This window comes from Pseudorasbora parva, chromosome 18, assembly GCF_024679245.1.
Source record: "Pseudorasbora parva isolate DD20220531a chromosome 18, ASM2467924v1, whole genome shotgun sequence".
NCBI lineage: Eukaryota > Metazoa > Chordata > Actinopteri > Cypriniformes > Gobionidae > Pseudorasbora > Pseudorasbora parva.
The window spans coordinates 22,780,373-23,005,964 of NC_090189.1; the positions used below are offsets into that span (position 1 = coordinate 22,780,373).

The 225,592-nt window shown below is 37.8% G+C and overlaps 20 protein-coding genes across 34 annotated transcripts; 8 read left to right on the top strand and 12 right to left on the bottom strand.

Annotated features, from left to right (window-relative positions):
• The first annotated feature begins 1,988 nt into the window (after positions 1-1,988).
• LOC137046676 (syncollin-like) lies at positions 1,989-2,570 on the top strand. Its single transcript, XM_067424000.1, has one exon. The coding sequence runs from the start codon at positions 1,990-1,992 to the stop codon at positions 2,383-2,385; it is 396 nt and encodes a 131-aa protein (XP_067280101.1). The 5' UTR covers position 1,989; the 3' UTR covers positions 2,386-2,570.
• A 3,383-nt stretch (positions 2,571-5,953) lies between these two features.
• Positions 5,954-7,334, top strand: gng8 (guanine nucleotide binding protein (G protein), gamma 8). Its single transcript, XM_067423463.1, has 3 exons — positions 5,954-5,969; positions 6,641-6,753; positions 6,933-7,334. Exons 2-3 carry the CDS (start codon positions 6,670-6,672, stop codon positions 7,059-7,061), a joined length of 213 nt encoding a protein of 70 aa, XP_067279564.1. The 5' UTR covers positions 5,954-5,969; positions 6,641-6,669; the 3' UTR covers positions 7,062-7,334.
• A 308-nt stretch (positions 7,335-7,642) lies between these two features.
• Positions 7,643-13,923, top strand: tmem45b (transmembrane protein 45B). Its single transcript, XM_067423283.1, has 6 exons — positions 7,643-7,854; positions 11,425-11,627; positions 12,464-12,667; positions 12,762-12,946; positions 13,037-13,179; positions 13,257-13,923. The coding sequence occupies exons 2-6, from the start codon at positions 11,426-11,428 to the stop codon at positions 13,372-13,374; spliced, it is 852 nt and encodes a 283-aa protein (XP_067279384.1). The 5' UTR covers positions 7,643-7,854; position 11,425; the 3' UTR covers positions 13,375-13,923.
• Positions 13,256-27,438, bottom strand: nfrkb (nuclear factor related to kappaB binding protein). Of its 3 annotated transcripts, none has more exons than XM_067423282.1 (26): positions 27,341-27,438; positions 26,625-26,785; positions 26,304-26,505; positions 26,087-26,214; positions 25,165-25,336; positions 24,971-25,075; positions 24,826-24,899; positions 24,472-24,556; positions 24,206-24,380; positions 24,004-24,115; positions 22,946-23,072; positions 22,739-22,816; positions 21,807-21,886; positions 21,684-21,727; positions 21,518-21,578; positions 21,223-21,397; positions 20,799-20,905; positions 20,596-20,719; positions 18,978-19,057; positions 18,657-18,871; positions 17,574-17,850; positions 17,244-17,453; positions 15,772-16,539; positions 14,841-14,947; positions 14,573-14,708; positions 13,256-14,490 (listed from the first exon to the last, which is right to left on the bottom strand). In XM_067423282.1, the coding sequence occupies exons 2-26, from the start codon at positions 26,748-26,750 to the stop codon at positions 14,365-14,367; spliced, it is 3,894 nt and encodes a 1,297-aa protein (XP_067279383.1). In that variant the 5' UTR covers positions 26,751-26,785; positions 27,341-27,438; the 3' UTR covers positions 13,256-14,364. The 3 variants fall into 3 exon arrangements, with proteins under 3 accessions (XP_067279383.1, XP_067279380.1, XP_067279381.1); XM_067423279.1 differs by having other exon boundaries at positions 21,684-21,730; XM_067423280.1 differs by having other exon boundaries at positions 21,684-21,730; positions 26,625-26,762; positions 27,341-27,425.
• Positions 27,439-30,901: 3,463 nt separating this feature from the next.
• Positions 30,902-43,579, bottom strand: st14b (ST14 transmembrane serine protease matriptase b). The gene is made up of 19 exons (XM_067423026.1): positions 43,247-43,579; positions 42,013-42,172; positions 41,777-41,907; positions 41,543-41,613; positions 40,375-40,559; positions 40,187-40,222; positions 39,868-40,102; positions 39,594-39,736; positions 38,416-38,513; positions 38,201-38,304; positions 37,474-37,607; positions 37,276-37,380; positions 37,047-37,154; positions 36,846-36,962; positions 36,061-36,183; positions 35,402-35,585; positions 35,050-35,321; positions 32,111-32,247; positions 30,902-31,998 (listed from the first exon to the last, which is right to left on the bottom strand). Exons 1-19 carry the CDS (start codon positions 43,340-43,342, stop codon positions 31,837-31,839), a joined length of 2,601 nt encoding a protein of 866 aa, XP_067279127.1. The 5' UTR covers positions 43,343-43,579; the 3' UTR covers positions 30,902-31,836.
• An 11,148-nt stretch (positions 43,580-54,727) lies between these two features.
• On the top strand, positions 54,728-55,948 carry LOC137046905 (odorant receptor 131-2-like). The gene is made up of 2 exons (XM_067424364.1): positions 54,728-54,824; positions 54,971-55,948. The coding sequence occupies exon 2, from the start codon at positions 54,974-54,976 to the stop codon at positions 55,946-55,948; it is 975 nt and encodes a 324-aa protein (XP_067280465.1). The 5' UTR covers positions 54,728-54,824; positions 54,971-54,973.
• Positions 55,949-62,819: 6,871 nt separating this feature from the next.
• LOC137046743 (odorant receptor 131-2-like) lies at positions 62,820-64,153 on the top strand. The gene has a single exon (XM_067424120.1). The coding sequence runs from the start codon at positions 63,182-63,184 to the stop codon at positions 64,151-64,153; it is 972 nt and encodes a 323-aa protein (XP_067280221.1). The 5' UTR covers positions 62,820-63,181.
• Positions 64,154-69,523: 5,370 nt separating this feature from the next.
• On the top strand, positions 69,524-70,710 carry LOC137046892 (odorant receptor 131-2-like). The gene has a single exon (XM_067424344.1). It carries the CDS (start codon positions 69,524-69,526, stop codon positions 70,490-70,492), a length of 969 nt encoding a protein of 322 aa, XP_067280445.1. The 3' UTR covers positions 70,493-70,710.
• Positions 70,711-71,233: 523 nt separating this feature from the next.
• Positions 71,234-80,818, bottom strand: ppme1 (protein phosphatase methylesterase 1). The gene is made up of 14 exons (XM_067423845.1): positions 80,548-80,818; positions 79,303-79,397; positions 79,094-79,185; positions 78,564-78,621; positions 78,336-78,387; positions 77,500-77,654; positions 77,168-77,258; positions 75,747-75,812; positions 75,508-75,634; positions 73,345-73,474; positions 72,042-72,086; positions 71,893-71,957; positions 71,724-71,791; positions 71,234-71,630 (listed from the first exon to the last, which is right to left on the bottom strand). Coding segments are annotated over exons 1-14 (1,128 nt in total). The 5' UTR covers positions 80,631-80,818; the 3' UTR covers positions 71,234-71,629.
• A 749-nt stretch (positions 80,819-81,567) lies between these two features.
• sms (spermine synthase) lies at positions 81,568-93,560 on the bottom strand. The gene is made up of 11 exons (XM_067423794.1): positions 93,327-93,560; positions 91,811-91,931; positions 91,130-91,217; positions 90,191-90,255; positions 89,879-90,054; positions 89,617-89,773; positions 89,435-89,522; positions 86,007-86,121; positions 85,811-85,890; positions 85,607-85,722; positions 81,568-82,499 (listed from the first exon to the last, which is right to left on the bottom strand). The coding sequence occupies exons 1-11, from the start codon at positions 93,370-93,372 to the stop codon at positions 82,469-82,471; spliced, it is 1,083 nt and encodes a 360-aa protein (XP_067279895.1). The 5' UTR covers positions 93,373-93,560; the 3' UTR covers positions 81,568-82,468.
• Positions 93,561-102,520: 8,960 nt separating this feature from the next.
• cnksr2b (connector enhancer of kinase suppressor of Ras 2b) lies at positions 102,521-147,452 on the bottom strand. Of its 4 annotated transcripts, none has more exons than XM_067423357.1 (22): positions 146,858-147,452; positions 134,942-135,105; positions 131,762-131,964; positions 127,237-127,324; positions 125,367-125,408; positions 124,650-124,769; positions 123,924-123,983; positions 121,799-121,867; positions 120,617-120,763; positions 116,969-117,102; positions 116,297-116,487; positions 115,877-115,966; positions 114,959-115,164; positions 114,817-114,868; positions 114,032-114,207; positions 113,871-113,944; positions 112,149-112,220; positions 111,840-111,907; positions 108,281-108,384; positions 106,078-106,597; positions 104,335-104,534; positions 102,521-103,457 (listed from the first exon to the last, which is right to left on the bottom strand). In XM_067423357.1, exons 1-22 carry the CDS (start codon positions 146,919-146,921, stop codon positions 103,407-103,409), a joined length of 2,895 nt encoding a protein of 964 aa, XP_067279458.1. In that variant the 5' UTR covers positions 146,922-147,452; the 3' UTR covers positions 102,521-103,406. The 4 variants fall into 4 exon arrangements, with proteins under 4 accessions (XP_067279458.1, XP_067279457.1, XP_067279460.1 ...); XM_067423356.1 differs by having other exon boundaries at positions 127,237-127,342; XM_067423359.1 differs by lacking the exon at positions 115,877-115,966.
• A 2,622-nt stretch (positions 147,453-150,074) lies between these two features.
• On the top strand, positions 150,075-155,445 carry nlrc3l1 (NLR family, CARD domain containing 3-like 1). 3 transcript variants are annotated; one of them, XM_067423911.1, is made up of 7 exons: positions 150,075-150,310; positions 150,932-151,145; positions 151,408-151,509; positions 151,827-151,922; positions 152,874-153,003; positions 153,107-153,347; positions 153,434-155,445. In XM_067423911.1, the coding sequence occupies exons 2-7, from the start codon at positions 150,994-150,996 to the stop codon at positions 155,008-155,010; spliced, it is 2,298 nt and encodes a 765-aa protein (XP_067280012.1). In that variant the 5' UTR covers positions 150,075-150,310; positions 150,932-150,993; the 3' UTR covers positions 155,011-155,445. The 3 variants fall into 3 exon arrangements, with proteins under 3 accessions (XP_067280012.1, XP_067280014.1, XP_067280013.1); XM_067423913.1 differs by having other exon boundaries at positions 150,971-151,145; XM_067423912.1 differs by having other exon boundaries at positions 150,974-151,145.
• A 170-nt stretch (positions 155,446-155,615) lies between these two features.
• si:dkey-17e16.9 (hydroperoxide isomerase ALOXE3) lies at positions 155,616-163,373 on the bottom strand. 5 transcript variants are annotated; one of them, XM_067423293.1, is made up of 15 exons: positions 163,309-163,373; positions 162,661-162,814; positions 162,329-162,533; positions 162,039-162,120; positions 161,824-161,946; positions 160,348-160,451; positions 160,063-160,235; positions 159,834-159,977; positions 159,045-159,245; positions 158,344-158,412; positions 158,090-158,259; positions 157,862-157,983; positions 157,685-157,785; positions 156,635-156,805; positions 155,616-156,519 (listed from the first exon to the last, which is right to left on the bottom strand). In XM_067423293.1, the coding sequence occupies exons 2-15, from the start codon at positions 162,808-162,810 to the stop codon at positions 156,340-156,342; spliced, it is 1,995 nt and encodes a 664-aa protein (XP_067279394.1). In that variant the 5' UTR covers positions 162,811-162,814; positions 163,309-163,373; the 3' UTR covers positions 155,616-156,339. The 5 variants fall into 5 exon arrangements, with proteins under 5 accessions (XP_067279394.1, XP_067279393.1, XP_067279392.1 ...); XM_067423292.1 differs by having other exon boundaries at positions 158,326-158,412; XM_067423291.1 differs by having other exon boundaries at positions 158,090-158,412.
• Positions 163,374-164,859: 1,486 nt separating this feature from the next.
• Positions 164,860-165,732, bottom strand: mrps12 (mitochondrial ribosomal protein S12). 2 transcript variants are annotated; one of them, XM_067423374.1, is made up of 3 exons: positions 165,553-165,732; positions 165,387-165,446; positions 164,860-165,300 (listed from the first exon to the last, which is right to left on the bottom strand). In XM_067423374.1, exons 2-3 carry the CDS (start codon positions 165,433-165,435, stop codon positions 164,918-164,920), a joined length of 432 nt encoding a protein of 143 aa, XP_067279475.1. In that variant the 5' UTR covers positions 165,436-165,446; positions 165,553-165,732; the 3' UTR covers positions 164,860-164,917. The 2 variants fall into 2 exon arrangements, with proteins under 2 accessions (XP_067279475.1, XP_067279476.1); XM_067423375.1 differs by having other exon boundaries at positions 165,387-165,467.
• Positions 165,733-168,485: 2,753 nt separating this feature from the next.
• Positions 168,486-172,998, bottom strand: npas4b (neuronal PAS domain protein 4b). 2 transcript variants are annotated; one of them, XM_067423202.1, is made up of 8 exons: positions 172,605-172,998; positions 172,143-172,288; positions 171,961-172,063; positions 171,537-171,828; positions 171,332-171,441; positions 171,094-171,229; positions 169,369-170,789; positions 168,486-169,270 (listed from the first exon to the last, which is right to left on the bottom strand). In XM_067423202.1, the coding sequence occupies exons 1-8, from the start codon at positions 172,777-172,779 to the stop codon at positions 169,245-169,247; spliced, it is 2,409 nt and encodes an 802-aa protein (XP_067279303.1). In that variant the 5' UTR covers positions 172,780-172,998; the 3' UTR covers positions 168,486-169,244. The 2 variants fall into 2 exon arrangements, with proteins under 2 accessions (XP_067279303.1, XP_067279302.1); XM_067423201.1 differs by having other exon boundaries at positions 172,143-172,291.
• A 4,963-nt stretch (positions 172,999-177,961) lies between these two features.
• On the bottom strand, positions 177,962-188,435 carry LOC137047112 (EGF-containing fibulin-like extracellular matrix protein 2). 2 transcript variants are annotated; one of them, XM_067424672.1, is made up of 11 exons: positions 188,239-188,435; positions 186,013-186,142; positions 185,740-185,788; positions 183,219-183,431; positions 182,950-183,072; positions 182,632-182,748; positions 181,785-181,904; positions 181,581-181,700; positions 179,771-179,897; positions 179,458-179,653; positions 177,962-178,805 (listed from the first exon to the last, which is right to left on the bottom strand). In XM_067424672.1, exons 2-11 carry the CDS (start codon positions 186,100-186,102, stop codon positions 178,644-178,646), a joined length of 1,317 nt encoding a protein of 438 aa, XP_067280773.1. In that variant the 5' UTR covers positions 186,103-186,142; positions 188,239-188,435; the 3' UTR covers positions 177,962-178,643. The 2 variants fall into 2 exon arrangements, with proteins under 2 accessions (XP_067280773.1, XP_067280774.1); XM_067424673.1 differs by lacking the exons at positions 186,013-186,142; positions 188,239-188,435 and having other exon boundaries at positions 183,219-185,645; positions 185,740-185,756.
• Positions 188,436-189,225: 790 nt separating this feature from the next.
• LOC137047113 (acidic fibroblast growth factor intracellular-binding protein B) lies at positions 189,226-194,351 on the bottom strand. The gene is made up of 11 exons (XM_067424674.1): positions 193,827-194,351; positions 193,431-193,518; positions 193,134-193,332; positions 192,881-193,007; positions 191,765-191,865; positions 190,746-190,879; positions 190,189-190,297; positions 190,035-190,098; positions 189,650-189,736; positions 189,448-189,545; positions 189,226-189,362 (listed from the first exon to the last, which is right to left on the bottom strand). The coding sequence occupies exons 2-11, from the start codon at positions 193,513-193,515 to the stop codon at positions 189,293-189,295; spliced, it is 1,074 nt and encodes a 357-aa protein (XP_067280775.1). The 5' UTR covers positions 193,516-193,518; positions 193,827-194,351; the 3' UTR covers positions 189,226-189,292.
• A 695-nt stretch (positions 194,352-195,046) lies between these two features.
• Positions 195,047-198,221, bottom strand: fosl1b (FOS like 1, AP-1 transcription factor subunit b). Its single transcript, XM_067423158.1, has 5 exons — positions 196,666-198,221; positions 196,309-196,497; positions 195,901-196,128; positions 195,434-195,541; positions 195,047-195,355 (listed from the first exon to the last, which is right to left on the bottom strand). The coding sequence occupies exons 2-5, from the start codon at positions 196,411-196,413 to the stop codon at positions 195,218-195,220; spliced, it is 579 nt and encodes a 192-aa protein (XP_067279259.1). The 5' UTR covers positions 196,414-196,497; positions 196,666-198,221; the 3' UTR covers positions 195,047-195,217.
• A 144-nt stretch (positions 198,222-198,365) lies between these two features.
• Positions 198,366-209,849, bottom strand: tmem223 (transmembrane protein 223). Its single transcript, XM_067423082.1, has 3 exons — positions 209,791-209,849; positions 198,908-199,368; positions 198,366-198,830 (listed from the first exon to the last, which is right to left on the bottom strand). Exons 1-3 carry the CDS (start codon positions 209,847-209,849, stop codon positions 198,532-198,534), a joined length of 819 nt encoding a protein of 272 aa, XP_067279183.1. The 3' UTR covers positions 198,366-198,531.
• A 3,611-nt stretch (positions 209,850-213,460) lies between these two features.
• LOC137047139 (uncharacterized) lies at positions 213,461-216,710 on the top strand. Its single transcript, XM_067424717.1, has 10 exons — positions 213,461-213,665; positions 213,801-213,881; positions 214,010-214,090; positions 215,055-215,135; positions 215,491-215,619; positions 215,832-215,966; positions 216,051-216,119; positions 216,193-216,284; positions 216,414-216,541; positions 216,676-216,710. The coding sequence occupies exons 1-10, from the start codon at positions 213,645-213,647 to the stop codon at positions 216,681-216,683; spliced, it is 825 nt and encodes a 274-aa protein (XP_067280818.1). The 5' UTR covers positions 213,461-213,644; the 3' UTR covers positions 216,684-216,710.
• Positions 216,711-225,592: the final 8,882 nt, after the last annotated feature.

A 225,592-nucleotide genomic window follows, 5' to 3' on the forward strand; every position in this document is an offset into this window, starting at 1 on the left:
ACGACCCAAAAACAAGTAGATATCGATCGCAACAAGATCTGTCTGCATTTAGCCTACAAATGAAAGCTACAGAGCTGTGGAGGCCAGTGCAGCCCAAAAATGACACAGCCAGGGGTGCTTTTTGCCATGTTGTACAAGTGAATTTCCCCCCATAAAATATACAACCAGAAAAGAAAATATAAAGTTCTGATAAGAGGAATTAAATAAAATTGTTTATCGTTCTCTTTAAAAAAAAGCATTTTTCTAAAATAAAGAAATGTCAAGAACCCATAACAATATTCTGACATTAATAACACCTTACACCAAAATGTTACAAAATGCACACATTAAACAACATTCACATACTGATGACTGCATCTTACAAAGATTGTTAGATGCATAATCCAAGCTATAAAGTAGTTTTGCATCACTGAATATTAAATTCTGTGAATTATGGTGTTAGTTGTCACACTAAACAAATTGTAGACTAGTAAAAATGTAACATATGAAAGATGCTTGAAAGCTGATTTTATGGGTATATTACTGTATGTCCATATATGACCCTTCAATGTTTCAATAATTTGAATGCAAATTAAACTTATTAAACAACTTATTAAGCAAAACACTATTAGGACTTAGGCAATAATAACAGACTAGCCTGTTCTCATCTAAAACTGCTTAACTCAAAGTTATGAGGCTCAAAAGCTGTCGGAATTCCCAACCTTCAGAGCATCTGTCAGTAAACCAAAGGTTTCTCATTTAAGTTTGTTTTAGCTTGTCAGAGTTTACTCAATGTGCTGTGGTCTTTGCTTTCTGCTCGCCGCTCAGGGCTTTAAGAGTCTGGTATAGGAGCAACATAAACATATAAATAAAAAATCATAAATATGTAATGTTAGAGACAAGAGAACAGTTTTCAGAATCTCTGTAGACACATGCCTCTGCATAGACATTCAGAAACGAGTTTCTTAATTTTCTCTTTTTTGATTATATTTACTGTACATAAAATAAGCAAGAATTGCTTAAATACTGTAGATAAAGTAATTTAGCATGGAATAGCCGTTTCCTTTGTTTTATATAAATGTTTTAGCCGTGTGGGTAAACCTGCAGACAGTTTACAGGAAGAAGAGTCAGTGTTGTTCCACTCAGTGTTAAAACAAACAGTTCATGAGTAGTTGAAAAATGCCTCCCAGTTTGTTTGAGTTTAATGTGAGACCAAATATTCACCATAAGGTTCAAATATGGATCAAATCAAGTGTTGGCCTGGTGGACTTGTACAAATATAATATTCCCCTGTACTCCAAATCATTACATGACTTTCACAGAGAAGCTCCACTATATACCAGCAGCTAAAAACTCTCCCCACACAATGACACAATTTCCTCCGTGCTTCACATGTGCTAGAGATGCATTTATTATTATATTTCTCAGCAGATCTTCGAAGACATTGCTCTGGAGCATCACTATGCAACTTGTGTTTCATTGTGATTCATCACTCCACACACATTATGTCATGATCTTGCTATAACTGAAATACTTTCTATTCATTATTTAAGATATATCGGTTAATTTTACAAACTATAAAACATTTTAAATGTTCTAAAACATGATAATTTCCACCACTACTATTCTAAGTTTTGATTTATTTATTGACTGGAAGGCTTGTTCCCACATTTTGTTACATAAGTGTCAGCACTTTTAAATATGGTGTTCACAAAACACCATGTGTTTTGTGAACATCAGTGATGTTTGTTTTTGTTTAAATTACATATATTTTCAGATTACGCAATCTACTATACACAGACTATAAAGAGAAACATATATATTTTAAAAATGCATATTTTAACCAACACTTTTCACAGAATTGCAAAGAACTTTTGTGGGAATGCTGCAAATGACCTTCACAGAGTCTGTTGGAAAACCTGCCGTTTCTCACACACGTCATTCATATGGAGAAGCTCCATTTATATAAGACAGGGCAAAATATCTCTTTCCACTCAACCTGCTGAAAACATGAAGGGGGTCATTGCACTTCTCCTGGCTGCTCTGTGCTTCGAGGGACTCAATGCAGAGTGTCCCGACCCAGCCACGCTGAAAGATGATTATGGAAGCAAACTCTGCGCCCAGATGTTTGAAGACAGCAGCTACTACTATGATGACAGCTGTACTGGCAGTTTCATTTATGTGTATCCTGATGAAGACACCCCCATCATGCCATGGGCTTGGACAAACCGTGTTTCCTCTCTTGTGGTGGGCAGAGGCTGCTCTCTGACAGTGTGGTCTAAATCCAAGAAGGAAGGATACAAAAAGAAGTTTTCTGCTGGTATCGTGTATCACCTGAAGGAAGTGAAGAAAGGCCTGCTTGGAAACTGGAATGATTCCATCTCTGGATACTACTGCACATGTTAGATCTGAAGCAAGGCCGAAGACAATACTAAAAGACATTAACATATAATTTTAAATGACAAAAAAACAGCTGTAACACTCTATGTTTTCAGACACAATTTTGCATTCTGCTAATTGTAAATCTGCTCAAAGTGAATTAAACACCATGTTGCTGCAGGGAATCTCTGCAAGAACATGATGCAGAAACATTCAAGACCTGGTGCATGATTATTTTCATTGTTTTAAATGTAATGAAGCCAGGGTTCAGTTTTATCCCTGGTTACACTTCAATAAACTCCTTTGTGACCATATTCAAAAAGGTACAATGGGAAGATAATCCATCGACACGTTCGTGAAAGACAGACTGCATGTTTTAACTTGTTGTGAGTATTTGCAACAAGTAAATTTTAATTCTATAAGAATCATTCTTAAAAGTATTCTAAGTATACTTGGCTTGTGTTTAATTTTTTGATTGAGTAGCCGATTAAACACTTTCTTCACATAGGCTAGTTTTACATACAGCCTTGCCTTATAAACTTACATTTTTTAAAATATTGATTTATAAAGAAAACAGATATGTTTATAATAATATTCTGAGTATCTGAATGTTTGTGTAGGCTAGTCCACTGTACATAGGAATTACTTCAGTCTTTCCCCCACCACTGACTGAATTTTCTGGCTATCAGTGTTTCCACTTTTACACACATTTTTTATGCATATTCTAGAATCTCTGGATCAAAACACCGGTGATCTTTTTTTGTTGTTGTTGAAACAATTAGAAAATTGCCTACCCAAATGAAAAACAATTGCGATCATCAAACATTAGAGTAAAGCCGCCGAGTACGCAAAATAAAACTGGAAACCGAGAGTAACGCAGATATGATGCAATTGACATCCTTGTTAAAAGTTCCTTGGTAAAAAAAAGCAATTTTCTCATGATCCCACAAATGTGGGATATTTTAAATACTCAACTGAACAAAATATATAACACTGGAATAGTGTTTTTAGATATTTTACAGAAAAAAATGCATTTACATAGTGCACCTTTAAAGAAAAAATACAAGTAGGCCTATACTCGCAGTATAAAAGTGTACTTTCATTAACAAAAAAAAAACTACAAGTAATAAAATAGTAAACTACTAGAATACAAATAAGTTCACTTGTAGTACAGATGCAACACAAATGAGAAATGTAGTTGTAAAGTTTACTACTGTTACACTTATAGTACACTTAAATGTATATACTTTTTATGTAAAAAGTGGGCCCATTTAGTCCCAAGCTGTAATAGTAAGTTTACTAGTACATTAATATTAGTAGGCTATACTTGAGCATATTTACACTTGAACCTTAATTCATAAAATTAACTTGAAATATATTTATTTTTCATAAAGGAATACAGCCTTGAGCCAAAGAGAACAAGGGAACGGGAAATATCTGTTTGGACACTGTAAAAGTGACATTTCTGCATATGACAAGCATGAAACAAGTAAGCATTTTTGTTTTCTTTTCTCTGAGTAAACCACCAATGCCATGATTAAATACCCCCCCCCCCAAAAAAAAATCCCCCCAAATTTCTGTATCTAATTCAAGACTGGATTTAACTACATTTCTCACATCTGCACTATACTTGTAGATCAATAAATCATGTCTGAAAACAGCTACTAATGAGCCAGTTGACATTAAAGCCCTGGAGAGGAGCTTTGAGCCACCTGCAGTGAGCTTGACAACCAATCCTTCCTTGGGTTTAATGATGAGAACTGAAACACTTAACCACAGCTTCAGTTTCTCTTAACAGTCCTCTTGGGTGGGATTTGTATCAGGAGGGATTGACACAATAGCTACAGATGTCTTCAACCTTGCTCCTGGGAGGACCCACTGTCCTGCAAAATGTATTTCCAACTTTCTTCGGCACACCTGCGTGTGTATTTTCAACATGTGACCCTTGAGATCTTGATTAGCTTCAGCTGTATTTGATTGGGGTTGGAGCTAAACTCTGCAGGACAGTGGGTCCCCAGGAGCAGGGTTGAAGACCTCTGCAATAGTGTAAATGCTGAAATGACAACGTCTTCAGAGTAAAGAAGGAGAGCAATAATCTCATGCACAATATTACAGTTCTTCTTGATTTCTAAAACACAGTTCCTAAACACAAAGCTTGTAGAAGCCTCAAACTTCCACTTCAAATTCAAATATTAAGTCAAAAACATTCTCTTTTGCCAGATGACACACAAAACCCACAAATACACAAACTACTGCACTGACCAGAGAACACCAGTGAGATCTGTTCAAAAACCTCCTTTTGACAGTCAGAAATCATTAATCAGCTTAATGTCTATTACAGTATACAACATAAATAGAGGCTGTGCAGAAACAGTGAAATTCAACAGTAAGCTTTAAGAAAAGTTGATTTTCATTACACTTCTGTAAAGAGATATTGCTGTAGATAAAAATTATTAGACAAGTTCAAATACCAAAAAATGTATTATGACCTTCATATGCGATACAATACAGTACAGTTAAATAAATAAATGCATCATCCTCGGCCAAGTTGCATTACAGTATTGGTGACAATACTTTCTCTCCCTTTCATAGACAGTCTGTCAGTTCTGCAAAATACCAAATATAAGAAGTACTTGGCTGCATATGTATAATTATGAGTTTGAGGGTGTATAACATGTGCTACAGTATATGTACATATAGTGGAAGTTCTCTCATCTAAAGTACTGTGTACAACTGTGTACCGTAATTAAATTGTATGTGTAAGTAGAAATCCCATAGATGAGTATATAGGCCAAGATGCATGTTCCATTATGGTCATTCATTCTGTACAAGAACATACAGCTTTGTATTTCATCAGGAACAAATGTCCTTTGACCCTGTCCCCTTCATTTTTCTTCCCCCCTTTCTGTCTCCCTTCACTACGATTTATTTTCCAAAGCAAATAATCACCCACGGCCCAAATTATATTATCCTGAGATTCTGATGGTATGTGCTAGTTGAGTTCACAGTGTGACACTTAGGGTGACACTTGTGTACTATTTTTTTCTGAATGGGAAAATGTTTAAACCCGTGAACTGAATGAATGGTTTGGGAAATTAAACTGAATCAGTTAAAGCGTGTTAACAATCCAAATTGTTTTATGTTTTCACAGATAGCAAACATTTGTTGGAGAAGTGCATGACAAACATCACTGTACCCCAGGCACTTACACTATAGTACAAATAATAAACATTTTCATATTTTATTGAAAACATCTTCCATTAATCATCTTCTTTAGATCAATAATTGATTATTGAATGATATGTCTGTTGAAATGGCACTTTTTCACAGAACATAAAAGCTCATTGTGCTGGCAGGTATCACTCATACACTGTTATGCATGACTGAGATATTCAGCTGAAGGTCACACCCCATGATGCCTGTGACTTGCCTCTTCAGCCCAATATGGGGGAGGAATAAAAGCTAATTATGAGAGGAGGCAGCATTTCCTATCCCTCCACTCCTTACCATCTCTTCATTCTGTTCTGCAGGTCGTAATGTGTACAACAAACAATCAACGATAACAAGACGGTTCCTCTGCCAGCATCACAGATAAATCTGGATCAGCTGTGGTAAGTTTAGATATAAGCAGCATGCTGTATTACATATATCATTTTTGTTCTGTATTATTTTAAAAATTGATTTATTAAATTATCTGCAAAGTGTACTTGAAATCTAGTATGCACTGAAACTGTAATGTAATATGACGAACTGTTACCACATTTATGTTCCGTTGTCATGCATCTATAAACAATGGCATAACTCAAATTTTGGTGGTGCGTAGATTTCCATATGAAAATATATGTTCCCAATAACAATGATTGACTATGATCTATGAAAAATTGTTGAATGCTCTCAAAACTTTTAAAGACTTTAATAGATCATCTGAAAACAACAGAAATGTATTCAGGTTTTTAAACTAAGAGGAATGATGGTAGTTTAAATGTCTATTACATGACTTTAAATTAATAAGTGAGTAAATGATTTGTGCTCTCTAGAGGATTTCTGCACTCTTCTGTTTCATCTCTCCCACTGAGCCTCATCCAAAACATGACCAGCTGAGACCCATACAGTAATTACTGCAACTCTGCAACAGAGATGTCTTTCATAGCCTCGAGGAGCCAATAGCATCATCTTTTAGGGAACTAAAACATCAGACATCTGTAGAACCGGAGTTGAGCTGTTATCTACCAGATGCATTTAGCTGGACTCACCTGGGGTTTGTTTTGCCATATTCCTGCAGGGTTAATTTGGTGTCTACAGGGGAGCAGAATGTCTAATAACATGGCCAAGATTGCAGATGCACGAAAAACAGTGGAACAATTAAAATTGGAGGTTAATATTGACAGAATGATGGTAAGACACTTTTTTTAATAACAGTTCGATTTATTCATTAACATAACAATAACAATGACACAATTATTATTTTTTTAATTTATTTAAAAGGATTTACATCTATTCCAGGGTAAACGAAAATAAGATTTATGGGATGTTATTACTGGATGTGTAGTGTTGGCTTGTATGTCTTGGCACAGGTATCTAAAGCAGCAGCTGAGCTGATGGCTTACTGTGAGACCCATGCAAAAGAGGACCCCCTGGTGACCCCTGTACCGTCCTCAGAAAACCCCTTCAGAGAGAAAAAGATTTTCTGTGCAATTTTGTAGTTTTTATTTTTAGGCCACAAGATGTATTATATTATTTTCTAGGATATTCCAAGACATGTTTTGCTAAATGTCACTTAAATGTTAATTAAGTGCAATCTCTCTCTCTCTCTCTCTCTCTCTCTCTCTCTCTCTCTCTCTCTCTCTCTCTCTCTCTCATTCTTCCTCATGGTGGCGCTACATTTATAAAATGTCTGTTGATCATCATTCACCCATGCAGCTGCTATGAGTGTTTGATAAGGTTGCTTAGCCTGCATAACAGCAATAAAACAAGAGAGAGAGCAAAGTTCGTTCTGCTTAAGCTTGGTTTGTTGTATGTCCCTGTGAACGGTTTATACATTAACTTACATTTAAAATACCTTCCCTGTGCAAATGCATCAATAGCCTACCTGTCTTGCAGGCTGCATACCTAAGAATTATTTTTATTTTTTTGTGTGAACTATCCCTTTAAGACTTACGTATTTTACAACGCGATAGGCCTAAATATCTTAATTAAAAGAGCTACCTATTAATGTGTAGGCTATATGAAAGTATATAAGCAAATAATTAAATGTCAATAATAAATCTTAAAGCGCCACAATATAAAAAAAAGTCCTAGGTGGCACGACCAGGAACAGGTGGGCGGGGTCATCTTTATCAGCGTTGCCCATTGCTGTCAATCAAGCGTATAAGGGGCGGGCTCATATTTTATAACGTAAGGCAGGTGAGCAGGTGCGCTTTTGCAGAGATATTCCCATCACAAGACCCGCACAGGAGCACTGGGCACCCCACCGTGACAACACAGGCCAGCGTTCAGGTAGAGTAAACAAACAAGCTTACACCTTCAACTCTGTTCAACTTTAGCAATAAAATTATGAAAATAAAAATTCGTACCAGATAATACTGGTTTATTTTATAGACTATGCCTACGTGAATACTAATACAACACAAGCTCGAGTAATAATTTAGTTTGTTTAGAGGTGATTTAAAAAATATAGGCTATATATATTTTTTATATTAAAATTGCAGCCTACATTAATTAGGCTATTTTTAGCATAGAAAGTTCCGCGCTCCGTGAGTTAGGCGGCTAGTTTCATTAGTTAACTGCCTTTAAAAAAAAAAAAAAAAAAAAAAAAATGTTTTTATTTTTTTTACATGAACTAAGAATTAACAATAAGCTACGTCTACAGCATGTATTAATCTTATATTTACTAGCTATTATATTATTAAAATCAAAAGTTTAACAAACAATAGGATAAGTGTTATCCTACTTTTTATAAATCAAAACTCTCCTTCAAATAAACAAGATATTTTCAAAAATCTTCTTTCACTCTTTAATAAAAGTTTTGCCTTTTAAACTTTATCAGAAAGTGTGATTAGCAAGGATAACTTTTCCCTTAGTGGTTTCCAGTGGTGTAAAGTATTTGAGTAAATTACTGTAGGCTAATGAAGTGTCTTTTTTTCTTTGTAGTTGTACTGAGTATCAAATATTAGCAACTTTTACTCTCTACTTTTTTATAAATGTACTTTTAAAGTAAATTTACTTTTTACTCCAATAGCCTAAATTTGTGTTGAGTAATGCAGTTTCACATAAAATTTTGCATGGCACCTAACTTTTTCTTCAGCGGTTTGTTTCTGCTATAAAGAAGCGTACAAACATGTCAACAAGGCTACTTTACGTAAGTGTGTATATTAGCAGGTAGTTGATGGAGGCTGAAACCAGCACATCCAGTGTAAGAAGGCTTTGACTATTTCATTTTACCTAACAGTATTTAATTTTTCCGCTATATATTAATTTTGAAGGAGATTTGTTTACTCATGGACTTTTTGTGCACTTTAGCTTAACTGAGACTTGAGAGTTTGAAGACGTTTAAGTGGCTGTTGTGTTGACCTTGATTTAAGAAAATAAACATGATTTCTCATCTACTCAAGATAAAAATAATTTACTCAAGTAAATTATAGTTTTCAAGTACTCTTTACAACTCTGGTGGTTTCTGTCAACTTGCTTTGTAAGACAATAAACTCTTCCACACCTGTGCAAGTAAATAAAAGCGCTATACTTACCTACCGAGAAAAACTTGATCTCCAACCATCTCACTGATAGTACACTCCTTTTTACTGGTCTTTTGATTGTCTTATATCCATTTTAATTACAAATCGCTGTCTAGGAAATTAGCAATGTGTGTGTAACCAAATATTATTCTCAAATCTACACTCTGATCAGGCCAAAACATTGAACCTGATGGACAAGGCACTTCTTGTTTGTCTGCAATTTGGGCAGGAGCATTGTCTTGTTGATAAATCATTCCTCTGATAACAACTTTTCAATTCTGCGATCATTCTCCTACTCCAAAACATAACATGACTTTCACAGTGTAGCTCAACTATACCATCAGCCAACCCCCATACCCCCATCACCATGCATCACCATGCAACTTGTTTCATTGCGATTCCTCACCACACACAACTTTATTTATTCTAACAAACACTTCATTCTGTCTTTGATGTTTTTCTGAGATATGTGCATTTGCTTCAGTTTTGCTATAATTCCTAACCAATAATTTGTGGTGAAGACAAGCTAAAGTTTAGTGTTTTGGGGCTTGGCTTATTTTTTTGTGCCCAGAAGTGTACAGTTGACCAAACTGCCAAGCCAAAGACAATAGTGGCAACTGGCAAGGTAAAAAGTCCCTGGAGCCCAAAAGTTAACCAGATGACCAGATGATAGGCCTAATATTTTCTATGATATGAGTATCATAACCATTCATTCTTATCAATAAAATTGTTCATATCTACATCTTTTTTTCTTTAGTTAATGATTATCAGGGAGGACCTAATTGCCTATAAGAAATAAAAGCTTGTCATAGTGAACTTTGGTTCACATGACACAATGACTCAAAGCCAGCATTAAACAACATTATCTGGATCGTGTTTTTGTATATATATATATATATATATATATATATATATATATATATATATATATATATATATATATATATATATATATATATATATATATATATATATATATAATATTATATTATGTAATTATGTATATGCATATATGTATTTATATACACACACTCACCTAAAGGATTATTAGGAACATCTGTTAAATTTCTCATTAATGCAATTATCTAATCAACCAATCACATGGCAGCTGCTTCAATGTATTTAGGGGTGTGGTCCTGGTCAAAACAATCCAAACTGAATGTCAGAATGGGAAAGAAAGATGATTTAAGCAATTTTGAGTGTTGCATGGTTGTTAGTGCCTGTCAGGGCCAGTCTGAGTATTACACAATCTGCTCAGTTACTGGGATTTTCACTCAACCATTTCTAGGGTTTACAAAGAAAGGTGTGAAAAGGGAAAAACATCCAGTATGCGGCAGTCCAATGGGGGGAAATGCCTTGTTGATGCTAGAGGTCAGAGGAGAATGGGCCGACTGATTCAAGCTGATAGAAGAGCAACTTTGACTGAAATAACCACTCGTTACATCTGAGGTATGGAGCAAAGCATTTGTGAAGCCACAACACACACAACCTTGAGGCGGATGGGCTACAACAGTAGAAGACCCCACCGGGTACCACTCATCTCCACTACAAATAGGAAAAAGAGGCTACAATTGGCACATGCTCACCAAAATTGGACAGTTGAAGACTGGAAAAATGTTGCCTGGTCTGATGAGTCTCGATTTCTGTTGAGACATTCAGATGGTAGAGTCAGAATTTGGCGTAAACAGAATGAGAACATGAATCCATCATGCCTTGTTACCACTGTGCAGGTTGGTGGTGGTGGTGTAATGGTGTGGGGAATTTTTTTCTTGGCACACTTTAGGCCCCTTAGTGCCAATTGGGCATTGTTTAAATGCCACGGCCTACCTGAACATTGTTTCTGACCATGTTCATCCCTTTATGACCACCATGTACCCATCCTCTGATTCCTACTTCCAGCAGGATAATGCACCATGTCACGAAGCTTGAATAATTTCAAATTGGTTTCTTGAACATGACAATGAGTTCACTGTACTAAAATGGCCCCCACAGTCACCAGATCTCAACCCAATAGAGCATCTTTGGGATGTGGTGGAATGGGAGCTTTATGCCCTGGATGTGCATCCCACAAATCTCCATCAACTGCAAGATGCTATCCTATATGCTATCCAAGAATGCTTTCAGCACCTTGTTGAATATATATATATATATATATATATATATATATATATATATATATATATATATATATATATATATATATATATATATATATATATATATATATATATATGCACACACACATATAATAGTTGACATTTTTATATTTATATTTTTGCCTTAATATTTTTTTTTCATAGTTGACAATTGTTTTTTGTTTTTTTTTTGTGGGCAGAATGGCCAACTTCAAGGGACATGCACTACCTGGTACATTCTTTCTGCTGTTTGGCCTGTGGTGGTCGATTAAGCATCCTTTCCAACAGATACGGAGGAAAAGAGAGAGGCAACATGGAAACAGAGATAGACAAGTGCACACTGCTCTCTTCAACCGCATAGACTTAATCGAAGGAGCTTTGAAGATCTTTTTTGCATTTGTTGGTAAGTTACAAGTGTAGTTACAGGTAACATGCTCTGTACATAAAAAAACCCTGTGAAATGTATGGTACAAATTTTTTTTTGCCATAAATTTACCGTAAAATAGGTTTTACAGATGTAACTTACATTTACTGTAAAAAAAAAACAAACAAACACTGCATTTCATGAACTTATGTTAATATACCAACCTATTGAAATACTAATATCTGTTTTGTACCTTTGTAATACACTGACAACCATCAAAAACAGAGGGTGATGAGTCACATGACGAATCAAAGCTCATCACAATAGCTTTTCCAAAAGCTAAGAAGGTAAACACTAATATAAAAGGTGCATTAGATGTAAAACATTAATGTACACATAACTCATGAGATGGGGGAACAAAGTTATTTAAATGAAAATACATTAAATGTTAAGTGACATGTAGGGAATTTTGTGAATGTCAATTTAAACTTTTTTTTCAATTTGAAAAATAAAAGCTGTAAATTTAACAGCATTTTACTGTAACATAACATTAAATGCAGGGTTAGATATATTACAGTTATTCACTGCATTAAGGAAACTTACTGTTAACCAATTAAGTTTTTTACTAAGTCAGGATCATGTTCACACTATATTCTTAAACATATACAGTATGCACATAATTGTCTTTACTTAAAGTAATAGTTTAAAAAAAGACTGATGTGTAACATCAAAGAAGTTTAGCAGAATGTCCAAGCTGCTCTCTTCCATAAAAAGTGGATGATGGAGACAAGCTCTGAAAAACTTTCTCTCTTTTTTTTAATTTTTTTTTTTTTAAACCATTTAGTTAAATTTGTTTTGCACTAAATTCTCTCCAGGGATCATGGCAGAGCAGTTTGTGCCTGATGGCCCTCATGGACATCTGTATCATGATGGCTGGGTGAAGCTGATGAATTGGCAGCACAGCACCATGTACTTGTTCTTCGGTATCTCTGGCATCACAGACGTTCTCAGTATGTCTTCTCGCCATGTGCCAGTTGGTCTTGACCGTCTCTCCCTTTCCTTAGCGCTCTTTGTGGAAGGTATCAAGCAAAATGACCCTTTAATTAAGTAAATATGCAATGATAGCCCACCATTGTGATTGCCAATTGAAATGTCATGTCTCGTCTCTTCCAGGGTTCCTTTTCTACTTCCATGTCCACAATCGCGCTACTCTGGACCAGCACGTTCACTCTCTGCTTCTGGTTGCGGTGTTTGGTGGATCTGCCAGCACATTGTTGGAGGTGTTTAAGCGAGATAACATGGTGCTAGAATTTTTTAGGTCCAGTTTAGCTGTCCTACAAGGGACGTGGTTCTATCAGGTGAAGACAACATCTCGAAGAGAATTAACCGCTTATTTGATTCTGGGAAAAATTTTAAAGTCATTTTTACATTATGAAAATATGTTTCAGATCGGATTTGTGCTGTATCCTCTGAGTGGACCACCATGGGATCTGGAAAAGCACGAAAACATCATGTTCATCACCATGTGCTTCTGCTGGCATTACGCTGTGGCTCTACTGATTGTGGGCATCTGCTACTGTGGAGTTTTTTGGTGAGTGGACACCCGATGGATGAACAAAAACGTTTCCAGTCTTTATTTAGCTTACATTGTGCCCATGATCTTTCCAGGTTATCAAAATGGTGTGATGGAAGGCAGATGGGCGACATGGAGATGGGCCACAGAAAGTGCACTGGCTCGGATTCTAGCTCCCAGAAGGCTTTGCTCCAGGAATCAGATGAAGAGTAGTTGGCGCATGTGATGACTGCCAAGATTGAATGCACTGAATGCAATATTTGTACCTTTTTCTCTGCTAGCAAGCTGTCTTCCAATAGGGTTTTATGAATTTATGTTTGCATTGTTTACGACAAAAGATTTTCATGTGCTCACGCCAAAAATATCACATCAAAATGCAGTTGTAAATAATGTGGTTGTCGCAGGTGTCAGAAGCACCTGGCAGAATTTGCCAAACTAGAAGGGGAAAAAAACAGATCATTATTATTTTTTTTTATATCAAATGCATGCGTGAATCACTTAATACCTATAATAGAAGTATAATAACGCAATAAAATGTTTTATAATGAAGTTCAAATAAGTAATGTACAATATACGAGCAAAATTGTTTGTCATTGACACTACATGGTCAGCTTAATTCATGTTACTTACCACAAATGGAAATGAAGTGGAAAAAAAACAGGCAAATTATTTATTTTACATATACAGGGTTCAGAGATAATCCTTAGATTGCAGAACACAGCGCTGTTTGATTGAATAAATGTAACAGCTGTTTTTATTTAATTTGTGTATAATTTATTTACACAAATATTTATCACAATACAGTAGCAACTGAATATTAACAGTACTTGTTAAATTACATTTCTTTAGGAGAACTCAAGATATAAAAAGCGCAAACAAACAAAGCTGCCTCTGTGTGCATGTCAACATCTAGAGAAAGGCCATTCAATATAACCAAGATCAGACTGATTCAATTACAAGCAATGCGCAATTATTCGCCTGACCTTGCTTCTGTTCACAACTTTCATTTTAAACTTTCAAATATCAAAACAAAATGACAGAAAAAGCTGTGTCAGGACAAGACCTGTGCTTAGAATCCGACATCGCTTTGCCCATATGCAACTTTCATGGGAAAGGTGAGCAAACCTTTGCGCACATGCTCTTTTTGATTTGAGTCTTTGAATCTTTACGACATTTTCTCTTAATCAGAAGCTGTAGTATGTCTCATTGAGGGTCAGGGTTCGTTTTTGGCGAGGGTGCAGTAGAGACCACCACCGTAGACACTGTGGATTTCGGGGAGCTGGCAGCTGTGCGCTGTAGCTGCTGAGCCGGTACTGTCTGGATTCGAACCTTGTGTAAAGAAACATACTCGGTTAGCACACATATGGTTTGGCCTGTAAGACCAGTTTTAATACGAGTCTGATGAGTCAACCTGTGTGGCCTGTCCTTGCTGCTGTAGTTGCTGCAGTTGTTGAGCAGTCACAAAGCTGACTGGCTTGTTCCCAGCAATCAACTTGGTGCCTGCTGGCATGGTAGTCAAGATAATGTTCCTTCCCAGATTGCTGATACTGAAAACAAGACATTTTTCCCAAAACAAGATTTCAAATGATTTGGAACTTAAAACTTGATAGGGAAATACTGATAACTCTTTATCAGTTTGTTTACTATAGAAATATCAGATGATGAAACGGAATGCTCACTTAGTGCTTATGTTCCCTTTAAGAATGGGAGTAGTGACCACACTCTTATTTTTCAAAGGTTGGCTGAGGACAGATAGAGGCACCGTGATCCTTGTGGGAAGCTTCCCCTGAAAAGAGCAAAGATTAGAGTTTCAAACGTCATCATAACAGGCAATTATGCATAACAGACAGTGGCTCGGCTCCAAAGCCCAGAGAGCTGTCTTCCTGTCTACTACATTGAAACCCAAGATTAGCAAAACTATTGATGTGCTACTCTTATTAGCTGTACATATTTGTAATCTTTATTAGATGTAACAGTTTTTCTATTAATACTTTATCAGGATCAAATTAAAACATCTTGGATTTTTGTCCACTAAGCTTGCATAATTATTATGCAAGCATTATGAGATTACATTTTATACAAAGGATACATGCATTTTGGACAAAAGAAGTCATAGAAATCAGCATAACCATGTATTTTTTTTGGGGGGGGGGAGAGAGAGAGAGAGAGAGAGAGAGAGAGAGAGAGAGAGAGAGAGAGAGAGAGAGAGAGAGAGAGAGAGAGAGAGAGAGAGAGAGAGAGAGAGAGAGAGAGAGAGAGAGAGAGAGAGAGAGAGAGAGAGAGAGAGAGAATAGCCTTTATGTCAAGAGTGCACAAATGATGCCGTAAGTAGGTTTTGGCTCAATATGCGCAGTACTGTTGAAAAGTTTGTGGTCTGGTGCAGTTACATGATTACGGCAGAAGTGGCCATTGAAAAATAAATTTTTCATTTAAGAAATTTGTTCAAAAACACAAATTCATCCAGAAATGAAACAAGTCTCTATGTGTGAATCACTGAATCATTCATTCGAAAATATTTAAAAAAGTGTTTACATGTTAAAGTGTGTACATATTATTGTGTTTAGTTGTCATTGCTTTTGAAAGGTGTTGATGAAATTAATCTAAACTTACAGCTTGTGTGGCTACTACAGTAGCACTAACCGGCACCTGTCTGACTGTGGCGGCCGCGGTGCCCAGAGAAAGCGTAGAGCCTGTTGCTGCAGGGCTCAGTGTCATGCCTTTGGCCCCTCCCACTCCACTGGTGGCTATGGCAACAGTGGCCGCCCCCGATGATACCGTGACAGGCTTGGTACTTGTGGAGGTTGTACTAATTGAGATGGTCTGACCTTGTTTCTGAGGAATCACACCAAGGTTTGGCACTATTCGAATAGTGGTTCCTGCTTTAGAGTCAGATGAGGTGACGGTTGAGAATGTGCGGGCCTTTGGGTCAGTCATCGTGACGGCCAGGGCCGGCATGAGGCGAATGGCCGTGTCACAGGTGCCCTTCAGCTCCGGGTGAACCTTTACTAGGGTGGCGGTGCCTGTGGCAGGCCCTTTAACAACTAGGCTCTCAGCTGTTGTGGATGCAGTGGTGTTCGAGGCAGGGGGTGAAGGCTGGGGTTGAGACACATGTAGCGTGGCAGAGATGCTCTTGCTGCCTGAGCTCGTGGCACTGCTCAGCATGTCTGGGGTGAGTTTGACAGTGGCCATTGGAGATTTAGTAAGTGTGGCCATCATGTCCGGAGTGATGCGAAGTACCGTCTGACCTTTGGCATCAGTCGTAATTGAGGAGGGGGGCAAGCGGAGCACATCCTTCCCCTGAATGCGTAGGTTAGTGGCGGTGAGAGGGATCCCTGCCCCACTCTGGGTCTTCACACCTAACTGACCAGTGATTGCAACCTTGGTTAAAACAAAAGTGAGTGAGATTTGACAGAGAAATAGAACAGACGATATCCTCTGTTTATTATACTGTATTTTAATTAGGGATACACTGATCAATTCTAGCCAATAATGATGTTGATTATTATTTTTATGTTATGGACAATAACTGATAAATGACTAATATATATTTTTCATTCATATTTTTTTCCCCATTATACAAGGAAAACGTACAATGACCAAGATATTTTTCTACAATAAAATAAGAACATTATTATTGATATGGTTACAAAATTGTTACCAGACATGTACAGTATTGCATACTAAATTTGCAGTTCCAGAAAATGTAATAACAAACATTTAAAAAAAATACCATTTTCATTTATTGCTTTTTATGTCCTGCATAAAAAGAGCTTTAGGTTTTGGATGTCCACACCTACTTTTTTTTTTTTAATTATTAATATAACAAGATATGCAAGCAATAATCCTGGAAAGTACATTCTTTCATTTTTCAAATGTTAAATATAAATGTCTGATATTTAAATACTATAGTATTTTTACTAAATAAATAAATACATATTTTAAATGCTACAAACATTATAATGTACAGTATAAAAAGTATATTTATTTTGCTATTTAAGTTCATAAAAATAGTGTTTTTAAAGATTAACTTTAAGTTTAAAGTGATCATGTATGAGTCTAATGCATTCTGATTCGGTTTGTACCTGTTTGATAATATTCTGGCTGCTGACACCCTGCAATACAGCAGGTGATGTTGGGTTGTGTGCCGGGCTGGCGGGGGAGCTCGTCTGAGGTTTGGTTACTGTGACAGCAGATGCAAGACCTGGAACTGTAAGACTGGCCTGACCCCGTGAAGCCTGCACCTGAATAGGACTTCCTGCAGACTGGTTTCTCAGTGGTAGAGTCACCACTGCCTGTTCAATGAAAGACAAACAAGGATGTGATTCATTTGACTGGATAGTGTTGGACACATTTTCGGTTTATAAGACTACACTGAACACACAGACATTATTGCTAGAGATGCTGTAGTGCACCTGCGTGATGTTTTTTCCATGCGCCACAGTGACCGGCACCCTGATGTGGTGAGGGCTCTGGTGCATTAATGTGGCCGTCTGGCTTGCAGAGGACGTCGGAAGACCGGGCTGGGCAGTGACCACTCGCACCTGAGGCAGAGAGCCAGTGGCAGCCGAGTGTGCCACTACCCGAGTTGCAGGCTGCGTTGAGGCCTGCTGGGAAACCTGTGGACCTGGCTGACTCGCAGACAGCAATGTTCCTAACTGAGGCATGGAAGGAGGAGACACCAGCAGGACACTGCGGGGGAAAAAAGAGAAATATTGTGATCATGAAAGCCAAATGATAAAGAATGGAGCATATGACTAATGATTCAGCCTTGCATTGGTATGGTGCAGTCACATCAGTAAAATTCTAGGCAAATTTCACAGGAAAAAGATTTTAAAAAAAGATCAATGGTGTAGGAATGCATGAATGCACAGCTCACACAGAAGTCATGTGATGAATACACATGACCAACTTGAACCTGCTGCAAATTCTGCGGGAAAAAATCTTTCGCTCTCACAAAATTCCAGCTCGTGTTGATTCCTATTGAAATGACTGGATTTTGCACATGAAAACTTGCAAAACAATGCAAAATGTGACCGCAACTTTAGTTAAAAATATAAAAATGACATTATTCTTTTCGCCTTTATTCGATGGTACAATTAGTACATTAAGTGATAGGATGAAAGAGATTGTGAGCCAGGACTCAAAACCGGTACACCCAAAGCACTGTTGAGCCCCATGTCGGAGTGCTGCCCACAATGGTATGGCTTTTGATCAATTAGAAAAGGTTTAACAAGGGGATTTTTTTTGTCCCTTTAAAATACAAAAGTTAAAAAGACAAAGATGATTTGTTTCATGTTGTTCCAAACCTGCTTGACTTTAACAGAAATGAAAAGATTCTAAGAATCTCAGAAGTATAAACATTCTTTGGAATTTCTCCTTCCACGGAAGGAAGTCAGTCAGTCATACAGGTTCCGTGAAGACATACAGTGAAGATGAGTAAAAGATGACATAACTATGAACTATACATAAAATAATTTTGTTTACAAACCACTGACCTGGGATTGGTTTTGATGGGTTCTGGGGCACCCAATTTGGTTGGAGTTGCTGCTGTGGGAGGGAGGGGCGATTTAGGGGTTCCAGGGGTGCTTGGTGTGGGAGTGGAGGGAGTTTGAGACAAGCTGGTGGATACAATGGCTACTCCTTCACTGCCACAACTCTGGCCAGCCTCTGCAGCACCATTCTTACTGCCTGGCTCCTTACCGCCTGCCTTCTACAGTACACACAATCATACACACAAAAACAAATGCAACAGCTCATGCAAATCAGCATGGACCAACAGTGACAACAATGATATGAGGGAGTGAGGAATAACCTACAGGTTTTGGTGCTGGTTTGGGCTTCTGCTGCAGAGCTTTCTTGGCTTTAGCAGCTGCGGCCTGGGCCTGGTGTATTCGCTCTGATTCAAAAAAGATGATCACATTTAGTATCTGGATCTGTTTAGTATTTTTTAACCATTAAAGCCAGCGTGCTATCTTTTCACTCGTAAGCTTCATTTGCATAGTTATTTGTGAATTAGGAAAAAGTCTGGAAGCATCTGGGGTCTCATTTCTAAAGCATGCGTACGCACAAAACAGGGCTGGAAACGTACATACGCCTATTCTATACGTACGTAGAACTGCACAACACAGTGTAAAAATGAAATATTTTCCTTAATGTAGGCTACATATATCATAAAATGTCAAAGTCTGCAAATACGCATGAAGCACAATCGCTACTCATCATCAGTCCTAACTATTACAAAACCGTCATGAAGAAGCATGTGTTCACTATAACATTTCCCCCCACAAATTAATTATTTGATTTTGTCAAGGTGTTAATGATCAGTCTATTTGTTAAAAACATAAATCCTCCGGTGACCTGGGTATGTAATGCTTTATGATGGCACTGCTGACTCTGTTGGAGGATTACGCCAATGGCAGAATAAGGAGAGAACAAGTTTTCATCTAATGTAATTATCAGCAAAACTGCATGAATTTGATTTGATTTGAAGTGTTTAAAATTAACAAAATAGTTTTAATTAGCCTAAAATAACACTTTATTTATTTATGTTTTATGGATATTTTGATATATTTATTCTACAACATAAAAATGATATTGAATGATATTCAGCAATGTAACATGTAAGCACAAATGGCATTTACAGTTCATATCTAATATTTTTCAATGTCTTTTACCTTTGACAGGTTTAAACATGGTGTCACGTAAATGTGAATATGCATTCAATGATATGCAAATTAGGTCATGCATAGTAAAACTAGGCGTTGTAAGCTCCATATATGGGGATTTCAGGGAGGAGACAGGGTGGAGAAGCACGTCCGCACAATCTGCTGCTGGCTGTGATTAATAAAGGGATCTTTGCGCAGGTTCTGGCACACGCATGGTTTTACAAATCTGAATTTTTTTGTGCGTATGCAAAATCTTGCTTTTGTAAGTACATACACTTTTAGGATGAAATCTACGCATAGTTTTATAAATGAGACCAGGGTCTCTCAGCTGGCGACTTTTGAGAAATGGTCATCTCCAATTTCTCCATGACAACATCCAACTGTTTGATGCAGTGCTCTTATTGTTAACTAATACAATAAAAAAAAACATTGGTAACTGAACAAAGCTGAAGTATAATAAAATATAAATATTAGATGAAAAACATACTTTCTTTTAGTTAGCTGCCAAGGTGACACGTAAAAATGTTTTCAGAAAACACAATAGTATTATTAATACTGACATTACACTGTTTTGATCTGACTTTACAAGTTCATATTTGTCAATAGCAAAATATGGAAACCTGATACGACCTGGTATTCACAAAGCACTAAACCTGTTCTACTTGTCTGGCATTCATTAGTTTACTGTTTTTTTGCCTGTGGCAATGAAACCTTTTGAATTTTTTTCATAATGCGCATGCATCACTACAAGGGTTACAGGGTTGCTTACCAAACTCCTCCTGGCTCCGGTCCCTGTGGAGGTAGATCCACAGCTTGCGACCGATGTCGTATTTCACACAAGGGTCTTTCTCGTAGTGCAGGCGGTCGAGGGCACCACTCACCACAGTGTTCACCTAAAAATGTATAAAATGTGTGGGTGTAACAATGATGCGTTATAATGATATATACGACAGCATGAAACACATGTCTGACCTGAGCACTGGTGACATCAGGGGCTAGGAACTGGGAGTCCTTCAGTAACTCACAAATCTCAGCTCTGGTACCTTCTCCATTAGGAAGCCTGGCGGCAGCATCTCTCACTGTGTTGATGAAGACAAGAAACGTATGCATTTTTTTTATTTGACCTCAACTGAAAACTGATATTGCTTTCTGAGAATAGTTAAGGGAAAAGGACCAGTCACCTTCATGTCATTCCAAACCCATTTGAGCTTCTATCTACTGATAGACTGAATGAAAGAAACTCAAATGACCAAAATTCTTTTTTAGGTAACCTGTCCCTCAATTCAATTATTTTGAGGAACTAACACCAAAAATGGTAAGGAAAACCAGGCTTTCATTTACTAAACTATGTGAAATCCCTAACAGAACTGAAAAAGAAAGAGCACCCAGTAATTACCAAGAGATAGTATGGTGACGTAGGCCGGTCTGTCGGAGCGTAGCAAAGAATGCTCTCGTGCTTTATTGAGCGACGTCTCCTTGTCAAAAACTCCCTTGACTGGTCCCACCACAGATTCAAAGCCATGCATTCGGTATGTAAAGGCTTTATGCGGCTGATCATAACGTTGCTGCTCCTAATACACAAATATAGAAAAGGAAAAAATAACAGACTACATTCCACAACTAGTGCAAAAATGTAAAAATGATATGTTGACAGGACGCCTCCTTAGGGTAGGTGAAACCCAGACACTAACCTGCTCTTGAAAAACATGCCTTTCCTCTCCTGTACTAGGCCTCACCACATAGTCAGTCCACCTAATAAAGAATAGAAAATCAGCATGAAATGACAGCGTGAGTGTATCAACTAAAAAGACAAAGAAATTATTGTTGGAATATGATGCTTATGTTAAGTAAACTAACACTCTGGGTGTTGGAGGAGTGAGTTCTGCGGTTTCCTCTCCCTCCTGCTGTAAAACAAACATAGAATCAAGAATCAGAGAGTGTGCCCTTTCATCATTGTGGAAAAGCTTGACAGCTGTTTACCTTGACAATCACATGATCCTTTGACTCCAGCCATAACTGGCACAGGGCACTCAGATCTTTGTCTCCATCCTGACTCGGACCTGCACAGATCAGCATGAAGAAATGCACACAACTGGTGGCTTTGACACAAATGAATGAATCAGTGCATGGATATATGAATTTGAAAGACACCTGCTGAAATGCTTAAAATTATTTTTGTAGACAAATATAAATTGTATGTAAGAATTACAAAAGTAATATTATAATTTTTCCCCCCAAAGAGATTTGCAGTATACACTATTTTTTAAATGTTTGGGGTGGTGGTGGGGTGGGGAGTGGGGGTAGGGGGGGCTCAGTACGTTTCTTTAAAGACATTGTTTTTTTGTGTTTTTTTATGAAAGTGAAAATGTTGTCATCAATTACTCACCCTCATGTTGTTCCAAACCTGTAAGAGTTTCACAAAATAATATATTTTGAAGCCGTTGACTTCCACAGTACTTTTTTCCTACTATGGAAGTCAATGGCTGGTCAACTGTCTCATAACCAACAAGGTTCGGGACAGCATGGGGGTGAGTAAATGATGACAATTTTAATTTAAAAATAAAACTATCTCTTTAAGCATCACGGATGCATTAATCAAAAGTGACAGGACATGTATAATGTTACAAAAATCTATTTTTAAAAAAGTGCTGTTTGTTAGAACTTTCCATTCATTAAAGAAAAAAAATTACATAAAAATATTAAGCAGCACAACATTTACAATAAGAAATATTTCTTGAGCACCGAATTAGCATTTACAATTATTTCTAAAGGAACATGTGACATTGAAGACTGGAGTTTTAGTTGTTTTACTTGTAACACAAAACATTTGGACAGTAGTGTACATAACCTTTACTGAAGAGCCTGTATTTCCATCTAAAAAAGAAACAAGTAGAGGAAAATGATCATCGTACATATCCATTTCCATTGCTGGGAGAGTTCCTTGAATTCCACAAAAGGTATAAAGCCAGTAGGCAGAACCATCACACCAGCTGAAACATGAAGCGTATATATATGAAGCATAAACCTAAATATCAACATGCATCATTCGATGTATAAATCATGAATTAAGAGCTGCGGGAATTTTTCATTGTCAAATCATAGATTCAGGGCAGGCATACCTTTGCTCTCTCCGGCGAGAAATTGTAGAGCAGGTACAACCAACTCTGACCAGCAGGGGGCCATAGAAAACCAGGGGTTGAGTGCACTGGCTGGAGATGAATGCCACTGTTGGACTTTCTCCTCCAACTGAGAGCAACAAAAAGAGGAACAATCACCACACTGATTTCATCTTGATAAGGATATGCAGTGAAGACAGTGAAATACTATTAACACCATTCTGCCATTTCTGCAAGCATATTCCAGCAAAGTTTGCAAAATCCTGACTGCATGTATATTTCTTATGATCACAAGACCTTTTGAGCTAAAGGATATGCAGACAAATGTAAATTATTCCTATGTGTTTATCTGTTTATAAACTAAATGGATGAGCTTGTCGAGGTAGTAAGAACAAGAGGCCAAATATTGTCCAACATACATGGAAAGGCCTGAGAGATTCCCAGGATGCACCTCATGAAGAAGATTGTGCAGAGGCAAAGCTTGGTGAGTGTAATATAGTTCAGATTGTTTAATGTTTCACAGCATAATTGTTTTAGTTGTTTTTGAATGCTGCATTCATTTGATTAAAAATGCAGTAAAAACTGTAATATTGTGAAATATTATAATTAAAAACTTTTACATGAATTTTCCATTACTCCAGTCTTCAGTGTCACATCATTCTTAATGGAATCATTCTAACACATGCCTATATAAATGTCTTTACTGTCATTTCTGATCAATTTAATGAATACTTGCTAAAAGTATTATTTTCTTACTAAATATCAAAATCATTAATAACGAAATCTCACTATATATGGTACCACAAATTACTAAATCTTACATGACATTTTTGAAAGGTTGTGTTTCCGTATAATTTTTGCATATTATAAAATATACAATACTATACAAAATACACATACAAAACTGCATATTTTCAATTGTACCATGTCTGTTACTATACGGTTTTTCATTACTTTAATAATTAAAAAATTGGGAAAATAATGAAACAATATAATGACAACTAATAAATGGTTCTAAACTTTCGACCAATACTGTATGTATTTATAGGTGCTGTAGGTACCGCAGAGGATGTTGCTAGACTTTCCAGTCTGAGGATGTCCTCAAGCAAATGAAAAAAGCTCATTGCTATCTCTTCCACTCTGTCAGGGCTTGCCTGGGACTCATCTATGGGCCTTTGGTACAAATAGAACAGATGAGTGTAAGGTATCTAAAATGCTGAGAGTTTTGGAAAAAACAGAATGATGTACAAAACAAAGACCTACTCTTCTTTAACGGTTTGTGGAGGAGCAGTGGGGACATCAGCAAGGCCTGAGTTCATGGAAGCTGCCGACATCTGAACATCACAGACCTCTTCCGATTCCATTTTAATAGGGCGCATCTTTTTCTTCTTCCTCTCCTCCTTTATCTTTTTCTTAGGTAGGGCCAGGTCAAAGACAGCTAAAGGCCAAAAATAGACATAGATTCCCACCTGCTCCAATGATTCATGCAGCTTATATCGAAGAGAATAAACTGAGTTTATTAATCTCACTTGAAATGGATCCTTTTCTGCCGATGTTAACTCGTGACATGATATCACCAAGATGGAGGTCAGAGATCATAAGGTCAGGGTGATCCTAAGAATGACATAAATAAATATAATCATAACTCATACTAATCTTGTCTTTTAGTGCAATGGTTTTCAATATTTTAGATGTCCCGGACCCATAATATATGATAATCCTCATGCAGGTCTGGACCCCCATTGTAAAATTTAAAAGGCTATATAGTTTAATATATAAAGGCCGAACATATAATGTGAAAAATGTATGATATAAATGTGTAAATTATTATTGGCAAATAATAATAAATTATTAATTATCAATGACCCCTTCAGGCAACTTACTGGCTGTCGTTTTCTTTTTTCTCTGTGTCTCTGCAGCATGGCTCTTAGTTCCTTCTCACCCAGCTCAGGCTTGTCTACATGGAAATCAACGTTAGTTTTTTTTATAACCTCATAAGTGGGAAGCTTTAAACCAGCTTTAACTGACCTCTGGTTTTCATGTCCTGAGTCGAAAGACTAGGTAGGACCCTGAGAGAGACGGTTGGAGTTGGGGAGGAGGGTGACGGAGGAACAGGCAACCAAGAGGCTGTATCTGTTTACGTGAACATAAAACCATTATATTATTCATCATTACATGAAGACATAATGGTGCTTAAAAAGTTCACACAGCATCACACCCACCGTCTTCATCAGATGACACATTACTGTCCCCACACTCTGTTTTCACATCCTTCAGTACGTGAGTCACTCGACGTCTCACCCTCTGCTCCAGCATCTCCTTATGAGAGGGGACAGGGTACCGGCGTTTTACCGCGAGCTCAGGTCCACTGCGGACCGCCAAATCCAACAACTCCTACATTACAGAAAAGAACAAATGAGCGTTCATCTTTCCAGAAACTGCAAGGATACTGTATTGTTTACACTGCTGTTCAGAAGTTTTAAAGTCTCTTATGCTAACTAAGGCTGCTTTTATTTGATAAAGAATACAGCAAAACAGCAATATTGGGTAACACTTTATTTTACTGTGTCCTTGTTACACGTTACAATAGTTAATGTAGTAATAACTATAATTTATGCATAATTGCATGCAACCACTATTCCTATTACTAACATTTTAGTAAGGGCATGTAGTCACGGACCCAGCATAACCCCAATAGTGTGCTATCATAACAATTTAAAATAATTTCTGTTTTATATTTTAAAATCTAATTTATTCCTGTCATATTCCTGACATCCATGTCACAAGCTGATTATTCAGCATCATTACTACACTCTTTAGGTGATCCTTCAGAAATTATGAATTATGCTGATTTGGTGCACATTCAATTTTCTGATTATTATCAATGTTGAAATCAGTTGTTCTGCTTAATATTACAGTGGAAAAGCGTTGAAACTAACAACATGTATTTGAAATAGAAATCTTTTGTAATATTATAAATGTCTTTGCAGTCACTTTTGATAAATTTAGTGCATCCTTGCTAAATAAAACCATTAAAAGAAATCGTAATGATTTCAAACTTTTGAATGGCAGCAGTGTATAATGGTAAGATTAACACTGATCATGTAACAGACACTAAATTAGCTCTTCTGTTATTCATTGTACCTTTCTGGAGACAAGGATCTGCTTGAGTAATTTGTGGTAGTACTGTTGAAGGGAGTAGATGTGTCTTTTCTTCTGCGATGTGGCACAAAGTTGTCTGTACTTGACGACCTCTGGGTTAAAGAAACCATCTAAGGAAAGACAATCAAACTTATATTTGTGAAGATTTATTTTATAAATGAAAATATTAGGATTAAAAATATAAGGGAAAAAGGTTAACCTCTGAAGAGCTTCTGGGCAATGTGCAAAGGATTTCCGAAGAAGAAATTCTGGTTATTGAAAAGGTCGCTGACGATGTTGTTCTGCTCTGAGGTGTTATTCTCAGAGAACTGAGGCAGGAGTTGACGAAGATGTGTCCGTTGAGCATCTGTGAGAACATCGGTCCATGTGCTCTCACTCAGCACTGAAAAGAAAATCTCCGGCTGCTCTCACACAGACAAACATAAACACAAGAAAAGAGATGGTTTATTTTTTACTCTCATAATTTCACATTTTCATGAAAATGATGGAACTATCACTCGAATGTTGGGTGATAACTCACATCCTCCAGCAAATCTTCAGGAACCCGAACTCTGCAGTTTCCCAACATACACTCTTCCATCACACGGCCATCCTGGTCCATTCCAGACTCCAGTGGGTCTGTTAACATGTGATCCAATACATCCATCTTTACCTAACCCTTCACAGCAGCAAAAGCAATATCTGCAGGTTTACAAATTAAACATTATGAACAAAGGAAACAGTCTAAATATCTGCAAACACTAAAGACATCTAAAATGCACTCACTTTTGTATTTAACCAACTCACCGTGTTATTTATGATAAATAAATTTCTACATTATTTATACTAATTACATTTCTATATTACATACATTTTATACAATTTGTGGAAATGAGATTAACGACAACACAAATCATATTGATCACCTGCACCTTTTTCAGGCACATTAGCATGTTATTTTGTCTATTAAGTTACATTTGAGGACAACAAAGCAAACGAATATAAAAACAGAAAAACTACGAAACTATAATTTCCCGTGATTTTATATTGACAACTTGTCAAATTGTACGTATGCATCTATGACAAAATAGACATTTTATCATTACACTATCTTGATGTTGCTAATTCTGCTACTAGCTAATGCAACAAGCTAACAATCCTCATCAGACGTTATATCTATTATGGTGTAATTAAGAAAATAAACCGTTTTCATTTATCTACTTTATGTATACAAGGGAAATGTTTAAGGCATCTTACCATGAGTGTTGGTGGAAATTAGGAATGTATATGTTAGCTTGCTCTTCACAAGGGCGGTAGGAATAATAACATGGGTGCACATTTCCGGTATACTCCTGCCGTCTAAACTTCCGTTCATCTACAATACAAATCCACATATCCCTGCATAAACATATAAACAACTAAATGTGGAAGGACATAAATAAACAAACAAATGCTTTCAATCAATTTGTGTGTGTAGTTTAGAGTAACTGTTATGGATTCTTATTTTTTACTGCACCTAGCGGCAAACATTTGTCTTCACATTTAAAATTCCTCATCATATTCCTTTTTTTAACAACATAAAAAATATTATTAAAAGTTTTAACAATTATAAAAAAAAATCTATAATATTTTGGGTAAACAAGTGGACAAAGATCAGCTCTAATTTATTTGCTGTCTGAAGAAAGTGTCATAAATGAAATGAAAAAGACTTAGATTATGCACTTGTTCATCCACATATTTGCATAGGATTCATACTCTATATGAAAATTCAAGTTTAATTATATATTGATTTTTATTTCTAAAAGGAGATAAAGCATTATAGGTCTATATAATTTTACAATATAATAATAAATAATAATAGATTTAATTTATAATGCACTTTTCATTCCGAAGAATCTCAAAGTACAACAATGGAAAAAGAGAAAAAAATATCAAAAATAAATAAAATGTAAAAATAAAGAATAATACAAACAATCAACACATAAACCCCTTTCTGAACCGAAATGTCTTCAGTTCAGCTTTGAACGGTCCAAGCTCTGTACTGCTCTCGAGGAGAGGTTCCAAAGCCGGGGTGCAGCTGAGAAGAAAGCTCGGTCTCCCATGGTACGAAGCCTTGTAATGGGGACTTGAAGAGGCAGGTGGCCTCTTCAGGTTCATCACTTTGAAATCCTCCACCTTCACCCTCAGATCTTCATCTAAGGGTGAAGGTGGAGGATTTCAAAGTGATGAGTTCCTGTAGATATGAAGGTGCATGTCTGATGATGCATTTATGTGTGAACAGGAGAATTTTGTAGTCAATCCGGGATTAAACAGGAAGCCAGTGCAATGACTGTAGGATGGGAGTTAAGTGATCATATTTACGGACTCTCATAAGGACCCTAGCAGTGCTGTTGTGTATGTAGCCTATTGAAGCATCTGGGTATTTCTGCCAGAAATCTCACAGAAGAGTATGTTGCAGTAGTCCAGCCTGGTGGAGACAAAGGCATGGACAAGTTTCTCGTCATCTGGAAATGGAGATATTTCGAAGGTGGTGGAAGGAAGTTTTACAAATGTGCTTAATACGGTCATTGAAGGTCAGCTGTGGGTCAAACTGAACCCCTAGATTTGTGACTGAGGAAAGAGAAAGTGATGACCTGGCCGTCAAAAAGATGAGCTGGGATAAGGGAGAGGAGTGGATCTGAGGAGGGGTGCAGTAGTGCCTCAGTTTTATTGTAGTTCAACAGGAGGAAGTTAGTTCCCATCAATGCCTTAATCTCCTCAAGACATGTGGTGACAGAGCTGTGGAGGGGCTCGGGGCAGTTTTGATATAAAGTTGCATGTCATCAACATAACAATGAAAAGATAGTCCATGTCTGCTAATGACAGGACCGAGGGGAAGCATGTAGAGGATGAATAAGATTGGGCCGAGAACTGACCCCTGCGGAACACCACATGTAACAGGAAGAAGTCTGGACTCACATTCTCCCCAAATAACACGCTCAGTCCTGTCAAAAACCACTGCACTGCTGCTCCAGATAGTCCAACTGTATTGTGGAGGCTGTCCAGGAGGATGGTATGGTCCACGGTGTCAAATGCCGCTGATAAGTCAAGGAGAATGAGCAGTGATGAAGATCCTGAATCAGCTGTCATAAGAAGGTAATTTGCCACCCTAAGCAGAGCAGTTTCAATGCTGTGGGCCGAGCGAAAGCCTGATTGAAATATCTCAAATAAGTGGTTGTTTTTTAGATGGTTGTGGAGCTGAGAGTCAGCTTCCTTCTCTAGAACCTTTGACAGGAAGGTGAGGTTGGAGATCGGTCTATTTTAGCAAAGACCTCCGGGTCTAGGGTTGGTTTCTTAAGTATAGGATGGATGACAGCAGCTTTAAGGCAAAGAGAGACGTGACCAGTTAATCTCCACTGATTAACAAACTGGGTGATGATTGGGCTGACAATGGGAATGAATGACTTGAGCACAACAGTTGAGATAGGATCCAAGGTACAGGTGGACGGCTTCATTTTTTTTGATGGTTTCCTTAACGTGGCTCTGCTGAACCTCAGTAAAGTGTGGAAGGGATGGCAATCTCCTGGGCGAGTGGTTGGAGGACAGTGGAGACAGGGAGGAAAAGCCAGGTATAGAAGAGCGATTGTTATTGACTTTAGATCTGAAAAAATCAATAAAGTTTTTGCATCGCTCCACTGTGGTTTCAGTGGATGAAGATGACTTCGGCTTCAGGAGATTGTGTACTGTGGCAAAAAGCTGCTATAGCGTTCCAGTATTTTTATTGATGAGGTTGGAATAGAATTGAGAGCGTGCACCCTTCAAGGACTTAATATAAGCTTTTTGATGGTCACGGAAGGCAAGCTTGTGAACAGTTAGACCAGACTGTTTACAGCGGCGTTCCAGGATACAGCCCTCAGCTTTCATTTGCCGCCGTTCCTGTGTGAACCAGGGAGCAGAAAGTTCAGAGCTGTGTCCTGATAGGAGCATGGAGGTCAAAAACACTGCTCAGTGATGTATTATAGTAATCCACCAGTCCGTCCAGTGTCCACTGTTGCAGAAACTGGGCAGTTGATGTTTTGTTGAAGGTCTACGGTGATGGGAGGTTGGGTCAATTTGTTTCCAGTTCCGGAAAGACATTTGGCACTTGGGTCTGATAATAGGCGTCGAAAATGTGATAGCCATAGAGACCAACTTGTGGTCAGACACACCCAGATCGTTTACCTCCAGGCTGTTCATGGGGGCCGCGTCGTTGATGATCTAGGGTGTGGCTCTTGATGTGCGTGGGAGCCTTCACATGTTGCTTGAGACCAAGACAGTTAATCAAACTCAGGAACTCAGTTGCAAGATGACAGGAGGGTTTGTCAATATGGATATTAAAATCACTAAGAATAACAAGACTGGTTGACATGGAACAGAGTGATGTGAGATCATCATGAATTTCAGGGAGAAATGAGGAGTTTGGTTTGGGGGGAGGGTGTATGAGAAGAACAGTCATGGAGTATGGGGGTTTACATTTGTAGGCTAAACATTCCATAGAGGTAAGATCAGGCAGTGGCAGGAAAGTTTCAGTTCATCCCGATAAATGACAGCCAAACCACCCCCACGACTGGAGCTATGGGCTTTTTCCATATAGCCATAGCCCTAATTTGTTTAATATGTAAACAAAAGATATTTTTTTTACTGATCATTATAATAACCTTTCTTCTGTCTTTATTTTTGTTAACATATTCATTAAATTTGCTATATTAAAAACATATTTACTTCTAATATTTTTCCATATCTTTCTAACACCAAGTCCTGAATTCAAAAAAGGAATAAAAAGCAGAATATCACCGAATATCAAAGAATATCACTTTAATATTTATTAAAGAACCCACTGACGTATCAAGGCACATTATGGGAACACCAATCTCCCAAGGAGGGGAATAACAAAAATATAAATTTTAACATTATAACAAAAGATTACAGAACCACATAACAGTAAAAAAAAAAGGTCCAACCAAATTGCAAAAAAGCAAAAATTGTTTAAACATAACAAAAGTGCTTTTATTTTCAGATTTTACGCAAGTTTTAAAATCTATTTTATCTAATTTTCATCACATTTCACACACACACACACACACACACACACACACACACACACACACACACACACACACACACACACACACACACACACACACACACACACAATACTTATCCGCATACATTTAAAAATGACATTCAAGATGGATATTAGCTGTCTTAGCATACATTAATACTCTAAAATTGTTTTCTATTATTTAGCCATAAAAGATATTTGTGCACAGATCTGATAATGAAGATTGTTTGGTATGAAAGATGATAAAGGTACAATGTAATACAAATAAAAACCATTGGCATGTTACGCCAACAGTTACATTACAACAATCCCTGAGAAGCACTCAAGTTGTAATGACTTAGCAAGGCAGCAAGAATACTTTTCCTCCACAGAAAGAGAAACACAGTTCATTTGAGCTCAAAAACAGCATAGCCCATAAAGACAAAACTCTTAAGAGCATAAACACATACAGAAACATAAAGATAGACGAAGAAACTATGAGAGCTCCTTATTATGTAAAAAAAAACTAAACAGAGAACTATCAACATCAAAGAAAACTTTCTTGTGGACATTTAAGAATTTTTATGGCTCCTGAAATATGACTTGACAAATATGAATGCCTTAATTACCCTCAATAACTCTCAACTCTCAACCCTTGTTAGGCTTTAGTCCATTTTTTGTCACCATTGTGACCCTAAACCCCTGTCATCTGCTTTATCCAGCTGCGGTATTCTGTGACTCGTGTGTAGATACCAGGCCTGTTCTTGCGACCGCAACCATCTCCCCAACTCACCACACCAGCAAGGAACATGCGCCCATTGCTCTCAGTGGAAGTCATTGGACCACCAGAGTCACCCTTGCAGGAGAAAGAGAAATATATGTACGATATTGTAAAACATTATATCATAGGTTATGTATGACATGTCTCTGACTATGAAAAACAACACAATCAAAAACTTTCATTTTACCTGACAGGCATCTACGCCTCCACTTAATACACCTGCACAGATCATGCGTGGTGTTATCCCATCATCCATCAGCCTGCTACACACAGTGCTGTTAATAATGCGCACCTCAGCCTTCTGCAACACTGGTGCAACTGCATCTAGAGCAGGGAGAAGACATTTTCTTAGCTTACTAACAATTTTAGGCTTTTATTACATCATAATTTTGTTCTCAATGACATTCAGTTTGTAAGTATGTTCTTTCATTATCTGTTTTGGACAAATATTGCAACACTACCAGTTTTTTTTTAGAGTTTAGACACACTTGACTAAACGTGTGTTTGTGCACTTCTAGGATTCAGCCATGATTCATTTATTTGCTCTGTGTAACATAAAACCATTTTACATAGGTTATCTTTTTTTTTTTTTTTTTTTTTTTTTAGACAACTTGCATGACCATATTTTTACATTTCCTAACAAGTGTTTAATTTTGTTTTGCCAAAATAAAAATTTAATTTTTAAATGCTTAAATGAATTATGTAGATAATTATAAATTGTGAATGTATGGTTGTTATAATCTGAATAATACAAAACACTTTTTGAATGGACTGTAACTGTATAGTAACATTTAAAAAGTAACCCAGTAGTAATATAGGGTATAAAAATACTGTGTACAATAAAAACACAGCAAGGGATCTAAAATAAGATGGCATTACTCTCATCTATTTGTTATTCCACAGTTTTAGTTTTAAAATGACATTCAAAAAGTTAATTTTTGAATTAAGCAAGGCATTAACTGTCCAGAATAAATGATTACTTTAAAAGAAATTCTGGTAACACTTTATAATAATGGACTATTATTAATATGACAAATAATGGAATAGTACTACATTAACTATATGGAATAAGGAAGTTTAACTAATTCGTAAGTAGTAGCAAAATTAGGACTGAGATAATTACTGAAGGAGTTTAGCCTCATAAGAACTATTAACTATGACTATGATTAAAGTGACAGTGATATAACTATGATCATAAAGAAATACCAATTACAACATTAATATGTTTAAGCAATTTTCTTTCTTTTTTTAAAACTCTGAACATGGTCCTAAAATGCATCAATAATTACTCAAGTGTTACCTAGTCTCCTAGCAGGGACTACTAGTGATCTGGACCATTATTAAACATGCTATCACTAGTAGTCCCTGCATAGTCTTTAAAGAGAAAGGTACAATGTTATACAAATATCTATTGGACTAACAGTTTTCCATATTTCTGATGCATTATTATTATTATTAAATTTGGCAAATACAGTCTAGCCGTTTGGTTATGTACACTACCATTTAAAAGTTTGGTGTCAGTAAGATTTTTTTTTTTCAATCAATTAATACTTTTAGACAAAAGAGAACTGGAGCGCTGCTGGAATTCCTTGCACCCTCTGGTGCTCTTGGAAGGGTAAATGTTGAAAAAGAATTTGGAAAAAATCCAAGTCCAGGCACTCAATAGAATGCAAAAGTAAAAAAGCCTTTATTGGTAGGGCTAAAACATTAAAACACCAACGTGTATCGGCCCATTGGCCTTCATCAGGGTGTTGGTAACAAACAGACATGATCAAGCACTACTTATAGTTGCATTGGTTTCAGGCGTGCCACTCTGGCACTTGCAACACAACTAGAGGCAATAGTTCAGATAATGGAATGAACTATTGCCTCTAGTGGCCAAAAGTTGTTTTCCAATTAATACTTTTATTGATCAAGGAAGCATTTAAAGGTGCACTATGCAACTTTCCGTCCACTGGAGGGCGCCTATTCAAAACAAATGCAGAGTTTGATGACGCAAAGTGTGAGCGCAGCATCTTGGATGATGTGGTCTTCTCATCACAGCCGGTGGAAAATAGGACTCGGGCAGAAATCACGTTCATGCATGCGGTTATTAACGTTACTGTAGTGTGAAGCAGAGCAGGACCGAGTGTTGTGATCCTGAGCACAGCTGCTGGAGCGATTGTTAAACAAATACCCGCCTCGCGAATACCGGGACTTTTATTCTGACTAAGAGTAAAGCGCTCCTGCCGAATAACAGCCGAAACCGAGGGTAGCGCAGATATGACGAGATTGACAGGCGACTCCCTCAAACGCAATGCTGAAACGTCCCTGTCCTTAGTTAAAATAGTAATTTTCTCACAATTTACAAATAGTTGGACAAATCTGGGATATTGTAGGTACTCAACTGAACAAAATATATAACACCGGCCTAGTGGTTTTTGGATATTTTACTGCAAAAATACTACATAGTGCACCTTTAACTAATCAAACGTGACAGTTAAGACATTTAAATGTTACAAAGGTTGCTATTCCAAATAAATACTGTTCTTTTTAAACTTTCTATTCATAAAAGAATCCTGAAAGTATTATCTCAATGGTAAATTGCACCTGTTTAAAAAACTGGAGAATATTTTAAAGTGTCTAAAGATCAAACGGTCATAAACAGAAACTGGATAAAAATGTAGGTACAATCATATGATGAAATGCTGTATGTAAATTATCCACATGTTCATAGATATGTTAATTACTTCCTGTGCTGTGTCTTTGTTTTGTTTTATATATGTTTTTGTTTGTAATTAAAATGCTTAATAAAAAGAAATACAAAAAAAAAAAAAAAAAAAGAATCCTGAAAAAACAATAAATATTACTGTCTTCAACAGTGATAATAATAATAAAAGTTTCTTGAGCAGGATCAAAGATCAAGATGTAATGATGCTGAAAATTCAGCTTGGAATATATTACATTTTGAAATAAATTCAAATAGAAAATAGCTACTTTACATTGTAATAATATTTAAGAGGATATTTTTATTGTAAAATCAAATGAATGCATCCTTGGTGAACATAAGAGACTTCTTTCAAAAACACCAAAAAATCATACTGACCCTAAACTTTTGACCATTTTATAGGTTGTAACACGACTTACCAATTTCCTCTCTCAGCCTGCCCCAGCCAGTGATCCATACAGATTTGCCTGCTGGGAAGTCATGTGTGGCTTCAGGTAAGCAGACAGGCCAGATGCTCTGGCTGAGAGTCACAGGGCTGTCCATCTCCATTACAGCGATGTCATTATCGTAGCTTATGGGATCGTACTGAGGGTGGGAAATGATGCGCTTCACACTTTTTTTGGTTGATTTATTAGTCTCCCCCTGGTTAAGTAGGCCTAGATAGACTTCCCACTGGTCAGGCTGGGAATATCTTGCAAAAGAAAAAAACAATCAGTCAGGATCAGAGCAGGAGAGGAGGAGAGCAGAGGGCCAAACAAGACAGGAACTCACTTGAACTTTTCATTGTCCTGCACGCAGTGAGCAGCAGTGACAAGCCAGTGGTTACTGATAACAGACGCCCCACACACATGACCTTGTGTCTTCATGTGGAGGCTGACCTGCCAGGGCCATTCTCCCTCATTCGAGTCCTTTCCACCCACAATACGACTAGACTTGTAAGGCTTTATCCCACATTCTAGTGAGTCAGCAAATTTAACAGATATAAATAAACATAATATTAATGTCATGTTTTAAAAAAAAAGGATTACAGGTACATATTTTTTGCCAGGTGACCTATTAATATTAAGAACTGTTAATATTGTTACTATTAATATTCAAAACTCTTATCTAACATTAAATGAACATTGCATGAAAAATAGATGTTTTTTTAAACATATCAAAAATACATAACAGAGGTCTTGACCTTCTTGACTCAATCCAACAATTAAAACTGTGGCAATTCTGACATACTGTAAACTTTTGAAATGATTTGAATACATTCTATAGAGAATACAGAAAATATTAAAGTAGAGGTAGAAAGTATTAATCTTTTGTAACATTATACAAGTCTTTTCTGTCACTTTTGTGTATTTTCTGCATCCTTGTTGAGTTGGTAGCTGAGGAACAAAAAATTCCTCACGATTTGAAAGAAAGAATAATTTTGAACTTACTACACTCTGCTTCATCCGAACCATCCGTACAGTCACTTTCTCCATCACACATTGGGTTCAGCTTACTAATGCATTGGTTATTCTTGCACTTATAAGTGAGATCAGAGCAGTGAACAGCTATGGCTGGATATAAAAGAGAAGTAAGTAAGCACATTAGTGTGACTGCTTATGTTGACAGCAGGCATACAAGTCAACCTCCAAGGTAAATTGTACTGCTGATAAGAAAATACCTGTAAAATCATATATAAACTTTAGAGGCATACATACATACATACATACATACATACATACATACATACATACATAATATCATGAATGTATGCACTTTTAATATAGGGATAAACTGAGGTAAATTGAGGACAAATACATAAAAGACCGTCAACATTGATGACAGGCACACACACAACCTGACGAGTGAAGGCAAGGCAGGGGAGTCAAACTCAGTTTCCTGGTGGGCCACAGCCCTTCAGAGTTTAGTTCCAACCTTGCTCCAACACATATGCCTGCTCAAATTAGCCTGATTAGCTGAGTTTGACATCCCTAAGTTAAAGCATTTTGATCGCCCCCTGGTGGCTAGTAGCAGATTGCACCCCACCCCCCACCCCTCAGGAAAGTTCCACCTCAGGATTACTACTGCGCAGACTAGGGCTCTAAATAATGTAATCAGCGCAAAATGTCAACGAGAATTTATTCTACTACAACGGCTTTGTTTTTCTACAAATTATTTTACAGACTGTGACAAGCAACAGGCCAAGACATTGTCATACATTAATGAAAGTTCTCACATTTCGCACACTGAGATTCATCTGAGCCATCGCCACAGTCGTTGTAGCCATTGCACCGCTTGTGTTCTGAGATGCAGCGGCCATTTCGACATTTGAACTCCTGCGCTTTACAATTCCCTGCAAAATTGAACAAATAACCTGAAATCATCTCCAGTACTCTTGTTCCATAGTTTATGACTTGAGTGCTGGTTTCATCCTTACCACAGTCTTCCTCATCAGTGTTATCTCCACAGTCATTCACTCCATCACATAGCCAGAATCTGGGCTTGCAGAAGCCATTCTTGCATTTGATTTGAGTCACATTACACACTGCATACATGGGTAAAGAAATTCATGTAAAATCCCAAATGACACATTATTATAGTATTTCAAGAGCTTCTCTCTGTGAAAAAAACTAAAGAAGGACTGAGTACAAGTGGAATAAACTTACTGCAGCCCCTCTCATCACTCATATCCCCACAGTCATTGTAGCCATCACACTGGAGGTTAGGAGACACACACAGGTCGTTGTCACACTGGAACCTCCCAGGACAGGCTGTGGAAATTGGAGAGAAATAGTTTCATCATGGTGGACAGGCTTAAAACACAGCACTTTAATATCAGCAGAAAGAAATATGATTCTACTCACGATTAGTGGGTTCAAAGGCCTCAAACACTGCAGAAAAGCCCTCACTCACATGGGACATGTCAGAGTGAAATTTGACTGTTGCTTGGTTTGATTTGATAGTGTACACTGTTGTAGGTGGCTTCTCTCCACATATTCTTTAAAAAATAAGAAAACCAACTGTTTTAATCTGTATTACAGTACATTTTTTATCATAAGATTTGGGTCAGTAATATTTGTTAATGTTTCTAAAAGAAGGCTCTTATGCTCACCAAGGCTGCATTTATTTGATCAAAAATGTTTTAAAAATTCTGTATCACGATCCTTCAGAAATCATTATATGCTGATTTGCTGCTCAAGAAACATTTCTTATTATTATCAATGTTGAAAACGGTTTGAGATGTTGCTTAATACTTTTTTATGAAAACCATGATAACTTTATTCAGAGTTCTTTGATGAATAGAAAGTTCAAAAGAACAGCATTTATGTGAAATAGAAATCTTCTGTAACTTTATCACTCTTAACTGTCACTTTTGATCAATTTAATGTATCCTTGCTAAATTAAAGTATTCATTTATTTAACAAAAAAAATTACTGAGCCCAAACTTTTGAGTAGTAGTGTAAAAATGATCAATTTCTCTATATTATATAGTTTGTAAGATTGAATCAAGTAAATGATGATTACTCTGAAATTTTAATGCAACATGTCTGTGTAAATAATGTCTTTAAAATGAAAATTATTTTGCCTGACCTGTAGTTTAACTCCAAGTAGTCTGTGGGACAGTTGATTAAGTCCTGTTCAGTATGTATAGAGAACTTGTCAAACTTCACCTTGATATGCTTTCCTGGCGGAACCTTAGAGACAGAAGAATATTTCAGAACTTACAGTATTTTGAGGAACTACTGTAAGAAATAGATCAATGATGCAGGAAACTGTACATAACATTAAGAACAAATCTATTTTACCTCAATGTTCCACACACACTCAGTCTTAGGTGGGTAATGGGAGGGATAGCCAGGTGATGTGAAGGTACCATGAAGCCCTGTTAGTCTCCCTCCGCAGTCTAAAGCATGTGACAAATCATTTATTTCACACAAATATTGGCCTTAGACTTACTTGATTTAACACACAAGTGCAGGATCCTGAATTAAAGGGATAGTTCATCCACAAATGAAAATTCTTTCATTTACATTTCAGCGTCATGTCATTCCAAACCTGTATGACTTTCTTTCTTCTGTTAAACATGAAACAAAAAATATATTTTTGAAGAACATTGCTTACCTAACGTTTCTATGGTTTTGGTTACTATTGACTTCCATCGTATAGATTAAAACATATTCTTTTATGCTTTTCACAGAAGAAAGAAAGTCATACAGGTTTGGAATGACATGGGGGTGAGTAAATGATGACTACATTTTCATTTTTGGGTAAACTATTCCTTTAACACTTTCCAAAACAACTAGCTTTGGTAGGCCACTTGCAAATATCCAGTAATTTTATAAAGACCTGCAATGCACCATGGTTTGAATCAACTGTTAAAATGTTTGTCTGACCCTCACAAATACACAAATAATTTTTTTAAACAACATTTACCTCAGTTTATTTAGTTGAAACCTTTCAACGATGGTGTATGGAATGTTCTTCACATTAAACCCCATTAATTATACACATTATACTATCAAAATTAATATATTAGGAACAAAATCAAAATGTCAGAGTTTTACTTTATGCTTGTTGTTATATGATGTTGCGGGTTACAATCATTTGTGCTGTTTGTCACTAATATGCAAGGAAAAACAGCTGAATTATACACTAAGGAATATATATATATATATATATATATATATATATATATATATATATATATATATATATATATATATAGATATATCTATATAGATAGATAGATAGATAGATAGATAGATAGATAGATAGATAGATAGATAGATAGATAGATAGATAGATAGATAGATAGATAGATAGATAGATAGATAGATAGATAGATAGATAGATAGATAGATTTAAATAATGCAGTTTCATGGCAGACAAGAAGTATTTATATCCAGTAAATTTGCCATTGGCAAATGTGTCAAAAAGTAAATTCTGGACATTACACAGGAGTTTATATATCATTAAACTCTACCTTGAATTTTGGCTGGAATCTGAGAGTAAATTGCCCTGAAACCTGGAAAGTTTTTCTCTTCGTTTGTAACCAATGTAACCAGCATGACATTGCCAGAGGAGATGAAAATTAGCTTTTCATTTGGTAAGAGATATCCACATTTCCTGCGTGAAAATGGTTGTTAGATTCCACATATCACAAAGACAATGAAAACAGACATGTGTAACGTGCCACTGAACACACACACGCGGTACTGTATCATGGAGAGTGCGAATGAGAGCATACAAACACTTACTCTGTTATGACCTGCTTCTCTGATGGTGCTAATGAGTCATACACTTTGATGAAGTCATTACGACAGTCTTTCTCCAGGTCTAGGACGTCAAACTGTAGTCTGATCCTGTGCTCTGGGTCGGCCCGAATCTGCCACTCACTGTAAAGGTTGGGGGCGTACGAGGAATCAGGAAAACCTGGAGACCTGATAATGTCTGTCTGGTTCTCATGGGCATGATACAAATTCTTTATGGGACCTGAAAGACAAAACAAGTTCAATATGAATCTGAGATATGAACATACATAAATAGATAAATGTAAAGAACATATCTTTTACTCACGCTTGAGGTTTCTGCCAACTAACCGAGCATCTACAGCTATAATGCACAAAAAAATATACATTAATTTTGAAAGAAAACAATCAAGCCCAAATAGTGCTAGACTAAAATGAGAGAAAGTTTCTGGTTAGATTACAAGTGACAGACTGAAACTATGCAGGTAATATGAAACACTCTTTCAGCAGATTTACCCCCTGATGTAATGCCATCAATGGTGAGGCTTCTGTCAGTCCTGGGACTAAAAATCCTCGAGGTTTTCTGTACATTTTCCACCTTATCCAAGGATGCAATGGCTTCGTCCACAGCAGATAGCTTGGAATCCCGCACATTAAACTCAGACAGGTAATATGCGATGACGCCATTATTACTGCTTTCACTATAGGGGGAACATTTTAAGACATTTACAATACAGATAAACATACATGAGATTCATAATATGAAATGAGTCCGTCATATTCTGTGATTTCCTAGTACATTGATTGTTTCAAAAGAGTTGGCTGACAAATAACTTGTTCTTTAACATGTCTACTAGCTTGACTTGACTTTGAATATAAGGGGTGATGTGATTGGTCACCACTCATTTTTAAAGAACAAATATTCCATGTAGTCTGTTGGTAAATTTGAGGTCATACAAGGTCAGCTGCATAAATAATAACTATAGAAAAAATATGAATTAAAGGTCCCGTTCTTTGCGATTCCATCTTTCAAATTTTAGTTAGTGTGTAATGTTGCTGTTAGAGCATAAATAATACCTGTAAAATTATAAAGCTCAAAGCTCAATGCCAAGCGAGATATTTTATTTAACAGAAGTTCCCTTTCAAAGCCTACAGCGAACGGCCGGTTTGGACTACAGCAGGAAGTGCAGGGATGTAATGACGTCACTAGAACCGTTTGTTGACTAACCCTCCCCCCACAAGAACACGCAAAATAGGGGCGTGGCCTTGTTGCTCTCCCACGTGGAAAAGAGCGCGCATTCAGCGCTTGCATCTCCCCGTTATGGTAAGAGGCGGGACCTTTCCGGGCAAAGTGCTAAGCTGCTGTCCAATCACAACACGGGAAGCGCTGGCCCAATCAGAACTCGTTACGTGTTTCTGAAGGAGGGACTTCACAGAACAAGGAAATCATCAGGCCGTTTTTAGGACAGAGGAAACAGCGCTGTACAGATAAGTAAATTGTGTGAAAAATACTGTTTTTTTACACCCGAAACGTGAACTCATGTTATATTGCACACTGTAAACATAATCAAAGCTTCGAAAACACGTGAAGAATGGGACCTTTAAGACAGTGAACTTTCTGACTGACCTTTTATGTCAGCTACCCATCATTTTCTTTAATAAAGAGGTAAAATTATTTAATTACCTGAAACCTTGTACACTGGATCCCACATGGTACTTGGACAGTAAGCGCACTTGACCATATATGGTTTTGAGCTGAAAGATGATATAGAATTATGCAAAGTTTTATATTATGTCAAAATTACTGTCTATTGAAATAGACAAAGATAAAAAATAAAATTAAAAATAAAATTATTTGTAATTATATATATATATATATTCATATATATACACATATATATGTGTGTGAATACCTCACCTGATTAGAGACCTTTTCAGCCAGTTCTTTATATTCAGTGCTGTTACAGTCTTCATAAGCATCTGAGAAGGCCTGACTGGAGATGGTCAAATAACCACTATACAACTTCTTCACCTTTCCCTTTGGCCTGACTATAACAATGAACACGTTGAAGTTATTGTTTTATTAAAATCCTTCAGATTTACTGTTTACTGGTTATAATAACAGTGTTTCAGTTTACAGGTTAAATAACTTACTATGGAAATGCCACACTAGCAGTCCAGTTACTAATGCAAAGATTACTAATGCTGTGGGTACACCTATCACCACAATCGTCCTGCGCGATACTCTCTTCTTCTGTAACTTCTTTGCATCCGATGCTGGAAGAAACTGCTCTGTCTGGTCCAAGTTATTGTCCTACAGAGAAATTTAAAATACAAGTAAAATATGCTAGTGCTTTTTGAGTTTGTTACATGTGACTGTTATGTATAGAATGAGTAACGCTTTATTTCAAGGTTCAGTTCTTGCTATTAACTACTTACTATTTAACTAGCTGTTTATTCATACTTATAAAGCACATATTAATGCCTTATTCTACATAGGCTACCTTAATCCTAGCCAATACCTACATTTAAATGCTACAAAAACTACCGTATTAACTATTAATAAGCAGTAAATTAGGAGTTTATTGGGGCAAAAGTCATAGTTAATAGTGAATATGTGTTCCCCAAACTAAGTGTTACCCAATGAGTTGCTCACTATAACTATCATGAGTACTTTACATGACTGTACAATTTTGAACCACCCATGAAAACAGGCTATTCCTCTTAAACTGTCCAATCTCACTAGTATGAGTACACAGAATAATGTGGTTGCAACACTTTTCTTAATCCTGAACCAACACCTTTCTCATCAGCGTCAACAATCCACCCCAGACAAGTATGCATTGGCACGAGTGTGTGAGGGTAACGTGACTGTAGTGGCCTGCTTTACTTAGTAGAGGAAAAACAGGTTCCTTTGATGGTAGTCTTTTGGTTGAATAATCTTTAGATACATATTTACAGTGGATAGTTATTACTATCTTACCTACTTATTTTAAAATACTAGTGGAGGATACTGAAGAATATTATTTTCCAAAAGTTGAAGCACAATGTAAACATGAGACTGAAACTGCAATGTCAATATAAAACATTGAAACAAATCAAATTAGACAGGCATAGGCTACACTGAATATATAATACAATTAATATAATGAAATATTAATGAAAATTTATTTTATATATATATCATAAACTATATAATCTTATAGGCCCTAGTTAAAATATATAAAATACCTATTATTAATAAAACAGCACAGCAATTATGTAAAAGACCAAACAGCACTGTACAGCACGTCCTATATACTTAATCTCGGGAAAAATATAATGAATACATAAAGAAAAATATATTAAAAAAAATAAATAATATAAAGATATACTGTTTAAAACATACCGGAATTTTCCCCCCAGATTTGATCGGGTCCATGTCATTCGACGTATTTGCCAAACTGGCCGATGCCAGTCCAATGTTTTGCCGTTCGTGTGTCATGCAGGCGGCCCTTTGTCCTCACCTACAGCGAAACCCGCTGACGCGCGCGCAGGTGTCTGCTAGATATACCACAAGAAACTAGCCCTCCATCCAGCCTTTTTTGCATGATATTTTAGCACTGGGACGGTATAGCGCTGTTGATTGTATTATTAATGTAAGTTCTGTATCTTAAAAACAAACATATTTATTGTAAATCGTAAGGTTTCACTTCCCACACAGTTTCGAGCTACAGGTGAGTCCCTCTCAAGCATCATGTGCATTACTTCCTGTACACACAAGAACACAGGTGTGACGTGTGAAAACCAGGATATCTAAAAATAAAGCAGTAAGCATGATAAACAATCGTGTCATATTTGCTATCAATCTACTAACACATGTATTATAAACTGTTAAAAAGTAAAAACGTTTTCCCCAACAGTCACTGAAGGTATTTAACCTTCAGAAAATGTTAGTAATAAAATATTATTATATTAACATTAATTTCAGGTCTCTGTTGGTCTCCCAAAGTATTTGTTTGATCATATTCATCTCACATTTTGGTAACACTTTACAATATGGGTGCACTAATATGCATTAATTCATGCTTAACTAATGCACAGATAATCATGAGTTAATGTATTACTAATGATGAACTAACCCTTTTATTAATGATTACTGCATCAGCAACTAATGAAGACATGATTAATATATTAAGTATCTTTAAATTATTATTAGTTAAATATGTCAATGTATTAATTCCTTAATAACATATTATATTAACTAATGATTTAAATTAATAATTAGCTAATGATTTACAAAGGTGTCATTATGTTATGACTTTACTTGTTGGGGCACATGACTTTTAACTAATTGATTAAGTATATGTTATTGTGGTTATGGGTTTTGAATTAATTTTAAATTAGTTAATAGTCATGTGCCCCAACAAGTAAAGTCATAACATAATGATATACCTTTATAAATCATTAGCTATCAAAGTGTTACCCATATTTTTTTTGGTAGGGTGAATTAAGGGTGATTGGGACAGTTTTTGAATTTCTGGCCTTGTGTAAGATTTCATGCCATTAATGAAGTTCATAAAGGATGTGTGACACACTTTTATATAAACTGAGCCGAAACCTGAGCCGAAATAACAAAAACTAATTTTTGTTAACATTTGGATGATTGAGACAGCATTTCAATGATTATCAAGGAATTAAGCTGGTAGTGTAAGCATATTCATTATACAATTATTAAGAATATTAACTTTATTTCTAAGGGTAAAGAAGACGGCTTGAACTCCAAGTCCTTCAAGTCCTTGAAAAGTGTTCAAGTAAAAAATTAAAAAAATTAAAAAAAAAATCCCAAATAAATTAATATTATAAATAAATAAATAAAATGGTATAAACTAAATCAACCAAACCCAAATTGTGTTTGGGTGGATGGGACAAAATAAAACCAACCTAATTCTGGAAACAGAAACACATTTACTGATTTTGTTGCAGTAGTACATCGTATTCATGTTTCCATCAAAAGTCTGTAATTTTCCCAACTTGCATGCATTTTAGGGTCAACTTAATGCCTGCCCTGCCACTTAGGCCTACATATCACACCAATGAGGGCATCCAATTTTGAGGTCTAGCGTCATATCTGGGACTCATCAAGAAAGTTTTCATTTTCACTCATTAGGCGAGAAAATAAACTGGTAATAGTGTCCTATCTGACCTTATGTCCCAATCACCCTTAATTCACCCTGCTAGGGCTGACAAATGCAGTCAACAATACAATTTGTTTAAAAATGAAAAAATGGAATGAGATTTTCCACTTGTCTTTCTTTCATGTTGTAAAACTAGTGTGTAATACAATTCCCTGAATTAACTTGAGTTCAATTTATTCAGTCAGAATTATGAAACTAATTGTTTTAGATGTGTAAACTAAGCTATGCTAAAATAATTAGTACAGTGACATGATTATGGTGATAATGATGGACAGACTATACTTTATAAACATTTAAGTAAAGAAACACAAGAGAGCAACAAGAACACCCCTAAGATTAACATTAAAAACCTTCTCATTAAAGCTCATTAATTATTCAAATCTTTTCAGACCTGAGGCATTTGTCATAATTAAGGGGAAAACAAGGCTTCTTCTTTCTGCCGTGGAATCCCTTGATAATCAGTGTTAGGTATGTTGCAGATAAACTTGACACTGAACAATGAACTGTTGTATTTTTTATTAACTAATCTGAACAAAGATTAATAAATACTGTCACAATATATTACTCATTGTTAATGTTGGTTAATGCATTAATTTTCATTAATGGGATCTACTGTACACTATCAGAACGTCTCATAAGTTACCTTTTTTATCACTGAAGGGTGCAAATTATTTTAAGGTACTACATATACTACAAAGGTGTACATATTAGTATCTAAATGGTACATTTTAGTCGCTTTTGAAAGGGTAGCATGCAGCCCTTTTTTCTGAGAGTGTAAAGTCTTACCAAATATATTAAGTAAAACTGAAATCATAAAGATTATAATATGGGTCTATATTTCAATAATGTTTTTAAAAAAATAAAAAAATATTCAATGTAAGAATCAGAGGAACCTGTTCCATTTTTTTATCCGTCCAGGGGGTTCTTGGCCTGAAAAAGGTTGAAGACCCCGGAGTTGCAGATTGTGTGTGTGTGTACAAACCGCGTATTGTGTATTGTTTATACAGGTTTAATCTTTATTTTGTCTGTCTTTGTTGTGATGTGTTCACACCCAGAGGGAAGATTGTTCTGAACAGAGGCTTATATCCCCAAGGAAGTCATGTTTTCACAAATACAACACATTTGATAGACAGGAGAATCATAAATTATTAATACAGCCTATAATGAGGAGATCAGGGAGCAGTTTTAAATTCAACTGTGCCCAGGTTGTTTTCTGTTCTTCTAGAATATCATCAAAAGTTCTCAATCATGCCATTAATTAATACAAAAACAATGTAGAATTTATATTTATTTATAAATCCACATATCAGTCTTCTGATATTAGTGCAGCAGCATTTATTATCTGCATTTTCCAGTGTGTTGGACAACCTTTTAAATTAAATATAAATATACTATTTTAAATATGTATTAAATATATAAATTATGAATAGGCCTGTATTTAACAAATGCTTTAAAGGTTCACTATGTAGGATTTATTTTACTAAAATATCCCAAAACTATCAAGCCAGTGTTATATATTTTGTTCAGTTGAGGTCTTAAAATATCCCAAATGTTTCCAACTATTTGTAAATTGTGAGGAACTTGCCCTTTTAACCAAGGAACCGGGACATCTGAAGGAGTCACCGGTCAATTGCGTCATATCTGCATTACCCTCGGTTTCCAGTTTTATTTGGCAGAAAAACTTTACTCTTAGCAGTGTTTAATAAGGTTCACTGCAGCTGCTGAGCAAACGCACAGAGTAACGTCATAAATGTATTGTGAAATGTATTGTAAAAATTAATGATGTTATCTAATATGATAAACAGAGCTGCGTTACCTCATACTCATGACAGGAAAAGCGGAAATGGCACTGGCGACTGTGTCCCGTCATTATAAAAGTCCCGCTGCTCGCAAACCGCATTTTGTGTAACAATCGCTCCAGCGGCCTTGCTCAGCTCCCTCAACACTTAGTCCTGCTCTGCTTCATACTACAGTAAGTTTAATAACTGCATTCATGAACATGATTTCTGCCCGAGTCCTATCCTGATTCTTTTTCACCAGCTGTGAGGTGAAGACCACATGTCCCCGATTCAGAGCTCAATCTTGGTGTCATCAAACTACACCTTTGTTTTGATTAGGCTCCCTCTAGTGGATGGAAAAGTTACATAATGTAGCTTTAAATTATTAATTTCTTTCCTTATTTTATTTACAAGCTATTTCTTATTTTATTCTTGTTATTTGCCATACAGCACGTCATGCTATCCAACTTATTTTTAACATAAAAACATAGCTATTTGTAAACTGAATCTGTCTGGCTTCCTGTGTCGGTTGCTTCCAGGTATTTTTAGCGGTATAAGACAGCTTGAGCCCCTCCTTAAAAAAAATGTTTCCCCTGCATTCTGTTTTGTTCTTGGATTGTATGTTTTGTTATGTTTTTGTTATCTCTTTCGTCTGGATTACCCTTTTTTGTCTCAAGGATAGCAGTTTGATTTTTCCCTGTAGCATTTTCACCTAAAGTGCTAATGAAGACTGTTACTATAAGCTGGTATGTTCCAAAACAATGACAAAATTTGCATTTAGGAGATAAAAGCATTCAAATTTTAAAGTCTCTCACCTCCACCTTGCAACTTACAGGAATTAAAGGATTTGCGGCTAACATCTTGGTGCCAGATACCACAGCACATTTTCAGGGGTCTAGTGGAGTCCATGCCTCTGCTCACAGGCCCAATGATAAACACCATTCCAAACCTTGGATGGACAGGTAAAGGGGCAGGATGTCCATGGGCAAACAACTGCACTTTAACGCCTTAACTGAAAGTATCTTGTTAAATACAATGTGCCAGAATGCATAATAAAGCACTGCTCACAGTGCACAAAGAAGAAAAAAAAAACATAAAGCGGGTTCCATTTTGTTTTGTTTTTTCAAATCTATCCCATGCCTAAAATTAAGTGATCAAAATTCAAATCCACCCTCAGGAGGGGCCATGAAGAATAATGTAGAGTCCATATATTGAGGACCTCTACATTCTATCAATCTATCTATAGAGTGCGAGAGATGTTTTCTCTATCTCTGCTAAATATTACTCATTCGGCCCTCACAGATACCTGCTGACAGAAGACCCGACTCTGTAAACTTCTCTTCGACCTATTCACCGGCAGACCGAAGTTGCCAGTATGTGAGATCAGAGCATCGAAGACAAAATGCCTCTACTCTACCCAGCTGAAACCCCATGATCAAAGCTGAACCGAAGGACCCTGAACCGCGAGGTGGAAACACTTGACTTTCATCCCACAAAAAAGTAATCACCGTGAGTGCATTCAGTCCCTTGAAATGTATGTAAATTCTTTAAAATGTACTCTAGGTGGGACCCTTTAAAAAGAAGGCAGTACCAGGGCCAGGGGAGAGATAAAGTGAGGAAAATAAGTATTTGAACACCCTGCTTTTTTGCAGTTTCTCCCACTTGGATATCATGGAGGGGTCTGAAATTATCATTGTAGGTTCATGTCCACTGCGAGACATATAATCCAAAAAAAAAAAAATCCAGAAATCACAATGTAAGATATATTTAACTATTTATTTGTATGATACAGTTGCAAATAAGTATTTGAACACCTGTCTATCAGCTAGAATTCTGACCCTCAAAGACCTAAGAAAGGTGAGAAATCAGTTCATAACTACAGGGGAGGAGCTGGTCAATGACCTGAAAAGAGCTGGGACCACCCTTTCCAAGGTTCCTGTTGGTAATACACTAAGACATCATGGTTTGAAATCATGCATGGCACAGAAGGTTCCCCTGCTTAAACCAGCAAATGTCCAGGCCTGTCTTTTTATCAAGTTTGCCAATGACCATTTGGATGATCCAGAGGAGTCATGGAAGAAAGTCATGTGGTCAGATGAGACAAAAATATAACTTTTTGGTCATAATTCAACTAAACGTGTATGGAGGAAGAAGAATGAAGAGTACATCCCAAGAACACCATCCCTACTGTGAAGTATGGGGGTGGTAGAATCATGCTATGGGGGTGTTTCTCTGCACATGGGACAGGGTGATTGCACTGTATTAAGGAGAGGATGACCGGGGCTATGTATTGCGAGATTTTGGGGAACAACCTCCTTCCCTCAGCTGGAGCATTGAAGATGGGTCGAGGCTGGGTCTTCCAACATGACAATGACCCAAAGCACACAGCCAGGATAACCAAGTAAGGCTCTGTAAGAAGCATATCAGGGTTCTGGCATGGCCTAGCCAGTCTCCAGACCTAAACCCAATAGAGAATCTTTGGAAGGAGCTCAAACTCTGTGTTTCTCAGCAACAGGCCAGAAACCTGACTGATCTAGAGAAGATCTGTGTGGAGGAGTGGGCCAAAATCCTTCCTGCAGTGTGTGCAAACCTGGTGAAAAACTACAGGAAATGTTTGACCTTTGTAATTGCAAACACAGGCTACTGTACCAAATATTAAAATAGATTTTTCTCAGGTGTTAAAATACTATTTGCAGCTGTATCATACAAATAAATAGTTAAAAAATATCATACATTGTAATTTCTGTATTTTATTTTTATTTTTAGATTATGTCTCCAACAGTGGACATGCACCTACAATGACAATTTCAGACCCATCCATGATTTCTAAGTGGGAGAACTTGCAAAATAACAGGGTGTTCAAATATTTATTTTCCTCACTGTAGCTCACAAGCAGTTCTTCATCCGGAGCATCCTAGTATATCACTGCTCACACAGTCCCTCCACATGTGAATGACAAGAGGATGCAACAAGCTACGATGGTCCGCCGAGGCCTTGCAAGCATTCAGTAACCTGAAGAATAGATTCACATCAGCACCCATCCTGCACCACCCAGACCCTCAACTACCTTTTGTGGTGGAGGTGGACGCCTCTAACACGGGAATTGGTGCCATTCTCTCACAACGGCAAGGTAACCCGCCTAAATTATTCCCCTGTGCTTTTTATTCCAGAAAACTGTCAACAACGGAGCAAAACTATGACATGGGCAATCGCAAACTTCTAGCCATGAAGGCAGCTTTTGAGGAGTGGCGTCATTGGCTTGAGGGAGCAAGACATCCATTCCTGGTGCTGACGGATTATCGCAACCTCGAGTACTTGCGCTCAGCCAAGAGACTAAACCCCAGGCAAGCTAGATGGGCACTCTTCTTTACCCGGTTTGACTTCTCTATCACCTACATTCCAGGTTCCAAGAACATCAAGGCAGATGCGTTGTCACGTCAGTTTGACAGCGCTCCACAGAATACCTTGCAAGACCCATTTATCCCACCCACCCTCATCGTCGCTCCACTTCAATGGGACATCATGTCAGAGATTGCACAAACACACGAGCAGAACCCGCCTCCCGCTGCATGTCCCAACGATCATACCTTTGTGCCGCCAGGGCTCAGGGAGAAGGTAATTCGATGGGTACACTCCTGTACAATCACCACGAGAACCAGGCTAATAAGGAACCGATTCTGGTGGGACTCGTTACAAGCAGATGTTGCAGACTTCGTCAATGCTTGCCACACATGCGCCGCAGCAAAGACCCCAAAACAACTCCCAGCAGGTCTATTACAACCACTACCCATCCCTCAGCGTCCATGGTCTCACATAGCTATCGACTTCGTTACTGATCTATCGCCATCTCAAGGTAACACCACCATACTAACTGTGATTGATTGGTTTTCCAAAGGATGTCGACTAATCCCTCTGCCTAAGTTATCCACAGCCTTCAAAACTGCTGAACACCTGCTCCAATACGTATTCAGATATTATGGTCTTCCAGAGGATATTGTCTCGGACCGAGGACCTCAATTTACGTCAAGGGTATGGTCAGCTTTCTTCAAATTGTTAAATGTTAATATAAGCCTCACCTCTGGTTACCACCCACAGTCTAATGGACAAACTGAACGCCTGAATCAGGAGATATCCAAATTCCTCAGAATGTACTGCCAGCAGAACCAAACAGACTGGAGTCGCTTCCTTCCCTGGGCGGAGTGGTGACTTTTAAATGGTGACTTTTAAATTGGGGTCCGCAGGTTATGAGACGACCTGCTCATCCCTATTTCAGGACTATCATGGTTGTCATGTCAACAAATTCACACGCGCATCCCCTAATGTAGGATGACAGAGTTTATGACAGTAGTAGAAGACAATATTTTTTCTCAACTGAAATGAAGAGGTTCTGTTGGCGAGGTCAGCCCCCCTTACTAGTGGGTGCCCACCCTGTGTGTTCAAAAAGACTTCACATTTCCCGGTGTCAACCAGTGTGTGCCCCCTCCAACACATGTTGGGAGACTTTCCTGCTCAAAAAGGAAAAATGTCACCACACAGCTTCCTACACATACATCTCACATCTTTAAAAAAAAGGCTTCGGCCCCAGTGTTCCCCAACACACACAAAAATAAAAACACAAAATATAATTAATCAAATTAATTTATTAATAAGAGTAAGGCATCTCTCTGCAGAGAGAGAACATATCTAAACCCTTGAATGTAGACCCTATTTTGTCCACTAGAAGGCACCATTGCATCCCAAATGAGCAAGCTGGGTGCACACAAAGCCATCAGTGCCTCCCCGGTTCTTGTGAGAACACTCGCAAGTTATTCGCTGTTAGCTTGGCAGGTTGGTTTGGCTCACCAGTGGGTGACGAATACAATAATGCAGGGCTACAGACAGCAGTTTGTAATAAAAACCCCATGATTCAACTGTGTTCTCTTTTCACACATGGAGGAGAGCGCTGTTCACATTCTGAAAAAAGAATTTGCTTCCTTACTGTAACAAAGTGCTCTGAAGCTGTTCTGACAGAAGGCTGAATTCAAATGCAGTATTTATTGAAGAGCAATCCAAAGTCATAGTCCATAAAACAGGCAAACTGGAGCCCTCTCTGGACTCGGAACACGGGCTGGAGCCCTCTCTGGACCCGGCACACGGGCCAGAGGTTCTGGAATGTCTGCTGAGATGACACGAGGCTCTGGAAGGTCTGCTGAGACGACATGAGACTCTGGAATATCTGCCGAGATGACAAGGCTCTGGAAGGTCTACTGAGATGACACAAGGCTCTGGAAGGTCTGCTGAGACGACACAAGGCTCTGGACTGCCGGTCATCTTGTCCAAAGACACAGGCTCGGCAGCCATCTTGTCCGAGGGCACAGGCTCGGCAGCCATCTTGTCCGAGGGCACAGGCTCGGCAGCCATCTTGCCCAAGGACACAGGCTCGACAGATGCAGTGGAAATGTCACGATCTTCCTCCATGACACCCACTGTGAAAGCAAAGCCCTCAGGGACCCTCGAGGACCATCACGGAAGAGTTTGCTTTGTAACTGTTTGTTGAGTCCATGGCAAAAAAAGTAAATCAACATAAAGTCTGGGAGGTTGGTAAAGTTTGCAATGTTCAGAAAGTCTATGATGTGGTCCTCGAGTGAGTGAGTTCCCTGGCATAGATGGACGAGACATACTGCTGAATCCATGCTGGCAAAGTCTTCTGTAATGAACTGCTCTGAGACAGAAGGTTGTATCCAAATGCAGTATTTATTGAAATGTTTTGGAGAACCAGGGTTTGCAACATTATTTATTAGTATTTTAAATTTTTTGCATGCCCAACTTCGGAAATTAGGCTACCCATTAGAATTCTACATAAAATTTTATACATTTTTTATAATATATGCAAACAGCCTGTATTATGCACTTGTACTCTTTCTACGGTGGAAGAAAGACTCTAAGTTTTTGTAACTATAAGCTAAATATATATAATTTTAAGCCTTTTTTTATACTTGACGTGTCCGCATGAGCGTGAGGGTGTGGGCGGCAAAAATGGCGTCAACGCGGAGTGGGTGGTCGTGCGTGTTAGGTGCGCAAGACCCTTATTTCGCCTGGTGGTGTGCAGCGCATTTTTTGTAACAGCATCCGATAAACGAGTTACGGATCCCTGCCAAGGTCTTCCCTCCGTCTGCGGTGGGCACATCCTGCCATTCCTTGCAGAGAGGTGGTACTGGGCTGGGTCCTGGATCAGGAGTGGGCATCCACGATGGTGAACGTTGAGTTGCAGGATGTCAGCACCCACTCCACATACAATAAAAAGCTCCCTCGAGGACCCACCCTGGAAAACTGTGCTCGTGTGGCGGCGTTGACACCCACAAACAGGGATGAGCAGTCCGGGAAGGTGGTCTGATGGGCGAGATCCAAATATTGTTGTAAATGTCTCTCAAGGGGGCTTTCTCCCTGCTCAAGGCAGCTGGATGGTCCATGGTGCACGCAGGGGGGAAACAAAACACTGAACACAAAAAAATAAACTCCTACAAACACTAAATGTCATATCCTTTTGTTTACTTTAGTTGGTGATCACAACTCACAAAGCCGAAGAAGAACTTGGAACAGGACTTTAATATATATATATATATATATATATATATATATATATATATATATATATATATATATATATATATATATATATATATATATATATAAAACACTTTAATAGAGTGTAAAGGGACATGTCTGGAGACGTCAACGGACAAAGACAGAGTGAAAACCAAGGCACTAAATACACACACTGATGATGAACATAACGAGGAGGACAGGTGAAATCACCCATAGGATTCCGAAGAGCAGTTCTGAAGCGTAGAGACGAGCTGGCCGTTGCAATTTTGCCAGTGTGTCACTCCCAGATAACAGAAAATGGGCAAAGAGGCGGGACATGGGCGAAGCTGAGGTGACACGATGACATGATGTTAACACGTACATGGTTATTTTGAAAAACAGAGACATTTCCCTTCGTTTGCGCCCTTCGTTCACACGCAAACTGAGAGTTCTGAAAACAAGTCGAAAAACTCTGACCAGAGTGAAGATTTTGAAACTCGTATGTATGCAAACTGAGACAAACAGGTGTTTAGGCAGCCAGGTCACAGTATGCACCAGAGCTTACACCTATGTCAAAAGTGTGATGTGATCATGAAAGCGTTCAAATTAGCAGTCGCATTTATGTTGGTGCAAACTCTTCTCGTGTGTTTGTATTTGCCAAGACAGCTGCATCATTATGTCAAGGAACATAGACGAATGAGTGCTTGGAGGTCAGCAATTTTGCAGAACTTCTCTCTCCAACACAAACAACTAGTCTGCGGTACAGCCAGCGCCACCTGATTGGCTTACATGGGCTTGAGCTTCTCGTTACACCGCCACCTACAGGTTTGGCATGCATTTGACGGCATATACATGGGTACGTGCACATTTTTTTTTTTTACCTGAGTGGTTGAAATGTCTGTTTATGAAAATAGCCGCACACATATAAACATAGTCTAACAGACAGCGGATAAATGGCTATCCACCTGTCAATCAAAGTGGCCACGCCCAAAATTTTGCAGAACTTTAAGGCTTTATATAATGTAAATAAATGATTTCTCAAAATTCAACCCCCTCACAGTGTCATGAAGGGCAAAATTAGCCGTATAGACTAAAACCACAATTTGTACCAGGCTTTAAACATGTTCTTTTTTTCTGCTGTAAAGTTGGGCATTTTAACATGGGGCTAAATGAGATTCTGCTCCCTTCTGGAGCCTGTCTCAAGTGGCCAATCGATGAATTGCAGTTTAAGTTACTTCCGTATTGGCTTCAACAGAAACGGTGGGAGGTTGCTGCTTGGTTTCCAACTGCCCACCCACCCACCCCTAACCCATGTGGTTCTGTCTGTTACTGTTTATCTATTTATGTTCAGGAGCAGTGTCTGTGTTTGTGGAATCTGTAGCTGGAGCAGATGGAAGTTTGATGTCTGACTTATTTACTGAAAAAAGGCAACACGTTTGTCTAACAGGTCTGTTGCGTCTTATGTAAACCTTTTAAAATATTACATTTTAAATCACAATTAACAGACAGAAAAAATCATTAAAACTGCATTGGGCATGATCATTAGTATACACTGTTCAAATAAGCTTTGTTTCACTGTTTCTTGTATTTCAGCTTATGGCGGGGTCCAATGGCACAGCTGAGGATGCATCTTTCACTTATCATCAGCAAATCTTTTATCAAAACATGGATGTTGGTCTCAATACTAAAAGTGCAGTGGCTGTGTTAACATCTCTTTTCTTTGTTTTTGTAAACTGTGTGATGCTCTTTGCTCTTGGAAGCAAACGCATATTCCAGGAGACGCCACGCTACATTCTTTTTGGCCACATGCTCATGAATGACTCTGTGCTTTTGCTGGTTTCAATCATAATGTACATATTGGCTCAGTTTTTCCTTCCTATACCAAAATCTCTATGCACTCTATTATCCTTTATCTGCTACTGCACTTTCCGTAATGCTCCTCTGACTCTAGCAGTGATGTCTCTGGAGCGGTACGTGGCGATCTGCTTCCCTCTGAGGCACTGCAGCATCGCCACAACAAAAAAAACTGGAATCGCCTTAGGAATCATCTGGTTCCTTAGTTCTGTACATATAATAGTAGACATTATTTTTGTTTTAACTGTTGACCCCAATTATTTAACTAGTATTATATTTTGCACATTTGAAAAATTGTTTCTATACAAATGGCAGCTTGATAAATATCAAGCGTTTGATGTTCTTTATTTTGTGTCAGTTGCAGTGATCATTATTTTCACGTACATTAGCATTATGATCACAGCCAGGTCTGCATCCTCTGATAAAGATTCAGCTAAAAAAGCCCTTAAAACGGTGCTGTTGCACTTGATTCAGCTGGGACTGTGTCTTACTTCTTTCCTGTATGCCACAATAGAAAGAACACTGTACATGATGACCGGAACCAACCCATCTCTCTTCGTTAATCTCAGATATTTAAGTGTTCTTATTATTCTCATTCTACCACGTTGCCTGAGTCCTCTGATCTATGGTATGAGAGATGAAGCCGTGTGGCCCTTGTTCAAATATTTTTTCTGTTATCGTTCAGGAAAAGTAAAGCCCTCTATTAATGTACATTAACTGTTTGGTTTTTTGACATGCATGGAAATATCAAATTTTTTAAACTTGTTCACCAAACTCTTTTAGATTGTTGACAGTACAAAGACAGTTGACAAAGACAGTTGACAGCTGACAATATGTGAGTGAGTGATATATCTGTATATGATATATCATAATTTAACATAATGTTTATTAAGTTATATCTATGTATTCGTTACATGTTTTTATGTTTTTAGTTATTTATTAATTTATATTCTAATATAGAAGCTATTATTGATGAGTTTCTACACGCCTGGGTGCTGAAATTACAGTCAATTTTATTCAAATTTTAACAATTTGGGGTAAAATATTAACTAAGGATAAAAGTACCATAAAAGGAAAATCTGTTAACACCTCATAAGAATAAAATTCTATATGATTATAATTATAAATGCAGACAGCCTGTATTATGCATTTGTACTCTTTTGGATTTATGTATAGTTCATCATGTGTAAATAAACCACCCTTATATGAGCTTGTGTAATAAATAGTGTATTCTTCAATTATTAACAAATATACAGTATTCATATTTATATAAACATCTCAGGATGTGTATGTAGCACTGTTCCCTGATAAGGTGTTGACCCATCCTGGTGTTGATGCTATGGGGAACACCATCTGGATGACCAATGTCTGGACTGGAGCATGTGTAAACACACCAGTGTATAAAACCTTACTCTGTCTCTGTGAGACAGGCCTCAGAGCCCAAGAGCAGAGCTGTAAGGGGGATACAAAACATAGATGCTTGCGTAGACTAATGCTTGTGGACCACTCACCATCATTTAATTTGTCCTGCATCAACCGATTAAGGAGGTACCTGTCTAGATGGAAGTGTTTAACCATACTTAAACTCCAGTTAATAATTAGAGAGTGTGGTAAATAAGAGCATGGGATGCAATGCGTTCTGCCCATGACAACTGTCATCTACCAAGCAAAGATCATTTCAGATGATCTGGGCGTGGTGACTGACCTAGGCAGCAAGAGAGATGTCAAGGCAATCTACCTCTGCTCAAAGACCCACTGATAAATGCCACTCCAAACCTTGGAGGGGTGAGTGAAGGGGCAGGATGTCCTTGAACATACAACCGCCCTCCAACGGCTTAGCTGAATACACAAATGCATCTTGCTAAAAACACAAGTGAGTCGACATGCATAATAAAGCACAGGCCATAGTAACAATCTGCCGCTGCGGATTGAAGAACACAGTGACACAAAGGCGAAAAGACGGGACGAAGCCGTAGCCGAAGCCTCGCGCCAGTTTCATATGTTTTAAAGGTTAATCACATATTTTTTCACATATTATTTAGGGGGGGGGGGGGGGGGGGTTGAGGCATAAGTTCTTAAAAAAGGACCTAGTGACAACCATGGTTATGAAGGTATTACTTGATAAAATTACACTAAACAGTTATCTCTGATGTAATGTTTTCTTTATTCAAATTAACTATGCTATAATGTTCTGCACATGAAATAAATGAGCATGGCGTGTGGTCCGTCCAGTACTAATATTCAATGTAATGTTTTGCTCAACGTTATGATAGAGCGACCAGCTTAGTAGAGAACAAGTAACCAATAAGTAGGCTAACATGTATATTTTGCTTTCTTTTTTATGTTTCCTCTGTTTTCTTTTTACGATACTGAGCCCCTGATGGCTTTGACCTTTTCATGATGATGAAACTAAAGCACGCCACGGATGACGACGTTCCCTGCTGCTCTCTACATGATCTCATTTCATTACAGCAGCGCCACTATCACCATGGCGTCTTCACTCCAATAATCGCAACTAATCATAATGCCTCGAAATAGCAAAAGTACGAAATATTAATAATAAAATATGAAATAACTAAAAAATCTTTTTGGGGCGGTGGCTCACTGGCGCCCCCTAGCTGTTGGCGCCCTAGACGACCGCCTAGTTTGCCTATGCCTAGAAACGGCACTGAGTGTCCGTATAGCAAGGCCCATTCTATCAATCTGCCTATAGAGCGAGACAGAATGTTTCCTTTATCTATGCTACATATTACTCTTTCAAACCTCACGGACACCCAAATATATATCCTGAAAGCAGCTAGCTGAGACCCAGACTCGGACCCTGTAAACTTCTTGATGACCGCTTCACCTTGTAGATCGAAGGTGCCAGAGTGTGAGATCAGAGCATCAAGAACAAATATCCCTCAACTCTATCCACCCCACAACCCTACAATCAAAGCTGAAGGGGACTGAACCATGAGGTACAAACCCTTGACTTTCATCCAACAAAAAAGAAAGGTCAAGCAAGAGGGGAGCATCGTCACTGTGATGCATTCAGTCCCTACCCTGACGTGGTCATACTCAATTCTAGTCAGAATATGAGTCTGAAACTGCTCCATTGGGCTGTGATTATGGGGCGTGTTTCATTCGAACCAGGAAAGACATCAATTGGATAGACCTACAACCAATCAGAGCAACGAAGTGACACATTAAGTTAGTTGTCAAATGTCAACAGAACTAAACTGCACAGTGTTGCCAAGTCCGCATTTTTTCCGCGACCCATGAATGCGAATTTTAGCAGGCAACCTTGTTGTTATGTTCCAGGCTGTGCAGGGATGTGAATACTTTTCATAGCCTTCCTACAGAACAGAACTCTCAACAGGTTCTTGAACGCAAGCCCTCTCTCGCATATAATCGTTGTATGATTTAATGTAATAATGTCACTGAAACGCTTTAAACTTTTTTTTTCCCTCACGCATTACTCTTTTAATACAGATAGCATCTCTTCCCATGCTGGCTATATGCCCTGCCTCTCCCGCTATTAATGCAGTACGTAAGAATGAACCATCTAATATGTTTTGAATACTAAAACTAAATGTGATCTGGTGATCTTTTCACTAAGGAGTGCCGCTTTAAATAATGTTTGCGCTCTCACTTTGAAGAGTGCCGTTTCAGCAGGACGTGCACTTCAGATGATCAATGCAATGCGTCACAGCTCTAATCACAAGAAAGCTCATCAAAATGGCCGCTCTCAAACTGTAACTGTTCTTGGCTCATCCAAGAATTTTAATTCTGCATTTACTTGCTCATGTTGTTTTTGTGTGTCACGCAATCATTTGAACCTCCGTGTTTACCAAGTATGTGCGTCTTGTTAAATATATATTCATCATATAAAGCCGTGTCTCTTCAGAAGACTTGAAGACATAAGAAGATTTGGATTAGACCACTCGTTTAGTAATTTTTAAGTTGCCTTTCTGACTTTTTTGCATTTTTTAAGTTTGAGAGGAATGGACTTTAAAAATGGAGGAACAGAAATCCCTCAGGTTTAATAAAGAATATCTTTATTTGTGTTTGTAAGTTAAATGAAAAACCACATGATGGTGAGTACATGTAGCCTAGAAATCTAGACACACCCTAGCGGCAGCAAATTTAATCTGCCCGCAAGTGTCGTCTAGGAACTCTTCATACCCTTCTGAGCTGTATTCGCCTCACTCTGGACAGGCCAATCACATCGTGTATAGATTCGGCGGGCAGGGCCATAATGACGACGGCCGAGTTACGTTTGCGTGCTTCTAGTAAACACAGAAACTGGCAAACGGCGGCGGTCTTTCGAATCAGCTTTGACTGCGATTCTGGAAGACTTGGAGTTAAGCTTTTCTCTGAGAAAAGAACAAAGAACGGCACTGAAGTCATTCTTAAAAAGGGAAGATGTGTTCGGAGTATAGCCAACCAGATACGATGAATGTTTAATCTATCAACAAGCTCTGTTTCACCTTCGTTGCTCTGCTGGTGGTAGCGCTATCCTATCGCGTGCAGAGGGAGTTTGAAAGACAGCCGTTTATCCCGCCCCTCGGATTGAGCCCTGTCTATGGTGTGTTTCCAGACCAAACATCTTGATGTGGGTCTGGCTTGTCAGGCTAGAGTACATGATGACAGAATTTTAACGATATATTGTTACACCCCTAAGCAGCCCTCAACATTATTATTCATGATCCTTCCAAATAAGGCAAAAACAGACAGATAGCAACTTCCTGAACCTAAATGTGAACCATTCCACACAGCTAGCAGGAGAAGTCCAAAAAAGAAAACTCACATCAGACTCCCCTCTACGTTCCCCACAAGAGAGAGTCAAGCATATGGATGGAGCTTCCCACAGCGAACACATCACAGTGAATGCATTCAGCTCCCTCAAGAGCCAAACTCACTTTGTGCAAACGCAATTCAAGCAAGAACAGAGCTTCCTACTGCTAATGCATCGCCATGAGTGCCTCAAGAGAGAATCAAAAAAGAACAGAGGTTTTTACTGAGAATGTATCACAATGAGTGCATCCAGCTCCCTCAAGAGTTGAATGCGAATACTTCTGAAGACAAAAAAAGCTGATGATGACAAGTAACACATATGCCAAAGTTCCATTTCGAAAGGGATCTACAGGTACAGTTAATAAAAATACTTTATGGACTTGAGGATGGAGTCGCCATTCCCCAGGCTTCAGTCCCTGCCTCAACAGGATGTCTGTGGTCAAGTTTTTAAGCAGGTCAACCTGGTACGCCTGCAAAACTGCCATGGTGTCTAGGGAAGCATACATGGAATGGGGAAGAATGGAAAATGGTGGCAGGGAGGCTGCACTCATGCAGATGTGAGGAAGCAGTAATCTAAATTTGCTGATCTCGCATCGGGCTAATCTATACTACATTTCCAAAAGTTTTGGGATGCCTGCTTTTACATGCACATGAACTTTAATGACATCCCATTCTTAATCCGTAGGGTTAAATATGGAATTGGCCCAACGTGACAAGCAGGATGAGCGAGAGCCGTGAGAGCGGCACGAAGCCGGTGAGTGTTTTGATGATGAGCACCAGCTGCGCGTCCCAACCAAGGGGGTAATCTAGCACTCGGAAAGCGTTCCACCCCTAGGGGCTGCCATTGCTAACCAAGCCATCACCTGCTGTTAGCATCCCATTGACTCCCATTCATTTTTGAGTCACTTTGACAGTGAATAACTTTACATCTGAGACGTTTAAAGACTCCATTTGTCCATTGTTTATTTCTAAAGAAACACGACAATGTATAAAAGGCTCCATTACCTTGTATCTTACACTATCGCCCCGCAGAAGCTGTTTTTGTAAAAATAGGCTAACGATTGCGTCATAACCAACGCGACCCTGTCGCACAGTTGAGAAATTACCGTATAGACCTGAGGAGACGCTCGCAGGCAATCTTTTACTGTCTATGAGACAGTCGGGGGGACGTGGAGACATGTCCTGGAGACTAGTCTGATAAAGTCAAGGGGGAAGAATGGAGAGAAGCCCATAGTGAGCCAAAAGCAACGGGAGAAAATATTTAAACAACGTGATTCAGCTTTCGCTTTCCACATCTACTAGAAGACTCACAGCTGTCAGACAGGTTCCTCACGTCACATCTACGTCGTCAAGCTCAGTCTGAGCCTGCGCAGTTCGCTCAGCCATCAGGAAGTGAGTGCCCCTAGGTTGACTTCATTCTTTCGCCGTTGACGTCAATGGGAACGCTCGGTCCATTTCTTTTACTGTCTATGGTCCCAACAGTCTCAAATCTCACAGAGGAGTGGGTTGAGGTGGGGGTGGCTGCCGTCTGAAAAGGAGCTGAGGAGTCGTCGTAGGCTCCTCCACCATGATGGGGAGGATCAGGGAGTACAGGACTCTCTGCCAGCTACCCTCAACAGGAGGAGCCACCACCGGCTGCCAGGAGGCGGAGGAGGATCAGGCCATCCACTGAGCATCCAGTACCATTGCATTACAAGAAAAAAGGCCTCTTGTCTGGCTGAGGACCGAGCGGCAGTGTGTCCGGGAACCTGACCAGATTTTTTTCTTTCTTTCCTCTCTCCACTCTCTTGTCTTTGTCACTTTGTCTTTGTCTTTGCTTCCACTTTGTTATAATACCACTAACAGTTGATGCGGAATATTTAGTAGTGAGGAAATATCACGAATGGACTTATTGGACAGGAGGTTACTCCATTGCTGTTCTATGTATAACGTTACACTAGCCTGACGTGCAAAAAGGTTTTGCTTGCTACTGCTAAGGTTTAGTTGCATACAATAGTCCATAAACCGAATCATGTCCTCATAAACTGCGAAAACACACACAAATGTTGACAGTCCACTAAATACAGTACATACCACAGAGACGGGCGTCCTGCTGTTGTTGCTTCTCCTGTTCAATTTATTTCAGCCTCCGGATCTGATTCTGGATCATATATGTATTAGTTGAATCTGATTGATAGCCATGGTTTATTTAGGGTAGCGTTTTCTTCTCCACGCTTGAGGACGTCACCGCTTTGTGCGCGCTCGTCATTCTTTAGCTCCGCCCACACGATACGTCTCCAGGCGCTCTGTTTTTTCCGGAAAGACTCGGTACAGCCTATATTTCTTTTAAAAATATAATAAAACTAAAGACTTTTCGGAGATATGAAGGATGCAATACTACTCTATAGGTACTCAAGATTGACATGAGATTGACTGAAACTGAGTGTCCCCCCCCCTCCCCCTCCCTTAAGTGCATCTGCATAGAACGTGAGAAATAGGGTATTATCTTATATCTTAAACTGCCAACTCACTCTTCGAACCCAATGATCGAAGTAGAGGTGCAGGGACTAAGTCAAGGTGCAGTCGACCAAGCAGGATGGGAGCTTGCATATTAAGTTATTCTTATGTACTTTATAAAAAAAGGTAAATTTATCACAGAAAAAAGTCACATGTACCACAACCTATTTAGAATTGTACTAAAAGGCCATTTACTTGCTAAAAAAAGCATAAATTAACAATCAAACACATAAGGCATGTAGTATATTGTGTAAAACAGGTTTTTCAGTTTTAATCATGTTGATAGCTTAGGTTGTTCTCTGGCAGCAAAAAAACAAAACAAAACAAAACATAAACCCAGATGCATGTGATCAGTGAAACCTGGGGTTTTCTATTTCCATTTCGATTAAACTTTCCACATATTTTTTTGTTGATAATACAATTTGTAATGGCACATTAAATAAATAAGGGCGGGCTCCTACTCACCCAATGACATACAACCCATGTGGTGCTGTCTGCCAGTGTTTAAAAGCTATACAAGTTCAGAGGTAAAATTGTTTGTGGAATCTGCAGCTGGAGCAGATGAAAGGTGTCTGATGTCAATTGCATCTTAACCAATGAAAAAGACTGCACTGGACATGATTGTTAGTATAACTTTGCTCTAATCAGCCTTGTTTCTCTGTTTTTTTCCAGCTTATGGAGGGGTCCAATGGCACAGCTGAGGATGCATCTTTCACTTATCAGCAAATATTTAATCAAAACATGGATGTTGGTCTCAGTACTAAAACGGCAGTGGCTGTGTTAACATCTCTGTTCTTTGTTTTTGTAAACTGTGTGATGCTCTTTGCTCTTGGAAGCAAGCACATATTCCAGGAGACGCCACGCTACATTCTTTTTGGCCACATGCTAATGAATGACTCTGTGCTTTTGCTGCTCACAACTGTCATGTATGCAGTGGCTCTATGTTTCCTTCCGATACCAAAATCTATATGCACTCTGTTAGTTTTTATTTCTCACTGCACTTTCCGTAATGCTCCTCTGACTCTAGCAGTGATGTCTCTGGAGCGGTACGTGGCGATCTGCTTCCCTCTGAGGCACTGCAGCATCGCCACACCAAAAAGAACTGGAATCGCCTTAGGAATCATCTGGTTCCTTAGTTCTGTAAATTTTATAACAGACATTGTTTTTGTTTTAATCGTCAATCCCAATTATTTAACTGGTATTATATTTTGCACTCTAGAAAAATTGTTTCTATACAAATGGCAGCTTGATAAATATCAAGCGTTTGATGTTCTCTATTTTGTGTCAGTTGCAGTGATCATTATTTTCACGTACATTAGCATTATGATCACAGCCAGGTCTGTTTCCTCTGATAAAGATTCAGCTAAAAAAGCCCTTAAAACGGTGCTGTTGCACTTGATTCAGCTGGGACTGTGTCTCACTTCTTTTTTGTATACTATAATAGAAAGAACACTGTACATGATGACCGGAAGCAACTCTTCTCTCTTCATAAATCTCAGATATCTAAATTATCTTATTGTTCTTATTCTGCCGCGTTGCCTGAGTCCTCTGATCTATGGTATGAGAGATGAAGCCGTGTGGCCCTTGTTCAAATATTTTTTTTGCTATCGTTCAGGAAAAGTAAAGCCCTCTATTAATGTACATTGACTGTATGTTGTTGTTGTTTTATTTGACATGCAAATGGTAATATCGAAAAAGATATTGTGGATTGCAAGTTGCAAAAACGTAAACATAATATAATAATTGCAATATTTAAACTAGTTCACCAAACTCTCGGATCAACTTATTGTTTGCCAAATATTTTTAAGATTGTTATCTGGGTGAGAGATACATCTATATAATTTAACATTATATTTATTAATTTATATATGTATTATTTTCATTTTTGTATGCTTTTATTCATTTATTTATATTCTAATATAGAAGATATTATTATTGATGAGTATCAACACGTCTCTATGCAGAAGTCTTGTATAAAAAAGCAATATCATTTTGGGGGAAAATAACCAAGGATAAACCATAAAAGAAAAGAAAAAACACCCCATAAGAATTCTATGTAAAATTGTATATGATTATAATTATAATTGCAGACAGTCTGTATTATGCATTTGTACACTTTTGGACTGTTAAATTAAGTCTTTTATAGGGTTTTGTATGTACAAGCAACATTTATGCATACATGTAAATAAACCACTCTTATATGGGCTTGTGTAATACATAGTTTATTAAATTAATAACTAGAAATATAGAGTAATCCTTGAACTAGTTCAGCAGTCTTTTATTAAATATTACATGTTTGTCTGTATGATTGAGCCTGCTCACAATATATGAACAAACAATACATTTCTTGCTCTTTTTAAAGTATTTTTTCTTCTATTAATCATATTTATTATCTTATAATCTCCATATGAGTAAGAGACAGGATTGCTCTTACCAGACCTATGATAAGAAGGGATGACATCATTACAGCTGCATAGAAGGTTTTACATTGCTTTTGCATGTGTTTGGTTGTAGTAGGGCCTGTTAACTAGGTACAGTGATGGACCCTGCATTTATCAATGTAAGCCAGGGGTCAGCAGTAAGTTTGGCATCGGCCCAAGGTTACTCTGTTAAATTTTTTTGATAAATTAATAAAAGCAGTAGTGACATGTAACCTAGCAAGTATCTTCATTCACCAACTTGCAACACAGAACGCCTTGCTAAAACACACAATATGTGGGATATGCAGATGCACTCATAAAAGAGGACTTGAATAAGCCCATTAATGGGATAGTTCACCCAAAATGAAAGTTTGATGTTTATCTGCTTACCCCCAGGGCATCAAAAATGTAGGTGTGTTTGATTCTTCAGTAGAATTTTTAGATTAGATTCCTCAGTAGATTCAACACTATGTACATTAGCCGTTCCCACACCATCACTGCCTGTAAGTGAGGTCAAATTACACGATATGGCGTAGAGATACGTGCAAGAGATGACTTCCGCCCCTTGTATCCCATTGAGATACGCCGTATCTTGTACATTTGACCTCACTTGCGGGAAGTGATGGCACGCCCACGGCTTTTGTACATAGTGTTGTATTTGAGGTAAAAAATTATATAAATACTGTTCGGTTTCTTACACAAACCGATCTTGTCATGTCTTAAGATGTCAATGTAACGCCATGAGCCACAGGGTTTAATGCGATTCATAAGTCTATGCATTTTTACTCTCATTGGTTCTCAAAGAAAAAAGCCCCATTGACATGCATTATGCAAGCAACAGTTGAGTTAAAGAGTTAAAAATCTTCATTTGTGTTCTACTGAAGAAACAAAGACACCTACATCTCGTATGCCCTGGGTGTAAATAAACATAACATTTTCATTTTTGGGTAAACTATCTCTTTAATGGCATGTTTGAGTCATGCCCGTTTTATTTCCTTTTTTAATTTGCTCATTACACAATGGAGCCTAACATATTGCAATAATTATTTGATGTAGCCTACTTTTACACTCAGAATAATTATTCCTTGGCATCCTCACGTACTAAACGTAATTTTTGTTTAATTGTTTTTGCTGGAGAGGTATGCTATTATGTTGCATGCAGAATGATATTAAAGGTCATGAATTGAGAAATCAACTTTCACTTGAGCTTTTGATATATAAAAGGTCATTGTAATATAAGAATATCCTGTAAGTTTCAGAGCTGAAAATGTCCTTGTTAGTGTATAGACAAAATTATATTAACATTTCTGTTATTATAATGCATTTCTGAATAAGAGACAAACCGTAGCCAATCGTGTCTTTATAAAGATTTAATCCTTGCAAGAATGAATCCACAGTCAACCAGGTAATGCCTGCGTCGAGTGTGAACTGGGGAAACAAAGAAAGGTCCAAGCTTTTATACCTGTGTCAGTGTTTTACAAAAACAAAAGGAAAGATGAAACAAATGTCTCCCCCCCCAACCCTTTTGTCATGGGACACAATGGTCCCTGTACCTACAGAGGGAAAGTAAGAAACACACACACATACATGCCCCCCCTTCTGTCTTAGAACTCATTTAAATGAAAAGCAACAAACAGTGGGCTTAGATCTAATTTAGATTTGCCGACACCTCTGATGAGGGAAAACTCTCAAACTAGGGTTCCCGTCCCTACCCCCTGGGTTTCAAAAGACACTGTCTTATGGTGTTTTATTATGGCAGAAACAGATGTTGACTTCTTGTGTGAACTCAAACATAAATTATAAAAATTTCTTCAACATTAGTCAAAGAAAAGCTTTTATAGACACCAGGCCCAGAAAACCATTATGTTCGCATCTTTACGTCATTGCGCCCGACTCATGGAGCTACGAAGAAGATGGCAAGATTTTGCGCTATTCCTGGTTGTGGAAGAAAACACTGCATAAACTTCCTTCGGATCCTAATATTAGGAATGTGTGGTTGAATTTTATTTTTAATGAAGTTTCAGCTCATGTGGGGAAGACATGTTAACTTAGTTTCACTGCGGAATCGTTTGTAAAAAAAAGATCTCAGGTCGATACTGGATTTGCAGACATATTGAGATTAAAACACAATGCTGTTTATTTGGATCCAAAAGGAATGGTGCAACACACGTATGTGAGCAAAACGTGTTTTTATATGTAATAGTATTGCATTGTTATAGATTTTTTTGCTTATATATACGTGTCTGACAGAACATACCTTTAGCACACTGGACTCAGACATGCAGGGCCGGCTCTAGCTCTTTGGTTGCCCTAGGTGAGATGGAGTTTTGATATTTAAATGACATCCATGTAGGTTATTGTAGATTATTGTCAGTGAAGTTATGTTTGCAATACGTAGTAATACGTAGAAAACTAGCAAGTGATAGCTTAGTGACAATATTAATAATTTTAATAAAATTAATATTAGTTGATATTAATATTGATAATACTAAGTACATTTATTTTGTTTGACAACTTATTTGCTGAGATAAGAAGACTAACCTCTATACTGGGCTTTCTTTTGATCTTCTTCCTTTTTTTCCTTTCTCTTTTTCCGTCCCTGTACACCCGCGGGTTTAGACGCCTCATTTTTGATGAACGCGGAAGATGAGCACTTGCCTGACCTAACACCTGAACCAATAATCAATAATCACCATCAATTCAATCTAATAATCAGGTTGATAAGTAATTAAACGTGTGGCTGAGGGGGCGCCCTATGATGATCATGTTTAATAAACATTATGTTGTATTTCGGCTTGTTCCAAATCTATGCTTCATGGGAAGTAATGGGCGGCAGTAGAGTGTGCTCGCGCCCCTAACACAATTTTCGCCCTAGGCAACCGCCTAGCTCGCCTATAGCAAACGCCGGCCCTGCAGACATATATGGGTCTCACAAAGCCCAACGTCCCGGAGCTATATGTTTTCCAGACAGGCTACCAAAATGTAAGCCCGTCGCCAGGCTGGTGAATCTCATAATATTCCTTTCTTGCTCTGCGGTTTCTCTCTCTCTTGACTTGACATTTGAAGGGCACACGTGTGTATGTGTGTGTGTGTTTGTGTGCATGTGAGGTTCGCGCTTATATCGACCAATCGTGCAGGCTATGCAATACAAAAATAATAGTCCAATCAATCGCGGGTGGATTAGAAATAAATCATTGTTATTGTTTGATAAAGAGCCCTAGCTGTGGTTGTGAGAATCGCTTTCAAAACAACTCCTCCCTCACGTGAACTGAACTGCAGAGGAGCTGAAGCTCATTAAATATGCAAATCTTATCCAATCCTAGCCGTGGGCATTTACTTCCAAGTCTCCAGTGCAGCCAATTAAAACCCAGCGTTTTGGAGAGAGCCTCAAAACCAGTGTAGAAAATAGCCTATTACTTATTAGTTATGATGTTTTTGAATGTAAAAACCACACAAACGTCATTAGGTAACCTCAGACAACAGTAAATAAAAAATAAAATAAAAACAATACATGCCACCTTTAACATTTAAGCTAGCAGGTAAGAGAAAACGGCACTATCAAAGAGTGTAAAGTTGACAGCGAAAATAGGGCATAGGCCTATAAAGAAGAATGGGAAGACAAATATGCGTTCGTCCTAGGCCTACCTGGATTTTGTGGATGCAAAGCTGGTGTCTTATCTGCAACGAAGCTAGAAACGTTTCAATGGTTCAATATTCATTTTTTTCATACGACACATTTAACGTGCGTGTCGAGAGATCCATTCCACTGACCATTTTGAATGCCTTTCAGAAAATGTCAAATTAAAAGCTCTCGATTCGACATGCGACTCCTGAAAAAAATAAGCTATGACGCGTATTTTAGCTGAAGATGTAAGAATTCTAGTTCATGAATCCAAAATTGTTTTATCATGTATTTAATTACGTGTGTGTGTGTGTGTGTGTGCTGGTAATCCCTATGTTATGGGGACAAAATGTTCCCACAAATATGGCAATATCCGAAATCCTTGTCCTTGTGGGGACATTTTTAGGTCCCCGTGAGAAAATATCTTATAAATCAAAGGCCTACAGGATGAGTTTTTTTAGAGAAAGTAAAAATGCAGAATGTTTCCTGTGATGGTAGGTTTGTGTGTGTGTGTTAAATATAAAACTACCATGTTAACTATACTTTTCACTTATATTCTTTTGATATTAAAGTAAATATTGTAAAATTAAAACGAGTTAGACACATTTTAACTAGTGGTCTCTGAATCTTGGGCCCCACACATCTTTCTATCTAGCTATTGGTCCCTCACTCTCACCCAATGGTATGTAGGCATACCCATGTGGATCTTCTGTCTGTCACTGTTTAACATCTATATAAGTTCAGGAGCAGTTTCTGTGTGTGTGGAATCTGTAGCTGGAGCAGATGAAAGGTGGATGCCTCACTGTAGAAAGGCTACACGTCTGTGTCTGAGGTATGTTGCAAACTTAAAAAATGTACATTTTTAAAGATGCCACTCAAAATACAATCATATCAGTATACTTGCAGAATTCAAACTGTACACTTGCTCTAAACAGCCTTGTTTTCCTGTTTTTTCCCCCCTTCTTCTTTCAGCGTATGGCAGGGTCCAATAGCACAGCTGAGGATGCATCTTTCATTTATCAGCAAATATTTAAGGTAGACATGGATGCTGGGACCAGTACCAAAATTTCAGTGATTATTTTATTATCGCTGTTCTTCTTTTTTATAAACTGTGTGATGCTCTTTGCTCTAGGAAGCAAGCGCATATTCCATGAGACGCCACGCTACATTCTTTTTGGCCACATGCTCATGAATGACTCTGTGCTTTTGCTGCTCACAACTACCATGTACACTATGGGAACGTATTACCTTCAAGTAACTAGAGCCGCTTGCACTCTGTTAGTTATTATATCCTACTGCACTTTCCGTAATGCTCCTCTGACTCTAGCAGTGATGTCTCTGGAGCGGTACGTGGCGATCTGCTTCCCTCTGAGGCACTGCAGCATCGCCACACCAAAAAGAACTGGAATCGCCTTAGGAATCATCTGGTTCCTTAGTTCTGTAAATATTATAACAGACATTATTTTTGTTTTAATTGTTAACCCCAGTTTATTTGTAGATGTTTTATTTTGCACACAAGAGAAATTATTTCTATACAAATGGCAGCTGGATAAAACTCAAGGGTTTGATGTTCTCTATTTTGTGTCAGTTGCAGTGATCATTATTTTCACGTACATTAGCATTATGATCACAGCCAGGTCTGTTTCCTCTGATAAAGATTCAGCTAAAAAAGCCCTTAAAACGGTGCTGTTGCACTTGATTCAGCTGGGACTGTGTCTCACTTCTTTCCTGTATGCCACAATAAACAAAGCACTATACATGGTGACTGACAGCTCCTCTCTCTTCATAAATCTCAGATATCTAAATTTCCTTATTGTTCTTATGCTGCCGCGTTGCCTGAGTCCTCTGATCTATGGTATGAGAGATGAAGCCGTGTGGCCCTTGTTCAAATATTATTTCTGCTATCATTCAGGCAAAGTAAGGCCCTCTATTAATGTACACTAACTGTGATGATTTGAAAAAAGTTAATGTCCAATAGTAATTTTAGCTAAAGTAAATGATGAATGCCATATTTAAAAATGATTGTGTGAGGATAAGAGAACCATATACTTTAAAATTAAATTACATGGTTCTGTTATTTAAAAAGAATGTAAATGTATTTTTATACTTAATTTTTTCCCCTATTCATATTGTTTTTAGTGTTTTGTACGTCTTTATCATATATGCAGCTTGTGTTATGCACATATACACTTTGAATGTTAAATATAAGTAAAATAAAATTTTTTATTAACAGTATGAAAAGTTAACATTTGTTCATCTTGCCGCAATATTTTAGTATAAGCTAAATGCAATATATTTTTCTTATAAGATTGTTCATGTATTTTATTATGTTTATATGTTGATTATATAAATAAATGTACATATGAATTTGATTATGACTCATTTGGGTATATTTCATTTAAACTGTCCATTTTGTTTTTATATGAGTGTTCTCTTTAATACTAATACTGCTAATACTGTAAATGATAATGGGCAGAATAATTGGTAACTTGTCTACACATAAGCTAAACTACTCATTTAAACAATTGTCTCATAACGGCCTTTTCTTTTTTCAGAGAATCAGGTATGGTTTTGATTCTCTACCGAGAATCATATTCAGTGACAATAGGCATAGAGTAAAATATTAATTCAGCACCCTGTGAAAATCAACACTTTTACCCAGAACTAAAATGAATGGGAACAAACTGCGGAAACCTCTCTTTTTATTGTTTCCCTTGAAATCGGCAAACAACCAACACTTTGAACACAACATGATGCAATTATCCTAATTACAACGACAAACAAGCAAGGCATCAGAGGAAATGCAAAAGAAATTAGTTAAAGGGGAAATAAAAATTTAAATATACATAACGATTTTAAATTATAAGTAGTATTGTATTATTGTTTCCTGCCAAAGTTGCCATGAGAATCATATTGACTACAGCAAACATACATGAAGTCATACAAAACTGAATATAATTTAAGAATGAAGTGCTAAGAATGCAGTTCGTCATCATGATTTTGGTTGTACTTTAATCCCTGGTGAAGAGCAGAGCGGGATGACAGCGCTGGATGAAGACTACGAGTGGAGGCTACACATCGTCTGTTGAACACACACAAAAGAGCAAATGGACAAGATTAGAAAACAAATAATAATACATGACTTATACAGTTCAAACAAAATTTGACTTCTTACCAGGGGAAACCCTCCTTGAATTCAGTGAACTTGTTACGGACCATGAAGGTGGCTAGAGCATCAGCTACCTGCAAAACAATAACATAATACTTCAGAAGAAGCCAATGCAGTAAAATACTAAACTACATGTTCAATGACTGTGTGACCCTGTAATACAAAACAGACATACTTTTTCTGGGGCATCTTCATGAACAGCATGGCCACATTGTGGCAGAACCTGCATCTGGAACTTTCCTGTAATAATAACCACAAAAGACATGAAGGACCTTCTGGCCATAGCTGTTATTTGCTGGAAGAGCAGGAATATCAATGACTTACCTTGCATTTGCCCAATGGTAAGATCTTTATCAAGCCTGTCAACACCTGTGGGAGAAACATTAATGTCACTATAAATTCAAGAATGACCGTTGAAACTTTTTTCAGTATTATTTAAAATAAAATTATTTATCCATGTACATCATTATTTTATTTAATTAATGTGCCCCTTTTTTAATCTTTAATCAAAAAAAAAAATTTTGTTCAAGAAGCCATTTCACAATAGGGAAAAATACCACAACTTGTTTCAAGCCGACTTCAAAGTGCCCCTATTAAGCTATTTTAAAGGTGTAATTTTTGATTTGGAGAATCAGAACAGGTTTACATGCATCAAAGTAAAAAAAAACTTTAATTTTCACATATGTAGACCATTTATGCGATCTCTGACCCAGTTTGTTTGCTGGTTTCAAAGGTTACTGCTGCGTTTTCTGCCAACTGGCAACCTGGGGTGTCGGAATACTATTGGGCAAACTGTGCGGTTTTGCACAGAACAAAACAAGAGCAGACATTCCGACACGGAACGCACATTTCAAGCTAGATTAACTGGCTGTAGCACTGATTTGCTGATTGCTGAGAAGCAAGTAGGTGAATTTAACGTGTTTCCTAAATATTTGCAAGCATATTATGGTATTTTTATAGTATATAATTATATAATGCAACTTTAATTTATTGAACAATTGTCATAGTCTTTAAACTGTGATCTTAAAGCTTTACCTATCCTGTGGCTCCCTCTGGTGGACAACATTAGTATTCATCTCTGAATCACATTATATAAATGGCTGATTTTTGTTGTTGAGTGATTACACATTTTTTTAATGATTATTTTATTGCTGATAATAAAACTCAAAGGCACTGATTTGTGGAACCTTATTTCAACTTCAGTTTTTGTGTCAATGCAGTAACGATGCATTATTATACCACTTGTTAAATAGTTATTAACAAGAGTCTTTTCGACATGTCCACAACACCAACCAGCTAGTGTCTGAGGGTGGGTCAAAGTAGACGTTGTTCACGGGGAGCCAAAAAAGACCATAGGCGGGCCTTATGCAAATGTGTTACTACATTACGTATGCAGGTCACAAAAGTGAGACTGGAATTCCTAACGACTCGTTTTAGGCGGTTCAGAGTCAGTTCTTTCTTTTGTGAGAATATAACTTAATTATTGTGCACTTTCGACTTTACAACTTTTCAGACTTTTTACATTCAGACAGCCGCATCACACACTGCATGAAAGAGAATATTTGAAAAACCATAATGGGGTACTTTAATAGTTGTTTTAAATGTAAAATTCACATCTAAGCCTTACCAGCCAGCAGGAGGAGTTTTGGCACGGAGCAGCTGAGAAACAGAGAGGACAATCCTTTAAACCAGCCCTCCCAGTACTTTTCTGTCTTTGAGAGTTCAATACGCCAGGTGTACAGACATTCTTTCTTTATCTGCCAAACGGAAAAATCATCAATCATTTGTAAATAAAACAACGTGTTTTTAAATTTTCATTGTGAAACATAATTAATAAAGTCAGGGATAACGTACACCACTGTTCAATAGTTTCTGAAAGAAGTCTCTTATGCTCACCAAGGCCACATTGATTTGAGAAAAAATACAGCAAAAACAATAATATTGTGAAATATTATTAAATTTTAAAATAACAGTTTTCTATTTAAATATATTTTAAATGTAATTAGCTGAATTTTCTGCAGCATTACACCGGTCTTCAGTGTCACACGATCCTTGAGAAATCATTTTAATATGCTGATATTGTGCTCAGGTAATATTTCTTATTATTATAATCAATATTAAAGGCACAATATGTAGTTTTCTCTGCTAGATGTTGCTTATTCAAAACAAAGGTGTGGCTTTGATTTTGTGGAATCATGGGAGATGTCTTTACCTCTACAGCCAGTAGAAAAGAATCTGACGGGACTCAGGCAGAAATCATATTCATGAAAGAGCTAATATTTTAAAGGGTTAGTTCACCCAAAAATGAAATTGATGTCATTAATGACTCACCCTAATGTCGTTCCACACCCGTAAGACCTCCGTTCATCTTCTGAACACAGTTTAAGATATTTTATATTTAGTCCTAGAGCGTATCCAAGTCTATGCACACTATACTGTCCATGTCCAAAAAGGGAATAAAAACATCATCAGAGTAGTCCATATGTGACATCAGTTAAATGTAAACTGTTTTCCGAAGATGAACGAAGGTCTTACGGGTGTGGAACGGCATTAGGGTAAGTCATTAATGACATCAATTTCATTTTTGGGTGAACTAACCCTTTAAAGATGTATTAACGTTATTGTAGTATAAAGCAGGGTGGGGCTGAAAGCTGTTGGAGCAGAACGAGGCAGCAACAATGTGTTGAGCTATACTGTATAACAATGATTATATTTCTGTCAATGAATGTATCCAAACAGTTCCTCTAATAAAACACATAATATGTTAAAGCGTCTTTGGGGTTTCCATGGTTTCTACAAATTCGTTCAACTAGCAATGGCCTCGTTCAGCCTCTAGATACAGTGATTGGTTGGCAGGAGACTTCGAATGCAGGCTATCTGGCAATACGGGAGATAGGATATCCCATAGTGAGACACCGAAACGTATGCTTGAAAGAGAACAATAGGTTACTTGCGTAACCCCGGTTCTCTGATAGCATTAAGTGAGGTGTCTCACCAGATCACCCTCATTGCTATGTGAAGCGAGGAAGAGGTGTGCTTGTTTTGAATGTCGTATTGACATTGTGTCGCCCCTTTTATACTGAGGGAGGGGAGATCACTCCCAGACACAACGTCACGTCTGCCAGTCAATTGGGGCCCACAGTGGATGCACAAGAGGTTCATATTTCATATTAATCACAGAATCACAAGAAATTGATATCACAGATAAACAAACAAAGATTTTTATAATAATATTTTTATTTTATAATATTTTTCTTACAATAACTCCTTAGGCTTAGACATTTCTAATGTTTTTTAGTCACAGGCTGTCTGCATATTAATAGGTAACCCAGCAGTTTTTTTTTTGTTGTTGTAAAAAATAATAATAATAATTAATAATAATAATTTATATTAGTATTATCATATTTTATATTTATTCTGACATACTCTATTTTTTAATTTGTAATTATGAAAATGTAATTGTAATGGTAATATTTCTTATTTGTAAAAATATTTTTTAGCAGTAATCATAATAAGTATTAGTCATATTAATATATAAAAACAAAATGTTATATACACACACACAGTTCATTAGTAAAAAATATATAATAATCGCATTTTAAATCGCAATCGCAATTTTACCCAGAATAATCGCAATTATATATTTTCCCCAAATCGTACAGCCCTAAAAAATATCTACTGACCCTAAACTTTTGTATGGTAGTATACGGTCAGCCAGTTATTGTTGCAAAATAAGGAACAGGGTGGCAGGGTGACAGGGTGGTCTGATAAGAATTGGAATATTTATTACCTCTTGGTCATCCTCTTTCTTCCGTTTATGGTTGGATTCCCCTCCTTCTTCATCCTCCTCCTCTTCTTCAATAATGCCTTCACTGATGCTCTTGGAAACCCCTGGACTGCTCAATGGCTCCTCACATCTAAACATCCAAACATATCTGATCAGTGCAATTTATACAATAATAGCTAAATATTTCTACACATTTACAAAAATTCCTGTAGCTAAGGGAATCCATACTAGGGGAGACTTACTTTTTCACCTGTCCAACCATGGACACTCGTGCAGACTCAATATTTCTGATCTGACCACTTTTCACACTGGTATGGGAAAAGCAGTAACACAGTTACCAGTTGGGATATATGAAGCATACTGATGTGGACCATGTTTAGCAAACTAAAATAGCTATAATAAATACACTTGATAAACAATCTTGGCTGCCTTTCTCAAAAGCACTATGAGCTAAGTTGATCATAGAGACTATAATCTACTTAGGTTAACAATGCTTTTGGGAAACGCAGCTCTGATAATTTACAGTTTAGGTCTGGCTTTAAAGCATGAAAATAAAATCCATTTAACAGAGGTTTCAATACCAGTGACCTTCAATCATAGTACTAACTAAAAAGATGCCTTCAAACAAATAATTAAAATATAATATATTCAAAACGCTATCTTTATGTTGTTTCCAAATTCATCATAAAAATGATTAACAATTACAGAAATAGATTAATAGCCCTAGGTTTTTTATATAATACAGCATCAATTTGTTCCAAAATGGACCAACTCTTTCCCCACCTGCATTAAAAAAAAAAAGAGTTTCCAGCCAGCGTTTTTGATCATTTTCATATTCTGGGGGCCATGATATTTTGTTGTATGAATATCTGAACATGCAATATATCAAAAGAAAGAACAGAGCTCTCATTGAGTTACATTAGGAAGTTTTGATTTATATGCGGTTTAGTGATCGCAATATTTTACATAGCATATGATTACATATGATATCACTAGCGCCCCCTAGAGTATAACAGTAAAAACACAGAAAGCCGGAAAATTCCATCAGTGACTGGGAAGCTTTTTCTTACAAATGATGGAAATTTCTAGCCTAGAAATCTAGACGCACCCTAGCGGCAGCAAATGTAATCTGCCCGCGAGTGTCGTCTAGCAACTCTCAATACACTTCTGAGCTGTAAACGCCAAACTCTGGGCGGGCCAATCACATTGAGTCTAGAGCTGGTGGGCGGGGCTTAACAAAATGACGTCCGAGTTGCGCTTGCGTGCTTCTAATAAACACAGAAGCTGGCGAACAGCGGTCTTTCGAATCCGCTTTGACTGCGACTCTGGAAGACTTGAAGTTAAGCTTTTCTCTGAGAAAAGAACGGCACTGAAGTCATTCTTAAGAAGGGAAGATGTGTTCTGAGTTTTCCCGACCGGATAAGGCTAAAGTTTAATCTTTCAACTAGCTCTGGTTGGTTGTAGTGCTATCCAATTGCATACACGCCGTGCAGAGGGAGTTTGAAAGACAGCCGTTTATCCCGCCCCCTTAATTGAGCCCTGTCAATGGTGAGTTTCCAGACCAAACATCTTGATGTGGGTCTGGCTTGTCATGCTAGGAAATTTTCATTAATAGTGGGGAAAGAGTTAAAAAGCTGTCACTAGATATTATTTAACTGCGTACCTCCATTCGATTGCGTTCTCAACAGATTTAAATGTTTTTGGCCGACCTCTCAGAAAGTTTTGCATGCTGTTCAAGGCATCCATTGCTGTACCTAAAGAATAAGCAGAAATGCATATAAAACACACAGTCACATATAATCAAACTGCAATGAAATCAATGACAAAACATACAGCGGTTTCCCAATGTTGTTTATATATCAAGAACTGCAATTCCACTGCTTGAAACTCCTAGATCGATTATTTTAAATGTATGCACTTTCTCTTGTCATTAACTGTTTGTGCTTGTGTGGAGTATGAAACAAAGGAAAATAGGGATGAGGGTTGAAAACATACCTTCCACTACATCAATAACACAAAGGCCAAGTAGGGATGGTACATGATTGGATGCAGCCGTGTGAACCGCTATTGCTCCACCCATGCTGTGACCAATAATCATGATCGGAGGTGGGTTTTCTCCATACAGGGCCTCCACGACTTTTCCAATATCCCTGAGAGAAAGTAACATTTCTAAATTAAGGGTATGTTTACCCGACAATGTGCTAAAAACTGCATTTTTCCCCCCCTTTGCGCTTTTCACATACAGACGACAACATTGTCAAAACGAGTTCAAATGGATCCATAAAAAAAATAAAAATAAAAAAAACGCTGTATAATGCATGCTACTGACTGAGCATGCAATACGCATGCGCATGACATCACCATTTCGCAAATTCACGATAAAAGAAACATTTTCCAAAACTAGCACCGGTTTGCCAAAGTTTGCTTTTCAGATTGACAAAACACTTTTGTTGTGTAAATGAACGGCCAAAACGCATAAGAAGTTTTCAGTTTTTAGTTGTGGGGCGGCAGTGGTTCATGTAGGTGGTCTACAAACCGGAAGGTTGGTGGTTCCATCCCCGGTTCCACCTGACCAAGTGTTGAGGTATCCATGAGCAAGACACCTAACCCCAGCTGCTCCCGACAAGCTGGATGGCGCCTTGCATGGTTGACACCGCCGTCGGTGTATGAATGGGTGAATGTGAGGCAATATGTAAAGCGCTTTGGTGGCCATGGGTCTGTTGAAAGCGCTATATAAATGCAGTCCATTTACCATTTAAAAGGCACCCCTAAATGTTGCAAAAACTTCCTTTGTACAGACATTGAAAGAAGAGAAATGAGAATGTACTCACTTGGCCATTGTTTCAGCAGAGAGGTCGTCAGGGTTCTTTACTTTAGTATCACCTGAATTTTATGAGAAAACGTGACATTTGAAAACAGGTCCATTAAATCGTTCATTTTGTGTTAATCACATGCATGTTCTTGACCTTGATTTTAAAATGTCAAAAGTCTATGGTTTGTTATCAGCTAATTAACTAGAAAGAATACATTTTCTGAAATAAGAGTTTGAAATCCCTTACCATGTCCTCTGAGGTCCATAGCTACAACCCTGCAGTTGATCCTACTGCATATAACAGACTGAAAATACAAACATCAGATAATAGAATTCATAATAATAGGGCTAATTATCTGAATTTCTGTGTAATGTGATTCACAGGATTCTATGATGAATAGAAAATTTAGAAATGTTGTTTTGTAGCAATATAAAAGTATTTACTATCACTTGTGATCAACTTCATGCAATCTTACTGAACAGGTGTGTGTGCGTGTGTATATGGGTCAAAACACAATACTGGTCTCGGCTTGTTGGTAACATGGACAATTAGGGCTCGGCTTGTTGCTACCAACAGGGCTAATTGTCCATGTATGTATATTTATTTATAAAGTAAATAATACATATCTATACACACACTACAATTACACATGCTGTGTATTAGTGCAAAGAACAGAGGGCCTTTTTATTACATCTGTCTCTTTATGATGCATCTTGAGAACACAACAATAAAAGTAATGTAGTGATGTACGGCTTTATGAGATGTAAGAAACTCACAGTGAACACTGCCCAGGACAGTGCAGAGTGGCCTCCTCCATGAAGAAGCAACAGGACAGGACCATCAGAGCCACTGCTGTAAATTCTGAATGTGTACAGAGGAGTTAAGGAGTGTTTTACAGAATAGAATGGATTATATTACACGAGGTAGATTAAGCTCAATGTTTTATCATTTTCCAAGAGTCTCCTCAAAAAATAACCAAAGGATATGTCTTTGCTGTTGTCATTTTCCACCTCCACATCCTCCATGGTTTCGAAGTACTGACTCCATGGCAGAGGAGTAAAATCTCGTTTTCTTCCTGGTCTGCATAAAGAGACAGGAGAACAAAATACAGTCAGTGGCATCCATGTGTTCTTGTGAATATTTTTTATATGCTTGTGAGGGTGAGTGGTCACAGTTTAAATGATTGACTACATTTTTATAGAAGTCAAGATTTAAAGATGAACAGGAATCAGAAGACACGCCAGCTAGTGAGGGTAATTCAGTCTTATTTAAGCAAATTGGTTCTTTTGAATGGTTTGTGTCAAAGAACCAATTCATCTAATACTTTGTGCCATAATTATAAGTTGCCATTTAAAGTCAGCATGAAAAAGTTCCGATAGCATTTTCTTCCCTACTGTTAAAAATCCAAGTGAAGCGGCATCTCGAACAAGAAACATTTTTTAGGATGGGATTTGATTTTGTCCATCAGGAATTGATTGGATCTCATGTGAGTGACAGGTTGCTCCACCCTCATGCCAGTAAACACGTCATCAGAGAAGAGGTAAGTGTTTGGCCTATAGTGAATATTTAATATCAAATTTGGCATTTTTCAGCTATTCATGAATTGTTTGAAGTCATTGCCATTAAGCGGAGCAACACTTTATTGATAATATTGGTTCGATTCTGGCTAATTTCCTGACTACTGATTGAAATGGTTACGACCATTTAACAGCCCAATAAGGATTTTGCCATTTTTTGGTTTGGCCCTTATTCTTTCTTTTTTTGCACAGAAGCATAATCAAGTAGTAAATACATTTCTAATCAATTTTATTTTGTAGCATCTGCAGCAACTTTCTTATCGCCTGCTTACTCGACTTGCCCACGGTTGTTGCGATGTTTTTGCCTCGAGAACCGCGCATTCAATCGATTTATTGAACGATTCAGTCACGGCTAACGAGTCGTGATAGCGGTGGCTAGATGAGACACAACGCAGGAGGGACCGCAGACAGTTGGTCAGAGGAGCCCAATCTAATCGTGGATGGATGTTACACTTGCTTTTTAATTCGGGCGACAAATATCGAGACAGTTCTACGCACATATAAAGCAATAGAACAGTTTTGAATAGTCACTTCATGAATCCAGACCGTGATAGCTATAAGCTATCAACGATAGTTTTGTTTTATAAAAATTTGTATGCAGTGATGTGCATATGATTATAATGACCGATATGATATGATGAAGTGTAACTCACCCCATTCTTATTTTAGATCCCGACTGCAAACCTGCCATTGGGGGTTTGGAGGTTAGCAAATTCAAATGCAACTGTTTCTCCATAGTGTGAGGAAAACAAAACTCTTTGAGCAGGTAAAGCGTCTAGCCCTCTTTGCACCATACGATCCTCTTCTATAAACAGTACCGTTGTACAATTTACACATTAACGATAAATCAGACTAGTTCAGCAGACAGGTACAGAAATCTATGTTCACACGAGTAGTCTCCGCCCACCAGTATTTTTGCCCACAGTGCATTATGGGAAATACAGTCATGTAATTGGTTCTCAACGTTAGTGCTGACGTCAAGGCGCATGGAAAGAACTACAACTAACAGAAAACACCAGTTTGAGTTCCATCGCACGTAAACCACCCTGAAAATATGACGTAATGCAATACAAAGGATGATGGATTGATCATCGTCAGTCCCGAACATTTGTTGATACATACATTTTGTGTATTGTTGTATACCATGTCATACCTGTATTTTTTTTTGCATTGTTAATAAAAAAAGTTTTAAAAAAAAGTTATGTATATATATATATATATAATTTATAACATATTTTATAAAATGGCTCAAATTTTTCTTTTTGCATTGTCGGTTCTTTTTTTAATCAAACGGTTAATGTATTATTATGCATAATGTCTTATTGTGACTTTGTGAATCCTAAACTTATAGCACTGAATTAATTGTACATTTATTCGTTTAATATTGCATACATTTTGTACAGGCTGTTTTGCAATTTACTACAAGAAAATGCACATTCACATGCAAATGCATTCTAAATTAAAAAAGTGATTTGGACCAAGCATTATGAAACCTAAACGATTTTTTTAAGGTTATTACATTTAAATTGTGCCTGCAAACCAGTTTCCAGCAGTGTAAACATGTACTGCTTTGCAGCTATTTTGACATTATTTATAGGGTTTGACAGTTTTTATGATTGTGAAGAGCTATTACAGCAGCAGTCGCAGTAATAATAATGACACAAAAAAAGAGATTTGACATTTTTCTCAAATGCTTTAATATATGATTATCACTCACATTAACAGAAGTTTCTTTTTGGAGCAGGATCACTAGAATATTGTGAAAATTAATTTAATATCAACGAAGCACCATAATATGGATATACAATAATTTAACTTGCCTACATTCAGTAAAAACTCTCTTATTATAAAACAATGGAAAAACATTAAGCAGGGAAACCTACTTTGGACCTAGTTGTGCTAATCATAAAACAAATTTAACATTCACAGTTCAGAAAAAAAAGGAAACAAATGAAAATTGCCACAGCAAGGACTTTTTTTCCCTTTTAAAGACATATTTAGGAGTTTCAATAAACTATTTGGTGAAATCCCATAATGTAACACTGCCAATAATCTTTCTGTGAACTTCAAAAAAAGTCAAATCCCACTCAAGCCACCAGTTACAAAAGGATTGAAAAAAAGTAAAGCGCAAAAGGTTAACAGAAAGAAAAATTGTGGAGCTACAGTACAACACAAAGAGCATTTGTAAAATCTGAATCACAAAAGTAAATGCTCAAAGGCAGGACTCATAAAATGTGTATGGATGCTTCGCCACTCTCCGGGCTTCATTTTTCTCAGCAGTGTCACTCACTCACACACCGCACCACAGCGCTCCCTGGAGGGCCCCACGCAAAAAACATCAAATCAACGCTGGCAAACAAACAAAACAACGGTCGTATTCAAATTTCAAACACAAAAATGCAAATAGCAATGTCAAAAAAAAGGGAAGGCTGTTAATTTTTGGACGTGAAGTGACAGTAGAAACAAAAACAGTGCTTGGAGAGATATGTGCACGTCTCTCCTCAGTGCATCAGAGGTGAGGGAGAAGTCTTCACATTCCGGCAGGACTTGGAGGAGAGAGTGGAGGAAGAGACATTACTTCTTCCAGATGGTGTAAAACACCCATCTGAGTCAGCATGTTAAGAAACAGTCCATTCATGTGAGGGGGGCTATGAGTGTTTCCCTGTCAATAAAGCCTAATTTCAGTGGACCAAAGCAAATAAATATATAAATTAAAATTAATTGAAGCTCAAAAGTGACAATGGTCAAAAAAGTACTTAAAGGAACACTCCACTTTATTTTGAAAATGGGCTCATTTTCCAACTCCCCTAGAGTTAAACAGTTAGGTTTTAAATTTTTGAATCCATTTAGCCGATCTGGCGGTAACACTTTTAGCATAGCTTAGCATGATTCATTGATTCTGATGACCGTTAGCATCTCACTCAAAAATGACTAAAAAATTTCCTATTTAAAACTTGACTCTTCTGTAGTTACATTGTGTACTAAGACCAACAGAAAATGAAAAGTTGTGATTTTCTAGGCCGATATGGCTAGGAACTATACTTTCATTCCTGCGTAATAATCCAGGAACTTTGCTGCCGTACAATGGGTGCAGCGGCGCAATAATATTACAGCTGAAAATAGGCTAACTTCCGTCAACATAACCAACGTGACAACCTGCTTGCACTTGCAGAGGGAGCCTTGTAACCATGGAGACTTCTGCTGCATAATATCATTGTGCCTGCTGCACCCATGGTACTGCAGCAAATTGTCCTATTATTGATAATAGTGATTATTATGCAGGAGTGAGAGTATAGTTCCTAGCCATATCGGTCTAGATATGGCAATTTTTCATTTTCCGTTGGTCTTAGTGCACAATGTAACTACAGAAGAATGAAGTTTAAAATAGAAAAAATATCTAAAGTCTTTGGTCATTTTTGAACTAGATGCTAACGGTCTAATCAAATTCAATAAATTATGCTAAACTATGCTAAAAAGGCTACCACCAGATCCAGACATTAGCTGAATGGATTAAATAGATAAATAAATGATAATAATAATGTTATAATACACACACACACAATTTAAAGTCCCCTTTATTTATAATCATATTTTTAAATAAATAACATTTTAAATAATTAATAGCTTATTCAGAGACACAATTCCAAGCCGTGTTTAATGTACTTCTGCCAGAAGGACTGACCAGGGCTGCATTTCCCGATAACGTTGTCTCTTAGCGCGACTCTAAAGCTATAACTTAACTGAAAGTATACCATTTATAGGTGTGTTCCCCGAACTATACCTTAGGAGGTCGCTTAAGGTAAACCTTCTAAAAGGGTTAGTTCACCCAAAAATGAAATTGATGTCATTAATGACTCACCCTAATGCCGTTCCTCACCCGTAAGACCTCTGTTCATCTTCTGAACACGGTTTAAGATATTTTAGATTTTAGTCCCAAAGCATAATCAGTTAATGCCCACTTCACTGTCCATGTCCAGAAAGCTAATAAAAACATCATCAAAGTAGTCCATATGTGACATCAGTGGGTTAATTAGTCTCTCGAAGCATCGAAAATACATTGAAGATACAAATCGATCAAAGATTCGGGTCGCCAATGTCACGTGATTTCAGCAGTTCGGATCGTGCCAAACTGCTGAAATCACGTGACATTTGCGACCCGAATCATTGATCGATTCACTGATTCATTAACCGTTTGATTCTTTTTGGAGGCACATGGAGGAGAAGACAATGCTGAATAAAATCGTAGTTTTTGATATTTTTAGACCAAAATGTATTTTCAATGCTTCAAGAGATTCTAATCAACCAACTGATGTCACATATGGACTACTTTGATTATGTTTTTATTAGCTTTCTGGACATGGACAGTGAAGTGTGCATTGACTGCATTATGCTCTGGGACTAAAATATAAAATATCTTAAACTGTGTTCCGATGATGAACGGAGGTCTTACGGGTGTGGAACGACATTAGAGTCATTAATGACATCATTTTCATTTTTGGGTGAACTAACCCTTTAAGTGCGACGTTAGCGGGTGCTGTTCGTGGTGGCGGTGCTGAATTGGCTTATATCGATGGCTCAAGAATCAATTATTTACTCTATTCAGGGGTTTCACTGCGTTATGCGAAAAAAAATATGTTCTTTGTAAAAGAAGCACTTCAGAAATAGTCGAACTTTCATTTATCATACAAAAATTGCACCTAAATTTTACATAATTCTGAAATGAGTGCACGAACCAGCAATCTCATGCTCAACCGCATCATGAGCATCACGCGTCATTTAAATTATTACAATATATTTTCCACAGTGTCTTGATTTACTCCACAACCAGGGATGATTGCCCATGCAGCAGCTGCATCACATTATTGTGTAAATAACTAATTCATATTATTAGATGGCCTAGTCAATAAAAACACAACACGCAAAACATATAATCAGCCACTACTATATGGCGGAGAAAAAAAGAAAGAAAGAGAAGAGCCGTTAGCAGCTGATTTTAGGGCTGAGGGGGTAGCTGTGTCTCGACAAAGTTGGTCCAACAAGATCTAAAAGCTGATTAATTTGCTTTCGTGGTAGGCAAAATTTCTTTTAATAGCAGCTTCTGACATGCTAGCCAGGGGACTAAAGTTTTCACGTATGAAATAGTGCACATACTAAATGGCTCCGCAGACGGCGCCGTCTTTGATTTAGCACAATTCTATTCACTGCCTCCCTGCCAAAGTTTGACTAAACTCTCTTCCACAGTCATTCCCTTTAAAAAGACTCCTAAGCCTTTCCTGTCTAATGGTTTGCCAGCTGATGTACCTTTGGATAATATCATTAAAAAGCTAACAACCATCAGAGTTTGTAATGAAATTTTTTATGATAATTTTAATCCTTGCATAAAAAATTTAAAATAAATAAAAAAACAAAACAAAACAAAAACAATTCAACTAGCTTTATTGAACACTGGGTGTATATTGCAACTTAGACTGACATATAAAGAAGCTTTTTGCACAGTGGTGGCCACTAGTGGAATGAACTGTTAATAGTGATAAGGTATAGCTAAGAGTGGTCCAGACAAACCTTACGAAAGTATGACTTAAAGAAGATATTCTTAACTAAGTTCGTTTCGGGAAACATATATTAACGTTAAGGGATACCTTAAGGTATAACTTAAGAATGACGTAGAGTTAAGAACGTTTCGGGAAAGCCCAGGCAATTCAAAAAGGATACAGCTCCATATATGAGGGAACACACACCACCTCTTTGGAAAAGTCCACTTTGCAGGAAAGTCTCCCCAAAAGCTTTTCATATTCACCGAGCGCATTAGTCAGATTCACACAATTACCCTGCAGGCAGCAAATGGCATAACAACATATTAAAGGAATGAAAAACAGCAAAATATTTACAGCAATTTAAACTACATGCCTTCCTCACCTGTGTGAAATACTTTCCACTAGGCCGCAAAACTCTAATAGAGAGGTCGAGGATGAGTCTCAGGAATTCCCATGTGGAATCTGTAGAACAAGACAGATCAAATCAATGGTTAATTGGAATTTAAACCATTAATTGGTTTAATATTTTTAAAACATGTAAGGCTCAGACTGAAATATGTATGCACACATAAACTAACCCTCCTCTGGTTCTGTGGAAATAGGGACAGCTGTCAAGTCATTAATGACGTAATCAAATGTCTTCCCTTGCTCTGCAAACTTTTTAAGTACGGGAACACAATCTTGAACCAAAATCTGAAACAAAAAAGAAGAAATTAGCAGGGGAAATGTCATTTTCATAGTTGGAAATATACATTCATTGTTAGCCATAAAAAAACTGGCAGTTGACCATAGTTTGGGTAATTTCCCTCAACTGACTACATTGCACTTGTTTCAAAAGCAGGAAAGGGGCCTCATTGTAACTTCAAGCAACTGACAAATGGTCCGGAGAGAGAGCCAAAACAGAACAAACAACCGCAAATGTCTTATACAGTCTAATATACACTACCATTCAAACGTTTAGGGTCAGTAAAAAGAAATTTATAGAGCAGGGACACATTCAATTTATCAAAAGTGACAGTACAGACATGTGTAATGTGACAACAAAAGATTTCAATTTTAAATGCTGTTATTTTAAACATTCTATTCAGAATTTCAGAACATCCAGAAAAAAAAGTATGACTTCCACAAAAATATTAGCAGCCCAACTTTTTTCAACATTAATATAAAAATATTTATTTATATACTAAAATTTCAGCTTTGGAATATATTGCATAAAAAATTATTCAAATAGGAAACAGTTATAATTGTATTTAAACTGTATTTTACTGTATTTTAAGGGGCGAATGTTTTGATCAAATGCACCAAATGCATTATATCATAAACACTTGGTGAGCGTAAGAGACTTCTTTTAAAAACAATCTTAAAGGGATACGTTACTTAAAAATTTAAATTTGCCCGTGATTTTCATACCCTCAAGCCATCCTAGGTGTACATGACTTTCATATTTCAGACAAATACAATCAGAGATATATTAAACAATGCCCTGGCTCTTTCAAGCTTTATCATTTTAGTGAATGGAGGATGATAATGGAGGATAATCCATACGGCTTCTTGCACAAACTTATGGCTTCACTTCAGAAGACCTTTATTGACCCCAATAAAGGTCTTCTGAAGTGAAGCCATAAGTTTGTGCAAGAAAAATATCCATATTTATAGCTTCCCAAACTAAAATAACTAGCTTCTGACAGACAGCCTAGCCTACACAAGTCGACTAACACTAAAAAGAGCAACCCCTGACGTGATACATGACGTGGGAATTAGAAGTAGCTTAAAGGGGGGTGAAATGCTGTTTCATGCATACTGAGCTTTTTACACTGTTAAAGACTTGGATTCCCATCCTAAACATAGACAAAGTTTCAAAAACTAATGTTGGACGTTTGATGGAGTATTTCTGTGACAAAAATACTCCTTCCGGTTTCTCACAAGTTTCGGAGAGTTTTTTTCGAGTATGGGTCTACTTGACGTTAATAGATCGGAAGGTCCTTGTATGGGCCGTACGGGCTCCTCCCCCCGGTAGGGTGCACGCACTAGCGCGAGAGAGGAAATGCACGCCCATAAACACTGCTCTCAGCTGCAGATCCAGTCGTCCGTGAACACTAATGTCGGTTATAGTCCGCGCCGCGCTCCACTTCATTCCTCCACTTTGAAATTAAGCGACTTCAACGCTTCAGCACAGCATTCCGGGAAGGCAGCGCTGCATTTGAACCGATTTGAACGCAGAAATGCTTCAGTCGCATCGCAAAGTGGATCTCCACACTCCAAGAAGTGTGTTTTTGACGGAGCCGCCCCAGCAATAAAGGTTCGGTCCTGCTTTGGAAGCAGCCGGTAAGTAAAACTGCTTCAAATGTCTGTGCTGTGCTTATCATCGCGTGAGTAAACATCAGTAAACGACACGATCGTGTGCTTCGTCATTCAAATGCACTAACGGACTTCATTGCTGTTCTATGTAACTTATAACGTTACACTAGTCTGACGTGCAAAACCGTTTTGCTTGCTACTAAGGTTTGGTCGCATACAATAGTCCATAAACCGAATCATGTCATGTTGACAGGCCTCTAAATACAGTACATACCACAGAGACGGACGTCCTGCTGTTGCTGTTTCTATTTCAGCCTCCGAATTAGATTCTGGATCATATCTATTAGCTGAGATAGCGATGGGCTTCTCCATGCTTGAGGACGTCACCGCTTTGCGCATATGTCATTCTTTAGCTCCGCCCACTCGATACGCCTCCAGGCTCTCGTTTTTTTCCGGAAAGACTCGGTACAGCTCATATTTCTTTTACAAATATAATAAAACGAAAGACTTTTCGGAGATATGAAAGATGCAATACTACTCTATAGGTACTCAAGATTGACATGAGATTGACTGAAACTAAGTGTTTCACCCCCCCTTTAAGCTTAAGCTTAAGCACCTCTCGGGGTTCAAATAGGGCTGGGCAACAAACTCAAGCTCCTCTTCACTTATACCGAAATCCTCCAAAGTTTCTCTTTTAAATCCTCGTTTTAGACTTCCAATTTGTGATTGATGGTTTGTTTGGCTCTATCCTCTACGCTTCTACGTTCGTCAAAACGTCATGCGTCAGGTCAGGGGTTACTCTTTCATAGAAAATCGATGTGTATGGCCATCTGTCTGAAGATAGTTATTTTAGTGTATAAAGTTATAAATATGGATTACTTTAATGATGGATGGATGCTGTGTTTTGGGCTTCAAAATCTGGTCCTTCGTTCACTGCCATCATTAAACTTGGAAAAGCCATGGCAATTTTTAATATATCTCTGATTGTATTTGTCTGAAAGAAGAAAGTCATATACACCTAGGATGGTTTGAGAGTGAGTACATCATGGGTATTTTAAATTTTTGGCTCAACTATCCCTTTAAGACACCCATACACTACAAGATAACTGACAATCTTAGGTAAGAATCTTGATGGTTCTACAAATGATCTTCTCAGACTTTCCTGTTGCATGATATGCATGTTAAGTGCGGGGGGGGGCTCTCTCTAATCATACTTATCCAACATGTTGAATATTTACAATCATAAATAAATGTTGTGTCAGGGAAACCCCGAAGACAAACGCGCACGCACCCTGTAGATTGTCCCGTGGAGCGAAACAATACCCAATCAGAAAGCAAGCTGACGGAAACACAACTTCAACCAAAACGTTTTCCTTTTTCATGCAAGTTATCTGTAACATGCAGTCCAAACACTTTTACCGCCATTTCTTCGTGCCCGGTGTCTGGCATGTTTGTTTACTCTAAAGTCATGTTTGACCACGAGGTCGAGGACATTTTTTGAATGGAATCTGTTAGTGTGTGGAGTGCTGTCTTAGTCACATCGTGGCACTCCACACACTATAGGAACAAAAGTACTGTTAAATATAGGATTTTTTTCTTCACGTTTATGGTCTCTCACTTGATCTCTGGCTTGACTGGTATGTTTAGCAACCATGACCGACATAAAGAAGAGCTTTAACTGATAAAATGTCACAAAGTCAATCCTTACCTCATAACAATCCCCCTTCAAGTTATCCAAAACATTCCCACACGTCTTCCTCATGTGTTTGCGACATCCATCAATCACCAGCTCGTCAATGTAAATACTTAATTAAGGAAAGTAAATATCTAAAACCGAATAGAGAGCTACAAAATACTGAGTTGTTTTCCTTTTTTTCCAGCATAAAGGATATCTCAACCATGGTGATCATCTTTGGTTTGAGCTTCACCGCCTCATGGAGAATTCCACCATCTCCTCCTCCCAGAATAAGTACCTCCTTTCCAGCAAAGTGCTCCTTGCCACTGCCCATAATGGCCTGAGTGTAGGGCAGATCACTTTCTGCCAGATCTGACATTTGACCACACTAAGTTACCACACACTCAGATGATACAATAACCACAAATGTTGTCATGTATTTGAAACAAGTAAATAAACAAGACCCTTTTAACTTACTGACATCCCCATTAAGAATAAGTATGTTGCCAAACTGGCGCGAATGCAAAATTTTGATGTTCTGGTAGGCGGAATCCTTCTCGTACACAACTTCATCAATGTCGTACTCCATCAGCCTGCCGTCAGCCGTGGGCCAGTATCGATCCACATCATTGCCTCGAATCAGCGCAGGGAGTCTGACAGGACAAAGATCACAAATGTTTCCACAGGAGTCAGGACACGTGTTTGGAACGACACAAGTGTTAGTAAACAACGAGAGAAGTTTCATTGTCTATGGCAATTGATTCAGGATGAAAATAATGCTAGTTTCACCTCTTGATCCTTTGGATATTTCCATCCAGGAGAGCCTTCAGTTTCTTCTCTAGTGCATTCAGTAGCTACAAAGAAAACATTGTCTTAATTATGACATTCTGAATTAGGGAAGTAAACACATTTTGGAATGGTTGAATCCAATATGACGTATTGTTCAGAAGTTTTTAAAGAAACTAATAATTAAGTTCAGCAGGAATGCATTAAATTGATCAAAAGTAACAGTTAAGTTTTTTTCTTTTCTTCAAATACATGCTGTTCTCTTGAAACTTCTGTTGGTCAAAGAATCTTGCAAAATGTATCAGTTTCCACAAATGTTCCTTGAGCACCAAATCCGAATGATTTCTAGAAAGAATATTTCACAATATTACCATAACCTCTAAATGGTAACTCATATGGTACTAGTTAGAGGTCGACCGATTTTACAGATAACAAGTGATGTATGATCACAGAAAACTCATACTCGGAATTTGTCCTCTGCGTTTGAATCCAATTTAGTGCACACTGAAAGCAACTTGCACTGGCACATCGTAAAATCAGTAAATGTCAGTGCCATTGTTTTGTCTCAAGAATCAAGATGCACACCAGTAATGTTTTTTTTCTCTAAGGCACATTTATAAAAGCTGAATTGACCTATTTGAACTAAGGCCTAATCCTGGCCTAATCCGTGGTCTGTGAAACCAGGCCATAGTGTAGTGTACTGTATACATACTGTTTAGTTGTCTATGTTTTAAATCTGCATCTGAAGTGTCCGGCTCTGTGCAGCCATGACAGTGGACCCTTCTCAGTCGCTCCAGCAATGGACACAACCCGCAAAACTTTCGTTATGGATTTATTGCCAATAACGATTATTCCAGCAATCGTGCCAAATAATCAGCAAAACCGCTCAATTGGTCGACCTCTGATACTAGTATCTCTATCATCTACATTCTGTTAACTCACATTGTTCACTTGCACTACATCATCCCCTTCAAGACACTGCAGGTCAAAGGTCACCAGACCATGGGAGTGCATTCGTAAGATGGCAAACCTGATACAAAGAAAATACAGAGGCACAATTAAAACCTCAAAAATGCAGTCAAAAACAGTCAAAAAAGTGATGCTGCGGCCAGGCCATATTCACCCCAGCTTAAGCCTAAACAAAGCCCCAACAGCTGTGTTTACAGCAAGCCACACACAAAACAGGAAGTAAGAGCCAAAGCCTTTAGATCAGATTCACAAAGCCACTAAAATGACCCTGCGCTCTACTAAATGCAGTCCTTTGTTGCACAGAGGATGCACTTAACTGACCAATCAATGGTCATCCTAAAGAGGATCTGAACACTGGAGCACACCTGGTGTTTTCAGCGGGGCATTTGTGTGGTCAGTCATCATTATTGTCAGTTAGGTTCAACATTATGCTTAGCTGTTACAGAGCAAAAATGAAAACACTGCATGGGATGGCCTGATGGCAAGGAAACTCGTCTCTTTTTCCCTCAATTACAGTAGAGTCATTGTGAAACAAACTTGCCATAATCAGAGGACAATTACAGCATCATTCATTCCTGATGAAGAGTTTTAAACATAATGTTGTGAAACACTGATGTTATACTAACTAAAGGCACTTGAGGCAAAGGTGCTCACCTGCCATTCTTGCCGACGAAGGTTGCCAGATATCCGTGTCCCTCAGAGTCGTGGACATTCTCTGTCATTTCCTGCTCTTGAAACATAGACTGCAGGCCACGCACAGTCGCAGAGACATCAGCTAAACAGAGAGAGGGAAAACCGACTGATTAATTTATCCTCCACCTCAAAAGATCCTACAGAAGATCTTCTTCTTTACATCCGATGAAAGGATGTTCTTTCTTTTTTCTTTTTTGAGCGAGCTATCCCTTTAAGGACTGATAACTTTAGTCACTATTCAGATGCATCAACTCTTTTCTCATACACTGCAATAAATGGTGACTTTAAATCTCAATAATGACATATACCGTAAATTGTAAAAGGATGTGGGTATCTCAAGCGGAAACCAATATTCTGTATTGGCTTCAAGAGAAACCGCGGGAGACTGCCCCTTGAGATAACCACATCTGGCAACTTATATGTAATTTAAAGTGACAGTTCACACAAAAACTATTTCTTACAGTATTTATTCCCCCTCATGCTGTTCAAAACTAATCTGACTTTCTTCAGACAAAACGAGATGTTTGGCAGAATGACAGGCACCATTTATTGCAGTGTATGAGAAAAGATGAGGTAGGGTTTCTGTTGTAGCAATTCAACTTTTGGCATGCCTATTTTACTCTGAACTGCAGCTATAGACCTGTCTCAGAGGGTCTGCGTCTGCCCATTAAATAGAACTTCTCTTGAATAACCTAGTTATGCAAAATATACAGAAAACAAGCCAATCCATATTGATTCCTATCCATTCTACAGTTTATAAAGTAGGTTGAATTCTAACATATCGATCTGTAGCAGCCGTACATTATCTAATCTGTAATAAAAATAATAATAATACACGATACTCTGCACCTGTCACACTGCTCAAAAAAGATACTGCATGTTTGTGTGTAATATCGAAGTATGCTCGCTGCGGTATGCAAACATAGAACCCATCGGCCTGTGTTATTATTAGCCAGTGAGATGGAGGAACTTCTGGCATATAGAAGGTAAAAGACGTTCAGAGCTTGTCAACATACAGTAAAACGTCAATCGTTCTGTCACATATCCCTATAGAGGGCTTACACGCTGCGCATACATAATAATAGGTCATATATATTTGGAAATATCCGTGTTAGAATGCGCTGCGGCTAGCTCGCCTGCTAGTGCATATATTTGTGCAAATTTGAGCTCCATTCAAATGCATGATACAGAGCTGACGCCAGCTTCGTCGGACAACCGACATTAGCCTCTGCTAACACCGCTATGCTACCTAGAAGGTCATTTATCAGAGCAAACGTCAGGAGAATATTATGCACAATAATCTAAGTTTTCGCTTGATTGCAATGACATGCATCCAGCAATCATCTCGGCAATGCAGCAGAGGCTGCAGCCTTGCTGCTATTATACAGACAATAAATCGCTTACAGGGCAGTTGCGAGGAGGCCCGTATGTCTGCAGTAAAACACTCACCCCATCCATACATTTCACTGAAATTTACCTGGCGCATGGAGCTTGAAGTCAAGGGTGTAATGTAGCACTGCCATGATGGGGTAAAGCCGTCTGCCATGCCTGGATGAGGCAGCCGGTAGTGAATCGGTGGAGAGTCTGTGATGACAGAAGGACAGAACGAGCACGCCGGAGGAGATAGGCAATAGTATCGAGCTGCAACCCCGCCCCGCTCCGCTCCGCTCCAGCAGTGAGGGCGGAGCGAGCCTTAAACATTCATAGTTGCGCTAACCCTTAATGTAATTTTCTTTTGTTAAATATAAGCTGTTTTCACATGGATTTTGATCGGATCGATGTCTACAATATTTAACATCAGTACTTAAAAAAAGTAACTTTTCTGTTCATATAATGCCTATACAGACGATTGGTCTGGAACGCCCCCGGGAACGCCCCTTCACGTGGTGTGAATTTAGCCCGTGGGGGAAAACATTTGCCTTGGCGCTCATTGAAATACACGGAACAAGTTTTGTAATTAAATACGTAAGGCCACACATAATATTGCAGTTAATTTTGCAATGTACCGTTGCCGGTCCGGAGGCGTCAATGACTCAATAAGACATTTTTGTCATTCAAATACACACGATGCTTGCTGTGTTCCCCCCCCCCACGCCCCCAACTATGACTAGATGCCGACTGTATATTTATCAATTCTTAATATCAATGAATACAAAGACTGGTGTATACTTCATGGAAACACTGAATACACAGTTTTTAATTTAAAATATGAATACACATAGTGTTTCCCATTTTACTAGATAGGCCTATATACACCTAAAGGATTATTAGAAACACCATACTAATACTGTTTGACCACCTTTCGCCTTCAGAACTGCCTTAATTCTAATTGGCATTGATTCAACAAGGTGCTGAAAGCATTCTTTAGAAATGTTGGCCCATATTGATAGGATAGCACCTTGCAGTTAATGGAGATTTGTGGGATGCACATCCAGGGCACAAAGCTTCCGTTCCACCCCATCCCAAAGATGCTCTATTGGGTTGAGATCTGGTGACTGTGGGGGCCATTTTAGTACAGTGAACTCATTGTCATGTTCAAGAAACCAATTTGAAATAATTCACGCTTCGTGACATGGTGCATTATCCTGCTGGAAGTAGGAATCAGATGATGGGTACATGGTGGTCATAAAGGGATGGACATATGGGACAAACAATGCTTAGGTAGGCCGTGGCATTTAAACAATGCCCAATTGGCACTAAGGGGCCTAAAGTGTGCCAAAAAAACATCCCCCACACCATTACACCACCACCACCAGTCTGCACAGTGGTAACAAGGCATCATGGATTCATGCTCTCACTCTGTTTATGCCAAATTCTGACTCTACCATCTGAATATCTCAACAGAAATCGAGACTCATCAGACCAGGCAACATTTTTTCCAGTCTTCATCTGTCCAATTTTGGTGAGCATGTGCCAATTGTAGCCTCTTTTTCCTATTTGTAGTGGAGATGAGTGGTACCCGGTGGGGTCTTCTACTGTTGTAGCCCATCCGCCTCAAGGTTGTGCGTGTTGTGGCTTCACAAATGCTTTGCTGCATACCTCGGTTGTAACGAGTGGTTATTTCAGTCAAAGTTGCTCTTCTATCAGCTTGAATCAGTCTGCCCATTCTCATCTGACCTCTAGCATCAACAAGTATGCTATGCATAATATAGCCTACCACTAACAAGATGTTGTTAACAAAATATATAGATACATTTTACTTAATGTAGTGATATTTTCCAAATTCGTTGACAAAATAATTTGTTCAGTGTGACATTCTTCAGATTATCTATCATTTTTCATTCATTTTGTCAAGGACATGACATCAATAACGGCTAATTTTTGTGTGTTTTTGCACTGTTTTGCATTCTATAGAGCCACAAATAATTTGAAAATACAAATGAAGCCTACAATTATTTATGTTATAATAATTGACGACGGAACAAACAGATGAGGAAGGGAACGCAAATGATTCATTTACTTAAAAGATTTGTTCAATAACATCGATTCGTGGAAAGAATGGCCCTGAAGCGCCCAGAGCCGGTTTCACACATGTAACTAGGGCGTGGACTCACTGCAGCAATCCAATAACCACACAAACACACACACATACACAGTCTGGTGCGCTATCTGGGGACTCGCTAGACGTAAGGGTTTTTATACTGTACAAACCATATATTCTATCCCCCTAAACTTCCCCTACCCCTAAACCTACCCATCACATGAAACTTTCTGCATTTTTACCTTTTCACAAGAACTCATTCTGTATGATTTATAAGCTTTTGTACCCATGGGGACCTCAATTTTGGTCCCCACAGTGAAACGAGTCCCCATGAGTCTGTGTACATTCAGGTTGAAGTCCCCACCAGGCTAGAAAAACAAACAAACAAACAAACAAACAAACAAACAAACACACACACACACACACACACACACACACACACACACACACACACACACACACACACACACCTCGTCTGATCACAAACAAGTAACACACACCCACACACACACACACCTCGTCTGACAAACAAATGAACAGAAATGCTTGCAGAATCAGTGCATTTAACTTTTTGGAAAAACTTCTTAGTACTATGTACCATTTGTTGCACATTATACCGTGGCAGTACAGTATCAGATGACGGCTACCACAGTGTGACTGAATTGTGACTGATTACAATATTAATGTACCAGGTATTTAAGGAAACTCAAAGTATTTCAGAGAAAATCATGGCAACACGTGTTTAAACATGAGGTTTTTAACTTTTGACTTCTCAAGTAACAAGTAACGCATTACTTATAAATTAAAAAGAAAAATATGTGACAAAATCAGCAAATTTCACTGAATCACTCAATTCACAATACTAAAAGAATAGGCAAAAAGTAACCAGACACTTTACCATCCTATGAATCTGTGAATGGCAGTGAAGTGATGTAACTAACGCTGGTACTAAGTCACATGATAATGACTGCGCAGTGGATAGTTGTCCGAATTACAACCATAATACACAAATTCATATTATATAGAATATAATTTTCAAAACAAAAACGTGAATCTGTGAAAACGATAAAGTCATTGTGTTAGTTACTTTTTAAATGAATAACGCAATCTTGTAACACATTTCATAACGTGAAACTGCAGTCAATAGTTTACTCTCACTACAAACATGTTTAGTTCTGTTTTTCTGTTTGCATCATCCAAAGGCAGGCAGACAGTATTTAGATTTCAATGAAAGCCTCTCTCGCCACACTTTCAATAAGGGTGCCCTAATTTAAAACCTCTCCATTACCCTCATAACACTGGCTTTATTCCAAACATTTAATTGCCAACTGAACTAAACTGGGTAGCACATTTGTGGGCATGTGTACTGAATGACTATCATAAGCAGCGCCTGAATATAGGTTATTGTAAGTACAGCCCAGCTGTCATCATCAGGATATCAGCCAAGGCCTTAGACATGTCTTAAACATTAAGGGGACCGTTTTTATTTTTTATAAAGCATAAAGAAACAGAACACTGAATGAAATTCTAGGTTTAATTCTAGTTGTATAATAATCATTTTGGGACAATTTGCAAATAATATTTGCATGAATTTGTGTCAAATGTATTGTTAGTACTTCTTGTTATCCACCATTAACATTTGGATTCCTAGTGGTCTGGTGGAGACTGGGTAAACTCAGCCCAATCTGTCAGCGATTTGATTTCACCCTGCAGCTCGGGCTGGAAACCTGTACAAATTTCTATCCTGCTTCTGTTACAAATTTGCAGGGACCAATCACAAACCGGCTTATCCACCTGGAGCGCTTTTGGAGAGTTTCACACAATGACGAATAGAGAAGTGACGGATCATTGGTCTGATTGGTTGAAGGATACATTTGAACTATGTCCGTTGATCACACCTCATGTTGCCTGATTGGTCAAATGACTATCCAATTGCGTAAAGTCATTTAAATTATGCCGTTGGACACACCTCTTGTGGTCTGATTGGTTGAAGGACTATCCAATTGTGTACAGAGACATTTAAACTATGCCCATAGACATATACGTAGACCCCGATCACACCGAACCATAGACTGTAAAAAAATATGGACGTAGTGTCCGTGACGTCACCCATAGGATTCTGATAAGCCGTTCTGAAGCTTAAAGTAGGGTCGAGCTGGGCATTGCCATCTTGTGAGTGAGTCAACGCGTGTCACTCCCGGATAACAGAAAATGGGCAAAAAGGCGGGATGTGCGCGGAGCTGAGGTGACGCAATGACTATAGACGGCGGATAAATGGCTATCCACTTGTAACCACACCCTTAATTATGCAGAACCTTAAGGCTTTATATAACGGAAACGAATGAGTTATAAAAAAATTCACCCCCCTCAGAGTTGTCATGAAGATCAAAATTAGCCTTATAAGCCAAAACCACAATTTGTACCAGGCTGTAAACATGTTTTTTTCTGCTTTAAAGTTGAGAATTTTAACATGGGGCTCAATGAGATTCTGCTCCCTTCTGGAGCCTGCCTCTAGTGGCCAGTTAAGGAATTACAGTTTACATTAATAATAATAATAATAATAGATTTTATTTATAATGCACTTTTCATTCCGAAGAATCTCAAAGTGCAACAAAGGGGGGGGGGGATAACAACAAAAAATGAATAACAAGTAAAAATATAGAATACTACAAACAATCAACCAACACAGAAAACAGAACAGAAACAGAGCTGATGGTGAACAGAAACAGAGCCAGGGGCGTAACTACAGACAGTGCAGGCAGTGCAGCCGCACTGGGGCCCGTGCAGCAGGGGGGCCCGCAGCGCACACGGGCCCATGCCCACATTGCAAATGGGCCCATGGCGACAAAGTGACTCCGCAGAATATTGTGACACTCACATTTCAAATGAAAATCACTGGTTTCAGATTTCACACGGCTGTCGCGCTCTACCGTCACGCTTAGGATAGGCTACTGAGCTGACCACCTTTTTCAGCATGTGAGCGGAGCACAGTTGCGTGACGCTCCGCTAGATATTCCGCTCTATGCCAGTGAGCTCCACAATAAAATGTGAATTATTTGATTTAAATCTAGCGATTTCAAGCTTTCTTTAGGCGTATGTTTCATGTTTATGTCATGTATTCACCGAGTTTCAGATTCTCGCTGATAGAAAGCGCACCTTTTTTATTTATTTTACTAAAGCACAAAGTTTTGTTGTTATGTGAGTGTACACAAATAAAAGTGGACAATTAGTATTTATAATTATGTCTCACATTTATCTGTATGGCCAAAAATTACGGAGTATTGCGAGTTATAGGCTATCCCCCGTCATGACTCGTGAGGGGGAAAAAACAGCCGGTACGTGCGTTCTTCAGCCAGAGGGTTAAAGAAACCGTAGCCTATTTAGTTTCATATTTATGTTTAAATAATAGCCCATAATATAATTTATTAATAATAATCAAATCGAATCGAATTTCTAATCGAATAATAATCAAATATTCGGGCGAAAATGGACCATGTGCATTCTCTCGGTGCCTTCTTGGCCGAAAGACTTTCATCACCGAAACAATACGTCCGAAATGTGGGCTTCGTCCCGTTTTTTAGCCTGTCTCTCCAATCCGTAGCGGCTCTGAGCAGAGCGCAGCGCACGTCAGAAGCAGAGGTGTGTGTGTGTGGGAATCTGAGCGTCATTGGTCTGTCACCGCTCGTCAATGTCAAAATATTTGATAAAACCAATCAAATCAGAGAAGGCGGGCTTTATGGTAACACAGAAACTGCTGAGGCTGAGCGCACTTTTTTTTTTAGGAGCGCAACTCGACGTCAAGTAAGATAAATGCAGCTTAACTAAACATTCATGTTTGACAGCTGCTGCTTTAAGTCAGAAATGTTAATCAAAAGAAAAAAATATTTAGGCGAATGAATAAACTTGTTGTGTCTAATTTTTAGACATTTTTAACTGGAAATATGCCTATGTGATTCATAATGTAGGCCTAATTAACGAACAAGAAATATTAACAAAGCCATTTTCATCAGATTAGGCATAAGATTAATAATAAATGTGTATATATTGTAAATTAATATAATTCTATTTTTAACATTCAGTAAATATATATATTTTTTTTAACTCAGCTTTTTCAGCCTGTATTGGGCATAAGATTAGTATTGAATGTGTTCATATTGTGATTTTAATAAACTTAAAACTTTGATAAATAGTAAATTAAGTAAGTAGATTATCTTAAAAGAACATCTTAAAATGCTCATATGTAGATCATAGAAATCAAAATTTTCTCGGGGGAGCATGCCCCCGTACCCCCTAACAAACTCACAAAAAAGTAGCCTATGTCAACATGTCCATCTTGATGAGTCTCTATTAATATTGTTATCTACTTTTTTTGGCCTTCAGAACATCTTAAAATGCACATATGTAGATCCTAGAAATCTAAATTTTCTCGGGGGAGCATGCCCCCGAACCCCCCTAAATAACTCACATTTGGAATCTTACTGATTATAAAAGAGTGTCTTTTTTATGATTAAGGGATGTAGGCCCTACGGTGACACAGAATAAGCCATTAATATTTGATTTGAAAATTATAATAAACAACCGATATCCTGATATAGAAATGAAACCTGACCCTAAAGTGTTACATATGCTTGGTTGGGAGGGGGGGGGGGGCCTGCACTGGGGCCCATCATTAGTAAGTTACGCCACTGAACAGAGCTGATGGTGAACAGAAACAGAGCTGATGGTGGACAGAAAACAGCTGATGGTGGAAGTCTCTGTTAGCTCCGCAGCACACTGTGGTCCACTCCATGTTTCAGATTTCTCCCAGCGGCAGTGTCCCGATGACATCGCCGAGGCACGACAGCTGAAGACCAGATGATGGGTCTTCTTCACGATGATTCAAACGATGGGGATCGCTGCAGCACCATGCAGGAGGCAGAACATTCCTCCGGGCACTTCTGTGGACACACCGGGGCCGGCGCAGATGTCCAAGCCGCTCCACGGTCGCAATGCAGGACGGAACAGCGGCGCAGCCGAGAAGCAGAACATCCCAACATCATGCCGGACGCCGACGACGAGAGCCCGGATGACGCTAGCCCGGTGCAAACTTCAGCCACCATGCAGCCCAAGCCCAAGGGAGACCACCAGTGAGCACCCGCGGCGAGAAACATCAAATGTCCTCCCAACCAGAAACCAACCGCAGCAATTCAAACGTAACTTAAACATTAGAGAAGCGGTGGAAAACGACGAAACGACGAACAACGTTCTCTCAACGACCTCTCAGTGGCTGCCAGCAATCAGCAACAGTCCCAATTGTAGCTCTGACTGTTAGACTAGTCACAAACATAAGGACATAAAATAAAATGTAAATCTAATAGTACATTAACATGATTTGTTGTGGGTGGAGAAGCGGCGAACAGACAACGCCAGCGTCCTCTCCCCCACGTTGCCTAGCAACATTACTTCCGTATTGGCTTCAAGAGAGATCGCGGGAGGTTGCCGCTTGCACCGAACCCGTTTTTCAGGTTCAAAAACGCGAGGCGCTTTAATGTTTCTAGGCAACCCCCTAATCACATGTAGCTGTCAGTCAAATATGGTCAACAAAGGTTGACCAAAAGGCCCGCCTCTTCATTCATTCGATTGGACAACAGAAAATAAACGCGACGACGTTGGGCGCTTTTCCGCTCAGAGTTGACTTTTTTTCAACTTCATGCGCTCGGAGCGCTCCTTCAAAAACGCGAGGGGCAACAAGCGGTTAAAACGCGAGGCGCCCAGGCGCATAATGGGCCTTTCACACCGAACGCGGAACGCGCTGCGCTTGCCGCGGGGTTCAGCGCAGCCCTTCAGATGCGCTTCACTGGCCACGCCAGCGCAAAGTAGGCGGAGTTTTCAAAACTTTTTCCGGGAGTCTAGTAAGAAGAAGAAGAAGAAGAAGAGAGAGAGAGCAGCAAGGAAGAAGAGGCTGTGGGTGCATGAAACCCTCAGGTCCAGGGAACAGTTGGGTGAATTTAGGCTAGCAAAAGAGCTCTGTTTCCACAGAGACCGTTTTCAGGTGTACTTTCGGCTCAGTAGGGAGCAGTTCGACAGTTTCCTGGGCAGAGTCGGACCTAGAATTTCAAGGATCCATACAAATTACAGAGAGGCAATTTCATCACTGCAAACTTGTATAATACAGTTCCGGAAATTCCGACACGCACAGTACAAGATGTTCATCCATTTTGATTTTGACTTCTTGCTTATGCTTGCACTCTGTAACTCCAGGGTAGTTAATTTTGCGATGTGTTGCAGCCTTACTTTGTGAAATAGGCCTACAGACACCACAGATGACACAAGCATGAAATGATAATGATGTATAAATTGTAAAATAACCTAAATTATTGTTCAATCTTACTTGTGAAATGTAATCCCATGCGATCTGGTATCAATATTGCGTTATTGCAAACGTAAGCTGCATAAAATACGGGCATAATTGCTCGCTCTTCATTGACTATGAATGCTAGCGTTGAGTGGAGAGACCCAACCAATATGGCGGCGACGCTGGATCACGCTCCAGCACATCATGGGGCGTCTACAGTACGTATATGTCTATGCATGCCTCTTGTGGTCTGATAGGTTGAAGGACTATCCAATTGCGTACAGTCATTTAAACTATGCCCGTAGATCACGCCTCTTGCGGTCTGATTGGTTCAAGAACTATCCAATTGCCAGAGACATTTGAACTATGCCCATTGATCACGCCTCTTGTGGTCTGATTATTTGAAGGACTACATTTAAACTATGCCTGCTGATCACGCCTCTTGTGCAGTAGAAAATAAAGAGCAGCCTCCTCACACCAATGTTCAGTCTTAAAAGATTGAGCTTGGTCTAGTGATAGCTAGAAAAGTCTGGTGGTAGGTTTATAGTAAATTTTCAAACGTTTCAGGTTCTAATCCGCTCTCATAGTTTTTTCCCCTCATTTAAATTTGGGCAATATGGCCAATTCTAATTATTGGGGGGACTTGCCCCCTCAATGTCTATGGTGGGAGTACGGCCCTTATATCAGCAGTGATTTAAGATATTACACAAATGCCAAACATCATAAAATCATAATATTTTAGAAATAAAATCCACTGAACTGTCCTGATGGCCCAACCCTTCCAATTTATAGCCATAAAAATAAATCAAAATGTTTATGGGATACCAAACAAGTTACGTTTGAACATAAACTAATGTCAAAACATCAAACAATTTATTGATAAAATTACTTTTTTGGAGATACTGGAACACTGGTGCTTTCACATGAAAGTTTCATTTGTTAAAGATATTTCAGGAACACATTAAAAGGGATTTATGCTTGCCGTTATCTTTAGATAACACATAGTTCAGCATACAAAACAATGTACAAACATCTCAATAAATATCATGCTTACAAAAATAGACAGTGTCAAACTAATTAATCGTTTTAGTTTAACATTATTGCAAGAACCTTGCTGCTAGGGTGCAAACGGTCAGAATGTTACAACATACATTATATACAACATACCTAGGCTTTAACCACCCACACACAGACACGCAATCATTATATCCTGTCAATTCTTCTCTTAAAGTCATAGTAAAATTTACCAAATACCAAAATGTTAGTTTCAGAGAAGCTGGAATTAACACTCTCAGTAAAGACAGATCACTGACAGAAAATCTATTAACCAGACAATGGCCATGCAAATCAGATTTAGAACAAAATAATTTCTATCTCAGTAGTTTCATTTTTTCCCTGTATTTTTTCTTTCAGTCATGAGAGACTACTTGGAAGTGCAGTTATTTGGCCCCAGATGGAGGCCAAAGTCATTATTTCAAACACAAATAATCAAAGAAAAACTGTACATACAAAATAATGCCATTATTATCATGTGCAATAACATAGAGCAAGTAAAGTGAGTGCAACTAGAGGAAATTCATGAGCGCTGTAATGGAGTAAAAGAATGAGAAATATTCCTTAAGAAAGCTGTAGATTTTTGATAAAAGCGACTAAGATGAACCCTCCAGGGAAAGAGAATGAATCTTTTTTTAGCAGATGAAATGACTGGTGCTGTGCCCTGCTGCGTTTTCTTATAACTCTGGCTACACATCTCGATGGATGATCTTAGTTTCTGCCTCTTGAAGAGGGATGTCCTGTCAAAACAAGACATGGCGATTAATGATGCCTTTTAAATTATGCAACACACATCTATGATCATGAGACATAAAACAAAAATATTATTTTTTTCAAAGCTGAAGTTGGTATGCAAATGTCCAAAAATATTTAAATATAAATACCTCTAGTAAAAATAAAAATAAATGTAGTGCATTTAAAGCTGCCAAGCGTCATGGCATCTTCCACAAAAAAGTATTTGATCAGTTTAATTGTGTTTCACCCACTGAAGATCATTTGCTTTAGGCAAAATATGTTATCATCTACCAATGCACATGCCACTCAAACATAGAGATGGTTTTTCAGTGGAATTATTTATTCACGTTTAGATTTTGATTGGTATATTTTATAAATGGGAGACTAAAACCTTTATTATAAAATGCCATGTAATGTTCATTGTTAGTTCCTGCCTAATGCATTAAAGCTTAAAAGCTGTTAAAATAATTTAATTTTAATGTAAAGTGTTATCAAAAATTATTTTTTATTTAAGTTTAGATTAATTACATCCAAAATAAAAGTTTGTGTTTACATAATATATTGGTGTACTGTGTATAATTATGTATATATAAATACACACACATACATGCACATACATGCATACATATATATATATATATATATATATATATATATATATATATATATATATATATATACAGTATATACATGCTAATATTTACTAAATATATACATGAATGTGTGTATTTATATATACATAATTAATTTAACAATCTTACTGACCAACTTTTGAATGGTATATGTTAGGATGGAATTTGATTTTGGGATTTAAAAATGGTATCTACACATCTTGCACATATGCTATGGTGTTCTGCAACCGGTGTCCCCAGAAAGTTGTACCTTGAACGAGTTTTGAAGGATCCGCAGGCGGTGCAGCTTCTCATTGAGTAAGGGATCATTGCAGCGACGGACGAATGATCGCTTGTACTCTAATCGAGAAGAGGACCTGTGCTCATTGACAGGTGATAGACTAGTCCTCTCCAGAGCCCTGTACAAATCCCCCAATGAGTCAGCCTGGTGCCTGCGCTCCCACTCTTGACCTACAGAGAGCAGTGAAGAGTTACTTGCAATATCACCACAAATGCAATGTATTCAAATTAAAATGTAATGCCCAAAGTAAATAGTTTTATACATCAGTAATGGTTATTATAATAATCATCATAAAGCAATGAAATACATGAATATGGTACTATTATGATAGGGATGTTATCAAGATAATAATCCAACGCTCAGTGTTACAAAATGGATTCTCAGCTCTGTATTTAATGTCTAAGGTCAAAAACCTTTGTTATATAGTAGTACAAAACAATCAAATTAGATGCAGTGTTTATTGTAATGATCATTTTAGCTGTTACACACTTTAGAGTGACTATCAGGAAGCTCAGGATGGAAAAAAGGAAGAGAGCAAATGGCCCTGAAGCCATATTCCGCTGCTTCCATCCTAAGAAGAAGACATTAACACGGACTGAAGGGACTTCTCCTTGTGTGCTTTGAGGCACAGTACAGTTCATAAGAGTGGTGAATGTGTTGAACAGAAAGGAGGGATGAAAAAAGGATAGACAGGGATGAGAGCTGTCACGTTGGATTAGTAGAACTGCACCTAATATGAAGCTATTGGAAGTCTTAAGGGAGATGTGTATTCAGCTGAGATTTGCAGCTACAGTGCATCTGAATCAAGCAGCAATATGTTTATCATTACAGTCTACAATACAAATAACTGGAGCGAAGCAAACTGCAGCATCCACTCAATGATATTTAGTAAAAAAATTAATTCAGTCGTGATACCTAATAAAACAACTATGTAACGGTGAATACAGTTACTGTCAGCTTGCGATAAAGCCATTCTCAAAACAACAGAAATGCGAGATTGGTGTTCTTATTGTGACCGTAATGCGTTCTACATTAAAAACAATATTATTATTATTTTTAAAAGATGAAAAGATGAAAGATACAAAGATGAAAATAATTGTACACACACACACACACACACACACACACACACACACACACACACACACACACACACACACACACACACACACACACACACACACACACACACACACACACACACACACACACACACACACACACACACCATAAATGTCAAAAATAGCAATCTGATATAAAGATAATAAAATATATTATTTATTATAATGATGATTATTCATAAAATATTTATAAAACTATTAAAATCAATTCTGCATATTTGTTAAACAAAAATAGTTATAAATTATAAATGATTTATAATCATTATAATATGGTTTTATGATATGGTATCATTATAATACATTTTTACATCATAATTATAATTATATCAACAATGTATATAATATGATTAATATAATAGTAATAATTATTATTATATTAATACAATTTATTTACAATACGTATTGGTTTCATACAAAGATATGCAAGTGAAATCAATAATCATGACAAACAGGCACACCCTAATATGGATATAATATGACACGGGCAAACATGCAGTAACTACTTGCCTCTGCCAACACATGCTAACTCACCCACTAAATTCCCCCTGCATATGTAAGCAAAGGCAAGTTAGGAGATTCTCTGTTTCCTGACCTGTGTCTCTGGCATGGGCCCGGCCCAGGTGGTAGCGCTGTGCATCTGCGTGTTCAGCTGCACTGCTGGCAGCCAGGATGGCATGGAGACCACTGTCACGGGGCAAAGTGAAACTGCGGTGCTTGCTTCCTACTCCGCCTCCTTCTACTCCTTCTCTTCCTAAAGCAGTGATGGGCTTTTGGCTGGGTTGGGTGGGTGTAAGGGGCAGGACGTAGTGTTCTGGTGGCAGCCCATGCTGGGCGGGGAGCGTCGACTGGCGGCGGAGCTCGACGGGCGCAATTCGGCTGGGATCGACGAACACGGAGTCATCTAATGGCAGAGTCTGCAGGAAATGGAGGCCGGAGCTGGTTAGGGGAGTCTCGATGAGGTCCTGCCATGAACGCCGCTGGCTGGCAGACTTTCGTCCCGGGGAGCTAGCGCTGCTCACGCTGCCCCCCTGTGTCTCGGAGAGGGGGGAGCGGGACTGGATGGTCTCCGTGGAGGGTGGGCGGATGTGTTGGGACTCCTGGAACGGACTCACCTGTAACAGTGGAATGGACAATATGCTAGGACCTTTTAGTTGGTATATTTTACAACTTAAAGGTTGGTGCAACAAGAAGCATAAATCCAAAACAAAGGACAACTATAACAAGAGGGTCATTTATATCCCTGTTTTTCATTTCCCCTGCTGTCATCTTTTACAAGCTCACCGCTGTCACCCTTAGTTATGCTCTGCCTGGATAGAACGGTCTCAGACAGCAACAAACACACAAGCACACAAGTGTGCACACACACACACACACACACACACACACACACACACACACACACACACACACACACACACACACACACACACACACACACACACACACACACACACACACACACACACACACACACACACACACGTACACACACACTTCTCCTGCTTAGGAATATGGGACTGATTTGCTGATTTGCATCGCCTTAAGATTACAGAAGGATGGAGCCAGAGGACCTCCTTAAAAAGTGTCCTTTGACTATGAATTTACAATGGCCACAATCATCCCTAGAGTCTAAATAATTAATGTGTCCTTTATCTCCCTTCTCCTCACCCCTTCACACCTCATTCTTCATCCTGCTCTCCCTCCCTCTCTGCCCTTCTCTTGTCCCATCAGGTCTTTCTGTATTGCTTCACCGCATTTGTTTTCTTTAGTTTAAGTATTGTTTATATGGAGTACACTACTTTTCAAAAATGTTGGCTCTGTACGGTTTGTTTTGGAAGAAATTAATGCTTTTATTCAACTTTCTATTAATCAAAGAATCCTGGAATTTTTTTAATCACAGATTATACAAAAGTATTATAAACAGGATAACTGTTTTTTTCAATACTGTTTTCAACGATAATAATAAGAAATGATTCTTGAGATCAAATCAGCATTATAGAATGATTTCAGGATCATGAGACATTGAAGACTGGAGTAATGATGCTGAAAATTCAGCTTTGCCATCACAAAAATAAAGTACATTTGTAGCTCTTATGAGAAAACCAGTCATTAGGTGTTTTTTTTTTTTATTGATATTTATAATCTGAATAAATAAGCTTTCAATTGATGTATGTTTTTTTATGATAGGACAAAATTGGAATTAAGGTGCAAAAAAAGGTGCCTTTAAAGTTGTCCAAATAAAGTCCTTAGCAATGTGTATTACTTTTAATAATACATTTTTTATATATTTATGGTAGGACATTTACAAAATATATTTTTGCCATAAAAGAAAAATAGATCATTTTGACCCATACGATGTATTTTTGGCTATTGCCAGAAATATACCAGTGCGACTTATGACTTATGTTTTTTGTGTTCCAGGGTCCCAATTTAAAAAACACTGCCCATGCAACAACAAAAAATATTGAACAAAAATGTATGCAGCTCTTGATGGAAATAAATATTGTGATGTTATTTCCATCAAGAGGGGCATCAATTTGCATTGTCAATTTTGTATTGATAATGCATGAGTCAAGCACTCCATAAAGTCTACCCCAGCACATCCCAAAAACTTTCAATAAATTTAAGGTCTGGACTCAAAGATGCCAATTCATGTGTGAAAATTATTCTTTATGCTCCCCTCCTAACCATTCTTTCACTAATTGACCCTGATGGATCTTGACATTGTCCTCACACGCATGTTAGACACAGTGTAAACACAGGAACCCAAGCAGAAAAAGAAAGACTTGACTTACTGAGGTAGGGTGAGGATAAGTATCATACGGAGGCGGAGGGCTGTCCTGTTTGGGCGTTGAGGGCATGTGATCAGCATCCTCATGGTCACTCTCACTCCAGTAGTCTGAGGAAAGGACAGCAAATAGCCATTAAATGCATGGGAAAACTGAAATTTGAAGGCTGCGGAATATACATACTAATACTATAAGGCAAACCATGTGCAAATTCTTCAGTCAATACCATTGCTGAGTATTTTCTCCTTAAAACTGCAGTGTACTAAAGAGAGTCTAAAAAATGCAGCTTGAAATTGCTGGTGTTGTCTACCATCCCAATCAAGTAAATAATCCTGTCAACTTAAAGGGCAGGGCATTTCCTTTCATTGCATGCTCTGTAGGCATTTTAACACAGTGAGCATAAAAACATTTAAGCATAAAAACATAAAAACAACCTTAAAAAGAGACAGGCAAAATTGGGAACAAATAGCAATTTAGCAAGTCAGTTATTAATATGATGTACATTATGATGTTATGATGAACTACATGCCTTTCTCCACTGACGTTCTAAGTTGTTCAAAGCATTGGATATTATTGATAGAAGGCAGCTGTTTGACTCTGAAATGGTGAATGAGAATATGGTTTGTGTAACATTAGCAACAAATTATTAGCTGTTTGATAAAGTGGTCAATCAAAAGGCTAATACTATCAATTACTATTATGTGTCCGATCTTGTAGAGAGATGAAAAGCATTACCATTCTGATTTGTTGATTTTTAGACAACCCTGTATTATTTGCTAGTTCAAACATATAGTTATTGGCTCAAACATATATGCCTGAATTAAACAATATTTCCACTTGCCCTTCTTGTGTACCATTACTACAGTTAAGCGAGTGGATCACGTAGTTGGAGCTTGTGTGAATGAGTGGAGGCGGGGACTAATTTGCTATTTATAAGGCATGAAGAAATTATTTTCACAGGAATTTTTACAAAATATGATGATGAGGAAAATTTCCTACTGGTTAATCAACGCGTGACAACACTGGCAACCCAACGTTTTGTTTTTTAATCGGTAATTCTAAACCGAAAGTAAAATGTACACAGCCACTTGGGCATTCATAACATAGCAGAGCAAAGCAAGGGTTTTCAGTTAATTCCTTTGGAAGATGAATTTCCAAAGGAATTAATTGAAACTGCGCCAGACACATCAAACACCTCACTGTCTCCCTGCATAAAGTATAAATTAAATATAGATTAATACTTGTTAAAGCTACAAGTGTTATTCAATTAAGAGCAATGAGTGATTTTTTTTTCTTTTCTGATTTTTTCTTCTCGTTTTTTGATTATCTTTAAAGGAACACTGTTTTTAGAAATAGGGCTTACTCAACATCTTTCCTACATTTAGAAATGTAGGCAAATGCATTTTTGTCTTGGTGCATGCATTGTTTTAGTTTGGCAGGGTCACCGCTAGCTTAGCATAATGAATGGAATCCTATGTTGCCAGCTAGCATGTCCAGAGTAAAAGTGATCAAAAAACGATATTAGTTATACTATATTAGGACTATATTATGGGGAAGCACTGCCAAAGCACTGCTACTTGGGCGCAGAGATATCATGGCTCTCATCCTTAGGTCCTCTGGCTGTTGCCTAGTCTTAAAGGGTCATGGAACCCTCAACTAAATTTTCTGAGATTTTAACATAAGTATGTGTGTTGAACATCATGGAAGACAATGTTACCATCTGTTAGTTTTAAATGTGGGAAACAACAAGTTAATTTTAAGCCTTTTTGCTCTATTTTTAACTTTCTGGTTTAAATTCATCATGTCAACGTCATAGGCTGTGATGCTTTCTTCTACTATAGTACGACGATGACTCATCTCTGTCTCATAATTATTCACAAATTATGAAATTGTGCATTGAATTATAGTTGTCACAGGATATATGTATTTAATGGTGAGCTTACAAATCCATGTGTATATTGTGTTGCGTGTAACGTGCGTGTAATGGCCATTTGCAGCGTGCATTTGTGGGAAGCTTTAATGCTTTTAATGAGAGTGAAATAAATCAATTTCTGAATCAGAAACCGTTGCTGTGCTGTCAGTCTCCCCTCACCCCCCTGCACGCCGCCGCTAAACCCAGCCCACCTTTATAGCATTTTTCAAAACTGTGATGAGAACTGACTGCAGCTAAAACAGGTGGATTCATGACCCTTTAAACTGCATCGCTATCTGTACTTGTTGGGAATACGCAGGCCACAAGAAGTATTTAGGTGGGGGTGTTTTTTGGGATCACTTTTACTTGGGACATGCTAGCTGGCAACATAGGATTCCATTCATTTTGCTAAGCTAACCAAGCGGCAACCCTGCCAAACTAAAACAATGCATGCACTGAGAAAAAAAATGCACTTGCTCACATATCTAAATGTAGGAAAGAAGTTGAATAAGCCCTATTTTAAGAAAAGCTGGAGTGTTCCTTTAAAGGTGCACTATACAACTTTTCCGTCCACTAGAAGGCGCCTATTCAAAAGAAAGGCGTAGTTTGATGACGCCAAGTTTGAGCGCAGCATTTTGGGACATGTGTTCTTCACTTCACAGCCGGTGGAAAAGAATCGTGATGGTACTCTGGCAGAAATCATGTTGATGGATGCGGTTATTAACGTTACTGTAGTATGAAGCAGAGCAGGACAGAGTATCGAGAGAGCTGAGCAAGGCCATTGGAGCGATTGTTAATGAGATGAACAACACACGCCTCACGAGCAGTGGGACATTTATTATGACGGGACACAATCGCAAGGCGCCGGTGCTATTTTCCGGTCATGCGTATGTGGTAACGTAGCTCTGTTGATCACATTGAATTGTGTTCAAAATTATGTTATGATGTGCGTTCGCTTTGCAGCTGCTGTGACACTTGTTGCACACTGCTAAGAGTAAAGTGTTTTAACCACAAAAAAAAACAGAAAACCGAGGGTAATGCAGATATGACGCAATTGACAGGCGACTCCCTAAGATGCTATGCTCAGATGTCCCGGTTCCTTGGTTAAAATAGCAATTTACAAATAGTTAAATTGGGATATTGAAAGTACTCAATTGATCAAAATATATAAAACTGGTTTAGTGGTTTTTGGATATTTTACAGCAAAAATACTCCAAAGTGCACCTTTAATGACATTTTTTTTTCTTTCTTAAGAAAATGGCTTTCTGTGTGCACAAATGTGCGTTTGTCACAGACAGGTGATTCAGAGACACGCGCCAGTACCGCACTGCGTTCTCTTATGTGTCTTATCACACTTGAATGGTTTAAAAGCATTTGTATTAATGAGGGTGTGATCATATATTGTTACGGATGCTGCGTTAATTGCGTTAAATATTTTTTAACTTGTTAAAACCAATCGCATGTGTTCACGCATTTTGCAGTTACTCTGCAAAAATGACTTCCTTCATTTTAACTTGAATCCCATATAAGTTCATCCAACATGTTGTACTTCATATGCATATATTTATAGGGCTTGCAGCCCAGACCACACAACGTCAGAGTGGGAGAATAATTGATCCGACAGCTTAGCGGAGCATGAAGGCATCTTCTCACCATGATCCTGTCGGATCCTTTTCTGCTCCGTGTGAGCTGTTGCCGCCATGTTCAGCCGACTGAGCCACCTGTGAGCAAACATAAAAAAAATTAAAGTTACCTAGGGAGCTCTTTGCACTGCTGAAATGCAGAGCTGAAAAGGTCTTTTGGGATGTTGCTAAAATTAGTAGCTTTGATCAGCTTAGGGAACATTAAATGAGATTCAAGAGCCTGTGCAAAAGAATTCATGAGGAATTGACAATGTTACGAATAAATTATGAGTATTTTTTGTTTCTTATAAACATGTTTGAATGTTTCTTCTTATCTTACCTGTTCATATCATCCATGTTGTCCGCAGCAAAGTAGAAGCTCTTGATTTTAGGATGGCAAGCCTTAAAAGCACTGAAAACGAGCAAGAGAAATAGACAATCAAAACATGCTGGCCTTTCCGATAGGAGTGTAACGATTCATGTTTCTTATGGTTTCGGTTTGGTTTGGTAAATACTTGATACACTGCTGTTAGGGGTGCACAGATTAGAAAATTTAAGGCAGATTCTAATAATATCAATTGTAACATGGTATCAAGCCAATAGCAAGTTGATATTCAATATTTTCAAGAGACCATATTACCACAATTTTACATTATTAAGTTATGTTCCATCAAAACAAACTACATTATAAAATGTACATTTTGCATACAATGTACATTTTATGAAATATAAAAATGTATTGGAATATATTGAATACAGACATACGGGTTTAGCATCACAATAAAGATACATTCAAAAGGAAAATATACTTTCATTTTATAATTATATATTTTTAATTTGTATAATGTCATATTTATAACTTTTATATAATACTGTATATAATTTTAACCCTAATAACTGTTTTAGTATGAAATCAGTAGTCTTAGAGTGATTTGTTTATCCTCTTTATGATTTTTTTAAGTAAAGTGCCCCTGTTATGCGTTTTTGAAAATTACCTTTCATGCAATGTGGAATAAAGCTGTCTGTAAATGTAAAGATCTTCAAAGTTGTGAAACCGAAAGTGCACAATAAAGTTAAATAAATAAACCGACTAAACAGGTTGTCACTAATTCGAATCCCACTTCCATTACGTCTACACATCACTCAGTAACTCATTTGCCTAATGCCCGCCTATGGTCTTCGTTGTGCACCCTTGAAAACTCGACCAGCCCTCCTGTAGCTGGTTCTGGTCGTGTACATGCCAAGAAGACACTGTTTTCTGCTCTGCAAAAAACTAATTATTTTTGTAAACACGTCCAAAGGATGAGAATGTGAAGAGCCAGTGGGTAAATTTACCACAGATACAACAGCAGTACGACCTTTGACGATTGTTCTCAAATCTCTGTAAGGTCTAAATGGGATTTACAAAATGCTAATCAATTAGATGGGACAGTACCCTCTTTAGTTGGACCAACTTGCTCCTCAGAATCACAACCTGTAAGTATTTAATTGATATATATTTTTTACTGGGTCTTCAAAACACATAGTTTTGTGCTTTGTATTGTGCACTTGTATGTTTCCGGTTAACCAGCTAACTCACGTTATTACTTTCTTACTGAAATACTTCCGCTAATCAAATGTGGGCCACTATTACCTAAAATTGTGTAAAATAAAATAATGCAGATTGACAGTTTTTTACTTCTTTGAGTAATGATAAAAGATGGAACCAGATTTGTTTTACAAACTTTAAAGGGTATGGTAATGGACGTTTTGTTTTTCTGACATGCGTTGTAAGGGGTCAATCAGAGCAGTGTAGCTTGCTGAAAGAAAGGATTTAGACGAGTCGTTTGAGTATTATTGAAAAATGTGGTGATGTTCAATGAATAGTTCAATTAAAGTTTTTTGACATTTGATGCATGTAAACCTGTTGTAGGAGACCCCAAAACAAAATAAGGAACCTTTAAAATAGCTTAAAACCTTGTAAACCTCATTTAGAAAAACACTGAATCTACGGTAGGATAAGCTGTCGTCGCATGCATACTGAAGTGTTGATTTTTCAGCTCTAGTTTATAATACCACTTACAACTTTTTGCGACATTCGTTGGCTTGATCAATGTTGAATTCAGGCAGACTGACAAAGCCCTCTGCCTTCTCATCCTGAAAAAAACAGAAATTATGTAAATAGTATGAGCCATTTTTTGCTATGGTATTTCATCATGCAGATGAATGGCCTCACACGCTCACCTCTTCATTGGTGTACCAGTATAGGCAGGCATCTTTCAGCACAACCCAGTACTTCTTCCATTTCTGAGAGAAGTAGCTCTTTGCATCCTTCTTTTTCCAGAGCCATCCCTCACAGTCACCCTGACCCAAGTCTCTGCAGGAGATTCGCCGCTTACTAATAGAGGGCAGGGATCCAGCTGAAAAGGACAAAGAGAGAGTGTGAGAGATCAGAGATGTCAACGCTGGCATTAAAAAGGAAATGAATGGCAGGAATAGTATCAAAACAGTGACATTTTTGATGTACTGCCAAGTCTGCCATATAATGGCAGAGAAACGTCTTGACATAACAATTATTCAGAGTGAGACTGTAATGAATGAAGAAAAAAATAATTAAAAATTCCTTCTCTCAATCAGTATTTTTTTTACATTTCCAGTAAAAGTATTCAAACATTTTTGAAACAAGAAGTAAAAATATATAAATTCTATATTTAATAATAAACATTAACAAAATTAACACATTAACTTAAATTATAAACATTTCATATATAATTTTGAATTGTGTTATTAATTTAAAAATATTGTAATAATTTGATAACAATTCTTTGAATTATTAAAAAAATAGGTCTTAAATTCTTTTCTCGAGATTCTCTGAAAGCTAAACCTACTGTAAACTAAAGGATGAAAGGCGTTTAAGTATTTTTCTGGTAAAACAAGACCATAATTTAAATTATTAAAATATTTGCAATGTGTCAGTAACCACTTGACAGGATATTAGAGCTAGTATAATTTAACATTTGACATCTCACCTCTTAACTTAACTTTCTTTGACCGGGAGAGCATGGACGATCGATCAAATGTCTGAAAGATAGTAAATAAAAAAAATATTAAATCATTTTAAGTTGAGTACCACAGTCTTACATGACATTAAGTTGTCTTCAGAACACTCACAAGATATACAGAAGAGGTTTCAGATGTGGGTGTGGCCAACGAGTCCTGTTGCAGCATGTCCATCTGGAGGGTGGGGACTAGGGTGTAGTGAGCGGGGCTTCCACCTTTCTCACTCTTTCTTCTACTACGCCGACTGCTACGTCGTCCTGTGTGGTACTCCTCTGACCCTGCCTTGTCCTCACTCACATACCGCAGCAGGGAGTTTTCTGTTAATAAATGTATGGGATTATGAAACTACAGTATACTGATTATGGAAATTAAATGGGACAAAGCACATTTTAATTTTATTTAATAAACCAGTTTTGATTCTGCCTTTTAAATAATGTAATGGTTAGAGTTGAAATCAAATTATTCAGAGGTCTCATGATCAAAGAATAGGGCTGAAAGATGCTGTTACACATGTACAAATTAATATAAATTCTACCAGCATGACTAAAGAAAGCATTCTCTCTGCTCCTACTCCTTCAGCAACAAATCCTCCTGGCCTCAACCAATGAAAAGCAAGCATCTTGGCAAGACTTCGATGTTGGAGTTACCATGGTAATGCAAAACCAAAAAAATCCCAAAATATCAAACAAAGAGCCAGCAAGATACTAGCAGACAGGTCCCAGAACAAATGAGGTATATATAGGGGAGACGGGGATCAGGACAATCTGAACGGAATGGCTGAAGATTTTAAAACGTGCAAATGGGGAGGTCAGGGCTAAAGTGAAGAAATCATCGGTTTAGTATAGCCTAAGTAAAAGAGATCAAAAAACATCCCCCTCATAGCTCACCCACACTCTCTCACACACACACACACACACACACACACACACACACACACACACACACACACACACACACACACACACACACACACACACACACACACACACACACACACACACACACACACACACACACACACACACACACCTCGTCTGATCTCTTTCTTCAGCTTGGCTGGATCTTCATAATCTCCAACCCAGTTATATTCTACAGGCATGGAAATAGGTCTCAGCCGTCCTAGTACACAAGCAAAGAGAAATCGAAATAAAAAAATCAAATAAAAAATACTGCACAATACACATATTGGGCCAGGAGAAAAAGATAAAGTATAACTCAATTGTTATGTTTACTCTAATGAGTTATGGGCATTAATGTAGTGTATTTCTGTATACATATACTGTGTTGCAGATTTAAAAGCATCCCTTCTGACTGACTGATCCCTCGTCACCCTGGCAAGACCACAAACTTGAATCGGACTTGAAAAGAGACCCGTATGAAAAGACAACCTCTCCTGACACTGAAGATAGCCTGTAAAGATCAAACGTGATCATGTAAGAAATCATGTACCATATGTGGGAGTGCTGTCCCTGCGTACGGGTGGAGGGCCCTGATTCTGATCATACTCGTAACAGTACAGGACCGCATCCTCATCCAACTGGGGGAATCGCCTCCGGCACTCCTGATCCAAGAAGGAATTGGGCGAATCGGAACCTTTAGCAGCCTGCTGGCAATTGCTGGTCAGATTCCCCATTTCATCTCTGCAATGGTAAGAAAAATCTTGTATAATTATCTTTTACACAGATCTTAAATGTGAACTAGATTTTGAATTTTCTTAAAGAAAAGTTATTTGTAATATTAATAATAAGTCACTGCCACAGTGTTGCTATGCAGTTGCTAGGGTGTTTCTGTTTGCTTATGGTTGAAGCCAAAAGAATCCACCTTCAAGCGCTCTAATTATATGATTATTGAAGCTAATAGTTCTATTAAGCAAGGGTAAATAACAGTGATCATACATGACGATAGATGATGATTTAAAATGTTAAAATGTTTTCTGCATAAGGGATGTATTTCGAAAACATTAAAACCTTACCATCCCCAATTTTTTGTAGTCTCCTCCAAAAGTGCATGTTTGAGGTGTTTCATGCATTTTTATGCATATTTGCAGTGTGCATCAGTTTACTAGTGTGTCCTTTTGTTTTAGAGATAGTCATTTTTTGTGTGTGCGCCTGTAAACTCTACCTGGGTGTGTATGGCTCGTCTGGGGGAGGGGGGATGTAGAGGTCCTGTAGAGCGCAGCTGTCCCGTCTGGATGGGGTGCTGAGGGTGCTGGATGGTGTGGCCACGCTGCTGCTGGGGCTGGGGGGGATGATGGGCTAAAAACAGTGGTACAGTTAGCTTTAGCATTTCCCTTAGGAAAGTTTACCTTCAAATGTACCTTTGCGTTTTGATATAGGTCATTGTCATCAGTGTTGGGTATGTTACTCTAAAAAAGTAATGAATTGCTAGTTACTAATTACATCTTCAAAGGTGTAATTAGATTACTGTACAAATTACTCTCTCCAAAAAGTATTTAATTACTTATTACTTTTCAAATCCTATATCAACATCGACTAGTTATGTGATTCAAGGATAGAAATGAAACGGCTCTTTTAATTCATTCAAATACAAAATATAAAACTAAATCAATTATTCGTATTAACTGACCAAAGTTTTAGACATGAGAAAGGTGGATAAAAACATGCATTTTAAAAGTTTTAATGTTGATTCCACTATTGTATAATTATTCTACAGTCTATACACTGTTAGTTTAATTACATGTGAAGTAACTGTAATTAAATTACACAAAACGAGTAACCCATTACTTTACTTTTTCAAGGGAAAAGTAATTAAATTACAGTAAATAATTACTTAGTAACTAGTTACACCCAACACTGATTGCCATATATTTACTTTTTACTTTTCGATAATGTTATTTCATTGCAGGTCTATGGTGGAGGAAGTACTGAATCTCAGTACTTTAGTAAAAGTACAAGTAACCAAAGCCATATTTACTTAAGTAAAAGTAGAAGTACTACAACGACAATCCTACTTAAGTAAAAGTAAAAAAGTACTTGATTTTAAATGTACTTTTAGTATTAAAAGTAAAAGTACTTGTATAACAATTTATTCTCTTAATGTCTATATTCTAATAATTAAAAAGAAGAAAGCAGTATGGGCTGTGGCGTTTTAATTAAGATAGTTTTGGGTTAATGTAGGCTAATTGTGCGTATCATCTGTTGCCCAGTTTACATTCTGACTCACAATATCAGGATGATCTGCAGAGTTAAATATCAATATTCAGAAGTAACATTTTCATCAGCTTTGATGTATTTACATCTTCATATTTATGAGGATTAATCTTAAATATAGGATATGCTTCAGCTAAATTTGATCAATAAATTAAATTAGAATAATGCTAGCCTATATGGTTGTTAAATTAAATAATTTGCACTGACAAATTACAACTGCATTAAATAATGTTATGAGATTGTTTTAACTAGGCCTATATATCTTTAATACATTAAGAAACGTTGGAAATAATCTTTAAACATGAAACTTTAAACATGAAACTGGCGGCAGGTCTTACTGAGTGAGTCATTGAGTCGGTTCGTTCAAACGGCTGATTCGTTCATGAATGAGGCAGTCGTTTACGAACAGGTTCATTCGAACGCTGAATCATTCATTACATTATTGCTGTAAGATGCGTTGTGGTTCTGATTTGGAAATATGATCTGATCTTGGAAATATTTTCGCTGCTGTAATAGAACAAAAGCAGTTTATATTGCATCTAAAATGTAAGTGCCTAATTTTAATTAATTGTTTATGGAACTGTCATGAAATCAGTGTCACATTTTCAGTCGTGATGGTATTCAGGAAAACAGCACTCTTGGTCGTGTCTTGTGATGTCTTTTAACTGTATTATACGTTATCAAATATAAAAACCTTCACATTTTGAATATTTACTGCAGTATGTTACTGGTATTCTCTTTACGAGCGGCGTTGGTTTGTTTTCATTTCTCCTCGAGAGGCTGCACGATTGTCAACAGCGCACTCGTCAGTTCATACATTAGCCCATTACCGGTATTATCCATTATTTTCCGAACAAACCTTAATCTCGAGCCCTGAAACTGATCAGAAAATGTAACGAAAATGTAACGAAATGCTGTAGAAATGTAGTGGAGTAGAAAGTTAATTATTTGCTGCAAAATGTAACAAAGTAAAAGTAAAAAGTATGCACTATTGATTCTACTTAAGTAAAGTACAGATACGTGAAAAATGTACTTAAGTAAATTAACGAAGTATTTGTACTTCGTTACATTCCACCACTGTTGCAGGTAAAGAAACACATCATAAATAAGTGTAAAAATGTCTTCTCCATTAACATGTTCCAAGGATGCACTTATTTGATCAAAAACAGCTATATTGTGAAATATTATTACAATTTAAAAAATGATTGTTTCCTATTGTAATACATTTAAAAAATGTAATATAATCAGTCACATGATCCTTCAGAAATCCTCTTTAAAGAAACATTTCTTACTATTATCAATGTTTAAAACAGCTCTGCAGCTTGAAATTTTTGTGGAAACTAAGATACACATTTTTTTCTTCTTTAATGAATAGAAAGTTTAAAAGAACAGAATGTATTTTAAATAGACCCTTTCAGTAACATTATAAATGTCTTTACTGTCATTTTTTATCAATTTAACGCATCCGGAAAAAAATGCATATTGTAAAAATGCATGTTTTTTTTTGTTTTTTTTAATCTTCCCGACCCCAAACTTTTAGCGTACGTCACCAAGATTTAGATGTAGGGTGAATTCAAGGTGAGTGGGAATTTTATTTTGCCATTGAGATGACTTGGAAAAAGAGTGTCAATCAACCTGAATTCACCATATTTACAATGATTTAAAATGTATTTCAATCCAATCCCTTTATCAGATTTTTATGTACAAATATGATGCCTAAAATAGAATGTACAGCTTTCCAGGTCATGCATTTTATTACAGCTGCATCTCTGCAACATATAAGTGTTTAAGTGTATAGTTATTAAATGACAAAAAGGTGATATTTTTATTTATATTGTCTCAAATTTCACAGATATTTTTAACACTGGAATATAATTAATTAACATAAAATAAATGACAACTACTACAGGAAATTAACTAAACATAAAAGTCAACAAAAAACATCAAACACTCATCGTAATGGCAGAATAACCTAACCTGTGTGTCTTTGTGGAAGAAGACATGTGAAAAAATAGCAATGGCCATCATTTGGTCATCATATAGTCATGCTGAGCCTGGTTCCTCCTGATTTTATGTATTTAAAACACAAAACACATTGTGCAACCTAATGCTGCTTTGGTTCTGTGTAAATTAAATGCCGTCTCAGTGTCTTCAACTGTTGTCATGACAATCAGCGTGTCTTGTTATCTGTCAGCTGTGCAATAGAAACGGCAAAGAAAAAATAAATGCGTGCAATTTACACACTGCGCACTCAAGCGTCTAAAATGACATTCCACATTTTCCTCTCAGGCCACAGTAAAGCTTCCTGATGCACAGGGGCTTCGGTGAAGCTGGAGAGGAGATTGGGGAAAGAGGGATAAGCAGCAGATTAGAGGTAAAAAGATGAAAGAGGGAAAAAAGGAAGGTTAGTGGTTGGGTGGGGGGAAGAGTGAAGTGAAGATTTGCCATGCAATCTAGTTGGTCAAAGCCCTGAGGGAGGGGAAGAGGGCTCTTAATGCTGCTAAAAAAAGAACATGCACAGATTGGGGGACTACGCCAGGGCATATCATCAATTCACACACGCCACTTAATCCTCATACCGCACACATCCCATCAGTACCTGCAGGGCGAGGGGCTTCCATCTCATGTTCTTGAGTAAGGCTGGGGCTGACGTGAGAGTGCTCTGAGGTCGTTTCTTCAGCGTGAGGGTCACACCCGCGGGATTGCTACGTAAAGAGTTTACCAGGTTCTTCAGCTGCCAGCCCACCTATGCAAGTCCAAAACACGTGTTGACCTCACCACAAGAGAATCAAAAAACATTCCAGAGCAGAGCACACAAGCATTTTGTAGTCTTTATAGCAGGTCATACTTCATGTCATATATGTCATACACGTCTTCACATATTGGTTAAAACATTAAACAATTTTGAAAGATGGAAAATTATACACTACTATTCAAAAGTTTAGGGTTTATGAAAGAAGTCTCTTATGCTCACCAATGCTGCATTTATTTGATAAAAAATACAGTAAAAACAGTAATATTGTGAAATATTACTACAATTTAAAATAACGGCTTCATAATTTAATATATTTTAAAATATAATTTATTCCTGTGATGCAAAGCTGAATTTTCAGCAATTCAGTGTCACATGATACTTCAGATATCATTCTAATATGCTGATGTAGTGCTCAAGTAACATTTTCCTATTATTATGAAAGCTGAATAAAATAGTTATTATTATGAAAGTTCTCTGATGAACAGACAGTTGAAAAGAACAGCATTTATTTGAAATTGTATTTTCTTAGCAACATAAATGGTCTTTACGATCACTTTTGGTCAATTTAATATGTCCTTGCTGAATAATAGTATATGTAGTATCTAGTATAAAATGTGTATATATATATAATAAACATACTGACGCTTACAGACCCTTGTGTACTTCTAACATGAAACATTCACATAACAATTTTTCTCAAAAGATTTTAAACAAAACCTGTTTTCTTTTAGATAATATATACATTTTAAATTTTTTATATTCAATTTTATATGAGAAATGACTAACCATATCTTTTATTCAGTCGCGTTCATTTTCATCGTATTGTGTAATAATAAGGCTACAGTTTAGATGCCTGATCTTGATAAGAGCATATTTTGGATATACTGAAGTATATCTTTTTATAGAAACTAAAATAAAAAAAAATTAATAAAAAGATTGCTTCATTAATGACCAGGAATGATCTAGCATGTCATGCTAGCAGTTTAGAGTTAGAGTCAAGATATTGTGTAGAAAAGAAACGCTCACCACTGTCTGATGATTGACCTGTATGACCTCATCACCAGCATGGATTTTCTTACAGCGGTCCGCTAGTGACTGGAAGAGGGAGAGGGAGAGAGAGAAAGCCATTGGATCACATGTGGCAAAACACACAACTGTTTTAAAGGAGTCATGACATGAGAGATCAAATTTTTCTTGATCTTTTGGCATATAAGAGGTCTTTGTATTATTAAAACATCCTGCAAGTCCTCGTCATAAAAAACAAAACAAAAACAAAAACAAAAACATTTATATAACATTTACATTGAATCATTTATATAATCAAGCTGTAAAAAGCAGTGTTGTAGTCGAGACCAGTTCATTCGATTCCCGAGTCAAGACCGAGACCAGAGTATGTCAAACTACATTAGAACTCAATTTGATTAACTTTTTGCTTACGGAAGGCGTGCACAAGAGTGACTGTCGAAAAAATTGCTTTTTAATGCAAAAGTGTGAATGTGCCTGAGGGAGAGAGGGCGTCTGTCAGACATTTTTGGGGGTAGATGCTAAGTGTTGAGACTGTCATCAGTATCTGTATCTGTATTAATTTTATTATTTAATTAAATGAGTTTTGGTTTTATCTGTGACACTTCTGTCCTACTTTGTAAATGTATTAAAGTAAATATATTAAAAAACACAGTTGAGACAAATAATGTAGCAATGTGACTTTCTATAAAACGGGATCCCTCCAGGTGGATAGCAGGTGGACACAGCGCAAAATTGAAGCGAGAGCGGCCGGGTTACGGGTGTGGGAGAGAATCTGGCAGGAGTCAGCGTTAGTCTCAAGTCATGCACAGTTGCTGTGTCAGTGGACGTGTCAATCAAATATCAATTTAAAGAAATATTAACATACAGTAATAATCATTAAATATTTTGAATGGGACTCGAGTGGACTCGGGAATAAGTCCAATTCCAAATATGTTCGAGTTTGAGTCAATACCAAGTCACAATTAAATTCACAGTTCAAGACCGAGTCCAAGTCTCGAGTACTACAACACTTGTAAAAAGGTTTGGATCCGAGGTGGATTGGCATGTGACGGCAAACGTCGATTGGCATTTGACGTCACAGGGGCACAATCATTCACATATGACTACCTCGAGCAAGACAACAACGCCTACTTTTACATCGTATAGTTGTTCACGCCGACTGAGGTTCATTCGATGACTCGATGAGCAACGAGTGGATCTAAAGAAGGCCTAGTTTATGAAAAGAATGTGATGCCACATAGACGTTCTGCTGTTCCTGGCTGTGCAAAAAACACAATCTTTGCATAAGCTGCTGAAGAATCCCAATGTCACAGAAAAATGGATTCAGTTTCATTTTAACAAACGTCCTAGTCACATCAGTGCTGACTGGCTTTGCCCAGAAACTTTTGCACAAAGATCAGGTTGTGCCAACTGTCCTGGAATCAGGACCCAGCAAATCGTAAGCAAAAATGGTAATAACAGTTAAATTCATAAGGAATAATTCTAGTATTTTGACTTCAAAGAATGCTCTCTTTATGATGGCTGAATCTGTCAATTACGCAGCATGAGTTTATCTGGACACTTGCCAAAACTGTTGTTATAGTGACTCTTTTACATTACACAATAAATCTATTTCTGTATTTACAACGTGTTTGCATTGTTAGTTGTGTTGAAAGTATTTTGTGAGAGTGAAATTGCTTTGCAATGACGATGCAATGTCATCACTGCAACCTTCCATGTGATGGAGAAATAGATCTAAATATAATGCAATAATCAACTCTTTTCACGATTTGTTAATTTCGACAGCTGTAATAATAAAATCGAGTATCCGAGAGGGTTCCAGATGTAATACTTATTTCATTTGCAAAGATGTCCAATCACAGCAATGGCGTTTACACTAAAGTCTCACAGCAGACACACTCCTTCAAACGGAGTGTTTAAGCAGAGGACTAAAATCAAGGTAGAAAATAGCCATTTAAAATAGAATATTTTTTAATGTAAAAATCACATTAACATTATAAATGCACCTCAGGAAACATTATAAAATCAGATTAAAAAAAAATCTAGTTCATGACCCCTTTAAAGATTATATGTACAACCAACTGAGATGAAATATTGCACTGAAATATTGAAAATGACCACTCACTCCCTCTGTAGTGCCTGTGATGACATGTAGGCCATCATAGGTTGATTTGATGTACATGCCCTAGGGCAAGGAGAAAGACACTTTAGAACCATTGCCTGAAAATATCGGACACACACTGAGAAAACATTGAAAGTAGCTTGCTGACACGACATGAGAGCACAAATCCCCTCTTACACACAGTCTCATAAAGGAGAGATATAGGGGAAGAGAGAGAGAGAATGTTTATTTTTATCTATGTCTATTCGGGCTTTATTGAGCGGATACTGACTGTGTCAAGTGTGTCTATATGTAACTGTCGAAATATTACTGCCTGCAGCTCACACAAACACAACTACCAGCATAACATCATTATTGCAGATGGGGTTAACATGGCTGTGGTATCTATCTATCTATCTATCTATCTATCTATCTATCTATCTACCTATCTATCTATCTATCTATCTATCTATCTATCTATCTATCTATCTATCTATCTATCTATCTATCTATCTATCTATCTATCTATCTATCTATCTATCTATCCATCCATCCATCCATCCATCCATCCATCCATCCATCCATCCATCCATCCATCCATCCATCCAGCTATCTATCCATCCATCCATCCATCCATCCATCCATCCATCCATCCATCCATCCATCCATCCATCCATCCATCCATCCATCCATCCATCCATCCATCCATCTAAGGTGAAATGATGAAAAACTAGGCACCCAGATACCCACCAGTCCCTCGGTGGACCTTATGTTGTCCAGCTGCACCACTTCCAGATGGGCGGCCTGGGACACCATGGGGTCCGAAGAGAGGGAAATGATGTGGTCACACACACCTGAAAGTGTTTTACACTGAGGACAGAGAGAAAAAGAGAAACATGAGAAAAGTATAACAAGTATAACAAGAGGCTCAGAAAAGAGCTACTAGGCTACATCATATGCTGATAATTTCATTGCATGTTCACGGCACCGCTTCGTAAACACCATCTGCGCTGAGACCGAGAGTCATCAGGATGTACTATATTATGAAGTAATCATGTGACCAGGATGATCTCATAAGCATAATTCTCCATGATTTTGCTGCCTTCTTTGAATCGATCCATCTAATCACGATTCTCCCTCAATCTGCTGCTGGTGACTAATCAGCGAAGGTGTTCCTGGTGTTGTAAACGCAAACTCTCTCTTTCTCTCACTGTCACTCTCAGATGAAATGTGGCCTGTCCTGGTATTTATAGCAGAGAGCCAGCTGTACCCTCACTGACACTGCAGCATGGGCTAGACTCCATGAATCAAATGTGAATTTATTTCTCTCTCACTCACCTCACACATACTCTCGCTCTCTTTTTTTTCTCACTTCGACACAGATATCTATTTTTGAACAGAGGAGCTAGATAAGGAGTTTTATGTAAATTAATCAAGAGGATGTGAGAGCATATAAATGTCACTTACCACATGCAGTATCTTATTTTCTGTCTCATATACTGTGCCGTCCTAAAACACAAGAAAAGAAAATGCAACTTTAACAAATTACATTCTAATCTCATCTCACATACAACCTCATTACTGAAATACTGCATGTTATTGAAACATAATACATTTAATTTATAACACAAAAATGTTATAATCAGTATTTTAGTTTTCCAGTAAAAAAAAATCATATATGTTCAATTATAACAAACAAATTTTGTCTTAAATATTTTATTTTTTCTTTACATTATTTAATATTAGTAATATATTATGGATTATGTTTTTTTTTCTTAGCCCACTACAAAAATGTATTGTTTCAAGAATAAATATCACAACATTTTGTTTAATATATGCTTAAAAATAAAATATACATATATACACATATTCTCTAAGTCTTCTGGTGCAAATCTGTTTCTTAAGTATATATTTTTCCTTTTTAGATATTTTTACTGGAAAACAAAGATAGTAATTGTTTTGTATAGTGTTATATAATGTTAAATGGTTATATAATGCTTTATAGTTAATGTGTACTCATGTCATGAAACTTTGATTAATATATATTCTATGTTGAATCATCAGAAGTATTATATAATAAGTTGTATTATATAATTATGACATATCAACAAAAGTTATAAAGTGCTTCCCATTTATAAGATACGAACACATTATATAATTTCTGCTCTAATGGGTAAACACAGTTTTGGGACGTCTCAGATGAGGAGATGAGCTTGTAGGACACAAGGAGAAGAAGATTTACTTGCTGGCATGTGGAGACTTGCACCTATGTGAAATAGCCAAAGGCGGCGTTCTCTGTCTTGAGCAGACAGTTGAGGAGGACATGAGTCATCCTCCCACACCGAACCTGGTGCAATACTTTTCCTCTTCCTCCTCTCATCTGCTCATTTTCTTCCACTCTCCATCACTCTGCTTAATGGTAGTCTGATTTCCAGCCCGTGGGTGAAAGAGCTTGGGGATCTCGACGGGCCAAACTCATGATTAATCTTAAACATATTGGGAATCTCCTTCAACACTCAACCTACACATCACAGTCTGATTCATAGGAGGAGAGTAAATAAAGCTTGAGCTAATACACACAAGTGTTTAATTAAGAGAAGACAACTTTATATAAAGTTTGAATGTGAAATGCCCTTTAGAGTGTGGCATTTTTCACACATACTATACAGACTCACTTCACAAGCAAGTTCTACAGGCCTTCATACATGTTCTGGGACACATCGCTTTGCTCCCACCTGGGACGGTCTGTCCTCGCCCTCAATGGCCCATGCCAGAGCAGCACTATTTCAATCCAGGACAGAAAATTGAGAAGGAGAAAAAAACGTCCATGGCCTCTTTCTATAGAACCTTCTGCCCTAGAAACTTTACCCTGCTTTCCATGCATCCTCAAAAAAAAGAGATGTAGTCCTAAAGTATGGCGTGACACTGGTGTGGGTGAAACTAGAGGTCAAAAGAGACTTCTTGACTTTGCATTCAATTTGATGGTTATGGGATTCAATGGGATAGTTCACTCAAAAAATAATATTATATGTTTACACGTTTACTTTGGCAGCCCTAAAAATACATTTTATTTGTTAATTATTATTTATTGTTAATTTTCTTTAGTTTACCACCTGTTACTTTTATGATGCTTTTGTGTTCTTTTTAGAGCTTTGACAGTAAAAATATCACCATCCACTTTTTATCTAATGAAGCTTTGCTGAAAGCAAAATGAGATATAGTACAGGTCTGGCATGACGTTGGAATTAATGTATAACGGAATTTTCATTTTGGAGTGAACTATCCCTGAAAAAAAGATGAAGGTGATATGTTATAATTTGAGTGTTTCAGTTCATACCTGCTGAACTATTGTGGTCAACTCCAGACACAGCTGAATCACATTATTCCTGGTCATGGAGTAGTCTGCTACGGCAGCAAACGGAGACCTGATGAAGAAGTAACATCTGCCATTAACCATTAGATCACTTCTAATCACAACCACTCTTTGTGTCAAACCGGCCTCACTGTCGCTGCACTGCCGAAGCCAAACTGTGTCTAATTCAAGCAATGCAGGACATTCAAGATGAGGAATGAGAGCTAAAAGGTGAACCAAGGAGCATGTGGAGAGGGAGGGAGATGAAGAGTAACAAAAACACAGAGAGAGACAGCTGAAAGAGAGAGGAGAGGGAGAGAGGATTTTTTGCTCCAATGCACTAATTCACAGAAGCTCAGGCAGCAGAAGGAAGCTGTGTTCACGTGCCCCATCATACAGACTGCAAAGATCACTGTTTTTTTTTTTTTTTTGTATATATCACTATTAGAGTCTTTCAGTAATACCATGCTGTTCCCTTACGTGGCAATAATACATGATAGAGCACTGCATTTTGATCTGAGTTGGTTAATATGCCAGAAGCATATAATTATAACAGCATGCAATATTGTTTTGCGAAATCTATATATGGTATATAGTATATGGTATATTTATACTATAGTAAATTTATAGTATATATATATATATATATATATATATATATATATATATATATATATATATATATATATATATATATATATATATATATATATATATATATATATATATATTACAGAATAGACAGGGCTCAACTGTAAGGAACAACAAGGCCTGCGGGCAAGAACTTACGATTTTTTACATGCCACGCCAACATTTTCATGGGCCCCAACACATTTTTTCTATTATTTCCTATTTTAGTAATATATTTTACAGACTTCTGTTCAAACGCTTGGATCAGTTATACTTTTCAATACTTTAATTCAGCAAAAACACAATAACATTTCTATTTCAAATAAATGCTGTTCTTTTGAACGTTCCATTCATTAAAGAATCCTGAAAAAATGTCCTACAAAAATAAACTAAACAGCAACTTTTTCCCACAACATTAATAATAATTGTACTTTGAGCATCAAATGAGTATATTAGAAGTGACTATGACTATGATTATGATTATGAGTATATCATAATTTTTGAAGGATTATGTGACACTGAAGTCTAATTATACTGAAAATACTTCAGATTTTAGTTTTTACTGATTAAATTAAATCTTATCAAACAGTAGTGTGCATGTCCCAAAATAATTTATGAAATGTTTGCTTTTCTTTTAAAAAAAACCTTTAAAACCACAAATAAATAAGTTTTACATTCATGATAAAAGGTGCATTTTTATACTTAGTGATGCATCACAAGTCATTATAGCAATTTTGATAAAATATACGTCATCTAAGCTATAGCTAGATGACTAGATTAATTTCAACAGAAATGACAACAAAATGTTCAAAATATAATAGAAAACCAAGTATTTTAACATAAAAAACACATATACATGATCATCTTTGTCAGTTTCAGTAATGTCCTGCTTACAGATTCAGTCAACAACTTTATTTGTTCCAGGGTGGTTCGAAAGAAACATGTGCGTGAACACTTCAAATGAACTCAAACCTATATCAGATACCCACAATGCATGCAGTGTGACTGACTCAAGTCACTGACTAGAAGAATCAATCAATTAGTCGACTAGATGGTGCAAACCATAATCCAGATATCCTCTATAGAAGAAAACACAAAGGGAATCATTTATCTTAATGAGTGCACTATGCGCACATATCTGACTCCAGGGTTCCACAAATGAAATGTGATCATCCAGGACAACACTCCTGCTGTCATCCTGTCTGGGGAGAATAAATGAGGGAGACCCGGAGGCCAGGAATAATCTAGGGAGATGCAGCAGCAGATTAATTGCACTCAGAAATTATGAGTGTGTGTGGTTAGGCAGAAGACGTGGCGTACTGCACTAACGAGGAGGCGTGGCCAACGAGAGCTTTAGCTGATGAAAGAATTAATGCAAACTCACAAAAACGTGACCTTGCGCACACACTTGAGAGACAAACAGAAGTGCTTAGCACACACGCTGGCCGTTTTCAGGGCCAGCTCCTCCGAAATAGAAGAGACTTACGTAAGCTCTTTACTCATCTTTTGTTTGTCAGCTGATTGCTCATGGGTGTTACATAAGGAAATCGGCATGATCGTGTCATCTATGGCCACTTGAATGACCTCACTGATGAGTTCGAAACAATGAAGCCTTTTAGCCGAGATGAGCGGTCATGTGACCACACGCATGGTAGATAAAGAAGTAGGATTACTGAGGCTGCTTTGATTGAACTTTGTGTTTGCTTGTAAATAAATACAGCAGCCCTAAAAGTACTTGGACAAATATGGACACTTTAAATGTATGAGTTGAATTCCCCTAAAAAAATATCCAATCATGAGGCATCTGCAAACCAATTTATCTCAACTAACTTAACTCTTCCCTGCCATTTACAGAACTTTCCGTCATTAATGAGACAACACTTCCTCACCATTGACAAAGTTTTTCGGCTTTCCGTGTTTTCACTTTTATACTGTAGGGGGTGCTATTACGCATCTTCAGAAAACAGTCGCCGGATCAAAACACAGATTAAAAAAAGGAGCAAACAAGCAATAAAGGCATTGCTAATGCACATTGAAGTCTTTAAAAAAGCTTTTTGTTCAAAGTGTTTCTTTTTTATGAAACTTACCCACATTCAAGTGCTGATAAAAAAGAGTTAGAACAAAAGAAGCTAGAACAAAACGTTTAAAGCAGAGACTGAAGTTCTGTCTTTTGATATAGTGCATGTTCAGATATCAATACAATAAAATATTCTGGAGGCTGTGAATGTTACTTTCAATATATCTATTGTTTTATCATCAACAAAGTGTTTTTATTTGCACAAAAAAATTGTTTGTGCCATCTTTAAATGCAATATATATATATATATATATATATATATATATATATATATATATATATATATATATATATATATATATATATATATATATTAGAGTAAATGGAAAATACCTTTATGTGGTATAACATAAACCTTTAAGTTTATGTTTGAATTTCAGTTATGTTATTCAGTTAATTGTCTGTTTGATTCTGGCACAAGTAGAAAGAAACTTGTGATTGCACTAGCATTAGCAAAGTTATTGCTCATTGAACAAAGCAACATCCTTCATAATAATAATCATAATACTTGCAGTTATTCACATCACAACCTAAGCATAAGCTCTACTCTTCTGCACAATGGTAACGGTCAAAACAATTCTTTCAAATGTAAATGAACATTATACATTAACATAAATGAACATTATACATTAACAGATGTTTCCCTTCACTCAAAAACACATTAAACAACACTTCATTTCAATATTAATCTCCATTTCCAGCCATATGCAAAGCATGCTGGGAACTAACAATGGTGTCTCTAAATAAAACTGCACAATTGAGCTAATTCTCTTAAAATAAACAAGTAATCTTATTTTCCTTAATTTTTCAGCTTAATCTGTTCCTCAATTCAAGTCTCCAAAATTGCTTACATTTCCTTTAAAAAATTAGGAAAGTGTATCTCTTGTTTTTATTTATATACAGCACTGAACCACACTATTTTTAATTATCACCTTAATTTTTTTTTGTGTGTGTGTGAAAATTACAAGACCCATGAATCATTTTTTACAGTGTCACTCCTCAACCGCCATACATTTTGTTCTAAAATACAGATAATGATCAATTTAAATAAATTACCCCCTCAATGTTATTTAATTAGTTTTATTCCAATGTTATTTTAATTTCAAAGTAATAAAATAACACAAAGTTATTTAAGTAAATGCAGTTATAATTAATTCCAATGCAAAACTCACTGAGCAAAACTGTTGCATCTAATTCTTAATCACTCCTCAAATGTTTTATCATCGAGTCTGCACCGTTCTGGTCTGAAGATCTTTCCTGCAACACTAAAGATTCTCTCAACAGGTGCAGATGAAGCTGCTATGGCAAGATGGACATGTAAATGAATATCTTAGAACTTTTCTTGAATTTCAATTCTGCTTCCTTTAATTCAAATTCGAATAGTAATTCTACATCCTGTTTTTGACATCAATTCAAATTCAATAATTGAATTGGTATTTAGAAGCCCTTCTCAATTCAATTCTGAATTGTGCACAAGCCTGTTGCAAACACATCTATTATTTTAGTATTATTTATATTAATTAATATTTTGAATGAGCTTTTATTTCTATATTTTCATCTATAGTTTTTTTAAAGTAATTTGTTAATGCCCTTTTTTATTTTTTACTGTTCTTTATTTTAAATATTTCTATTTAGCTTCAATTATTTTCTTTAAATTTAGTAATTTTAGGACTTCAACTTAAGCTTTCTTCTATTTCAATTAGTTGGCAATGCAAAATTTCTAATAAAAAAAGTATGTTTGTGTCTGTGTATGCATATCTGTGTTGGGTATGGGCTGTGTTTGCGCCTCTTTGCAAGACTAACCTATCCAACCAAGCTAGCAGGCTCTTGGCGGCAGCGATGAGGTCCACTACAGAGGTCAGAAAGTCATTAGGAAGTTTTCGGGTGGCTCTGCCATCATAGTGACCTCCCCTCCGTCGGCCCGTTATGAAGTTCTGCAGGTTCTTAGCTGATGCATTCAGCTTATGGGTCAGAGTTTTCAGGTTCTCCGTCTCTAGTCCATAGTTCTGAATAAGAAAAAGAAAGTAAGACCATCAAAACCTTCACGAAAGAGCTAAATAAACTTTTTTGTGAGCATGGCTGTGATGATAAAGGTATGTCCTATAAATAAAGGTTTTTTTAATCTCTCTTTTCAGAATTTTCACTTCTTCTCCAGCTTATGTAATACTGTAGCTTAGCCTTGAAACTCCGAAATGTGGTACTGCATATATTTTTGGCTCTTGTGTGACAAATTGCTTGTGATGTTCTACATTTGTAAGTTGCTTTGGATAGAAGCATCTGCTGAACGATTAAATATGGATGTAAATGTAAATGAAACGGGGGAAGGTAAAGGGAAGGTCAGAGGCACTCTGTGATGCAGTTCCAAGTTCACTGGGAAAAAAAAGTAGTTTGAGTGGTTTTAAATAATGGAGGAAAGAAAATGGAGAAGGAGAAAAGGCACACAACCCACACTATATTACCTTGAACTTAACATCGTAGTTCAAATGAAACTATATAAATACCTTGCTATAAAAATATACAAATACATAAATATTCATATGTTATCGTGCAAAAGTTCGGGGTTGGTATATGATAATTTAATGTTTTGAAAGAAGTCTCTTCTGATCACAAAACTACAGTAGAAACAGTAATATTGTGAAATATAGTTACAATTAAAAAAACTGTTCTCTCTTTTAATATATTTTAAAATGTGTTTTTGTGATGGCAAAGTGGCATTTTCATCATAATTACTCCAGTCTTCAGTGTAACATGATCCTTAATTCAAATATCATCCTAATATATGCTGATAGTGCTCAAAAACTACTCTTATTATTATCAGTAAACATAATGTGCTGCTTAATATTTTTGTGGAAACTGTGATGTGTTTTCATTTTTCTTTTTAAATAAATATAAAGTTCAAAAGAGCAGCATTTATTTGAAATAGAAATATTTTGTAACATTATACATTTCTTTACTGTCACTTTTAATGAATTTCTTTCAAAATTTTAGTAGAGTTTTTAATTTATTGAGTTTTTTTATTTAACTTGGTAGAGTTTATTCATCAATGTATTTCTCCATCTCTATTTGGAGTGCTGAATTTCTGAATCACTTACAGTTAAGTGCAAATATTATGAATATGTACTAGGCATATTTATATCAAAATGCTAATTTTCTCTAGCTATAACTAGTGGGGGAGGGGGAGCAGGCAAATCCCTCTACCCGATACCCCCTAACGGCCATATACTGTGACAACACACTGTACGGATCTCCTAGAATGCCTTGCTGCACACAAAAGCCAGTGGGGATCTGTCATGCAATAGAACCAGCATGAGGGACAGATGAGTAATCATATTTAATGCAGCAGGGCTCCATGTTGGACAAACTCAGAGAAGCATTACATAAGAGGCTTTCAGGCACTAGCTGGACTTAAGCACATGACATAATAAATAGTGGGAACAAAAAAGAGGAATACAGGGGGCCAAGTTTGCAAAAGCATTGGCTAATATACCCCCATTCACCCTCCTTTTTCTGCCCTCTTCCTTCATCCGCTCAGGACTGCTGTGTTCCTTCTCTCACACTTTTCTTCGCTCTCCCTCTGAGCCTTTCTCTCCTGTTTTAATTTGCTATCCTTCTCACCCGACTGCTGCCAGTTTTCTACCCACTCTGCCCACACAATCTTACAGACGCTCCGCCTCTCTTTCCCTCCTTCTGCATAAGCGTCCTTATTTCTCTTGTACCCCATCAGAACAGCCTGGAAACCGTGTGCAGAATGAGAGTGGGGAATGGAGGGATAATTCAAGGGATTTTGAAGGATTTAAAATGTTTGTTTTGGCTATTATTAATTGCACAGGATGCAATTACTATAAACATACAGGCAGCATGGGAAAAAAAACAGGGTCAGGTGCTTCAAGAATAAATATAATAGTGCTTGAGTACTATTAACACATAATTATAAGTATAGTATAAATTAATCTTAATGCATAATTTAGACATTAATTATGCTTATCCGCATTCTATTTTTATTCATTTTGACATAAAAAAAGTATATGCATTTGTTTAAATATTACATGGGAACTATTTAGAACAAGCATATTTACTTAATCGCCTCACAAGCATAATACTTTTATAAGTATAAACCTGGAGAAATAAACTATGGCTTGCTGCAAATAGAAAAAAAAGTAGTATAGAGTAAAATTCTGTATATTTATTCTTTTTGTGCTTTTTAATTTATTTTATGAAAATGAAAGCCTATCTTGAAGACAGGGTGGATGTAATAAATGTACATAATACAAATTAAATAAAACACTAAATTGTGAAATATAACACGACTGGAACACAGTATTCCACCAATCTGCATCCAGAATCAAAACTTTTGTAGTTGCTATTATGCCACTATTATGCCACTTGCAACTTGTTATTATAAAAACATTACACTGACATAAACCAAAACAGTTTCTCAACAAAATGCTGTAAAACTCACTTTCTCTGTAAAGATACAATGTGTCTTTGGTGAGAACACAATGCACCTGTGTGTGTGTGTGTGTGTGTGTGTGTGTGTGTGTGTGTGTGTGTGTGTGTGTGTGTGTGTGTGTGTGTGTGTGTGTGTGTGCGTGCGTGCGTGCGTGCGTGCGTGCGTGCGTGCGTGCGTGTGTGTGTGCGACCTGGTAATCCCTACGTTATGGGGACAAAATCCCCACAAAGATGGCAATATCCGAAATCCTTGTCCTTGTGGGGACATTTTTAGGTCCCCATGAGGAAAACATCTTATAAATCACACAGAAGGAGTTTTTTTGAGAAAGTAAAAGTGCAGAATGTTTCCTGTGATGGGTAGGTTTAGGGGCAGGGGCAGTGTAAGGGGATAGGATGTACAGTTTGTACAGTATGAAATCCATTACGCCTATGGAAAGTCCCCATTAAACATGAAAACACGACATGTGCGTGCGCGTGTGTGTGTGTGTGTGTGTGTGTGTGTGTGTGTGTGTGTGTGTGTGTGTGTTTGCTCACCAGTGCACAAAGCAGGTCCACAGCCTCCAGAATAAGTTCCTGGTGGCCAATTCGAGAAACGCCCAGATCCTCGAGCTCCTGATGTGTGATTCTCAACAGCTGTTCACCACCCACCTTCTCCTGCTCAAAGTTCTTAATGTACTGCTGCAGACAGTCATCCAAGCCTTGAAAATAGCAACAAACAGCCAAATTAAAGTTGCACTATGTAACATTTTTTAGTAAAATACCTTTAAAAAAAACCACTATACCAGTGTTATATTTTTTTTTTCAGTTGAGTACTTACAATATCCCAAATGTTTCCAACTATTTGCAAATCATGAGAATATTACCTTTTTAATCAAGGAACTGGGACATGTGAGGAAGTCTCTTGTCAATTGCGTCATCAATTTGTGTTAACCTCAGGTTTCCGGTTTTATTTGGCAGAAACGCTTTACTCTTACTGCAGTGTGCAACAAGTGTCATAGCAGCCGCCGAGCAAACACATAGAGTAACATCATAAAATAATATTTAACACACTCAAATGTATCCAACATGGTCAACTGAGCTGCGTTACCTCATACTAATGACAGGAAAAGCAGAAAGGGCGCCGGCGACTGTGGCATAATAAAAGTCCCGCTGCTCGCGAGGTGTGTTTTTCATTCAATCGCTCCAGCGGCCTTGCTCAGCTCCCGCAACACTCGATCCTTCTCTGATTCATACTACAGTAACGTTAATAATCACATCAATAAACTTGATTTCTACCCGAGTCCTATCCTGATTCTTTTTCACCGGCTGTGAGGTGAAGACCACATGTCCCAAGATTCAGAGCTCAAACTAGGCATCATCAAACCACAACTTTGTTTTAAATAGGCGACCTCTAGAGGACAGAAAAGTTACATAGTGCACCTTTAAAACATTCAAGCCGCTAGACTAGAGCATCACGGATCATGCGTGTTCAGTTACAGCATAATTTGTTTATTATACTATGAGTTATAATCTGATTAAATATGGCTAAAACAGAGATTATAAGCAACTACAGCCTCATATATACCCAGCATGAGAATGTTGGAGCCTATTGCGTGTTTACATGGTTACCCTCAATGTGTAGAGCACACATAAATATGCTCTCTTTGACAGTAGTGAGGGATTGTGAAAATTTTGGCACAGCTGTTTAAACAGACTTCATTTTGTGGACCGATCCAGACACACAACTTTGAAATGCTTTGCTGTCACGAACAGACGTCAGTGGACTTCAAGCACTATTGTCACTAATAAGGGAAGACCTGTTTGGCGAGCGCTAGCTGTTGTCTAGGAAACACATGCCTCCCCCGTGCCCCCTACCCTTCATCTATACTGATCCTTCACAATTGTTTTCTTCTCCCACAGATTCGCACAAAACATCATATATTTATAGAATAGAGACAGAAATTAATTCACACATTCAGCTGAACCAGAAGCATTATGTTGTTTTGAGATTATTTAAGTAGGTAGTCGTGCAATTATATAGTACAGTCTTTGTCTAACCATTCTGTGGGTTCCAGACTGCAAATAAAATGGTCTCAAATGTGATAAATTAATAATAAAAAATGATAATATCAACTCTTGTTAGGAAAACTTTGCAAACATTTGCAGTTTCTTTGCGTATCATCTTGTGAGGTGGTGTTTGTTATCAGCGTGCATCAACGTTTCAACAGCAACAAACCCAATGTCAGATTCACAAACAAAAGGCAATTTCTTTGATTCAGTTATTTGTCAGTCAAAAAGATTCATGAAAAATTGAAGCCTCAAATTTGCTCATGAGTCAGTACTCAGTAAGTTGTAATGGGTTCACAACTTACACACGGAACTGTTTTTTTTAAAGATATTGCATGTCGTATAATAAATTGTATCAATACATTATTTTACAAAACCATTCTAAGGGCACCGGTTGGGACTGTAAATAAAAAACGGTCTCAAATGCAAATACAAATGCAAAACAAAAAACAAAAACAGTTGTGAGAATCCACGCACAGTTTTTTCATGTATTATCTTCCATGTACACCAGCATTAAGGAAAAAAAAAACATAGTTTAAGCCTTGATGTCCGATTTTTTAAAAAGTATCTTATGAACTGGTTCTTTTCAATGAGTCAGTTAAAATATATTTACGAAAAAGACTTTAATTTCTTATTTTATTCTAACTGTGTAGTTTGTACTTTTTGTCACTCTTGTGTATGTGATTATTTATATAGAAAATCCTTTACAGGAGAGAAGTTTCATTTGCTTACACAGAACCTGGCCTCCAACAAGCAGCACCTTTGGACCCCTAGCATTTTCCATGTTCACTTCCTCCCAGCTCACTCTTTCTGTCCTCAGCACTATTCATTTCCTCTCCACCTCCCTTAAATTCCCACACATACTTGCATTTTCTCTTCCATGAGGTTTCATTATCTGTATGCTCATTCCACAACAAAAGACGAGGATGGAGAGCATGTAAAATGTCCCTTTCATCAAACCCCTGATATTCATCTCTCTGTTGCATTCATCTAATGGACCGTGAGGAGAAAGTTCAGATACCAACGGCACGATTCAAAACTGCTGAAAGCGAGCGTTTCACGGCTTTGCATGCAATTTTAGGGCTTAACAAATCCACTTCTTTACCAAGCTGATCTAAACCCGTTCCAAATGAAGGAATCATCATGTTTGTCGCTTTAAGTTGCTATAGAGACAGCATAGGGATGGAGCGTTTGTGTAGGACCTCATTACCAAGACAAAACTGGCAGTGAGATGAGAAACTTATATGCGAGACGTTTGAATTGACAAATAAATAAATAAACATCTAATACTTGCATCAATGGACTATTCAGAGATATAGCTTTTGTAACGTTTGCATTGTAATGCTAATGAAATATTATAGGAATATTATTATTAAGACTCTAAATGGATCTGCAGTACGAGTGCCGTACCATGATAAATACGTAACAGAAACAAGTGCTATTTTTTAGAATAACTTCCACAATGATAATAACTAGCATCATGAAACTGTCTTTTTAACAGTTTAACTAATCCCTATAGTGAGTGTTGCTTTTCCTGTGGCTGAGCAAGACAGGCCAGCTCACACAGCGCCAGTGTACACAAACAGTAAACTCATTGATTAGGAGGACATTAATCTGCTGTTAATTGTAGCCGCTGTGGCTAAGTTGTGTTAAACGCTACAAAGCAGAGTGCCACACGTTCATCTGGGACCATTAATCTCTGTCAAGCGAGGCGGATGGTCGGCCAATAGTTTGAACCGAGGAAGATGAAGCAAGAGGGTGAGAGTGTAAGTAGGTTAAGGAATGAGTAAGTAATGAGAGAAAGTTGTACTGAAGAAGAAAATCTGATTGTAGCTTTGCAGTATGTTGACTACAGTGGCTTAGAAGCCGGTCTTCCACTTTAACGGTGACCTGAAAACCTCTAAACTGTCCTGAATCCATGATTTGGCAAATGTTGTGGCCCAGTACCGAAAGAGGGATTGGGAGTTTCATAACTCAAGCATGGATGAATAGAGTTAAACAGATAAAAAAAAAAACACTTTCTAGATTTATCAAAAAAGTCATAATTTACTTGTTACAAACCAGTTTTCTTCTTCCTCTAAAAGAGGAAATCTAAATGGTTTCCCCATGACCTCCTTTCCATGCAATTACAGTGAATTGAGATTGGAGATTTCAAGATTCAAAAAGCTATAAACCCAAAATTACCAATCAATTCCAATACAATTCATATATTTGTTTACATGTACATTATATGTATTCCAAACAAAACATCAGCGCTTACACAGTGCCTAGTCACCACATTCAGCTCAGAGAAGCTGGAATCTAAACCTCTCTACTGAACTCGCAAATCCGTCATGTTTGTAGTTTTTTAACACTTTGTATCCGCGTTTGTAGTTCTAATCGAATCCTTGTCCAACTCGCAATGGGTTGTGGATAATATCAGCCGTTAGAGTGTGCGTCCATCTGCACTCCGAATTCTGACGGGAAATAGTAAACCATCCGGGTATCTTTCGAATGCTCATTTCAACATACCACTATTTGGGACATACTAATTCTATTTTCGAATACTATTTATAATGGATAGTATGCAAATTGCGTTGGGTGGAGGGATACACTATTTCCAAAAGTATTGGGACACTCCTCCAAATCATTGAATTTGAGTGTTCCAATTACTTCCATAGTCAAAGGTATATAAAAGCAAAACAAATTCACAAGCTCACACTTACATATAATTTATGGAGAGTATGATTTTTTAAAACTATTTATTTGTATGATACCGCTGCAAATAAGTATTTGAACACCTGAGTCAAAATCATTGTTAATATTGTGTACAGTAGCCTTTGTTTGCAATTACAGTGGTCAAAAGTTTCCTGTAGTTCTTCACCAGGTTTGCACACACTGCAGGAGGGATTTTGGCTCACTCCTCCACACAGATCTTCTCTAGATTAGTCAGGTTCCTGGCCTGTTGCTGAGAAACACAGAGTTTGAGCTCCTTCCAAAGATTCTCTATTGGGTTTAGGTCTGAAGACTAGCTAAGCCATGCCAGAATCCTGATATGCTTCTTACAGAGCCACTACTTGGTTATCCTGGCTGTGTGCTTTGGGTCATTGTCATGTTGGAAGACCCAGCCTCGACCCATCTTCAATGCTCTAACTGTAAGAAGGTTGTTCTTCAAAATCTCGCAATACATAGCCCCGGTCATTCTCTCCTTACTACAGTGCAATCACCCTGTCACATGTGCAGAGAAACACCCGCATAGCATGATGCTACCACCCCCATACTTCACAGTAGGGCTGGTGTTCTTGGGATGGTACTCATCATTCTTCTTCCTCCAAACACGTTTAGCGGAATTATGACCAAAAAGTTATATTTTGGTCTCATCTTTCTCCCATGACTCCTCTGAATCATCCAAATGGTCATTGGCAAAATCAAGACGGGCCTGGACATGTGCTGGTTAAAGCAGTGGAAACTTCTGTGCCATGCATGACTTCAAACCATGATGTCTTAGTGTATTACCAACAGTAACCTTGGAAACGGTGGTCCCAGCTCTTTTCAGGTCATTGACCAGCTCCTCCCATATAGTTCTGAGCTGATTTCTCACCTTTCTTAGGATCATTGAGACCCCACGAGGTGAGATCTTGCATGGAGCCCCAGTCCGAGGGAGATTGACAGTCATGTTTAGCTTCTTCCATTTTCTAATGATTGCTCCAACAGTGGACCTTTTTTCACCAACCTGTTTGTCAATTTCTCCGTAGCCCTTTTCCAGCCTTGTGGAGGTCTACAATTTTGTCTCTAGTGTCTTTGGAAAGCTCTTTAGTCCTTCCTAGAAGAGTTGAAGCTGTTATAGAAGCAAAGGTTTGCTGTTGCGGTATGTAATGAAAAGAGTAATTTATTGTGTCATATCCAATTGAGAAGGAAAACTGCATGAGGAGGCTGCGCACTGTGGCTTGCAAGTATAGTGATGTCAGTTTATGAATGATTTGTCACTCTTTCTGCATTAGCTCAAATTGTTGTAAAACGCTGGCTATAATGGTTGCTTACGCACTTGATTGTAGATAAAATAAGCTCTCTTCATACACATTGTGCTTTGTGTAACTTCACCAATATGCAGCATTGATAATATAGATTAATTCTACTGACTTGATGACTTAATTCCGTTCAGTCATTTCATTCCTTTAGAAATACTGGCAGTTAAAATATAATTTTTCAATGGCTAATTTCTCTGTCCACGTCCACATATGCAATATTTGATCATATTCCAAATTAGAAAGTCATTATAATGCAGCAAAAGAACCGTTCATGACCGACTATCACAGAGGTGTTTTACCAGATACCCGAGAAAATAAATTTAGAAGATACAGGTAAAAGAAAATATAGAATTTCAGTCATGTTCACATATAGCAAGAAATAATATTATTCTATCCAATTGTCCAATGTTGCTTATACAGTATTAGATGTTTGTTTTTAAACAATAAATTAAACAAACATGACCATATGCAAACTTTCCAAAGAGTTTGCTACAGCCACAAAATAACATGTTAAATAAATGGTTTAGTTTTGCTTTTATAAATTGAGAATGCATGATCATATTACAGATACATTCATTTTCCTAAGTTGATTAGTGTTAGGCCCCTCCGTAAGAGTATGCATCAGATTTTTTACATTTTTGTTATAAATTTATGTCATCCCTGCTCATTAAAACGATACAGAGATTGCACAGTGATACAGTATGTGGCCAAATAAAAATTACTTTCAATAATCTGGAAAATAGGTAACATTTTTAGTTCACCCAAAAAGAAAAGAAAAACACCTAAAAATGTAACACCCTCATGTTGTGTCAAAATCCTGTATTAGTTAGAATGTCGGTAAACTAACCAGTGCTTCTTCTATGTTCAACTTAAAGGGATAGTTCACTTTGAAATTAAATTTTGATATGTTTTAGCTTACCTCATGGGCATCCGAGATGTAGGAGTATTTGTTCCCCAGTAGTTTCAATTTTGATCATTTTAGGTCAAACCGTTCTTGTCTGTGCCTCACATAATGCAGGTCTATGGTCACCACCTCAAAGAGCATACACAGAGAAGTCCAAATTAAACAATCCCCCATCGTAAGTACACACTGATGGCCTAAGACACGAAACGAGCGGTTTGTGTGAGAAAACGAACAGTATTTAAATTGTTTTTACCTCTTGTACACCACTACGTCCGACTGATCCGAGGGCGCAGGTGCGTGTTTCCTGTGGTGTACAAGAGGTAAAAACGATATAAATACTGTTCGTTTTCTCACACAAACCGCTCGTTTCGTGTCTTAGGCCATCAGTGTGTACTTACGATGGGGGATTGTTTCATTTGGACTTCTCTGTGTATGCTCTTTGAGGTGGTGACCATAGACCTGATGCCCATGAGGTAAGCTAAAACATATCAAAATTTAATTTCAAAGTGAACTATCCCTTTAAGAAAGTCATATTGGATGATGGGGGTGAGTAGATAGTGACAGAATTTTCATTTTGAGATGAACCACCTATGGGATTTCATTAAAGTTCATGTGCATGTATAGGCGGATGTCCCCAAAACTTTTACCAATATAGTGTATATAAAAAGACAGCTGACATAGGCTACTGTATATCATGGCACTGAGCACGTGTGCAAGTTTTTTTTAAATCAGATTGAGAAAGTAGTCAATTTAAATGCTTCATTTTTTCACATTGATCAGATTATATCAGATCTGCACCATCCCTTTCAATCGGGTTCAAATTTAATTTGGATTGAGCTCAATCAGGTCAATTGAAGTGTAGAAGGATTTTCAGTTGGACTGAGCTATCATTTAGATTACTGACAGATTACTTGGCTCAAGTTGGCTGCATGTAATTGAATGAGTTGAATTCATGAACGAATTGTGAACTGAATCAGCCAATTCACTGGTAAAGAGCAAATCTCAAAAGAACAAATCGTTCACGTTAGACATCGCCGCTTATTTCGTGTTGAGGAGGAGCAACCATTACAATTGAAAAAAATGTCCAAAAGAAAGTACTACTGGTTTGGAAGTCAATGGGAATGCTGTGATGATAACAATAGAATTTTGGGGAAACTATCCCACTAATATTATTCCTCGGTGGTATTATGCAGAGATCTGCCTGTTATTTGGACACTGCAGCACACAGTTATTTTACAGTGTCTGTCAACAAACAGCGCAACAGTCTGTGTCTGGTCATTACGTGTGAAATCCTGTTGCATTGTTCGGTTAAATAGAAAAACATGCATTTAATCAAGGCTTTATTTGAGCTTCATTGTGTGCAGTTTTATTGGATTTACAGTTTTATTGCCATTATTCTGCTATGGGGGGGGGGGGGGGTCGAAGTGAGTCACAGCAAGCACTGAGGGGGGCAGGAAAAAAAAGAGCATTGAGGGAAGGTCACAGGGCTTCTGCTGACTGGCCCTCAGAGGCATCAACCTGGGGGCATCACCACTGAACTGTATGCTAATGATAGAGCTGCAACATGGTAATCGCAGCATGCTAGGAAACCTGTGAATATAGAATAGGAAACACAGCATACATCCATGAATTTACACAGAAAATGTACTATCTAGATCAAATCTTTCATTGGAGCCATGGTGCAGTGGTAGCGTACATTGCTCTTGACACATTAGTGACAATGCACTCACAAGGGTGAAGTGTGATTTGCATACAAACCAGAACATGACCGGATCCCATTAACCCCTTTCTTTCCCCAGTGATTTCTCCTTTACTGTACTATCCAAACGAAGTCCAAAAATGAAAGAAAAAGCACATACAGTGAAATATAGGTCGATTGATAGGTCGAGTCAGTACGTTTTTTTTATCTCTTATGCTCAACAAGGCTGCTTATGTGATCAAAAATACAGTAAGAACATTAATATTGTACACTATTATTACAATAAAAAAAACGTAATATATCGTAAAATGTCATTTATTCATGTGATGGCAAAGATGAGTTTTAGGGGCCTTTACTCCAGTCCTCAGTGCTGCTCAATATTTTTGTGAAAACATTTTTTTCTTGAACTGAATGAATTTAAAATAGAAATATTTTGTAACATTATAAATGTCTTTACTTCCACATTTGATGGACATTAATGCATCCTTGCTGGATAAAATGATCATTTTCAACAACAACGATGACAAATACTGACCCTAAACTTTCAGGGTGTGTTGATGCTTATTGCATTATTTTATTGTCATGGATGTTACTCTGACCAATGTACAAACAATCTACATGCATATTATAGCCGCTGTCCACAGAAAGTCCAGCAATGAACTCAACATGTTTACTTTGGGCTTAATCATAACAGTTGTTTTTAGTATATTTTTTAAGGTACCCATTTTGGGAAGTGCTTATAGATGTCAAATATGCAAGCCACAACGAAATAAACCCGACAAAAAGTTCCATATGTTAGAAGCTACGAGTACAAATACCCAATAGGAATAGCCTTTACAGTTTAAACATGAACATTTTATATACTGCGAGTAATGCAAGACCTAGACACCAGTCAAACACATAATCCAGAGATGAAAATACAGCATTTAAAGAGTGTTCTGGGGAGATGCATTTTCATATACAGCACAAAATCCTGAGACTTAAATAAGCAAAATGATTGCAGTCTACTTGACAAATCTGTGCTATTGTGTGTGGCTACGTGGGCAGCATATACCCATGCAGACTGATCATAGATGTTCTGCATGCTGCATAATGCTCTTTTAGCTTGATAAATGCTGCTGAAGCGATAGTTTTTATTTCATTTTGTCATCACCCTCATGTTGTTGCAAAAGTAATCCGTAGGACACAAACACAAAAAGAGAACATTAGTAGAACGTTAACGCTGCTCTTTTACATAATTAAAGCAAATGGTGTCCAAGTGCTGTCAAGCTCCAAAAAAATTATAAAAAGCAACTTGAAATTATTATAAAATATATATGTTTTATTTTTGAGTAAACTATCGCTTTCATTGTGGAAGGATTGTGAGTGAAACTTTGAACGAATTATTACATGTCGCTGATCAGAAGGCATCACACAGATATACACAGACACCATAATCTCATAGGGGTTTAACATAGCCGTACACTGGTACACATTCACATAAACACTTCATCTTCTGCTTCCTTTCGGCGTGTCTAAGCAGCTGATACAGCAGCATGCGGGTTTTGTCTGCACATAACAGACAGATGCCGATTAAATTCCCCAGCTTTTTAGAAGCAAACATCAAAAAATGTCTGAAGCTTCTTACATTTCTTTATATGACCCTAAAAGGTTAACTTAGAGAGCGACGATGTACTTGTGAGCATGCTTTTAGTGTGCAAACAGCATAAGAAACCCTCTCTGGCATTCCCTTAGGGAGGAACACCGCCTCGCTATAATTCTTTATGATTCCTACACTGCCTTTTCATCTTGCATCTCGCTTATCATTCCTTGACAGTTTAGATTTGCTCCAAATATAAGGATGTTTGCACATTTAACAGTTCCCAACCTCTAGGTATTTGCTTTCACCGCACATATAGACTGTGATCTAAATCACAAGGCATAATGTAGAGCAGCTATGTTCCGGCATAAGAGCAAAATTAAATGAATAACACGTAAAAAGCAGTTTATCATCATCCATTTGAGCCATTGCCTTATTTACCCACTCAAACACATCACACCATCTGACAAACTAAACTCAAGCCAAGACATCCTCACGTGCAGGCATACAAGTGCACATTGTTGTACGTTTAACAAAGCTGGTTATTGCTGAAAAGCACACCTGCAGTCATATTCTCACACAAGCGTGCACATTGAGTACCAAATTCCTATTTTGTGAATCCACACTGGAAGGAATGAGATGGAGACACTGATCTACCTTTTTCAAAAACATAATAACTTAAAGGCAAAACATTCAGCCAAGTGGAACACTTTCCTCATTTGAATTACAAATGACTGTCTTCCTCTTTTTTCTTAATTCCTGAGAAAATAAGCCAGCCCATTACACTCAAATTATCTTTCTATAAGGAGTTTCCCTTATCTAAAATGTATTTACAGCGTTGTAATAGGCCTATAGTGTACATGTTCCATAATGACACACTGTTTATCACATCACCTAAAACAAAATCACAGACAAACGATAGTAAAGGGATCATTTGACTGCCTTTGTATAACAGTAAACAGCACATTCAAGCAAAACAACTGTAAACGGTTTCTTGACATGTCAATCAAATGGTCTGCTATGAGGGTTTTTTTGCAGCAAAGGCTGCAATATGGACCAGGCCTTTTGTCATTTAATAAAACAAAAAGCTTCACTATATTTTTTTCACACAAAATAGCATAAATTCTGTATTCATTCTACAGTAAAACCCTTAAATGGATAGCTTTTTATATCAAAAAAACATATTGATGTGTAATTTGACCATAACATTTTGTGTATAAAAAAATGTTTACAGTGAAAATTAAAACAAAATTAACCTATCTGGTTATGTTTTTATTGAAATATTGTGTTCTTCTTTTTGTTCTAATGTGGTTGTTTATGTTACAATGCATCATGTTTTAATCATTTATATAGTGACGTGTTTTGTGTGTGAGAGAGTGTGTTGCCCTGGTATACCTTGTCCTACATTATGAGGACAAAATGTCCCCAGAAAAAAGGCAGTATCTGAAACCCTTGTCCTTGTGGGGACATTTTATGGTCCCCATGGGGAAAACAGCCTAAATCATACTAAGTGATGTTTTTTGAAAATGTGAAAAATGCATAGTTTTTTGTGATGGGTAGGTTTAGGGGTATAATAGAATATACAGTACAGTAAATCATTATGTCTATAGAAGGTCCCCATAAAACATGGATGCCGTGTGTGTGTGTGTGTGTGTGTGTGTGTGTGTGTGTGTGTGTGTGTGTGTGTGTGTGTGTGTGGTGTGTGTGTGTGTCGCTGCTCATGTAAAAACCCATTTTCATGAACTTCAGTGACCATGGAGGAGCCATTGAGCCTTTAACTGCCAGAGGGGTCCCAGCTGATCACTCAGCCTCCACGTGACCCGTCACTTTACATTCAATTTCATAAGATGACGTGACTACTCTTTATACAACTTAATTCATTAATTTCGTTTTTAAATACATTCTAATATCTTAATCCTTGTACGTGTGTTGGCAATATCAACATCTGTTATAACACCCATCGCTACAAGCTCAATATAAGATAAACTACATCTTAATTGCATGACAGCTAGTGCGCGCGCACTGTCGCGCCTTGATACAGCGACGTTTCTATAAAACGAGTTCAAGCAAATATTGTACGCAGACAAAAATATTGACAAATAGGTAACATTGGCATTTTTATAAACCACAAACAATATGCAAACACGAGCCGTATTGTGTGTACATAATTTCCTTTATTATTATAGCAAAATATATACGAATGTAAAATGCATACCTTTCATCCATTCGACCACCTGGCTTGTTGACCACCTGCTTACAGGTTCCATGACCAGAGCCATTGTGGAAGTTTTTGCAGACGGTGCCAAACAAAGGTGGGAAAGAAGCGCTTCAGCACACCCCAGATCCACTCATGCAGAATTCTGCCTGTTTTTCATCCGCTGCATGTTTAGCTACCCTGCAAATTCTGCCCTGTCTCTTGGAAAACGAAGCGTTGGTGGTCTTTCAAGTTCAAAGCATTGCTCTGCATTCCTTCGCACTAGTCTTTGTGGGAGAGCTGTCAGAATAGCGTTAGATTTCTCTTGGTCTCGCGCGAGGGTTTATCCTCGTTTCTATCATATTCTTTCACGTTGCGATGCCTTTACTCTTTCCATTCCTTATCCAGTATATTGAGACGTAGAAGAAAAACAACGGTGAATTCACGCAGCTGTTTGCCTCGTCTCAAGCTGTTACCAGTAAACAGTAGTCTGCACGCGCGCCCCTCGCGCACACTCGTATGACTCGCGCCTCGTCCATTCTTGCCAGTCGTTGGCTCTGGCAAATGAGCCGTCATGAGGGCCAAGCAGCGGAAACATCTCCATAATCGAGCTGTGTGTGCCAACCAGAGTATTAAATGAACGCTCACAAATAGGCTAGTATTAAAAGATTGGGGCTGTGGCTTAGCTATTTTATTGTTTGCAGATTAATATGAGTCATTTGCTTTGAAGCTATAGGCTATATGTAGTCTATATATATATATATATATATATATATATATATATATATATATATATATATATATATATATATATATATATATATATATATATATACACACACACACTTAGTAGATTAAGATTATTTGTTTTAAACGACCAGTCATAATTAATTTTATTCGTTATTTTATGAAGAAAAGATGCAATAAACAGAGATCATCATGACTGAGACCATCCCTATTCCGTCCCAACCACTCGTTTTGTGTGTAATAGTGGTGTTGGATAAATTGAGTAATTTTAATTTTTGGGTGAACTAACTCTTTAATACAACATGCATCTATTAGATGTGCACGCGCGCGCGCGCGCACACACACACACACACACACACACACACACACATACACACGCGCGCGCGCGTGTGTTTTGTGAATTGTGGGGACTTTCCAGGCGTAATGGATTTTACACAGTACAAACTGTACATTCTATCCCCCTACACTGCTTTTGCCCCTTAAACCTACCCTTCAAAGGAAACATTCTGCATTTTTACATTTTCAAAAAACATCATATGTTTATAAATCAATTTACATTGTGGGGATACTGGCTGCTCCACACAAACTAGGTAATCTCAGGTTCATATTACATTGTGGGGACATATACAAGTACACACACACACACACACACACACACACACACACACACACACACACACACACACACACACACACACACACACACACACACACACACACACACACACACACACACACACACACACACACAATCTAAAGGAACATTAATATCTGGTATCATTAAGACTAGGCCTGCATTCAATTGAATGTATGCCTAAAATAGCAATTTCCATTTATAAAAATGTATTTTTTAATAAGGTGTTTTAAATGCCTGCTGTCCTCAAAACTGAAATGACCTATAGTCAGGGCTTTGTGCATGATCATTCAAGGGGAAACATACAATGCCATCGGCTGACTTTCATGCGACTAGCCTGTCCCAATTAAGTCTCTTTCTTTAAAGAAACATTGTGCCAAACAAAGAAAAGAAAAAACAAGACGTGCAGACAAGCCAGTTTGGTTTGTTTGTTAATTATGAGATAGTGTTTCCAAAAAGAAATATTCTATTACAATTTACTTACGCTCTTGTTGTTCCAAAACTGTACTTTGTTCTGTGGGACATAAAAGAAGATATTCTGAGAAATGTCACAGTGTCACAGTCCACACACATGGACTCACAATGCATTTTTGTACATGAAAAGTCAATGGTCACCAAAATTATTTAAAATGCCTATTTTTAAGAAAAAAATCCTACATGCTTGGAACAACATGAGGTTGAGTTAATAATGACCGCATTTTCATTTGTGGGTTTTATCATAAAATTACAACTTCAGTATACTCCATATAAAGATCTGCATTGTGATTACTGAAAAAAAAAAAAAGATTTATGGATAGCAACAATTTACCTAAATAATTTACAAACAAATTTTGTGGATCACTCCCAGGCAAAAAAAAAAAAAAAAAAAACAACAACACTAAAAATACCTTTTAAAAAATACCTAAAAATAACAGAGATATATTTCAGTGCTTTATGTTTATTTCCCATCTCATGGGAAAATAAAGGGGAGTGCAGTGCACTGACAGATGTTGAGAACCATTGCTGCCTGCAGGGTTATTGAGGCTTTTAAGAAACGAGGGGAGGAGAAGAGATCAAGGTTCAAGAACTGCTCCATTAAGACTCAGACTCACCATCTGCAATTAGAGTTGGGGGCTTAAACCACTATAACAAATCTACAGCATGTGAGATCAGTGCCGTTCACAGGGGGGAATTCAGGCCTTTTAAATATAGAAACAACACAGGGATCAACACAGGATCCTTCACCACAATGGTATTATAAAGGGTATAAGTCAAGTGTCTTCAACCTTTTTACATAAAAGGCCTGTTTGGGAGTCGGGACTCCCTGTTAATTATAAAACATATAGTTTAAAATAAATTAATAAAATAAATAATATAAAATATTCTTAGAGCTAAACTTTTTTTTCACACAAAAAATATAAGAAAAATAACTGACAGACCCCTGTTGAAGACCTCTGGTATGAGTACGATTATGATGGATGGATGGATGCACTTTTTTGCGCTTCAAACTTTTGGACCCCGTTCACTGCCAGGATATTAATTAATTTAAGTACAATTGTGTTCATCAGAAAGAAGAAAGTCATATACGGTTTGAGGTTGAGTAAATAATGGAGTAATATTCATTTTAAAGTGAACTAATCCTTTAATGAAATAAGCCTATAGGCTACTGAATAAAGAACACAAATATAAACCTTATCATATGCAAACCATATGCGACAAAACACACAAACAGCTGAAAACATCTAAATAAAATTTTGATCCGTTCCTAGAGACACTAAGAAGCTGATAGATACCTGGTTAATACTAAGATCTACGTCACTAAATATTCGTACTGCTGTCTCTTTAAGAAAAATAAGGAAGTAGCTACATAACTTCAAACCGAAAGTGGTATGGTCAGATCATACTGTATAGGTGCGCTTTTGCTACATGTTTGTGCGCTGTAAATTTTAATATACACGGGCTTGCAGTGGCTTAGGGCCCAGAAATTAATCATAGATGCAAATGCTTTAGGATAAAAGATATAACTTAAAAGTTAACCAACCGGTTTATTCGTTTTGTCTTCTGGAACCAGACGTGGATCGATCGAGAGGATTGCCAGAAACACTGAAATAAAGGTAAAATCACAAAGGCCTAGATCAAATTCACATATAAGCTCCTATAATGAGAAGGTAACGTTACAAAACTTTCTTATAGGCCTGCGATGAAACGGGCTGACCAAATATTGACTTATTTCTACAACATAATGAACTTTTTACACACTGCACAATGGTAAACCAAGTGCTAACGTTATATGGTCAACAACATTGATTGGACCATTGCAACTTGTTTTAATAACTACTTACACCACGTAAAGATTTAGCTTTAGTTGTGTCGAGTCTCCTAAAACGTACAAAAGTAGGCTACGATAAAAGTAAAACTTAGTTTATGTGCGTGTACAGTAACATGATTATTTAATTGTAACTACAGAGGCGGTTATGATTGGCTGGCAGTTGCATAACAAATACTCGCTAGCACCATTGTTTCACACACACACACTGCCTATAGAAACGGAATAAAGAAGAACACAAATATTAACCGCGAATTAATGTAAAACGTTACTTAACAAGGGTTTAGAAAATGTAAAACTTTACAGTAACAAAAAGTGATTGCAACAATAACGCAATATTGGAGCCCTCCCACTGGAAGAGCATCCACATGAAAGGAGAATGAAGCAATATGCGTATCGTTTTTAACAGGGTAACAACCGGTAACAACACCAGTCTGCTTCTGACAAGCAGGGAAAAGGTTGCAGTTCGAGATGGACGACGAGGCAATAGACATGGCGTCAGACAACAGTATCCCATTAGGTGTTGGGGCTTCCGCCTTCGGGAGTGAACATGGGGATGAAGAGGGCGATTTCATTCCTCAGAGGACACTTCCGTTCACCCTCGGATACTCCGATCCTGTGGGGTAATATGTTTTTTGGTAATCTGATATTATTGATGTGATAAAGTCGGGTCAGCAAAGAATTTACATGCCATGTTGACGTCCTTTTACACCTACACATGCTTGTCTGTTGTGTAAGTGCGACACCTGCTGGTAAGGTCAGGAACACTCCATTCAAGACTGGACGTGTGTACAGTTCTGTGTTGTTACCTCGGTTAATTGCATCACTTGAATGTCTTCTTCATGTTTCCATTTATATATAATTTACCATGATCATTCTCACCAGACAATACGTGGAGAGAGCAGAGTCCCCTGCATCCAGTTACGCCTCCATGCAAAGTGAAAGCTGGTCTGAAACAAGAGAAGAGCATGAAGAAAGATGCACACAGTAAGCTTGCTTCACCTTTAGTGAGCCTGAAGATTTTTTTGTTTTGTTGTTGAGATGGCAGGACATAGGTTCAGATCTGGACCATATTTTATTTATATAATCTAATCTTGCTTGCAGGATTAATATATTCATCATAAAGTTGATGATAAGTGAATGTATTTTAAAGAAAGGATTTAGACTAGCTACAGTATGAGTGAAAATTATACCTAAAATGGGTTGTTTGAAAAGTCAGAGACTTTGCTCTCTGTGTGCTTGGGGCATAGGTTGTATTTCTTGTAATTCTGGCTGCCCTGGATAAGATTTTCAACTTTCCACAGGGTTCAGTTGTGCAGACGGGATTCGTCTGCTTCTAGCAGTGAATCCTTTGTCAGCGATGAGGATGAAATGAATCTAGATGGTGATTCTGAAGAAGCGTAAGTGAAAGTCACATTATGCATCTGAGCTTTGCCAATACCATGGTCATATAATGGTATACAATTCAGAGAATATTATATATATGGGGATAATATTATATATATATATTAATGTATTTACATAGTTCATTAAAATAGTAATTTTTGTTGTACAGATTCATACACTTATTGTTTATTTTAAAATACATTTTAATGTGGGAGGAAAAATTAAACATTTAGCTGAACCTTAGCAGAACCTTAACTTTCTCTTTGATTAAAGTTAACATAATGTATTTTTGTTTAGATAATATGTTCAAATTAAAATTATGTTTATATACATATTATTTATTTAAGTCGTCCATAAACACACTACCATTCAAAAGTTTGGGATCAGTAAAATTTGTTATTACTTTTATTCAGGAAATACATAAAATGTACAAATATTTACAATATTACAAAAGATTTAGATTTCAAAGCAATGTTATGTTCATCAAAGAAACCGGGCTATATATATATATATATATATATATATATATATATATATATATATATATATATATATATATATATATATATATAATGGTTTCCATAAAATATTTAATTATCAACATTGATATTAATAAGTAAATATAAATAAATTGTCGTTAAGCAAATCAGTGTATTAGAATGATTTCTGAAGGATAATGTGACACTATAGACTGGAAATTCAGTTTTGCCATCACAGGAATAAATTACATTTAAAATATAGTAAAATAGAAAACAGTTATTTTAGATTTGAAATAATAATTCAAAATGTAACTGTTTTTACTGTATTCTTGATCAAATAAATGTGTCCTTGGTGAGCATACGAGATTTCTTTCAAAATCATAAAAAAAAATCTTACAGACCCCAAACTTTACAACAGTAGTGTTAGTGTAGTTTTCATTGATTCTCACCTGAATATTCTAAATAATCCTTTCTTTTTGAAACAAGCTTACGGAAGAAGGCCAGGAAGGAAAGTTTCCTGAAACAGCAAAAAGCTCCTGTTCCTGTAAAGCCAGAGTTGGTGGTAGATCCAAATGAGAAAAGGCATCCAGCAATGACAGTGAAATTTGCTTTCGAGGTAAGGCCTAACAAATGGTCATCCATTTAAAGCAATCACAATATCACCATTAAGTGCCTTCTACAAAGAGCTGAGAAAACTATCATTATGTGCTTCATTCCAGGCCCTCACAACTTGCCTAAAGAAACTCACACAAGATGAATTAAAGCACTTCAAAAAACTAATGTGGGAACGATATCCCGAGCGCTTCCGTGATCCTCTGGACGACCTTGATATTGTGGGTTTGGTGGATAAGCTGCTGGAGCTCTGTGATATTGAGGTGTCTCTAAAGATCACTCTGGCACTCTTTAATGTCCTGAACTTTAAGAAACTGATTGACTATCTGAATGGACTATGTAAAAGAAGTAAGTTTTGTTATTTTGTCCTCACTAAAACATTGCAGTGCATTCCAATCTGTTGTCTTTAAATCTTTCATTATCATGTTCCACAGACGAAGTGCGCTACGCATTGAAATTGGCCCTGAAGAAGAAGTACGAGATGGTGTATGAGGGTTTTAGTCCACAAGGACAACCAGTTCCCTTTGAATCTGTCTATACAGACCTTTACATTACAGATGGCATTAATGCATCAGTGAACAGTGATCATGAGTACAGACCAAAGATAGAAGAGCTCCTAGAGACTGGCAAAGTGAACAGGACACCATTAACTGGAAATGACTTATTTCCCCCTGAGACTACGAGGGCAAGGCACATAAGGTCGGTGTTATCCAGAGGAGTCCCAGGATGTGGCAAATCATTTGCAGTGCAGCGCTTCATCCTCGACTGGGCGGATGGAAAAGTCCACCAAGGTGTTTTCTTTCTCCTTCCTCTGCAGTTCAAGGAACTGAACAAGATGCTGGAAGGAGAGTACAGCCTCCTCTCTCTAGTCTGCACCTTCTATCCAGAGATGAAGGAAATAGACACTCTCGATTTTGAGGGCTGCCCAGTAATGTTCATATTCGACGGCCTAGATGACACTCAAATCCCCTTTAATTTCCGGAGAACATCGTATTGGTGCGATGGGAACAGGTCCTCGAGTGTGCAAGTGTTGATTACCAACCTCATCAGGGGTAACCTGCTCTATAATGCCTTCGTGTGGACCACTTCTAGGGCAGGGGCTCTGGATGTGATCCCACCAGAACACGTCCATCAGCTTCTGGAGGTCCGTGGCTTCACTGATGAACAGAAAGAGGCCTATTTCAGGAAGACGATCGTTGACCAATCCCTCGCTGAGAGGGTGATCGCTCACCTCAAGTCTTCTAAGACGCTGTATATTATGTGCCACTTGCCGCTGTTCTGCTGGGTGGCATCTAAAGTGCTGCAGCGGCAGTTTCAGGCTCTTCCAACATCCGCACAGGTGCCCATAACTCTTACCAATCTGTACACCATTATGCTGCATCATCACACTAAGCTGTCTGTTCAGAAACTACAGAACGACCCCACCGAAGAGACCAAGGATCTTACTGCTGATCAGCTGCTCATTAAGCTGGCAAAGCTGTCCTACAACATGCTCGAGAAGAACGAGTTTCAGATCGAGAAAGAGCATTGGGACGAAGTTGGATTGCCGGAGTCATACCCAGCCATGGCCTGCACCGGTTTCTGCACAGAGTTTTACAGAGAGAAGTACATGATTTACACAGAGAAGGTGAGCTGCTTCGCTCATCCGACCTTTCAGGAATACCTCGCTGCTCTTCATGTTTTCTTCTGTTTCAAGAAACATGGGAAGAATATCCTTGAGCAGAGCAAGCTGAAGGTCTTGAAGGTTTCCTTGGCAGACTTACTCAAGAGTGCAGTTGACAAAGTATTAAGCTCCAAGAATAACAACTTCGATATCTTTCTCCGCTTTCTGCTGGGTTTGTCTGTGGAGGCCAATCAGGAGATGCTCAAGAACATCCTTCAGATCTCTACCAGTTCTAGCCAGAATGCACGGGAGGAGACAACACGCTACATTGCTAAGAAAATCAAAGAAGGCCACTTCCCAGAAAAAAATGAAAACCTTTTGCGGTGCATTGATGAACTTAACCCATGACTGTAGCACTGACGTGTTGGTTAAAAAGAGTCTCATGATGAACTTGTGAGTGATGCTATTGAAATGTCTCTTGCCAAAAGATTGAGGTGGTAGAAAAACAATCTGTTAAGAATGTCTTCCATCCAGGTCTGCGTGGAACGTCTTGTAGTGGCATTTGGATGCGCTTTTCCATCAGTAAAAGACAAATTGTGTGTCTATACACCACAATAATTGTTCAACCACTTTGTTGGACAGTTGTGTTATTGCATTTGGATATTGTTACTGCAGCTTTTTGTATTGAGTACAGTTCATGGGAATGGTGGTGTAAAAGTTAACACATTTAAAGTGTGGATAGTATTAAATGCTTTTATTTGGAATTATTCCATATCAAACATAAACATGCATGAAACATTTATGGCGCTTGAGTCCTTAAAATAAAGACTTGTTAAAACACTATCCAGAATGATAATAGCATATTTATTAGAATATTAAATCTTTAATGAATTAGACATTTTGGATGTTTTAACAGCATCTAAATCATATATATATAAGTATATATATATATATATATATATATATATATATATATATATATATATATATATATATATATATACACACACACACACATACACAGCACTTGAGGACACATTTGAATTTTTATACTAATTTGTCCAGATTCAAATTTGTTCTTACGCACTAAAGCACGTTCGCACATGCGCACTCTTCAAAAAAGGTGCTGTAAATCTCTTGACAAGCTTAAAAGACATAAATTACATTATGATGCATCAAAATAAAATATATAGACTGTATTAAATGTCAGCTGGCTTATTTTGCTCAAGATAAGAACTTATTAAGTCTGCATATCATGCAAACAAGAAACTATGCTTCTAACCACAGGTCAAGAGCTGTAGTTGCAACTTTATGATGCTGTTTGCGAATGTTAGTTGGAACGATGGTTTCGGGAAACACCGACTGGTTGAGCTATGTTGATAACGAAAGAACTTGCGACCATAGTTGGCTAAGGATGCTTTTGGGACACGCACCCCAGGTTTGGAACAACATTTTTGGTTGAACTATCCCTTTAAATGTTGAAATTTCAGATGTTTAAAACAGCAACTAAATCAAATCAATATTGACAACTGAGACTAAATCTGCAGTAAATCAAAAGAAATAATGAATGTATACATATAAAATGTATCTCTGAATATTATATAGCTAGTAAATATTCATCCTCATTTATGTTTAAAAAGGATTCCAATTTCATTCACATGTTAAAAGATAATAATAAAATGTGTAAAAATAATACTAAAACATCATGCTTTAGTAGTCCTGAGTCACACGGCTGTTTCAAATGCTGACACTGTTGCTGATCATATCAGGGCACATGTACGTGTAAGGCACTTGCAGTCCTGTGTTTCTGTCTTTGATGGACTCGCTTAAAAAGGACAGCTCTGCTTGATGATCTTTGATCATTTTCTGGGGAGCCGTCTGGAAAAAGTAGTCTTCAGGGTATTGCCCAAGTGAAACCTGCATAAAAGATTAGAAAGGATTTGTGGGATTTGTGGTTCTTTACAACAAATGGGATAATGGGATAATAATTTACAACAATAATGAGATAATTAGTTGAGTAGGAAACACTCACTAAATCGGATGAAGGTTTGCTCAAGAGCCAAAAGACGGATACTAGATATATAGAGGTGTTCATGTCAGGCAGAGTGTCCAGCAGTGTGTTTTTGTCTAAGCTTCCCTTAGATGTAGGAGGAAGTCTTTTTAGAGAGCCAGGGGCATTGGGAAACCAACTACCATAGTCAAACTAAGGAAAACAAAATAGAACATTACACACACACACACACACACACACACATATATACAGATCAAGCATAACATTATGACAATGAAGTGACTGACACTGATTATCTCTTCATCACGGCTTCTGTTAGTGGGTGGGATATATTAGGCAGCTAGTGAGCATTTTGTCCTCAAAGTTGATGGGTTAGAAGCAGGAAAAATGGGCAAGCATACAGATTAGAGCGACTGGTTAGACGACTGGGTCAGAGCATCTCCAAAACTGTAGCTCTTGTGGGGTGTTCCCGGTCTGCAGTGGTCTATTAAAAGCGGTCTGCAGTGGTCTATTGATCTATTAAAAGTGGTCCAAGGAAGAAACAGTGGTGAACCGGTGACAAGGTCATGGGCAGCCAAGGCTCATTGATGCACGTGGGGAGCAATGGCTGGTGTGGTCTGATCACACAGATGTGCTACTGTAGCGCAAATTACTCCACCGCTGGGCAATGTTCTGCTAGGAAACCTTGGGTCCTGCCATCCATGTGGATGTTACTTTGACATGTTCCACCTACCTAAGCATTGTTGCAGACCATGTACACCCTTTAGACACGGTATTGTCTGTCAATGACATGACAAGTCAGGCCTGTTTTGGCTGCAAAAGTGGGACCAACACAATATTAGGTCATAATGTTATGCCTAATCTATATATATATATATGGATGGATGGATGGATGGATGGATGGATGGATGGATGGATGGATGGATGGATGGATGGATGGATGGATGGATGGATGGACGGACAGATAGATAGATAGATAGATAGATAGATAGATAGATAGATAGATAGATAGATAGATAGATAGATAGATAGATAGATAGATAGATAAGTTTTAGTTCATTTTTAACTTACTAGTCCTGCTCTGAGGGCAGAATGTTGAGCTGAAACTGTGAAGATCATCATGGTTATAAATTTAATAACCTCCTCCACTGTACTAAAACACTGAGGTATTCCTAAATGAGAAGAAAAGGAAGATCAAAAAATAATAATAATAATGACATCACAGCTGTGTCATATCGTTTAAATAACCTGTGCAGCTCTGCTCAAGAAACCCATGAATGAAGATCTCCTTGATCCAGTCCTGCAGTTCAGTGTCCCGCTGCACATCACCGTCACTCTGGTAATAAAACTCCACCATGCTTCTTACAAAACTAGAGATAGATACCAAATTCATCACAAAGTCATCTGATTTCTATTCGGCATAATGAAGAATGGTTTCATGAAAGAAATGTAACAGTGAATGAATGCAAAAAGGACCCATTTATGTGGCCCCAGAGCTGTAATCCATCGTCTCTGTAGAAGAAGTTGGGAACAGATTCCAGACCACGGTCACTGATGTCTTCAAGCAGACAGAGAGAGCTGTAGGTCAGGTCTGAGAGCACCTTCTTCATGAGGTCAGTCATGCCTTCATCTCCAATACTAGTGTTCTGAAGTGATAATGATTTGCAAGTAATTGTGTAAACTAAAAAATAATGGGGGAAAAAATGTAATACCTGAGCAACAGCACCCACAGGACCGAGAAGTCTGTTCCGAATAAGGGTGTTTATCTGAAGGGTATAACGTGTGTGTGGAATCAGCAACTATGAGAGAATCACAAAAATGAAAAAGAGTCATGATGACTTTTTTTTACATGTTCAACTTTCTTTAGTGTGTAATTTTGCTGCACAAAAGGCAGTTATTCTCTAACAGTGCTTTCATGTTTCTGAACTGTTGCTGAAATGCTTTAATTGTAGTCGAGTTTTCTTCCGGGAATGTACGTGTCACAATATTCCTGGTGAGGTGAGGCCTGGTTAAGTTGCGGTTATGATAAGGGGTGTGAAATTTCCAAAACACTTTTTGAGTTGTTGATCAATCAGAACACACTGGTCCAGCTGACCAACCATAGCATTTTACGCTTTTCGGAAGGAGGGGCTTCGTAGACACAAGAACTAAACGGAGCCTAAAGAGAGGTGCATTGTATGTGATTTTTTTTTTTCCAAGCATAAAAACTTATTCTAGCAGACCCCAGAAACAAAATCAAGACTATGTAAAAGGGTATAATATGGGCTCTTTAATAAAACTCTGTGAAGGTTTTGCTCATCCTGATTATGGCAGAAGACCAGGTATTGTTCAGATGTTTAGTACTGGACTTATTTCTTTGGCACAATGTGTTTTCTTAGAGGTGTTAAAAAAGTAATGTAAACAAAGCTGTATCTGACAGTATCTTGAGTACCTTGTGTATTGGGTGTGCTGCTGGGAGGTTCCTTAGTAGTGACACTGTAAAGGTCTCAGCCAACAGATGGGTGCGCAGATAGAAAGATGCTTGATGCTCAAGACAGTCTGCATTCCTCACATAGAGTTTGGCAAGCTGCCAATCATACTCGCAGTCGCTAGGCAGGAAAACAGGATTGTCCTCTGATGCCTGTTGCTGCAACTGACACCGCAATGACAGACCGAATGGGAATCGAAATTAATCATTTGCTGTAAAAATAACAGTACATACTCAGCAGCAATGTTAAAGGGATAGTTCACTCAAAAAATTAAATTCTGTCCTCATTTACCCACCTTTAAGTTGTTCCAAACCTGCATGTGTTTATTTCTGTTGAACACAAAAGAAGAAAATTTGAAGAATGTTGGTAAACCAGACAATAAACAGTATTTTTCCTGCTGTGGAAGTCAATGGGGTCCATCAACTGACTGGTTACCAACATTCTTCAAATTGTCTTTTGTGTTCAACAGAAGAAATAAACTCATACACGTTTAGAACAACATGAAGTATACCATTTTATTTCTTTCATTTGTTTTCATCAGGGAATTCTTGTTATATGGACTGGACCAAATCTTAACATATGTAATGCTAATAATATATATATATATATATATATATATATATATATATATATATATATATATATATATATATATATATATATATAGGTGATATATTATTAGCATTACATATGTTAAGATTTGGTCCAGTCCATTCTGGTACTGTCTTAAGTCTGTAAAACACAGGAAATACCTGAATAGCAATAGGCAGAAGTTTGCCCATTTGGTTCTTGTACAGCAGACACAGCGGAGCCGTAACATACTGCTGCTTCCCATTGATGACTTGAGTTGGTAAATCTGCCAGTCTTTTATAGTCACATAAGAATATGTTTCCTTGCTGTTGGGTGAAATAATTGATAGTTTGTGTTGAGACATAACATTCACACCGAGAGAGCACGAGAGCAAATTTGATATTGTTTTACCTTCATCTCTAGGGTAAGAGAAGCTCCACTCCCTAAAAAAGGCTGCACCATATCATCATTAACAGCAAAGTTCAGAGGAAGCTCAGAGCACCGGCGGAGCATCATTGGATTAGGGCCATTTAGGAACTGGTATCCAAAAAATTCATCATCCATCCAGTGCAGCTGTACATATTCTATTACAAAATGATTCCAACAACAAAACAAATAGATTATTTTAGTTATACGGCACTCAGCAGCATCAAAAACTCAAAATCTTTTGATGTCAACGTATCTGTGCAATCATACCGGAGATAGTGGTTCTAGATGACCAAAAGGCACTCTTCATGTCTTCCATTTGAGCCCACTGATCAGGTCTTTTCACCAGATTCTTCATTTTGATCTCACCAAGCCTGGAAGATAAATGAATTACTGGTGTAAAGAAGTCACCAGATATGATATACAACTATCCATATAATACAACCACATTTCCAGAAAAGTTGGGGCATTTTGTAAAACGCAATAATGTAATTCTCTTTCAACTTTATTTATCTGACAAAAGTACAAATAAATGATTTTTAATGTTTTCAGTGACCAACGTAGTTGATTTTTTTTTTTTTGTAAATATAATCTAATTTTCATTTTGAAGGCCATAGAAAACTTCTAAAAAGTTGTGACAGAGGGAAAATAAACATGAAAAGATTATAGAATGCCCAAGTTTAACTATTTTGAAACAGTCAACAATGAGCAGGTGAGGGTCATGGCCAAAAATGGGTCATGGCTCATCAAAACACTCATCACAATACAAAAATCACATTCTCAGTGCCAAAGTATAGGTCTTTCACCATGTACCATACATGATATTGTGAAAAGAAACTCTGTTGAATGTGAGTGACCTTTGAGTCCTCATTGCACGAGAAACCTTCATGATACTGTGTTAAATATAATCACAGTATTTTGGGTGGAAAAAACTGTAATTTCTGCCAAATTTTCTGAGCCCGAGCTTATCTCAAAGGGTCCAAAAGACAGTGAAAATGTGTGGTGGTCAGATGAGTCCACGTTTTAGCTTGAGGCGAAAGGGACCATCCAGACTTTCACCAGCGACAGGCGGAGAAGCAAACATTTGTCATGGTATGGGGTGCAGCAGTGCAAATGGCATGGGTGACTTGCATATGTGTACAGTTGACTTGAAACCATGAATTAGAATTGTACGAAGACATATACTGCCATCTAGATGACACTGCCAGGCCCCATTCTGCACATGCCACAACAGAATGTTTTCTGGATGTTCAGAATCACTGGATGTGCATGACTGCCTGTCTGCAGTCTAGATATGTCGGTTACTGATAATGTTTGGCCCATTATGTAAAGGAGAATCAGACAATGGTAAATGGAAAGCGCATTTAAGTAGTGATTTCAACAGACCCATATGGCCATCCAAAGCGCTTTACATTTTTCCTCACATTCACCCATTCATACAATAACGGCGATGCCAACCATGTAAGGCACCTTCAGCTCGTCTGGAGCAGCTGTCTTTCTTGTATCGGGCGAAAGTGGGCAGTAATTCCACTAGCAAAAGTGTAATTATGATCCTCCATTCCCAATTGATTAAAAAGTGTAGTTAAAAGGAAAAGTGATGTGACACAAAATGCCTCTGTCCCAACTTTTTTCAGAGTGTGTTGCAGCCGTTAAAATAAAACTTTTTCTACGTTTACAAAATACAATTCAATTTGTTGGCATTTTACAAAATTCTGGAAAGGGGGTTGTAGGTTTGGAGGAACATACGCAGTGGAGCTGTTGAAAGCCGAATCCATGTCTTTAGTGAAAGAGAAGCGGACCACTGAGGGAAGAGACAGGGGCTCCTGAAAACACGTACACTGTGGGAGACCTGTTTTAAACTCAGTCCACCTCGAAGAAAAGAAAATGTTCACAAACACATTTGTAACAATGAAGAGGGCAAAAAATTATTGGAAAGACCAACCTTGCTTATGCAAACTTACTGGTAATCTTGTTTGTTAAGCTTCAGCTCATTTTTTCTGTGCTCTTTCAGTTGTAAATATTTTTCATCATAGATTTTTGTAGCTGTCAGACATTATAAAAGTAACATAAAGTTACTAAAGTCGAGTTGGACAGAAAATCGCAGTTAGAATAGACATGCATTACAATTCAAAGTTGTTGTTTTAATCTTACTGACCTCAAACATTTGAATTATATGAAGGCATAATAAAATAAAAAAAAATAGGAATGCTTACAACAATGATATTTGTAAAGCAATAACTGATATTCAAACCTTTGGCCTCTCGCAGCTCAATCCTTTCCCCCTCTGCCATCCAGCGATAGCATGGGAAATGGATCACATCCTTCTCGGGGGTTCTTACTTTTACCAGAGAGCAGAACCAGTCATTCTCTGGCAAGAACATGAAATGATCTTTCTCAAGTCTGATCAGCAGCAGGTTACCGAGGGTGAACCTGGTTGTCACTTTGTACTTTACTTTCTAGGTAAAATAAACAAAGAAAAACAATACAAGTCAAATAAGCTGATGGCTGATTTCAGTCCTGCACACATTTTATTTTTATTTATTTTATTTAAAAATGTACAAAATAATAATTAAAAAATCTCACCATCCCAGTCTTAAAATCTCTTCCATAGCTGTCAAGCTTGGTTCTCTCACTCTCTCCATGAATACCAATTAGAGTAATGAATATATTGTCAAAAGTGCCAGCGTGGGTCATGGAGCCTGTGGTCACCTCTACTTCATATAAGGCCTCCATGGCTCTGAAAAGCAATACATGAGAATTCGTACTTGCTCTTCAATTTTTTCTTAGATATATATATATATATTTTCCAAGTAAAAAAGTCTTAGTCTAAAATTTTCACCATGTTTATTCATTGTAGATTTATTAAAGGTATAGTTCGCACAAAAAATGTTTTGTCCACAATATAAGTATTGCTATAAGTCAATAAATAACAAAACATTTTTTGTTGATTGAACTAACCCTTCAACAACAAAAAACAAAACAAAAAATCATTTAAAGCAAAATTGCTTTTGAAGAATGCATTTTCTTTGCATTCACTCTGATTACACCGGACGCGAGAGGAACTCAATCATCTTATCAATACACTTTCTACACTGACTGGAGGCATGCGTCGACCGCAGACGATGTGCCCGGTGTAGTTTCTAAGCATAAACCTCACTAAATGTAGTTTGGTGCAAAATTAAAGTATATAAAGTACATATATTTTAGCATACATTTTTAAAGAACACATACCTGAGATAGCTAAATGTTCGAGCAGAGCCTGAGAGAGAAGGAGACAGAGAGACTGCAGCAGTAGCAGGAACGTGCCAAACTGGATTCTGGTTCTCCGATAGTGAAAAGCTCAAGCCAGTATTACGCAAATCGAGATGCAGGTGAAAGTAAAATAATTCTGGTTGTAGCCTACCATAAAAGGACATACAATGTTTATTTCCCAGTCACCGACTTATGCCCAATAAAAATAAATAAATAAAAAAAAACATTACATGTGGGTGTTTTAGGTGTGTCTGCACTGTGAAAAAAATATTTTCATTATTTGTTATGCCTTTTTATCTTTTGATAAATCAATGTTGTTCAGATAACATATTTTGAGTTTCGGTTGATTAAATCAATCTCCTTCATTGTATTAACTCAAATGTTTAATTTCAATAAACTCAAAAATTTTAAGGCAGCCATGTAACTTACTTTGTTAAGTTAAACCACCAATATTTTTTTACAGTGTGGTTTAAATGTTTTACAGATTATTTACTGCAGTAACTGTTTTAAAAAAAATAATTATTCATCTTAGTTTCTTGTGAACACTATTTCTTGGAATTCAATCTTCATTTTTGTCATTGTTTGTACAGCATACCAAACATACAGACTCGTTTGAGATAGATGAGATGTGATTACTTTCCAAAATTTTCTAAAACGGTTAATCCTTTTCAAACATTTAACGTCTAAAAACAGATATTTATATTTCTAGTTATAATTCTAGATCATTAGTAAAACTTTGTTTTTCTTTGTACTTATATAAAAACACACACACACAAAAATCAGCATACACCACTATATGATACCAGAAAAGGCCTAATATTGATTTCTCACTTGCAGAAGCAAGAATAGATTATGGTTTCATACTCACTGGCAACCCAAACAGACCCAACAGCGTAACTGTACAACATGCATGGTATGTTTTTTTTTAAAGTTATTTTCCACCTGTTTAGACATGACCCATCTTTGTGTATCTCCATTCTTTTGCAAGTCAAAACACTAATAACTAAGAGAGGTTAACATTCATCATAGGAGATGCTTCCTCAGGTTTGACAATGAAACCCTCAACATTGTAACATACATGTTAATAGTTGTCAAATATATTTTGCACTGATCTGTTATATTTACGCCCCTCTCTGATTTCTGGATTAACTTATTTTTTAAATTTCCAGCACTGGAACACATTTTTAGCATTTGCCATGGTTGCAATTCTTAGACAGGTTGTGACCTAAAGCTTTCAGCAGCAAATTCAATCAAGAGACCGAATCAAAAGCATAATAGCATTGCTTTACCAAATGGCCTTTAAATGGCAGGAGGCATCATGCACATCAAAAAAATCAGGCAAAGCAACCAATTTCAACATAGTCTAGCTTTTTACATAACATATTCAGATGTAAGCCCCTTTGTAATTGTTGCATTTTCCTAAGTACCTAGTTTAATTACGTTTTCTCAGTAACTGTAATAGAGTAGTTGCATTTATTTTGTAATTAAATTACATAACTCTGTTACATCTTCATCCCCAACACTGCATGATTGACATTTCAAACCAAGTTTATTTGTTATTACAGATATATCCAGTTGTACACAGTAATTACTGTTTCTTCTTTACAACATGTGCACAGTCATATTTGCCCCTGACCACCTTGAGTTTGACCCCTGGTAAGTCCTGCGTCCTCCCTCCTTTTACCAGCACCACATTGTGCTCCTGGAGGTTGTGTCCTTCCCCTGGGATGTACACAACGGCTTCTTGACCATTGGAAAGACGTACTCGTGCACACTTGCGGTTAGCTGAGTTGGGCTTCTTGGGTTTCCTGATCATGGTCTTCAGAACTACAGCTTTTAGCTGTGGATGCCCAAAAGTGGCGCTGATCTTTGGACGAGGTGGGGGAGGTTTGCCCCTGCGGTGCATCTGATTGAGAGTGGCCATGGTCCTGGTGAAGATGGGTCCAGACCATAAAGGTACAGAATGCGACGCTGACAAAGTAATATAGGACAAAGAGGCATAATTAATTTTAATTATTTTTTTTAATAGTATTTAATATAATGTTGCTAGGACTCACCCTGCAAAACAGACGAGAGCATTGGTCTCAGACTTCCAAGAAAAGACATTCTTAATTCATCTGTAGGAACAAATGCCAAATCTAATCATAAAATGTGTATCATGTCAGTTTCAACTGTAGATGTGACAGTGTAAAATGATTAATTTCGTGTTTAATTTAGGCCTACCTGTATGAACGTTAAAACAAAGTAGCGGACGTTTCTTAAGTGCTGACTTTAGTTTCAGTCAAAGGAGGAAAGAGGACGAAATCTTCCTCCTTCACAGTTATGTTAAAGACATGCAGGTCGCCATGTTGAAAATACATCGACACGGAGGAATCTTCCTCGATCCCAGTCCAGTGACGAGCTCTATACTCAACTGCCTAATATTGCCATCTAGTGGATGGGTTTTCACGTTTACATGACATTTACATGTCTTAAATAATTCCCAAATTATAAGGCTATATGTCAGTAGCGATTTTTATTTATTTATTTATTTATTATTTACAAATAGGCTACGTTAAGAAATACTATGATTATAAAACTACTTCATTACAATGCACCTTTTCTAAGATTAACATTCCGCATTCTGACGATTAATTTCTGAATTAGGCTTGGCATAGCCTATATGTAATTTGGATATTATTTGTGATAAAATATCTGTGCTGTAGGCCCTAACTAACGGATATAGCCACTGCCCAAGTCGACATGCAGAGACAAGAACCTGAAAGTCTTATCCCTAGGCTGAAATTCTTGAAAAATAAAAAAGTAAATGCTGTAGTTTAACATTATCTTTTATTTTAATGTAATTTATTTTTATATTATAAGCAGTATTTTGTTTATATGTAATTAAAATCTAAAATAAAATCATTAAACATTTATTTAACATCTCGAACATTTCAAATTATGTGTAAATTAACCAACACATAATTTTGTTGACATTAAGAAAACCATAAAATAGAAATTACATTTTATTTCCTCACATTTTGTTCAGTTCAAATGAACTAACACCTTGTTGGCAGGTCACTTATTCAGAATGCACAATTTTGTGAAATATCACAGTCACATTTTAAAATTGTCTATATTTTATTAGGTCTTGTATGAGTTAAAAGAATGTGAACTTGTGGGTACATTGTGGGCACTTGTGGGTACATGCATCCTTGCAGATAAATAAATTGCTGAAATTAAAGGCCACATTATAGGCTATAAAGAGAGCACATTTTCATGTTTGTATTGTATGTTAACTTAAGTGCAAAATTTTAAGATTCAATGGTGAACATTACATTCATTTCGCACTTAAATATAGAAATTTAAAGTATATTATTTCCGTTATAAGTAGGGTACTCTTTTTATGCTAATGTGTCTCACGCACAAAACATAATAAAAATTGTATAACGTAAGATTATGTTTAATATAAACATATTTGTTTCATTCATCAACATACATTTGAATTTTCAGATACTACTAATTATAAGAGAAAGTTTTAGAAAATAATTTGGTTATTTGTCTGTGTATTAATGAGAGGTGAACAGGTGCATAATTTAAGCAATTAAGCATTAATTTCCAATAATCACCACTGAACGTCAGCATTGAGCAGTCTTTACAGCAGATACAGCTGACAAATAAAAAAGGAGGCCATGATGATGGACAGAGGTCAATGGGCAAAATCTGGCAGGATGCCAGGGTTATGCCCCTACTCGTTTTTGAAATACGTCCTGGGATTTTTATTGACCACAGAGTCAGGACCTCGGTTTAACTTCTCATCTGAATGACTGTGCTTTTTTTTTTTTTTTTTACAGTATAGTATACTCCCCATCAGGTGTGGTTTAGTAGGACCCACACAGATCACAGGGTGAGCACCCCTTGCTGTCCTCACGAACACCTCTTCTAGGAGGGCAACCAGTCTTGCTATGCCTGCTGGTTATAAGCATAGTCCCAGGTCTGGGGATGAAGAAGCCCCTAAAGCTGCGATAAATAATTCCAAATCATTCTTATTTTAAAGCTTTTGTTTTGTTTATTTTGCCAATATCATTTATCAGTGGAGATTTTTTTTTATACTGCACCATGGCATTAGAGCTTATGTTTTGTTCATCTTTAAATAGTACACACAGTGTAGGTGGTTGTTTTCATCATACTTTTCAGAAAACAAGATGAGAGCATCTTAATTTTTGCATTTCTATTATAATTTAAGTGGGCACGGGCTGTTTGTGTTGACATATCTGGAGGACATTGAAGAGCGAGAGAGCAGAGAGAGACGATTTAAAGAGGTAAGGGTGAGTCATAAGGAGAGAGGGTCCTAATGAATGGGACGATATGAATGAGAAAGCACAGATGTGTGAAAGAGGGAGGATGAAAAGAAATCCAGCTGACTGATTGGAGGAGTGGGAGGAAAGCAGGATGAATAAGCACCTAGAAGTCCTTGTGCACCTTCCAAGCGCTCCCCATTCCCTCTTTTTCCTCCTCTTTTCAGTCCGGTCTATTTTTATTCCTCTTCATTGCTGAAAGCACATCATTCTCACAAGGACAGGAAGACAAGACATGAGAGAATTTTATTCAGATGAAGGTATTTCTGGACACGGGGGCGGTTCAGTTGGCCCATGGTCCCGTGTAGGAGGGTCAGCGCTGCACCGGGCGTCGGACTCAATGAAAAGGTGCATAACTGGATAATTGACAAGCAAACAATGGTTTAGGGCCACCGGAGGTGGAGATTGCGAAAGGAAGAAATCGCTTCCCCTGGCAACAACAGGAAAAAATGGAAGCAGATATTGAGAGGCAGGAAAGGCCATATAGGGTGTTATCGTGAGCTTCCAGGTATAATGGGAAAGTGTAGGCTGACTATTCACTGTACAGCATGTGTTCAGTAGACATATACGTGTGTGTGTGTGTGTGTGTGTGTGTGTGTGTGTGTGTGTGTGTGTGTGTGTGTGTGTGTGGTGGGTGGGAGGCTGATTGTCTCTACTGTGCCTCTGAGTCAAGAGCATACGTCAGGAAAAACAGATAGCACCTCATCATCTGCGTCAGTCTGTCCTAGGAAACCATGGCGACACAATAAAAAGGCAGTGAATGAAAGGGTGAGAGAGGAGGGAACAATGGAGGGGGCAGCAACAATGAACACACACCGATGAACCTCGCTTTGATGCATTTAATTGACTCTCATATACATATTTGGAAAACAAGAGTGCATCAAATTCAAGGATAGTCTCTGTGGAAATATGATACACCAAACACATTCTTAAAAGTAAAGCTTCCAAAAGGGGAGTTTCACAGCAATTCTGTAAAATAACCATTTTGGGTTCACCTTTCAGTGAACCTTTTCTTTTCCACTCTAAAGAACTCTTTGTGTTTAAGGTTCTGCACTGACCCACCGATGCAAGAACCTTTATATTTAGGAGTGTAAGCAAATCATACTTAACTTCTGAAAACCCAAACAACTCCAAAAGGACGAAACATAAAGGAATATAGTTTATTATGAAGCATTTCTATGGTTTTCATGCACTGACATAACTGACATAATGAAAAGCAATTAGAAAGAGAGTACTGTAGGAATCAATCCTCTACTTGACCGTAGAACTCTACGATGGCTTAAAAGATATAGTTGCGATTCATAAACAGATTCTTTCAGTAAAACACAGTCTTCACTATAAGTGAATACAAAGTGGCACTTGGTAAAATTGCCTTTGTTACTTTAAGTACTTTTTCCCAAAGTGAAAGTCCAATATGAATAGGATGCATGTTCATGGGACTTCATGATATTGAAATATAAACATAAATAAATCTTTTTTTAACACATTTCGATTTAACTCTACCACATTATCCCAGAAAAATAGCTTTGTAAAAGATGACAATATGCCATACTTCATCGATTAAGTCACAGACTTATGTTAAAACATGTGATCACTGGTTCCATCTGTAAGAAAAGACAGAGAAAGAGGGCACAGTTTAGAAACGGAAATTTGAGGGACTTCGAATGTCAAAAAAATCACAAAAAACGTCATTGTTTCTCACCTTGGTAGAAGATCTGTTCGCCTTGATGAGGGAGTTGATACAACTCATCTTGTTGCCTCTCGGCAGGAGTCATCGGGGCGGCTGCCCCAAACACAGGTTCCATGGTGACCAGCTCCTCTAGGAGGGACTGGGCACACTGCAGAGCAGGGGTGAGGGCAGGAAGGGCTGGATCAGTCGTGGACCCGGAGGAGGACATCGTCTTCACGTCCTCTTCGGGTCTCTCTGCTTCCTGCGGCCTACACCCGGCAATGCAATTATGGTGCGTCGACTGGACGCTACGGAGGTGGTGTACACCGTTCAAAGTCGCAGCCTCCTCCTGCGCGTGGACAGGGGAGCTGCGGCTCGTAGGGGAGTGCTGAGCGTAGGACGGCGCTGATGAGTAAGGTGAGGGAGGTACGGGGGAGGTGGATGGCAGATTTGGAAGAGGGATGCCATCTATTGCTTTCTCCTCAAACATAAAGACATCAATGTGAGCCAGTGAGGAGTTTGGGCCCTCAAACGATGCGTGATGAGGGGGAGCCGATGCGCTTTGTGGGTGGCTGTGACAAAAACCTTCAGCTAAAGTGCTAATATACTGAGCCAATAGTGAGATCTCCATTCTCTCTCTTTCTGTATCCTCTTCCCGAGGGAAGAAGCTCAAACAGGGCTTTTTGGTGGGCGAGGCCTCTGGGGTTAAAAGGCCTTCGGGGGGAGCATGGAACGGGAAATGGGGGACGTCTACGTACAGAGGTCCCCTGATCTCTGGCAGCGCCATGAGAACGCATTCATCACTGCCTGGGCTGTCTGGAGTAGGAGGCAGCGTTTCATAAAGGCGTTTGCGGCAGGGTTGAGCGGGACCAACGCTGGCGGAGAGGGGCGCTGAGGTTATAGGCTGCCTCATTTTACCTGCTTTGTTATGCTCTGATTTAAAGGTCTCATCACCAAACATGAAAGCTCCCCCTCCAAGTCTTGGGGTGTAAGGGGGCGTGCAAATATACTCCTCTGAGCTTTGGTGCTTAGGAGGAGCTTTGAATGGAGGAAGGGGTGAAGGGGCGACATGGGATTGGGGGACTGTAGAAAGACATGGGATGTTGATGTTGCTGAGGTGTTCAGGGGATACAGAGACAGTCGTGGCTGATCTCCACATCTGGTGACCGCCATGCGGTTGTAGGTGGCTCTCTTCCTCTTGAGAAAAGCCCTGAAGGGGGTCGAGTGCCATGCTGGATGGGGCAGAGGTACTTGGGAGCTCTTCTGAGGAGCTCCTTCCAGAAGTGGTGAAGCTGAAGTCGAAGGACTGGGAGGACAGGCCGCTGCTGCTGGGCGTGAAGACCTGGTCTGGGCTGGACAGAGGGTCAGAGCTCTGCCGAGCCTCCTGGTACAGGAGAGCCAGCTGGTTCTGCTCTGAGTACAACTGCTGACGCACTGACCAGGCTTCAGACTCACTGAGGGAAGAGTAGAGAAAATGACAGATTGTTATGATTATTCATAGTATGCTATTATTTAATGAATTTGGCTTATCGTACATTTTCATATAAATGTTTAATATTAAATATTTAGTAGAATTACCATTACAACATTAAATAGTTTTAATATATGTAACATATCATAATTAGAAGAAAATTATTAAAATGTATAAAAACATACAACATTATAATTATTACAATTACTTGATGATAATATTTACTACAATTATAAACATAATAGTTTTTTAATTTAATACTATATTAAACTTAAAAGTCTTTATACCTTATGACATAGTTGTGGCTGTTGATGGGATATTCTCCAGTCTCCAGCTGAAGAACAATGTAAAGCCAGACCCATGTGTGGTCTGCTGCCTCTACCTGGACCACCATCTCCACTTGCTTCTCTCCACCCTCATGTACTGAAAAAGGACACAACAGCCAATTGATAAACCACATTTACTAGACCAGCTTTTTTATTTATGGTATAAACTTCTAAATAAATGAATAAGTTAAGTACTCACACAGGGCGCAGTGTTGTGCAGAGGCGTGAGAGAGATCTCGAGGATGAATCAGACTGTACCATGAACGAGAGCGCAGAGTCTCTATGTCATAGCCAAGGTACACGCTTACACTGTCAGAGAAAGAAATACAACTGCATCATTTACTCACTCTCAAATGCATATTTGTTATATACCGACAGGGACATCCGCAGCGCTCATACCGTACCTGTCCTGAGCAGCATGGATCCTCATGTCCCGGTGGTGCTGAGACTGGAAACAGGAAAGGAGGAAAGACTGCTCAGCAGGAGGGGTTGGGAGAGGATTCCTAACTGAAGAAACCTGTGGGATGCTGGCCTCCAGTGGGGAGCAAAAACACACCCACACTGGATTAGATGTCCAGTAGGAGGATGTGTGGCATGGGGGTGGCAGACAGCGTGCCCGAACCAACGCCAGTTTGTTCCCTGATCCTTGCCTCCTTACAAACTTGGATGTGCTGAAACGGCAGCGAAAGAGGCGGTCTGGAAAAAAAGAGTTGCAAAAAGAGTGTTTATCACTGTGTGTCAAGAGTGTCATTATTATTTTACAAATGAAATTCATTCCAACTTCTTTATCTTTATTCGGAAAGTGTCGAAACCAACAGTGTAAATTACCTGTGTCAGTTGTGGTGATTGGCACAAGGTTGCCCCTCATGAGGAAGTGGTCAGCTGGGTCTATAATGTCATACACGCTGTCACTCTGAGCCACCAGATCCACCTGAATGAAGCAGAAAATGTTCAACACGGACCTAACAAATTGTTATAATGATTTAAAAATTGACATTGATATTCCTTACCATGGAATGGCCGAGGTGCTCTGCCACATTGTCCGATAGATACAGGAGTTTTCCTTCACTTGTCAGCACTAGGAGAAAGCCTGGTAGTGTGTGCAGCAGATCCGAGAGTTCTGGCAAAGACAGGGCGCTTCCACTCATGTCCTGACCTGCTGCCATTGATAAAGACAAAGCAAAGTTTTAAAACATAAAGACATATGATCTAAACGTAAAGATCTATAATATGTCCAAAAGCTATCTAATGCAACATCCACACAAATAGCTCAACATCAGCACCACAGACAGAGACCAGCTACTTTCAGAACTCTGGACAGGGACAGAGATTCCTCAGATATCGCCTACACTTCAGATCTGCTCTAAATTCGTTTTAAAGGGGTTTTACAGTTTGATGCAATATAGCCTGAAAACTAATGTAACATCAAAAACTTTATCTCCCCCCCGCCTAAGTTTTTAAGTGAACCCTACCTTGAGAGAAAAACACGGACTTTCTTGTGTAAATGCAGGCTAGGGACATGATGTGAAGATAGGAAAGACGAGCTTTGTCGGCATCGGAGATGGGCAGAAGATCTTTCAAGTTGCGAATTTCTGCGTTGATTTGATCCCTCCGAGCCTTTGACGCTCCTTTAGTGGACCGGTACATTTTCTCGAGTCCAAAGAATCGTTGGAATGGACGAATATTTTGAGTGAAAACTGCATGCAGTTTTAGCTACTCAGCCATCATTCAGGGCAGACGCCACTTCTAAGTTTTTGGATAATAAACCAACCTACTCAGTAATTGAGAAAACCATGTTTTTCTTTGCCCATTTATCCTCTATCTTCTCTTAAGTTTTACTGTTGGTGTGCTATGGATCTCTGTCTCTGGCTTCTAATGGAAATATTGCCTCCAGATCCCTTATATAGCGCGCCTGAAGAAATGATGGGAGGGGGCGTGCATAAATGGATCTGAATGTGATCTCCAAGTATCTCTGCATATTGCTGCTGTAATGGTGACGTAGGATAAATATGGGATCCCTTTCAACGCACAGAGCCAGATTTGGACAAATCTAAACGGAGGCAGCCGTCCCAACTCTTCACCCTGGTGCGCGCTCAGAGCAGGTGCAGCTGCTGTAAGAGAATGTTGCTGCCTAGTACGGGATTATAGGAAAATAAAAAAAATCTAAATTTTTTATTTGTTGTAATATATTAAAATTTTATATATAGCCTATGTGTTTGGGTATATATATCCAGTATGGCTATAGTAGGCTAAGGGCTAGAGTGTTTAATTCAAAGTGTAATAAGTTTATTATAACAAATTGTTTTTTAGCACCAGTGATGTAACCTGGGGTCATCGGGTGTCTCGGGTCATTCAACATACACCCTCGCCCAGGTGACCCAGCCAGGGATGAAAAGTAGCTTTGTGGTATCACCGGTGTGATCACCTTTTGACCCACAGCCATCTAGATGCCTTCTCAGCGGAATCTGTGATGTTCCTGACGGATTTTTTGTCTTGTGTAGTCCTCTGAATCCCAGGAGCATGACCCTAAAGAGTGACTGGCCAGTAAACCATACATTTAATTAGGCTATACAACTGTCATAAGATATGACATCTTATGACAGTTGTATAGCCTAATTAAATGTATTTTTATAAATAACAATATATCATTAATAATTGTTATTAACAAAGAAAAAAATATTGTATACTAGGAGTTTTAAAACACTTGTGATAATTTTACATTTGAAAATTCAATATTCAATAACAAAACAGGAGAGAGAGAGAGAGAGAGAGAGAGAGAGAGAGAGAGAGAGAGAGAGAGAGAGAGAGAGAGAGAGAGAGAGAGAGAGAGATTTTTTGTCTGGTTTTATAGTTCTTCATGTTCATATTTATTTTAAAACCAAAATCAAGGTCCTCTCTCTTTTACTTTAAAGAAAAGCAATAATCTGTTGCTGAGCAACTCTCCTTTTAAAATATCTGATTAGGACAAGTTAAGGATGATGATGGTCATCTGAAGTTCAAGCTCTATTAAAGTAATATCATAGCCTAATAAGTAAGACGTGGCTCGTGTGCTATGTTATGATTCATACACTTGTAAACAATATATTGTGATAAAGTGGGATCTTATCTGCTGAGCTCTCTGTGGTAAAATTGGTGTATTTGTACTATTTTCATTCTGCTTTGATCATTCAGCTCAGCTGTGACATCATGGCCTATCTAATTGATTCGTTTTAGGCTATATTTTTAGTCTCCCCCCCCCCCCCCCCCCCTCAGTTTTCCATTTGGCTGTAATTAAGAGCATGTGTGTACATTTTAGTTACATAGGAAAGTGCATGCACGCATTGTGTGTGTATTCAAAAAAGTTTGAAACACTGTAGCTACAGCTCATGTTCTCGCCTACACATCTCCCTCCTCCCTCTCACTCATACCGTTGATGAAGCCTGTTCAAACTGCAACCTTGTAACTGTGCTGGCTTTTTTCTTTTTCCTTAGTCGCTCGGGCTATTTTTAACACCACAAGCAACAGTTTCAAACAGCTTTTTCAGTTTTCTACTTCTAAATATATATTGCTCAAGGACAGACTGATTCTTAAATGTTCGGTGGATTTCTAGAACTTTTAAAGAATGCATGTTATAGGACTTCTTAACTTTAAATATTTAAGCCTGGGTCGTTCTATCTAAACCCTGGGTAAACGGAATCCTGGGTTATCTTGCTTTACGTTTCACACTGTTCAAAATTTACCCGGGGTTAACAATTAATCCTGGGTAAACTGACGTTTCACACTGTAGCCTACATTCCTAAACCATGGGTTAACGTTTTTATTTGCATATTCGTATTGACGGTATTGTCGACTGTTATATCGTAGCTTATCGATTTTTGAATGGACATTTTGTACTATAAACGTAGGACTAAGAATGAAACGGTGTTTTTAACCCAAATTGTTGCTGCTTCTATCAGCATTTGACTTTTTTCCTCTCAAACCACGAATTTACTGTTCAATGCGCTAGTGCACAGTGTTTCCGTGAATGTCCGAAGCACGTATAGCCTACGTGATTGGTTGTCTGTTGCTACGTGTAATATTCACAGATTGTTTCACACTGTACAAGTTTGGCACTGCAATGTGAGTGAACACCGCAAAATGATTCCATAACCCTGGGTAAAAAGTGATGCTACCGCTTATAAATTGAGAGTGTGAAACATTACTTTAGGGTTAAGTGCAGTAAAAGCCCTAAAAATGAATATTGTGGTGCAAAGATGGCTGCTTAGTATCTTTCCAAACCATCACCTCCAGAGGTTTTCTTCTTCTTCTTTTTTTCTTTTTTCCTGGGGTTAAATAAGCCTGAGTCACAGTTCCTGTTTGTAACTATTACAGCCATTATCTTTATCATACTGTCTTTTTCCTCTTTTGTTGCTTCCAACCTGTGCAATTATGGCTATTACTGATCAAATTACAAAATCTTTTAGCCTTTGAACTATAATGGACTTAAAGGGAGGCTTGGATGACAGGAACAAGGACTGACGCGACAACGAGTTGGACAGCCACAGCATTGGACATAGTTCATATGCTATCAATATTGATGAAAAGTTTTGCTGGATGATGTGGACCTGGCCCTTGGGAGAGAGAGATGGAGATGCCACCCTAACCTCTGAGCTCCCACTGGAATTTTTGTTTATTACGTGGGTGGCACGGCCATCTGCTGAAATCAGAAAGACGGGGGATGGGATTTCTTGGAGAAAATATGTAATGCTTATAATCTGTTCACTTGTACAGCAAGCTAAAAAAAAATATTTGCAATGAACTATGGTCATTTTCGAAGAATCGAAAGAACAGTTGAATAATTATCTTGCTTTCCAGGAAATTCAGCTCAGATGGCTCACGTTGCTTATTCCACCACGTTCACAAAACTTTTATTATCCTAATTTGGACTCTGTGGTCACAAAATTTAGTGGCATTGTATTTAATCAACTTTAGTGGCCACAGTGTCACCCTTATGATCAAAATGTAATTTTGGTCCAAAAAATTATTTTACTTGTATCCATGTCTTTTCCAACACATATTCTCATATTCTTTCAACACTTTTTGTTCTTCTTTTGTTTACCGTTTTATACTAGAAGCTGATACTTGACCATCTCTGTATCTCTGCACCCATGGCAACTGAGCTGCAGTATCTTAGTAACAAAATCTGCGCATTGCAAGAGATGCGAAATGATGGTTCTTCTCAAGCACACCAATTTGATCCCAACATGAAAAAGTCATAACATTTAACCTATCCCATTAATTTTAAATAAAGTAAAATTATTAATGTACTAAAACTAAAAGGGAAATGCTGTTCCTATGTTCAAAAGGTTGCACTGTGTACTCCGATAACATTATACATTTTGGGGTTGCGACAAGCTTCTTTATCCACTTTTTGTCTCACCTTGACATTGCTATCACACTTTTAAAGCATATTAAATCACTTGGAAGGTCACGTTGTCTGATTCTTTCTGGTTTGAAGAGCTGGTTTTATTTTACCCTGTCATCTTCTTGAAAATCTGATTTGTGTGGGATGTAAATGTTCAAATTACCAAAGGAGAGAGAGAGGGAGAGAGAGAGAAAGGTATAATTCAAATTTCACAACAATTAATCGTGTACATCTGTTGTTTCAGTCATTCATGGCTATCAGAGAACAATATGTTTTAATGGCCTGATTGTGACGTGCATTTGAGGGGGTGGACAAAAAAATGACTCTCCTTATAACCCAGTGTAACATTACCCTCGTAAGCCACAAAAATAGCCAATTTTCAGATGCATGTGAAAATAACTAACCTTGTTTATTTTTAGAGAAAATGCAGTTATTTATAGACTGGCATATGAAAATTTGTTTACTTTTAAACAGATGTAACAAATTAATTTAAAGGCACAAGGTTAATACCCTCCTGATGCTGGATATCCGAAGGTTTGTGGTACATTCAAAGAGACAATTTAATTAAATAAAACAAAAACAAAGAATGTAAAATATCAGCATCATCATCTCATATGATTGTCAGTGTACTGAGCTACTCCTATCACACCTACATCCATCTGCTGCACTACCCACAAGCCCTCTGTGCCAACACTGACCATCAATGAGCTCATCATTTCCCTGCTGGAGCTACACTAGGCTAAATTCACACTTATCATTTGACAATACACTACATGCCGTTATAATTAACACACATATCCTTTCACACACAGTAATAAATCAGAAACTGACTCAAATAGAACTTCCTACTCATTTTGCCATTGTTCCAAAACAAGTGCGAGATGACCAGTCCATTGATGAAATTATGTTAATGAATGGCCTGCAACAACACATCCCCTTTTTGGTACACTCTAATTATATATTATTTAAAGGTATCCGTTTTCATGAAGTCATTCTGTTACTTTGCATCAATTAAATTCTTCAGCTGTTTTGTCTTTTTGTCTTTGATGTACAGTACAGTAAATTTGATCCGAAACTTTAAATCTTGCAGCAAATGCATAGTATTTTCAGAATTAAAATAATAGGTGCAACAGTTTAAAAGCAGCTTAGATCTAAATTAGCCTATAACATATGTGACATTTATTTTAGGATACAAATTTGGGAACTTTGCCCCTAAAATGTGGCTGTAATAAGGGTTCTTTCAGCTAATAGCAAAAAGGTAAAACTCACCATGTGTTCACCAGTGTTACACTGTCACCATGTGGAGACACCTGAGTAATACATTTCATTTACCTTCAACTTTCTCAATCAAGAGAAACTTACCGGATTATTAGCACGTACAATTTTTCTTTTTGATATTTTTTCAGCCTAGAAAGGATAATAAAAAAACAAGATATGAAAAGAGGATTAAGAAATACTTTTTTTATTATCGTTTTTTCCCCTCTACTTTTTATTTTAACAATGTAATTATGCAAAAATAGAATAAATCAATTAAAAAAACATTGATTTGTATCATTAAACAGTCAAACAGAAGTGAATTCAATACAATGCAACAATATACTTAAGAATGGTTTCACAAATGATCACAGAGAACTGGATTTGTCTTTAGATTGTTAGTGTTTTCTGACAATACAGCATTACACTAGATTTTACATTATAAAGGCATTTTATTATATAAAACATTTAATTATAAAGGCTCTTTGAAATGTGTGTTGAATGTAGGATAGATAATACAATGTAGGGCTTTTGTTAGTAAAACTGGTAATAAGAGAAGATATCTTTGAAATATTGTGTGTGTGTGTGTGTGTGTGTGTGTGTGTGTGTGTGTGTGTGTGTGTGCTTGTATGTATGCTGCATGTATGTGTGAGAATGAGTCCATGGTGACAAAGTGAGAGGGAGGAATGTTCAGATGCTTTAACACTTCCCAGAATAGGCCCGCAGTCCCCGGCACAAAAAAAGACGATTTCACATTATTAGCTGGTGATTTCTGGAATTGTGTTCCCAATTTTTAAGAGATGAAAGCAGAAATAGACTGAAATCGTCTGTCATTCAGTGTTTTTTCTCTGTTTATCCCTCTATTTCACTCTCCTTAGAAAGCGTGAGGCCCAACATAAACAGAGAGACGAAGAACAGAGCTGGTCTGGTAGTTCATGAGAGGACTGACAGACACCATCTCCAAATCAAGAACATACTCCTTCGGTCCAGTCACTGCTCGGGCCAAAACCAACATGGCACCGATATTGTTTATTTGCTGCGAACAAGAGATGACAAAAAATGAAAAGTCTGAGACCATACTAAATTTGTAATTTTGAAATAAACTTACACTTTTAGAATTTTTAAAGCTTAAAACTAAGAAAAACGATGAAACACTAAGACAAAATATTTACAATTCTGCACTATTTTAGTTCACTAATCAATATAAACAAAATATGTAAAAACTATCACATATTAATATAATACAAATCATATTATTATAAAATACACTATCCTGCAAAAGATAGGTGCCAGTAATATATATATAAATTAAGCAAGTACGCATAAAAAATGCTGTTCTACTGAGCTTTTTTTAAATAAAATAATCATATGTTCATATATCATATAAAATAATTATAAGATCGATAATGCACAAAATTGTCTACACAGTTTCCACAAAAATATCAAGCAGCATGACTGTTTTCAATAGCGATGATAATAAGACTAAAATCAGCATATTAGAATGATTTCAGAAGGACCATGTGACAGCTTTGCAACACAAATTATACTGACTCCAAACTTTTAAACAGCAGTGCAATATAATAAAAAATAATGCAAAATTGAGCTATTTACCAGTCTGTACTAAATCACACATTATGCAACTTAAGTTATGAAACTGATGTCTAAAGGGCATTGCGTCTCTGACTAACCCGTATGTAGAATTCTCCATTTTCGTCTCCAGAACGAATACGGAAGGAGTTGTTGGCTCCAGGATAGACGCTGGTGGCCTGGATCTGGAAGATGTCTGAGGGAACTGAGCGTTCAGAGGTGATGCTCATGTATCGATGCACAATGGAGAAAGGCATATCACGACACTCTGGCTTCACCACTGGACATATACAACGGCTGGACAGAGAGAAAGTGAAAAAATGAAAAGTAAACATGGGGAAGGGTGTTAAAAGTACCAAAACATACCTCTGATTCAATTATAAGTTGTCTTTTTTTTTTTTTTAAATGTCTTACTTCTCTGAGACCTGTACGTAGGGGTCCTGGCAGTAGTTGGAGTCCACACACTGATGCCCACCGTGGATGTTCACACAGACCTGTCTCTCCCCACACAGATGAGTGCCTGTCTCACACTCATTCACATCTACACACAGAATTATTATGACAAGCTGAAACCAAGGGTAATGTAAGACCTGTAAGGTATAAGGAGGAACATGCGTGTTAAAAATAAATTTTGTTTAAAGGGAAAGTTCACTTTAAAATGAAAATTCTGTCATCCTTTACTCACCCTCAAGTTGTTTCAAGCCTGTATGAATTCTTCAGCTGAACACAAGGGAAGATATTTTGAAGAATGTCAGTAACCTAACAGTTAACTGGAGCCATTGACTTCCATAGTAGGAAAAACAAAAATACTATGGAAGTCAATGGCTCCAGTTAACTGTTAGGTTACTGACATTCTTCAAAATATCTTCCCTTGTGTTCAGCTGAAGAAAGAAACTCATACAGGCTTGAAACAACTTGAGGGTGAGTAAAGGATGACAGAATTTTCATTTTAAAGTGAACTATCCCTTTAAAGGACAACTCTGGGGAATTTTTATGTTTATCTTGATCCTTATATCTTTGTGAGTACAGTCTATAGAAAAAACCACGAAGCGGATTGGTGCTTGTAACACGGAGTTGTTACAGTTAATGCCCAGAGCCCCCACTCAACTAAAACGGCAGCTTTGGGGGCATAAACGTAAAGGGTGTCTTTGTGCCTCTTAACAGACACTAAATGCAATTAAAATGTCTGTTCAACATGAACGAGATGCGTTTAGCCACTTAAGTTTACATTACCTCCACAGTGGTTGCACCCCTCTTTTATCACAAAATGTCATTCTTCTTCAAACGGCTTCGCGGTGTTGTGTCTGTGTGAGTTAGTCAAGTGTTCGCTGCAAATTTTCACAATTCGGAAAGGCACAAACGTGAACCATTTCTTCTTCACTTGTGAGCCAGATCTGATCCTCACTCTAGTAATGTCCAGTTTACAAACAAATCGTTCTTTTTAACCGGTTCTTTTTAGTGATCCGGTCGAACCAGTTCACCAAATCGGACTGAATCGTTCTAAACGGTTCGCGTCTCAAATCAGCGCTGATCACACAAGTTACTTTAGTTACTCACTTTCTGACATGAGTGACAGTCCCTCCGAATAGATATAAACTAATGTCTTGAAGTATGTGTTGTAACTCCAATCGTTCACTGAACTGAGACATGTTTTGCTGAGAGAACCGATGAACTCCCGAGCCGCTGATACTGAGCATGCGCCAGTAACTGAAAGGGGCAGCGGTCCTCGGATCAGCAGTACAGAATCGAAAATCGTTTCTCTCTGACACGTTTAATACTGAGAACCGACGAGCTGATGAGCAGAGCCTCTTCATACACACGATTTTCTTCCCAACTGGATTTTTCCAGCTACAACGGAGTTCCCACGGGACTTCAGCGTGAGACACAGCTAGCCGCCTAAAACAGGTGAATTTAAACAATGGCTAAGTGGCTAAACGCATCTCGTTGTCATGTAAGGGCCCTGTTCATGTTGAACAGACATTTCAATTGCATTTAGTGTCTGTTAAGAGGCACAAAGACACCCTTTACGTTTATGCCCCCAAAGCTGCCGTTTTAGCTGAGTGGGGGCTCTGGGCATTAACTGTAACAGCTCCGTGTTACAAGCACCAATCCGGTTTGTTCGTTTTTTTATAGACTGTACTGACAAAGGTATAACGATCAAGATAAACTTAAAAATTTGCCGGAGTTGTCCTTTAAGTCCTCTTTAAATATGGGGTACATTTACCCTGGCAGAGTCGTGTTCCAAGTAGCTCATAACCGTCTGGACAAACACAGGAAAATCTTCCAGGCTCATTCATACACTGAAACTGGCAAAGGTAACTGGAATAGCTGCACTCGTCAATATCTGGGAGAAGAGAAAGAAAACCAGTCGCATTCAATCTATCATCAATTGGTCAAAAACTATTAAGCTAGCGTCTTGTGCACTAACCATTGCATGAGTATCCATCAGGTCCCAGGTCATAGCCCTGATCACAGCGACACAGGAATGTACCATAACTGTTGTAACACCTTTGCTGACAAGGTGCTCCCATCTCACACTCATTTACATCTGGCAACCAAAAACAGAGATGTTAAAAGCTTGCGTGCTTTCTGAATAGAGAGCATTAAAAGGATAGTTTGCCTATATATATATATATATATATATATATATATATATATATATATATATATATATATATATATATATAAGATTCTGCAATGTTCTGGGAAGGTTAGTTTAGGATTATAAAAATAAAAGATAAAATAAATTATATTATATTATATTATATTATATTATATTATATATCTCTCTATGCTGTGTGTGTGCATATATATATATATATATATATATATATATATATATATATATATATATATATATATATATATATATATATATATATATATATATATATATATATATATATATAGTTGACATAATAATGTTAGGGAACAGGTTTCCTCACTTTTTAAAAGTAATACATTTCTTACGTAATTGACTTGACAATTACACTTTAATGACCGATTCTCAGAGAACTGACATCAAACATGGCCTTTTCCTTATACAGATCTATCATATAGTGCTATAAATCGCATGAATCATTGTTTCTTGCTCATTTATGGAGCCCAGATGCCCATTAATTTGTAAAACATCTGGCTCTATGGAGGACAGAAGTTTCAAACAGCGAGAGAATTAAGTAAAATATTCTGGTTAAAAAGGCATTTAGACTAACCTGTCAAAATAATGTTTTTTTTGTGTTTTTTTTAGATGTACAGTATCTGGTTTAAGGACTTACCAACACATGATCGGTTGTTTCCTGCCAGCTGGAATCCAGGCTCACATTCACATGAGAAAGATCCTGGTACGTTAACGCAGCGATGCTGACAGTACCTGTACCTGCACTCGTCAATATCTACAGAAGAGAGGAGGAGACACTGAAGACTCACTATAGAATAGAGGCCTAATCCTACCCAAATTAAACCGACCATGATGATTCTTGACTGCAGATTACTATAAATCTTAAACTTTTTCAGTTTCTCTCTGTTAAAATGCCAATTGATGATACAGACATATTTAAAAGACAGACGTTAAGACAGATCATATCTTCTCTCACCTACACATTCTATGCCAATCTTGCTGTAGCCATCAGGGCACTGACAGGTGTAGGTGCCCACGGTGTTCATGCACTGCTGGCTGGGCTGGCAGTCATGCATGTCCAATTCACACTCATCAATGTCTGTCCCACACACACACACACACACACACACACACACACACACACACGCTCCTCTGAATGATTAAGAGCTTAGTACTGATACATTCACATATTCAATATAAAACCATATGAATAGGATTTCCCACATCTGCCCTTAAATAACTCACCCACACATGTTTCTCCTTGGGCCCTGTAGCCTACGGGACAGGGGTTGAAGGCCTCGTTACTCTCCACAGGCACACTGGGCTCTGATTGGCTGGAGGGCTCAGGTGCGGTGACCACATATGCAGAGCGAGGAAGGCACAGGTAACCACCATAGTGATTGAAGCATTTCATCTCTCCCTGACATGCCTCCTGAATAGTATCACACTCGTTTATGTCTAAGTAAAATAGAGAACAGAATTTAGGTTTCTCACCAGGTGACAAGTTATTTGTCAAGTTTTTTTGATATTTTTATTTATTTTTTATGATTATATTTTATTAAATGCTAGACATGTAAAACAAATATATGCTTATGCAGCGGTTACATTAAAAAAATATATATTTTAGTAAAACTACGCCAGATTGTGTACAGACCTCACACACAGGAAGTGATCGCACACTCAAGGCCGCTGGACATTAGGGGTGTCTAAATTAATAGTTTCATCGATGCATCGCGATGCAGTCGAGGACGATTCTTTATCGGTTCAGTAATAGACCATAACCGATTATACTGTACTGATTATTTTCTGACGTTATTTGTCACGTATGTGCATTGCCGCGATAGCGTACAATGGCAGAGGGATATGAGACGCAAGCGTGAGTAATTAAAATGCTCCAGCTACTTTAAAAGTCGACATCTGGATACATTTTAGCTTTAATCAACAACGCCAAACTCTGTTCGGACCAATCACATCGAGTATAGAGATGGTAGGTGGAGCTAACATAATGATGACCGAGTTGCAATTGCGTGCTTCTAGTAAACACAGAAAAAGGCAAACGGCAGTCTTTTGAATCAGCTTTGACCGCGACTCTGGAAGACTTGGAGTTAAGCTTTTCTCTGAGAAAAGAACAAAGAACGGCACTGAAGACATTCTTAAGAAGGGAAGATGTGTTCAGGGTTTTTCCGACCGGATGCGGTGAAATTTTAATCTTTCAACTAGCTCTGGTTGGTTGTAGGGTTATCCAATTGCGTGGATGCCGTGCAGAGGGAGTTTGAAAGACAAATGTTTATACTGCCCCTCGGATTGAGCCCTGTCAATGGTGAGTTTCAAGACCAAACATCTTGATGTAGGCCTGGCTTGTCAGGCTAATACTCCGCTGCTTATGTCTGTCTTGCCTATCGTTTCGTGTCTTAAGACATTAATTACCCCTTTTCCACCAAGGCAGTACTGGTGTTGGTTCGGAGCTAGGGCCTAATTTCAAATTGGTTCTTTGTCTTTCCACACCCAAAGCACCAAAATATTAAGTATATTAAGTAGCACCAAAATATTGCTGGGCTAGAAGTAAGCACTTGCTTCAGTGGCTGGGGGCAGGGACCAACAAGACGAACACAAACTTATGACCGCCATTTTTTTAAAAATAATAGCTAATCAAGCTAATAGCTGCTCGATTGTAATCTCTGTCTATACAAATTACGGCGAGCTGTACGAATGCACTGGATTTATGTTGTTTTGATGCAGATGTAGAATCGTAAAGCCATGAGCATCACTAGTAACGCAACATTCACCATTGTTGATGGAAGGCTTGTTCGAAACGCATCGGTGTGCAGACCGATCCCTGTATGACATCAAAGTACAGCGAGATCATACAACTCCATATTGTTTTGAATCGCTCATGCGGTATTTTGATATTATACGCAGATCAGTCCGCGCTGTGCCGATGCATCTTGAACAAGCATGGAGTGTTTGTGTTTCCCGCTACCGAGCTAGCATTGCTGAGAAGGATGAGACGTATACAGTGACGCAAGACCTGGCTCTTTGGTGGCTCTCTAGCCTGTGGAAAGCCAAACCGGTTCTTAAAGGCTCGTCAGTTGAACCAACTTAGAACTGGCACTAGCACTGGCTCTGAACTAGCACCTGGCGTTGTCATGAGCCACAGGGTTTAATTTGGATTTGTCTTTGCATGTTGTTTTCACTCTCATAGATTTTGTTACCATTCACATGCAATTTACGACTGACAGACTGCAACGGTTGGAGTTAAAAATCTTCATTTGTGCTCTACTGAAGAAACTCATGTACTGAAGTCACCTTTATCTTGGATGACCTGGGGGTAAGCAGATAAAAATCAAATGTTCATTTTTGGGTGAACTATCCCCTCTTTTTGAGTCAACCCTGTTAGGATACGTTGTGTCTGGCATATTAAGGTATAGGATCGAAAGTATTTTAACATAAAAAAACATTACATAATTTACATAAATTTCACCGTTTAGCAGTGCATTTACATAAAGCAGGATTGTAGACCAATGTGATTTTGAAGTGGGCAGGGCCACCCTGCAGTTCTCTTTTTTTGATCGCCTGCGCTTTATCTCATCGCGTCTGCTCTGGACATAGTGCGTTTAAACATTCAAAGATGCAGCCAGACCCAGACGCAGGGGCAAGACAGACTGATTGTGCCTGTGACATTTAACCAACAAGATAATTAGAAGAGAAATGCATCACTTTCTCATCTCTCTCTCTCTCTTTCTCTGGCACATGACCTTCCACCCACCTCGACAGAGTTGAGTCTGCACGTCCCACTCATAGCCATCTGTACACTCCTGGCAGAGAAGACACACTTTATTATGCGTTATCTTTAATCATTAGCAGTCTCACTCAAACACTTTTATTGACAGGAACATGACTTCTAATGCAAACCGATGTCTGATAGCATACAATACCACACTATATATGGGGAGTTGTGTAGGAAGGCAGATAGAAATGTACATGTTCAAGCATGAAGAGGACGGTAGAAGGAACATGGGGAAATTGTCAAATTACTTACTGTGTAAGAGTCACGCTCAACAGGAGACTGACAGATTGTAGCAGGAAGAACAAGCAGACCCACACAAAGTAGCACATATGTGGCCTTCATAGTTACAGGGTACAGGACACTCACACCGCCACACTCACAGCTGGATGAATGAACAAATGTACAGATATCGTTAAGGGACACTCTCACTCCAAAGAGAGAGAACAGACGTGCAAAGAGGTCTGTTCGTCTCCTCTGGGATTATAAGGAGGGGGCAGACAGACAGGTGGGGTAAACCCTTGTAAAAACAAAGGTAATTGCAAATAAAGGTGTTAACAGGAAGAGAACAAACACATTTGGAAGTAGTGAAAGTGCCCTGTTGAAAAGGCCAGCATTGGTGATCACCTACATATGTTTTGTTTTGGATACTGGTATCACCATTAGGACTGTTAACTAGCTTTACAACATACACTTACAGTACAATAAAAACACAACAAAATTACTAAAACTAACAAAAAATGTAAGGAAACCAAAAAATACACAAATTATAATAGCATCTCAACTAAAATAACACGGATCTAGGTATATGTTTATTTATAAATACATGATCATATACTACTTTTTTCATGCTTTTATGATGCATTCATTGTTAATTTATACAACTTGAAATATTAAATGTATTAGCATGTGTAGAAATTTGCATTCATTTAATTAATAAACATTGTTAGACCAGCATAAACATTCATAAAAAAAATTGTTTATTATCTCTGAGATTAGGATACATCAATATGATAATAACTGTTGAACAAATATCAGTCCATTGCATATGTGATATTGTTATAAATGCGAGTTTGTGATTTTGATCTTGCTAACTAGGCAGTTCTTGCAACAAGACAAGTTGGTGCATATAACTAGATATTGCATGACAGACTTTCCATTCCTCACATTCAACGATGTGGAGATAGTTATTCATACCATCATCTCATCCTGACTACTGTACACAAAAAGATTGAAACCGGTTTTAATATAATATCTAATCACAGAATCAACCTATAAACATTAATGCCCGCAAAACTAATTAATGATTTAAATCAGGTAGAAAACAACTGCAACATCCAAAATGCTGCTGATAGGACAGTATCTCACCTGTTCTGGCCTCTCTAAACTTGTTACACTACAGTAAAGAATTTATTATATGGATTTATTATTTGTTTTTATAGCTACCATCTTATCTGACTTCATTCCTGGACTCTCAAATCATCTGTCAAACTACTTCTACCTACACTCACGTTTCAAGATTAAAGATGATCTTTATCTTTGGTTGCTTCATTATTATCTTATACCATCCTGTGCTCTATAATAAATAAACTGAATTGACTTTCCATTGATTTCTAGGGACTTGCTTTACTGTTTGTTCTGGAACAGTGGAGTTGGCCTGTCTAAGAGGCAGTAACATGGCTAATGTCTGAACTCAGCGCAGGATATGACTACATAGGCAATTCCATGCAGTCAGCTCCGTCCAAAAACAAGCCACCAGCCTTGTCTGTAATCCTCAACTTTAACTGTTTCAATTCAAACTAAAATTTTCTGTCACATCTGGAAAAGCACTGATTAATTTCCTGTCACTCATTGCATTATAAAAAATGTCACCGTAGTACAAGTTGCAAGGAAACAATGAGCTTTTAAAGCTACACTGTGTGACATTTTCCCCCATCTAGCAGTGTAAACGTATATGACCATCCAGTGTATAATAGTTTCTGTTCCTCTCAATTCTGATTTCGTTTTAACTCCTACGGTGGCCGATTTAGTCCAAGATTAACATGGCAATCCCCCTCTTCACATTCGACACCGTGCCATCGAGTGTTAACGCGAAAGGCGAAGCTTGAATTTATGGTTATGTCCCTCTTTGGCTAATGTACTTTCAAGATGGCGGGGCAACATGGTGACTAGCATTCGAACCCCTCACCCGTGTGTATTTTCAATGGCATATTATAAACTTACGAGAATACTTTATACCTTGAAAGAATTAAATATACATTAATGAGCACATATATTTTTGAAAGAACTAAGTGTTTTTAGCTAAGAATAAACTAAAAAAGTTACACAGTGTAGCTTTAAGTACTGGTATATTCTCATGATTACTTTTTTGATGTCTTTCTCTCAATGTATGCTTGAATAATCATACTTAAGATTACTTCTATACTCAACTTTAAACATTGCAAATGCACAGGAGTCAAAAACAAATGGTTTGAAACTCACTTCACTTGATCTGTCCAGCAGAAATCGTGGCGTTCTTCTCTCTCTGTGCCTATGGATTTCACTCTCTCTTAGGATTTAGTGACTCTTTTTGACCACAGACAGGACCCGGGCCGTGACAGCTGTGGCGATAGGCTGTGATTACGAATGTGAGGAAAGGTGCAATGCTATTGAAAGGAACTTGGGACAGCCCACTTCTTCCCCTCCACCCACTCCAGTACGTCCCCTGCATCTCTGCCACCCTTCACCTTCCTGTCTTGTTTTTCCTCCAGCCCCCAAGGATTCGAATTCCTGGTTTCCAGACCAAATCACAAATCTATTGTTTTGTCCGCTTGCACAAAAAAAATCCACCTGGGATTTATTAGGGAAATCCTGAGCAATTCATAGGCCTTAATTACTTCCCATTTTTAATACAGTTTGCCTTGTTAACTTTCATCCTGATCAAGCTCGCTTGTGTCCGACACTGCTGGATATTTACTGGGGGATGTCAAAAAGGAATGCAGACACAAATTAACAGGGCAAATAAAAGGAGGCGAGTCAACACACTACCCGGTGCCAGAAACATCATGCATCTTCATTACACAAAGAATTAAGAACCATTAAGACAATGGCTTTGATGGAAACAACAGAGGTAGCCTACTTTCAGAAACAGCAGGAGTGCCAGGAAAAGTTCCCATGAGGACTTTTCTGCAGAAATCCAGAGGAAATTTCCATGACCATTTGTAAGGGGGTGACAGCTGTCCCAGCTCTGGCCTTTTATAAGGTAGTAAAAGTGTCTCCTCATCCATCCACTCCAGAGCTGACCAGCCCCCCTGCTGATGACAACACCCGCTGGGCACACAAACAGGTACCTACTATTACCCGAATAATAAGTAACAGGACTGTCCTAATGACCCTTTAAAAACCAGCAAATGAGTCCGATTATTTTGACACTTTTTTTATTCAAGTTAAATCTATTGTACAAGAATACTTTGATATACAAAGGGACCTGAGGTAGTAAAATTTACAAAAGAGAGATTTGATCAGGCTAACTGGAAACATGAAATGAAAATATGTTCTAGTCATGGTACATTTTCAGGATGCAGCTTTTGATGACACCCATGTATCTGTCCCATATTACTTGATGCCTGTGGAAAAAAAGAATGTATTTTTAACAAATGCTTTTTATATGATAAAGGGAGCGCAGACAAACATAAACACATTTATACTAACCTGAAAGCCTTAAGTGTGTGCACAGAGCTGCTGTAGTGAGTAAGGAAAAGTCTCAGGTCTCCGATTGTCCATTTATCGGACCGACATGGTTCAATGAACTGAGAGGACAAGCGAAAATCATTCTGTCACATTCAACCTGGGACTATTAAGGGACAAATATCACCTCATAGCGTGCAGTTTATCTACAGTGTCAGTGCATTACCTTCTCTACAAGGTCGATGAACAGATCCCGGACATCTTTGGTGTGTGTGAGTTTTGAAGCAATGTTAACTAGAGCTCTTGACAAATTCTAATGTTCATCCACATAATCCAAAATAAAACAAATGTTATATAAACATACAAATATATACAGTATATAGACGGTGTTTCAGTTTCATATATATATATATATATATATATATATATATATATAGAGAGAGAGAGAGAGAGAGAGAGAGAGAGAGAGTATATACACTACTGTTAAAAAATGTATTGACATTTAAAAGTTCAAAATTATTTATTTATTTTTCATACATTTAATGCATCCTTGCTAAATAAAAGTATTTATATATGTGATTTTTACAATTAAAAACAATAATACATCTTACCTTAAAACTGGCCTCCATCTCACTGAAGACTTTCATTTTCCCTCTAAGCTGTGCACACACCAAACTACAATGTTGGCAGAGAGGAGATGTTGTGTGAGATAGTGATTGTGTCCTAAGCATTACACATGATGATCTGTAAAATTAATCTACATGCCTTTTGTGTTGGTCCAGCATGTCCTTATCATGAACCAAAACTTTCAAGTCTTTCAAGTCATGCAGAAACTCTTTTTCTAGATCAACATCCATGTCTTCCATCATGTTGTCTGAGAAAGTATGAAAGAAAGAAAAGACAGCATGAGAATGCATACACCTGTATGCCCTTTCTTTCAAATTAACGTTGCTTCATTACTATTACATTATTTCCCCATCATCTTTCAAATATTTCCTAATTAGTGGCAGTGAGCTAAACAATTTTGGCACTGTCAACTCCCTGCTAGCTTAAATTTTCTCTGCCTCTCCCCATTGCATACTGTGTAAAGACACTCACCAAAGATGATCTGATCTGATTTGTAGAATACCATGCAAATGATAGTAGTAGCTGCTGTAGTGCTTCTGCAGTGTAAATTAGTTGTTTTTATACATGCTTGTTTTCATAGTACATACTTGTCTTAGATAGGCATACTAGTTGATTTAGTGAAACAGTTTTGTAGTGCTTACTAATAAGTACAGACAGTCTGAACTGCCTCTTACTCTTTAAGACAAACATCTTACCAACTGCCCCCACAGTCCAGTAGCTGATGAGCTGACCAGCGCAAAAGGCAAAGTCCTGGAAAGACAAGTACTGTAGTTTTCTCTTCCCTGTCTCAAAACGACTGTTAGCAAAGAACACAATGGCAGCATAGTCCCTGCAGAGAGATATGGCTGAATCAGTGAAAGGACAGGGGAGAGTGTGTAAAGCGTGTGGGGAACAGAAAAGAGCATATGAGGAGAGAAATGAATGGAGGAGAAAAACCAAGCAAAACATTAAGAGGATGAACATAACAGAAAGATTTTAAGATATGCCTGTGTGTAGCCTAGGTTTTGGCAGGTTTATGATTGCTTTCAAATATAACTCCAAAAGCTTTCACTAATTTCACTAAATCTGGTTGTATTAAATAACAAAAGCATTAACAATATTCAAGTATACAACTTAAAGCCACAATATGTAATTTTATGCCGCTAGAGGCCGCTTATTCAAAACAAAGGCGTAGCTTGATGGCGCCTGGAATTCGCAGAGCTTTTATTATGCTGCACACGACCACTTCCGCTACCCTTTTCCCTTTTGATGAATGTATCTAATCAGTTGCTTACCTGTCTAATAAAACACATTATATATCAAAACGTCTTTTGTGTTTCCATGGTTTTTACAAAATAAAGCAAATTGAAGGTAACGCAGGTATGATGTCATCACAAACCAGGGACATGATCTGTGTCCTGGTTAAAATTGCTTATTTCTCTGGATTTAAAAGTTAAAGGAAACATTTAGGATAATGTAAGTATACAAGTCAAAAAAATATATAATATTGTTCTAGTAGTTCATAGATATTTTAATCCAAAAATCTTACACCTTGTGACTTTAAGTATACAACTTAAAACATGAACGGGTAAGAAAAATGGCGTTTGGCTCACATTTACATCCCTGGTATTGGAAAGTTAGAATTGCTCACAATTTCAATAGGTGGAACAGCTGCTCCTTATCACTAGGAAGGGAATGGTAGTTACCCATTTGGCCCCTTGTGTGAAAGTCTTACCTTGCCAAAACATCAGACAGGAGAAAGTGATGTTGTATGTTCTCCACTAGGGGGCCTTTTAGATCTTCCACCACTTTAAACACACGCTTGAAATTGTCAAACTGAGAAAAAGGTAAAGAGGTAAGGTAAATATTAACAATTTACAATTAGGTCCCATTAGTTAACATTAGTTAATGCACTGATTAACATTAACCTACTAGTGAGCAATACATTTGTTGCAGTGTTTATTAATCTCTGTTAACGTAATTTGTTTACTGTTCTAAGGCATCAAAAATCCCATACTATATTTGCAGATATTTAGGAAACACAAAAGTTCAAATACTTGTTTCTCCGCAATACAATGGTACAGTCAGTTATTCTACGTTGAAAAGTGTGTCTGAGGGGTATTCCAGAAAGCAGGTAATGTGACATGCCTGGGTATGTTTAAGGCTAAGTGGATAACCTCAACTTGTAGTATTAACTGTAAAGCACTACTATAACAAGGTAATGTTTAAATGTTAATTTAATTAAAATATATCTATTATTTATTTTATTGTCATCTCACACATGGATCTGCATTCAATTAATTAGCATCAAACAAACAACGTAATCCTTATTCTCAGTGAATAAACAAAATAGCTAAGTAGGTTATGTAAATGGTTTTACACAAAAAGAGGAGAAAGTAGTATGGCACACTTGTCCATTTACATGGTGAATCGTTGAATCGTCGCCTAAGGGTGAGTTTTTGGAACCAACACACCTATACAAAGGTTTGGGTTAATCAACCGAGAGTTTGAATGTTTTTGCTTGGGTCTGTGTGATCCCGCTCACTGCCAATTTTTACTCAATAGTATTTTGACACCCCGGGTTGCCAGTTGGCGGAAAAATAGTATTGCAGGCATGAAAGCCAGCCACTTACATCTCTTTCCTTATCACCTGGATTTTATAGTTTTGTCAATTTATTTAAATAAAAAAATATTGTAAAAATATCAAAGGATTACTGTATAATTATTATTTAATATTAAGTATTGTACACTGACAACATTTCTATAAAAGGCATGGCTAATCACGCAAAATTCATCCTTTCCTAGTGAGGCATTCAAAAATACAGGAGGGAGGCCAGTGTGTCAGCAGCACCTGTCGACGACAGCTCTTGAGTGCGATTCCAGTCTTTGAACTGATGTCGTCCAAGTCTTTTTTGGTCCCTTTGGAGAGTTTCTTACCAAGCACCTCCCTGGCAAACACACTATCAAACTTATAGTACCTACAGGACAAATGTGTCAAGAAACAAAAAACTCAGCAAAACACAGATGATGCCCTAGCTAAAAACGACAACTTCTTTAATATGATAGGAAATGGATGCAAACTCTAGACTAGTAGGACCACAGACCTTTCAATAAGCATGGTTTGACGGTGAGGAGGGATCTGGAAAAGAAGCTGATTGGCCACTTTGGATGGAGACTGTAGGAGCCTCTCACACATCTGGAATGTTCTGAACTGGTCCATGGTGTCGCTGAGCAAAACTTCTGAATTGGCTTCACACTCCAGCAAGGCTCCTGCTTCCAACCGCATTCTCACTGCATCTGTGACTATTTACCAAGATGAAGAGCATATCATCACTTTACAAGTTAAGCATAAAAGTGTGTATGACAAGCTCATAAACAACATTTAGAAACCATGTATTGACCTGTGTGTCCATCCAACCACAGTTGGTACACGTCTTCATCCAGGACGGTGGTATTACCCACAAACACATCTAACTCCATAGACATTTTCTTTTAAAAAGCAAACATAAATTAACACAATATTCTAAATAAAGTATTAAAAACATTATAAAGAGTACATTTAATAAATCAATTTAATATAGAGGTCATAGCTTATTTGACAATTTTTTGGGCTTGTAACAACAAATGCAGTGTCCATATGCATACCATATGCAACTACATTGTTTAATCTTTGCTAAACAGGTTGTTGCATTAATGAATTAATTGTTCTATGTTTATATTTAAATGCAAAACTAAAATTAGTACTCTAACCTGTTTATTCAGAGAAAGATGACGTCAAACTGATGATACAAACTTACCGTGTTATTTATGTTTTGTGCTGGAAGGTCAGTCAATAAAGACGCTGTTAGCTGATGTTAAAATGTTGCAAAAAGTCTCGCGCTGTAGGACGCATCTGCGAGCTGACCTTGTTGCGCAGTTACAATTCCAAACACGTACGTGCAGATCTATCTATGCGCTTTATGCAGGAATACAAACAAATAATAACATATCTATGAGTACTGACTGCTGCGGTATATGTAACTGGCAGGAAAAAATGCTGTCAACCTCCTCGCAGTCGTGTGAATCTTTTCTGGTGGTTTGACTCCAGCTGAACTACATCAAAGAGTATAAAAGACTACATTCACCACAGCTCATTCTTCTTCTTTTAGTTTTATGGCGGATTCCAATCATGACTTCTCAGGTCCATGCTGCCACCTACTCTACCGGAGTAAGCAGCAAGGGTTATGGTTCGATTAACCTACTTTACATAAGTTTAAAAAAAACACTATTCTATAATATCCTTCAGATTCTCCAAGAAGTCCTCGCTAAACACCATAGACGTTGCCCTCCGTCGATCGTTCATGCAGCGTTATTGGGCGTCTGCTAATGTGTGACTGCCATCTGCTGCTAAGGAATATACAAAACATAGATGTAAACAAAACTAGAAAAGCTAAACAAAATGTTCAGAAACACCTGAGCTGATTTTTCCCCCCAGCCATCTAAACTTACAACAACAGTAGCCTAAGGAAAAATGCACTGAGGGACATAAAATGATCTTTGATGTTAATAATTGACTAAATAACCCTCCTTGAGTATTGCTATATAATTGTATGATTGAGTTTTATTTAAAAAAATAAAATAAATAAATAACATCTGTTAATAATACTACCATCCAAAAAGCCTAAATGTTTTAAAGAAACTAACTTTTATGCAGCAATGACTGGCAGTAAATACTTATATTGTTACAAACATTCTGTGTCAAATAAAAACTTGTCTTTTGAACTCTGTTTGTAATAATTAAAGAATCCTGAAAAATCACATTACCAAAAATCTAACTATACCATCACATTAATAAATTACATTATAATATATGTAAAAATAGAAAACTGTTATTTTAAATTGTAATAATATTTCCTAACATTACTATTTTGAATAGTATAGCTAAATAACTAATATAATTTATGGACCTTGCATCTAGCCACGGTACACTCCTATACCCTTGGTACAAAAACAATTGACAGAGAAACACCATTTGAAACTGTAGTTTATTACGAAAATAATTAAAAACAAGTAAAACAAATCATGCATGCAAGATATAATTCTTGAAATATTTTAACATTTCACTTTCTTCAAGAAATATGTGCCTATAACGTTATATAATACACAGCTGATCTGAACCAGCAGACTCAGCACTAAACATGACCAGTGTTTATTCTGGGTTTGGGTCATTTATCTTGCAGATGGGCATATGTGCCTCAAAGACCAACTCTAGTCTTTCTCTCTCCCTTTCAAGTGCAGCGATCTCTTTTTCCAGTTGTGTCTTCACCTGTTCCAAATGATCCGTCTCCTGAAAGACAAAGCATAAGCTCAGGACATACAGCTAGGCGTCTGCGTTGTTTAGAACACAAACAATAACCCATCTCACATTCTGTAATGTGTCTATAAGCATCCGACGGCGATCCCGACATCTGGCAGCTGCTACTCTGTTCCTTTCCCTGCGGATCCTTATCCTGTCAAGTTCCTCAGAGGACATCTATAAAAGAAGGGTGTCTTAAGACTAATTTAAGAACCATTAAGCTTAAGTCTAAAAGAGTGATGGTGCTGCCATCTTATGGCTGATAACAAGCATACACAAAGCAATTCTACCCTATTCAAAATACGCTGTTATTCATCCATTGGCACCAATGACAAAGTTATCCATCTGAGCCTGCGCTATAAGATTCCCGCTCAAATACTAGAGCACTGACTCACTTCTCATGCCCCATTATGATTCAGATGTGAGTCATTTCCAACTTTTACCATAAATGAATGAGTCACCGGAACCACTCAAGTTCACTTTCACTATTTTCTGCATTCCAAATTCTGAAAATATCCTAAATATTAGTAACTTACATGCTTATTAGTACTGCCCCCCACTGCTCCATTACAGGACAGGTCAGGACTGGAGCACTGTGGCAAACAGGGGCAGTTAGGCATGGTGGTGGTGGGTAAGAATGAGCAAAATGTTCCCAATGTGGTCTCTGATTGGGAAAGAAGAGAGGACTGCAGAAGCCACTGAAGATCTGGACTAGATGTAATTACTTCAAGATCTGGGCTAGATGTAGTCTCCTCAGTGAGATTCTGCAAAATAAAAAATAAAAAATGCTTCAGGTTGCATGAAAAAAAGAAGAAAAAAAATCTTCACCATAGTAAACAACTATTGTTAGCTCTGTGGTATTAATTCTGTTTGATTCAGTTAATTTGAAAATCAATGCAAGTACATTTCAAAATATTTAAAATGTAAACATATACACAGCCTACCGAACGTATGTGAAAAGCTGTTGAGTTCTCCGGGTCCATCCATGCTGGAGAAATCTGGGAATCATGCATACGATAATACGACGCTCTTCCTTCATTATGATTCATTATGATCAAAACAGATCAGTATCCTGTGAGTTCATATTATTTCTATTTGTTATGTTCGTTTAAACCCATCTTCCCGTCCTGTTACTGAAATATAACACAGATTCGAAAGCAGAAATGACAAAATTATGATAAATCCATCAGAGCGAATGGTGAAAAATAAACCAAACATGTGCTACAACTTTTCTTAAGATGTTTCAACGCCTCCTCACACCCACGCTATCTCTCCTCCTCCCCTTAATGAAGTATCTATACCGTTTCCAATCTACCGCCGTTTCTCCTCAGTGACTTCCAAAGTGCTTCTAATGGCTATTACCTTCTTGCCAATAGCGCCAACTAACTATCACTAAAATTATGTTCACTGGGGAAAAAAAAACAAGTAAACGTCGCTAAGTTTAAAACGTGTGGTTTGAGTTCAAGAAGCTTCCATAGCTCACACCCTACACGTTGAATTTCAATTACAGCCATCTTTCGCCAGTAGGTGACGTGTAGGTTTGAAATGTATGAATAAGCGAACCGTTGCAGAACTGACATTGTGAATCACTAAATTGGGTATGAACAAACAGATATGTGCCTCATTGAATATTTAATGGCTGGTTGGTCGGTATTCTGTATTCAAGAATACATCACACGAGACATAAAATATTAACCTCTCCACCATGGCTGTCAGGCTATCTTTTGTAACATTATATTTAATCTTTTCATGAAAAGGCATAGTTTGTTCAAGTCAACTGGACAATCCTAAAAAACATTTATTGCTCAAATTTTTTTATTTATTTTTGGGGGTGGGTAAAACTTTATTCTAGTGTCCTAGTTACATAGGTTACGTGTACTTACCATAGTACTAACAGTAAATTATGCAATTATATGCAACTAACCATAAACCAAACCCTAATCCTACCCTAACCCAGTACATAGTTAATTATCATTACTCAGTACTTAAATACAGTGTTAGGAACGTTACTTTTAAAAAAAGTAATTAGTTATATTTACTCACTACTTGTTCCAAAAAGTAACTGAGTTAGTAACTGAATTACTCTATAATAAAAGTATTAACGCCGTTAGTAACGCTGTTTATCTATAACACCGTTATTCCCATCACTGCTTAAATATATAATTATACAGTAACAATGACACCCTAAAATAAAGTGTAACCTTATTTTTTATGATATATATACATTCATTTCTTATTTGTAATTTTTGACACATAAACATTAAGGCTGCACAATTACATATCAGCCATCATATTGTATCGAAATTTTGGCTGATATATTAAAGCCGATAAATAGTGGATTATTTCTTTCTGCAAAGACACTTCAGATGCGCAGTTCACCATGATGGTTTTGAATGGCTTAAAATGTGATTGGAAACACTTTAAAAATACAGTCTAGAGCAAGATGTGCAGCACAAGTCTGTCATATAGGGTACATAAAATTACAATAAAAACATTATAATTGTGTTTGGCACATGGCTTTTAATGGTGAGGCTTTTGTTTTTGTAATCAGGCTCCCAAAAATTATTTAAAAAAAAAAAAATTTGATTTTGATTTATCAGCCAGCATATCAGTTATCTGTATCGGCTATAATTTTCATATCTGTGCATCCCTAATACATATATTGTGTATACTATTTTGTGTTAGAAGTTATATATGAATCTTTTTTTTTTTTTTTTTTTTATCAAATGAAACACATATTACGGAGCCCCTAAAGGGATATGGTGAAGATAAAAATATGAGAAGGGATTTTTATCTATTTTTGTATCTCTTTTTCCCATCACCCCTGTAGGGGGCTCCATAACACATACATGCTGCTAAAAAAATTAATACAAAGACAGAACTATAATTTTGTCTAGTCAGACCAAGATGTGTAATAGGGATATGACTAAGACCATGTGTCACACAATTCAGATAGAATATGCTTGTTTAAGCTTATTTTTAATTACAGTCAGCACCAATCCCAAATGAAAAGTTTTATTATTAACAGAAAAGTTATACTGTTCATTCGACTTGTAATTTCAGTGCTCGTTTCAGTGCTTCATTAACAAGCCGCAACATGAATCAATATGAATAACAGATTAGCACATAAACTGTACACACACACACACACGGGTGTAAAGGACATATTATATAGGTCTGTAGGCCCCAACAGTAATATCAAATAGTTTAGGGTTATTCAGTGTCCCTTCTTTGTCCAAAAGAAAGTAGAACTTGTACCCTTTGATTTTTAGAGGGATAAATGAAGATGATTCCTGTCTGTGTGCATGACAGGCCACTTGAGCCAAAGGCACAGTCAGATGGTGAGCTCTGGGAGGTCCCAGCGGTGATTGTGTAGACACTGTGACATTTCCACCTCCCTTATGTAGAATCACACGACTAACAGAACGACGGCTGAACAATGTTGCCACACCGATAATACCTCCACCTATGACAACAACAAAAAAATAGCCATTTAATAGAGACCAAAAACATAATTCAGATGAAAAAGCAGTTAAGGCTTACCAATGATTAGGCACCCAAGAGTGAATCCATACCTCCAGGCATTTGAACCAAGGTTCATATCAAAACTGAATAGCCCTCCTAACTCAGTTCTAACCTTTTGAGGTTCACCGCTAATTTTTCTTGTGTCTCGAAGACTTGTGAAAGCAAAGTGAGCCAGATATGCCCAGAATACAAACTGACCACCGCAAAAAATAGCCAGAAGTCTGAAGAAACGGGTCCGGTCATGTTCAAAGAGAATCACGTCCTTTGCGACGGCAGTAGAGGTGAAGGCATGCCTGACTGAACTCACGCGCACATGACAACGTAGTGGACTCAAGATGCTTGTGGCATTATTGAATTGAATGTACTGAGTCGCTGTAGACACGGAAGCTCTTAAAGACTGAACACTTGTCAGTCGATACGCTGAAATAAATGTGCGACAACGCTTTACGCCAAATAACACGCACTGAATACCCGGTATTTAACCGGAGTTAAGTTAGTTTTGTTTTTGAGATTCGCCGCACATTCGGCCCTAAATGGTAATAACTGCAAAACGTCGTGCCCAAAAATGTTCTAAACAGTATTGTCGGTAAAAGAGCAAAGCTAATAATGTTTCACAAGCTTAAATTTCATTGTTTGAGCTCGATCTATGGAGCACTGGTCTGCAAAAGACGTCGCAATGTGAGATGCGCAGAGAAAGCTCGCGCTTGGTGGAGCTGTAGGTTAGGGACCGTGGAGAAAGTGCACATTTTCTTCGTTTTTGCTTTAACTAGATGAGTAGTGTGAAACCAGTGTCATTCAATAGAAGGGGACAGGGGACATCTTTCACAACCTTTCTCCCCCCCCCCCCCCCCCCCCCGCGCGCTGGTAGAAAAGGGAACTGCATGTTTAAAATTTACTTTGTTTGTAATAACTTTTTCCGCCAGTGAGATAGAGACATCAAACCAGTGTCATTTAGTAGAGGAGGACAGAGGACATCTTTCACAACCTTTCTTTTGACCCCCCTATTGGAGGAAAAGGGAACTGCATGTCTAAAATTTACTTTATTTGTAATAACTTTTTCCACCAGGGAGATAGAAACATCAAACCAGTGTCATTTAATAGAAGGGGAAAGGGGACATCTTTCACAACCTTTCTTTTGACCCCCCCTACTGGTAGAAAAGGGAACTGCATGTCTAAAATGTACTTTCTTTGTAATAACTTTTTCCGCCAGGGAGATAGAAACATCAAACCAGTGTTATTTAATAGAAGGGGAGAGGGGACATCTTTCACAACCTTTCTTTTGACCCCCCTATTGGAGGAAAAGGGAACTGCATGTCTAAAATTTACTTTATTTGTAATAACTTTTTCCGCCAGGGAGATAGAAACATCAAACCAGTGTCATTTAATAGAAGGGGAGAGGGGACATCTTTCACAACCTTTCTTTTGACCCCCCCTACTGGTAGAAAAGGGAACTGCATGTCTAAAATGTACTTTCTTTGTAATAACTTTTTCCGCCAGGGAGATAGAGACATCAAACCAGTGTCATTCAGTTGAGGAGGACAGGGGACATCTTTCACAACTTTTCTTTTGACCCCCCCTACTGGTAGAAACGGGAACTGCATGTCTAAAATTTACTTTCTTTGTAATAACTTTTTCCGCCAGGGAGAGAGAAACATCAAACCAGTGTCATTCAGTTGAGGAGGACAGGGGACATCTTTCACAACCTTTCTTTTGACCCCCCTACTGGAGGAAAAGGGAACTGCATGTCTAAAATTTACTTTCTTTGTAATAACTTTTTCCGCCAGGGAGATAGAGACAGCAAACCAGTGTCATTCAGTTTAGGAGGACAGGGGACATCTTTCACAACCTTTCTTTTGACCCCCCCTACTGGTAGAAAAGAGAACTGCATGTCTGAAATTTACTTTCTTTGTAATAACTTTTTCCGCCAGGGAGAGAGAAACATCAAACCAGTGTCATTCAGTTGAGGAGGACAGAGGACATCTTTCACAACATTTTTTTTACCCCCTACTGGTAGAAACGGGAACTGCATGTCTAAAATTTTCTTTCTTTGTAATAACTTTTTCCGCCAGGGAGATAGAGACATCAAACCAGTGTCATTTAATAGAAGGGGAGAGGGGACATCTTTCACAACCTTTCTTTTGAGCCCCCTACTGGTAGAAACGGGAACTGCATGTCTAAAATTTACTTTCTATGTAATAACTTTTTCCGCCAGGGAGATAGAAACATCAAACCAGTGTCATTTAATAGAAGGGGAGAGGGGACATCTTTCACAACCTTTCTTTTGACCCCCCTACTGGTAGAAAAGGGAACTGCATGTCTAAAATGTACTTTCTTTGTAATAACTTTTTCCGCCAGGGAGATAGAAACATCAAACCAGTGTTATTTAATAGAAGGGGAGAGGGGACATCTTTCACAACCTTTCTTTTGACCCCCCTATTGGAGGAAAAGGGAACTGCATGTCTAAAATTTACTTTATTTGTAATAACTTTTTCCGCCAGGGAGATAGAAACATCAAACCAGTGTCATTTAATAGAAGGGGAGAGGGGACATCTTTCACAACCTTTCTTTTGACCCCCCCTACTGGTAGAAAAGGGAACTGCATGTCTAAAATGTACTTTCTTTGTAATAACTTTTTCCGCCAGGGAGATAGAGACATCAAACCAGTGTCATTCAGTTGAGGAGGACAGGGGACATCTTTCACAACTTTTCTTTTGACCCCCCCTACTGGTAGAAACGGGAACTGCATGTCTAAAATTTACTTTCTTTGTAATAACTTTTTCCGCCAGGGAGAGAGAAACATCAAACCAGTGTCATTCAGTTGAGGAGGACAGGGGACATCTTTCACAACCTTTCTTTTGACCCCCCTACTGGAGGAAAAGGGAACTGCATGTCTAAAATTTACTTTCTTTGTAATAACTTTTTCCGCCAGGGAGATAGAGACAGCAAACCAGTGTCATTCAGTTTAGGAGGACAGGGGACATCTTTCACAACCTTTCTTTTGACCCCCCCTACTGGTAGAAAAGAGAACTGCATGTCTGAAATTTACTTTCTTTGTAATAACTTTTTCCGCCAGGGAGAGAGAAACATCAAACCAGTGTCATTCAGTTGAGGAGGACAGAGGACATCTTTCACAACATTTTTTTTACCCCCTACTGGTAGAAACGGGAACTGCATGTCTAAAATTTTCTTTCTTTGTAATAACTTTTTCCGCCAGGGAGATAGAGACATCAAACCAGTGTCATTTAATAGAAGGGGAGAGGGGACATCTTTCACAACCTTTCTTTTGAGCCCCCTACTGGTAGAAACGGGAACTGCATGTCTAAAATTTACTTTCTATGTAATAACTTTTTCCGCCAGGGAGATAGAAACATCAAACCAGTGTCATTTAATAGAAGGGGAGAGGGGACATCTTTCACAACCTTTCTTTTGACCCCCCTACTGGTAGAAAAGGGAACTGCATGTCTAAAATGTACTTTCTTTGTAATAACTTTTTCCGCCAGGGAGATAGAAACATCAAACCAGTGTTATTTAATAGAAGGGGAGAGGGGACATCTTTCACAACCTTTCTTTTGACCCCCCTATTGGAGGAAAAGGGAACTGCATGTCTAAAATTTACTTTATTTGTAATAACTTTTTCCGCCAGGGAGATAGAAACATCAAACCAGTGTCATTTAATAGAAGGGGAGAGGGGACATCTTTCACAACCTTTCTTTTGACCCCCCCTACTGGTAGAAAAGGGAACTGCATGTCTAAAATGTACTTTCTTTGTAATAACTTTTTCCGCCAGGGAGATAGAGACATCAAACCAGTGTCATTCAGTTGAGGAGGACAGGGGACATCTTTCACAACTTTTCTTTTGACCCCCCCTACTGGTAGAAACGGGAACTGCATGTCTAAAATTTACTTTCTTTGTAATAACTTTTTCCGCCAGGGAGAGAGAAACATCAAACCAGTGTCATTCAGTTGAGGAGGACAGGGGACATCTTTCACAACCTTTCTTTTGACCCCCCTACTGGAGGAAAAGGGAACTGCATGTCTAAAATTTACTTTCTTTGTAATAACTTTTTCCGCCAGGGAGATAGAGACAGCAAACCAGTGTCATTCAGTTTAGGAGGACAGGGGACATCTTTCACAACCTTTCTTTTGACCCCCCCTACTGGTAGAAAAGAGAACTGCATGTCTGAAATTTACTTTCTTTGTAATAACTTTTTCCGCCAGGGAGAGAGAAACATCAAACCAGTGTCATTCAGTTGAGGAGGACAGAGGACATCTTTCACAACATTTTTTTTACCCCCTACTGGTAGAAACGGGAACTGCATGTCTAAAATTTTCTTTCTTTGTAATAACTTTTTCCGCCAGGGAGATAGAGACATCAAACCAGTGTCATTTAATAGAAGGGGAGAGGGGACATCTTTCACAACCTTTCTTTTGAGCCCCCTACTGGTAGAAACGGGAACTGCATGTCTAAAATTTACTTTCTATGTAATAACTTTTTCCGCCAGGGAGATAGAAACATCAAACCAGTGTCATTTAATAGAAGGGGAGAGGGGACATCTTTCACAACCTTTCTTTTGACCCCCCTACTGGTAGAAAAGGGAACTGCATGTCTAAAATGTACTTTCTTTGTAATAACTTTTTCCGCCAGGGAGATAGAAACATCAAACCAGTGTTATTTAATAGAAGGGGAGAGGGGACATCTTTCACAACCTTTCTTTTGACCCCCCTATTGGAGGAAAAGGGAACTGCATGTCTAAAATTTACTTTATTTGTAATAACTTTTTCCGCCAGGGAGAGAGAAACATCAAACCAGTGTCATTCAGTTGAGGAGGACAGGGGACATCTTTCACAACCTTTCTTTTGACCCCCCTACTGGAGGAAAAGGGAACTGCATCTCTGAAATTTACTTTCTTTGTAATAACTTTTTCCGCCAGGGAGATAGAGACAGCAAACCAGTGTCATTCAGTTGAGGAAGACAGGGGACATCTTTCACAACCTTTCTTTTGACCCCCCTACTGGTAGAAACGGGAACTGCATGTCTAAAATTTTCTTTCTTTGTAATAACTTTTTCCGCCAGGGAGATAGAGACATCAAACCAGTGTCATTTAATAGAAGGGGAGAGGGGACATCTTTCACAACCTTTCTTTTGAGCCCCCTACTGGAGGAAAAGGGAACTGCATGTCTGAAATTTACTTTCTTTGTAATAGCTTTTTCTGCCAGGGAGATAGAAACATCAAACCAGTGTCATTTAATAGAAGGGGAGAGGGGACATCTTTCACAACCTTTCGTTTGAGCCCCCTACTGGAGGAAAAGGGAACTGCATGTCTGAAATTTACTTTCTTTGTAATAGCTTTTTCTGCCAGGGAGATAGAAACATCAAACCAGTGTCATTTAATAGAAGGGGAGAGAGGACATCTTTCACAACCTTTCTTTTGACCCCCCTACTGGAGGAAAAAGAACTGCATGTCTAAAATTTACTTTCTTTGTAATAACTTTTTCCGCCAGGGAGATAGAAACATCAAACCAGTGTCATTCAGTTGAGGAGGACAGGGGACATCTTTCACAACTTTTCTTTTGCCCCCTCCTACTGGTAGAAACGGGAACTGCATGTCTAAAATTTACTTTCTTTGTAATAACTTTTTCTGCCAGGGAGATAGAGACATCAAGCCAGTGTCATTTAATAGAAGGGGAGAGGGGACATCTTTCACAACCTTTTTTTTACCCCCCCCCCTACTGGTAGAAACGGGAACTGCATGTCTAAAATTAACTTTATTTGTAATAACTTTTTCCGCCAGGTAGATAGAGACATCAAACCAGTGTCATTCAGTTGAGGAGGACAGGGGACATCTTTCACAACCTTTCTTTTGACCCCCCCCCCCACTGGTGGAAAGGGGAACTGCATGTCTAAAATGTACTTTCTTTGTAATAACTTTTTCCATCAGGGAGATAGAAACATTAAACCAGTGTCATTCAGTTGAGGAGGACAGGGGACATCTTTCACAACCTTTCTTTTGGCTCCCCTACTGGTAGAAAAGGGAACTGCATGTCTAAAATGTACTTTCTTTGTAATAACTTTTTCCGCCAGGGAGATAGAAACATCAAACCAGTGTCATTCAGTTGAGGAGGACAGGGGACATCTTTCACAACCTTTCTTTTGACCCCCCCCCCTACTGGTGGAAAAGGGAACTGCATGTCTAAAATGTACTTTATTTGTAATAACTTTTTCCATCAGGGAGATAGAAACATTAAACCAGTGTCATTCAGTTGAGGAGGACAGGGGACATCTTTCACAACCTTTCTTTTGGCTCCCCTACTGGTGGAAAAGGGAACTGCATGTTAAAAACTTACAGTCTCTTTTTAATATATATATATATATTTTTGGTCAGATCTAGAAAGATATTTAATTAATTTACTAATATCACTATTGCAGTTCTTGTATATGGAAGAGATTTGTATCTATTGCAAGTAAATATATTTTTGATTGACTTAACTGCATCTAGCTAATAATCATCAATATTGTCAACATTGTCGCCAGATATTTACAATAGCACTGTGTTCTAATAAATGAAAACTATATATATATATTGAAATAAGGTGGTGTGAATGTCATTTGTTTTTCATGTTTTGTGGGGATATTCCATGGGTGTATATTCTAAATGGTTTTTACACTAACCCTACTTCTATACTCACCAATCATACAAGCCTTTCTGCTTTCTTACATGTTCAAAAAACACAAATTTGTATGATTTATAAGCTTGTTTCATCAGGGACAAAAAAAATCCCCACAAGTCTAAATACACTGGTAATACTATACTTGTGGGGATCCCATAACTTACATTATCAAGACACACAAAATAAATAAATGAAGCATTACACTAGCATATCCTCAGCAGACACCAGAACACTTGGATTAACAATAAAAATATGAAGTTAGGCCCTATCTTCGAAAAATACAATGTTCAAGCTCAAATTTCTCCTGTTGCTGTAACAGGTCATTAAAGTGTTGTCTAACTATGCCATAAAAATTCTGAACGGCAGCTGGAAAAATCTATTTTGTGAGTTAATGCCATCATTCCTGATAAAAAGCCTATTCTCTCTCCAAATCATGTCTTGCCACATTTAAACCTTGTTCAATTGCACAGTATGTTTTTGAAGAATTAATCAATTTTGAAGAAGTAACACATGGAACATCAATATGTAAAAAAAAATATAAAACATTAATTATTAATAATTAATAATCACAGAAAGCACAAAACAACATTTTTTGTTGTTGATGATACTACAATGTTTTTGTGATTTAAAAAAAAAACATATTTACATTTATTTATGTGTGTATATTTGTCATTTGCATTGATTTATTTGAGCATATATTTTTCACGGAAGCCCTGAACCGCATGGTGATACATATTTTGTTCACTCAATTATGTGGTAATAACGAGATCTTATGTCATTTTAACCTTTTCCCTTAATAACGAGATGTTATGTGGTAAAAACCACATAATTTTCCTCATATTTTCTCCTAATAAGTACATGTGTTGTATAGTGGCATGTATAACTTTATCCACATTAGAGAATTGATATAACGTGCTAAGAGTAAGACTTAAGAAATAAACCCAGGTAAATCGCACTGTTGTGTCAGTCCCATTTTATTAAACATACAGGTAAAATCTAAATGTTTACAAACATTATCAACATGTAGCTCTGTTTCCACAACAAACCCTTAAAATGTAACGAAATTCACAACAAGAATGAAAAATATAAAATGTAAACAAAACATAAATTATGCCATTCATTAGGCTAGCTTTCAAAGTATTTTTTATTTTAAAGCCTAAAAAACTAAACCCGAAATTAAAACCATTCTGCACAAATCCAAATATTTCTATATTCGCACTTGGGTGCTAAACTATTTATTATGGTAACGATTTGTATGACTCGTGTCCCAATCTAAAACAACATTCTCATGGGCAAAACGTGTTTGGAATAACACCGCTGTAGAGCGGCAGTTGCGATTGTATACAACAGACAGTATAACTTTAGCCAAATAGCTTTTTCAGTTTTTTGATCGCAGTTTGATGATGAATAGACTGTGAAATTTGAATTTTCCCCTTAGACATATAGCAAATTAAAATAGCCTACTCCTTCATTTATGGTAAAGTGTTGTAGCATATTTGAGTTTAGGCCTATTTATTATAAATTGTGTTTATTATTATTATTATTTTTATTATTATTATTATTATTATTATTATTATTATTATTATTAGGCTATTATTATTATTAGGCTATTATTATTAATGGGCGTGTTATTATTATTATTATTATTATTATTATTATTATTATTATTATTATTATTATTATTATTATTATTATTATTATTATTATTATTTTAATGAAGACAGCTTTTGGAGTAGGGTGCATGCAAAATAATCAGAATCCAATGCCTTTCTTTTTATTTTGAGTGTACACAAATAAATAAAGACACAAATAAATATATTTCATAATTATGTCTTGAACTTATCTGCATGGATAAAAATGTTGAGTTGTTGCCTGCGCCTTCGTCTGACAGAGAGGATTAAAGAAATTATTTAATTTCATATAGGTTTAAATATTCGCCTATAATATTTTATTTTTATTTTATTTCATATGTTTACTATGAAAAGTGAGCAGCATAAGATAGCTACGTATTAGATGCGCAATATGTCTGAAGACATGGAGTGGGGTCAGACATGATTTTGACCACTTCATTTTTTTAATGTTTTTTGTTTTGTTTTTAGAAAGTCTTTCTTTATTTTGATCAATGTTTAATCAATAATTACCAGTATATTTAATAATCAGAAGCAAACCAAGAACACGGGGAATGGACTGACCTGCGTAACGAACCCACTGGCCTGTTTTAGTGAAGCTGAAATTATAGAGTCTTTCTGTTTTTAACACATCTTAAATATATGTCTTACAGGCCTATAGATAGTTATGATATTCGTGGCTAAACCGGGGTCCATCAAAATTTCCAGTGGTTCATTTAGAAGATGGTGATTTGTTATGAACTGTAAGCTACATCAATAAACTACAACAATTTCGTGCTTTGGGCACTGCCACTGATAAGGGCAGCAGAAGATTAGGCTGAGTTTGCTTCGGCTTTTTAATCATGGAAGTGTGACAAAGGCACTGCTTTAATTGTCTAATATGGATAAAGGCATATTTTGTACAAAACATATTTTGTAAAAAAAAAAAAAAAAAAAAAGTTTATTAAACGCAAAAATTCTCTTTCCAAAAGCATTTCTAAATTCAGTCAATATTTCCATCAAACGAAATACCACGCCAAAATAACAGGGCATAATAATAATAATAATAATAATAATAATAATAATAATAATAATAATAATAATAATAATAATAATAATAATAATAACAATAGCCTAATAATAATAATAATAATAATATAATAATAACAATAATAATAATAATAGCCTAATAATAATAATAATAATAATAATAATAATAAACACAATTTATAATAAATAGGCCTAAACTCAAATATGCTACAACACTTTACCATAAATGAAGGAGTAGGCTATTTTATTTTCTATAGGCCTATGTCTACTGGGGAAATCGAAATTTCACAGAAAAGGTTAAAATGACATAAGATCTCGTTATTACCACATAATTGAGTGAAAAAAATATGTATTACCATGCGGTTCAGGGCTTCCATACATAATAAAAATGCTGCTTTGTATAACCTAAAACAGTTTAAATATGTTTAACTTATTGAGTTTAAGTAATGTAAAAACGGTAACACTTTAATATAGGAAGACATATTCATTATTAACAATTTATTTCTGCTGTTAAAGCATTTACGTTTAGGTATAGGATTCAGAGATGCCGAATTTTGGCCTTATTAGTAGCCTACCAATACAGCCAAAATTGTAGTAATATGCAAAGCTAATCAGCAACTATTTAATTAGCATTGTACCCTAAATTGTTCAAATTAAAGCATGTCATAATTTATCGGTAATATTTTTAACACTTTTACCACACTTTTTCACAATTTTTAACAAAGTGTATATTGTTGTTTGTGTATTGCTGAAGTTTGCAGACCTTTATATAACCTTAATGCATGTTTATTAATGGTCATAAAGTATATAACATTTAAATGTCTTATTATTTTTGGAATTTAAGAGCCTATGCCTCTTGGTGGGCCGTTAGATTTTCCCGCTTTCCAGCGGTAAGCAGGGTGACACCAACTGGCCTTATTTGGTATAGCATCTAAACAGAATTACCGGATTAAAAAAAATTATAATTAAAAAAAAATATATATATATATATATATATATATATTTTTTTTTTTTTAATAAATACGATCAATATACAATTATGTACACATTACAAAATTAATTGTTTTATGCAGCAAAGAATCATTCAATTAAAAAAATATATTTTACATCAGAGGCTTGTTATATCGTTGCATGACATGGTCACTCATTCTGCACGTGCCATCCGGAAAAATTTGGAGCTGTCGTTTAAGATACAGTTTGATGCAGATTGTCGTGCACAGTAGGTCATTACCGCTTTATTACCAAAAATATTGCTTAAGAGGGCGTTTCATGTCGACATGGGTAGAGTAAAGAGCGGTCAAAAAATCAGAAAACATGATTTATGGAATAAATGTGGAGGACTTGCACGACTGATAGACAACTTCCATAGTATCAAAATAACAAAGAAGAAAACCCATTGGAGTTCAGAGGTATGGTCGGAATTGTCTACAGCTGTGTTCGGAATTAATTCTTCTCAATATCGTAAATGGCTTTATGTTGTGTGGAATGACAATAGAAGAGGCGTAAGAACACAAGTAATAAAAACAAAAAACGATGATAAAGACAGTGATGAAAAGTCTCTAGACCATCTCTCACCTGCGGGACTGAGAGACAGTGATGGAGAGCGCGGCGTGGGACCACAGTCTGCGGACCATCACTCACCTGAGGGGCTGAGAGACAGTGATGGAGAGCGCGGCGTGGGACCACAGTCTGCGGACCATCACTCACCTGAGGGGCTGAGAGACAGTGATGGAGAGCGCGGCGTGGGACCACAGTCTGCGGACCATCACTCACCTGAGGGGCTGTCAGACAGTGATGGAGAGCGCGTCGTGGGACCACAGTCTGCGGACCATCACTCACCTGAGGGGCTGTCAGACAGTGATGGAGAGCGCGTCGTGGGACCACAGTCTGCGGACCATCACTCACCTGAGGGGCTGTCAGACAGTGATGGAGAGCGCGTCGTGGGACCACAGTCTGCGGACCATCACTCACCTGAGGGGCTGTCAGACAGTGATGGAGAGCGCGTCGTGGGACCACAGTCTGCGGACCATCACTCACCTGTGGGGCTGTCAGACAGTGATGGAGAGCGCGGCGTGGGACCACAGTCTGCGGACCATCACTCACCTGAGGGGCTGTCAGACAGTGATGGAGAGCGCGGCGTGGGACCACAGTCTGCGGACCATCACTCACCTGAGGGGCTGAGAGACAGTGATGGAGAGCGCGGCGTGGGACCACAGTCTGCGGACCATCACTCACCTGAGGGGCTGTCAGACAGTGATGGAGAGCGCGTCGTGGGACCACAGTCTGCGGACCATCACTCACCTGAGGGGCTGTCAGACAGTGATGGAGAGCGCGTCGTGGGACCACAGTCTGCGGACCATCACTCACCTGTGGTGCTGTCAGATAGTGATGGAGAGCGCGTCGTGGGACCACAGTCTGCGGACCATCACTCACCTGAGGGGCTGTCAGACAGTGATGGAGAGCGCGTCGTGGGACCACAGTCTGCGGACCATCACTCACCTGAGGGGCTGAGAGACAGTGATGGAGAGCGCGGCGTGGGACCACAGTCTGCGGACCATCACTCACCTGAGGGGCTGTCAGACAGTGATGGAGAGTGCGGCGTGGGACCACAGTCTGCGGACCATCACTCACCTGAGGGGCTGTCAGACAGTGATGGAGAGCGCGTCGTGGGACCACAGTCTGCGGACCATCACTCACCTGAGGGGCTGTCAGACAGTGATGGAGAGCGCGTCGTGGGACCACAGTCTGCGGACCATCACTCACCTGAGGGGCTGTCAGACAGTGATGGAGAGCGCGGCGTGGGACCACAGTCTGCGGACCATCACTCACCTGTGGTGCTGTCAGATAGTGATGGAGAGCGCGGCGTGGGACCACAGTCTGCGGACCATCACTCACCTGTGGTGCTGTCAGATAGTGATGGAGAGCGCGTCGTGGGACCACAGTCTGCGGACCATCACTCACCTGTGGTGCTGTCAGACAGTGATGGAGAGCGCGGCGTGGGACCACAGTCTGCGGACCATCACTCACCTGAGGGGCTGTCAGACAGTGATGGAGAGCGCGTCGTGGGACCACAGTCTGCGGACCATCACTCACCTGAGGGGCTGTCAGACAGTGATGGAGAGCGCGTCGTGGGACCACAGTCTGCGGACCACCACTCACCTGAGGGGCTGTCAGACAGTGATGGAGAGCGCGGCGTGGGACCACAGTCTGCGGACCATCACTCACCTGTGGTGCTGTCAGATAGTGATGGAGAGCGCGGCGTGGGACCACAGTCTGCGGACCACCACTCACCTGAGGGGCTGTCAGACAGTGATGGAGAGCGCGGCGTGGGACCACAGTCTGCGGACCATCACTCACCTGTGGTGCTGTCAGATAGTGATGGAGAGCGCGGCGTGGGACCACAGTCTGCAGACCATCACTCACCTGTGGGGCTGTCAGGCAGTGATGGAGAGCGCAGCGTGGGACCACAGTCTGCGGACCAACATCAAAAGAAGCTATACAGAAGCACAAGGCCAGGACCCAAAACATTCACAATTTTCATATCCACAAGGAAATGGAAAAAGATAAGACCTTTGCCGGGTAGCAGAAAATTGCAGAAATCATGGACACATGTAATTTATAAAAAATTTCGTAAACAAAATCCCTGCTGCACACTGGTTTTTACATACCAGCACTTAAAGGTCGCTCACAGTCGGAAATATAGGTGTCCATTTATGACAGTCAAGGCTTCATGCTCCTTTAAAACATGCAAAGCACATTACTGTTTCAGGATTAAACACAAACCAATGAGCAGTGACAAACGGATTCCAATTCAAGTGACAAGAATTGGTAAGGTAACCCATTCTAAACGGGAGGTAAGGTCCCGCCCAGCCAGTTACCAGAAGAGAGGCAAGATTGCCAAAGAAGTGGTACATGGTGTAAGCAATTTGTATTACAAAAATTTAAAAAAAACACCAGTTCCTGAATTGATGGCTGGGAACATCACAAGAAGTTTAAATAAAAATATACTTAAAGTAATTTCTTGTGAAATTCAAAAATCATGCAGGCTACATGATGATGTGATCCTGGAGCTGATGTTGACCCAGAAAATCATGAAGGACACAGATCAGTCATACACATTTTGCCCTGGATATGTCCAACATCTACAGGTGGATCCATTTGGTGTTCACCTTTACACTGAGACCGGACTGGCCATAATAGTACAACATCTCAGAAAAGGACATCCTGTTACCCTGCATTTGGATGCTACTGGAGGGGTTGTGAGTCGTATTCCAAATCAGCCAAAGAGAGTGCTGTATTACAGCATCAATCTACCAGGACATGGTAAAGATAAGCCTCCTCTGCCCATATCTGAAATGATAACCAATGACCACACTATTCCCAATGTGTCGTTCTGGTTGCATCAAACTGTCACAAAGATGCGGAAACTTACTGTCTACAATGTACACCAGGTTGAAACTGACTACAGCTGGGCACTCATCCAGAGTGTGCTATTGTCTTTCAACAAACAAGACATACATACGTACCTACTGGAAACCTACAATTTAGTCAAAGGAAAGGACACCATGATAGACTTGAAAAGACTGACTGTCCTTCACTTATGTTCTGCTCATGTAATAAAGGCTGTCCAAGGAGCTATTGGCAGAAGAACAGCGGATAAGGGATTGAAAGAGTTTGCTACTCACTGTGTGGCACAACTAATAAACAGCACATGTCTGAAGAGGGCATTATACCTTTTCAAGTGTATGTGCCATGTTTTCTACACAAAATCACACACACAATGTGTAAAGGAAAGTCTTGAAGTACTTCATGATCAAATCCGTGGAACAAAAATTCCAGAAGAAGACACACTGGAAGAGAAGCAGGCAGTGGATGACTACATCCTTCCAGAGGCAAACACAATTTTGGCCAGGTCACCGTTTACCAAGGAGTTTGCCAGTTTACACGAAGCTGTCATGTCTATTGAAGAGACTGAGGAGGAAAATGAAATGGACAACAACAAATATTGTTGCCCAGAGATACTGGACATTCTTCTCAAAGATTACATGCCGATTTACCCACTCTGGTCAGGGATAATGCTTGGGGATCTAAAAAGATTCAAAGACAGAGAGTCTAACAGAGAGGAAAATAACATACAGAAAACACATGACACAAACTGTCATGCTGAAAATTGGTTCTGTATTGTTAAAGATAAAATATTACAGAAAAAACTCCACCATCGCCCAGCAACATTCATACAAAAAATGTATGCTTCACTGCAAGGAAGGTACAGGGAACACATCCTGCAACATGGCCTTCCAGACAAATTGTTAAAGAAACGGTTCAACGTTAAACAACACAGTTTGGAAGACTCTGAAGAAAAATGGGCCAAAAAGAGCGTGTGTGACCGAAAACAAAACAAAACAAAGTACTTTCATACCCCAGAAGTTATGCCTTCTCCTAAAGAAGAAGTGAGTATTAAAGCCATTATTAAAGTCTCAAATTAAAGTGATTTTTAAATTACATACATGACAGTGTTTCTATTATTAACAGAATACAACTTTTTACACGTTGTATCATATTCTTATTTTTGCCTGTCCTCGTAGGCATCAAAAACTTCATCTAGACAGCCCAGGTCCAGAAAAACAGACACAGACCATGGCAAAGCAGTTTCAGATACTGTGCAGGTAAGAATGAGTCAACTTAAGGCAAATTCAAGGTTACGATGACAAGATAACGTCTTAAAATACTATAATGTGATTAATGTGTTCACAACAACATGTATAAGTTGATTTTCTTCTACCTCTCCTCGTAGGCATCAAAAACTTCATCTAGACAGCCCAGGTCCAGAAAAACAGACACAGACCATGGCAAAGCAGTTTCAGATACTGTGCAGGTAAGAATGAGTCAACTTAAGGCAAATTCAAGGTCACGATGACAAGATAACGTCTTAAAATACTATAATGTGATTAATGTGTTCACAACAACATGTATAAGTTGATTTTCTTCTACCTCTCCTCGTAGGCATCAAAAACTTCATCTAGACAGCCCAGGTCCAGAAAAACAGACACAGACCATGGCAAAGCAGTTTCAGAAACTGTGCAGGTAAGAATGAGTCAACTTAAGGCAAATTCAAGGTCACGATGACAAGATAACATCTTAAAATACTATAATGTGATTAATGTGTTCACAACAACATGTATAAGTTGATTTTCTTCTACCTCTCCTCGTAGGCATCAAAAACTTCATCTAGACAGCCCAGGTCCAGAAAAACAGACACAGACCATGGCAAAGCAGTTTCAGATACTGTGCAGGTAAGAATGAGTCAACTTAAGGCAAATTCAAGGTTACGATGACAAGATAAAGTCTTAAAATACTATAATGTGATTAATGTGTTCACAACAACATGTATAAGTTGATTTTCTTCTACCTCTCCTCATAGACATCAAAAACTTCATCTAGACAGCCCAGGTCCAGAAAAACAGACACAGACCATGGCAAAGCAGTTTCAGATACTGTGCAGGTAAGAATGAGTCAACTTAAGGCAAATTCAAGGTTACGATGACAAGATAACGTCTTAAAATACTATAATGTGATTAATGTGTTCACAACAACATGTATAAGTTGATTTTCTTCTACCTCTCCTCATAGACATCAAAAACTTCATCTAGACAGCCCAGGTCCAGAAAAACAGACACAGACCATGGCAAAGCAGTTTCAGATACTGTGCAGGTAAGAATGAGTCAACTTAAGGCAAATTCAAGGTTACGATGACAAGATAACGTCTTAAAATACTATAATGTGATTAATGTGTTCACAACAACATGTATAAGTTGATTTTCTTCTACCTCTCCTCGTAGGCATCAAAAACTTCATCTAGACAGCCCAGGTCCAGAAAAACAGCAACAGACCATGGCAAAGCAGTTTCAGATACTGTGCAGGTAAGAATGAGTCAACTAATAAACAAATTATGTATGGTTGTGGAATATATACATATATATATATATATATATATATATATATATATATATATATATATATATATAGAGAGAGAGAGAGAGAGAGAGAGAGAGAGAGAGAGAGAGAGAGAGAGAGAGAGAGAGAGAGAGAGAGAGAGAGAGAGAGAGAGAGAGAGAGAGAGAGAGAGAGAGAGAGAGAGAGAGATTTTAACTGCCTATAAAATATGTTCATGAAAATTGACACAAAGTAATACCACCGCTGTGGTCATATGTTAGTGTTATTTTTTGTTATGCAGTGACAGTTGATTCTTTTTCTCCCCAATCTAATTTGTTTTAGGCTTTTTGGAGTTCAAAGGACAGTGAAGTGGTGGTTGCAGTGATTCAGTCAGTTGACAAGAGTGTGACATATACATTGCGCCTAACCGAGTTCAAAAGCTTGAAACCACACAACTGGTTGAATGGGGAGGTAATCATATCTGCATTATCAAGCAGTGATTTATACTACAGTTAGTGTTTACCAATGTAAATGCTACATATTATATATATATATATATATAAAAATAAAAATACAAATGTTTGATGCATACTGTTAAACATTTTAACATATACTACTGTACATGGAGGTTTACTATCACATGAATTTGAAGGACATACATTTCATTTTCTTTAATTTTGCAGATTATTGAAAGCTACATTCAAACCTTGCTGAATTCCAAAGGTTTTGGAAGGAAAATATTTTTATTTAACCACTACTCTGCCGGTGTTGTTGTATTTGGGGAGAGGTCTGCAATGTCAAACCACAGTTTCCGAACGGTCAGATTTACAATAATCTTGTTATTCAGTGCAAAATCAAAACGTCAGAAGGACAAGTCCAATAATATTTCAACTCTTTTGCAGGTCAGCTTTGAAAACTACGATGCCATCATTGGATTTGTTCAAGTACACAAAAACCACTGGAAATTTCTGGTGTGTAAAACCATTGTCTAACCATAGTTCATTATTTATGTACATTGCAAACTAACCAAACTATGTTTAACAGTATCTCCATAGGACATTACAGAAAGTGTTTGTGGTGGATCCCCAAGGGATAGATGAAGGCAAAGATTCTGAACTTGCTGCTGCAAGATTCAGGTATTGTATTATATTATTTCATTAAATAGTTTTCTTAATTACCATACAGTACAATTTCATTTAGTGTTAATAATTACTTTGGTGACAATTTCTAAATTTGATCATAATACAATTCTCACACACGTGTAGAACATACTTCAAAATGCGGGAGGAACTTCATGGTAAGACAGAGTGGGTGGATGTGACATGGACACATGGTGTCTTTGAAACACAGCATTCAGGAAGATGCTTGCAGCTGTGGAGTTTATGTCATGCAGGTAACTATAACATTTTATGAAATCTTGGAACAATGCTATTTTTTTTTCATTACCTCAACAGAGTAATAGTTCATATTTTGCTATGGATAATGTATTTTGCAAGTTTATTTAATGCTATTTATGTTACCAAACAGATGGCTAAGGAGGTAGTGGAGGCTTTTCCAGGCACACCATCTGAAATCACAATACCTACCAGTAAGCGTGTCCTGTCACAGCTGCGTAAAGATTTGGCTGTAACAATCCTAGAAGCATCAGGTATGTATTTTAAGCACACAGTACAGGACCATCTGAACTGATCTATTGTCATTTTGGAGTGGTGAGTTTTATTTTCATTATTATGTTGGCTTAACAATAATACTGAAAATATACTGTTTATATATTACGCTTATTAGTATAGGTCCAAGCATCAAACATGCTAAAAAACACTATTGTATTTGCAGAGATTCTTTGTAAAGGCATCAGAAACCAAGGCCATAAAAAAATTCCCATAATGATGAAAGAGATCCAAATCAACCACATTATATTAATTGTAATAAAACTTAAAACATGGTAAACTGTAATAATAAGTATACAGTAATACAGAATATACCAATCATTTGCAAAATATAATTCATATTTTCTATATTTTAAAATGTAGATTGTGAATATATTAAAAAGAAGCCTATTTACAAATAGTGATTTCATTCCTTGTCACTATAATTAACAAGCTTATTGTAATGAATTACATTTATTTAATAAGCTCATGTGAATAGTTAAATAATAATAGTATTTTTATGCTTTGTTAACAACTCACTAACTGCAAAGAGTACTCTCTTCAGATTAGGTGATGGTAAATCTGAAAATCTGAAAACTTTAAAAAGGACATTACCTGCACTACAAATAAGTGTTCCTTAAAAGGGATATAAGTGCATGAAGCATAAACATAAAACCATACATTGACACATTAGCGTCAATGTAAAGTTAAAGGACAGGTGTGGTGGTGTGGGTCAGTTTAAGGGTAGAGTTAGAGACAGGTGTGGTGGTGCGGGTCAGTTTAAGGGTAGAGTTAGGGACAGGTGTGGTGGTGCGGGTCAGTTTAAGGGTAGAGTTAGGGACAGGTGTGGTGGTGTGGGTCAGTTTAAGGGTAAAGTTAGGGACAGGTGTGGTGGTGTGTGTCAGTTTAAGGGTAGAGTTAGGGTCAGGTGTGGTGGTGTGGGTCAGTTTAAGGGTAGAGTTAGGGTCAGGTGTGGTGGTGTGGGTCAGTTTAAGGGTAGAGTTAGGGACAGGTGTGGTGGTGTGTGTCAGTTTAAGGGTAGAGTTAGGGACAGGTGTGGTGGTGTGTGTCAGTTTAAGGGTAGAGTTAGGGTCAGGTGTGGTGGTGTGTGTCAGTTTAAGGGTAGAGTTAGGGTCAGGTGTGGTGGTGTGTGTCAGTTTAAGGGTAGAGTTAGGGACAGGTGTGGTGGTGTGTGTCAGTTTAAGGGTAGAGTTAGGGACAGGTGTGGTGTGGGTCAGTTTAAGGGTAGAGTTAGGGTCAGGTGTGGTGGTGTGGGTCAGTTTAAGGGTAGAGTTAGAGACAGGTGTGGTGGTGTGGGTCAGTTTAAAGGTAGAGTTAGGGTCAGGTGTGGTGGTGTGGGTCAGTTTAAGGGCAGAGTTAGGGTCAGGTGTGGGTCAGTTTAATGGTAGAGTTAGAGACAGGTGTGGTGGTGTGGGTCAGTTTAAGGGTAGAGTTAGAGACAGGTGTGGTGGTGTGGGTCAGTTTAAGGGTAGAGTTAGAGACAGGTGTGGTGATATGGGTCAGTTTAAGGGTAGAGTTAGAGACAGGTGTGGTGGTGTGGGTCAGTTTAAGGGTAGAGTTAGGGTCAGGTGTGGTGATATGGGTCAGTTTAATGGTAGAGTTAGAGACAGGTGTGGTGGTGTGGGTCAGTTTAAGGGTAGAGTTAGAGACAGGTGTGGTGATATGGGTCAGTTTAATGGTAGAGTTAGAGACAGGTGTGGTGGTGTGGGTCAGTTTAAGGGTAGAGTTAGAGACAGGTGTGGTGGTGTGGGTCAGTTTAAGGGTAGAGTTAGAGACAGGTGTGGTGATATGGGTCAGTTTAAGGGTAGAGTTAGAGACAGGTGTGGTGGTGTGGGTCAGTTTAAGGGTAGAGTTAGAGACAGGTGTGGTGGTGTGGGTCAGTTTAAGGGTAGAGTTAGAGACAGGTGTGGTGGTGTGGGTCAGTTTAAGGGTAGAGTTAGAGACAGGTGTGGTGGTGTGGGTCAGTTTAAGGGTAGAGTTAGAGACAGGTGTGGTGGTGTGGGTCAGTTTAAGGGTAGAGTTAGAGACAGGTGTGGTGGTGTGGGTCAGTTTAAGGGTAGAGTTAGGGACAGGTGTGGTGGTGTGGGTCAGTTTAAGGGTAGAGTTAGGGACAGGCGTGGTGATATGGGTCAGTTTAAGGGTAGAGTTAGAGACAGGTGTGGTGGTGTGGGTCAGTTTAAGGGTAGAGTTAGAGACAGGTGTGGTGGTGTGGGTCAGTTTAAGGGTAGAGTTAGAGACAGGTGTAGTGGTGTGGGTCAGTTTAAGGGTAGGGTTAGGGACAGGTGTGGTGATATGGGTCAGTTTAAGGGTAGAGTTAGGGACAGGTGTGGTGATATGGGTCAGTTTAAGGGTAGAGTTAGAGACAGGTGTGGTGGTGTGGGTCAGTTTAAGGGTAGAGTTAGAGACAGGTGTGGTGATGTGGGTCAGTTTAAGGGTAGAGTTAGAGACAGGTGTGGTGATGTGGGTCAGTTTAAGGGTAGGGTTAGGTGTAATGGAAGTGTCACCAGTGTAATTATATATGTAACTACAGAAGTGAATTACAGATGTAATGAAAAAAAGTAAGTACAAGTACACATGCAAAAAAAGTAAGTACAATGCAAAAACATGTATGTACACAATAAGTGCATTTTATCAACTGATTAATGTAAATGTTAGTACATAATTAAGGCCACATAATATAAAGTTGATACACATATTTTGATTTCTACCCTGAAAATTAGTGAAGAACACACTATTTGTAAATAGTAATTTATTTATACAGTAACAGTTAGGAGACTATAGTATATAAAGCATTAATTAACTATACAATTTGAAATTGATTTGGAAGAATTTCAATTTCTTAAACAAACTGTCACCATAAGGCCATTTAAGTAGCAAATTATTAACTTGTCTCTTTACAATGCTTGAAATTCAAAATTGTTTTGATAACTTTTTTTTGCCATGACTGTCTGGAGATAATGTGTACTTGGTACTTGGCAAACACATAAATGATCTACAAGAACATAAATAAAAATCAGAAACTGTCAAATATCATTTTTGGGACCTGGATATCTGGGCACTTTTGGGTATGATTTACAGTCTGTCTGTCTGTCCATCCATCCATCCATCCATCCATCCGTTAAAAATTAGAACAGTTAAAGTAGAAGGCTGATTTGTTATAATGTAATTACAGTGTTCAACCCCAAGGATCATTGCTCCTTTTGTGGACAGGAGTCTCCTGCTGGAAGTGTGCGTCTAAACACATGGGTTTGTTTCCTTTTATATGAAAAATTACTTTACAGTTATTAAATAATAAAAAAAAAAAAAAAAAAAAAAAAAAAAAATTCTCAATCGCTGTCACATTTTTAAAAATTGTTTTTACATTCTCAAAACTATAAGCACAATTGTCACAACTGCTTTCTCTATTGCCACTCTATAGCATGTCTGCAAAATGTAGTTACTCAAACCATTTATGCTTCAAAATCTAGTTATTGTGTCAGTAAATTGGCGAATAACACCAAAATAAAGTGTTTTTGTCATTGTGTGAGCCACACTAGTCAAAAGGCTTAGATGTTTTTTTCTTTGTTGTTGTTGTTTTTACCATGGAAATATTTTTTAGATACAATTTTTTATTTATTTATTTAACTGCCTTCTATTCTAGTATTCTTGTGGATAACATTGATCTTTTTACTGTAAATTCTGATTTAGACCATAGGAAAAAAATGACTTTGAAAAGTCAGTGTATTACACTTAAAAAAAAGAACATTTGTATTCATACAGTACTTTTTTTGTTGAAGAAATGTGTCAAATGTAACTTTATTTCTCAGTTGTTTGTTCATTTCTTCACACTCTAGTATTTTTTTCTCTAATACATATTTTCTATTGCACTTCCATGATAATTTTCAGCTTACATCAAACACACTTCTACAAAAAAAATTAACAATACTGTATAAATACAAATCATTCAGTACAAATATGTTTAAATAAGTACTGATGTGGCTGCTTCTGTTCAGGGTTGTGATGTTTCTCTGTGTTCAAAAATGGTGGTGATTGTGCTGTCAGCAATCTCCATGCATTATATATGTGAAAAGTATAACAGTTTCACTAAAAATCTACTCATCAGTTTTGATCAACAAGCCAGTGCATTTAGTCATTTTGCAGACTGTAGACAATTGTGCTAACTGTTTTGAACACGTGTCAAAACTAAAGCAATTTGCTTAAATCAATAAGAAAATATACTGTGAACAAGAAACTAATTGTTCAAAAAATCTGATTTAGTTGTTTTTAGAAAAAAGTCAAATTTGAAAATTGTGCTTAATCAATTGGGAAAAACTGTATTATATAACTGTATTAAGACTTTGTTTTATATTTTCTTTACTGTACTGTATATTGGATTCAATATTTTTAAATAGATGTTTTTATATATATATATAAAAAAATTGCATTGCTATCCATGTGGTATCAAAAGAATGTAGTAAAGTTTGCGTAACTTAATATGTTCAAAATCATATAAAAGTATACACAATTTTAAATTGTCACAATTTTTCCCCACCAGGTTCAGTGCAGCAACTGTGAAAGATGGTACCATTTTGTCTGTGTCAACATGACAAAAAAAGAAATACGTAAAATTAAGAGATCAGTGTGGTTGTGTGTATTCTGTAAGTAAAAACTACAACATCCTTTAAAATTGTAGCTGAAAAAAAGATGATATTGTTAACTCCTGTTTTATGTTGTTGTGATCAGTTTGTTTAATCTCCGCCTATGACTTTGCATAAACACGAGATCTGTCAAAATGGCTGTTGTCCTGACAATTTTTGGGGTGGGGTCTGGGAACTTCTTAACAACATATGATCTTTTTTTATATGTTGTTCCATATTCAAGTAGTACGATAAAGTCTAGATACCTTTATGTAAATAGCACTTTTACATACAGATTATTTCAAAGCAGTTTTACTACTCTAGAAATCTAGACACACCCTAGCGGTAGCAAATCTAATCTGCCCGCGAGTGTTGTCTAGCAACTCTCAATACCCTTCTGAGCTGTATTCGCCAAACTCTTGCCGGGCCAATCACATCGTGTATAGAGTCGGTGGGCGGGCCATAATGACGACGGCCGAGTTGCGCTTGTGTGCTTCTAGTAAACACAGAAACTGGCGAATGGCAGTCTTTCGAATCAGCTTTGACCACGACTCTGAAGACTTGGAGTTAAGCTTTTCTCTGAGAAAAGAACAAAGAACGGCACTGAAGTCATTCTTAAAAAAGGAAGATGTGTTTAGAGTTTTGCCGACCGGATACAGCGAATGTTTAATCTGTCAAGGAGCTCTGCTTGGTTTGGGGTCTGGCTTGTCAGGCTACAGTTTTACAGCATTAATAGGAAAACTCTGCATTGTTTATGTCAATTATGTTATTGTAGGGATATAAATATGGTACAATTTGTATATGTAACTTCCTTTTGAATAAGCAACATGCAGTTCCCTTTTCCACCGGGTGGGGGGGGGGGATCTGGTCAAAAGAAAGGTTGTGAAAGATGTCCCCTGTCCCCTTCTATTTAGACATGCAGTTCCCTTTTCCTCCAGTAGGGGGGTCAAAAGAAAGGTTGTGAAAGATGTCCCCTGTCCTCATCAACTGAATGACACTGGTTTGATGTTTCTCTCTCCCTGACGGAAAAAGTTATTACAAAGAAAGTAAATTTTAGACATGCAGTTCCCTTTTCCTCTAGTAGGGGGGTCAAAAGAAAGGTTGTGAAAGATGTCCCCTCTCCCCTTCTATTAAATGACCTTGGTTTGATGTTTCTATCTCCCTGGCAGAAAAAGCTATTACAAAGAAAGTAAATTTCAGACATGCAGTTCCCTTTTCCTCCAGTAGGGGGCTCAAAAGAAAGGTTGTGAAAGATGTCCCCTCTCCCCTTCTATTAAATGACACTGGTTTGATGTTTCTATCTCCCTGGCAGAAAAAGCTATTACAAAGAAAGTAAATTTCAGACATGCAGTTCCCGTTTCTACCAGTAGGGGGGTAAAAGAAAGGTTGTGAAAGATGTCCCCTCTCCCCTTCTATTAAATGACACTGGTTTGATGTCTCTATCTCCCTGCAGAAAAAGTTATTACAAAGAAAGAAAATTTTAGACATGCAGTTCCCATTTCTACCAGTAGGGGGGTAAAAAAAAAGGTTGTGAAAGATGTCCTCTGTCCTCCTCAACTTAATGACACTGGTTAGATGTTTCTCTCTCCCTGGCGGAAAACGTTATTACAAAGAAAGTAAATTTCAGACATGCAGTTCCCTTTTCTACCAGTAGTGGGGTCAAAAGAAAGGTTGTGAAAGATGTCCCCTCTCCCCTTCTATTAAATGACACTGGTTTGATGTTTCTATCTCCCTGGCAGAAAAAGCTATTACAAAGAAAGTAAATTTCAGACATGCAGTTCCCTTTTCCTCCAGTAGGGGGCTCAAAAGAAAGGTTGTGAAAGATGTCCCCTCTCCCCTTCTATTAAATGACACTGGTTTGATGTCTCTATCTCCCTGGCGGAAAAAGTTATTATAAAGAAAGAAAATTTTAGACATGCAGTTCCCATTTCTACCAGTAGGGGGGTAAAAAAAAAAGGTTGTGAAAGATGTCCCCTGTCCTCCTCAACTGAATCACACTGGTTTGATGTCTCTATCTCCCTGGTAGAAAAAGTTATTACAAATAAAGTAAATTTTAGACATGCAGTTCCCTTTTCCTCCAGTAGGGGGGGGTCAAAAGAAAGGTTGTGAAAGATGTCCCCTCTCCCCTTCTATTATATGACACTGGTTTGATGTTTCTATATCCCTGGCGGAAAAAGTTATTACAAAGAAAGTAAATTTCAGACATACAGTTCCCTTTTCCTCCAGTAGGGGGTCAAAAGAAAGGCTGTGAAAGATGTCCCCTGTCCTCCTTAACTGAATGACACTGGTTTGATGTCTCTATCTCCCTGGTGGAAAAAGTTATTACAAAGAAAGTAAATTTTAGACATGCAGTTCTTTTTCCTCCAGTAGGGGGGTCAAAAGAAAGGTTGTGAAAGATGTCCCCTGTCCTCCTTAACTGAATGACACTGGTTTGATGTCTCTATCTCCCTGGCAGAAAAAGTTATTACAAATAAAGTAAATTTTAGACATGCAGTTCCCGTTTCTACCAGTAGGGGGGTAAAAAAAAAAGGTTGTGAAAGATGTCCTCTGTCCTCCTCAACTGAATGACACTGGTTTGATGTTTCTCTCTCCCTGGCGGAAAAAGTTATTACAAAGAAAGTAAATTTTAGACATGCAGTTCCCTTTTCCTCCAGTAGGGGGGTCAAAAGAAAGGTTGTGAAAGATGTCCCCTCTCCCCTTCTATTAAATGACACTGGTTTGATGTCTCTATCTCCCTGGCGGAAAAAGTTATTATAAAGAAAGAAAATTTTAGACATGCAGTTCCCATTTCTACCAGTAGGGGGGTAAAAAAAAAAGGTTGTGAAAGATGTCCTCTGTCCTCCTCAACTTAATGACACTGGTTAGATGTTTCTCTCTCCCTGGCGGAAAAAGTTATTACAAATAAAGTAAATTTCAGACATGCAGTTCCCTTTTCTACCAGTAGTGGGGTCAAAAGAAAGGTTGTGAAAGATGTCCCCTCTCCCCTTCTATTAAATGACACTGGTTTGATGTTTCTATATCCCTGGCAGAAAAAGTTATTACAAAGAAAGTAAATTTTAGACATGCAGTTCCCTTTTCCTCCAGTAGGGGGTCAAAGAAAGGTTGTGAAAGATGTCCCCTGTCCTCCTCAACTGAATCACACTGGTTTGATGTCTCTATCTCCCTGGTAGAAAAAGTTATTACAAATAAAGTAAATTTTAGACATGCAGTTCCCTTTTCCTCCAGTAGGGGGGGGTCAAAAGAAAGGTTGTGAAAGATGTCCCCTCTCCCCTTCTATTATATGACACTGGTTTGATGTTTCTATATCCCTGGCGGAAAAAGTTATTACAAAGAAAGTAAATTTCAGACATACAGTTCCCTTTTCCTCTAGTAGGGGGTCAAAAGAAAGGCTGTGAAAGATGTCCCCTGTCCTCCTTAACTGAATGACACTGGTTTGATGTCTCTATCTCCCTGGTGGAAAAAGTTATTACAAAGAAAGTAAATTTTAGACATGCAGTTCTTTTTCCTCCAGTAGGGGGGTCAAAAGAAAGGTTGTGAAAGATGTCCCCTGTCCTCCTTAACTGAATGACACTGGTTTGATGTCTCTATCTCCCTGGCAGAAAAAGTTATTACAAATAAAGTAAATTTTAGACATGCAGTTCCCGTTTCTACCAGTAGGGGGGTAAAAAAAAAAGGTTGTGAAAGATGTCCTCTGTCCTCCTCAACTGAATGACACTGGTTTGATGTTTCTCTCTCCCTGGCGGAAAAAGTTATTACAAAGAAAGTAAATTTTAGACATGCAGTTCCCTTTTCCTCCAGTAGGGGGGTCAAAAGAAAGGTTGTGAAAGATGTCCCCTCTCCCCTTCTATTAAATGACACTGGTTTGATGTCTCTATATCCCTGGCAGAAAAAGTTATTACAAAGAAAGTAAATTTTAGACATGCAGTTCCCTTTTCCTCCAGTAGGGGGTCAAAGAAAGGTTGTGAAAGATGTCCCCTGTCCTCCTCAACTGAATCACACTGGTTTGATGTCTCTATCTCCCTGGTAGAAAAAGTTATTACAAATAAAGTAAATTTTAGACATGCAGTTCCCTTTTCCTCCAGTAGGGGGGGTCAAAAGAAAGGTTGTGAAAGATGTCCCCTCTCCCCTTCTATTATATGACACTGGTTTGATGTTTCTATA

Coding starts and splice junctions, on each gene's coding strand:
- gng8 (XM_067423463.1), top strand. CDS start 6,670: ATGTCTAATAACATGGCCAAGATTGCAGATGCACGAAAAACAGTGGAA. Junction 6,754..6,932: donor TTAATATTGACAGAATGATG/GTAAGACACTTT, acceptor GTCTTGGCACAG/GTATCTAAAGCAGCAGCTGA.
- LOC137046905 (XM_067424364.1), top strand. CDS start 54,974: ATGGCGGGGTCCAATGGCACAGCTGAGGATGCATCTTTCACTTATCAT.
- tmem223 (XM_067423082.1), bottom strand. CDS start 209,849: ATGGTCCGCAGACTGTGGTCCCACGCCGCGCTCTCCATCACTGTCTCT. Junction 199,369..209,790: donor ACTGTCTCTCAGTCCCGCAG/GTGAGAGATGGT, acceptor TAACTCCGGTTA/AATACCGGGTATTCAGTGCG. Junction 198,831..198,907: donor TCTTGGGTGCCTAATCATTG/GTAAGCCTTAAC, acceptor TTGTTGTCATAG/GTGGAGGTATTATCGGTGTG.
- LOC137046743 (XM_067424120.1), top strand. CDS start 63,182: ATGGAGGGGTCCAATGGCACAGCTGAGGATGCATCTTTCACTTATCAG.
- fosl1b (XM_067423158.1), bottom strand. CDS start 196,413: ATGAATCATAATGAAGGAAGAGCGTCGTATTATCGTATGCATGATTCC. Junction 196,129..196,308: donor CAGCTTTTCACATACGTTCG/GTAGGCTGTGTA, acceptor TTTATTTTGCAG/AATCTCACTGAGGAGACTAC. Junction 195,356..195,433: donor TTATAGACACATTACAGAAT/GTGAGATGGGTT, acceptor TTTGTCTTTCAG/GAGACGGATCATTTGGAACA.
- LOC137047112 (XM_067424672.1), bottom strand. CDS start 186,102: ATGAAGGCCACATATGTGCTACTTTGTGTGGGTCTGCTTGTTCTTCCT. Junction 179,898..181,580: donor TGGAACACGACTCTGCCAGG/GTAAATGTACCC, acceptor TTCTGTGTGTAG/ATGTGAATGAGTGTGAGACA. Junction 178,806..179,457: donor ATGGAGAATTCTACATACGG/GTTAGTCAGAGA, acceptor TCTTGTTCGCAG/CAAATAAACAATATCGGTGC.
- LOC137047113 (XM_067424674.1), bottom strand. CDS start 193,515: ATGTCTATGGAGTTAGATGTGTTTGTGGGTAATACCACCGTCCTGGAT. Junction 191,866..192,880: donor TCAAGAGCTGTCGTCGACAG/GTGCTGCTGACA, acceptor CCTTTTTCTCAG/TTTGACAATTTCAAGCGTGT. Junction 189,737..190,034: donor AGATGGAGGCCAGTTTTAAG/GTAAGATGTATT, acceptor GATGAACATTAG/AATTTGTCAAGAGCTCTAGT.
- nfrkb (XM_067423279.1), bottom strand. CDS start 26,750: ATGGATGTATTGGATCACATGTTAACAGACCCACTGGAGTCTGGAATG. Junction 24,381..24,471: donor CAGAAAAGGATCCATTTCAA/GTGAGATTAATA, acceptor TTTGGCCTTTAG/CTGTCTTTGACCTGGCCCTA. Junction 24,116..24,205: donor CCACAAACCGTTAAAGAAGA/GTAGGTCTTTGT, acceptor TTTGTACCAAAG/GCCCATAGATGAGTCCCAGG.
- ppme1 (XM_067423845.1), bottom strand. CDS start 80,630: ATGGAGAAACAGTTGCATTTGAATTTGCTAACCTCCAAACCCCCAATG. Junction 79,186..79,302: donor AAATGACAACAGCAAAGACA/TATCCTTTGGTT, acceptor CTCCTCTGTACA/CATTCAGAATTTACAGCAGT. Junction 72,087..73,344: donor AAAACTCCTCCTGCTGGCTG/GTAAGGCTTAGA, acceptor TTTCTCCCACAG/GTGTTGACAGGCTTGATAAA.
- tmem45b (XM_067423283.1), top strand. CDS start 11,426: ATGGCCAACTTCAAGGGACATGCACTACCTGGTACATTCTTTCTGCTG. Junction 11,628..12,463: donor GATCTTTTTTGCATTTGTTG/GTAAGTTACAAG, acceptor AATTCTCTCCAG/GGATCATGGCAGAGCAGTTT. Junction 12,947..13,036: donor AAGGGACGTGGTTCTATCAG/GTGAAGACAACA, acceptor AATATGTTTCAG/ATCGGATTTGTGCTGTATCC.
- mrps12 (XM_067423374.1), bottom strand. CDS start 165,435: ATGTCTTTTCTTGGAAGTCTGAGACCAATGCTCTCGTCTGTTTTGCAG. Junction 165,301..165,386: donor GCTCTCGTCTGTTTTGCAGG/GTGAGTCCTAGC, acceptor TTACTTTGTCAG/CGTCGCATTCTGTACCTTTA.
- LOC137046676 (XM_067424000.1), top strand. CDS start 1,990: ATGAAGGGGGTCATTGCACTTCTCCTGGCTGCTCTGTGCTTCGAGGGA.
- npas4b (XM_067423201.1), bottom strand. CDS start 172,779: ATGTACCGGTCCACTAAAGGAGCGTCAAAGGCTCGGAGGGATCAAATC. Junction 172,292..172,604: donor GTCCGTGTTTTTCTCTCAAG/GTAGGGTTCACT, acceptor TATCAATGGCAG/CAGGTCAGGACATGAGTGGA. Junction 169,271..169,368: donor CGAACAGATCTTCTACCAAG/GTGAGAAACAAT, acceptor CTTTTCTTACAG/ATGGAACCAGTGATCACATG.
- sms (XM_067423794.1), bottom strand. CDS start 93,372: ATGGCAGTGCTACATTACACCCTTGACTTCAAGCTCCATGCGCCAG. Junction 90,055..90,190: donor AATATCCAAAGGATCAAGAG/GTGAAACTAGCA, acceptor TTGTCCTGTCAG/ACTCCCTGCGCTGATTCGAG. Junction 85,723..85,810: donor GTGGAAAGTATTTCACACAG/GTGAGGAAGGCA, acceptor TGCTGCCTGCAG/GGTAATTGTGTGAATCTGAC.
- LOC137046892 (XM_067424344.1), top strand. CDS start 69,524: ATGGCAGGGTCCAATAGCACAGCTGAGGATGCATCTTTCATTTATCAG.
- cnksr2b (XM_067423356.1), bottom strand. CDS start 146,921: ATGGCTCTGGTCATGGAACCTGTAAGCAGGTGGTCAACAAGCCAGGTG. Junction 124,770..125,366: donor AAAATAAGATACTGCATGTG/GTAAGTGACATT, acceptor CTCTGTCCTCAG/TGTAAAACACTTTCAGGTGT. Junction 121,868..123,923: donor TCACAGGCACTACAGAGGGA/GTGAGTGGTCAT, acceptor TCCCTCTTCCAG/TCACTAGCGGACCGCTGTAA.
- st14b (XM_067423026.1), bottom strand. CDS start 43,342: ATGACACACGAACGGCAAAACATTGGACTGGCATCGGCCAGTTTGGCA. Junction 40,223..40,374: donor TGATGGCATTACATCAGGGG/GTAAATCTGCTG, acceptor TGTGCATTATAG/CTGTAGATGCTCGGTTAGTT. Junction 36,184..36,845: donor TGAATCTCAGTGTGCGAAAT/GTGAGAACTTTC, acceptor TTTTATATCCAG/CCATAGCTGTTCACTGCTCT.
- nlrc3l1 (XM_067423911.1), top strand. CDS start 150,994: ATGGACGACGAGGCAATAGACATGGCGTCAGACAACAGTATCCCATTA. Junction 151,146..151,407: donor GGATACTCCGATCCTGTGGG/GTAATATGTTTT, acceptor CATTCTCACCAG/ACAATACGTGGAGAGAGCAG. Junction 153,004..153,106: donor CAGTGAAATTTGCTTTCGAG/GTAAGGCCTAAC, acceptor GCTTCATTCCAG/GCCCTCACAACTTGCCTAAA.
- LOC137047139 (XM_067424717.1), top strand. CDS start 213,645: ATGCCTTCTCCTAAAGAAGAA. Junction 215,136..215,490: donor CAGTTTCAGATACTGTGCAG/GTAAGAATGAGT, acceptor AATTTGTTTTAG/GCTTTTTGGAGTTCAAAGGA. Junction 216,120..216,192: donor AAAACCACTGGAAATTTCTG/GTGTGTAAAACC, acceptor TATGTTTAACAG/TATCTCCATAGGACATTACA.
- si:dkey-17e16.9 (XM_067423291.1), bottom strand. CDS start 162,810: ATGGAGGCCTTATATGAAGTAGAGGTGACCACAGGCTCCATGACCCAC. Junction 160,236..160,347: donor ATCTAGAACCACTATCTCCG/GTATGATTGCAC, acceptor ATTTTGTAATAG/AATATGTACAGCTGCACTGG. Junction 158,413..159,044: donor CAGCACACCCAATACACAAG/GTACTCAAGATA, acceptor ATTCTCTCATAG/TTGCTGATTCCACACACACG.